Source organism: Oncorhynchus keta, chromosome 35 (assembly GCF_023373465.1).
Source record: "Oncorhynchus keta strain PuntledgeMale-10-30-2019 chromosome 35, Oket_V2, whole genome shotgun sequence".
NCBI classification, from domain to species: domain Eukaryota; kingdom Metazoa; phylum Chordata; class Actinopteri; order Salmoniformes; family Salmonidae; genus Oncorhynchus; species Oncorhynchus keta.
Window position 1 is genome coordinate 46,755,343 of NC_068455.1, and position 288,358 is coordinate 47,043,700.

Below are 288,358 nucleotides of genomic sequence, written 5' to 3' on the forward strand. Positions count from 1 at the left end.
ATGGTTGTTGGAGATATGATTCAAATTAATTCCTGATTAAATTCCTGATTAAATCTATCCAGTGATAATATATTGCATTATGTGACACGTTTGTTGAAGTGGCCAGTGTTGCTAGTTAGCGGTGAAGATGAATGTTTAGTTGCACACTGTACTGTAATAAGTTAACAATGTAATAAGGGCAACAATAATCATAGACCGGAGTTGTCTGCTGTATCTGCAATTCATTAATTATTTCCTACATTTCAATTTAGCAATTGCTACAATCTCTTGCGCACAAAAACGTTCACGGTTATAGCACTGAACACTCCACAATGTTTGCTTACAAACAATTTCCCTGTGGCTAAATTGCTAGCCTTCACAACTAACATAACTGGCAGTTTGTTGCCCAGCCTAAAGCATTGAGAGCTATGTTAGCAAATTGTCTTACCATGTTAATTGTTTAGGCACAATATAATGTAGCTCCAGGAAAGTGATTGCATGACTCGATGAAACTTGAGGGAAAAACAACTCTCAAACTGTACCGGATGCAATGCAAACACAAGAATATACACCATTTGGTTATTAGGAATTCTTCATATTTTATCTTTAGTAGCAAAAATGTTTAAACACATATTATTATTATTCTTTTTTTACAACCTCAGGTCAGAATCATGACTTTCTCACGTCATGTACACACTTATAGGGTTGTTGTTGATTAGCAAAATGGAAGGTGACCGCGCAAAATTGAATGTAGAATTGTAATATCTGTAACAGACACAGGTTTATTCCAGATTTCTATTTGCTCCGTTATACAGCGTCACCTTCCATTGCGCCAACTAAACACTTTCCATGTTATAAACCACAGTAAAGCACCTTCTCACTTTTACTGAACCACAAAATAAAAGCACTACTGCACAGTTTCCCTTTTACATTCTCACCCATAGTTATTGTACAAAAAATGTCAATATATGGAACAGTATACACCAAGAGAAGTAACAAAAAAAAAATATGGAGAAAAAAAACTATATTGTAATGCAGCAGAGAGTCAAAGAGAACATTAAAAGGCATCAGAATCTGCACACGATCCGAGAGGAATCATCATTATGATTTGATCACAGGCAGTAGTTCAAGATAGAAACTAATTTTATAATTCATCATGTTCCTATGCAACTTCGTACATATCCGGTCACAGTCTGTTACTGTAGCGTGGAGACAATAGACTAATATTAGAGGATGAAATGAGAAAATAAACCAAACTCCAAATTAATACAATAAATTCAGATGTTTGATATTTTAACTTAAACAAACCAACATGGTTCTGTGTGTTCAGACAGACACTGTATAATTATTTATACATTTGTTGATGAATATCGTTCTCTTTCCCTTTTGTATTGGATTACAGCAGCATGATGACATTCATTTAAATTGTTGAGGGTTCTAAATAAGTCTCTACTGTGTAACACATGGCTCATGTATCATCCTGGGGCAACACATATCAATGGCCGATACACCAAAAGGGATTTTGATTGATAATTGTATTTAGTAATTCCTCGGAAAATTGACATAAAGGAAGATTATTTTCATATGATATGCTATTTCTGAAATAATCCACTTTATTCAGACTATGTATTTCATATAATTTAGAACCTGAGGTAGAATATGTAAACTGTTTGAAAGTCAACCTCTACATATTTTATTGTCACAACTCCCCTAATGAACCAACCATTGATGTTTTGAAATAAATGACTAAGATTTCCTCTATGTTTGTGCCAAAATAGAAACTAGGCTGTTATGAAATATTGTCTTTCTGAGGGGACTGGGTAACGATATAGTATATTATTCTTGATTGACTATCATTTATATTGTTTTGTTTCTTTATTCATAAAGTGGAACTCTCAATGGTGACCTCTAAAATAAATAGTACAAATTATATAAACAACAAAAGGAAACATGAAAAATTATTCATTTTGTTACACATTTGCTCTCCCATTGCTTCTACTGAAGAAGTCCCATTTTCATGCTGAGAGTCTCAAGCAGGGCTCCCCAATGCTGTTCCCGGAGAGCTACCATCCTGTAGGTTTTCAATCCACCCCTAATCTAGTGCACCTTATTAATAATTAGCTAGTTGATAAACTGAATCAGGTTAGTTACAAATGGGGTGGGATTGAAAACCAACAGAGGGTATCTCTCCAGGAACAGGGTTGGAGAGCCCTGGTCTAAAGCATTGTGATGCACATCTACTTTGCCAGTCTCAGGAAAATCCCCTTGGCAAAGAGCTCGAAAGATAAAGACACGGGATATCCACTTTGAATTCCTCGGCTTTATTTCCCCTGTTTCTCAAAGATACTCCCACATGAATTCCCAGGGTTCGGGCATTATTCCAAATACTGTATGCTGTATCTACACAATTCCATAGGGGCTTTATTCTGTAATGCATACATGTTTTCAAATGCGGTTAAGGACAGTCTTCCCTGCCAGCGAATTGAGAGCGTGGCCAACCCTGTCGATTGATTTGTACGGTCTTAGGAACAACCAACTTGGGTGTTTGTTTCGGTAGAATTACATGGACAGAAGAACAATAAATAGTATTCACATGGATGAACTTCATGCAGTACAGCGCTGTGGATGACCCAGAGGTATTATTCCAAATAATTCTTCGGTCCTTTGTTTTTTTCTGTAAAGTCTGTTTCTCTTTTGACCTTTGACCTCATAATCCGACATAAACCCGTGCTCAAACAGTGCTCTCCATCACCCACTCTGAGCTCTCGAATGGCACCTCTTCGGTCTCACCGTCTTCGCTGTCGTCGTACTGCAGTAGCATCCCGTTTACCGACAGGCTCCTCTTAGTCCAGATGTTGCTGATGTGACGAGGGTAGTTGCTGAGGCTCTGTGCGCCACTGCTGCTATCCACGTGGCCGTAGTCGAATGAGTGGCTCCTCTTGGGCTTCCCTTCCTGGGGCAGGCCTAGAATACGCCCCAGCATGGTGGTGGACTCGGCTCGGCCCAGCAAGGGTTCCTTGTCAGATGGAGGGGCCATGGTCACAGCCACCAATGCACTGGAGGTGGTGGTGGAGGAACAAGATTCCCCTTGGTCCCTAGTCGTAGCCGAGCTCCGGAGCTCCAGTGAGGCAAAAGCCCCTAAAAGGTTGTCCAAGTTGGGCCTAGCCTTGGATGATGATGGCCCCCTGTGCCTCCTCCAATTACTGGTGCTGGGGAGTGTGCTGAACTCAATGTCTCGAAGACTGTACTGGTCCTCGTTTCCTAATCTGCCTCTAGTTTTGCGACTGTCCAACGAGTCAGATGAAGACGAGGAGAGGCTGCTCTGGAGCGAACCACATTTGAATTCCACCATCTCATCCCGCATTACCACCACTGTGGTTGTGATCTGAGGTTTGACCTGCGTACTCCCACTGTTGGTCTGGGAGTACGTGTTGCTAACCACTGGCAGCTTACTGGAATGGGGGCTGCTGCACACTTTGTACCGAACCATGAGGATGATGATGAAGATGAGGAGCGTGACCACGATGATGCCACCTATCACCAGGATCATAGTGCCGCCCAGGAACTGGCTTTGGAGGGACTGGCACTGCGGGTAGTTGTCACGGGTGATGAACTGCACGCAGCCCACTACGTTGGTGGCAGTTAGGGTGGTGGCGGTGTCGTCCCAGATAGCCAGGACACATAGGTCGTACTGCATGTTTTGGACCAGGTTGGTGACTAAAAAGGTTTTGCTGGCCACGGGAATCATCCTATATAGGAAAGACAAAAACAGAAACAAGAGTGAAGAGTTAGATTAGCATAATTTAGCGTTAATAATTTGTCCCACAGCAAGGGGAGTTCAAGAAGAGGCTAAAGCACTTTTGAGTAGTAAATATCAATTAGTCATTCTACTGAAACGCGATAGATCAATTTAACAGTCAAAATGAGGCAAAGTAGCTATTTAAATGCACATAGTCATTTAGAAATATTACTCACACTGAGTGATTAAAAATGCAAAGGCCCATACTTTTTAAAGTGAACTATTCAATGGTCCTTTTGCTTTGTTTTACAATTGAGTCTAACTTGCTCTTGCTGAAAATATATAAAGCCATGTTGATATTCAAACGTGTCTGACAATATCAATACACTTCCCTCTCCTAATTAAATCACAAAGGTTAGGGAGAGATTGAAAGCCGTGGTGGAGCAATCTTTATTTGGTTTGACCTTGTACTAACGCCCAAAGGACAAGACCATGTAACGCTAGTGTGGAAATCGGTAATGAAACATGGTGGCTGAATAAACCATTGTAATTACAGCAGGCAATTCATCAACTCGCACCTCCTCACAAACAAGCCATTTGTATCTACAGTATATCTGTAGGGTATTGCAGACGGAAAAATGCAGTCGTACTAAAAGCAACCGACTAACCTACAATACACCTGCATTGCATTGCAAACGGAAAAACACTCATACAAGCAGCAACTGTCTAGCAACACATGTTCCAATCCATGGTCACTGACGCCCCGTTGTCTCCCAAACCTACCCCGTAATTATGCGAGACTTGCTAAATGTGTATCAAAGCCAAAGGAAAGCTAGTGGCTCCAATTGTTCCAGATGAAATCTCTTTCTGGATGGTAATTGTGTCTAATTGTATCCAGCGCATTCAGAAAGTATTCAGACCCCCTGGTTTATTCCAAATTTTGTTACGTTACAGCCGTATTATAATTACATTTGTATTTATTTTTTATGACAAAGCAAAAACATTTTTGCAAATGTATTAGAAATAAAAAGCTTAAATATCCCATTAACATAAGCATTACTCAGTACCTTGTTGCAGCACATTTGACAGCAATTGCAGCCTTGAGTTTTGTTGGGTATGACGCTTCAAGCTTGGCACACCTATATTTGGGGAGTTCTTGCAAGCTCTGTCAGGTTGGACACTTGGCATTCAGGCCAAAGTGTTCAATCTTGGTTTCATCAGATCAGAGAATCTTATTATTATTTTATTTTTTACCTATATTTAACTAGGCAAATCATTTAAGAACAAATTCTTATTTTCAATGACGGCCTAGGAACAGTGGGTTAACTGCCTGTTCAGGGGCAGAACCACAGATTTGTACCTTGTCAGATCGGGGGTTTTGAACTTGAACTTTACTAGACATCTGACGGTATTAGTAAAATAGGCCGATGGCCTCAGGTTGCCTCCAAAGGCCCGGTCTTCCGGGAAGTCATCAAATAAAGTCTCTAGGACATTTGGTTTCCGCATTATACATTTTTTGTGACATTTGTCTGCTGTACCGGAAAATTCCACCAGATGGCGACTGGCTGCTTATGGCAAATGGACAAAACATCACCAAATGGACATGGCCATTTTTCATAAAAAAAGACGAAACTCACAGGTTTGGCCAACCAAGATTGCTTTGAGGCATCAACACTCGTTGAGTTATGCACATTTTCTGGGATTAAAGGTCAAAAACGGTAATACAGTGCTAATTTGGTCACTTCACGTTAAAGTACATAAACCTACGGTGTGAGGAAAAATAGAACCAGCCATTTATCTATCGTAATTTAAGAGAAATCATACAACGTCTGTTTGATGATGGTTAATGAGGGATTTACCATCACCAAATGGACAGGCTGAAATCAACACCAACGAGTGATGAAGAGGAACCACTATCACTGCTCGGCCATCCCGAATTCAACGAGCCAAGTCAATTGGACATTTCTGTAGTACATTAGAGCATGTCAAATTTGTGATGGTAAATATCTATTGTAAGACATTGCAAATGGACAGTGTACAATTGTACCTTTCCAATGTATTTAACAGGGGATTTAACATCACCAAATGGACAGGCTGAAATGAACACCAACGAGCAATTGGACAGTGTCCATTACACATATGCTATATTGTCAGTGTGAACATGCTCTTCTGCAAGTTGACTGTGTCTATAAGGACTTCCCATTACGAAATGGACATGGTGAATCAACATCAAAGAGAAATTCTTATTTCTTATGATCAAACATGACAAATAGACCTTCTATGTTGATTCAGGGCTTAACACAGTGGTATATATCATTTGGTCAGTGTATATGCCATTTGGACATGGTTCACTGACTTTTGGGTTCGGAAGCCGACTTTCTATGATCATATATGACAAAATGGACAAAACATAGGCCGTATGGACAAACTCAATAAAATAAGACAAATGTTTGTCCATACGGTTACTATATATATATATATATATATATATATATATAATTGACCAAATATTTATTTTTTTATTCACCCTTGGGACCTGACAATGTGACCATTTCCCATATAAAATCTACGATGGAGCGCAATCACCCCCTATAAGATTTTTGGTTTATTTCACTTGGCATTTGTAATGTTCCAGTTGCAATATGGTTTTGATGAACTGCCATTAATTTGAGTGCTATTTGCGATTGTGTATATGGTTCACCCAATGCCAATAAGCTGCCATTCAATTTTGTCCATTTCATGGGGGTCTTCCCTTACCTGACTGAAGAGCTCAGTGACTTCCAATGTTGCACCGTCATAGGATGCCACCTTTCCAACTAGTCAGTTCGTCAAATATCTGCCCTGCTAGAGCTGCCCCGGTCAACTGTAAGTGCTTTTATTGCGAGGTGGAAACATCTAGGATCAACAACGGCTCAGCCCGAAATGGTAGGCCACACAGGCTCACAGAACGGGACCGTTGAGTGCTGAAGCGCATAGGGTTAAAAAATTGTCTGTCCTCTGTAATCTCACCGAGTTCCAAACTGCCTCTGGAAACAACGTCAGCACAATAACTGTTCGTCGGGAGCTTCATAAAATTGTTTTTCATGGCCGAGCAGCCGCACAAAAGCCTAATATCATATGGGCAAAGCCAAACATCGGCTGGAGTGTTGTAAAGCTCGCCGTCATTGGAATCTGGAGTAGTGGAAATGCGTTCTCTGGAGTGATGAATCTAGCTTCACCATCTGGCAGTCTGACGGAGGAATCTGGGTTTGGCGGATGCCAGGAGAACACTACCTGCCCAAATGCATAGTGCCAACTGTAAGGTTTGGTGGAGGAGGAATAATGGTCTGGGGCTTTTTTTCATGGTTTGGGCTAGGCCTCTTAGTTCCAGTGAAGGGAAATCTTAGTGCTACAACATACGATGACTTTCTATCCAATACTGTGGTTTCAACTTTGTGGAAACAGTTTGGGGAAGCCCCTTTTTTGTTTCAACATGACAATGCCCCTGTGCACAAAGCGACGTCCATACAGAAATGGTTTGTCGAGATCGGTGTGGGAGAACTTGACTGGCCTGCATAGGTCCCTGACCTTACCCCCATTGAACACCTTTGGGATGAATTGGAACTCCGACTGCGAGCCAAGCCTATTCTCCCAACATCAGTGTCCGACCTCACTAATGCGCTTGTTGCTGAATGGAAGCAAGTCCCCTCAACAATGTTCCAACATCTAGTGGAAAGCCTTCCTAGAAGAGTGGAGGCTGTTATAGCAGCAAAGGGGGGACCAACTCCATAATAATAACCATGATTTTGGAATGAGATGTTCGACGAGCAGGTGTCCATGTACAATACTTTTGGTCATGTAGTGTATCTACAGTATATGATGACCTTCATTACCCAATATCCATATTGAAGTCTTACAGTCTATCAGTATTGCTCTGTGTACAGTAGGTTGAAGTACTTTGAAATCCCTCAATTTTATATGTTCATTGATGATATTGATTATTGATGATTTCAACCTCATTGCATTAGTTAGCTAGGAGGATCTGTGTGTTCATGGAATGGCAATCATTTACATTTACATTTAAGTCATTTAGCAGACGCTCTTATCCAGAGCGACTTACAAATTGGTGCATACACCTTATGACATCCAGTGGAACAGCCACTTACAATAGTGCATCTAAATCTTTTTAGGGGGGTGAGAAGGATTACTTACCCTATCCTATCCTAATCATGACTCAAGGAACACAAAGCAAGCACAACTAATATTTGATTTGAATATTCACCAATGGCACAGAAGTGCATGGAAATTTAACATCACAGCTTGCTAGTGTTAAACGGATTTCCTGACTCTCTGCGATCATTTAGGATCCCATGGCACTTATCATAACAGTAGTGTTGTCCTTGCTGTATTCCCCACCTGTCCTCGTTCCATCATGGCCACCTAATCATACCTTTGGTTCACCCAGGTGGGTGCTACACATTGGTCGTGAATGAAGTGACTTCTCCCTTACTATGCAAAGAGCTTTGAGCTACTAGACTAAATAAATCCAATCAAATATTATAACGTAGCAGAAAAAAGGTCCATCTTTACACGAGAGAGAGAAAACAAATACTCAAAGTGTTGAAGCAGCTTTAATAATCAAACATTGTTATTATTTGTAATTTTTCTAAGACCCCAATCATCAATAACTTCAATACTTCCCTGCTGTGACTGTACATAAATTAATAGCTTTGATCATATAGTGCAGAGAGTTTACCTCCACATCAGAAGACTGGCGTTTTTACTCGGCACTACTGGTGGTGTACTTCATTATTCATTCTTAATTTCCTTTTCCATAACCGGGAGGACAGCACGTTGCCTCGTGAAATCTATACGAGGGGCTTTCAACACAACACACTGATCAAATGTTTAATCATGTGCTACCTTGGGTTAACACAGCACTTTGGATATTCTGAGAGAAATTGAACCCTCTAGAAATGTCACTTAACTAAGACTCCATTCCGAGACTACTGGGATGTTTTTTCAGGTGACAGAGGACATTTTCCAAGGGGCCCTGCTCAATATCAAAGGATGGGTTGTTTTATGGATGTAGTCAAACATTTAAACACATATCATTTTTAATTTCCTGTAAAGTTCCACAAAAGGTCGTAAGAGTTGAATGTTGGCCAGTTTTCACAAAGCATTCTTTCTACATGCCGCAAACTAATGAAGTATCAAATGTATGTAATCAAGTCAAATTGTATTTCTCACATACACATGTTTAGCAGATGTTATTGTCACGTTCTGACCTTTATTTATGTTGTTTTTGTCATTATTTAGTATGGTCAGGACGTGAGTTGGAGTGGGCAGTCTATGTTTGTTTTTCTATGATTTGGGGATTTGTGTGTTTCGGCCTAGTATGGTTCTCAATCAGAGGCAGGTGTCATTAGTTGTCTCTGATTGAGAATCATACTTAGGTAGTCTGGGTTTCACTGTTTGTTTGTGGGTGATTGTCTATGTTAGTTGCTTGTGTCAGCACAGGTCTCATTTATTGCTTCATGGTCGTTTATTGTTTTGTATAGTTTGTATTCAGTGTTCAGTGCTTTCTCTTATGAAATATTCATCATGAACACATACCACACCGCATTTTGGTCCTCCGATCCTTCTCGCCTCTCCTCTTCAAATGAAGAGGAGGACGCCCGTGACAGTTATTTCTTGGTGTATGCTTGTGTTTCAAGCTCCAACAGTAAAGTAATATCTAACAATTCACAACAACACACACAACCTAAAAGTAAAAGAATGGAATATAAAATTATATAATATATAAATATTAAGATGAACAATGTCGGAGTGGCATAGACTAAATTACAGTATATACATATGAGATGAGTAAAGCAAAAATGTGTAAACATTATCAGAGTGACCAGTGATTTCAGTCTGTGTATATGGGGCAGCAGCCTCTAAGATGCAGAGATACATAACCGTGTGGAAGCTGCCTAGTGATAGCTATTTAACAGTCTGATGGCCTTGAGATAGAAGCTTCTTTTCAGTCTCTCTGTCCCAGCTTTGATGAACCTGTACTGACCTTGCCTTCTGGATGAAAGCGGGGTGAACAGGCAGTTGCTCGGGTGTTTGTTGTCCTTGATGATCTTTTTGCCCCTTCTGTGACATCGGTTGCTTTAGGTGTACTAGAGGGCAGGTAGTTTTCCCCTGGTGATGCGTTGGGCAGACCGCACCAACCTCTGGAGAACCCTGCATGTCTTATATCTTACTCACATCGGCCACAGAGAAGGAGAGCCCAGAGTCCTTGGGAGCGAGCCACGTCAGTGGCAATCCTCAAAGTGGGTGAGGAAGGTGTTTAGCTTGTCCGGAAGTAAGACGTCGGTGTCCGCGACATGGCTGGTTTTCCCTTTGTAGTCTGATTGTCTGTAGATCCTGCCACATACGTCTCATTTCTGAGCCGTTGAATTGCGACTCCACTTTGTCTCTATACTGATGTTTTGCCTGTTTGATTGCCTTACGGAGAGAATAACTACACTGTTTCTTTTCGGCCATATTCCCAGTCACCTTTCCATGGTTAAATGCAGTGGTTCGCGCTTTCAGTTTTGCGTGAATGCTGCCATCTTTCCACATTTTTGGTTAGGGTAGGTTTTAATGTTATTTTCAGAGGCGACCCAGAACATATCCCAGTGTGTGATCAAAAAAATCTTGAAGCGTAGTTTCCGATGGGTCAGACCAGCGTTGAAAGGTCCTTAGCATGGGTACTTCCTGTTTGAGTATCTGCCTATAGGGAGGGAGGAGCAAAATGGAGTCGTGATCAGATCCGGTAGAGTTTCCCTCAAATTTGCTTTGTTAAAATCCCCAGCTACAATAGGTACGAGGTAATATGTACATGTAGGTAGAATTGAAGTGACTATGCATAAAGAGTAAACAGAGAGTAGCAGCAGGGTAACAGGGGGGCAATGCAAATAGTCTGGGTAGCCATTTGATTAGCTGTTCAGCAGTCGTATGGCTTAGGGCTAGAAGCTGTTGAGAAGCCTTTTGGGCCTAGAATTGGCGCTCCGGTACTGATTGCCGTGCGGTAGCAGAAAGACCAGTCTATGACTTGGTTGGCTGGAGTCTTTCACAATTTTTAGAACCATCCTCCGACACCACCTGGTATAGAGGTCCTGGATGGCTGGGACGTATGCACTACTCTCTGTAGTGCCTTGCAGTCGGAGGCCGAGCAGTTGCCATACCAGGAAGTTATGCAACCAGTTAACATGCTCTCAATGGTGCAGCTGTATAACTTTGAGGGGGAATAGGTTTTGTGGTGCCCTCTTCTCAACTGTCTTGGTATACTTGGACCATGATAGTTGGTTGGTGATGTGGACACCAAGGAACTTGAAGTTCTCAACCTGCTCCACTGTAGCCCTATCGATGGGAATGGGGTGTGCTCAGTCCTCCTTTTCCTGTAGTTCACAATCATCTCCTTTGTCTTGATCACATTGAGGGAGAGGTTGTTGTCCTGGCACCACACGGTCAGGTCTCTGACCTCCCTATAGGCTGTCTCATATTTGTCAGTGATCACTGTTGTGTCAACGGCAAACTTAATGATGGTGTTGGAGTCGTGTCTGGCCATGCAGTCATGAGTGAACAGGGTGTACAGGAGGGGACTGAGCACGCACCTCTGAGGTGCCCCCGTGCTGAGGATTAGCGTGGCGGAGGTGTTGTTACTTACCCTTACCATCAGGAGCCAGTTGCAGAGTGCTTAGTGATGAGATTTGAGGGCACTATGGTGTTGAACACTGAGCTGTAGTCAATGAATAGCATTCTTAAACAGGTGTTCATTTTGTCCAGGTGGGAAAGGGCAGTGTGTAGTGCAATAGAGATTGCATCATCTGTGGTCTTGATGGGGGCCATGACCAGCCTTTCAAGGCACTTCATGGCTATAGACATGAGTGCTACGGGTCAGTAGTCATTTAGGCAGGTTCCCTTAGTGTTCTTGGGCACAGGGACTATGTTGGTATTACAGACTTAGATAGGGAGAGGTTGAAAATGTCAGTGAAGACACTTGCCAGTTGGTCAGCGCATGCTCGGAGTACACGTCCTCGTAATCCGTCTGACCCAACGGCCTTGTGAATGTTGACCTGTTTAAAGGTCTTACTCACATTGGCTATGGAGACAGCTGATGCTCGCGTGCAGTGTTTCAGTGTTACTTGCCTTAAAGCAAGCATATACAGTAGAAGTCGGAAGTTTACATACACCTCAGCCAAATACATTTAACCAGTTATGCATTAGGGGGCGCTACTAAAAATATTGGATGAAAAACGTTCCCGTTTTAAACCAGATGTTTTGTCACGAAAACATGCTTGACTATGCATAGGATTGACAGCTTTGGAAAGAAAACACTCTGATGTTTCCAAAACTGCAAAGATATTGTCTGTGAGTGCCACAGAACTGATGTTACAGGCGAAACCCAGATAAAAATCCAACCAGGATGTGCCGCATTTTTTGAAACTGCCTCATGCCAATGACTCCTTATATGGCTGTGAATGAGCTACGAATGAGCTTACGTTTTCCACAAGGTGTCTACAGCATTGTGATGTCTTTTTAGGCATTGCCATTGAAGAATGGCTGTAAGGGACCATATAAAGCATGTGGTCACATGGTGTCTCCCGCAGCCATTTTTTCAATCGCTACTTATGAGAAACCAATAAATGTCGTTCCACTTCATGATTGTGTCCCACTTGTTGTTGATTCTTCACAAAAAAATACAGTTTTATATCTTTATGTTTGAAGCCTGAAATGTGGCAAAAGGTCGCAAAGTTCAAGGGGGCCGAATACTTTCGCAAGGCACTGTATGTATATATAAAAACTAGGCAAGTCGGTTAAGAACAAATTCTTATTTACAATGACGGCCTAAGGTCCCATAGTTGACAGAGCATGTCAGAGCAAAAACCAAGCAATGAGGTTGAAGGAATTATCCGTAGAGCTCCGAGAGAGGATTGTGTCGAGGCACAGATCTGGTTTTGGTTAGAGCCAGTTTGAGCTGTTCAGTGAAGAGAGTAGTACACAGCGTTGTATGAGATCTTCAGTTTCTTGGCAATTTCTTGCATGGAATAGCCTTCATTTCTCAGAATAAGAAGAGATTGATGAGTTTCAGAAGAAGGTTCTTTGTTTTTTGGTCATTTTGAGCATGTCATCGAACCCACAAATGCTGATGCTCCAGAAACTCAACTAGTCTAAAGCCAGTTTTATTGCAGAACAACAGTTTTCAGCTGTGCTAACATAATCAAAAAAATTATTTACTAATGATCAATTAGCCTTTTAAAATGAAAAACTTGGATTAGCTAACACAATGTGCCATTGGAACACAGGAGTGATGGGTGCTGATAATGGGCCTCTGTATGCCTATGTAGATATTCCATGTAGAATCTGCCATTCTCTAGCTACAATAGTCATTTACAACATTAACAATGTCTACACTGTATTGCTGATCAATTTGATGTTATTTGAATGGACAAAAAAATGTGCTTTTCTTTCAAAAACAAGGACATTTCTAAGTGGCCCCAAACTTTTGAACGGTAGAGTAGATGTGTGAGAAAAAAAAAACAATTGAATCCATTTTGAATTTAGGCTGTAACAAAATAAAATATGGAATAAGTCAAGGGATATGAACACTTTCTGAAAGCACTGTAAACAGCATTCATAACTTGGAACTGCAATATGTTCAGCGCCAGTCTATTTAAACACATTTGTAGAAATGCTGGGATAAGAATGCATTCATATAAATTGTGGGTGGGTGGAAAAAGGTTGAGTCACCCGTCCGCCACATTCGTTGGACAAAGAAAAGCTGTAGCTATATTGAGGAAATTAAATTACTTCTTGGACTGTAAAGGAGCAGGTTGAAAAAACTAGCACTGAATGTGCCTGGTGAGCTAATCAGATAAACATATCCTATTATTGTATTCTTAAGAGGTGATGAGTTCTATTCAGTCCTTTGAGCAGAATAATATCTCAACACAACTCTGAGCATGATTTCAATATCGCATTCCCCCAGTAAACCAATAAGCAACCGCAGATCTCCATAGTGTCCGCTCTCGGTTATTAAACAATTCAGAATCCGGGACTTGCATAAGAGGTAAATCTCAAAGGGCTATGGCACGTTGGCCATTAAAAGGTAAAGTATTGCTAAGGGGGTTCATTGGTATTCAATTGAATGTGTTTACGAAGGTTTACGATCGAACACATAACTTACTGTAACTGCATTCAGCAACAGCCCGGTGGCCCGCTTTTCCGATTCCTGCACAATTATTTTATTAACAAAGTAAGGGTAGTAAATATCCAGGGACAGTCCCTCAGCATTCTTAACCACATCACGCTCTTGGGAGTTGGGGAGATATATGGTTTATTCCCAGGCCTGCTAGTCTAGATCTGCCAATGTCTTTCCCTTTCCTTCTTATAGCAATGGAGTCAAATACTAGGTTTGCACATGTTGTTACTAGTGTAATTACAATGTGACTACACAGGCAACCTAAATGTAAAGTGTTGGATTGCCAGGCTAATTATCATTATACTAATTCTTCTTTGTGTGTTTTCTGTTAATTTGTTGTAGTGGGAACATTTGTGGTTGTTTGGACATCTTCCATCACTAAAGTAAGTGCTTACTTTTTTAAGCTAGAAAATGTTTGGATGACAGATTTATTTCCATGCTATATATATTCCTAATTGCCTAGGGCATTGGGATTGAGATAAATAGTTGAAAGAACATTTAGAAAAATCCTATTTGTTAGGATTGCAGGAATAAACTATTAAATATTAAATAGTTGGATTATTTTTGTGGCCGGTTTCACTTTGATAAAAACATTTAGTTGAAGTGCCTGGGTCTGTGCTTGTTAATTGCAGGTGTAGGTATTGTTATTCTCTGAAGAATCTATTGTCTGCATTGGGATATCAAAAGCAAACATTGAGGAAAGTGTCAAGAGGACATGCTATCAATACTCTTTGGATAACACATAGGAGCAGTAGGCTCATCAAACCCTCAAGTATATTAATAGAAAAGTTTTAATTAAAAAAAAAGTCACACAATGTTATTTACCTGTAAATCAGGACTTCATCTTCGGAGCAGTTGTACTGGAGCTGGTACATCTTGACCTTGGGTGCTGTTTTGCTAACAGTCCACTTGACCAGAGCAGAGGATGCAGACACCTCCGATACAGACACCACCTTTTCCGGGAGAGGCTTGGACTCCCCCTTACTGGTCTTGGTAGAGCTGGTGATGTCCGAGAGCCGGGACTTGGGCTGTGCGGTGTGGTTGGTACCATTGCTGAGGTGTGGCAGTTGAATGATGGATAGTTCTATAGAGGCAGTCGATTCCCCTGCTGCATTGGCTGCGATGCAAGTGAAGGTGCCGTAATCCTTGGACGTGGTGATGGTAATATCCAGGGTGCCGTTATCGTACACAGTCGCTCGGGACGAATTGCTAATCAAACGGTCGTCTGGGGTGACCCAGTGTATGATCGGCATTGGGTCGCCGATAGCTTTGCAGCGTAGGCTAGCTGTTTGGCCCTCCAGGACTAACAACTTGTGCGTGTGTTGGGTGATCAGGGGCGGTTCACAGACAAACTCTTCTTCCCGCACGGACCAAAAGTAGCGTCCCTTTAGACTGGGAGGGGAAGCGCAGGTCTCCATATCGTCCTCTCGGTCCAGCCTCCGGAGCCAAAGCACTTCACAGTTGCAATGCAGGGGGTTTCCCCCAAAGCTTAGGGAAAGCTGAGGGGCGTATGGAGTGGTCAGTATTAAGTTAGTCTGGGAACGGGTGAAGATGGGGTCTGGCGGGAGCTTCTGGAGACGGTTGGACGTGAGGTCCAGGCGCGCCAGCTTGTCCAGGTCCGTAAATGTCCCCTCTGCGATGTGCGAGATGAGGTTATGATCAAGACTCAACTGGTGGAGGTTGACCATCTTGCAGATGGACTCCCAAGGTACACCCCGCAAGTTGTTGTAGGACAGGTCCAGGTCTTCCAGTGTCAGCATCAGATCATCAAAAGCCACCTTGGAGATGCGGTTGAGCTGGTTGTTGTTGAGGATGAGGTGCTGTAGGTTGACAAGGCCACGCAGGTCGTCCGGTCCCAGCTCGGTCAGGCGGTTGCTGTCCAGGTGCAGGGAGCGCAGGGTCTCCAGGTCGAGGAAGGAGAAAGGCAGGATGGCACTGATGGTGTTACGGGACAAGGTGAGGTCCACCAGGCCCGTCATGTTGGCAAAGTCCTGCGGTGTGACCTTGAGGATGAAGTTGCCGCCCAGGCGGAGCTCTACGGTCCGCCGGTCTATGTCCAGAGGTACGAAGAGCAAGCCTTTGGATGGGCAGAGGGTACCCAGGGACTCAGACAGGTTCTGGCAGACACAGTACTTGGGGCATGCATGTGCCATCATCACTGCGGTTCCCAGAAGCAGGAGGCTGCTGAGCACTTTGTCCATGGTAGATCATATGCAGGGACCTACGAAAGACAGAGGAGAGAAGGGAAGCGCATGGTAAGATCATTTCGTCCAAATAATGATGAAGGACCTTACAGATAATTAAATTAAATACTTTCATCAGTGGTCTAAAGTTCATCACACTCAGCCCTTTATTCAGTAAAATAAAGACACATTAGGACCACCAATATGAGAGGAACCATGTGCAGTTGGTTACTATTTGCAACAACATTATGTTAGTAAGCAGGTTTACTGGCAATTTTCTCTCTCTGTGTCTATCACAGCTATTCATTTACAGTATGTACTGTGCATGAGTCCCAGTCACATCATACCTAGGGAATATTCAAACCAAATCAGTAACCAGGACATACAAATGTATATTATTTCTACATGTTTGAAAGCATGTTTAAAGAAATACACTGTTACTGTAAATATCGCTTTGTTTCACAATTATATAATCTCATATTTTAGTCCATTCTTGCAGTGCAAGGACAACTGCATTTTAATTCACTTTGTTAATAACCTGGTTGTGAATTGCTTTTTCAAAGTAGTTTTTAGTTCTGCTTATACATTTACAATGACCCAATTGCTAATAAGATGTTGTTTAGGCACTTAAAATTAATCTAAACATTTTAAATTACTGTTGTTGAGCAGGAGCAACTACAGTAGTTCTAGCTTTAACTGCACTGGTCACACTAGCCCAACATGCTAGACATGAGAAGTCAAAAATTTAGGAGCATAATAATTGAATATTATTCCACCCAGCAGGAGTCAAATAGCAAATCTCTCTCTCAAACTCTCTCTCTACACTAACACTGTTCCTCACTTTGATCTCTTTCTTTCTCTCTCCCTCCCTTCTTCTCTCTCCCTCACCCCGAGAAGATGCTACAGTATGAAATTTGGTCAGGTGTCGGGCCGTGTAGACACCCTTCATGCACATGTGAATATCTAAGCAGTCCTCCCAGCAAACCAAAATTGGTTCTATGAAGGTTCTCAGAGCAAATGTTCTCAAAAAAACTGTCCAGTCGTGGTGATAAATATAGAATGTTTGTAAAAAACATTCACCTGATGTTACAAGAACTTTCCCAGAACAGCTGATTATTTTATTTTTTACTTTACCCATTTTTCTCCCCAATTACATGGTATCCAATTGGTATTTACAGTCTTGTCTTGTCTCCACAACTCCCGTACGAAGGTCGAGAGCCATGCGCCCTCCGAAACACAACCCAACTAAGCCACACTGCTTCTTAACCCTGAAGCCAGCCACACCAATGTTTTGGAGGAAACACCGTACACCTGGTGATTGTGTCGGCTCCCGGCCCGCCACAGGAGTCGGTTGAGAGCAATGAACTCCAGTGGCACAGCTAGCATCTTCAATGCAGTGCCATAGTCCACTGCGCCACTCAAACGCAACGCGTAAAGTGCAGGTCCCATGTTTCATGAGCTGAAAAAAAGTATCCCAGAAAATTTCCATACGCACAAAAAACTTGTTTCTCTCATTCTGGGCATAGATTTGTTTACATCCCTGTTAGTGAGCATTTAATAATTTGACATATCAAATTAGCTGATGACACAGCATTGTCATTACTGGCCTGATAGGGTCAGGTTACAGTGGATCACAGTTCTACAGAGATACAGTTGAAGTCAGAAGTTTACATACATCTTAGCCAAATACATTTAAAACTCAGTTTTCACAATTCCTGACATCTAATCCCAGTAACAATTCCTTGTTTTAGGTCAGTTATGATCACCACTTTATTTTAAGATTGTGAAATGTCAGAATAATGGTAGAGATTTATTTCAGCTTTTATTTCTTTCATCACAAAGCTGGTGTAACTGAGTCTGGTTAGTAGGCCTCCTTGCTCGCACATGCTTTTTCAGTGCTGACAACAAATGTTCTTTAGGATTCAGGTCAGGGCTTGATGGCCACTCCAATACCTTGACTTTGTTGTCCATTTTGCCACAACTTTGGAAATATGCTTGGGGTCATTGTCCATTTGGAAGACCCATTTGCGACCAAGCTTTAACTTCCTTTTACCGATGTCTTGAGATGTTGCTTCAATATATCCACATCATTTTCCTACCTCATGGTTCTATCTATTTGTGAAGCGCACAAGTCCCCCTGCAGTAAAGCACCCACGCAACATGATGCTGCCACCCCCGTGCTTCACGGTTGGAATGGTGTTCTACGGCTTGCAAGCCTCTCCCTTTTTCCTCCAAACAGAAACAGTTCTATTTTTGTTTCATCAAAACAGAGGACATTTATCCAAAAAGGATGATATTTTGCCCCATGTGTAGTTGAAACCGTAGTCTGGCTTTCAAGTTATGTCGATATAGGACTTGTTTTACTGTGGATATCGATACTTTTGTACCTATTTTCTCCAGCATCTTCACAAGGTCCTTGTGAAGGCTGTTGTTCTGGGATTGATTTGCACTTTTTGCACCAAAATACATTCATCTCTAGGAGACAGAACGCGTCTCCTTCCTGACCGGTATGATGGCTGCGTGGTCCCAAGGTGTTTATACCTGCATACTATTGTTTGTACAGATGAACGTGGCACCGTCAGGCATTTGGAAATTGCTCCCAAGGATGAACCAGACTTGTGGTGGTCTACTTTTCTGTCGAGGCTGATTTATTTTGATTTTCCCATGATGTCAATCAAAGAGGCACTGAGTTTGTAGGTAGGCCTTGAAATTCATCCACAGGTACACCTCCAATTGACACAAATTATGTCAATTAGTCTATCAGAAGCTTCTTTAGCCATGCCATCATTTTCTGGAATTTTCCAAGCTGTTTAAAGGGACAGTCAATTTAGTGTATGTAAACTTCTGACCCACTGGAATTGTGGTACAGTGAATTATAAGTGATATAATCTGTCTGTAAACAATTGCTGGAAAAATGACTTGTGTCATGCACAAGATTTGCCAAGACTTCAGGGATGTCCACCAGAGCTGTTGCCAGAGAATTGAATGTTCATTTCCCGACCATAAGCCACCTCCAATGTCATTTCAGAGAATATGTCAGTACGTCCAACAGGCCTAACAACCAGAGTCCATGTGTACCCATGCCAGCCCAGGAACTCGACATTTAGCTTCGTCACCATCATCAGAGGGGGTCGGGGGGCTTGTGGAGTAGTGTTTCTGTCTGTAATAAAACCCTTTTCTGGGGACAAATGTATTCTGATTGGCTGGACCTGGCTCCCCAGTCGGTTGGCCTATGCCCTCGCAGGCCAACCCATGGCTGCTCCCCTGACCAGTCATGTGGAATCCATTAGGGCCTAATTTATTTATTTAAATTGAATGATTTCTTTATATGAACTGTAACTCAGCAACATCTTTGAAATTGTTGCATGTTGCGTTTTATATTTTTGTTCAGTATATAATGTTTCTATTTGGTTGCAAAAAACATTTTCCTGTTTTGGCAAGAACATTCCCAGAACAAATTAAAACAAACTATATTCTTTAAAAGTTCCTAAAACATTCCTTTAGGTTGTGGGAACAGTGTGGGTACATTACAAGAGATAGGTTCCCAAAACACAAAAAAATGATCAGTTGTGATGACATTCATATAATGTTAAATTTGGGATGCACATTACATGTTGTAACAATGAAATTAGTCAGTTTTTGAAATTAGTCAGCATATTTGTTTGAGATTTAACATAATATTCCATTGGTGTTCACACAATATACGTTTTACCTTGTCTTTGAGGTCCTCATAACATTTCAAGAGCATTCAGAATGTTATATTAACGTTTTACCACAACATTCTCATTGTGCAAATGTGTATATCCTTAAAGCAAAATTGGATGCATCCCCATTATGTTTCTCTCCAGATGTAATGGTAAATATTGTTGGTGATAGAGGAACATATTATATGGAATTCTAATTTCATTCAAATCTAAATTTATTCACATACACATGGTTAGCAGATGTTATTGCGAGTGTAGCGAAATGCTTGTGCTTCAAGTTCTGACAGTGCAGCAATATCTAACAAGTAATCTAACAATTCCACAATACACACAAATCTAAATAAAGGAATGGAATAAGAATATAAACTCAGCAAAAAGAAACATCCCTTTTCAGGACCCTGTCTTTCAAAGATAATTTGTAAAAATCCAATTAACTTCACAGATCTTTATTGTAAAGGGTTTCAACACTGTTTCCCACAATCCCTCCATCAGTGCTCAGACTGGCCGCACTAGGCTGAGAGAAACTGGACAGAGAGCTTGAAGGCCTGGTGTAAGGAAGGTCCTCATGAGACATCACCAGCAACAACGTCGCATATGGGCACAAACCCATCGTCGCTGGACCAGACATAACTGGCAAAAAGTGCTCTTCACTAATGAGTTGCGGTTTTGTCTTACCAGGGGAGATGGTCAGATTCAAGTTTATCGTCGAAGGAATTAGCGTTACACCAAGGCTTGTACTCTGGAGCGGGATCAATTTGGAGGTGGAGGGTCCGTCATGGTCTGGGACGGTGTGTCACAGCATCATCGGACTGAGCTTGTTGTCATTGCAGGCAATCTCAACGCTGTGCATTACCAAAGAAGACAACCTCTTCCCTCATGTGGTACCCTTCCTGCAAGCTCATCCTGACATGATCCTCCAGCATGACAATGCCACCAGTCATACTGCTCATTCTGTACGTGATTTCCTGCAAGACAGGAATGTCCGTTTTCTGCCATGGCCAGCGAAGAGCCTGGATCTCAATAACAATGAGCACGTCTGGGACCTGTTGGATCGGCGGGTGAGGGCTAGTACCATTCCCTGCCATAAATGTCCGGGAACTTCAGGTGCCTTGGTGGAAGAGTGGGGTAACATCTCACAGCAAGAACTGGCAAATCTGGTGCAGTCCAATAGGAGGAGATGCACTGCAGTACGTAATGCAGCTGGTGGCCACTCCAGATACTGACTGTTACTTTTGATTTTGACCCCCCTTTGTTCAGGGACACATTATTCCATTTCTGTTAGTCACATATCTGTGGAACTTGTTCACTTTATGTCTCAGTTAATGAGTCTTGTTATGTTCGTACAAATATTTACAGATGTTAAGTTTGCTGAAAATAAATGCAGTGGACAGTGAGGACGTTTCTTTTTTTGCTGAGTTTATAAATATATGGATGAGCAATGACAGAGCAGCATTGGCAAGATGCAGTAGATGGTATAAAATACAGTATATACATAAGAGATGAGTAATGCAAGATATGTAAATATTAAAGTGGTATTATTAAAGTAACTAGTGATCCACTTAATAAAATGGCCAATGATTTTAAGTCTGTATGTAGGCAGCAGCCTCTCTGTGTTAGTAAAGGCTGTTTAACAGTCTGATGGCCTTGAAATATAAGCTTTTTTTCAGTCTCTCGGTCCCAGGTTTGATGTAACTTTACTGACCTCGCCTTCTGAATGGTAGCGGGGCGAACAGGCAGTGGCTCGGGTGGTTGTTGTCCTTGATCTTATTGGCCTTCCTGTGGCATCGGGTTCGGTAGGTTTCCTGGAGGGCAGGTAGTTTGCCCCCGTTGATGAATTTTGCAGACCGCACAACCCTCTGGAGAGCCCTGCAGTTGAGAGTGGTACAGTTGCCATATACCAGGCGGTAATACAGCCTGACAGGATGCTCTCAATTGTGCATCTATAAACGTTTGTGAGGATTTAGGTGACAAGCCACATTTCTTCAGCCTGCTGCGGTTGAAGAGGTACTGTTGCGCCTTCTTCACTACACTGTCTATGTGGGTGGTCCATTTCAGTTTGTCCATGATGTGCACATCGATGAACTTAAAACATTCCACCTTCTCCACTACTGTCCCGTTGATGTGGATAGGGGGGTGCTCCCTCTGCTGTTTCCTGAAGTCCACGATCATCTCCTTTGTTTTGTTGACGTTGAGTGAGAGGTTGTTTCCTGACACCATACTCCGAGAGCCCTCACGTCCTCCCTGTAGGCTGTATCATCGTTGTTGGTAATCAAGCCTACTACTGTTGTGTCGTCTGCAAACATGATGATTGAGTTGGAGGCATGCAAGACCATGCAGTCATGGGTGAAAAGGTAGTACAGGAGAGGGCTGATCACGCACCCTTGTTGGGCCCCAGTGTTGAGGATCAGCGAAGCGGAGATGTTGTTTCCTACCATCACCACCTGGGGCCCGTCAGGAAGTCCGTGACCCAATTGCACAAGGTGAGGTTTAGACCCAGGGCCTCAAGCTTAATGATGGGCTTGGAGGGTGCTATGGTGTTGAATGCTGAGCTATTCTCAATGAACAGCATTCTTACACAGGTACAGTATTTCTCTTGTCCAGATGGGATAGGGGATAGGGCAGTGTGCAGTGTGATGGCGATTGCATTGCCTGTTGACCTATTGTGATGGTAAGCAAATTGAAGTGGGTCTAGGGTGTCGGGTAAGGTGGAGGTGTTATGATCCTTGACTAGTCTCTCAAAGCACTTCATGATGACAGAAGTGCATGTTTAGTTCAGTTACCTTTGCATTCTTGGGTACAAGGAAAATGGTGGCCATCTTTACGCATGTGGGGACAGCAGACTGGGATAGGGAGAGATTGAATGTGTCCGTCAACTCACCAGCCATCTGGTCTGCACATGCTCTGAGGACGCGTCTAGGGATGCCATCTGGGTCGGCAGTCTTGCAAGGGTTAACCCATTTAAATGTCTTACTCACATCAGCCACTGAGAAGGAGAGCCCACAGTCCTTGTTAGCGGTCCACATCGATAGCACTGTATTATCCTCAAAAGTGGGAAAGAAGGTGTTTAGTTTGTCTGAATGCAAGACGTCGGTGTCAGTGACGTGGCTAGTTTTCCTTTTGTAGTCCGTGATTGTTTGTAGACCTTGCCACATACACTTTGTGTCTGAGCCGTTGAATTGCAACTCTACTTTGTCTTAATACTGACATTTTGCTTATGTGATTGCCTTGCGGAGGGAATAACTACACTGTTTGTATTCGGCCATAGTCCTTAGCACGTGGACTTCCTACTTGAGTTTCTGCCTAAAGGAAGGGAGGTGCAAGATGGAGTCGTGGTAAGATTTGTCAAAAGAAAGGTGGGGGAGGACCTTGTATGCATCGCGGAAGTTAGAGTAACAATGGTCCAGTGTTATTCCAGCGCGAGTGCTACCGTCGATAGGATGATAGAATTTCGGTAGTCTTGTTCTCAAATTTGCATTGTTAAAATTCCCAGCATATATGGTTTCCAGTTTGCGTAAAGTTCAGTGAATTTCCTTATTTCCTTGAGGGCCATCGTGGTATTGGCTTGAGGGGGGATAATAACCGAAGAGAATTCTCTTGAGAGATAATATGGTCGACATTCTTCTTCCTAGAGAGATGTTTATTCCTGTCGGCGCGACGCACAAAGAATCCAGGTGGCTGTACCGACTCCGACAGCATATCCCGAGAGAGCCATGTTTCTGTGAAACAGAGTTTGTTACAATCCCTGATGTTTCTCTGGAAAGCAACCTTTTCTATCTAGAGACTGGACATTAGCAAGTAATGTACTCGGAAGCAGTGGGTGGTGTGCGTACCTCCGAAGTTTGACCAGAACACCGCTTCGTCTTCATCTTCTCCAGCGGTGTTGTTTTGGGTCAGCCTCAGAATCATTTCAAATGCCCTGGGTGGTTTCGGACAAAGGATCTTATTTGGGAAAGTCGTATTCCTGGTAGTAGTGCTGGTAAGTTGACATCGCTCTATCCAATAGATCTTCCCGGCTGTATGTAATAACACATTGTAAGAATAATACATAAGCGATGCAGCCCTCTCTGTCAGGACATTTGAACTGCATTTATTCATACACACATAATCATAATTTCTACACTTCATATGTTGACGATCTGAAGATGTCAGGAGTGAACCTGCAATGTTTGGTTCCCAAGCCGGATCATTAACCCTCTATTCCACCAGGAGATAGTTGTGACCTTGTGTTTTTTCCCCCAGTCAAATATGGTCAATCAGGATACAGAACAGTTAACAAAATGTTCACATCTTCTTCATATGGTGTGTACTTGTAACGCTGTATTTTATTATTTTCTTTCTTCATCACATTTGTCTCCACAATGTTGCCACAACCTAATAAAACATTCTGGGAACCTTTAAAGAACATACAAACTGTGTTCTGGGAAAGTTCTTGTAACATCAGGTTAATTTTTTTTCAACCACAAAATAAACAATGTAGAATCATCTGCACAACTGGACAGTTTTTGTGTTTTGGGAACATCTTTTCTGATTTTTCCACAACGTTCCCACAAGATAATGAAACATTCTGGGTACCTTTAAAGAACAGATTAAATGTGTTATAGGGCCTCCCGAGTGGCGCAAGGCACTGGATCATAGTGCTAGCTGTGCCACTAGAGATTCTGGGTTAGAGTCCAGGCTCTGTCGCAGCCGGCCGCGACCGGGAGACCCATGGGGCGGCGCACAATTGGCCTAGCGTTGTCCGGGTTAGGGGAGGGTTTGGCTGGCAGGGATGTCCTTGTCCCATCGTGCACTAGCGACTCCTGTATCGGGCCGGAAGCAGTGCACGCTGACTGGGCTGACTCATCTATGTGCTGGGCTGACTCATCTACGCCTTAGACAAATGTATGGCCACATTTGGCTTCTTCTGACGCCGTTTAATTCATTCCAAATGCACACAACTTTTAACATATTTTAAATCAGCTATTTTAACTGGGCCATTCGTTACTTCCAAGCCAGGCCCTGGAGTAACATATAGGTAGCCTGCTGTGGTCGCCTGCCTCGAGTTTCTGGTGCAAGTGATAGTCGTCTTAATTTGATAGATTCAAGGCATAAGTCATTGCTATCATCTTTTATTCCACTTTTGAAAATGCGGTGCACCAAACAACCACTGCTTATCGTCTACCTCCTGCACTGCCCCCTTCGCCTGTATACGGTGGTTTTCAATAACTCATAGTTGTGAGGCATTATATGTGACAACCTCACTTCTTGCCGATACCAGTTGTGCAATTATGCCATTTAGCACCGCCACATTTGGACTGAGTGTCACACAGATATAATTGGAGGAATGAGCATTTAAATTATGGGGAATCCACAGTTACCAATGTGAAAACCATAGAGGAAAGGTAAGGCAGTTGTTAGAATCAAATTAGAAGGGGAGCAAAGCCAGAGCTTTATTTTAGATTGTCATTAGCTTATGATTTGTCTCACACCAAAGTAATGCGCCGGAGCTGGCAAGGTTATTGCAGCACTATGTGATCAAGCCCAACTATTTTGAAACAAAGAAATTACAGGATTCAAATGGTTGTTAATTAGGCAATGGGTTCTTTTTTGGCTCATTGTGTCCTCTAATTTTATCAGTTACAAGCTCTGAAGAGAGCTGTTAAAGAGCAACTGCCCCAAAAAATAAACTTCTCCCTTGGAAAACAACCTATGTGACATCGATATGAGTCAGAAACATTTCTTCTAGTGTCAAAATTGACTACAAAGTGTAAATAGGATAATGTTGGTCATAAAGTCAGTCTCGTCCAAAACTGAGTTCATCACGACATACTTGAGAGTTGGGTATGGATTACTTACATGCCCACTTTTGCCAAAGCTGCCCAATTGCCCTGAGACAACATGTCAATCCAAGATGATGTAGCAGTCAGACGTCTTTGTCCTGTCATGTCCCTTGTATATATCGTTTTACATATTTTTCGTCGCATATCCTTTAAAATATTTTGCTAAACCTCAACATCTAAATACTCTCCTGCAACCCACCTCACCCAGGATCTGCTTTTTTTCCCTAAAGTAATTATATTTACTTCGGATCTGGAATCCCTCAACTGAAGCTAGCCAGCTACCTACCAGCTATCAGTCAGCAAACCATTGCCAGCTGTCATCAGCTAACCTTCAGCTCGGAAAGCTCTCGTCAGTTCGAACAACGGGACTCTAGCCAGAGCATAACGGACCTGTTATTTTTATCCCCGGATTCCTACGGCAAACTGAACATTTTTATCTGGATCTTCACAACTGGCTAACCGCAATCCCGGATGACTACTCCTGGCTACCGTTTCCATCCCAGAGCAAGCACAAATTAGATTGAAACTAGCCCGGCCAGGGCTCCTGTGCTACCACCGAAGAATACTCCTGGGCTACCACCGAAGTATACTCCTGGGCTACAATATCCGGACCCCTTCAACAGCTGGCCCGGGGCATGGAACCCTGCAGATCCCCTACGACTGGAATACCTACATAATTTGCCCGAGCACTCCCAACAGGCCCCTCAGGCGCGACGCCCGCTGAAGGCCCATTATGCTAACCAGCTAGGCCTGCTAGCTATGTAGAGCTACTTGGAACCCTACTAATTCCACGGCTGGTCTATCGACGTCACTGCACGAATAGGCAAAAACAGACTTACCCCCACTGCGACGTCCCCCAAAGGCTAACTTTCTAGCCTCTGCTATCTGCTTGCTTGCTAACCCGGTCGGCTAACTGCTAGCCTGCCTGCTAACCCTTGCTAACTGATTGCTTGTTAACCCGGTCTGCTAACTGCTAGACACTGCTAACCCGGCCTGCTAATTGCTAGTTTCCGGCCCCGGCCTGCTAACTGCTAGCTTACCTGCCCGGTCTGTAACTGCTAGCACATGACAACTGCTTGCTTGCTAACCCGGCCTGCTAACTGCTAGCTTTCCCCGGTCTACTAGCTGTTAGCTTGTTTAGCCCCGGCCTGCTAACTGTTAGCTTGTTAGCATTGGCCTGCTAACTGTCTGAATCGCTGTGTCCTCAGCCAGCCCAACCACTCACTGGACCCATATGTTCACTTGGCTACGCATGCCTCTCTCTAATATCAATATGCCTTGTCCATTACTGTCCTGGTTAGTGATTACTTTCTTATTTCACTGTAGAGCCTCCAGCCCTGCTCAATATGCCTTAACCAACCATGTTGTTCCACCTCCTACATATGCAATGACATCACCTGGTTTAAACATCTCTAGAGACTATCTCTCTCTCTTCATTACTCAATGCCTAGGTTTACCTCCAATGTACTCAAATCAAATCAAATCACATTTTATTTGTCACATACACATGGTTAGCAGATGTTAATGCGAGTGTAGCGAAATGCTTGTGCTTCTAGTTCCAACAATGCAGTAATAACCAACAAGTAATCTAACTAACAATTCCTAAACTACTGTCTTATACACAGTGTAAGGGGATAAAGAACATGTACATAAGGATATATGAATGAGTGATGGTACAGAGCAGCATAGGCAAGATACAGTAGATGGTATCGAGTACAGTATATACATATAAGATGAGTATGTAAACAAAGTGGCATAGTTAAAGTGGCTAGTGATACATGTATTACATAAGGAAGCAGTCGATGATATAGAGTACAGTATATACGTATGCATATGAGATGAATAATGTAGGGTAAGTAACATTATATAAGGTAGCATTGTTTAAAGTGGCTAGTGATATATTTACATCATTCCCATCAATTCCCATTATTAAAGTGACTGGAGTTGAGTCAGTGTCAGTGTGTTGGCAGCGGCCACTCAATGTTAGTGGTGGCTGTTTAACAGTCTGATGGCCTTGAGATAGAAGCTGTTTTTCAGTCTCTCGGTCCCAGCTTTGATGCCCCTGTACTGACCTCGCCTTCTGGATGATAGCGGGGTGAACAGGCAGTGGCTCGGTTGGTTGATGTCCTTGATGATCTTTATGGCCTTCCTGTAACATCGGGTGGTGTAGGTGTCCTGGAGGGCAGGTAGTTTGCCCCCGGTGATGCGTTGTGCAGACCTCACTACCCTCTGGAGAGCCTTACGGTTGAGGGCGGAGCAGTTGCCGTACCAGGCGGTGATACAGCCCGCCAGGATGCTCTCGATTGTGCATCTGTAGAAGTTTGTGAGTGCTTTTGGTGACAAGCCAAATTTCTTCAGCCTCCTGAGGTTGAAGAGGCGCTGCTGCACCTTCTTCACGATGCTGTCTGTGTGAGTGGACCAATTCAGTTTGTCTGTGATGTGTATGCCGAGGAACTTAAAACTTGCTACCCTCTCCACTACTGTTCCATCGATGTGGATAGGGGGGTGTTCCCTCTGCTGTTTCCTGAAGTCCACAATCATCTCCTGACGCTTAGCTTGTTTGATAGCCTTGCGGAGGGAATAGCTGCACTGTTTGTATTCGGTCATGTTACCAGACACCTTGCCCTGATTAAAAGCAGTGGTTCGCGCTTTCAGTTTAACGCGAATGCTGCCGTCAATCCACGGTTTCTGGTTAGGGAATGTTTTAATCGTTGCTATGGGAACGACATCTTCAACGCACGTTCTAATGAACTCGCACACCGAATCAGCGTATTCGTCAATGTTGTTATCTGACGCAATACGAAACATATCCCAGTCCACGTGATGGAAGCAGTCTTGGAGTGTGGAGTCAGCTTGGTCGGACCAGCGTTGGACAGACCTCAGCGTGGGTGCCTCTAGTTTTAGTTTCTGTCTGTAGGCAGGGATCAGCAAAATGGAGTCGTGGTCAGCTTTTCCGAAAGAGGGGGTGGGGCAGGGCCTTATATGCGTCGCGGAAGTTAGAGTAACAATGATCCAAGGTTTTTCCACCCCTGGTTGCACAATCGATATGCTGATAAAATTTAGGGAGACTTTTTTTTTACTCACATCCTACCTTACCTTTGTCTGTACACTATGCCTTGAATCTATGTTATCGTGCCCAGAAACCTGCTCCTTTTACTCTGTTCTGAACGTGCTAGACGGCCAGTTCGTATAGTCTTTAGCCGTACCCTTATCCTACGTCTCCTCTGTTCCTCAGGTTAATCCAGGTCCTGCAGTGCCTAGCTCCACTCCCACCCAACAGGTGCTCTCATTTGTTGACTTCTTTAAAAGTCTTGGTTTCATGCACGTTAACATTAGAAGCCTACTCCCTAAGTTTGTTTTACTCACTGCTTTAGCACACCCAGATGTCTTAGCCGTGTCTGAATCCTGGCTTAGGAAAACCACCAAAAACCTTGACATTTCCATTTCTAACTATTACGTTTTCCGCCAAGATAGAACTGCCAAAGGGGGCGGTGTTGCAATATACTGCAGAGATAGCCTGCAGAGTTCTGTATTACTATCTAAGTCTGTACCCAAACAATTTGAGCTTCTACTTCAAAAAATTCACCTTTCCAAAAACAAGTCTCTCAATGTTGCCACTTGCTATAGACCTCCCTCTGCCCCCAGCTGTGCCCTCGATACCATATGTGAATTGATTGCCCCCCATCTATCTTCTGAGCTCGTGCTACTAGGTGACCTAAACTGGGACATGCTTAACACCCCGGCCATCCTACAAACTAAGATTGATGCCCTCAATCTCACCCAAATTATCAATGAACCAACAAGCTTGAACCCCAAATCAGTAAACACGGGCACACTCATAGATGTCACCCTAACTAACTCGCCCTCCAAATACACCTCTGCTGTTTTCAATCAAGATCTCAGCGATCACTGCCACATTGCCTGCATCCGTAATATGTCTGCAACCAAATGACCACCCCTCATCACTGTCAAACACTCCCTGAAACGTTTCTGCAAGCAGGCCTTTCTAAATCGACCTGGCCGGGGTATCCTGAGAAGACATTGACCTCATCCCATCAGTAGATGATGCCTGGCTATTCTTTAAAAGTGCCTTCCTCACCATCTTAAATAAGCATGCCCCTCTCAAAACATTTAGAACTAGGAATAGATATAATCCTTGGTTCACTCCAGACCTGTCTGCCCTTGACCAGCAAAAAAACATTCTGTGGCGTTCTGCATTAGCATCGAATAGCCCCTGTGATATGCAATTTTTCAGGGACGTTAGGAACAAATATACACAGGCAGTTAGAAAAGCTAAGGCAAGCTTTTTCAAAGAGAAATTTGCATCCTGTAGTCCTAACTCAAAAAAGTTCTGGGACACTGTAAAGTCCATGGAGAATAAGAGCACCTCATCCCAGCTGCCCACTGAGGCTAGGAAACACTGTCACCACTGATAATTCCACTATAATTGAGAATTTCAATAAGCATTTCTCTACGGCTGGCCATGCTTTCCACTTGGCTACCCCCACCCCGGTCAACTGCCCGGTACCCTCCACAGCAACCCGCCAAAGCCCCCACCATTTCTCCTTTACCCAAATCCAGATAGCTGATGTTCTGAAAGAGCTGCAAAATCTGGACCGCTACAAATCAACTGGGCTAGACAATCTGGACCCTCTCTTTCTAAAAATATCTGCAACCCCTATTACTAGCCTGTTCAACCTCTCTACGTCTGAGATTCCCAAAGATTGGAAAACTGCCACGGTCATCCCCCTCTTCAAAGGGGGTGACACTCTAGACCCAAACTTCTATAGACCTATATCTGCTCCGGTACTGCTTGCCATGCGGTAGCAGATAGAACTGTCTATGACTAAGGTGGCACTCTTTTACCATTTTTAGGGCCTTCCTCTGAAACCGCCTGGTATAGAGGTACTCGATGGCAGAACCCTTGGCCCCAGTGATGTACTGGGCCGTACGCATTACCCTCTGTATTGCCTTGCGGTCGGAGGCCAAGCAGTTGCCATACAAGGCAGTGATGCTCTCAATGGTGCAGCAGTAGAACCTTTTGAAGATCTGAGGACCCATGCCATAATCTTTTCAGTCTCCTGAGGGGGAATAGGTTTTGTTGTGCCCTCTTCACAACTGTCTTGGTGTGCTTGGACCATGTTAGTTTGTTAGTGATGTGGACACAAAGAACTTGAAGCTCTCAACCTGCTCCACTCCAGCCCCATCGATGAGAATGGGGCATGCTCGGTCCACCTTTTCCCGTATTCCAGAATCATCTCGTTTGTCTTGTTCACATTGAGGGAGAGGTTGTTGCCCTGGCATCACACGGCCAGGTCTTGTCAGTGATCAAGCCTACCTCTTTTGTGTCATCGACAAACTTAATGATGGTGTTGGAGTCGTGCATGGCAGTGCAGTCATGAGTGAACAGGTAGTACAGTTGGGGACTAAGCACGCACCCCTGATGGGCCCACGTGTTGAAGATCAGCATGGCAGATGTGTTGTTACCTACCCTTACCCCTTGGGGGTGGCCCTTCAGGAAGTCCATGATCCAGTTGCAGAAGGTGTTTAGTCCCAGGGTTATTAGCTTAGTGATGAACTTTGAGGCCACTATGTTGTTGTACCCTGAGCTGTAGTCAATGAATAGCATTCTCACATAGGTGTTCCTTTTGTCCAGGTGGGAAAGAGCAGTGTGGAGTGCAATAGAGATTGCATCCTCTGTGGATCTGTTAGGGCGCGATGCAAATTGGAGTGGGTCTAGGGTTTCTGGGATAACGGTGTTGATGTGAGCCATGACCAGCGTTTCAAAGCACTTCATGGCTACAGACATGAATGCTACGGGTCGGTAGTCTTATAGGCAGGTTACCTTAGTGTTCTTGGGAACACGGACTATGGTGGTCTGCTTGAAACATGTTGGTATTAAAAGACTCAGACTGTTAGAGATTGAAAATGTCAGTGAAGACACTTGCCAAATTGGTCAGCGCATCCTCGGAGTACACATCCTGGTAATCCGTCTGGCCCTGCGGCCTTGTGAATGTTGACCTGGTTAAAGGTCTTACATTGACTGCAGAGAGCGTGATCACGCAGTCGTCTGGAACAGCTGGTGCTCTCATGTTTCAGTGTTACTTGCCTCGAAGTGAGTGTAGAAGTAATTTAGCTCGTCTGGTAGGCTCGTGTCACTGGGCAGCACTCGGCTGTGCTTCCCTTTGTAATGTGTAATAGTTTGCAAGCCCTGCCACATCCGACGAGCATGGGAGCCAGTGTAGCACAATTTGAACTTAGTCTTGTATTGACGCTTTGCCTGTTTGATGTTTCGTCGGAGGGCATAGCGGGATTTCTTATAAGCTTCAGGTTTAGAGTCCCGCTCCTTAAAAGCGACAGCTCTACCCTTTATATCAGTACGGATGTAGCCTGTAATCCATGGCTTCTGGATGGGGTATGTACGTACAGTCACTGTGGGGACGATGCCATCGATGCATGAAGCCAATGTGGCGTACTCCTTAATGCCATCAGAAGAATCCCGGAATATATTCCAGTCTGTGCTAGTGAAACAGTCCTGTAGCTTAGCATATGCGTCATCTGACCACTTTTTTATTGACCGAGTCACTGGTGCTTCCTGCTAGAATTCCTGCTAGAATTATGGTCAGAAATGCAGGGAGAGGGAGAGCCCGTGTGTGGAGTAAAGGGGGTCTCACGTTTTTTTTCCTCTGGTTGCATATTTAACATGCTGGTGGAAATTTGGTGAAACTGATCTAAGTTTCCCTGCATTAAAGTCTCTGGACACTAGGAGCGCAGCCTCTGGATGAGCATTTTCCTGTTTGCTTATGGCGGTATACAGCTCATTGAGTACGGTCTGATTGCCAGCCTACATACCTCTGTAGTGGTATGTAGACAGCTACAGCTAGGTAGATAGTGTAGTCTACATCTTATCATGAGATACTCTACCTCAGGTGAGCAAAACCTAGGGACTTCCTTAGATATTTTGTACCAGCTGTGGTTTACAAATATACATAGACCGCCACCCCTTGTCTTACCAGAGGCTGATGTTCTATTCTACCGATAGAGTGTATAACCCATGTTGTATGTTGTTCATGTCGTCGCTCAGCCACGACTTGGTGGAACATAAGATATTACAGTTTTTAATGTTCCATTGGTAGTTTAGTCTTGCTCGTAGATCATTGATTTTGTTTTCCAATGATTGCATGTTTGCCAATAGACCGGATGCAACTGGGGGTTTACTCGCTCGGCCTACGAATTCTCAGAAGGAAGCCTGACCTCCGCCCCATTTTTCTCCGTCTTCTCTTCACGCAAATGACGGGGATTTGGGCCAGTTCCCGGGAAAGTACTGTGTATACAGTACCCACATCAAACCACACCCCCAACACAACTTTTGTTTGGCTTCAGTCATGACCTCTTGTATTCTTAATGAGCAATATGAAAAATGACATCTAGTATTCTTAATGAGCAATATGAAAAATGAGGCCAAATCAGGAAGTTCAGCCCCCCTTTAAATGAGCATGACAACTACCAGCATACCAGTGTTTCCTAAATGACATATACAAGTAGACAGCTAGATTATGTGAATGAGGCTTTCATAGGTCAACACAATCTCCATATGGCTCATGATTACACTATACAGCTGATGATGACCTTAAAGGGGAGAAAGTGCACTTGAGATTCAATTAAACCAATTGACAGCACATTTGAGATGTAACTTCATAAAACAAAAATGTTAAACTTGCATAAACCAATGCATTTCAGGCCTCATACTTCCTACAGCAGTTTACATTTCAGAACACTTTTCCAAGTTGACATTGTAGAATATTTTGCAGACAGATGGAAGGTGCAGTACTCTCTCTATATTTAAAATGTCTTGTGTTATCCAATATTAGGTTACAGTATTAGATACAGATGTTTAAGTCTATGGACATTCTGGTCTACAGTATGTGAACCTTCATTAACCCTTTCACACGTACCATCACACGGATGTGATCGTTCTACAGTGGTCCCTGAAGCGTACGATCACACCCGTGTTTAGAACACTCATTTAGAATGCTCGTTTAGAACGGCAGTTTCGAATGACGCAACAATCAGCATTTGAGCTGGCCACACTTTTTTCAGAAACTATTTACACAAACAGTCCTTACAAAGTTATGTCCAGAATGTCAGCAGTTTATTTTTGGATGCATTGTTCAGATATTCACAGAAGAAGATATAGCATAACACAATCATCCTAACCGGAAAAATGTAGGCTACATTTGTCCTAGCGCTGAGGAAAGATTGACCCAACACAAGCAGTCATATTTTCTAACTTTCGGCTGATGTAAACTACAATATGAATTAGCTAATAGCAATTACTGTATATAATTAATCACATCACGGGTGAGTGAGCTCACCATTGATCGACATAACTAGGTAAAACACTTTATAGAAATCGAAAGTAATCCGACGATTAGTTTCAGCGCAAAGCCATGCATTTTTTCCTACATTTACATTTAAGTCATTTAGCAGACGCTCTTATCCAGAGCGACTTACAAATTGGTGCATTCACCTTATGACATCCAGTGGAACAGCCACTTTACAATAGTGCATCTAAATCTTTTAAGGGGGGGGTGAGAAGGATTACTTTATCCTATCCTAGGTATTCCTTAAAGAGGTGGGGTTTCAGGTGTCTCCGGAAGGTGGTGATTGACTCCGCTGTCCTGGCGTCGTGAGGGAGTTTGTTCCACCATTGGGGGGCCAGAGCAGCGAACAGTTTTGACTGGGCTGAGCGGGAACTGTACTTCCTCAGTGGTAGGGAGGTGAGCAGGCCAGAGGTGGATGAACGCAGTGCCCTTGTTTGGGTGTAGGGCCTGATCAGAGCCACAGAAACCGAAGATAATAAGAGAAGACGAGATGAGTTTGGTCTGTTTGTAGTATGCATGTTGAAGGGGTGTGTCATCTACCGTCGTTCACATCCCACCATTAATTTCCAGAAGTCCTCAAAAAATTTGTGAACTCTTACTCACCTCATTTTGTTATAACATCTTTGGTCAAACAGACGTGAATCCCAGAATGCATTGTATGTCAACAAACATTGCTTCACAGCTGGGATTAGCTTAGCTCATCATAATCAGTACAACCTTCAAAAAGGTATTTTACACACATAATATGTGCCCATTACAATCTGTGCAAGAATCGGAATGCATGATTTGTCACCTAGAATTGAAAACATGTGAATAAAATCGTAAATACACAAATAATTACCACACAAAACATTTTCTGATAGTGATTTATTGATACAAGTAGCGCGTGCCGGCAGTCAACCAATGTTGTTGCAGCCATGATACTATGCCTTAGAGATGGGGGTGGAAATGCAGTTGTTGTTCAGTCACTGCATGGATATTAAATAAGGGTTATGCATATTCAGTTTTTTGTCCTCTAGGAAAACAAGTTGTTGAACCAACTACCAGTACTGCAATAAAATAGATTAATATTACATATTGGCATATGTGTTTTCTTGCTGTGTTTTCATCCAGTACAACTGTTAAGGAGTGTACGTTAGCATACAAAAGCTGTCCTCATTCTTCAGCTCCAAAGATGTCCAGCTTCAGTTATGATATTGGCAAATAATGTTTCTGGTTTCTGAAAGTACAGAATAAAGAGGAATTATTCATTAGAATACAATATAAGGATATAGCAATAAAACAATACTACAAAGAAGTAACATAATAAACACTGCTATAAAAAAATAGTTTATTGCATTCACAAAATCACAGATTTGAGTTATAACAGTAAGAAACTAACTTTTGAGCTCCACAAGGGGGCAAGGCAGGGCAGAACAGAGCTATGCTGAATATACCAAATAAACAAACCATGGTCATATTTTTTATTTATTTAACTAGGCAAGTAATTTAAGAACATAATAATCTTTACAATGATGGCCTACACCGGCCAAACTCGGACAACGCTGGGCCAATTGTGCGCTGCACTATGGGACTCCCAATCACAGCCAGTTGTGATACAGCCTGGATTTGAACCAGGGTGTCTGTAGTGCCATAGACCGCTGCGCCACTTGGAAGTCATAAGGCCAGGGTAGCTTCAAAATACAACACATGCTAATAGTTTTCTGACGCAACTAGCATCGTTTTACAGAGCTAATAGAATAATGTAGCTAGGTAAGCATGATTGACAATAACACCATAAAGGTTATAACATGTGTAACGTTACCTCACGTGTCCACAGTTATAAGGAATATATTATGATCTACAGCTACAGCAGAAACGGCATACGGAAACTATTATTATAACTATTATAACGTAATAAGGCACTTACTTTGATGGAAACGTAGCCTGGATTTGAATCAGGGAGTCTGTAGTGACGCCTCTCGTACTGATGTGCTGTGCCTTTGACGGCTGCACCACTTGAGAGTCATAAGGCCATGGTAGCTTCAAAATGCAATACAAGATAATACTTCTCTGACACATTTAGCATTGTTTTACAGAGCTAATAGAAGAATGTGGCTTCATAAGCACGATTGACTATAACACCATAAAGGTTATAAAATGAGTAACGTTACCTCACGTGTCCGCGGTGATAAAGAATATACACAAATATATTATGCTCCATACATACAATACGCTACAATAGAAATGTGGAATAGAAAATGTGAACACGTGTGCAGATCCTGTTCTGACGGGAGATGAGCAAATGTCTGCAGACGTGAACTGCACAAACAATTGGGAAGTGCGTGGGGAATTTTGTCCGTTTCAGAAATGTCCCAAAAATGTAATTATCCGCAAAAGTAAAAATGACTATTTTTATGTGGATGAATGAGGAGGCGGAACACACCGAAATTCAAACTGTTTTTAGAAAATAAAAACTTGTTTGAAAATCATTTGAAATTGAAGTTAAAACAACCTATAAATGTAAACAGGCTGCGTACTTTAGTTTGAGGGCAGCGCGGATCAAATGTACTGTTACGTATCAATCACATTCTGGAATGGAGAGAACATTCTAACATCACGTGAATAAAAAAACTCACGCTGGGGCGACCGTTAGAGATATTTGGAACTCACGCATGAAAGGGTTAACAAGACTGTCAGGTGCAAGGAGAAATGTATGCAATCAAAGTGAGCTCAATCCCTCCATTTACCCAGTAGGCAGCCCTTTTCCTCTCCAGCCATCAATCACGTTCTCTATCAGAGTTTTCACTTCACACTCATTTCAAATTCTAGTGGTACTACATTAATCTGGTGAAATATTAGCAGAACTCCGTGCTACATGACCCTCTCAGAACACCATAGTTCACCCCCGACTGGTTTCCGCTGTGAGAGCTGTCAGTTGTGATGACAGACACCGCTTCTCACCTTGAGTAGTCAGTTTAATGTGTGCAATATCTTCCTGCTATTTGATCATATGAGAAAGACAGATCATATAAAACTGAGAATCTTTTGACTTTGATTTTTAGAGCTTAAGAGCGGGACTCTAACCCCGAAGCTTATAAGAAATCCTGCTATGCCCTCCGACGAACCATCAAACAGGTAAAGCATCAATACAGGACAAAGATCGAATCATACTAAATCGTCTCTGACGCTCGTCGGATGTGGCAGAGCTTGCATTTCATTACAGACTACAAAGGGAAGCACAGCCGCGAGCTGCCGAGTGACACAAGCCTACTAGACGAGCTAAACTACTTCTATGCTCGCTTCAATGAAAATAACACTGAAACATGCATGAGAGCATCAGTATTTCCGGAAGACTGTGTGATCACGCTCTCCGCAGCCGATGTGAGTACGACCTTTAAACAGGTCAACATTTGCAATGCCGCGGGTCCAGACAGATTACCAGGACTTGTGCTGCGAGCACGCGCCGACCAACATCTGTAGCCATGAAGTGCTTTGAAAGGCTGGTCATGGCTCACATTAACACCATTATCCCAGAAACCCTAGACCCACTTCAGAGGCGAAGGTCAATAGCTGTGTGTCCTCCGAAACACGATACTGCCAAGCAGCACTGCTTCTTGACACAATGCTCACTTAACATGGAAGCCAGCCGCACCAATGTGTCGGAGGAAACACCGTACACAGGAATCGCTAGAGCGCGATGGGACAAGGACAACCCGGTTGGCCAAGCCCCCCTCTAACCTGGACGACGCTGGCCTCAGGGCTCTCCCAGTCACGGCCGGCTGCAACACAACCTGGGATCGAACCAGGATCTTTAGTGACTACTGCACTACTCGGGAGGCCCCTTCTTGGTGGGGTTTGCACTTTTTGGGACTATTCCAATGTGCTGGGTGAGCTAAATCAAGTGCACCTTCAGTATGTGAAAGAAAAAAATACTATTTTGACCCAGGTTGCAATGCAATGTTGTGGCCCTGATGAACTAAGGAATGGAAACTAGATTACAGTTAAAGTGTCCTTCATCTGTGGAGGTGAAGAAGACAATAGGAGGTCAAAAAAAGAGAAGAGGGAGAGAGGAAGAGAAAGACAGAGAAATAGTCAGGCAAGAGAAATGGAGAGTGACTTTTCAGGAGAGAGGCAAAATCCAGGGGGTACAATCACAGAGTCATTGAGACAGGATGAAGGTAGGTTAGAGCCCCTGGTATCAAAGACAATGTACTGGAGACCTGGAGAGTCACCAGCCTCCCAATAGCGACCCCTTAATGGACATTCAGAACAAAGGGTCTAATGAAACAGAGTGGGAGAGAGCCAGACACGGGACCTTAATTGAAACCAGTGTTTATGTCTAGATTCAAGGTGAAATGAAAGTAGACCTTAAATACGGTCAACCATTTCTAGCAGGCACATTTAGCTAACTGTCTCATCCTCAGATGATAACAGGGTCTAAATGTGAGAGGGCTGTGCTTCTTGGATCTTGTGTTATTATGAAGGACCCTGGGTCAGAACTTAAGAATAACTAATCAGTGGGAATGATGAAATGTTATACACGAGGTTTACAGGTCAAATGCATTTCCTTTCTATCCATTTGATGAAATTATGAGTATGGTTTAATAGATGCCAAAACTCTATCCATTAAATATGTTATTTCAAAGCCACATATTGACAGTATACATTGCTTACCCCATGTTGAAACACTGGTACAAATCACAAACATACATTGCAATCTCAACACGCAAGCCACCAAATTGTAATAAATGTATGTGAGAAAAGTGCATTAACAAGGAAGTCATTGCTATTTTGGATGGAAGGTTGCTGCTTTTGGAAGCAAGAATAGTAGACAAATACTCAGTCACTAACAGACAGTATAGGAAAGGGAGACGAAGAGAGAAAGACAATGAACGAGAGAGTGACTAAACAAGGAAGAGAGAGAGAACAATACTGCCAGAGAGGGAGTTTGTTCGACAAGCGTAACCTTCAGAAGAGCAGCTGTATTGCCATCTGTTAGATGAAGCTCAGGCTCAGGTAGCCCTTGAGGGAGAGGGATTATTTTGACAGTTCCGTCCTCCCCTGGCACCACCCAATTAGCAGCACCCATCAATCAAGGCCAAAGCCATTGATTTTCAAACATATTAGTAAACCTAGATCAATGCCAAACACTGGTAAACCATTTGAGGTGCTATAATTCGTCAATCCCTCTTCCCCTACCTCTTTCCAACAGCCCTCGGGTTCTTCTGTTGGGTGTATTAGAGATGGAAAACCTCATTTGGATATATGAAACCTTGATTGCATCAACAATCACATGGAGAACTTTCGGGTGGAAACATTGACCATGCAAATGTGGAAACAACAATTTCTACATTGTTCAAGAAAATAACAGAGCTATCATCTCTTTCATTAACGTTTTAAGGATAGGGGGCAGCATTTCCACTTAAATCTGACATGTTGGCTGGATTCACAATGAGTGTAGCTTTAATTGAGTATCCTGCATGTGTGATTTAATGAAAGTTTGAGTTTTATAGCGTTTTATTTGAATTTGGCGCTCTTCATTTCCCGAGGCTATTGGCCACTTGAGACGCTAGCGTCTCCCCTATCCATAAGAGGTTTTAACTTGCACAAGCAAACACAAACAAGGTCTGTGCTCAATCCACTGTATCTGATTAATCGCAGAAGAAAATGTCTGCATTTTGCGTCTGTAGGGACAAGCTCAGTCTGAGCCATGTAGATACTGGATTGCCATCTAGCGTGATATGAGGCAGGCGATCGACTCTCAGACACATTCTCAGAAAATTGATTTAAAATGTGATGTTTCTGACAAGCATTTGTTGGAGAAATACAGGAGGATCAGGTTCAATCACAGCTCAGACAATCTATTCCTAGGGGGTAACGGAGATAATGTATCTCTACTTTTGGAGGTTTAGCAAAGCACAGTATGTCGCTTACCATTGACAGCCAAGGCCATTCAGTGCTCAAAACTTCTATCATTTTCCTTTTGACCCTTTCTTTGACAGTCCACTTTCTTTGAGATGGTAACAAATCCCATTAATTAATTTCATGGAGGGCCGAGTTTTGGCTAGTTTTTGGTTTATACTTTAATTTAAGACCTAGACAGCCAGGTAAAGGGAGTTCCTTACTATATATATATATATATATATATATAAACTCAGCAAAAAAAAAGAAATGTCCCTTTTTCAGCACCTTTTTCAGTCTTTCAAAGATAATTCGTAAAAAATCTAAATAAAGTCACAGATCTTCATTGTAAAGGTTTAAACACTGTTTCCCATAAATGAACCATAAACAATTAATGAACATGCACCTGTGGAATGGTCGTTAATAAGACACTAACAGCTTACAGACGGTAGGCAATTAAGGTCACAGTTATGAAAACTTAGGACACTAAAGAGGCCTTTCTGCTGACTCTGAAAAACACCAAAAGAAAAATGCCCAGGTTCCCTGATCATCTGCGTGAACGTGCCTTAAGCATGCTGCAAGGAGGCATGAGGACTGCAGATGTGGCCAGGGCAATAAATTGCAATGTCTGTACTGTGAGACGGCTAAGACAGAACTACAGGGAGACAGGACGGAAAGCTGATTGTCCTCGCAGTGGTCACGTGTAACAACACCTGCACAGGATCGGTACATCCAAACATCACACCTGTGGGGCAGGTACAGGAGGGCAACGACAGCCTAGCTCAGTGCTTTCTGTTGTGGTGGGGCAGTCGGCAGAAAGTACGTGTTCTGTCACTCATGGGGACACTACGTCACTGCCAAGTCTAAGGGTAGAGCTTGAAAAGTCAAGCCCCTTGCGTGCTGCCATAGAGTTACATTAGAAGTGCCCATCCAAGAAGGCTCAAGGTCATTGGCCACAGATAAAATGACGTCAAATCACGTTATATCTACAGTAGCTTTGATTGAACTGAACATGTCAACATCATACTTTCAAAATCTTTGCTAGCAGTCATCGTCATGAATCAAGTCGCCAATCTATTGGCAAATCCTTTTTAATCATTGTCATATGAAGATAAACAATGAAGAGAAATGATAGATAAAATATATAGGTGTTCATTGGCCATTGGACATTAGACAAGTTGGAAATCGTAAATTAAACAATGAGTGATTTGGAAGGAATCAATGGCTAACTGCAAGCATTGCAAATAAATCACTAGCCTGCTAGTGGAGTGGCTGTGTGGTCCCAAGTCTAGTAATAAGGGTGCCTTTTTTAATCTTAAAATTATAAACATTCAACATTGGCCATGCTGTCAATGAAGGATGATTTATATCGCACTCAAAACAACTTGGAACTGCAAAATCTGACTTCAGTGAGTTCAAGACAACTGGAAACTTGGGAAAATATGTTTTGATCGGCTCAGCCAACTAAATCCGAAACTTGGGCCTCTTTCAAGAGCCACGACCTGAAGATCTCCAACGTCACCGATGATTCAACCTTGTTTTTTCCCCGACTTCCCAGTTGTCTTGAAAGCACCATAAATCCAGAGAATGCCACACTTTTCAAAGTTTGATGACAAAATATTTCCACGAAGGACTGCCGCGCCACCTTCCTGCCTCTTTGGGCTAGGGGGCAGTATTTTCACGTACGGATGAAAAGCGTGCCCAGAGTAAACTGCCTGAGTATAACAGAACTTATTTGGCAGGCGAAACCCAGAGGACAAACCATCCAGGGTTAGGTTTCTATGGGGAACTAGATTTATGAGGCACCTGGTTGCAGTTCCTATGGCTTCCACTAGATGTCAACAGTCTTTAGAAATTGGTTGATGTTTTTCCTTTGAGAAATGAAGAAATAGCCCTTTTCTTTCTGAGTGTCAAGCCAAGTGTACTTTATTAGTTTGATGCGCACGACCTGGAACTCGCTCCACTTTCATTTTATCCGCTATTGAACACAGTATATTTTGTCTTAAACTTGATCAATTATTTACATTTTAAAATACCTAAAGTTGGATTAGGAAAGTTATTTGAAATGTTTGGACCAAGTTTACAGGTAACTTATTAGATACTTTGTAGTCATTTTGGGTGAGTTGGAACCGGTGTTTTTATGAATCAAATATGCCAAATAAATGGACATTTTGGGGATATAACGATGGAATTCATCAAACAAAAAGGACCATTTGTGATGTTTCTGGGACATATTAGAGTGCCAACCGAAGAAGATCTTCAAACGTAAGGCATGAATTATATCGTTATTTCTGACTTTCGTGTCGCTGGTTGAAAAATGATTGTCATGCATTTGTCTGATGGGGCGCTCTCCAGATAATCGTATGGTTTGCTTTTGCCGTAAAGCAGTTTTGAAATCTGACCTGGTGGCTGGATGAGTTAAACTTAATTTTTATGTATTACACTTGTGATTTCATGAAAGTTAAATATTTATCGTAATTTAATTTGAATTTGTCGCTCTGCCATTTAACCAGATGTTGTCAAATCGATCCCTATATAAGTGAGCTCAGCACAACAACAATGTATTGTATGCTACTGCATAAATTAAATGCTAGGGAGATATGTATACTGTAGCTAAGAAAGTAATACTAAGTGTACGTTGTGTAGTAAGATGTTAGTAGCCCTTATGCCTCACCCTAACAATTTAGTCTATTTTCACCTTTTAAGTGTGCCTTCTGTTCTGACTTGGTGGTGCACATGAAGCCTATAACCTGTTTTTGAGAAATGTAGTCATCAAATATAGTAAGAGCATCATTGTCTGCTTACATACCCCCTTTACTTATCCTACGGTTCTGACTTTGTGTACAGGGAAAGCACTATAAGCACTGCCCATGTTCTGAATTCTGTCGCTGTACATTTGAAAAGTGCTGAACAAATAGTTATATTGACTACTTCCGTCCTAGCTCGCTCATTAATGTATTGCCTCTTATCCGGTTGTCGTCCCCTTATGCCATAGCTTGTACATCTCAATTGTCAGTAGAAACCACATTTGTTTAAGCAAGTCAGTCATATCAGCTATGTTGTTTTTTTAAAAGGCAGTAAATGAGGCTGAAGGAACTGTTTCGCTGCCAGACAAGGCTCCGCTCATAGCCAGGTATAGCAGTGGTAAGGTGTTGGGACTGCTGTTGGGGAAGTCTGCTGTTGGGGCAGCTTTATATAGGCCCTAAGTTTGTGGGCACCGTTTGTCACCGTTGTAGTGCAATTCATGTATTGTTTAGTGTTGTGTTGTGTAGTGGCTATGCTGGCATGCATCCCAAATGTTTGTTTTGTTTGCACCACAAAGATTTACATGCTGAAATCGCCACTGCATTGATATATTATACTTTTTTAAATGTAGATGTTCTAAAGGATTCCATACTAATGTATATACTAGCTTTTCATTCTCAATCTAATATTGCTGACTAGGTCTAAGGCCAACACACACTCAAAATTACAAATATTTGAAATCAGTTTACAGCCCTGAGACACAACAAAATATTAACCACCACCTAGGTTTGCTGTTCAATGAAGTCATGAGATGACTTCAAATAAGGTTGGAGACTAACCTGTACCCCCACAAATTGACTCGGTTTCGTATCCCTTGTATATAGCCTCGTTATTGTTCTATAATTTCCTTATGTTAATTCGTTTTTCATTTGAGTTTATTTAGTAAATAAGCTTGTTAACTCTATTTCAACCACTTTGTTATGACAAGCCTAAATACGTTCAGGAGTAAAAATGTACTTAAAGAATCACATAATAAGTTGCATGGACTCATTACGTGTTATTAAATGATAGTGGTTAACATGATTTTGGAATGACAACCCCATCCCTGTACACCACACATACAATTATCTGTAAGGTCCAAGCAAAGCTCCAACAACAAATAGCAGGTTTTTTTCAATGCCTTGCAAAGAAGGGCAATGATTTGTTGATGTGTTTAAAAAAAAGCAGATGCTGAATATCTCTTTGAGCATGCTGAAGTTACAGAGAAATAACGAGATATAACGTCTGACTCTGTAAAGCCAGTTCGGTTCTCAGTACATCCCCCGACAGGAATAAAAATCTCTCCGGGAAGCAGAAGGGTGGAGGTATATGTTTTATGATTAACGATTTATGGTGTAACTGTGATAACATACAGGAACTCAAGTCCTTCTGTTCACCCAAAACTAGAATATCTCACAATCAAATGCAGACCATACTATCTCCTGAGTATGCACACATGACTGTAAGTCGCTTTGGATAAAAGCGTCTGCTAAATGGCATATATTATTATATTATTATATTTTTTTTGTCAATAAAAGCCACAGCTGTCTATATCCCCCCTCAAGCCGACACCACGACGGCCCTCAAAGAACTTCACTGGACTTTAATGCAACCTGGAAACCACATATCCTGAGGCTGCATTTACTGTAACTGGGGATTTTAATGAAGCAAATTTGAGGAAAAGGCTATCGAAATTCTATCAAGATATTGCTTGTTGTACTCTGTGACCATTGTTATACTACCTTCAGAGAATGCATATAAGGTCCTCCATCGCCCTCCATTCGGCAAATCGGACCACAATTCCATCTTGCCCTTCGCCTCCTATAGGCAGAAACTCAAACAGGAAGCACCCGTGGTAAGGACTATTCAATGCTGGTCTGACCAATCGGAATCCACGCTTTAAGATTATTTTGATCACACAGACTGGGATATGTTCTGTGTAGCTTCAGAAAATAATATAGACACACATACCGATACGGTGAACCCACTGTGACTATTAAAACCTACCGTGGATAGATAGGAGCATTCGCGCAAAACAGAAAGTGTGAACCACCGCATTTGACCAGGGAAAGAAGACTGGGAATATGGAAGAATGCAAGTCTGGTTATTCCCTCCACAAAGTAATCAAGCAGGCTAAACGTTGGTATAGGGACAAAGTTGAGTCACAGTTCAACAGCTCAGACAGATGGGACGGATGTGGCAGGGTCTACAGATAATCACAGATTATAAAAGGAAAACCAGCTACGTTGTGGAAACCGACATCTTGCTTCTGGACAGGCTGAACACCTTCTTCGCTCGATTTGAGTATAATACAATGCCACCGACGCGGCCCGCTATCAAGGACTGTGGGCTCTCCTTCTCCGTGGCCGACGTGAGTGAGACATTTAAGCGTGTTAACCCTCGCAAGGCTGCCGTCCCAGATGGTATCCCTAGCTGCGTCCTGAAAGCATGTGCAGACCAGCTGGCTGGTGTGTTTACAGACACATTCAATCTCTCTCTCTATCCCAGTCTGTTGTCCCCACATGCTTCATGATGGCCACCATTGTCCCTGTACCTAAGAAAGCAAAGGCAGCACTCACCTCTGTCATCATGAATGTGCTTTGAGAGACTAGTCAAGGATCATATCACCTCCACCTTACCTGCCACCAGGTAGCCCCAGTTCAATTTGCTTACCGCCCCAATAGATCCACAGACTAGGCAATCGCCACCACACTGTACACTGCCCTGTCCCGTCTGGACAAGAGGCATACGAATGCTATTCATTGACAATAGCTCAGCATTCAACACCATAGTACCCTCCAAGCTCATCATCAAACTCGAAGCCCTGGGTCTGAACCCCGCCCTGTGCAACTGGGTCCTGGACTTCTTGACGGGTCGTCCCAGATGGTGAAGGTAGGAAACAACACCTTCTCTTTGATGATCCTCAATACTGGGGCCCCACAAGGGTGCGTGCTCAGCTCCCTCCTTTACCCATGACTGCATGGTCAAGCACGCCTCCAACTCAATCATCAAGTTTGCAGATGACACAACAGTAGTAGGCTTGATTACCAACAATGATGAGACAGCCTACAGGGAGGAGTTGAGTGTGGTGCTAGGAAAATAACCTCACTCAACGTCAAGAAAACTAAGAAGATGATCGTGGACTGCAAGAAACATGAGGGAGTTCCCCCCCATCGACATCAATGGGACCGCCGTGGACAAGGTGTAAAGCTTAAAGTTCCTCGGCGTACACATCACTGACAAACTGAAATGGTCCACCCAGACAGACACTGTGGTGAAGAATGCCTCTTCAACCTCAGGAGGCGGAAGAAATTTGGCTTTACATTTAAAATCTTCACATGCACAATTGAGAGCATCTTGTTGGGCTGTATCACCGCCTGGTACGGCAACTGCACCGCCCACAACTGCAAAGCTCTCCAGAGGGTGGTGCGGTCTGCCCAACACATTACTGGGGACAAACTTCCCGCCCTCCTGGACACCTACACCACCCTACACCATAGAAAGGACAAAAAGATTATCAAGGACATCAACCACCCGAGCCCCTGCCTGATCACCCCGCTATCATCCAGAAGGTGAGGTCAGTACAGGTGTGTCAAAGCTGGGGCCGAGAGACTGAAAAACAGCTGATATTTCAAGGCCAACATACTGGCAAAAAGCCATCACTTGGACATCAGAGGCGGCTGCCTACAGACATAGATTAGGAATCACTGGCCACTTTTAGAAATGAATCACTAGCGACTTTAATAATGTTTACGTATCTAGTATTACTCATCTCATATGTATAAACTCCACTCCACACCATTCTACGGTATCTTAGTCATTTTGAAAATGTGTTTGCGAAAGTATTCGGCCCCCTTGAACTTTGCGACCTTTTGCCACATTTCAGGCTTCAAACATAAAGATATAAAACTGTATTTTTTGTGAAGAATCAACAACAAGTGGGACACAATCATGAAGTGGAACGACATTTATTGGATATTTAAAACTTGTTTAACAAATAAAAAACTGAAAAATTGGGCGTGCAAAATCAGAACTTCTAAAGCCATGATATTATTTTCTGGAATTTTCCAAGCTGTTTAACTTCTTATGGCTGGGGGCAGTATTGAGTAGCTTGGATGAATAAGGTGCCCAGAGTAAACTGGTGCTACTCAGTCCCAGTTGCTAATATAAACATATTATTAGTATATATGGATAGCAAACACTCTGAAGTTTCTAAAACTGTTTGAATGATGTCTGTGAGGAAAACAGAACTCCTGTGGCAGGCAAAAACCTGAGAGAAAAAAAATCAAACGAGGAAGTGGGAAATCTGAGGTTGGTCGTTTTTCAACTCATTCCCTATTGAAGATACAATGGGCTTCCACTAGATGTCAACAGTCTTTAGAACCTTGTTTGATGCTTCTACTGTGAATTGGGGGTGAATGAGAGGGGAATGAGTCAGAGGTCTGCCAGAATGCCTTGAGCTTGTGATGCTCGTTCATGTGAGAGCGAGCTCTGTTCCATTGCTTTTTTTTACAGACAAAGGAATTCTCCGGTTGGAACATTATTGAAGATTTATGTTTTAAAAAATCTGAAAGATTGATTCTATACTTTGTTTGACATGTTTCTACGGACTGTAACGGAACTTTTTGGCATATCGTCTGCTCCTAGTGAACACACTTTGTGAGTTTGGATTTGTTTACCAAACGCGCTAACAAAAGGAGCTATTTTGACATAAATGATGGACATTATCGAACAAAACAAACATTTATTGTGGAACTGGAGTTCCTGGGAGTGCATTCTGATGAAGATCATCAAAGGTAAGTGAATATTTATTATGTTATTTCTGACATCTGTTGACTGCACAATATGGCGGATATCTTTTTGGCTTGTTTGGGTTCTGAGCGCCGTACTCAGATTATTGCATGGTTTGTAAAGCTTTTTTGAAATCAGACGCAGTGGTTGCATTAAGGAGAAGTGTATCTAAAGTTCCATGTATAGCACTTGTATTTTCATCAACATTTATGATGAGTATTTCTGTAAATTGATGTGGCTCTCTGTAAATACACTGGATGTTTTTGGAACTACTGAACATAAAGCGTCAATGTATACTGAGATTTATTTATATAAATATGAACTTTATCGAACAAAACATACATGTATTGTGTAACATGAAGTCCTGTGAGTGTCACAGGACTATATACATATGTATATATTTGTAAGCCATTCCTTACTTAGATTTACATGTTTTTTGGGTATATGTTGTGAAACTGTTAGACTTGTTACATATTACTGCACTGTCGGAGCTAGAAGTACAATAAGTTCACTACACCCACAATAACACGTGACCAATACATTTGATTTGATTTGAGTTATTCGGTTTTGTATGGTGTGTTAATACAGGTGTCCGTCCTAACTTAGTTGCCTGAGAGGAAGGAAATTTCAGGGATTTCACCATGAGGCCAATTCTTTTAAATGGCTACAGAGTTTAATGTTTGTGATATGAGAAACTGAGGTTGGATCAGCAACATAACTAAACTAAATGACAGAGAGTGAAAAGGAAGCCTGTACAGACACTGGAAGATGAATAAACCTTTCAGCAGGACAATACCCTAAAACACAAGGCCAGATCTACACTGGAGTTGCTTACCAAGGCGACATTGAATGTGACCTAGTTATAGTTTTGACTTAAATTGGCTTAAGAATCTATGGTAAGACTTGTAAATGGCTTTCTAGAAATGATCAACAACCAACTTGACAGAGATGTATATTTTTCTTAAAGAATAATGGGCAAATGTTGTACAATCCAGACTTAAGACTTACCCAATTGCTGAAATCGCTGCCAAAGGTGTTTCTAACATGTATTGTCTCAGGGGGTGAATACTTAGCTAATCAAGATAATGTATAGTAGTGTTTTATTTTTGTTCAAATTTTTCCTCCACTTTGACATTAGAGTATTTTGTGTAGATCATTGACCAAAAATGACAATTAATCCCACTCTGTAACAACAAAATGTGGAAAAGTCAGCAGCATGGCAGTAACACATGACAACAACACGGTGGTAGCAGCATGTAACATGGGTAAAAAATTATTGGGCACAGACAACAGAACAAAGGGCAAGAGGTTAGAAATAACAATACATCACGCAAAGCAGCCACAAGTGTCAGTAAGAGTGTCCATGATTGAGTCTTTGAATGAAGAGATTGAGATAAAACTGTCCAGTTTGAGTGTCTGTTGCAGCTCGTTCCAGTCGCTAGCTGCAGCGAACTGAAAAGAGGAACCGACCCAGGGATGTGTATGCTTTGGGGACCTTTAACAGAATTTAACTGGTAGAACAGGTGTTGTATGTGGAGGATGAGGGCTGCAATAGGCATCTCAGAGAGGGGGAGTGAGTTACAAATACGCATCAACTAGTGGGACTTGTTTTGGGTAAACAGAGGAGTATAGAGTGCAGTGAAGTGTAATATTAGGAGCATTGGTGGCAAATCTAATGGCTGAATGGTAAAGATCATCTAGCCGCTCGAGAGCACCCTTAACTGCCAATCTATGAATTAAGTCTGTAATCTAGCATGGGCAGGATGGTCATCTGAATCAGGGTTCTTTTGGCAACTGGGTGAAAGAGGAAAAATTACCATAGAGGAAAGCAAGTCTAGATTTAAGCCTGCATCTTCGATATGTGCTGAGAGAAGGACAGTGTCCGTCTAGCCACACTCCCAAGTATTTATATGTGGTAAGCTCCAACCCCTCAGAGGTAGTAATCACACATTCTTATTACCAAACCACATGACATTTGTTTTGGATGTGTTCAGAACAAGGTTAAGGGTGGAGAATGCTTTTTGGAGACTGAGAAATCTTTGTTGTGAAGCATTTAACACACATTCGGGGAGGGGCCAGCTGAGTATAAGACTGTATCATCTGCAAATAAATGGATGAGAGAGATTTCTACAGTCTGAGCTGTGTTGTTGATGTAAATTGAGAAGAATGTGGTGCCTAGGATCAAGCCTTGGGGTGCTCCCTTGGTGACAGGCAGTGGCTGAGACAGCAGATGTTCTGACTTTATACACCTCACTATTTTAGAAAGGTAGCTAGCCAACCAGGCCAATGACCCTCAGAGACACCAATACTCCTTACCCGGTCCACAAGAATGGAATGGTCAACCGTATCAAAAGCCAAGTCAATAAAAATAACAGCACAACATTGCTTAGAATCAAGGGCAATGGTGACATCATGTAGGACCTTTAAGGTTGCAGTGACACATCCATCACCTGAGCAGAAACCAGATTGCACACCATACTATAGACATCAAGAAAGCCAGTCAGTTGATTATTGACAAGTTTTTACAACACTTATGATAAACAGGGCAAAATATAAAATTGGCCTATAACAGTTAGGATCAGCTTGATCTCCCCTTTTAAATAAAGGACTCAGCGTGGCTGCTTTCCAAACAATGGAAACCTCCCCAGAGAGGAGAGAGAGGTTAAAAAGGTCGGAGATAGGCTTGGCAATGATAGGGGCTGCAACCTTAAAGAAGAAAGGATCTAAACCATCTGACCCAGATGTTTTTTGGGGGTCAAGTTTAAGGATCTCCTTTAGCACCTCAGACTCAGAGAAACTGTGTAGCGGGGCAGGGGCGAAAGAGGGATGAGCATTAAGGCTAGTCACATTAGAAGGGCTGGGAGATGTTGGATGAGAAAGGAGGCATGGCTGAATCAAAAAGGAATCCTGACTTAATGAAATGGTGATTAAAGAGCTCAGCCACACACGCCTTGTCAGTAACAACCACATCATCAGCATTAAGGGACATGGACAGCTGTGAGGAGGAAGGTTTATTCTCCAGGTCTTTCACCATTTTCCAGAATTCAGACCTCCAGAGTAACTAACTTTAGCCTTCAGGATAGCCTGAGTGTACATATTTCTCATGTGCCTGAACGAGAGTCAGTCAGCCTGAGTATGCATGTGCTGAGCCTTTTGCCAATTATTGAGGTGGACCAGATCATGGTCAAACAAGAGAATGAACCTGTTTATAATTCTCATTTATTATGGGGGAATGTTTGTTAAGAATATCACTGAAAATATCAAAAAAGAAGGTCCAAGCGCATTCGACAGAGGGGACCAAGCTGATTCTATACCAATTTACAGAGGCCAGGTCATGAAGAAAGGCTTTCTCATTAAAGTTTTTTAGCAAGCGTCTATGACAAATCAGGACAGGTCGTTTAACTTCTTGGATATAGGGGGCGCTATTTTAATTTTGGGATGAAAAACGTTCCCGTTTTAAACAAGATATTTTGTCACGAAAAGATGCTTGACTATGCATATAATTGACAGCTTTGGAAAGAAAACACTCTGACGTTTCCAAAACTGCAAAGATATTGTCTGTGAGTGCCACAGAACCGATGTTACAAAAAAACAGGTAAAAATCCAATCAGGAAGTGACACATTTTTTGAAACCGCCTCATGCCAATGACTCCTTATATGGCTGTGAAGGAGCTAGGAGTCAGATTATGTTTTCCACGTTTTCCCCAAGGTGTCTGCAGCATTGTGACGTATTTGTAGGCATATCATTGGAAGATTGACCATAAGAGACTACATCTACCAGGTGGTCGCTTGGTATCCTCCGTCGCCATTATTGCGTAATCTCCAGCTGCAGTATTTTTCCGTTTGCTTCTGATGAGAAGCCAACTGCCACCACTGATAGATTATCAAATAGATATGTGAAAAACACCTTGAGAATTGATTCTAAACAACTTTTGACAGGTTTCTTTTATTTTTATTTTTTTATTTCACCTTTATTTAACCAGGTAGGCTAGTTGAGAACAAGTTCTCATTTGCAACTGCGACCTGGCCAAGATAAAGCATAGCAGTGTGAACAGACAACACAGAGTTACACATGGAGTAAACAATTAACAAGTCAATAACACAGTAGAAAAAAAGAGTAGTCTATATACAATGTGTGCAAAAGGCATGAGGAGGTAGGCGAATAATTACAATATTGCAGATTAGCACTGGAGTGATAAATGATCAGATGATCACGTACAGGTGCAAAAGAGCAGAAAAGTAAATAAATAAAAACTGTGGGGATGAGGTAGGTGAAAATGATTGGGCTATTTACCAATATATTATGTACAGCTGCAGCGATCGGTTAGCTGCTCAGATAGCTGATGTTTGAAGTTGGTGAGGGAGAAGTCTCCAACTTCAGCGATTTTTGCAATTCGTTCCAGTCACAGGCAGCAGAGTACTGGAATGAAAGGCGGCCGAATGAGGTGTTGGCTTCAGGGATGATCAGTGAGATACACCTGCTGGAGCGCGTGCTACGGATGGGTGTTGCCATCGTGACCAGTGAACTGAGATAAGGTGGAGCTTTACCTAGCATGGCCTTGTAGATGACCTAGAGCCAGTGGGTCTGGCGACGAATATGTAGCGAGGGCCAGCCGACTAGAGCATACAAGTCGCAGTGGTGGGTAGTATAAGGTGCTTTAGTGACAAAACGGATGGCACTGTGATAAACTGCATCCAGTTTGCTGAGTAGAGTGTTGGAAGCGATTTTGTAGATGACATCGCCAAAGTCGAGGATCGGTAGGATAGTCAGTTTTACTAGGGTAAGCTTGGCAGCGTGAGTGAAGGAGGCTTTGTTGCGGAATAGAAAGCAGACTCTTGATTTGATTTTCAATTGGAGATGTTTGATATGGGTCTGGAAGGAGAGTTTGCAGTCTAGCCAGACACGTAGGTACTTATAGGTGTCCACATATTCAAGGTCGGAACCATCCAGTGTGGTGATTGATGCTAGTCGGGCATGCGGGTGCAGGCAGCGATCGGTTGAAAAGCATGCATTTGGTTTTACTAGCGTTTAAGAGCAGTTGGAGGCCACGAAAGGAGTGTTGTATGGCATTGAAGCTCGTTTGGAGGTTAGATAGCACAGTGTCCAATGACGGGCCAAAAGTATATAGAATGGTGTCGTCTGCGTAGAGGTGGATCAGGGAATCGCCCGCAGCAAGACCAACATCATTGATATATACAGAGAAAAGAGTCGGCCCGAGAATTGAACCCTGTGGCACCCCCACAGAGACTGCCAGAGGACCGGATAGCATGCCCTCCGATTTCACACCCTGAACTCTGTCTGCAAAGTAATTGGTGAACCAGGCAAGGCAGTCATCCGAAAAACCGAGGCGACTGAGTCTGCCGATAAGAATATGGTGATTGACAGAGTCGAAAGCCTTGGCAAGGTCGATGAAGACGGCTGCACAGTACTGTCTTTTATCGATGGCGGTTATGATGTCGTTTAGTACCTTGAGTGTGGCTGAGGTGCACCCGTGACCGGCTCGGAAACGAGATCGCATAGCGGAGAAGGTACGGTGGGATTCGAGATGGTCAGTGACCTGTTTGTTGACTTGGCTTTTTGAAGACCTTAGATAGGCAGGGCAGAATGGATATAGGTCTGTAACAGTTTGGGTCCAGGGTGTCTCCCCCTTTGAAGAGGGGGATGACTGCGGCAGCTTTCCAATCCTTGGGGATCTGAGACGATATGAAAGAGAGGTTGAACAGGCTGGTAATAGGGGTTGCGACAATGGCGGCGGATAGTTTCAGAAATAGAGGGTCCAGATTGTCAAGCCCAGCTGATTTATACGGGTCCAGGTTTTGCAGCTCTTTCAGAACATCTGCTATCTGGATTTGGGTAAAGGAGAACCTGGAGAGGCTTGGGCGAGGAGCTGCGGGGGCCGGAGCTGTTGGGCGAGGTAGGAGTAGCCAGGCGGAAGGCATGGCCAGCCGTTGAGAAATGCTTGTTGAAGTTTTCGATAATCATGGATTTGTCGGTGGTGACCGTGTTCCCTAGCCTCAGTGCAGTGGGCAGCTGGGAGGAGGTGCTCTTGTTCTCCATGGACTTCACAGTGTCCCAGAACTTTTTGGAGTTGGAGCTACAGGATGCAAACTTCTGCCTGAAGAAGCTGGCCTTAGCTTTCCTGACTGACTGCATGTATTGGTTCCTGACTTCCCTAAACAGTTGCATCTCGCGGGGACTGTTCGATGCTATTGCAGTCCGCCACAGGATGTTTTTGTGCTGTTCGAGGGCAGTCAGGTCTGGAGTGAACCAAGGGCTGTATCTGTTCTTAGTTCTGCATTTTCTGAACGGAGCATGCTTATCTAAAATGGTGAGGAAGTTACTCTTAAAGAATGACCAGGCATCCTCAACTGACGGGATGAGGTCAATGTCCTTCCAGGATACCCGGGCCAGGTCAATTAGAAAGGCCTGCTCACAGAAGTGTTTTAGAGAGCGTTTGACAGTGATGAGGGTGGTCGTTTGACTGCGGCACCGTAGAGGATACAGGCAATGAGGCAGTGGTCGCTGAGATCCTGGTTGAAGACAGCAGAGGTTCATTTGGAGGGCCAGTTGGTCAGGATGACGTCTATGAGGGTGCCCTTGCTTACAGAGTTAGGGTTGTACCTGGTGGGTTCCTTGATGATTTGTAAAGAGATTGAGGGCATCTAGCTTAGATTGTAGGACTGCCGGGGTGTTAAGCATATCCCAGTTTCGGTCACCTAACAGAACAAACTCTGAAGCTAGATGGGGGCAATCAATTCACAAATGGTGTCCAGGGCACAGCTGGGAGCTGAGGGGGTCGGTAGCAGGCGGCAACAGTGAGAGACTTATTTCTGGAGAGAGTCATTTTCAGAATTAGTAGTTCGAACTGTTTGGGTATGGACCTGGAAAGTATGACATTACTTTGCAGGCTATCTCTGCAGTAGACTGCAACTCCTCCCCCTTTGGCAGTTCTATCTTGACGGAAGATGTTATAGTTGAGTATGAAAATCTCTGAATTTTTGGTGGCCTTCCTGAGCCAGGATTCAGACACAGCAAGGACATCAGGGTTAGCAGAGTGTGCTAAAGCAGTGAGTAAAACAAACTTAGGGAGGGGGCTTCTGATGTTGACATGCATGAAACCAAGGCTTTTTCGATCACAGAAGTCAACAAATGAGGGTGCCTGGGGACATGCAGGGCCTGGGTTTACCTCCACATCACCCGCGGAACAGAGAATGAGTAGTATGAGGGTGAGGCTAAAGGCTATCAAAACTGGTTGCCTAGAGCGTTGGGGACAGAGAATAAGAGGAGCAGGTTTCTGGGCATGGTAGAATATATTCAGGGCATAATGCGCAGACAGGGGTATGGTGGGGTGCGGGTACGGCGGAGGTAAGCCCAGGCACTGGGTGATGATAAGAGAGGTTGTATCTCTGGACATGCTGGTTGTAATGGGTGAGGTCACCGCATATGTGGGAGGTGGGACAAATGAGGTATCAGGGGTATGAGGAGTGGGACTAGGGGCTCCATTGTGAACTAAAACAATGATAACTAACCTGAGCAACAGTATACAAGGCATATTGACATTTGAGAGAGACATACAGCGAGGCATACAGTAATCACAGGTGTTGAATTGGGAAAGCTAGCTAAAGCAGTGGGTGAGACAACAGCTAGCATAACAACAGCAGGTAAAATGGCATTGACTAGGCAACGGGGCCGACAGATAAAACAAACAAGCAGAATGGAGTACCGTGATTGATGGACAGTCCAGCGTGCATCAGCTATGTAGCCAAGTGATCAGAGTCCAGGGGCAGCGGTGGATAGGGCAGGGGGGCTGGACTGGCGAGTGTTATCCAGGTTAAAAAAACTAACAATGACTAAATAGCTTGTAGCTAGTTAGCTTCTGGAGGTTCTTGAGTGTGTTCTAAAAATTAAAAATAATAGCGATTCCGTATCACATTGGGTGAGGCAGGTTTCCGGAAGGTATAAACAAATTTTAAAAAATCGGGAAGAGATAGAAAGTACATATGGGCCACTGCGATGCAGACGGTTAGCAGGCCTGTGCTAACAAGCTAACAGATTAGCAGGCCGGGGTAAACAAGGTAGTAGTTAGCGGACCTGGGCTAAACAAGCTAGCAGTTAGCATGCCGAATTAGCAAGCAAGGAGATAGCGAGGGCTAGAGAGTTAGCCTTTGGAGGACGTCGCGATGGGGTGAGTCTGTTTATTCCTCTTTATGCAGTGACATCGATAGACCGGTCGTGGGTCCGGGTATAGTAGCCCAGGAGTATGCTAGGAGCACAGGAGCTCTGGCCGGGCTAGCTTCAAGCTACGTGGGTGGAAACGCTAGCCAGGAGTAATCAACCAGGGTTGCGGTTTAGCTCGATAGCTAGTTGTGAAGATCCAGCTGAAAAATGTTCCGTTTGCGGAGGGAATCCGGGGATAAAAAATAAATAGGTCCGTTATGCTCTGGTTAGCGTTGCGTTGTTCGAACTGGCGAGAGCTTTCCGAGCTAAAGGTTAGCTGATGACCGGTTAGCTGAAGACCGCTAGCATAGCTGGTGGTTAGCTGGCTAGCTTCAGTTGAGGGGTTCCGGTTCCGAAGTAAATATAAATAATTTAGGAAAAGTAGCTACATTGGGTGAGGCGGATTGCAGGAGAGTATTTGGAAGCTTAGGTTTAGCAAAATGTTTTTAAAGATATGCGAAGAAAAATATCTAAAACGAAAAAGAGACGATATTTACAGAGAGACGATACGACAGGACGACTTACTGCTACGCCATCTTTCTGTCAATATTATGGAGCTAATTTGGAAAAAAGTTTGGCGTTGTAAGTGACTGCATTTGCCGGTATTTTTCTTAGCCAAACGTGATGAACAAAACGGAGCTATTTCGTCTACACAAATAATATTTTTGGAAAAAATGAACATTTGCTATCTAACTAAGAGTCTTGTCATTGAAAACATCCAAAGTTCTTCAAAGGCAAATTATTTTATCTGAATGCTTTTCTTGTTTTTGTGAAAATGTCGCCTGCTGAATGCTAGGCTTAATGCTATGCTAGGCTATCAATACTCTTACATAAATGCTTGTGTAGCTTTGGTTGAAAAGCATATTTTGAAAATCTGAGATGACAGTGTTGTTAACAAAAGGCTAAGCTTGTGTTTGAATATATTTATTTAATTTCATTTGCGATTTTCATGAATAGGAAACGTTGCGTTATGGTAATGAGCTTGAGGCTATGATTACGCTCCCGGATACGGGATTGCTCGACGCTAGAGGTTAACTTGTTATGGCTGCAATCCCCCTATCGGGATAAGTTTCATCCACAATCGCTGAATAGCATAGCGCTACATTCAATAAATATTACTATAAATATTTATATTCATGAAATCACAAGTGCAATATAGGACAACACAGTTTAGCCTTTTGTTAATCCACCTGTCGTATCAGATTTTGAAATCCTGCTTTACAGCGAAAGCAATCCAAGCGTTTGTGTAAATTTATCGATCGCACGATAAAACATTTAGTACAGTTAGCATCAGTTGGCTTGGTCATGAAAAGCACTTAATCGTTTACCTTTGATGATCTTCGGATGTTTTCACTCACGAGACTCCCAGTTACACAACAAATGTTCCTTTTGTTCAATAAAGATTATTTTTACATCCAAAATACCTCTGTTTGTTTGCCGCGTTATGTTCAGAAATCCACAGGAAAGAGCGGTCACAACAACGCAGACGAAAATTCCAAATTTACATAATGTCCACAGAAGCATGTCAAACGTTTTTTATAATCAATCCTCAGGTTGTTTTTAAAATATATAATCGATAATATATCAACCGCAAATGTCTTTCACAGTAGGAGAGGGAAAAGCAATACCTATCCAAAGTCTGTTGCGCGAGCAAAACTCATGTGACCACTTGACGAGATGTTATCATTCTGGCTCATTTTTCAAAATAAAAGCCTGAAACTATGTCTGAAGACTGTTGGCACCTTGAGGAAGCGATAGGAAAAGGAATATTGTTGATATCCCTTTAAATCCAGCAAAGGGAGGCTATGGAACATGGTGTTTTCAAAATAGAAGCCACTTCCTGTTTTGATTTTCCTCAGGGTTTCACCTGCAATAACATTTCTGTTATATTCACAGACAGTATATTGACAGTTTTGGAAATGTAAGAATGTTTTCTATCCAATACTAATAATGGTATGCATATATTATCAACTGAGACTGAGGAGCTGGCCGTTTACAATGGGCACCTTTTCATTCAAGCTACTCAATACTGACCTGCAGCCATAAAAAGTTAACTGAGCAGCCATTACGAACACAGGCTGTAAAACAGTGGTCATTAAGGTCATTGCAGAAAGCACCAGATTGATACCTATCAGAATTATTTGTGAGGATAACATCGAGGAGAGTAGCCTTTTCTGGGTGTTCGGAGTCATATCTTGTGGGATTGGTAATCATCTAAGAAAGATTAGGGAGTCCCATTGCTTTAGATATCATCCTAACTAACTCACCCTCCAAATACACCTCTGTTGTTTTCAACCAAGATCTCAGCGATCACTGCCTCATTGCCTGCATCCGTAATGGGTCTGCGAGCAAATGACCACCCCTCATCACTGTCAAATGCTCCCTAAAACACTTCTGCGAGCAGGCCTTTCTAATCGACCTGGCCGGGGTATCCTGGAATGACATTGACCTCATCCCGACAGTAGAGGATGCCTGGTTATTCTTTAAAAGTGCCTTCCTCACCATCTTAAATAGGCATGCCCCATTCAAAAAATGTAGAACCAGGAATAGATATAGCCCTTGGTTCACTCCAGACCTGTCTGCCCTTGACCAGCACAAAAACATCCTGTGGCGTTCTGCATTAGCATCGAATAGCCCCCGTGATATGCAACTTTTCAGGGAAGTTAGGAACCAATATACACAGGCAGTTAGGAAAGCTAAGGTTAGCTTTTTTAAACAGAAATTTGCATCCTGCAGTAGAAACTCAAAAAGGTTCTGGGACACTGTAAAGTCCATGGAGAATAAGAGCACCTCTTCCCAGCTACCCACTGCTCTGAGGCTAGGAAACACTGTTACAACCGACACATCCACTATAATTGAGAATTTCAATAAGCATTTCTCTACGGCTGGCTATGCTTTCCACCTGGCTACCCCTATCCCGGTCAACTGCCCGGCACCCTCCACAGCAACCCGCCCAAGCCCCCACCATTTCTCCTTCACCCATATCAAGATAGCTGATGTTCTGAAAGTGCTGCTAAATCTGGACCCCTACAAATCAGCCAGGCTAAACCATCTGGACCCTTGTTGCAACCCCTATTACTAGCCGGTTCAACCTCTCTTTCATATCGTCTGAGATTCCCAAAGATTGGAAAGCTGCCACGGTCATCCCTCTCTTCAAAGGGGAGACACTAGACCCAAACTGCTACAGACCTATATCTTTCCTACCCTGCATCTCTAAGGTCTTCGAAAGCCAAGTTAATTAACAAACAGATTACTGACCATTTTGAATCACATCGTACCTTCTCCGCTATGCATTCTGGTTTCCGAGCTGGTCATGGGTGCACCTCAGCTATGCTCAAGGTCCTTAACGATATCATAACTGCCATCGATAAGAGACATTACTGTGCAGCTATATTCATCGACCTGGCCAAGGTTTGACTCTGTTAATCACCACATTCTCATTGGCAGATTCAAACAGCCTTGGTTTCTCAAATGATTGCCTCGCCTAGTTCACCAACTACTTCTCTGATAGAGCTCAGTGTGTCAAATCGGAGGGCCTGTTGTCTGGACCTCTGGCAGTCTCTATGGGGGTGCCACAGGGTTCAATTCTCGGGTGCCACAGGGTTCATTTCTCAATTCTCTGTATACATCAATGATGTCGCTCTTGCTGCTGGTGATTCTCTGATCCACCTCTACGCAGATGACACCATTCTGTATACATCTGGCCCTTCTTTGGACACTGTGTAACCTCCAAACGAGCTTCAATGCCATACAACTCTCCTTCCGTGGCCTCCAACTGCTCTTAAACGCAAATAAAACTAAATGCATGCTATTCAACCGATCATTGCCCGCACCTGCCCGCCCATCCAGCATCACTACTCTGGATGGCTCTGACTTACAATACGTGGATAATTACAAATACCTAGGTGTCTGGCTAGACTGTAAACTCTCCTTCCAGACTCACATTAATAAGTGTCACGAACCTGCTCAAAGCTGTAACAAAAGGGAGACAATGTGGAGATAAGGAGTAACAAAATATATATTTACTAAATAGGTAACTAAGTACAATATACAATGGTGTGTGTGTGTAATCAGTAGTGTAAGTGAGTGTTTTGCATGCATGAATGTGATAATGCAAGGTTGAAAGGTGCCAAAGCAAACAACCAAAAGGCCACCAAGATACACAACAAAATCTGTAAAGGTGTCTGCATGGAGAGTCTCTTCCATGAATGTGGAAGAGGTCTATTTATCCTGGCACACACCGGGCCCAGGTGTTTCCCATGTAGGTGACGACCCTCCCAACTCCGCCCACCGGCATCCTAATAAGGAAACAAGAACAAAGAGAGAATACGGCAGACAGAGTGGGAGGGTCGTCACATTAAGCATCTCTAATAAAAAATGAAATAGTTAAAGCTAGGTAAAGCCCCGCCCTATCTCAGCTTGCTGGTCACCATAGCAGCAGCCATTCGTAGCACACGCTCCAGCAGGTATATCTCACTGGTCACCCCCAAAGCCAATTCCTACTTTGGTCACCTCTCCTTCCAGTTCTCTGCTGCCACTGACTGGAACGAACTACAAAAATCACTGAAGCTGGAGATTCCCATCTCCCTCACTAGCTTTAAGAACCAGCTGTCAAAGCAGCTCACAGATCACTGCACCTGTTCATAGCCCATCTGTATACAGCCCATCTATCTACCTCATCGCACAAACTGTATTTATTTATTTAGCTCCTTTTGCACCACAGTATCTCTACTTGCACATCCATCTTTTGTACATCTACCATTCCAGTTTTTAATTGCCATATTGTAATTACTTCGCCACCATGGCCTATTTATTGCCCTAACTCCCTTATTTCACCTAATTTGCACTCACTGTATATAGACTTTGTCTTATTTTTTTCTACTGTATTATTGACTGTATGTTTTGTTCATTCCATGTGTAACTCTGTGTTGTTTTATGTGTCATACTGCTATGCTTTATCTTGGCCAGGTCGCAGATGCAAATGAGAACTTGTTCTCAACTAGCTTACCTGGTTAAATAAAGGTGAAAAAAAGAAAAATAAACATTGCTTTAGGACTTGGTCAGGTGGTTTAAGCATTTACCAGTTTAGATCACCTAGCAGTACAAATTCAGACTTAGTGTAAGGGGCCAGGAGAGCACTTAGGGCAGGTAGGGTACAGGCCGGTGTTGGTGGAGGACGAGAGCTATTTGAAAGTTTAATGCGTAAAACCTGCAAATCGTTTGGGGACAGACTTGGTGGAGATTGGTACTCCACCACCTTTGGAAGATCTGTCTTGCAGAAAAAGTTTACAACCAGAAAGGTTAACATCAGTGTTCAAAAAACTGTGTCTTAACCACGTCTCAGTAATGACCAACACGTCTGGATTGGAGCTGTGAACCCACACTTTCAATTGACACATTTTAAGTAATAAGCTTCTAGTGAAAATGTTCAGAAAACCCAGGCTTTTAAGGAAGCAGAAATCGGTGAAGCAGAAATCAGAGCACAAGTCAGAATTGGGGCTAGCAACAGTAGATGGGCCAGGGTGTACATGCACATTTCTAGATGTCATCAGCTGTAATACAATCAGGGCACAGCATTGAACAGGGAGAGCTCTGCAACGTTGATTTTTTAAAATGACATTTGAATGTGTATCAGATGGTAACAAGATAATATGAGAAGGAGAGGAGGTTTTCAACCTTACCAGACAGGTACATGGTAGAGCTGATAAAAACATAGGGTTAGGGGAAGACATACTGTCAATCTGAGAGCGGTTCACCAACCAACAAACAGAGATGTCTGTCACTCACTACAGATTCTTGTTGCCTTTACATTTCCTTTGCATATTGCACTGGGAGGCGATGGAGAGCACTAAAAAGCTCTGCCGATGAGCCGAAAAGCCTCACAACTGGTGGTAATCCACGAGTCACACCAGATCACAGCGCCACTCAACATCGCCCTCTTCCGTCACCCCTCTGGAGGATGTGCCAAAGAGGGCCAGTTGATATCCCTGGATGCCTCGTCCCATGTGGTACCCATCGTGGGGTCGATTACCCATAATTAGGTCCATCTGGCTGGGTTCTGTGGCGGTCACCTTCCCTTGGGTCACACTGGGGGGAAATTATTGATGAATAAGTACACTAAGGGGCCCCGGAGTCGAAAAACAAAATTGGACCTTAAAAAATGGTAATGTAAAGCATTTAAAAAACGTTTACAAAAAAACACGTTGGCTAAGGTGATGCCTCAAACTGGTTCTAATTTAAGACAGATGAGCTGTAGTTAGCTAGCTGCCCCTGGAACTCGAGATAAGCAGCTCCTTTAAAATGGAGATGTCTGTAAAGAGGAGGCGAATCACATCACTCCAAATCTAAGGGGAGATGCTTCTTTGATTAGTATGGCTTAGTCAGAGCTTGTCACTGAAGCTCTCTCTGGAACTTTATAACCATCCGTTGCCTCAAGCTTTGTATCACCACTGGCTTATTTGGGATCACTAGGGGGCAGCTGTTCAAAATGAGGACCCTAAATCAAGTCTTTCATCTCCTTTTCATGGTAATCTTAAAAGTATGGCCCGGCTAAGTAGACAAGAGACAAAAGACAAGTTGTTCCCAATGGGCTTTTGGGGTTAACCTCAAACTAGCTCCAGACCTATGGAATTGGTCTTTGAGACTCTGACTTCACCGGGGTCTTAAGGCAAAAAAACACTGCTCGGAGGTGTCCCCGACGCCCCTGATGTAAAAACGAGAAGCAGCGAGCGGCTCCTCTCTCCCTCGTCTTATCAGAGGCTGCCAGACTCCAGCCCACAACAGCATCCCACGCAAAGCCAGGAGGTGCACCTCCACATGAAGGCATCTCACATCAGAGGGCGGGAGAAAGAGATTGAGGAGAGAGAAAGGGAGAGAGAAAGAGAGACACCTAGCCCAAGAACATTTGAGGGGAAAACAGAGAAGGGTTGATGTTAAGCAGCAGAAGGCCAGGAAAAAGGATTTGGTAGTCCAACTACTCATTCCTCTTCCCATGAGCTCTGAGAGCTGATGCAAACCAACACAAACATACACACACACACATATGCACAAATAAACATCTACACTCATAAAACACACACAGAGACATACATAACAATAAAACCATAAAACACTTGATGTATATGACTGTCGCTCTATCAGTTCTGTGCCAGACCGTCAGTGTGATAGTGGTAAAGATGCATATCAGTAACAGACTACAGGTCCAATCCATCAATTTTTAAACATACTGTATAGGCTAGGCACAGCCACACCATATGAAATGGGAAGAGCTAGGAGAAATCTCTCAATGTAGGCATGCACATAATTTATTTTGAATATAGGCATAAAAATATAAATATCATTTCACCTGAGGAGGATGCATTGTTTAATGTAGCTGTCTGACATTTATATTTTGATGAGTAACTGAAACTGTGGATGTTGACACCCACAAAATGTGATTCCGTCTCCCTCTCCGATCTGATGAGGCCAGAAGTGCACACACACACATGCTCTCTCGCTCTCTCGCTTGTCTCGCTCTGTTTTTCCCTCTGTCTCACTCTCTCTCTCTCTAACACACATTGTGGCTGGCAGCTAGGAAGCGCAGAGACAAGAGACACACAAGAACAATCTATTTTTTAGGCCTTGCAAATGCATTGATAAAACATATTATTATATTTTAAAATATGTAAGACTAATGTGAACTTCCCTACCTAAATGTGCATCTGAATACAGTGCCTTGCAAAAGTATTCACCCACTTGCCATTTTTCCTATGTTGTTGCATTACAATTTATTTGGATTTCATGTAATGGACATACACAATATAGTCCAAATTGGTGAAGTGAAATTTAAAAAATTACTTTTTTCAAAAAACAAAAATCAGAGAGGCAACAAAGAGACCAAAGATAACCCTGAAGGAGCTATGTGCAATGTAATGTGATCACGGATGAGTGCTAGACCCTAACGATACTTAAACCTAAGGATAATTAACCTAAAAAGCTTTTTCCTTGACACAAACAGGAAAATGAAAACAGAAAGTCTAAAACAGCAAGTCTAATTCAAGAGGGAGAAATTAATAAATAAATATCCACAAGTTAACGGTGTAAAGCTGTGGTAGGGCTTAGGAGAAGACGGCTTTACACCTGTGAAAAATGTGAGAAAATGCAGCACAAGTTCATAAGCTGACTCCTATTTGATGAGGTGGAGAACTTCGGGTTTTGACTCCGCTCCACATGTACTTATGGCATGGTGTAAGGTGTCAGGGAGTGAACAAACGATCCGACCCAAATAATGTTGGGAGCTGGTGCAGTGTTTTCACAGCATTAGTTCTGCTCCAATGGTTTTGTCACACTGAATTGGGTGGGATATAAAACTTATGCCGCTTTACCGCAGATCAATGCGGTGCCTTCCTAGGGAATTTTGCATTATGTGAAACACGGCAAAACATCAGAGGTGGCCTAGTTTTCGATGTTTTCGCTAAGCTTATTCAGCTGATGTGGCCTATACAGGAGGAATTTCAATTGTTGACTCGAAAATGGATTAATTATCATGTGAAATAATGATCACCAAAAAGCAGAGCAATCTCAAGGTAATGAGCAATTAAGACAAACTGAGATATGAAAAAGCCTTAAAAAGCCTTATTATTGCTTCGGTATCCTGCCTAGTCAGTGCCGGAAAATAAAAGCAGTGGTTTGTTGAATTCAGGTCTGGGGGATTTAGGGGTTGGAGGAAGCAGACTTAAAAAGACTGAGTTATAATGTCTAAAAAAATCTGGTAATAACAATGACCCAATGACGCTGAGGAACACTCTGCAGCTGAAATACTTCCACTTTGAAAAACGAAGAGAAATCCACTTTCCATGCATATTAGCAACTAAGCTTCCGGACTGTACTCATAAGATAATGTGCCATGCACATCGTGCCACAAGGGAAACTCCTTACTATGCTCCATGACAATAACAGGAGGGAAAGTGTTGCCCAAGTCCAAGCTGCATTGGCAACCTCCCCAGGCTAGGATATGAGTTGCAGGTCACGCAGTATAGACTGACAGTTCTCGAACAGCCTAGCAGCAACACCTCCAACCGCTAGCACTACCTCTGTCACCAACAAGATAGAAGTCAGAAAGGAAAGACAGGTGATTGGCAGGCTAGAATATTATTGTGTCCTGACCTACATACCAGAAGTTAAAGAACATGACTTCCTGTGTTTTATATATATTTTCTCACTATGAGGTTGGAGTAATACTGTGAGAATTACGATAGTGACCTTTTAGTGTAAGATCTGTTTGAAAAGACTGCCTAAAAGGTCAGCCTGTTTTGGTGGAATGGAGTTTTGGCATGCCTGTTGACATCACCAGGTGGTAAATTAGTTAATAGACCAATAAGAAAAACAAAATCGAACCTCTCTGCCCCAAAAATTGCTCATTTTTAGTTTTCCCCTTTCCACTCCCAGACAGTCCTAGACCATCCTAGCAAAATTATTGCTTGAGAAGCTGCTCTTTGCTAATAACTAAACTGAACTTTAAGATTTTGTCACAGATTATGCACAAAAAAATGGCTAACATGATGCTGATTAGCATAATCCGAATTGCATTTCCAAATAAAGTTCATCAGCTTTATGCTTTCATAATAATTGTGCTCAACACTGAACAATAGGCATTTAGCTATTTCCCCTGCCTTCCACATAACCGGAATACTGGCCATAGAGTACTGTGGTTGTGGTACATTGTGCGTACACAGCATCAGTGAATAAAGACGGATTTATAGAAGTAATTATCAAGCCGTTATCATGACATTTACATTATAGCATGTGATCTTTGGGTGAATAAAGTGTAACCCATTACTCAATACCATTTTCTGTTGAATGTAAATACATATTCAAGAATATAATTCTAATCAACACTGGCTAATTATTAAATGAGGTTTCAAAATGAAAGTTAACAGATACAGGCTTATCTACTAAATAAGATGGGGGATGGATCTGCTGAAAATAGTCCAATAAACTGAACACACCTCTTCTGGGAAACTAAGTGGAACTCGGGGGGTTGTAAGGCTGAGCATTTCTCTGTTTGCTATAGGGTCATTTCCACAGCTGACGTCTATCTCCAGGTTTCGCGACAAATACAGATAATTGGATGACCTTTCGAGCATAATAAGACCTGCAAGGGTTAGGGTTATAATTATTATAATTTCTCCTTTACAAGGGGGTTTGGGTATTTCTTCAGTCTACCTGGCCATATTAATATTTCTTGTTTTGTGGGGACTTGGGTCACTGCACATTGTTATAAATAGTTAAGACCATGGTTAAAAGGGCAGCAGGGGCACTACCTCAGAGCTACTTTTAAGTACAGAGCAACCCCTCCCCTGAGTGCAGTCTAATTGTTTCTGTTCCTGCATATGGAAAGTGCACTCTGGGTAATTTGATGCAGCTATTCCAGGACCTTGTCTTGTTTACTTGCCAAATGAGAAGGGAAAACATTAGCACCATTCCAAGACACCTGTTTATTTATGAATATTTGTGTGTAGGCTTTATCGCAGAGAATATGGTGTATATGTACTGTATAGTTGTTTTGGTGTGAGTGTGACAAAGAATGTTAGGCTAACTCTAGTTTATTTTGATTGATCTGCCCTCTCTGTGTTTCTCAGATGCTCCGTGCTATAGCTCAAGCAAAAAACAAACAATGACTCAACACTTCATATTGTTTTCAGAGGAATCTGCTACTGACTGCTTCTCTGGAAGCTGACTTCTCCCTGTATCTTTGATCACTCTTCTTTGATCTTTTCTCGAGTCGGGGACCAGCGCGAAATTGCTATATGGCATGATATATGGTATTCTATCTCGGAAGAGTATGAAAAATACATTTGATCTCCCTACACCATTTTCTGATTCCTCAACCCCCCCCATCTCTCCCTCCCCCATCGTCCTGCCCTTGCCAAGTAGACTGGAAGTCTCAGTGAACAGAAAAGCTACGAGGGGTCCTGTCAACAAATAGATTACGGAACATGCACTCAGTTAATGAGATAATTAACATTTGTGTGCAAAATGCATCAATTAGGATTCTCTCCCCACAGATTAGAAATTATAAAAGGGGAACCAATTCAAAAACTACATGATAGCTTCCAGATATTAACAAAAAGTCACGGTTTTCCAACTTGTTGGGCTTGATTGAGATCTAAAATGTAAATTCTCATTACGTGGAACAGTGCTGTTCTCTTCATATCAGTCAACAATCCCTCTTCCTATTATAATTCTAACAGTGGCTAATTCTCACAGTGCTGCATTATACTGAAAGGGATGAGAGAGTCAAGCCTATGTGTTGATAGCTTCAACCACACTTTCACACACCAGATGATTAATTGACTGATGAATGTATATATATTTTTCTCTTGCCATGTTTGCTCCTTTCCATATTTTGTCGATCTCTGATAAGATACCCAGGAAAGGGCTGAAAATAGCCCATATTAAAATATGTAGCCTTAGAAATAATGTTAATGAAATCAGTAACTTAATCTGATAACATTCATATATTAGCTATTTCTGAGACTCACTTAGATAACTAATAGCATTTAGTAGCATTTAGCGTTTAGCGTAGCATTTAGCGTAGCATTTAGCGTTAGCATTCAGCAGGCAACATTTTCACAAAAACCAGAAAAGGATTCAAATAAAATAATTTACCTTTGAAGAACTTCAGATGTTTTCAATTAGGAGACTCAGTTAGATAGCAAATGTTCCGTTTTTACAAAAAATATTATTTGTGTTGACAAATCGGTCCGTTTTCTGCGTCACGTTTAGCTACGAAAAAAACCTGTATCCAGGATTGTGTAAATCTATCCGCAAGCTAATTAGCATAATACAACGTTAACTATTCATGAAAATCGCAAATGAATTGAAATTAATCAAAACAACACTGTCATCTCAAAATATGAAAAGCTAAACAAGCATTTGTGTAACAGTAAATAGCAAATTTATGCCTGGCTTTCAGCATGCAACATTTTCATCAAATAAAATCATTTACCTTTGAAGAACTTCAGATGTTTTCAATGAGGAGACTCTCAGTTAGATACAACGTTAATTATTCATGAAAATCTGAAATGAAATTAATCTATTTGCTCTCAAGCTTAGCCTTTTTAACAACACTGTCATCTCAGATTTTCAAAATATGCTTTTGAACCATAGCTAAACAAGCATTTGTGTAACAGTATTGATAGCCTAGCATAGGATTTATGCCTGGCTTTCAGCATGCAACATTTTCACAAAAACCAGAAAAGGAGTCAAATAAAATCATTTACCTTTGAAGAACTTCAGATGTTTTCAATGAGGAGACTCTCAGTTAGATAGCAAATGTTCTGTTTTTACAAAAAATATTATTTGTGTTGACAAATCGGTCCGTTTTCTGCATCACGTTTAGCTACGAAAAAAACCTGTATCCAGGATTGTGTAAATCTATCCGCAAGCTCATTAGCATAACACAACGTTAACTATTCATGAAAATCGCAAATGAAATTAAATTAATCTATTTGCTCTCAAGCTTAGCCTTTTGTTAACAACACTGTCATCTCAGATTTTCAAAATATGCTTTTGAACCATAGCTAAACAAGCATTTGTGTAACAGTATTGATGGCCTAGCGTAGGATTTATGCCTGGCTTTCAGCATGCAACATTTTCACAAAAACCAGAAAAGGATCAAATAAAATAATTTACCTTTGAAGAACTTCAGATGTTTTCCATGAGGAGACTCTCAGTAAGATAGCAAATGTTCCGTTTTTACAAAAAATATTATTTGTGTTGACAAATCGGTCCGTTTTCTTCATCATTCTTCATCATGTTTGGCAAAAAAAAAAATGAAAATTAAGTAATTAAAACGCGAACTTTTTTCCATATTAACTCCATAATATCGACAGAAACATGGCAACCCGATGTTTAGAATCAATCCTCAAGGTGTTTTTCACATATCTATCGACGATAAAATCCTTCGTGGCAGTTTACTTTCTCTTCTGAAGAAATGGAACGCGCATGGACCTACAGATTACGCAATAATTTCGACACAGGACATCGGGCGGGACACCAGGTAAATGTAGTCTCTTTTGGTCAATCTTCCAATGATATGCCTACAAACACGTCACAATGCTGCAGACACCTTGGAGAAATGACACAAAGGGCAGGCTCATTCCTGGCGCATTGTCAGCCATATAAGGAGACATTGGAACACAGCGCCTTCAGAATCTGGGGCATTTCCTGTATGAAACTTCATCTTGGTTTCGCCTGTAGCATTAGTTCTGGGGCACTCACAGATAATATCTTTGCAGTTTTGGAAACGTCAGAGTTTTGTCTTTCCAAGGCTGTCAATTCCATGCATAGTCGAGCATCTTTTCGTGACAAAATATTGTGCTTAAAACGGGCAAGTCTTTTTATCCAATAATGACATAGGTTGAAGAGGTTAAGGAAGAGCCGTAATGCTTAGAGGAGATCTTATTTCAAGAGTTTTTATGTGCCAGGTTTACTTGGCACATCTAAGACCTTTTCTTTTGGGGTGTTGCTATAGGCCACCAAGTGCTAACAGTCAGTATCTAAATAATGTGTTTTCAGGAAGCTGTCCGCTCAAGAGGAAGCTTCTCATTGTAACCAGTGCCTGTAATCTGGTTTGGGTTATTAATCAACCTACCAAGATGTTTACAAACACTACAGGAACATCTTCAGAACTTTGTTCTAAAGCTGTATCAATACCCATTGGATGCAGTGATCACAATATAGTGGCTATAAAAACTGGGCCTAAAATAGTGTATAAGAGCTCAAACAAAATATTTTGCTGTTACTCTTATGTGGATGATGTTAAAAATGTTTGTTGGTCTGATGTGATTAAAAAGGAGCATCCAGGCACTGCACGAGATGAATTTATGAAATTGCTAATTATTGTTAAACATGCACCTGTTGCGAAACTGTCAGTAAAGGCTCAATGGATTGGAATTGAAAAACTGTATGGTTGAAGGAGATGAGGCAAAAGGAGTGGATAATAAATCTGGCTGCACATCTGACTGGCTGACTAACTGCAAATTGAGCAATTATGTAACTGAACAAAAAGAAGAAGAAACTGTATTATGAAGCCAAGATCAATGATGAATGATGGGGATAAAAACGTTGGCGTACTTTAAATGAAATTATGGGCACAAAGACAAATTCAACTCCATCTTTCAATCGAATCAGATGGCATATTCATCAAATCAAATCACATTTTATTGGTCACATAATAAAATCACATGGTTAGCAGATGTCATTGCGAGTGTTGCGAAATGCTTCTGCTTCTAGTTCCGACAGTGCTTGTGCTTCCAGTTCCGACATGTCTAAAAAAGTATTATTTAACAATTCCACAACAAATACCTAATACACACAAATCTAAGTAAAGGAATTGAATAAGAATATAGAAATATTAATATATGGATGAGCAATGTCAGAGCGGCATAGGCTAAGATGCAATAGATAGTATAAGATACAGTATATACATATGAGATGTGTAATGCAAGATATGTAAACATTATTAAAGTGGCATTATTAAAGAGACTACTTTTCCATCTATTAAAGTGGCCAATGATTCCAAGTCTGTATGTAGGCCTCTCTGTGCTAGTGATGGCTGTTTAACAGTCTAAAGGCCTTGAGATTTTTCAGTCTCTCGGTCCCAGCTTTGATGGACATGTACTGACCTCGCCTTCTGGACGGTAGCGGGGTGAACATTTACATTTACATTTACATTTAAGTCATTTAGCAGACGCTCTTATCCAGAGCGACTTACAAATTGGTGCATTCACCTTATGACATCCAGTGGAACAGCCACTTTACAATAGTGCATCTAAATCTTTTAAGGGGGGTGAGAAGGATTACTTTATCCTATCCTAGGTATTCCTTAAAGAGGTGGGGTTTCAGGTGTCTCCGGAAGGTGGTGATTGACTCCACTGTCCTGGCGTCGTGAGGGAGTGTGTTCCACCATTGGGGAGCCAGAGCAGCGAACAGTTTTGACTGGGCTGAGCGGGAACTGTACTTCCTCAGTGGTAGGGAGGCGAGCAGGCCAGAGGTGGATGAACGCAGTGCCCTTGTTTGGGTGTAGGGCCTGATCAGAGCCTGGAGGTACTGAGGTGCCGTTCCCCTCACAGCTCCGTAGGCAAGCACCATGGTCTTGTAGCGGATGCGAGCTTCAACTGGAAGCCAGTGGAGAGAGCGGAGGAGCGGGGTGACGTGAGAGGACTTGGGAAGGTTGAACACCAGACGGGCTGCGGCGTTCTGGATGAGTTGTAGGGTTTAATGGCACAGGCAGGGAGCCCAGCCAACAGCGAGTTGCAGTAATCCAGACGGGAGATGACAAGTGCCTGGATTAGGTCCTGCGCCGCTTCCTGTGTGAGGCAGGGTCGTACTCTGCGGATGTTGTAGAGCATGAACCTACAGGAACGGGCCACCGCCTTGATGTTAGTTGAGAACGACAGGGTGTTGTCCAGGATCACGCCAAGGTTCTTAGCGCTCTGGGAGGAGGACACAATGGAGTTGTCAACCATGATGGCGAGATCATGGAACGGGCAGTCCTTCCCCGGGAGGAAGAGCAGCTCCGTCTTGCCGAGGTTCAGCTTGAGGTGGTGATCCGTCATCCACACTGATATGTCTGCCAGACATGCAGAGATGCGATTCGCCACCTGGTCATCAGAAGGGGGAAAGGAGAAGATTAATTGTGTGTCGTCTGCATAGCAATGATAGGAGAGACCATGTGAGGTTATGACAGAGCCAAGTGACTTGGTGTAAACATGCAGTGGATCGGGTGATTTTTGTTCTTGATGATCTTTTTGGCCTTCTTGTGACATCGGGTGCTGTACGTATCCTGGAGGCAGGTAGTTTTCCCCCGGTGATGCAGTTGTGGGCGGTGCAGTTGCCGTACCAGGCAGTGATACAGCCCGACAGGATGCTCTCAATTTTGCATCTGTAAAAGTTTGTCAGGGTTTCGGTTGACAAGCCAAATTTCTTCAGCCTCCTGAGGTTGAAGAGGCGCTGTTGTGCCTTCTTCACCACACTGCCTGTGTGAGTGGACCATTTCAGTTTGTCAATGATATGTACGCCGATGAACTTAAAATCTTCTACCTTCTCCACTGCTGTCCCGTCGATGTGGATAAGGAGGTGCTCCCTCTGCTGTTTCCTGACGTCCACAATCATCTCCTTTGTTTTGTTGACGTTAAGTGAGAGGTTATTTTCCTGACACCAGACTCAGAGAGCCCTAACCTACTCCCTGTAGGCTGTCCTACTGATCCTCGACTTCGGTGATGTCATCTACAAAAATGCTTCCAACACTCTACTCAGCAAACTGGATGCAGTTTATCACAGTGCCATCCGTTTTGTCACTAAACCACCTTATACCACCCACCACTGCGACTTGTATGCTCTAGTTGGCTGGCCCTCGCTACATATTCGTCGCCAGACCGACTTCCTCCAGGTCATCTACAAGTCCATGCTAGGTAAAGCTCCGCCTTATCTCAGTTCACTGGTCACGATGGCAACACCCATCCGTAGCATGCGCTCCAGCAGGTGTATCTCACTGATCATCCCTAAAGCCAACACCTCATTTGGCCGCCTTTCGTTCCAGTTCTCTGCTGCCTGTGACTGGAACGAATTGCAAAAATCGCTGAAGTTGGAGACTTTTATCTCCCTCACCAACTTCAAACATCTGCTATCTGAGCAGCTAACCGATCGCTGCAGCTGTACATAGTGTATCGGTAAATAGCCCACCCATTTTTACCTACCTCATCCCCATACTGTTTTTATTTATTTACTTTTCTGCTCTTTTGCACAACAATATCTCTACCTGTACATGACCATCTGATCAGTTATCACTCCAGTGTTAATCTGCAAAATTGTAATTATTTGCCTACCTCCTCATGCCTTTTGCACACAATGTATATAGACTCCCCTTTTTTTCTACTGTGTTATTGACTTCTTAATTGTTTACTCCATGTGTAACTCTGTGTTGTCTGTTCACACTGCTATGCTTTATCTTGGCCAGGTCGCAGTTGCAAATGAGAACTTGTTCTCAACTAGCCTACCTGGTTAAATAAAGGTGAAATAAAAAATAAATAAATAAAGTCTTATTGTTGTTGGTAATCAAGCCTACTACTGTTGTGTCATCTGAAAACTTGATGATTGATTTGGGGGCGTGCATGGCTACGCAGTCATGGGTGAACAGGGAGTACAGAAGGGGGCTGAGCATGCACCCTTGTGGGGACCCAGGGCCTCAAGTTTACTGATGAGCTTGGAGGGTAGTATAGTGTTGAATGCTGAGCTACGGTCAATGAACATCTTTCTTACATAGGTATTCCACTTGTCCAGATGGGATAGGGCAGTGTGCAGTGTGATGGCAATTGCATCGTCTGTGGACCTATTGGGGCGGTAAGCAAATTGAAGTGGGTTGAGGGTGACAGGTAAGGTGGAGGTAATATGATCCTTGACTAGTCTCTCAAATTCTTCATGATGACAGAAGTGAGTGCTACGGGGCGATAGTAATTTAGTTCAGTAACCTTTTCATTCTTGGGTACAGGAACAATGGTGTCCATCTTGAAGCATGTGTGGACCGCAGAGTGGGATAGATGATGGTCTGCACATGCTCTGAGTACACTGCTAGGTATGCCATCTGGGTGGGCAGCCTTGCAAGGGTTAACACGTTTAAATGTCTTACTCACGTCGGAGCTCAGAGTCCTTGGTGGCGGGCCTCGCTGGTGTCACTGTATTATCCTGAGAGCGGGCAAAGAAGGTGTTTAGTTTGTCTGGAAGCAAGATGTTGGCGTACGCGACGTGGCTGGATTCATTTTTTAGTCCGTAATTGTCTGTAGACCCTGCCACATATGTCTCGTGTATGAGCTGTTGACTCCACTTTGTCTCTATACTGACATGTTGCTTGTTTGATTGCCTTTAGGGGGGAATGACTACCGTGTTTGTATTCTGCCATATTTCCAGTCGCCATGCCATGGTTAAATGCGGTGGTACGCCCTTTCAGTTTTGCATGAATGCTGCCATCTATCCATGGTTTCTGGTTAGGTTAGGTTTTAATAGTCACAGTGGGTACAACATCTCCTATACACCTCTTTATAAACTCACTCACCGAATAAGCGTTTATGTCAATATTATTCTCTGAGGCTACCCTGAACATATTTAATTATTTTATTTCACCTTTATTTAACCAGGTAGGCAAGTTGAGAACAAGTTCTCATTTACAATTGCGCCCTGGCCAAGATAAAGCAAAGCAGTTGGACACATACAACAACACAGAGTTACACATGGAGTAAAACAAACAGTCAATAATACTGTAGAAAAATAAGTCTATATACAATGTGAGCAAGTGAGGTGAAATAAAGGCAAAAATGGCCATGGTGGCGAAGTAAATACAATATAGCAAGTAAAACACTGGAATGGTTGATTTGCAGTGGAAGAATGCGCAAAATAGAGATAGAAAAGGAGCAAAATAAAGAAATACAGTAGGGAAAGAGGTAGTTGTTTGGGCTAAATTATAGATGGGCAATGTACAGGTGCAGTAATCTGTGAGCGGCTCTGACAGCTGGTGCTTAAAGCTAGTGAGGGTGATAAGTGTTTCCAGTTTCAGAGATGTTTATAGTTCGTTCCAGTCATTGGCAGGAGAGAACTGGAAGGAGAGGCAGAAAAATGAATAATTGGTTTTGGGGGTGACCAGAGAGATATACCTGCTGGAGCGCGTGCATATCCCAATCCGCGTGATCAAAACATTCTTGAAGCGTGGATTCCGATTGGTCAGACCAGCGTTGAATAGTCCTTAACATGGATTCTTCCTATTTGAGTTTCTGCCTATAGGAAGGGAGGAGCAAAATGGAGTTGTGGTCAGATTTGCCGAAAGTAGAGCGGGGGAGGGCCTTGTATGCATCGCTGTCCAGTGTTTTCCAGCGCAAGTGCTACAGTCGACATGCTGATAGAATTTAATCCCCAGCTACAATAAATGCAGCCTCAGGATATATTGTTTCCAGTTTGCATAAAGTTCAGTGAAGCTCCTTGAGGGCCGTCATGGTATCTATCGGCTTGAGGGGGATATACACTGCTGTGACAATAACCGAAGAAAATTCTCTTGGGAGAATAAGTTCGGAATTTGATTGTGAGGAATTCTAGGTCAGGTGAACAAAAGGACTTGAGTTCCTGTATGTTTTTACAATTACACCATGAGTCGTTTATCATGAAACAACTTTTCTTCTTCCTGGAGAGATGTTTATTTCTGTCGGCGCGATGCACTGAGAATCCAGGTGGCTTTATTGACTCCGACAGCATATCCCAAGAGAGCCATGTTTCTGTGAAACAGAGTATGTTACAATCCCTGATGTCTCTCTGGAAATCAAACCTTGCCCTGATTTCGTCAACTTTGTTATCTAGGGACTGGACATTAGCGAGTAATATGCCCGGAAGCGGTGGATGGTGTGCGCGCCTCCGAAGTCTAACTAGAAGACCGTTCCAACTCATTCTCCTCCGGCGGCATTGTTTTGGGTCGGCTTCTGGAATCAGTTCAGATGCCTTGGGTGTTGGACAAAGGATCCACTTCAGGGAAGTCATATTACTGGTCGTAGTGCTGGTAAGTTGATGCTGCTCTGATATCCAATAGTTCTTCTCGGCTGTATGTAATAACACTTATGATTTTCTGGGCTAACAATGTAAGAAATAATACATAATAAAACAAAATACTAAGGACTAGAAGCGAGGCCGTCGGTGTCATTTCATCACAAAATCATTTGATGTTGCCAATTATTTCACTTATTACTTCATTGGAAAAGTGGGCAAACATAGGCAGGAAATGTCAACAACGATCAGTGAGCCGTCGTAGTCATGCATAAAAATACTAATAATGAAAGAAAAGCATTGCAAGTTTTAATTTTGTAAAGTTAGTGAGGGAGAGGTAGAAAAAGGATTATCGATCAATAATGACAAACCTCCTTGCATTAGCAAGTTAGATGGAAAGCTACTGAAGATGGTACCTGACTCTATAGCCACTCTTATCTTTCATATCTTTAATCTGAGCCTAGATGAAAGCTTTTGTCCTCAGTCTTGGAGGGAAGCCAAACGTATTCAGCTACCCAAGAGTGGAAAATCGGTCGTTACTAGTTCTAATAGCTTGCTGCCAGCTCTTAGCAAACTGTTAGAAAAAAACGTTGTTGACTAAATAATATGTTATTTCTCAGTAAAGAAATCAACAACAGACTTTCAGCATGCTTATTTTTGAAGGGCACTCAAGATGTACTGCACTGACACAAATTACTGATTATTGGTTGAAATAAATTGATAAAAATAAGATTGTGGGACAGTAAAACTGTTAGATTTCAATGCAGCCTTTTTATATTATTGAGCACAACCTGTTGTTGAGAAAATGTATGTGTTATGGCTTTTCAACTTCTGCCATATCTTGGATTTAGAGCTATCTATCTAATATAACTCAGAGGGTTTTCTTTAATGGAAGCTTCTCTAATGTCGAACATGTCAAGTGTGGTATACCGCAAGGGCAGCTCTCTAAGCCCTCTACTCTTTTCTATTTTTACCAATGACGTACCAATGACGTGCCACTGGCATTTAACAAAGCCTGTGTCCATGTATGCTGATTATTCAACCATATATGCATCAGCAACCACAGCTAATGAAGTCACTGAAAGCCTTAACAAATAGTTGCAGTCTGTTTTGGAATGGATGGCCAGTAATAAACTGGTCCTGAATGTCTCTAAAACTAAGAGCATTGTATTTGGTACAATCGTTCCATAAGTTCTAGACCTCAGCTGAATCTGGTTATGAACGGTGTGGCTGTTCATAAATTACTTGTGTTGCCTTAGATTGAAAACTGTCATGGTCCAAACATATAGATTCAATGGTTGTAAAGATGGGGAGAGGTCTGTCCGTAATAAAGAGATGCTCTGCTTTTTTGAAACCACACTCCAAAAAGCAAGTCCTGCAGGCTCTAGTTTTGTCTTATCGTGATTTAATTATTGTCCAGTTGTGTGGTCGAGTGCTGCAAGGAGAGACAGTTAAGCTGCAGCTGGCCCAGAACAGAGCGGCACGTCTTGCTCTTCATTGTTATCAGAGGGCTAATATAAATATTACACATGCCAGTCTCTCTTGGCTAAGAGTTGAGGAGAGACTGACTACATCACTTATTTTTTTACAAGAAACAATTTGTTGAATATCCTAAATGGTTTGCATTGTCAACTTACGCATAGCTTTGACACACACACTTACCCCACCAGACATGCCACCAGTGGTCTTTTCACAGTCCCCAAATCCAGAACAAATTCAAGAAAGCATACAGTATTATATAGATCCATTATTGACTGAACGCCGTTCAATCTCATATTGCTCAAATGAACAGCAACAATGGTTCCAAAAACAAATAAAGCAACACCTCACGGCACAACGCCTCTGCCCTATTTGACCTAGATAGTTTGTGTGTATGTTTGTGTGTATTCATATGTAGGCTATGTGTGCCTTTTTTAAAATTGATGTAGTTCTATCCTTGAGCTGTTCTTGCCTATTAATGTTCTGTATTATGTCATGTTTCAGGTTTAATTTGGAGCCCAAGAACAGTAGCTGTTGCTTTTGCAGTTATTTGGGATCCTAATAAAATACAAAATAATGGGATCTGCTTTACACAAGCACACACACACTGAATATACTAATGCATTGCCTTCAAAACAGAAAATGTTGCTTAAACAAACTGATATACTGTACTTGTAATGAAGTTGTTTTCTGGTCATTTTCCAGTTAAAGATGTCTGTTTCACAATGAAATTAGCTTGTCTTGGAAAGACATCATATTTTGGTTGTTGAAGCAACAACATATCAGATTACACCGATTTTTCAGGTTGCTAAAAATATATACTATAAAACAATACTATTAGTTTAACATAACTAAATGAATCGGCCTGACATCATTGCAACATTGGGATTCCTTCAGTAGCTAGGCACCAAAAACATCCAATACGGTGTCCATATTACGACATCTGTCCTAATACGGACACTGTAATCCAGAAACCACAGACTCATTCCATAATCTTTTCCCCTCTCTCCTTTCAACTACTCCCTCAGCTAGAAGTGCTGTGGATAGGGTCAATACCATTCCCAATTTCCTCAGACCACACTGGCTTTACATCTCTACCTCCAACAGTGAGCCATGCCGCAGCTTTGAAGTACACTCTTAGATAAAAGGGTTCTATGTGAAGGGATAGGGTTCTACCAAGAACCGTTTTGATTTGAAGAATCCTTTTTGTATGACAAGAGTTCTTTGTAAGACAAAGGGTTCTACCTAAGAATGTTTTACATCGTAAGAACCGTTTTTGGAAGAAAGGGTTCTTTGATGATTCTTTGGAAGCAAGAATGGTTTATTAGGAAGGCAATAAGGATTCTACATAGTCATATATCATATTTCCCAGCGTACTGTATTGCAGTGTGGTTTTCATAATTGTTTGTTTTAATATCTGTTTTTTTGCATGTACATTGATTGGTTGATAGATTGTTGGAATTATTGCACTTGTTACTGGGATGGTTGTTCTAGCTTAGACAATTGAGGTTGTCTCACTATTCATCCTTCCCTACCCTGGCAGTCAATCTCAATGAAGGCTTGCTAGATATCCTACATCTGTTTGGATTCTAATAGGAATTACACCAGCATAGTGTGACTTGCAGCCCTGATGTGGCCTGTAAATCAGGAGTTTCCTAACACCTGTGTTAGGGTATAATTACATACTCAAAGAAAGGCCTTATGACATACCGCATATATAATTATTGTCACAAGTTATTTCATTTTAAAGGCTAATAAGGCTGGTGGAACCATTCATAGACGGTTCTAGGTAAAACCCTCCAAAGATAAAATGTTTCTTGGTATAACATTTCATAGAGGGTTCTAGGCACAACCCTTCATAGAGAGTTCTAGGTAGAAACTTTAGATTATAAAATGCTTCTTTGTAGAACCATTCATAGGATTTTCTACTCTATATGCTACTCAGTATGAGAAGAGTTCCATCATCCTGCATCTTACATCTGCTTTTAGATATTGAACTCTGCCTGATGGACCCATGCGGTAAACTCGGTCATATCCAGGATGGAGTATCATGCACTCCACCCCTTCTGCCACCTTACTGCATATGTACATAACCTGTAATACATGATATACTGTTGATGAAAGGGACTTCATCACCCACTGGAGACTTGAAGACAGAACCTCACAAAGAGAGCTGTGCATGTCAATGTGTTAGACAGCCAAATCCTTAGATTTGCGCAAATAGACCATATAAATGCCACTCTAGTTCTGGTTAGACAGCTGAAGTTGTACTCTACACACAACAGATTTTGATTTGTTAGGTAAAGTGTAAGCAAACTGTCTTTTTAAGCACATCAATATGATTTTACCAACAGAAACTTTTGTCTTTGTTACATGAACACATCCATCGATTTTTGTTGTTGTTGATATCTACACTCAAGCTGGTCGATGTTTGTGCAATGTCCATATTTCGCCAACACCTGTTTGTATGTTAGTTCTGAGATTTGTCTCCTGGGAAAGATCTAACAGTGGACATAAGGAGAGACAAGACGAGACAAAACTAGCCTGTTATAGAATAGTGTGTTGTAGGACAGCTGAGCTAACTGAAGACCGCAGGCATTCAACTCCCAGTAGTTGATACCGTTTCCACTGTAACATGTACAGTATTTACATGACGTGATACTACTGCACTGTTGGACCTAGGAACACAAGCATTTCACTACACCCACAATAACATCAGCTAAATATGTGTACAGTTGAAGTCGGAAGTTTACATACACCTTAGCCAAATACATTTAAACTCAATTTTTCACAATTCCTGACATTTATTTTAAGAATGTGAAATGTAAGAATAATAGTAGAGAGAATGATTTATTTCAGCTTTGATTTCTTTCATCACATTCCCAGTGGGTCAAAAGTTTGCATACACTCAATTAGTATTTGGTAGCATTGCCTTTAAGTTGTTTAACTTGTGTCAAACGTGTCAGGTAGCCTTCCACAAGCATCCCAAAATAAGTTTGGAGAATTTTGGCCCATTCATCCTGACAGAGCTAGTGTAACTGAGTCAGTTTTGTAGGCCTCCTTGCTCGCACACGCCTTTTCAGTTCTGCCCACACATTTTCTATAGGATTGAGGTCAGGGCTTTGTTATGGCCACTCCAATACCTTGACTTTGTTGTCCTTAAGCCAATTATCCACAACTTTGGAAGTATGCTTGGGGTCATTGTCCATTTGCATCCAAGCTTTAACTTTCTGACTGATGTCTTGAGATGTTGCTTCAATATATCCACACAATTTTCATTCCTCATGTTGCCATCTATTTTGTGAAGTGCACCTGTCACGTTCGTCATAATGATGAGACCAAGGCACAGCATGAGTAGAGTTCCACATAATTTTAATAAACTGAAACTCACCTAACAAACCGTGAAGCTACTGATGTGCACTATACATAGACAAGATCCCACAACACAAATTAGGAAATGGCTACTTAAATATGATCCCCAATCAGAGACAACAATAAACAGCTGTCCAGAATATATAGAAAAACATAGATATCTAAGGTCAGGGCGTGACAGCACCAGTCCCTCCTTCAGCAAAGCACCCCCACAGCATGAGGCTGCCACCCCTGTGCTTCACGGTTGGGTTGGTGTTCTTCGGCTGGCAAGCCTCTCCTTTTTCCTCCAAACATAACGATGGTCATTATGGCCAACAGTTCTATTTTTGTTTCATCAGACCAGAGGACATTTCTCCAAAAAGTACGATCTTTGTCCCCATGTGCAGTTGCAAACCATAGTCTGGCTTTTTTTTATGGCAGTTTTGGAGCCGTGTGTTCATCTCTAGGAGACAGAACGCGTCTCCTTCCTGAGCAGTATGACGGCTGTGTGGTCCCATGGTGTTTATACTTGAGTACTATTGTTTGTACAGAAGAACTTCGGCATTTGGAAATTGCTCAGACTTGTGGAGGTCTACAATCTTTTTATTTTTGGTTTTGGCTGATTTCTTTTGATTATCCCATGATGTCAAGCAAAAAGGCAGGTCTTGAAATGCATCCACAGGTACACCCCCAATTAACTCAAATTATGTCAATTAGCCTATTAGCTTCGATAGCCATGACATCATTTTCTGGAATTTTGCAAGCTGTTTAAAGGCACAGTCAACTTAGTGTATGAAAACTTCTGGCCCACTGGAATTGTGATACAGTGAAATAATCTGTCTGTACATTTTTTGGGGAAAAATCACTTGTGTCATGCACAAAGTAGATGTCCTAACCGACTTGCCAAAACTATAGTTTGTTAACAAGAAATTTGTAGAGTTGTTGAAAAACCAGTTTTAATGACTCCAACCTAAGCGTTTGTAAACTTCCGACTTTATGAAATGTTGAAACTAAGTTGCAGGCTATATTTGTAGACAAGTCATATTCCAGACACTGGCTCTTGCTATCTTGCCATAACTGATTTGACAGAGAAATATCAGCTAGATAGCTGCAGCTGGCTGTTCCATCACCAAGCTATTCTACCTAGCTGCTGTCATTTTGGCTAAACAATGTCAGCGCAGGCTTTAGCCTACATATAGAACTGAATTAGCTGACCTTCTTGCGATGTCGAGGCAGTCACGAAGGGAGAGGTCGTCAACTTCAAAACTTTGTTCTCTCCATTGCAAAGCTATCTTTTCTTACATGCTGTACTCACTACTGCACTTGTTTGTTGTGATTGAATGGCATAGACACATCCAAGAAACACTCACATCAAATCCCAACCACACGATAACTTGTTTGCCTTCAGTCATGGCTGCTAGCATTTCTTAATGAGCATTGATGAAAAACTATGCCAAATCAAGTGCAGTCACCCTTTAATCTTGAGGACCATTAAAGGGGGTATCCACTCACTGTGATAAAATGTACAGATTTACAGTGTTAATTTGGCAACTAGTGTTAATCGCACTGTACTAGGTTGAGATGGGGTGTCTGTTGTTTACTTGTAAACACAATGGATGCTTTTAACTGTGCTGCACTGGGCTGAGCTGTTTTGTAGTCCATTCTAATGTCTGCTGGAACACACAGAATAAATATGGGTATTCCATTACAGTTAAGTCAGATGGGTGATGAGCTGAGAAATATTCTGCAGCAGGCTACACAAGAACAGGGTCCGTATCCACAAAGTATCTCAGAGTACAACATTTGTTGTAAGTGCTGAGAATAGAGACATTTTACTCCTACTCTTACTCTTAGGGGTAAAAATTAAAGCTACTGAATGTATGGAGGCTCTTTAGTCATAAGGGTCACACCTAGTCAACAGATATTTAGGAGACGACAAGAAATGCTGGCAGCCATGACAGAAGCCAAATGTGAGTTGGCTTGATGTGGGTGTTTCTTGGGTGTGTCCTTGCCACCACCAAGACACAACATCTGTCAGACCTTGCCTGCAGCTGTTTCCCCCCACTCAATCACAACAAACAAACCTCCTGTTGAGTTCAATAACTACAGGCAGATGTATTGTGAAATGCCGAAGAAAGGTTTGAATAGGTCTTTAGCCAACAGAGTAATATGAGGAGAAGGCAATTGCTGAATTTATGTAGATATTATAAACTAAGTGTTTTGATAACTTTCAAATGGAATAACTTTCGTGTAGAATAAACAACCCTTAACATATTACCATAGAAGCTAATATAACAATGTGCACATTTAATCTTTCATTGTCATTCCCTGCCGATACAGATACTGTGCCTATCTGCATTTTGTCTGGTGGTAATGGGGCTACCTTGGCAAACATGTCAGAGTGGTCATACCTTCCTGTGTGGTGTCTCGTATACAACTAGAGTTATCTGATCCTGGTGCAGAAATAGGTTTCTCCTCATATTGACTGATACCATTAATTTCAATAATAAAAAGACAATACAAGTCAAAATGATCTCGCAAAATGTTTATGTTGAGTGCCTTTTAATGCTCTCCATTCAGAGACATCAGTATCAAGCCTGTCTGTCAGTCAGGACTTCATCACATCATCTTGCAAGTCTCCATGTGCTGGCTCCATACATATTTCTGTGAACATATACAGTTACTGTTCTATTACCAATGGCAGTTAGGATAGGTAATATCTGACACACACACAGGTACAACGTTGACGTTTGAACAAGTCAGACTAAACCTACCTAATTATTTTCTCCCCATCGACGGCTGTTGTTGAGCAGGCAAGTGGTGAGGTCTTTGCCAGAGACCCATTACATTTTACATTTACATGCCATCGATGAGCATAGCAGCGTAGATCAGGTCCTGGCCCCTCATCGAAGATACTGGTTGGTCACAAACAAATACACACACACACACAGAGCACTGATTACAATGGTGGTTATGATTAACCTGGTGGAACCAACCTGATCTGTGCTTTCACCTTCCTTCAGGAAGGGAAGTAGAACGGTGAACTCAGCAATCAGGCTGGTTCCACCAGGCTAGGTTATGCCCTGGACATTATATACATCTAAGAGTACAAAAAAGCAACAACTGATGTCAGTTTAAATACATTACGCTGTCAATTGGGTTATCAAATGTATCAAAGTAATGAAGTGGGTTACCTTCTCTATTTCTGAAAGCTGTTGCCACTGACAGGTGAAGGTTGCAGTCCAGAAACTTGCCAACATGTGGCTGACTGTCCCATTCATAGTAATGCTCACAGCGAGGGCATGATGCATATGATTGCCCCCTTTGCTGGTCTTCTCGATGCTGCATATTCGGCTTCAGACTGGACATCTTTCAAACAACTGCAGCAGGAAATCGTATGAAGGGGTGTTGACTGGGAGGGCCTGTGACAGGGTGATATAAAAGACAGACAAGTGAGTAAATTGCATTTTGTTTTAAAGAAAGGACAACGTTTTTTGCTAATGCACTGCACAACCAAAATTACTCTACTTGCTGTATCTGCTTGGCTAGTGAATTAGCCTACTATTTTATCAAGCTGGGTATTTTTCATACAACTTTTTAAATAACACACATTACCTGTCACTATTGATGAAGCCGTCTGTGTCATCAGGGCAGTAACTATGGTCCCTATCATAGGCCTCATGATGGGGTGTCCTTTTTACAGAGGGAGACTGAGGTCTTGCCTGACAAGCTGTGAAAATAGCAAGTGAACAGTGAATTAAATTGTTTTTGGAGGTTGCTAAACCATTGCAATCACATTGCTGGAGATCTTATAATACCTAGCTTTTATCCTTCTGGTAGATCCCATGCATCCATTCATGACCAGGGGATCAGTCTGACACCCAACTGTGCACTTTGTATAACAGAAAAACAGGTTAAACGATTGTCACCATCCCTTAATCATAAACATAGCTCGAGAAATAACGTAATCTCGTTTGGACGCTAATTCCATTAGAAACAAAAAACTTAAATGAACAGTAGAAGTTCAATATTTAACAGTAAAAATCCATACAGCCTAATTCATAAAGTAGGTGCTCTCACAATAAGGTGATTTGTGATGCATACAAGGTAAAGTATTGGATTCTTCACACGACATACTAAAACAATGTCCCATTCCACTACATTTTCAAGCAAATATTATGCTTTACAGATTAAGACTGACTGGAACCAGATTGGATTAGATTCAGGCCGGTGATGCCGTTACGCTATGCAACCAACTGTGACATGTTTTGATATGGCCCTGGGTTGGGTTGAGTTTGTTGCTGTTAATTAATAAACTGTTGTAGACATACATGAGTTAGCTAGTACCACCATAGCTGCATCCAATATTTATCTGTGACCTAGACATGGGTTGCAGATCAGAGGCTAGTGACTGTTTCGTCTAAATTACACTAAATAAGACTGGCATGGAAATACGATGGCATTCCTAAAGTTGGCAAATAATTAGAAGGAAAAAACTTTGCCATATTATTTTGTCAAATTTACTTTAGAGAGATGGCAATGTTGCCATTAACGTAAACTCACCCCATTCCGTACAAATGTGCTTAACCGCGACATTCAAACGAGGCTACAAAGAAAACTAATGTTGACTTCAAAATCTGGGGTGTGAACTACGTTTCTATTCAAGGGTTGATCTATAGTATTGGAGAAAAGTTGAAAAAACGGACCCTCCCTTACATCGTGACGTGTCATGCCGTAACGTACAGCACGCATAAAGCAACTATTTCTGTCTTACAATCTCACTCCACCAGGTGTAGCACTTCTCTCATCGTTTAAAAAAGAAGTGACAGGGGTAACGGGGGGATACCTAGTCATTTTTTTGCGTCATCACTGTAAGCGATCATGACTCTCAAAGCTGCTGTTTACTTCGGAAGATCACTTTAGCACCGCCCTAAAAACACGATTCAAATTCGACACAAACCTTCAAATAGGTATGTAATGACACATTATATAAACTCTGTATAGTGTTTTATTTAAATTTTAGAGGCGATAATGTGATAAATTGGACAGATCACGTGAAAAAAAAGCAATTTTCCCACACATCTCTCCTTCTCACTATCACGCATTAGTTTCGCTTCCCCACCCGCCATTTTTAAAAAGACCCGACATAGTTCGTTGCCACCTTGAATTAATCAGAAACAGGCAGCATGGAGGTCATGTCATTAATTTTGTCGGAAAGGGGAGAAATTGTGCTTTACAATGGTATTGACATTACAGTTGATCTGGAAGTATTACGTATTTGTGGCGCTAAAATAAGGTCAATTGTATGGACCAAGGCGATGTACGAAAGTGAGTGAGTTTACGTTACCGTTACCGGCAAAGTTCGTAAAAAATAGTTAGCATTGCTGATATATGCTAGCTAAAATAAAGTGGTCCCCTCAATCTTAGTTTAGCTGGCTAACGTTCCACTGCATCTAAAGTCAATCTGGCAACATCACAATCATGACAAAAGGTTTTCCTACTAATTAGTTGCCTTCTTTTGAAATGTTATTGTGTTTCCAAGCCAAATCTGAGTTATATTGAGGTAGTTAGGTAGCTAGCTAGTTGGTTGCTAACCATAGCTATGCTAGTGATGATGGTAATAATGATTATACAAATATACCATATACATAACCAACAGTCTATGGTCCAGCTACTGGTATACTCACCAACACTGGGGACCAACGAACTGCAACCACTTATTCCGCATGATGATCGGCTCCTTCGGCAGGACATGCAAACCATAGTTGTTGGCAGTGCATCCTGCTGGAAGCATGCATTACATGGTCAATCTGAATAGGGATTTTCAGTCTCAAATGGCCGTGATCTCTTGATTGCATTGGTTGGGGGGCGATGAAACACTAGGCCCCATTCAATTAAGTGGATTTGCACGTGGAGCTTGGCAAAAGGGGGCATGATTTGTTGACATAAATGTAAAATCAAACCCAAACCCAACCTTAATTTACTCTTTGTTACGCACTTTGTGAGTTCTTTGTTGTGAACTCAATTTTATATGAGACTCAAGAAAAAATATCCTATTTACACTTCGTCAAGTTTGAGACTATAATACATGTTTCTGACTCATATAGACATAGGCCATTTTCAAAGGTATTCGTTGGTTTTTATGGGTAGTCGCTCTTTAAGATTAACCAGCAGGTGTCTTGATGATAGAAAAATGCAGCAAGTCAGTGAATCCTGTGCCACATGCAATTCTTTGAATATGTTCAAATACTGTTTTGATCCGTCCCTAAATAATCTAGGCCTACATGCAACAGAATCTCTTGTACTTTTGAAAATGGTTTCACATGAGACCTATCATAAACTAGTTTTCTTTTGATTACAGTGAAAGTATTCATATCCCTTGACATTTATAAAATCTGATTATTAAATTGATTAAATTAAGATTTTTTGTCATTAGCCTACACACAATACCCCATAATGCCATAATGAAAAATGTAGCATACGGGCCATAGTTCTGTATTTTGAAATGTACATACATTAACTTGATTGCTGACATGCAAACCATTTTGGGACTGTATCAACAATGGACTAATGAAACAAATACCAAAAGATCGTTGTCTTGTCATAAGGGTAGAAAATGACCCGCCACTATGTTAAACAGCAGAGAAAACATCCTAAATGATATTTTTTCAACTTGAAAATCAATGTATTTTCCTAGACTGACCCCAACATTAGAAAAAGTGAAACATCGCCTTTGTTCATATTTCCATGAAAGCTGTACACCATCAGGGTACAAAGGTTGTCTTAGGGTCATTTTTGACCTGACTGTTATAAAATCATTTACACCACAAAAACCACAGACACACACACACACAATGAGGAATTGAGATTGTGTGCTACTGATTGAACTCACATAAAACTAAACCTTTCTTGTGCATGTGCAGCATCTCCCCTCCACGACCCCACACATGACTCAAGTTCACAAACAAAATAAAAATTATTTCAGACAAAATAAGCATTTCTTGAAAGCATTGTTTACTAATGGGGAATGCAGTCAGAGGCTATAAAAGTGCTGCAGATGACAGTGCCTCCAGTTCTCTCTTTGCTGAAGCCATGAGTGCACGTTTCAGTGGCCAACAGGTCATAGATAAAAACAAAATCAGATGTCCAGGAGAAGCAAGAATGTGGTCCTCCTGAGCACACTGCACAAAATGGCTGTGGTCAGTGATCGTGAGGACAGGAAACCAGCCATCATCCTGGACTACAACCACAACAAACGAGGCTTGGACAACCTGGACAAGGCGATTGGAACTTACAGCTGCAGGAGGATGACTGGTCGTCTTCTATAACATTATTGATGTGTCCTCATACAATGCCTTCATGATATGGAACAAGATCAACCCTACCTGTATGCCTGATAAGCATTACAAGAGGGTGTTCCTGGAGCAGCTGGGAAAGGCACTTGTAACCACACACATTCAAAGAAGGGAGCGCCTCCCCTGCACAGCAGCCTCTGCAGCGCTTGTGAAAGCTGTTCAGGTGGCTGAATCCTGTCCTGATCCACCTGAGGCTGCAGCTGTGGTAGGCAAGAGGAGATCCCAATTCTACCTCCCAAAGGAGGACTGTAAAACATGTGAGAAATACATCTGCATACTGTCCTATATGTGCTAATTAAAGTTGATTGATTTATGTTCTCCACGTTTTTGTTTTGTATCAATGATCTTATTCTTATTTATTGTTTATACATCTATTTGGGTGGGGACAATGGTGAAAAAAATGGAAGAACACTGGTATTTTGTAGTTCAATTCCTCATTGTACAGTATATAATAATATATCACTATGTTGCCAAAAAAGTTCAAGACTTATTGTTTCCCTTCAATAAAATGCATTCAAAACTACTTTCTGCACATGTTTAATACTTTTTTAGGCTCTACGGGTGCTATCTCTTGCTAAAAAATGTATGTTTACACCTATGCAGTACCTTTAGCAATAATAATAATAATAATCCTCTACTTTAGTAAAGAAAACAATTATGACAGGTGTGTTGTTAGAAAAAGGAGTGGTGTCCACTGAGTGGAGTCTTTCTGCATTGTGAAGAGGGTAAACCCAGTAGTTCAACGTTTGTTATGAATGACAGGTTGTTTATTCATGCAAAATAGAATTAGGATTTCAAATTCAATTAAGCTGCTTTATTTTTAGTGAAGGTGGGTCAGTTTTTACCCTTAAGACAAGGGAAGTATACAGAATGATAAGACTACACAAGGGTTAACATATTTTATGGGCTAAATCATGGTCACACAGTGTTTCTTTGTAGTCTTGCACAAATCTCTTTGTAACAAAAGTATACACCTCACACACATAGTTATGGGCTTTAAAAAAGAAAGGGAAAGGGGGATACCTAGTCAGTTGTCCAACTGAATGTATTCAACTGAAATGTGTCTTCCGCATTTATCCCAACCTCTCTGAATCAGAAAAACACTTGTACCATATAAGATATAGAGTTAAAAATCAATTCAATTCTCAGTTTGCATCCAAATATTTAGATATAGACACAGGATTTTAGTCCTTAAAAAATATATGCTGAAATTATGAAAAGTATTAATAACAGTTCCAACCATGAGGCCACTAGAGGGCAATTTGGTTATTTGACTTTTCTGGGATGCATTGTTAATATGGGCCAAGAATTGTCAAGTCAATGATGATTAGCAGTTGGTCAGGGTCTTGATTTGAGAGATTATTTAAATTATCCCAGCAACAAAAGGGTTTAGATGATATTATACAGTCGCCTTCTTACCTATATCGTGTGGTTTTCTGCTATAGCATCCCCTATACACTCTCAAAGCTAAACATAAGGGTTTAATTGATATTATTTGGTCTCCTTTCTTACCTATATTGTGTGGATTTCTGCCATAGGGTCCACTATACACTCCCAAGGCCAAGCATTCACGGTCTGTCAGTTCACACCTTGAGCCAGCCTAGAGAGAAGAAGACAAATAATAACAAGAACTGTAGGATAATTAGAAAAACTAACAACCATTACAACTTAAAAGTTTGGTCCAAGTACAAACACGGTGGAATATAGAACAACCACTCCAACTCAAACATTTGATTGAGGATCAGGTTGAAATGAAATACATATATATGTTTGCGTTGAGTCATCTTTACCATTTTGGGTTTTGGTGATTATAATTCATAGCAGTAAGGTTTCATCTGCTTCTCAAACAAATATACTACAACTCCCTTAAACCAGGGTGTAGGACGAAGGACAGATTACTTTGGTTTATAAATTATTGAAATAGCACACAGCAGGGGTATTTACGCAATGCCACAGTTCCCTAATGACATTATGATCTCAGAAATGCATTTTTTCTCTATCCAAATCTTCTTAATTCCTGCTTCACAGAAGCTGTGTTGTAATACGATGACTGTAATGAAGAGTCATTTTTGTTTGCTAGTTTCTTTGTTTCTTTGTTTGCATGTGTGTGTGTGTATCTTCATCCCTCTTTTAGGATTAAGTAGGACAGAAAAGGTGGTACAACAGGTATAATTCATTATTAAATGCCCACACCAGCAGAAATCCACTTTCTCGACCTGGCCAAAGATGTTGAACAAGAATTTACACCAATAGATCATAATTTTAGTAAAAGTATGATGTACTTGCCCTTGAAGTGGGACATTTGTAGAAATCCGTGTCTATGCCGTGTCTTTTCCTATGAGACGACGTGCAAATTGTTTTCAGCCTTCGTTTTGTTTCAGGGTGTCACACCCTGACCATAGTTTGCTTTGTATGTTCTATGTTTTGTTTGGTCAGGGTGTGATCTGAGTGGGAATTCTATGTTGGAATGCAAGGCTGTTTGTCTCAGCTAAATTGTGAAGAGGAAGAACTTTGCAGCTGCTTCTGATTAATAAACAATGCCATGCTTGTGGGTGGTAACATTACAATAAAACCCAGCCCTGTGTCACGGAATTCTTCCTGGGAAGGAGAGGCGGACCAAAACGCAGCGTGGTTATTTTTATACATCTTTAATAAAGATGATAACTTGAACAATGTATAATACAAAATAAGAAACGTGCAAAACCGAAACAGCCCTATCTGGTACAACAAACAAAAAGACAGGAACAATCACCCACAAAACCCTACACAAAACAGGCTACCTAAATATGGCTCCCAATCAGAGACAATGACTAACACCTGCCTCTGATTGAGAACCATATCAGGCCCAAACACAGAAATAGACAAACAAGACATCCAACATAGACTGCCCACTCAGATCACACCCTGACCAAACAAAACATAGAACATACAAAGCAAACTATGGTCAGGGTGTGACAGTCCCCCCCCCCACCCCAAGGTGCGGACTCCGGCCACAAAACCTGAACCTATTGGGGAGGGTCTGGGTGGGCATCTGTCCGCGGTGGCGGCTCTGGTGCTGGACGTGGCCCCCACTTCACCATAGTCTTAGTCCGCCCCATTGTCCGCTTCTGTGGCCTCCTAACCACGGCGACCCTTCTAAATGAACCCACTGGACAGAGGGGCAGCTCGGCACAGAGAGGCAGCTCGGGACAGAGGGGCAGCTCGGGACAGAGGGGCAATCCTGGCTGACTGGCGGCTCTGGCAAATCCTGGCTGACTGGCGGCTCTGGCAGATCCTGGCTGACTGGCGGCTCTGGCAGATCCTGGCTGACTGGCGGCTCTGGCAGATCCTGGCAGACTGGTGGCTCCTTGCAGACTGGTGGCACTGGCGGCTCCTTGCAGACTGGCGGCACTGGCGGCTCCTTGCAGACTGGCGGCACTGGCGGCTCCTTGCAGACTGGCGGCACTGGCGGCTCCTTGCAAACTGGCGGCACTGGCGGCTCCTTGCAGACTGGCGGCACTGGCGGCTCCTTGCAGACGGGTAGCTAAGGCGGCACTGGGATCTCTGGAGACTCTGGCAGCTCTGGAGAGGAGGAAAGCTCTGGCAGCGCTGGACAGGCGGGAGACTCCGGCAGCGCTGGAGAGGAGGAAGGCTCCAGCAGCACTGGACAGGCGGGAGCACCTGTAGGGATGAGATGGAGAGACAGCCTGGTGCGCGGGGCTGGAGGTGGTACCGGATAGACCGGACCGTGCAGGCGCACTGGAGCTCTTGAGCACCGAGCCTGCCCAACCCTACTTGGTTGAATGCTCCCGGTCGCCCTGCCAGTGCGGCGAGATGGAATAGCCCACACTGGGCTATGCAGGCGAACCGGGGTCACCATGCGCAAGGCTGGTGCCATGTAAGCTGGCCCAAGGAGACGCACTGGAGAACAGATACGTAGAGCCGGCTTCATGGCACTTGGCTCGATGCCCACTCTAGCCTGGCTGATACGCAGAGCTGGTATGTACCGCACCGGGCTATGCACCCGCACTGGGGACACCGTGCACTTCACAGCATAACACGGTGCCTGCCCGGTCTCTCTAGCCCCCCGGTAAGCACAGGGAGTTGGCGCAGGTCTCCTACTTGGCTTCGCCACACTTCCTGTGAGCCACCCCCCAAGAAATTTTGGGGGCTGACTCTCGGGCTTCCATCCACGCCGCCGTGCTGCCTCCTCATACCAGCGCCTCTCCGCCTCCGCCTATCGCCGCCCCAAAGAAGAGCTGGAGGCAGCGATATTCTCCAGGCTGTGCCCAGGGTCCTTTTCCATCCAACTCATCCTCCCATGTCCAGTACTCCTCGCACTGCTCCTGTTGCCGCTGCCTGTCACCACACCGCTTGGTCCTGTTGTGGTGGGTGATTCTGTAACGGTTTTCTTGTGTCGAAGGAGAGGTGGACCAAAATGCAGCGTGGTTATTATTCATGGTTCTTTAATAAAGAAACTATACATGAATAGACTAACAAAACCAAGCAATGTGAAAAACCAAAACAGCCCTATCTGGTGCAAACACAGAGACAGGAACAATCACCCACAAACCCCAACACCAAACAGGCTACCTAAATATGGTTCCCAATCAGAGACAATGACTAACACCTGCCTCTGATTGAGAACCATATCAGGCCAAACACAGAAACAGACAAACTAGACACACAACATAGAATGCCCACTCAGATCACACCCTGACCAAACAGAAACATACAAAGCATACAAAGCAACATACAAACATACAAGAAACATACAAAGCAAACTATGATCAGGGTGTGGCAGGGCTGCCTTGGCTTTGCTGTACTGCAGCCGAAGTCTGCCAGCAGCCTACCTACAAAAGGTTGCACCGTGTATATTACCATGTAGAAAAATACATCTATATCCCATATCCATATTACCATATTACCGGAGCTTCATATTTATAACTATTTATATGGCGGTTGCAATTTATGGAAGATGCCAAAACTTTACTCAATACATGTCAAAGTCAAAGAAGCTTTCACTAAATGCTTATGACAAATCCAGATCCAGAACCAGCCATAGCCTAGCCAGCAGGCTAATCTTTAGAATACGGTGTATGAAAAAGAAATGCAACAACAACAGACAAGGTTAGCAAGCTAGTGTTGGCATGCTAACTACATTGACAGCTGTCAGTGCCCTATTTGTTGATTCTCCAGTCCAAGTGGAAATAATTTTTCAGGCGTGGAACTTTAAGCCATTATAAATCTTCGTAAAACTTGTTGTCATGCCTACTCCCGCTCCCTCTCTCCAGCGCTCAACTTCACCGGTCTACTAAATACAGGCTCTGGCAACCATTATTACGCAGATGTTCTCCCCATCATTACGCACACCTGGACATCATCACCTTTATTACCTTACCTTTATTTAGCCCTCATTAGCCTGTCATCAGGTAATATTGGTTTGTTTTCATGTTCAGTACGCATTTCCTGTTTCGTTCATTTGCATTGCATCATTGTTATTAAACTCTCCTTCTGCATATACGAGACAGAATATTACCTCGCAATATGGAAGCAGTAGAGTAAAAATAACATCGTCCAGACACTCAAGAAACAGGGTCATATACTTCACCTACACCATGACCAGCTGGCACAACTGGATACAGCCATGGAGGAGGTCCTCTGCGTTCTACGCAGCCTCGACACCACCAGAGAGGGTCTCCATACTCCTATCAGAGGGCCAACTACCATATGTCGTCACAATGAGCCAGTCCCCAGGCCTACCCAGCTGTCCGCCTTGGTCAGTGATGCCCGACATAACATCGATAGGACCCCTGCCTATGCTGTCAGTTTCCTACTGGACCCCTGATGTTGTGAGGGTTGGCTCCAGTACCTGGTGGACTGGGAGGGGTACAGCCAGAGGAGTGCAGTTGGGTTCTTGCGGCCGGCGACCGACATCCCAACATTGTCTGTGATTTCCATCTCCCCAGTCCGGACTGGCCCGGTCCTCGCCCTTGGAGCCGTCCTTCCGGCCGGCGTCGTCCTGTGGATGTCACGTCTACTCCCGCTCCCGCTCTTCGGCACTCGACATCGCTGGTCTACTAACCACTTGCAAACATTATTACACACATCAGCTCCCCATTATTATGCACACCTGGAACTCATCATCGCCTTGATTACTTTCCCTTTATTTAGCCCTCAGTAGCCTCACTCAACAGGCAGTATTGGTTTGTTTTCCAGGTCAGTATGCATCTCCTGTTTTATTATTTATTATTTGCCTTGCATCATTGTTATTCAAATCTCTCTCTGCACCTGCTTTCTGACTCCCTGCGTATACGATACATATGTCATAAGCATAAGCATAACGTCTTAATATCATCTTATAATGATCCTGACTGAAAATCTTTTTTTCTTTTCAAATGTGGATGTCGAAGCCAGTTCCACTGCCCCCCCCATTCTTCCCCTCTAGATTTAGACCTTGAACACCAGGTGGGTGTGATTAATCATCAGGTAAAACCAAACCAGCAGAATACCGGACCTCATAGGGTAAGATTTGAATAGTCCTGTCCTACATGATGATGATTTTAAGAAACTAATAATAACACAAAGGCTCTTACATGGTTATAACAAATAATAATGCATTATACCTTTCTGCATGAAGTGTTACCAAAAAGGTATTGGGTGTCCACATGAATTACTACATGGGCTATTGAAAGTAGTTAGCTTTACTCACTCTACCCTGATATAAAATACAGTATATAGCCTACTTTATTACTCCCTTTGCGTAGATTCATTGTCATGGTTTCCACTCTCCCTCTCTTTCTCATTAGTTTTAATAGTTTCAAGTGTTAATGTCATATGCACGAATACAGTGAAATGCCTTTCTTACAAGCTCCACACCCAACAATGCAATAATCATTATCAAAGTAGCACTAAAAATAACATAAGGGCTATCAAAAACACACGAGAATTAAAAACAAGAAACAAGAACACGAGAAATTCAGAAGTGCTCTCTTTGTCTCCTTGTCATACATGAAATCAATCGCCCTATCCTCGCTTTTCTCATATACACACAAGAGACTCGTGATCCACCTCACTCTCTCAGTTCAGATCCACCCATCTCTGACTCTGTGACACATGAACCAGGAAAGATTAATTGGTTATTCTCTTTCTCCCCCTCCATCTGTTTTAGACTCCCTCCCTCTCTCCTTGCAGAGTAGGCTGACTTGAGGATGGTCGTTGGCAGCACATTCCCATTGGTGCTATGAATTCTGTTGCAGATCTTTCTCCGCATTGTTTTCCTATCGACCAAGGGACCTACAGAAGAAAGATCTAAGGCTCTATTCATGGGAGCCCCCTCCTAATCGGCTTGCTGTCAATCACACACCTTCACAACATCAACAACGAAGACAGTCAGCCCATCCAAGAGACCCAACGTATGTCGAGTAAACACTCCTTGCGTTGAATATTTAATGCCTTCATGAATGCTAAAATGTGACAAGTTAAAAATGATGAACACGATAAAATTCGGATCATTGTCTAAATTCAGACTTCAGGCTCTCCGATTGCAATAAGAGTTCATAATACAATCTTCGCTTATTGGAATGTGAAGGGATATCGACTCATAACAAAAGAGTCAATTAACGTCCCACCTTCATTAGGCTAATTCAATTTCCATTTGCAATCCCATTCTATCAAAGGAACCAAACCACTATGTACATTTTTGTGGAAGATTAAGATCAATATTGTTGTGTAGACAAAGCTTTCTGACACTGCAATGGAGATCACAGCCCAGCACACCTATTTTACAGACTCAGTGTGCTCACCATGTTGATGGAGATTTTCATCGGGGAAACGTAGTCTGAGGAACAAACTGCACTGAGTTTAAAAAAACAAATAGAAGTTGCTCAGCTTTCTGGTCATAGCAAAAACACTCTCATAATAGTCTGGTAGCCCTCCGTAACCTTGCCTGGGTTATTCAATAACCTTACAATGACCAGACTTTCGAGATTACGTTTCTTCTATTATTGAGCAGAAATGGCACAGAGGTAAGAGCATTTTGACATGTATTTTTTTATTTGAAAGTTCTCAAAATGTTTTCTGTACTGTCCAACTTCATCCACACTGTGCAACTTTATACTTTTTAAAAGTTTAGAACGTTGTCCAACTTCATCTACATGGTGCTGACTTCTCTACAAGTCGTTGTTCCATTACTACAGATGGATGGTGTCATTACATAATTTCCCTTCAAGAAGACAAGGCTTGTCATTTACTACAGAGCAAGAAGTCCAAAGTCCTGCCTACCAAAAAACGTTGAGGTTTATACGCTGAGTGTACAAAACATTAGGAACACCTTCCTAATATTGAGTTGCAACCGTTTTGCCCTCAGAACAGTCTCAATTCGCCTGGGCATGTCCCATGTTGACTCCAATGCTTCCCACAGTTGTGTCAGATTGGCTGGATGTCCTTTGGGTGGTGGACAATTTTTGATACACACAGGAAACTGCTCTGTGTGAAAAACCCATCAGCAATGCAGTTCTTGACACAGACCAGTGCGCCTGGCACCTACTACCATAGCCTGTTCAAAGGCACTTAAATATTTTGTCTTCCCCATTTACCCTCTAAATGGCACATAAACAATCCATGTCTCAATTGTCTCAAGGCTTAAAAATCCTTCTTAACCTGTCTTCTACCCTTCATCTACACTAATTGAATTGAATTTAACAAGTGACATCAATAAGTGATCATAGCTTTGGTATTTGATTGTTATTATTTTTCTCTAACCCATCTGAAACTGGGTTGTGCCATTTGATCAGATAATGTACAATATAGGGGAAATCCTTGACATTTCCAGGAATATTAATTCAGTCTGTTTATAAAATAAAGTATAAACAGTAAAATAAAGTATAGGCTTACGTGCACTCTAACACAGTCCACCCTGCCACCACAGACCTGGAATTCGAACCAACCTCACAACAAAAGCTATTCCATAAACCACTGTCAACACACCACTACAATTATGGTCCAGGGTAGAGTGACAGTAGGCTACTTCACATCTCAGGAAGGTAAAGACTCTGTGCAATACCAATTGAACCATCCATTTTATCGATGGTAATGGAATTAACACAGTCATGACACAAGCTGTTATCTAAGTTATTTGGTTGGCAATTGGTGTTGCCTGCAGTAAACAACAGTTCCATGACAGTGTAAAGTCAGTTGTTCCACAGGTCCAGGAATGGCTGAAGAATTGCAACATAACATAATTATTTTAGCAAAAATGTTTATTTTTAATTTACAATCTGTAGAATCTATGAGAATAGAAAGGTTCAGTACTTTTGTGAAGTATCACAGCATAGTTGAAAAATATATGGCAAATAGAAATCTAAAATGGATGGTGTTAAGAGATCGATGGGAGGGGTTGAATGGAGCAGAAGGGTGGGACTAATAACCAATGTAAAGCATATGGGGTCTGTATGGGGTCTGTAAAATGTATATAGCTTCAGAAATGTTGTGAAATAGCACAGTTACAAATAGCTATCAAACTGGATGGACATCAGAAATAGAGGAAGGCCAGGACTAAAAACAAAAAAAATATAACTATTGTAAAATAGATTGTGTCTGTAAAATGTGTATAAGATGTATAAATTGACGGTAGAAGCCTAAGTGCTATTGTTTATTAGTTTACTCCAATTGGGGGAAGGGGTTTGCTGGGAATAATAAAGGTATATAAAAAAGTATGTATGTATATATATATATATATATATATATATATATATATATATATATATATATATATATATATATATATAATATAATGTGCGTGTATATGTATGAATATGTGTATGTACGTGTATGTATATGGATATATTTTTTACCAAAAAAAGATATGTGGGATTGGAAATGATGTAGACAATTACATTGATGGAAGCAACAAAAAAAAGGTCTGTTGTTCCAAGTTTCAATTACTGTTCATAACATCTGTTATGTCATATCATGTTGCCTCTGTAGGAATAAATAAATAAATCTGTAATGAATTTAATGAAATTTAATTGACACCCTTATAGTTCGTGTTGGAGGGTTCAAGTACTGGAGTCTGGAAGTAGAGCATGAACATATGAAACACACAACACATAGCAAACATATTACTTATATACCACAGTAATACTAGGGCATTTATGCAATGAATTGCAGCCTATGATTTATTTATCTCGGCCCCCTCTACAATTGCATACGGTGGCTTTTAAAAAAGACATTAAACTGAAATACAATACTGAAACTTAAAACCCATAATAATAAATAAAAAAGGCCTGTTCTGCATTACTGTAATATAATGTGCAATATTACAGAGAAAAATAATGGGACACAAATATCAAACTTACATGCCATTAAAAATGGAAGGTCAAATTGTTGTCTGAGACAAGATTGTTGGTCAAACCACTGGTATCATCTGAGACGAGTACAAAGAGCAAGCTTCTAACGCAGCATGATATTATATGAGCTAATGTCTTGTCCAATGACATCATATCAATAACCAACATCACATTCATGTGCATTGTTTTACACATAGCTTTGCATCATCAGCAAGTACTTACACAATTTCCAGTGTACTTGTTTCTACAATCTGAGAATGGGAAGAAAGGCCCAGTGCAAGATTCCTGTGTTTTATATACAGTGGGGAGAACAAGTGTTTGATACACTGCCGATTTTGCAGGTTTTCCTACTTACAAAGCATGTAGAGGTCTGTAATTTTTATCATAGGTACAAAAATACAGAAAATCACATTGTATGATTTTTTATTTTATTGCATGACATAAGTATTTGATCACCTACCAACCAGTAAAAATTCCGGCTCTCACAGACCTGTTCGTTTTTCTTTAACAAGCCCTCCTATTCTCCACTCATTACATGTATTAATTGCACCTGTTTGAACTCGTTACCTGTATAAAAGACCCCTGTCCACACACTCAATCAAACAGACTCCAACCTCTCCACAATGGCCAAAACCAGAGAGCTGTGTAAGGACATCAGGGTTAAAAATTGTAGACCTGCACAAGGCTGGGATGGGCTACAGGACAATAGGCAAGCAGCTTGGTGAGAAGGCAACAACTGTTGGCACAATTATTAGAAAATGGAAGAAGTTGAAGATGACGGTCAATCTTGGTCTGGGGCTCCATGCAAGATCTCACCTCGTGGGGCATCAATGATCACGAGGAAGGTGAGGGATCAGCAAAGAACTACACCACACCTTACCTGGTCAATGACCTGAAGAGAGCTGGGACCACAGTCTCAAAGAAAACCATTAGTAACACACTACGTCGTCATGGATTAAAATCCTGCAGCGCACGCAAGGTCCCCCTGTTCAAGCCAGCGCATGTCCATGCCCGTCTGAAGTTTGCCAATGACCATCTGGATGATCCAGAGGAGGAATCAAGGCGGTGGCCCGTTCCTGTAGGTTCATGCTCTACAACATCCGCAGAGTACGACCCTGCCTCACACAGGAAGCGGCGCAGGTCCTAATCCAGGCACTTGTCATCTCCCGTCTGGATTACTGCAACTCGCTGTTGGCTGGGCTCCCTGCTTGTGCCATTAACCCCTACAACTCATCCAGAACGCCGCAGCCCGTCTGGTGTTCAACCTTCCCAAGTTCTCTCACGTCACCCCGCTCCTCCGCTCTCTCCACTGGCTTCCAGTTGAAGCTCGCATCCGCTACAAGACCATGGTGCTTGCCTACGGAGCTGTGAGGGGAACGGCACCTCAGTACCTCCAGGCTCTGATCAGGCCCTACACCCAAACAAGGGCACTGCGTTCATCCACCTCTGGCCTGCTCGCCTCCCTACCACTGAGGAAGTACAGTTCCCGCTCAGCCCAGTCAAAACTGTTCTCTGCTCTGGCTCCCCAATGGTGGAACACACTCCCTCACGACGCCAGGACAGCGGAGTCAATCACCACCTTCCGGAGACACCTGAAACCCCACCTCTTTAAGGAATACCTAGGATAGTAATCCTTCTCACCCCCCCCCCTTAAAAGATTTAGATGCACTATTGTAAAGTGGCTGTTCCACTGGATGTCATAAGGTGAATGCACCAATTTGTAAGTCGCTCTGGATAAGAGCGTCTGCTAAATGACTTAAATGTAATGTAAATGAATGGGAGAAGGTCATGTGGTCTGATGAGACAAAAATAGAGCTTTTTGGTCTAAACTCCACTCACTGTGTTTGGAGGAAGAAGAAGATTGAGTACAACCCCAAGAACACCATCCCAACCGTGAAGCATGGAGGTGGAAACATCATTCTTTGGGGATGCTTTTCTGCAAAGGGGACAGGACGACTGCACCGTATTGAGGGGAGAATGGATGGGGCTATGTATCGTGAGATCTTGGCCAACAACCTCCTCCCTCAGTAAGTGCATTGAAGATGGGTCGTGGCTGGGTCTTCCAGCATGACAATGACCCGAAACACACAGCCAGGGCAACAAAGGAGTGGCTCCGTAAGAAGCATCTTATTATCTTATATTTGGAGGGAGCTGAAAGTCCGTATTGCCCAGCGACAGCCCAGAAACCTGAAGGATCTGGAGAATGTCTGTATGGAGGATTGTGCCAAAATCCCTGCTGCAGTATGTGCAAACCTGGTCAAGAACTACAGGAAATGTATAATCGCTGTAATTGCAAACAAAGGTTTATGTACCAAATATTAAGTTCTGCTTTTCTGATGTATCAAATACTTATGTCATGCAATAAAATGCAAATGTATACAATGTGATTTTCTGGATTTTTGTTTTAGATTCCGTCTCTCACAGTTGAAGTGTACCTATGATAAAAATGACAGACCTCTACATGCTTTGTAAGTAGGAACACCTGCAAAATCTGCAGTGTATCAAATACTTGTTCTCCCCACTGTATTTCCACACTATGAGGTTGGAATAACACTGTGAAATGTAAAAATTGTGATAATGAACTTTTAGTGTAAGAGCTATTTGAAAAGACCCTTTGAAATTTCAGCCTGTTTTGATGGGAGGGAGTTTTGGCCTTCCATGGTGACCATGTGGTAAATTACTATAATAGTAGTTCCAAATCTCTTTGCTAATAACAGCACATGTTCTGTTTTCCCCTCCCCACTTAATTAAACCACTCCCAGACAGTCCAAGCAAAATTCTGGCTTGAGAAATTGCTCTTGAATTATTCCACATTTTGTTGTTACAGCCATCTACACACAATACCCCATATTGACAAAGTGAAAACCTATTTTCAGACATTTTTGCACCTTTTATTGAAAATTAAATACAGAAATATCTAATTTACTTAAAAAAGCTATTTTTGTTTATGTTTGACCATTTTACTTGAAAACAATCACAGTAAGGTACTTAATTGTTGCCCTAAAATGATTTGATATTGAGATAAAAATGGCTACATTGGCCCTTTAACTCACATACACACACACACACACACACACACACACACACACACACACACACACACACACACACACACACACACACACACACACACACACACACACACACACACACACACACACACACACACACACACACACACACAAAGAGACACACAACTTGTGCTGAGCGATGAGCGTTTTTTGAGGTCGGTTCAATTTCGGTTTGGATTATTTCATTTTTTTCATTAAATGCACTATGCATTATTCCCGGGACCACCCATACGTAGAGTGTATGCACACATGACTGTAAGTCGCTTTGGGTAAAAGCGTCTGCTAAATGGCATATATATATATGTGGGTTGAATTCTGTAACAACACATGAATAAACCAATTAATAAAAGTCCTATGAAAGTGACTTTCCATTGCTGCAAATCACTTATCAACCATAATTTATTCACATCACTTTACTTGAATAAAACATGTTTTTATTTTATTTAACTAGGCAAGTCAGTTAAGAGCAAATTCTTATTTACAATGACGACCTAGGAACTGTGGGTTAACTGCCTTGTTCAGGGGCAGAACAACACATTTTTAAACTTGTTAGCACAGGGATTCGATCCACCAACCTTTCAGGTTCTGGCTCAAAGCTCTAACTGCTAGGCTACCTCCCACCCCAGCCGCCCCTTATTTCATTCCAAGTCATCTCTATAGAGCTGATGCCTATGGTGTTAGACAAAATCACTATTTTAGTAGTTCTTCAAAGTCCATTAGTCCTACTTTTATGACTGCTGAATACAAACTATCAATCACTTGCATTCGGAAAGTATTCAGACCCCTCGACTTTTTCCACATTCTGTTTCGTTACAGCTACGTTACGTTATGGATTAAATAAAAAATCATATCATTTATCTACACACAATACCCATAATGACAAAGCCAAAACAGGTTTTTAGAAATGTTTGCAAATGTATTTAAAAAAAATAAAAACAGAAATACCTTATTTACATAAGTATTCAGAACCAGTGCAATGAGACTCGAAATTGAGCTCAGGTGCATCCTGGTGTCACCCTGATCTTTTTCACCTGTCTTTGTGCTTGTCTCCACCCCCCTCCAGGTGTCACCCATCTTCCCCATTATCCCCTGTGTATTTATACCTGTGTTCTGTGCTTGTCTGTTGCCAGTTTGTTTTGTTTCGTGAAACCTACCAGCGTTTGTTCCCCTGCTCCTGTCTGTTTTTGCTCCTGTTTTCTAGTCCTTCCCAGTTTTAACCGTCATGCCTGCCCTGACCCTGACCATGCCATTCTATACCCTGTCCTGCTTTACTGGATTATTGACCCCTGCCTTGCCTGACCCTGAGACTGCTTGCCATTCTGGACCTTTTGCACCCTCTCTCGATTACTGACCTGTGCATGCAATTGACCTGTAGTTTGCCTACCCCTGTACTAGAAATAAACTTTTCTTCTTCTGCATCTGGGTCATACCTAAAACCTGATACCTGGTTCCATTGATCATCCTTGAGACGTTTCTATAATTTGATTGGAGTCCACCTATGGTCAATTATATTGATTTGTAAAGGCACACACCTGTCTATATAAGGCCCCACAGTTGACGGTGCATGTCAAAAGACTAAGCCACAGAGTTCCTCTGTGGAGATGGGAGAACTTTCTCTGTGGAGATGGGAGAACCTTCCAGAAGGCCTTTATGGTAGAGTGGGCAGACAGAAACCATTCCTCAGTAAAAGGCACATGACAGCCCACTTGGAATTTTCCAAAAGGCACCAAAAGGACTCTGGCCATGAGAAACAACATTCTCTGGTCTGATGAAACAAAGATTCAACTCTTTGGCCTGAATGCCGAGCGTCACGTCTGTAGGAAACCTGGCACCATCCTTACGGTGAAGCATGGTGGTGGCAGCATCATGCTGCCGGGATGTTTTTCAGTAGCTGGGACTGAGAGACTAGTCAGGATCAAGGGAAAGATGAATGGAGCAAAGTACAGAGAGATCCTTGATGAAAACCTGCCACAAAGCATTCAGAACCTCAGACTGGGGCTAAGGTTCACCTTCCAACAGGACAACGTCATACCCAAGAAGACTCAAGGCTATAATCGCTACCAAAGGTGCTTCAATAAAGTACTGCTTAAAGGGTCTGAATGCTTATGTAAATGTGATAATTCATTATTATAATTTTGGTTTTTGCAGTTGTTTTTGCTTTGTTATTATGGGGTATTGTGTGGGGGAAAAAATTCATCCATTTTAGAATAAGGCTGCAATGTAACAAAATGTGAAAAAAGTCAAGGGGTCTGAACACTTTCCGATTAAAAAATAAACTTCTTTCTATCTTCTCTCAGTATCCATGTCTGCTCCGCACAGACGGGCGCTCAATGCTATATGGTTATTGTAGTTTGTTTCGCTCAGAAAATGGTAATTAGGTAGAATATTGGTATGTTGGAAACAATGTCTCCTTACTACATCATACAGTCAAGGCTTGATATTTTTTATCTCTTCAGAAACTGCACATCGAGCTCACAAAAGAAAAGAAAACAAACCGAAGTCAGTGAATTAGTTGTTTAAAAAAGCAAAAATACTCAACTCAATACTCAATAATCGCGCCGCACTACACATACACCAAAACAATCTCCACAAGCACACACAGCTCATCCTCAGTGGTGGTGGGTATAACAGTTTTCTTTCCACATGCTGCCCCTCTACATGCAATACAACGTCTTAAACTTTAGCAGGCATGAGACATCAGACGGGGGGTCTCAATGGGTCTCAATGACATCCAGTCCTCCTTACGACCGCCTTGCACACAGCAGCCTCCCGCCGAGATGTCTATTCACATGTTTCACAAGGGTAGCTCAAGTGTCCGCTGGTATGGGCTTATCGAATCCGCACACGTTGTCATTACTCGCTCCTTGTGGTTTCCCTCCATGCCCACTTATCTTATGGCCGTGCACTTCACAGAGCTGGGCTGTGAAATACTTCAGTGTCCCTTTACCAGGTAGTAATGCACTTCATACAGCGAGAGTGGAATTGCTGGGTATGTGTTTGGAGTATAATATCTGGGCTTTTAAACTATTCTGTCAATGTTAGTCCTACAGAAACGTTTCTAGTGGTTGTATGTTGATGTGAAGGACAATGACTTATATCACCATTTGATTGAGTCTGCCTGGAGTGCCAGAAGGACAGGGTTTAAACTTTTGGAACTATTCCAATGGTTCCATTGCAACAATCTCAATTAAGTGCCACTTAAGTATTTGCAAAAAATAAATATATCCTATTTGGACCCAGGTCTGCTCAATAACTTTGATAATTTATCCCCTGAGGCACAGGTTTCAAACTCCTTCCACAGAGGAGTGCGCCATCGACACTCGGCCCACCATGGAATGATTTTGACATCCCTGCCTTGAGGAGACAATTCTATACGGATAAACACTCATTATAAAAATGATCATAATGTGCTTTGAAGCATAATATAACTTTCAAAACACTTCTGCAAACTAATCCCCATTCAAATGGAGCGTCTGGGTGAAGTAGCCCACCCTTTACATGAAATGACATCTTCACCTGCTGTGATGTTCAACACAGCCCTATAGTGATCGGTCGCTAACTAACACCAGCTAGCGGCTTAGCCGTGCCAAGGGAATGAGTAGACCGCTCACAATGGCGGATGCTGTTCTCCATCCACTGACCCATGCAGTGCTGACTCTGCTCTTTCCCGGTTCATGTGTTACAGAGAAAGATAGAGGCACTGCCAGTGGACGGCAAGAAAGGACGCCATTATAAAGCCATTGGGAATAAAAAATGCTGCCTGGAGTCCTTATTAATCCTGCTGTGCTGACACGAGATGATCTTAGAACGAAAGCCTGTGTCAGGGGAGTATTGAGCAGCACTATCTCTTCCCAAAGACCACAGACTCTGGCGGGACACTGCATTAGTTTTGGATTTGGCCCAGTCAATTTGAATGGAATAGCGTGGCCTGCATGGTGTTATTGAGATTGGATGCATTACAACATGCAACGTCGGAGTCATTTTTCAGACGAGTGATTGAATACGTATTACCGTAAGCACCAGTAATAAATTCTGTGCTTTAAGTCCGGTAGAGCGGGGTAAGTTTCAGACTTCACATTCACTACTCTCAAATCAAATCAAATGGTATTGGTCAGGGAATCACAGCGAGACTATTCAATTCCTGCTCATCAAGTCTCCTCAGATTCCCATGGTATTGGGATTCTCCTGGCTCCAATGACACAATCCCCTAGTTAACTGGTCTACTGGTGCCATCATGGGCTGGACTCCGTTCTGCCACACCCAGTGTCTGAAGTCAGCGCAACCTGTCCCAGGACGTTTTCCTGTTGGGGACTCGGAAGGTGTCCCGGACCTCTCCGCTATTCCCGCAGAGTACCAGCACCTTTGGGAGGTGTTCATCAAGGCCTGGGCTACTTTGCTTCTGCCGTACCAAACATATGACTGCAGGATTGACCTTCTCCTTAGCACTCCGCCCTGGGGACGACTGTACTCGAGACCGTAGACCAAGGCTATGGACACCTACATGGTGGACTCCCTAGCTGCAGGATTTACACGTCCTTTGTCCTCTTCCGCAGGCGCAGGTTTCTTCTTCGTGGAGAAGAAGGGCAAGACCCTGTGCACGTGCATCAACTGCTGGGGACACAATGACATAATGGTGAAGAACCGCTACCTGCTACCACTCATCTCCTCGGCCTTTGAGCCACTCCAGGGGGCTCAAAGATCCAAGCTGGATCTACGGAACGCCTACCGCCTGGTATGGGAACGGGAGAGGGATGAGTGGAAGGCCGCCTTCAACATGGCCAGCGGCCACTACGAGTATTTCGTCATGCCATTTGGCCTAACCAACGACCCTGCTCTGGTCCAAATCAAATCAAATGTTATTTGTCACATACACATGGTTAGCAGATGTTAATGCGAGTGTAGCGAAATGCTTCTGCTTCTAGTTCCGACAGTGCAGTAATATCGAACAAGTAATCGAACAATTCCACAACAACTACCTAATACACACAAATCTAAAGGGATGGAATTAGAATATGTAAATATAAATATATGGATGAGCGATGGCCCAAGCAGAATAGACAAGATGCAATAGATGGTATAAGATACAGTATAAACATATGAGATTAGTAATGTAAGATATGTAAACATTATTAAAGTGGCATTATTTAAAGTGATTAGTGTTCCATTTATTAAAGCGGCCAATGATTTGAGTCTGTATATAGGCAGCAGCCTCTCTGTGTTAGTGATGGCTGTTTGATGGCCTTGAGATAGAAGCTGTTTTTCGGTCTCTCGGTCCCAGCTTTGACGCCCCTGTACTGACCTCGCCTTCCGGATGGTAGCGGGGTAAACAGGCAATGGCTCGGGTGGTTGTTGTCCTTTTTGGTCTTCCTGTGAGATCGGGTGCTGTAGGTGTCCTGGAGGGGAGGTAGTTTGCCCTCGGTGATGCATTGGGCAGACCGCACCACCCTCTGGAGAGCTTTGAGGTTGAGGGCGTTGCGTTTGCTCTCAATTGTGCATCTGTAAAAGTTTGTCAAGGTTTTAGGTGACAAGCCACATTTCTTCAGTCTCCTGAGGTGGAAGTGGCACTGTTGCGCCTTCTTCACCATGCTGTCTGTGCGGGTGGACCATTTCAGTTTGTCTGTGATGTGTACGCCGAGGAATTAAAAACTTTCCACCTTCTCCACAACTGTTCCATCGATGTGGATAGGGGGGTGCTCCCTCTGCTGTTTCCTGAAGTCCACGATCATCTCCTTTGTTTTGTTGACATTGGGTGAGTGGTTGTATCCTGATACCACACTCTGAGTGCCCTCACCTCCTCCCTGTAGGCTGTCTCATTGTTGATGTTAATCAAGCCCACTACTGTTGTGTCGTCTGCAAACTTGACGATTGAGTTGGAGGCATGAATGGCAACACAGTCATGGGTGAAAAAGGAGTACAGGAGGGGGCTGAGCAGCTGAGCATGCTCCCTTGTGGGGCCCATGTGCTGAGGATCAGCGAAGTGGAGATGTTGTTTCCTTTCCAATTGCACAGGGCGGGGAATCATGATTTGGGGCTGTACAATTTTTTAAATATTTTAGAATAATTGATTATGCTTATGTTATAAGACCCCTCCCTCCTTACATTTATAGGGTTTTAGACTACGGATTAACAATATATATGTTCATTGTAGAAGTTTAGTATTGTTCTACAGTTGTATCTTAGTTCTCTCTCTCTCTCATTATAAAGAGGCCCTCTTATTATTATTATTATATATTAGAAATGTGTGACTTAGACAGAACTCTGCAGGGGAGTGAAGGAGATAAGATTAGGCAAACATTCCACAATGAATCAACTTTGGGGGGAGGGGACATTTACTGCTAAGTGTTTAGCTAACAATAAAGGCCCTGTTTGTACAGCTTTGTAGGCATGGTTCTGGTCCAAGGAGTAGAAGATGATGACGTAAGCAATGACATCACCAGGGTGCGACTTGGGGTTTAATAAAACAACTGGAGACCTTTTGTTTGATTTGTGCTATGTTCCCGTTTGTCAATGTCTGCAATTGCATTAATAAAGGTTTTTGAATGATTTAATTAAAGATATTGTCATAATGCTAATTTCACCAATGAGTAACTGATTGATAAGGAAACGAGGAAACGAACCCTAACAAGACCCAGGGCCTCAAGCTTAATGATGAGCTCGGCTGGTTGGGGTTGAAAGCTGAGCCGTAGTCAATGAACAGCATTCTTACATAGGTATTCCTCTTTTCCAGATGGGATAGGGCAGTGTGCAGTGTGATGGCGATTGGGTCGTCTGTGGACCTATTGGGGCGGTATGCAAACTGAAGTGGGATCGAGGGTGGTAGGTAAGTTGAAGGTGATATGATTCTTGACTAGTCTCTCAAAGCACTTCATGATGACAGAAGTGAGTGCTACGAGGCGATAGTCATGAAGTTCAGTTATCTTTGCCTTGGATACAGGAAGAATGGTGGCCATCTTGAAGCATGTGGGGACAGCAGACTGGGATAGGGAGCGATTGAATATGTCCGTAAACAGCCATCTGGTCTGTACATGTTCTGAGGACGCAGCTAGTCCCTAAACCGACATTTCGCTTGTTTGATTGCCTTGCAGAGGGAATAACTACACTATTTATATTCGGCCATATACCCAGGCATGGTTAAATGCGGTAGTTTGCGCTTTCAGTTTGGTGCGAATGCACTCCTGTTTTATGAAAAAAATATGTTTTAGCCAAAATGTGAATTCTGGAGTCTTTCTGTATGTTATAAAGATTTTACACTGGAATGATTCTTAGGAATACATCTCTACCCATTATTGTTCGCTCCATTATTTGTAATTTACTCTACTATTATAACATGCACAACTGGTAGCTTTGTACGATTGTGCTTTACATTAGAAAACAGAACATTCTGTAAAAAATACATTTTTTTCATTCATAGGTTGTGGACAAACAAACAAAGCAAGACTGAGGAGGCAGAGTAAGATCATGTGTCATCCCGTAAAAAGCCCAGATTCCCCTCCAAGGCCATACTGTTCCTACACTGAGGGGACTTCTTCCTTACCACTGTAGCTCAAGACTTAGCTTAGCATTTGATGCTATCAATAAGAAAATAACATTGTTGTCCCAATATTTATGAATGCTTCGGGATGCTACATATTTACTGCAGTCACAGTTAATAAAAACTATTTGGATGCCCCAAACAGGCACAGGTAAATCAGTTGCAATAGATAAGAATATGATTTTGGAGTGCATTTTTGTCACGGATTCCATTCATGCATTTGTAATGCATTGGCGCGACACGACGGGAATTCAACCTACAATGCAAAGTCAAAACATAACCATTACCCTGTTTACACCTTCAGCGAACAAGGTGAGTGTGCTGGATCCAGTAAGAAGGGTGGAGGGAGGGAGGAAGGGAAGGAGGGATATGTTGACGGGAAGTGTTTATCACTTAAAACCCCTTCTGCTCCAGCAGTTGAATTCTTTGTCAGACGTTGGTGTTAATCCTCCCTTTGAGAAGCTCCGAGCATTACATCAGAGTTCATACTCCCTTCCTTTGGTGGGTAAACCCAAGCTGTGTGACTTAAAAATAGCAAATCTCATCTCTCTTTGCATATTTCCGATACACCGTCTAATCTCCACAACTTTCTGATCCATAGACATGCTGGATCATCTGAATCCTTCAAACTTGGCTTATCCTGTCACTTGATGTTCCAGGGTATAATTTAAATGTATGAGACGAGCATCTTTCAGCTGCAATGGAGTGCCTAGATACACATTTGTGTTACTAATGTGCCTTCCAATTAAGTCTAGGCATACAGGGATCGATCAAACAAATCTTGGAGTATCTTGGCCAAGAGTGAAAGATTAAGAAGGAAAGAAAACGGAACAGGGAAAAAAATATGTTCCCAGAGCACGTTTACTTTCTCTGATGATGCTGGTTGGAAATGGCAACGAGAGTTGGCACTGCGCAACAAATAGGGTGAGAAACAACGTTTTAGGAAACGTTTAAAACACCAGGAAAAAAATGCAAAGGGACATGCTTCATCTCCTCCTCCGATTAGAGATACTGTATTTGAGAGTGGGGAAAGCAATTTCTCAACGGAATGTCTGTGATGTGATATGTGAGCAGGTGCCGTTCGATACGTCTGATTGCAGTCATCATCCAGAGAAATTGTCATTACATTCAAGTATGATTTTTGGCACTCAGATACATGAAATCAAATATATTATAGAGAGGCATCTGTGCATTTGTGTGTTTGTGTGTGTGATAAAAACCTGCTCCAGAGTGCTCAGGACCTCCAGACTGGGGCAAAGTTTCACCTTTTTTCACCAACAGAACAACAACCCTAAGCACACAGCCAAGACAACGCAGGAGTGACTTCGGGACAAGTCTCTGAATGTCCTTGAGTGGCAAAGCCAGAGCCTGGACTTGAACCAGATCAAACATCTCTGGAGAGATGTGAAAATAGCTGTGCAATAACGCTCCCCATCCAACCCCATCCAAGCTTGAGAAGATCTGCAGAGAAGAATGGGAAAAACTCCCCACATACAGGTGGGTGTGCCAAACTTGTAGAGTCATACCCAAGAAGACTCGAGGCTTTTATTGCTGCCAAAGGTGCTTCAACAAAGTACTGAGTAAAGAGTCTGAATACTTATGTAAATATCTTGTTTCACTTTCATATTTTTAATAAATTTGCAAAAAATTCTGAAAACCTGTTTTTGCTTGGTCATTATGGGGTATTGTGTGAAGATTGATTAGGGGGAAAAAACGATGTAATACATTTTAGATTAAGGCTGTGACTAAACAAAATGTAGAAAAAGTCAAGGGGTCTGAAAACTTATTTATTTGCATTGTTTTTTACATTTGGGGGGTAGATCAGCTTTAATATTACAGAGAGATTGTAGCTTCCATCAATGTAAATTCAATAAAGGTACAAAAAAAGTGTAAGCATAATTTCCAATTCCCTATATATACACATACATACATACGTACAATTTAAGTCAGAAGTTTACATACACCTTAGCCAAATACATATTAACTCAGTTTTTCACAATTCCTGACATTTCATCTTAGTAACAAGTCAGTTATGATCACCACTTTCTTTTAAGAATGTGAAATGTCAGAATAGTAGAGAGAATTATTTATTTCAGCTTTTATTACTTTCATCACATTCCCAGTGGGTCAGAAGTTTACATGCACTCAAGTAGTATTTGGTAGCATTGCCTGGGTTAAACGTTTCGGGCCCATTTCTCCTGATGGAGCTGGTGTCACTGAGTCAGGTTTGTAGGCCTCCTTGCTCGCATTCACTTGTTCAGTTCTGCCCACAAATGTTCAATATGATTGAGGTCAGGGCTTTGTTATGGCCACTCCAATACCTAGACTTCATTTTCCTTAAGTCATTTCGCCACAACTTTGGAAGTATGCTTGGGGTCATTGTCCATTTGGAAGACCCATTTGCGACCAAGCTTGAACTTCCTGACTGATGTCTGAGATGTTGCTTCAATATATCCACATAATTTTCCGACCTCATGATGCCATCTATTTTGTGAAGTGCACCAGTCCCTTCTGCAGCAAAGCACCCGCACAACATGATGCTGCCATCCCGTGCTTCACGGTTGGGATGGTGTTCTTCGGCTTGCAAGCTTCCCCCTTTTCTCCCAAACATAACGATGGTCATTATGGCCAAACAGTTCAATTTATGTTTCATCAGACCAGAGGACATTTTTCCAAAAGTACGATCTTTTTCCCCATGTGCAGTTGCAAACCATAGTCTGTTTTTTTATGGCTGTCTTCCTTGCTGAGTGGCCTTTCGGGTTATGTCGAAAGTTGTTTTACTGTGGATATATATACTTTTGTACATGTTTCCTCCATCATCTTCACTAAGATGAAAGGGTGTTCTGCCCCTTCCAGCCAGTGCCTCCATTCCACCAACGCCATCTTCACTGCGAGAAGCTCACGATTTCCCACATTGTAGATTATATTCGTGATGTTGAGGTAATGGGAAAATAAGGCTCAGGGATGTAGCTTCAGGTCCAGGGCAGAATGCTGGGACAGGACTGCCCCCACTCATACATCCGATGCATCGGTCTCCACCATGAACTGACAGGTAGGGTCAGGATGAACCAGGATGGGAGCAGTGGTGAAGTGGTGTTTGAGGTCCCGGGATGCCCGATCCGCAGCAGGGGACCACGTGAACGGAACCTTGGGAGAGGTGAGTGCTAACAGGGGAGAAGCCAGGGTGATGTAACCCCGGATGAAGCGGCGCTAGAAGTTGGCAAACACCAGGAAACGTTGCAGCTCCACCCTGGACGAAGGCTGGGGCCAATCCACCACCGCTCTAACCTCCTCTGGATCCATCTGGACAGGCCCAGCGGAGATGATGTACCCCAGAAAGGGGATGGTGGAGCGATGGAACTTGCACTTCTCTGCCTTAACAAACAGCGGGTTCTCCAGGAGGCATTGAAGAACCTGTCGGATGAGGAGCACATGTTCTTGAGAGGAGCGGGAGAAGATGAGGATGTCATCAATGTAGACAAAGACGAACCGATTCAACATGTCGCGGAGAACATCATTCACCAGAGCGTGGTTTCTTCAAGTAACACACAGACAGAAACAAGCATCTCTCTGGTAAGAAGAAGGGCGGGGGTGTATGCCTTATGATTAACGAGACGTGGTGTGATCATAACAACTTAGACTTAGAATTCCTCACAATCAAATGTAGATCACATTATCTACCAAGAGAATTCTCTTCGATCATAATCACAGTCGTGTATATCCCCCCCCCCCAAGCAGACACATTGACGGCCCTGAATGAAATTCATTTGACTCTATGTAAACTGGAAACCACATATCTTGAGACGGCATTTATTGAAACTGGGGATTTTAACAAGGCTAACCTGAAAACAAGGCTCCCTATATTTTATCAACATATCGATTGCGAAACCCGGGCTGGCAAAACCCTGGATCATTGTTATTCTAACTTCCGCAATGCATATAAGGCCCTCCCCCACCCTCCTTTCGGAAAAGCTGATCATGACTACATTTTGTTGCTCCCAGCCTATAGACAGAAACTAAAACAGGAATTACCCGTGCTCAGGTCTGTTCAACGCTGGTCCGACCAATCGTATTCCATGCTTCAAGATTGATTCGATCACGTGGACTGGGATATGTTCCACATAGCGTCGAACAACAACATTGATGAATACGCTGATTCGGTGAGCAAGTTTATTAGCAAGTGCATCGGTGATGTTGTACCCACAGCGTCTATTAAAACATTCCCCAACCAGAAACCATGGATTGGAAAACTTTTAATTAGGGCAAGGTGACCGGAAACATGACCAAATACAAACTGTGTAGCTATGCCCTCAGCAAGGCAATCTAACAAGCTAAGGGTCAGTATAGAGACAAAGTAGAGTCGCAATTCAACGGCTCAGACACAAGAGGTATGTGGCAGGGTCTACAGTCAATCACGGACTACAAAAGAAAAACAAGCCTCGTCGTGGACCACGATGTCTTGCTCCCAGGCAAACTAAAAAACTTATTTGCTCGCTTTGCGGACAATACAGTGTCACTGACACGGCCCGCTACCAAAAACTGCGGGCTCTCCTTCACTGCAACCAACGTGATAAAACATTTAAACATGATAACCCTCGCAAGGCTGCAGAACCAGACGGCATCCCCAGCCACATCCTCAGAGCATGAGCAGACCAGCTGGCTGGTGTGTTTAAGGACATATTCAATCAATCCTTATCCAGGTCTGCTGTTCCCACAAAGAGGATCACCATTGTTCCTGTTCCCAAGAAAGCTAAGGTAACTGAGCTAAATGTCTACCGCCCCGTAGCACTCACTTCCATCATCATGAAGTGCTTTGAGAGACTAGTAAAGGACCATATCAATCGCAATCACACTGCCCTAACCCACTGAAATGCGCCTCTTCAACCTCAGGAGGCTGAAGAAATTTGGCTTGTCACCAAAAACACTCACAACCTTTTATAGATGCAAAATTGAGAGCATCCTGTCAGGCTGTATCACCGCCTGGTACGGCAACTGCTCCACCCACAAACGTAGGGCTCTCCAGAGGGTAGTGAGGTCTGCACAACGCATCACCGGGGGAAAACTACCTGCCCTCCAGGACACCTACACCACCCGATGTCACAGGAAGGCTTAAAAGATCAACAACCACCCGAGCCACTGCCTGTTCACCCCGCTATCATCCAGAAGGCGAGGTCAGTACAGGTGCATCAAAGCGGGGACCGAGAGACTGAAAAACAGCTTCTATCTCAAGGCCATCAGACTGTTAAACAGCCATCACTAACATTGAGTGGCTGGTGCCAACATGCTGACTCCACTCTATTCACTTTAATAATGGAAAAGTTGATGTAATCAATTTATCACTAGCCACTTTAAACAATGCCACTTCATATAATGTTTACATTCTCTACATTACTCATCTCAGATGTATATACTGTACTCTATACCATCTACTGCATCTTGCCTATGGCCCTCACTCATTCATATATTTCTATGTACATATTATTATTCATTCATTTACACTTGTGTGTATAAGGTAGTTGTTGTGAAATTGTTAGGTTATATTACTTGTTAAATATTACTGCATGTTGAGAACTAGAAGCACAAGCATTTCGCTAAACTTGCATTAACATCTGCTAACCATGTGTATGTGACAAATACATTTTTATTTGATTTGGAATAGAGCAGGGTCGTTGGTTAGGCCAAATGGCCTGACCAAACACTCGTAGTGGCCGCTGACCATGTTGAAGGCGGTCTTCCACTCATCCCTCTCCCGTTCCCACTCCAGGCGGTAGGCGTTCCGTAGATCCAGCTTGGATCTTTGAGCCCCCTGGAGTGGCTCAAAGGCCGAGGAGATGAGTGATAGCGGGTAGCGGTCTTCACCATTATGTCATTGTGTCCCCAGCAGTTGATGCACGTGCACAGGGTCTTGCCCTTCTTCTCCACGAAGAAGAAACCTGCGCCAGCGGAAGAGGACGAAGGACGTGTAAATCCTGCAGCTAGGGAGTCCCCAATGTAGGTGTCCATAGCCTTGGTCTACGGTCTCGAGTACAGTCGTCCGCAGGCGGAGTGCTAAGGAGAAGGTCAATCCTGCAGTCATATGGTCGGTACGGCAGAAGCAAAGTAGCCCAGGCCTTTTTGAACAACCTCCCAATTGTCCTGGTACTCTGCGGGAATGGCGGAGAGGTCCGGGACACCTTCCGAGCCCCCAACAGGAAAACGTCCCGGGGCAGGTTGCGCCAGAACGGACTCCAGCCCATGATGGCACCAGTAGACCAGTTAATAAGGGGATTGTGTCATTGGAGCCAGGAGAATCCCAATACCATGGGAATCTGAGGAGACTTGATGAGCAGGAATTGAATAGTCTCGCTGTGATTCCCTGACACCCGTAGGTTGATGGGAGTGGTAATATGAGTGACCCGGCCTATAGAATGCCTGTCCAGTGCTCTAACATCCATGGGAGTGGAGAGAGGCTGAGTGGGGATGTTCAGCTCGGAAGCCAGGGTAGCGTCCAAAAAAACTCTCATCGGCCCCAGAGTCAATGAGGACCCGAAGAGATTTAGAATGGTTTCCCCATAGCAGAATGGCATGAACACGGGTGCGAGCAAGGGAAGCAGGAAAGTTCTCCATATGGCCCACCAAAGTACTCTCTCCTACCAGTGAGTCTGAATTCCACAAAATGACCAAGAGTCCCTCAAAACAAACAAGTCTTCATGTAGATCCTGTATTGCCTATTCGCTGGTGATAGCCCAGCTCTACCTGTTTGCATAGGCTCGGGAAGCTTTGACTCAGCCATCTTCGCGCACTCTTGGGGAAGGTCGGGAAGCCTTGGGTTCTATTGGCAATGGGATCACCGGGGATTTCCGGGATGACTCGGAGGCAAGGTGGAATCCCTGGATTTGCGAGCGAAAAGCAATGAGGGAATCGAGATCCGTAGGTAACTCCCGAAAGAGCAAGCTTGTCCTTGACCTCCTCCGAGACTTCCTCCGTGCAGGAACATATCGAACAGTGCATCCTGGTTCCAGGCACTCTCCGCTGCCAATGCGGGGAAGTCCACTGCATAGTTGGCCACACTGCAGGAGTCCTGCGGAAGCTGGATTAATACCTTCTTCAACTCTCCCACGAACCCCTCCATTCTAACGCATATGGCCGGCTGCTGTTCCCATACAGGCGTAGCCCAGGTGAGAGCCCTCCCAGACATCAGTGTGATGAGATAGGCTATCTTGGAGCGATCCGAGGGGAAGGAGGAGGGCTAAAGCTTGAAAATGAGGAAACACTGGGGGGGGTGGGTTAAATGGGGCTCCCGAGAAGGTAGAGTGGCCGATGAGACGGCGCTGCTAACAACTGGGTTACCAAGGGGCTGTGGGATTAGCACCTTGGTAGGCTGCCTCCCAGACATCCCTCGGAATTGCTCTAGCAATGTATTTTGTATGACCGAAACCTTTAGTGAGTGACAGGTCCAATGATTTCATATTTAATATTTTCTGCCCTCCAAATGAATTTTAATTATATAAATAGGCCTGTTTAATTTTGTTTGGCTTGCCATTCCAATCTTTTTTTCTCAAATAATTTGAATTGTTTGCTCGGTGTAGGCAAGATCATAAGCAAATAGGTAAACTGGGATATGACTACAGAGTTAATCATGGTGATTGTTCCACAAATAGAAAGGTAGTTTCCTTTCCATGGTAACAAGATCTTAGCTATTTTTGCTCTTTCTATTAAATTGTATTTTAGTGAGATCATTTATTTATTTTGGGATATGTATATTTAGTATATCCAAATCACCAGCAGACCATTTTATTGGGAAACTACATGGTAATGTAAAATATGTATTTTTTTGTGATCCAATAAGTAATATACACGTAACATTATTTGTCTGTAATTCAGAGAGGTTTGAATAAAATGGCACCTGAAGAAATGGCAGCAGTTTTATGGGCGCCCAACCAATTTTGCTATTACAGTATGTGTTTTTTTCTTATTATTTTGTACATAATGTTTCTGCAACCGTATCTTACGGCAAAAAAAAGCTTCTGGATATCAGGACAATGACCACTCACCTCGGATTAGGCAAAGATCCCTGTTATTTTCAAGAGGAAGCGACGCAGGTACAGAGGACAAAAAGTTGGATGCCTGGTCAGGTCCCGGAGAAGGCGACTGGGAAAGCTGCCGTTACCGTCAATACTACTCGCCGACATACATTCATTGGACAATAAATTAGACGAGGTACGATCACGAATATCTTACCAACGGGACATCAAAAACATCCTATGTTTCACGGAATCGTAGCTGAATGACGACATGGATATTCAGCTAGCGGCATATACGTTGTCCCGGCAAGATGGGGGGTCTGTGCATATTTGTAAACAACAGCTGGTGCACAAAATCTAAGGAAGTTTCTAGATTTTGCTCGCCTGAAGTAGATTAGGCCATACTACCTAGAGACATTTCAGCTATACTTTTCATGGCTGTTTATTTACCACCACAGACAGATGCTGGCACTAAGACCACACTCAGTCAGCTGTATAAGGAAATAAGGAAATAAATAAGCAAACAGGAAACCACTCAACCTGTAAGTGAAATAGATTCTTATTTGGAAGTCATGTAATAGACATTAACAAAATAGTCCAAATTTGTTAAGTGAAATTAAAATAATAACTTGTTTCAAAGAATTCTAAAAAAAAATGTGAAAAGTGGTGAGTGCATATGTATTCGCCCCCTTTGCTGTGAAGCACATAAATAAAATCTGGTGCAACCAATTAACTTCAGAATTCACATAATTATGTTAAATAAAGCCCACCTGTATGCAATCTAAGTATCACATGATCTCAGTATATATACACTTATTCTGAAAGGCCCCAGAATCCGCAACACCAGTAAGAAAGGGGCACCATCAAGCTAGCGGCACTATGAAGACCAAGGAGCTCTCCAAACAGGTCAGCGACAAAGTTGTGGAGAAGTACAGATCAGGTTTGGGTTATAAAAAAATATCAGAAACTTTGAACATCCCACAGAGCACCATTATATCCAATATTAAAAAATTGAAAGAATATCGCACCACAACAAACCTGCCAAGAGAGGGCCACCAACCCAAACTCACGGACCAGGCAAGGAGGGCATTAATCAGAGAGGGAACAAAGAGACCAAAGATAAAGAGATGCAAGGAGATGCAAAGCTCCACAGCGGAGATTAGAGTATCTGTCCATAGAACCACTTTAAGTCGTGCACTCCACAGAGCTGGGTTTTAAGGAAGAGTGTCCAGAGAAAAATATGCAAAAACGTTTGGTGTTTGCATAAAAGGCATGTGGGAGGCTCCCCAAACATATGGAAGAAGATACTCTGGTCAGATGAGACAAAAATTTAGCTTTTTGCCATCAAGGAAAACACTATCTGACACAAACCCAACACCTCTCATCACCCCGAGAAAATCATCCCCACAGTGAAGCATGGTGGTGGCAGCATCAAGCTGTGTGGATGTTTTTCATTGGCAGGGATCCAAGGAATATCCAAGGAATGATGGATATAATATAATAACCATTTATCTGTGAAATTAGACGATGAACTTGACCCCTGTTCTGACAACCATCAGCTGATTCTGAAAATAAAGGGAATAGCACGCAATTATTTATTTTTTAATGTTTTGATGTCTCATTTGTTATGAACAGGATAGTCCAATCTATACATGGTTACAATGTAGGTTTATAGCATTTTTTAAGCTTTATTTCCTTGTAATTAATTTTATTCAATGGCTTCACCTCTGTTCTCGCCAGCCAGGGTTGTGCAGCACTTAACAACATTACAATGATATAGTCTTGTGAATCTGTCATGTACATTTTTTCTATTGAAAATGGGAACAAATGGAAGAGATGGACAAATACTAATTTCAAAACAAATTCGACTACATTCTCATTCATATTATAAAGACATGAGGCGAGTAACAAAATTGTTTTAAAAGATACACATTCCTTGAAGTTGATAGATCTTTGATAGATACAGTGGGGCAAAAAAGTATTTAGTCAGCCACCAATTGTGCAAGTTCTCCCACTTAAAAAGACGAGAGGCCTGTAATTTTCATCATAGGTACACTTCAACTATGACAGACAAAATGAGAAACAAAAATCCAGAAAATCACATTGTAGGATTTTTTATGAATTTATTTGCAAATTATGGTGGAAAACAAGTATTTGGTCACCTACAAACAAGCAAGATTTCTGGCTCTCACAGACCTGTAACTTCCTCTTTAAGAGGCTCCTCTGTCCTCCACTCGTTACCTGTATTAATGGCACCTGTTTGAACTTGTTATCAGTATAAAAGACACGTGTCCACAACCTCAAACAGTCACACTCCAAACTCCACTACTCCACTACTAGCCTATGCAGCTGGCTTCACAGTTTCCCAGCCAAATAGGCCTGCAAGGAAACTCAATGTATCTCAACAAAGCTGAGTGTGCGAGGGGCTCTCTGTGCTGTACCTCGACAAAAATACATTAAAGCTGTATCATTACACCAAGTCACTACATAGACATAGGCGTCCTTCCTAACTCAGTTGCAGGAGAGGAAAGACCCGCAAAGGATTTAACCATGAGGTCAATGGTGACTTTAAAATAGTTACAGAGTTAATGGCTGTGATAGAAGAAAACTTAGGATGGATCAACAAAATTGTAGTGACTCCACAAATCTAACCTAATTTACAGAGTGAAAGAAGGAAGCCTGTTTGCAACAAGGCACTAAAGTAATAGTGCAGAAAATATGACAAAGCAATTTTCTCTTTTCTGAATACAAAGTGTTATGTTTGGAGCAAATCCAATACAACTCATTACTGAGTACCACTCTCCATATTTTCAAGCATACTGGTGGCTGCATCATGTTATGGGTATGCTTCTATTCATTATGGACTGGGTGATTTTCCAGGATAAAAAATAAACAGACTGGAGCTTTGCACAGGCAAAATCCTAGAGGAAAACCTGTTTCAGTCTGCTTTCCACAAGACACTGGGAAATGAATTCACCTTTCAGCAAGACTATAACCTAAAACACGAGGCCAAATCTACGCTGGAGTTGCTTACCAAGAAGACAGTGAATGTTCATGAGCGGCCGAGTTATGGTTTTAACTTAAATATGCTTTGAAATCTATGGCAAGACCTGAAAATGGTTGTCTAGCAATAATCAACAACCAATTTGACAGAGCTTGAAGAATTTTGAAAATAATAATGGGCAAATGTTTCACAAAATCAAGGTGTTGAAAGCTCTTAGAGACTTACCCAGACGGACTCTGTAATATGTAATCACTACCAAAGGTGATTCTAATATGTATTGACTCAGGGGGTTGAATGCGTATCTAATCAAGATATATTTGTGCCAGTGGATTGACTTTTTTTCAATTTAAAAAAAAAGTTACAACCTTCTTCTAAAATGGATGAAATTGTTTTTTTCCCTTATCAATCTACACACTACCCCAAACTCTACAATCTACACCCTACCCCAGAAATATCACAGTTACATAAGTATTCAGATCCTTTACTCAGTACTTTGCTGAAGCACCTTTGGCAGTGATTACAGCCTCGAGTCTTCTTGGGTATGACGCTACAAGCTTGGCACACCTGTATTTTCGGAGAGTTTCTCCAATTCTTCTCTGCAGATCCTCTCAAGCTCTGTCAGGTTGGGTGGGGAGCATTGATGCACAGCAATTTCCAGGTCTCTCCAGAGATGTTCGATCGGGTTCAAGTCCGGGGTCTGCCTGGGCCACTCAAGAACATTCAGAGACGTGTCCTGAAGCCACTCCTAAGTTGTCTTGGTTGTGTGCTTAGGGTCGATGTCCTGTTGGAAGGTGAACCTTCACCCCAGTCTGAGGTCCTAAGCCCTCTGGAGCAGGTTTTCATCAAGGATCTCTCTGTACTTTGCTACATCCATCTTTTCGTCGATTCTGCCTAGTCTCCCAGTCACTGCCGCTGAAAAACACCCCCACAGCATGATGCTGCCACCACCATGCTTCACCGTTGGGATGGAGCCAGGTTTCCTCCAGCTTGGTATTCAGGCCAAAGAGTTCAATCTTGGTTTCATTAGACCAGAGAATCTTGTTTCTCATGAACTGAGAGTACCTTAAGTTCCTATTGGCAAACTCCAAGCGGGCTGTCATGTGCCTTTTACTGAGGATTGGCTTCCATCTGGCCACTCTACCATAAAGGCCTGATTGGTGGACTGCTAAAGAGATGGTTTTCCTTCTTGAAGGTTCTCCCATCTCCACAGAGGAACTCTAGACCTCTGTCAGAGTGACCATCGGGATCTTGGTCACTTCCCTGACCAAGGCCCTTCTCCCCCGATTGCTCAGTTTTGCCAGGTGGCCAGCTCTAGGAAGAGCCTTGGTGGTTCCAAACTTCTTCCATTTAAAAATGATGGAGGCCACTGTGTTCTTGGGGACCTTCAATACTTATGCAAATAAGGTATTTCTGTTTCCAATGGTTTTATACATTTGGTAAAATTTCTAAAAACCTGTTTTCGCTTTGTCATTGTGGGGTATTGTGTGTAAATTGTTAAGGATTGTTGAGCTGTAATATAACAAGATGTGGAAAAAGTCAAGGGGTCTGAATACTTTCTGAAGGCACTGTATACAGGGAGTACCCGTATCAGATCAATGTGTATGGAACTAAGATGTATGGAACCACTAAGACTCTTCCTAGAGCTGGCAGCCCGGCCAAACTGAGCAATCGGCGGAGAAGGGCCTTGCTCAGGGAAGTGACCAAGAACCTGATGGTAACTCTAACAGAGCTCTAGAGTTCCTCTGTGGAGATGGAAGAATCTTCCAGAAGGTTCTCCCGGCCAGACGGAAGCCACTCCTCAGTAAAAGGCACATGACAGCCCACTTGGAGTTTCCCAAAAGGCACCTAACAGACAATGAGAAAGAAGATTGCCTGGACTGATGAAACCAAGATTGAACTCTTTAGCGTGAATACTAAGCGTCACGTCTGGAGGAGACCTGGCACCATCCCTATGGTGAAGCATCTCTTATACAATGGGTTAAAGTTTTGTATAGTTACTCCAGGTATAAAATAGTAAATAATGGGTACTTCTCAGAAAGTATTACATTTTCAAGAGGAGTAAAACAAGGCTGTCCATTATCGACATATTTATTATGGCCATCGAAATGTTAAGTATTAAAATCAGATCCAACAATAATATCAACGGGCTTGAAATCTAGGGCTTAAAATTAAAAGGGTCATTTTACGCTGACTATTCATGTTTTCTTTTAAATCTGCAATTTGGATCCCTGCACAGCCTCATAGAGGATCTAGATAATTGTTCTAACCTCTCTGGATTAAAACAGAATAATGATAATTGCATCATATTACGTATTGAAACTCTAAAAAATATAACTTTTGCATTACCATGTACTTTACCAATAAATCGTCTGACGGTGAAGTGGATGTACTCGGTATTCATATCCCGAAAGAAAGAAATGATCTCACAACAGTACATTTTAATAGAAAGTCAGCCAAATTAGATAAGAATTTTCTACAATGGAAAGGACAGCACCTGTCTATTTGTGGAAAAATCAACTCGATAAATGTTTCAGTCATATCCCAGACAAAATTTAATTTGTAAGAATGACTCATCCCATGTTAACGAATGGTATTTTCCATTCATTCAGATTAGAACCTCACTTTCGTTTTAAAATTAAATAATCTCCAAAATATCGCTATTTTTAAAACAAACAATAGAAAGATGGTTGAAATTTTTGTTTAGTCCCCCAGAAAAGAGAGAACAAATATTAAAACAAATATTATGGTTAAACTCAAATATACTAATTGAAAAAAAAGTGTATTTAAAAAAATAAAGATTCTTTGTAAATTAGATCATAAATAGGACTGGTGGAGTTATGTCACACATGCAGTTAATAAAAATATATGGAAATATCTGCTCTATCCAAAATTACAACCAACTATTTGCAGCATTACTGCAAAAATGGAGGCAACTGGAAAGAGAAGAAGGAACTTGTCTGTTGGCCCTGCAATAAAGACCAAAATTGGCTTAAGAAAATTGTGATAAATAAAAAAGTATACCAGTTTAATTTAAAGACCAAAAAATGTACAGACAGGCCATACAGGTTTCCTTTGCATCAGCTAATGGGGATCCTAGTAAATTAAATCAAATCAAAAATAGTTGGGAGGAGATTTTCGATGTAACGATTCCATGGACCACAGTTCATGAACCAATACACAAATGCTGGATTAAAAACTTTTGCAATTTAAATTAATATACACAATTCTTGCAACCAATAGAACAAAATATATATGAGGGCTGCAACAATCCCAGTTCTGCAGATTTTGCTGCAAATAGACAGAATTATTAGATCACTGGTTTTTGGCTGAAGGGCAAAAAATAATTCAACATTTACTTGGAGCTAACTCTGCAAATAGCACTGCTGGGTGATTTGATTGTCAATATATCAATAGTCAATATATCAATAGAATAATACTCTTTAGCAAAAGTGTTTATCTTTCATTTACAGTAGAAACTATGAGAATAGAAACATCTATGAGAATGTGAAACATCACAGCACAGTGGAAAAATATATGGCAGCTAGAAATCAAAACTGGATGGTCTTCAGAGATGGATAGGAAGGGTAGCTTAAGGCTGGGACAAAACAAATAATTATAATAATTATATAAAATACACTGTCCGCAAAATGTATGTAGTATTTTACAGTATATGCTGGAAGTGGAAGCCTAAGTATTGTTGTCCATTAGGTTTGTAAGGACAGACGTTGGGAGACGAGAAGCAAGTACAGGGAGTGAACATTTAACAGACCGGAAACAGAACCCGGACAGCATCTGCACAAGGGAAAAATAACGACATCAATGCTGACAAGGGGAATAAACTTAAGAACATAATATAATGGGCAATCAACAAAGTGAAAGAATCCAGGTCAGTCCAATGAGCGCTAATACGTGTAATGTTGGTAAAAGGTGTGCGTAATGATGGGCAGAATGGCACCCCCGGGCGCCAAGGAGGAAAGTTAGGAAAGGGTTGGTAGGGTTAGGGGGAAATAATAAAGAAGGTTTACAAAATATATATATATATGGGTGATTGGAAGAAATGCAGACAATTACACTGATAGAAGCCTACATCAACACTACATGACCAAATGTAATTGGACACCTGCTTGTCGAACATCTCATTCCAAAACCATGTGCATTAATATGGAGTTGGTCCCACACTTCGCTGCTATAACAGTATTCACTCTTCTGGGAAGGCTTTCCACTAGATATTGGAACATTGGTTTCGGGGACTTGCTTCTATTCAGCCACAAGAGCATCCAATTCATCCGAAAAATTAAGGTCAGGGCTCTGTGCAAGCCAGTAAAATTCTTCGACACCGAACTTGAAAAACCATTTCTGTATGGACCTCACTTTGTGCACAGAGGCATTGTCATGCTGAAACAGAAAAGGGCCTTCCCCAAACTGTTGCCACAAAGTTGGAGGCACATAATTGTCTAGAATGTATTTGTATGCTGTAGTGTTATAATTTTCCTTTGCTGGAAAAGGGGTCCTAGCCCGAACCATGAAATACAGCCCTAGACCCTTATTCCTCCTCTACTGTGCATTGGGGAAGGTAGCGTTCTCCTGGCATCCACCAATCCCAGATGGTGAACCGTGATTCATCACTCCAGTGGCGGCAAGCTTTACACCCCTCCAGCCAACGTATGGCGGTGCGCATGGTGATCTTAAGGTTCCGTGCGGCTGCTCGGCCATGGAAACCCATTTCATTGTGATCAAGTTGATTCCAGAGGCAGTTTGGAACTAGGTATTGAGTGTTGCAATCGAGGACAGACCACTCAGTGGTCACGTTCTGTGAGCTTGTGTGGCCACTTCGCGATCGAGCCTCTGTTGCTCCTAAACGTTTCCGCTTCACAATAATAGCACTTACAGTAGCTCTAGCAGGCCAGAAATTTGACGAACTGACTTGTTGGAAAGGTGGCATCCTATGAAGGTTGCACGTTGAAAGTCACAGAGCTCCTCAGTAAGGCCATTCTACTGCCAATGTTTCTCTATGGAGACTGCATGGCTGTGTGCTCGATTTTATAAACCTGTCAGCAACGGATGTGGCTGAAATAGCCCGAATCCTCTAATTTGAAGGGGTGTCCACATACTTTTGTATATGTAGTGTATCTGCAATAACAAAGCTGATCTACCCCACCTCCCAATTTCTTTTTCTAATAATAAGTATTGCAGAGTGACATTTCTTTCTCTTCAGATGCCTCACCAGGGACATTTTACATTGTATTGGGATAATGCTGAGAAAATATTGAGTTTTAAACAGCCATGACATGCTATGCAGTGTCAGACAAATTACTAGGTCATGAAGCCATTGTGGCACAACACCTCAAGTGAATTCCACGGAATATCGCTCTATAGCCCAAAGTCAGCTCAGTGCCTTGTCCAAGGCTGGGCATTGTTTGCTACCAAACAGGCGCGGAGCTGTAAAAGTTAAACCAACGTTTCAGATGTTTACAATTTCTTGTCTATGTCATCCATATCACACATTGCAGGCTTACATTTAAGTTGTATCTGGTTTTGCTATCAGCATCAGAGCCACAACCAGACAATTAACAGCAAAAACAAATCCATCATGTTTAGCAGGTTGGGGAAAGTCTGCAGCCAAGCGCTGAGTCATGTTCACTTGGCTGATGCTAGCATGGATTGTAGCTAAGTAGCAGCCGACTCTATACCATAAAATAAGCATGAAATCAATGAAACTATAATGAACAGTTTTGTTTACTTTGTCTTTGTTCTGCCCTTGCATTGAGTGCATATTCATCTTTAGCCAAACTGCATCAGAAAGATTGCGACAGTAATGAAAGTACGAAATCAATTAAATGGCAGGAATATCAGCTTTTGTCTTTCCCATGCCCTTGCGCTGGCTTAGTACTTTTCACCTGAATAAAAAAAATCAGCAAAGTACGGGAAGTAAGTAGCCTTCTAAAAAGATCCAATTTCTTTATGCAAACACATTCGCCATAATGACATGACAGGTTGGTGAATATCTTATGGCATTATATCAGAGGGGATTTACATGTGGCATTATGGGTGCAAATGAGGTTTCTCAAAGACTTGTGGGTCATGAAAATGGGCCGCACGTCCCCCTGCCCTGCTGTTGGTGAAGTTTTGATCTGAGCATCAGTCGGTTTGGCCCAAACCGTCCCTTTGAATGCAAATGGGTGACGTCTTCAAAGCAGCCTCTCCCACAAGTCACCTTATGGTGTCGGGACTGATGTAAGAGAAAGCTCCACACAGGCAGTCTGGTGTACCGAGGTATCAAAGCATTGGCCTTATGAGAGGGCTATGTGTGAGCACAATATAGAAGCATATGCTGTACATGTGGTTGGGAGGGAGGGAAGGAGAAAGCCAAAAGTTAATGGACCAGTTAGGTATTTAACTGCTTCTTAAATGTTGTATTTCTTTGTATTTTCCAAAATGTTCACTGTCAAAATTCAAATTACTTATAGAGTTCATGTCAATGCATTAATCACACCAAAATACTTTTTTTGTGTAATACTTTCATTTAAGTGTGCACCTAGTGAGAGAGGAATGTGTTTGGCTAGCAATGTTTACTGCACCTGTGATGGAGTTTGCAAAACAAATATCCACCCGAATGATACCAATAATCATGATATCATTCTGCCTACTTTGCAGTTAACATTTAATTTAGAAGGTTTTTGGAGAAGCCTTTCATTGTACTCTTAAGACTGTTATCATTAGCATTCCTAATTGTCTATACAAAGTGAGTCACAAGAAATATAAATTACTTGAACTTGTGCGAATCAATACGTTTTTTAAGTAATTCAAAACATTTAATTAATCTTGTACTAAGTTTGACCAAAAAATGTATATTGTTGAAATCCGTTTTAATGTCTGGATTGCCCGCTTTATCTGCATCATGGATTTTATAGGGCCCTAAACTGTGGATGAAGAGGTAGAACTTTGAAACGTGTATTTGTTTTTAGAAAGTAACAAAAGCAACATGCAAATTAAAATTCTGTGGTAACCACCCTCTAATCTTTGATGGTTTTAGGGGCCGATTTCCACAGAATTCAAATAATTCAGTGGCAGTTGCATCTGTCAATAATCACCCATCTGTGAGTGTTATGGGGGGCTCACTGTGGGCAGAAAGAGAGACTGAAGAGTGCACTTTAAATGTTCCTGTTATCCATTAAACAACATGGGGTCCAGAGCATTACACTAAAAGGCCATATATTTCTGAACTATACACATCAGATCTGCAAACACAGTGCATACAGTATAATCCAATCTGGCATTATCTAGAGCCCTATACTACAAATGTAGTTTAAGAAGTTAGCAAGGTAACTTTGGTCAACTCGTAGTTCAACTTGGGATAACCAGTACAACAAAAGTGGCTCACCTTTTAGCCAGGTACATTTCTATGGCAACAAATCCTTCAGGTCTAAACTGATAATTTATAGTGAAAACAATGTCTGAGTTGAGGACCAATGAAATCAGATTCCTTCCCTCTCGCAAAGATTGCGTCATCATCCACTTCATTTGAAGAAGACAAATGATTAAATATATAATTAATCAAATGTGTTTTTCTGTATAACAAAATCAATGTCCAAAAATTACACATTTAGTAATGAAAAATGCACACAGCAAAACATTTGTATGACATTTGTATGACACTCGACAGCAGTGGTAAAAAAGGTGATTGTGCATTGATAACCACACCAAAGCACACCGAAGTAATACAATAAAGACGGCACTTCTAAAGTCTATTTCACACGACAGCCTGCTGAATTTGCAAGAGACTGTAACTTTTCTTTCATTTTGATTTTAGCACAAATGTAAATGAGGCACTGACCTGCCAACAGATTGATGTTTCAGCATTGTCTCAGTAAAGAGTTTGACTAGCCACGTGTGACATGCACACGCAGTTACAAGCCTGCTAGAGCAAGTGGCAGGCGGACAAGCAATATCCACCGTCGTAGTACGGATAAAGCCCGAGCTGGAATGGAAAGCTAACCGTAGCTTTGAAAAACCCTGAGTCAATCTAGATTGCTTCGTAGTATACACCTTTGTACAGAAGGCTACATAATATATAATTAATCTGTAACAATGTTGATGTCCTTTCACACCATTGCGCATCACTCTGTCAGTTTTTTAATGCCAACAATTGTTTCTACAGCACAGTGCGTTCACCACGGGGATGGTCAAACTGTGGTTGTCTACTATGTTTAGCATTGCACTGTTTACCTGTACTCAGAGCTATAGCATTGGTTGAGTGAGTGGGGATTGATGCATAATTAATATGTGTGGGAGAGAAACCTGCTGTGTTTCAAGTTGGAATTTGCTACCCAGCCTCAAACTCACTCCACCTAATCATCATAATGGTGCTTTACCCAGTATCAAGCAGTTCTGCAGGCATGTAGTTCTGCAGGCATCTTGTGAGAATAGAGAATAGGCAGTGTGTGTGCATGAGAACAGAGATGTGTGTGTTTGTGTGTGGTGTGTTGGACCTAAAAAGAGGGAGAGTGAATGAGTGTGCGACTGTTGGAATTAATGAGGTGTGTTGTGCAAGTATTGTACATTTCACCGGCATGATGAATCTGGTGTATTTATAGTCTTATTTGCATACAATAAATATTAGGAAGCCATATAATTGACTGAGGAAGTTGAGCCCCGTAGTCCCATAAACCATGAGAATTTATACACTGAAAATGGAAAACGTTTTAAACAGAAACCAATGGAGCCCTGTAATGATGTGATTTGGGATCCTATTCCACAAAATAACCTAATTAAACACCTGCCGATTATTCTATCATCTGTGTTTAAAGCAGACAGGACACATGAGTAAAGATTATAAACCTAATCTGAAATTGATTTTATATTGTGTTTTCTGTCATCCTGGTTTATGTTCTAATATGGGCTCTAATGCTCTAATGGTTTTGAATTTTTGTATTTATTTTTTGGTGCAACAATACAATTCTAAAACAAGACCAATATATGACGTTAGCCTATACAGCAGCCAGTCATCCGAAGCACTGTGGATTTCTGTGCAACAAAACATCCTAAAATGTTAAAACGAGCCCAATGTATGACATTAGCCTATACAACTGTGACTGTTGATTGAGACTGATGAGCATATGCAAATGAAGGAGCAATACCCCAAATCAAATGGGTTTGTGGTTGCTTTGTAGTTTGCTCATTCTAATCACACAGAGAGCCACCAGAGTAGAACAATCCTTAGACTATGAGAGGATTACACAATGAGTTACACCTTTTACATTTAAACAGCTTTTCATGCACCAGCCTGACAAGGTACAGCGTTAGATTCCACCACTGCCTACTATTACGAGAGTATTCCTCTCCTAGTACAGGGTCTATTGTAACTTATCAACTCACCATTGTTCTTCTGTGCTGGAAGGTCAGTCTTCAGAGATGACAAAGGATGACATTTCAAAAGGCCATGCCATCTTTTGAGTTCACTGTAACCTCTCTCACTTTGAAGCTTCTCTCTGTTATTTTTTGAAAACTTTTGAAAATGGGGTGCATTATGAAGTTTTAAAATTGAAATAATATGAACTGAGTTACATAACATACCTTTGCCGTGCCCAATTTAGGACATCCTTAGTTGCATGCAGTAGATCTCAAGTCAGTGGTGTACGAAGCCTTCAGGGATGTCTGGTTTCAGATTAAAATATATGGCCATGAGAGCACTGTATTTTCTGGGCTAGCTTGCAGACTTAAAACCCATTTCAGTCTCCACTAGGCTGCCAGGCACTCCAAGAAAAGCCCTAGTGGCATGGGCCCAAGCAGTCATGATAAAAGTGTCTGCTACCAAAGCAATGTGCATGAAGTCAACTCGTTTGGCTACTGTTCTACCTGATGATGAAAAATATTTGGGGTTTTTCCACACTGCATGAATTAAAAGGGAACAGTGCTCATTTTAATACATCCATTTCCACCTTGGTATTAAGTGGTAACTTTGAAAAACACAGCTCCAATAGCATTTAACTTACAAAACATGTAGTGTAGAGAATATACAAGCTCAATATACAAAACGTAATGTCAAAAGGCTCTATGGGAATTACAGATTGTCCACTTAATGACATCGAAGTATCATGTGTGTGTTTGTGCATGTGAATCGCGGCTCAGCTAATCCTCTTGTACTCCAAGTAATGGGCTTCGGATCAGAAAATGGCTACCTGAAGCAAAGAGGTCCTGTCAGAACACAAGCACTGGGGAAGCCTCCCTCAACACTCCCCTTGCGCTCTCCCTGAAACACCTTCAAAGGCCAGTGACTGAGCCAGCCAGCAGAGTAGATAAGAGTGACAGTGTATTGTACACAATTGAAGAGAAATAATTAACACTTCAAGGCGGTTTTGCTGAAGTTCTTCGTCTCCAGGTTTGTAATTATAATGTCTTTGTGAAAACACTGTGTGGAATATAAAGACTTTTTTCCCTGGGTACAGCGGCATAACTGATAGGGCAGGGGTTCTTAAACCTTTTCAGCCTGGGACCCAAATTAGAAATTCTGTGTTTTCCTGGGACCCAAGCTTAGGAAAATATGCAACTATACGTAAATATCGGTACATTCCATTGCCACTATGCCAAACAATAATGCAATGTAAAAAAATGAAATTCCCAAAAATATATATTCATGTTTATTTTTCCCCATTTAAAAACACCCTTATATACCTGGTCTAGTTTGGAATTGTTGCTGTTAAAATACAATAAAGCATTTTAATTTTGAACTGGAATATATGGATTGATCACATCACACAGATGTATAACAGCACACACACACAGGCTTTTTGATTGTGCAACCCTAATAAGTAACAGTACAGATAAAAAAAATATAAGGCCAACTGCACATCTCACTGTATAAATTATTGTTGATAGAAAGTCTAGGTTGGAACTGTTGCTGTTAAAATACATATGTTTTATTCTGAACTGGAATAAACTGATTGATCACATCACACAGATGTAGACCAGAAAACACACACATACACACAGTCCTAATGAGAGGTGTGTGGCTGGTTGAAGTTTTCAACAAGCATGTCTATTCTGGGCTCAGTTTTTGGCAGTGTAACACTGAGGTCATGCTCAGCATTGACACTGTTTCTGTACTTGATAACCCTGACTTGCATAGGTATGTGGTGCCAAACTGGATCAGAACATCTACTGATTTTTGTCAGGCAGGACACCGCTTCCTCCTGCAGATGAGCAACCCAGAACAGTGTGAGTGTTTGCCTCAAAAATAATCTTGCTTCAATCAATTTATTCCAGTTCAGAATAAAAATCATTACCTGTAACAGCAACAGTTCCAACCTAGACTTGTTTTCAACAATCATTTCTACAGCAAGATGTACAGTAGGCCTGATCATTTTTCATCTTCATCTGTACTGTTTCTTAGGGTTGCACTATAAGTATCTAGTTAGCTTTCTTCGGCTAACGTTAGCTATTAGCTGTGTAATGTTATACGGCCAGGGGATTGTTTGAAAGAGAAACTTACATCTATTACTATGAGAGATAGTACTCCCTTATTTCTGCTATTATAAAATGACAACAATGCCTTGTTAGTTGACTTACTTTTCCACTTTCGAAGCACTGTTTCCTGAAGCATTCTGCCCTGTTTTGAAAGAACTCCCTGGGTTTACCACCATGTTGTGCCTGGATGTGTCATTTTATTAATTTGTTCGTTTTGAGAGACTTATTACGAAGCACTTCCCCACACAAAACACATTGCGGGTGCTACTGATTTTTTCTCAAAGTTTGAATGAAAGAGACAAAAAGTCATCACTGTATATGCGTTTCATGACAATTGAGCTCAGCCAGAACCTGTGGTTAGCATGAGTCCAGTTAATGACAGCGGTGAGTGATGGCAAGAGTGATCTTCAAGAAAACTGCCGTCTTTCGAATGGGACGTTAAACGGGTGTCCTGACTCTCTGAGGTCATTAAAGATCCCATGGCACTTATCGTAAGATACACATACACATTGAGATATGGATAAAGTTGCACTTCCTACGGCTTCCACTAGATGTCTTCTTTAAACACTTGAATGAGGATTCTACTATAAATGAGTGGCTCATGAGACCTCTTTGAGTCAGTGGTCTGGCAGAGAGCCTTCATCTCATAACGCGCGCTCCCGACAGAGTTACCTCTCGTTCCAGTGCAAAGACAAAGGAATTCTCTGGTTGGAACATTATTGATGTTTTATGTTAAAAACATCCTTAAGATTGATTAAATACATCGCTTGACATGTTTATAAAGGACTGTAATGGAACTTTTCAAGTTTTTGTCTGGGTGAAGTGCCTGTGCCTCATGAAGATGGATTACTGGGCTGAACACGCTAACAACAAGTGGCTATTTGGACATAAATGATGGAACTTTACGGAACAAATCAGTCATTTATTGTCAAACTGGGATTCCTGGGAGTGCCTTCTGATGAGGATCATCAAAAGTAAGTGAATATTTATGGTGTTGTTTCTAACCTTGTTGATTCCAAAATGGCGGATATTCCTCTGGACGTTTTGGGTTCTGAGCGCCGTTCTCAGATTATGCTTTTTGTTTTTTTGAAATCTGACACAACGGTTGCATTAAGGAGATGTATATCTTTAATTATGTGAATAACACTTGTATCTGTTTATTATGAGTATTTCTGCAAAATCACAGAATGTTTTGGAATCAAAACATTACTGCACAGAAAGCGCCAATGTAAACTGAGATTTTTGGATATAAATAGGCACATTATCGAACAAAACATGCATGTATTATGTAACATGATATCCTATGAGTGTCATCTGATGAAGATCATCAAAGGTTAGAGATTAATTGTATCTATATTTCTGCTTTTTGTGATTCCTATCTTTGGCTGGAAAAATGGCTGTGTGTTTTTTCGACTTGGCTCTGACCTAACATAATCAACTGGGATTGTGCTTTAGCTGTAAAGCATTTTTTAAATCGGACACGAAGGGTAGATCAACAAGATGTTTATCTTTCATTAGCTGTATTCATTAGCTGTATTGGACTTACATATTTCTAAACAATATTTTTTAATTTCGCACACTGCCTTTTCAGCGGAATGTTGTCGAGAAAGGTTAAGCTTTAGCCCCAACCATCAAGGTAATCTTTAGCCCCAGCACACTTGACGCTCTGACCGATAATTTGTTTAACTCTGGATAACATGAATACAGCCTAACCAGCTCTGCTGGCAACAATTTCATTACGATTTTTGCAGACGTTTACTGACACCGGCCATATTCAACGGGTGTTGTACACACGTCACGTAACGTTAGCCAATGAGCCAGGCAGCTAACGCTAGCTAGTTAAACAACAATGAACACAGTGCCAACAATGCCAAACATTAGGTTCTAACTAGGTGGTGAAGATAGGTAACAACATCTCCACCCAGCTGATCCTCAACACAGCCCTCTCCTGTACTCCTTGTTCACCCATGACGGCGTGGCCATATACGCTTCCAACTCAATCAATAAATTTGCAGACAAGACTACAGTGGTAGCCCTGAATACCAACAACGACGAGATGGCCTACAGGGAGGAGGTGAGGGTACTCAGAGTGTGGTATCAGGAAAATAATCTCTCACTCAACGTCAACAAAACAAAGGAGATGATAGTGGACTTCAGGAAGCAGTAGAGGGAGCACCCCCCTATCCACATCAATGGGACAGTAGTGGAGAAGGTGGAATGTTTTAACTGCCCACAGTTGCAGAGCTCTGCAGAGGGTGGTGCGGTCTGCCCAAAGCATCACCTGGGGGAAACAACCTGCCCTCTAGTATACCTACAGCACCCAATGTCACAGGAAGGCCAAAAAGTTAATCAAGGACAACAAACCACGCGAGCATCTACCTGTTTACGCCGCTATCATCCAGAAGGCGAGGTCAGTACAGGTGCATCAAAGCTGGGACCGAGAGACAGCTTCTATCTCAAGGCCATCAGACTGTTAAATAGCCATCACCAGCACATTAGAGGCTGCTGCCCTATATACATAAACTTGAAATCACAGGTCACTTTAATAATGGAACACTAGTCACTTTAATAATGTTTATTTTATATTACTCATCTCATATGTATATACTGCATCCTATCCTATTCTACTGTATCTTAGTCTATGCCGCTCTGACATTGCTCGTCCAAATATTTAAATGTTCTTAATTTCATTCATGTACTTTAGATTTGTGTGTATTGTTGTGAAATTGTTACATATTACTTACATATTACTTATTATTGTTATTGTTATTATTGATATTACTGTACTGTTGAAGCTAGAAACACAAGTATTTCACTACACCCACAATAACGTTTGCTAAACACATGTATGTGACAAATAAAATTTGATTTGATTTTATTGTGTGGCAATAGCGGCTAGGTTTCTGCTCCCTCTGCTCACACTTGCGGCTGAGAAATCGAATCGATCGAAGCAACAGCTCCAGGACGTTCCTCTACCTTTCTGAACTCTCTCAGGCTACAAACAAACTCAAGAAGCTCTGATACCTAGTTTACCCTCTGGAGAATATAGAGGATCTTAGCTGCAGTATATACTTTAAAATGACTTGATACTGTCTACTTATTGATCATATTTTAATACCCTGCAACAAGCAGGTACTTAGGAGATGAATGCAAAGCCTTGTTTGCTTCATGTTAAACCACAAACACAAGATTATGTTAACACAACATGGTGAGAGGCAGAAACATAATCAATAAATGCAATAGTCTTGATAGAATGCTTTCAGAAAGTATTCATACCCCTTGACGTATTCCAGATTTGGTTGTTTTACAGCCTGAATTAAAAAATAATAATAATAATTTAATCTCACCTATCTACACACAATACCCATAATGAAAAAGTGAAAATATGTTTATGTAAAATTGTTGCTAATATCTCATTTACATAAGTATTCACAACCTTGGGTCAATACTTTGTAGAAGAACATTTGGCAGCGATAACAGCTGTGAGTCTTTCTGGGTAAGTCACTAAGAACTTTCCAAATCTGGATTGTGCAACACTTGTCCGTTATTCTTTTCAATTTCTTCAAGCTGTCAAATTAATTGTTTGTCATTGCTAGATAACAATTGTCAGGTCTTGCCATGGATTTTTAAGCAGATTTAAGTCAAAACTGTAACACCGGCCACACTCTGTGTCACGATCGTCGTATAGAATGGACCAAGGCGCAGCGTGTTATGCGTACATTCTCTTTTAATGAATGAACACTGAACGAAAACAATAAAATCAACGAACAAAACGTGAAGCTATACAACTAGTGCTGACGGGCAACTAAACATAGACAAGATCCCACAACACAAATGAGGAAAATGGCTACCTAAATATGATCCCCAATCAGAGAACACGAAAAACAGCTGTCTCTGATTGGGAACCATGTCAGGCCAACATAGACATACAAAAACCCCTAGACATATAAAAACCTTAGACATACAAAAACTAGAGTACCCACCCTAGTCACACCCTGACCTAACCAAAATATCTGGAAAAACAGAGATATCTAAGGTCAGGGCGTGACACTATGTCTTCTAGGTAAGCAACTCTAGCATAGATTTGGCCTTGTGTTTTAGGTTATTGTCGTGCTGAAAGGTGAATTAATCTCCCAGTGTCTGGTGGAAAACAGACTGAACAAAGTTTTCCTCTAGGCCTTGTTCTGTGCTTAGCTCCATTATGTGTATTTTTATCCTGAAAAACTCCCCAGTCCTTAACGATTATAAGCATACCCATAACATGCAGCCACCACTATGAGTAAAATATGGAGAGTGGTACTCAGTAATGTGTTGTATTGGATTTGCCCCAAACTTAACACTTTGTATTCAGAACAAAAAGCTCATTGCTTTGCCACATTTTTTGCAGTATTACTTTAGTGCCTTGTTTGCAAAAAGGATGTGTTCTTTGGAGAGAGAAAAAATATTTCTGGACAGGCTTCCTTCTATTTACAGTCTCAGTTATGAAGAACAGTGGTTGTTCATTTAAAGGTTTCAAGCCGCGACCGTTGGTTGTAGATGGTGGCATTCTGTCATTTCACCACACTATCACAAGGGGGAGTTAGAACACTGATCCATCGGTAGTCTAAAGTGTGGCACAAATAATAAAGAAATGTTTTGACCAAGTTAATCTGCTCATGTTGTGTGAGTTCAATTATTTATGACATTTTGGTTCAAATGAAGAATGTAAACAAAATTCTTCCTTATTCATAATGAATAATTAGATGCGTGTTGCTTTATTTTTCATTATTCATTTTTGGTACTAATTTATCTCCAGCAGCTGCATCACTCTCCACCTCAAGGCCTCAAACTGCACCAGTTTTTTCGTTCTGTCGCCTATAACCATTTGGATAATAAAGCATTTAAAGGCTGACATTAGTTGATTTAAATACTTCTGCCATCAAAATTCTAACTCCTCCAATAACATTTGGACTTTTTAACATTCCCTATAAGGCATGGATTATTATAACCCACTGCAGGGCTAAAACCCATGGGTTTCACCTTCTTACTAAGGATTATATTGAGTTCCGAGAGCCGATCTGTAATCCAACGATTATTATTATTATTATTAATATCTTTATTAACACTGGATTATAATTATATAAAAGCCCCTTAGATATTAAATTAAAAATTAACAACACATTTTTTGAAATATTGAAATAATGTCTACATTTACGTTTGATATTTAAGTTTATTTTAGAAATTACATTTACTTTTGAAACCAAATACTCAAGTAGTATTTTACTAATTTGTATTAATTTGTAAAAGTATAAACATCATTCCACTTTGACATTATGGGGTATTGTGTGTAAAACAGTGACACAAAATCTAAACTTGAATGTAGGAGAATATAACACAATAGATCTGGTTTAGATAATACAAAGAAATAAACATATGTTTTTTCTTTTTATTGTTGTATCATCATCTTTAAAAATGAACAAGATAAAACAAACATTCAGATAGGATGATGCAGACAATTTCAGTGAAACATATAAGAGGGCAACAGTACCTGAGCAGTTTCAGAATGATAACTTCCAAAATGAGTGTGCTACATGACATTTATCATCAAGTCACCCAGGTGTCCCACACAAGTAGCCCAAATGTACCCAAGTGGCCAAATTGGTGAAGGCATACATTTTGAAACAAATAACTATATGCAAAATGCCAAAATGGTATTCTCACACACACCCCCAAAAATGGAGGAAAAAATATGAAGAAAAAAATATATACATTTACAAAATAACAATAATAACTATTTACACACTTTCAATATTTGGAAGACCCTCAGTCCTCTATCAAATCAAATGTATTTATATAGCCCTTCGTACATCAGCTAATATCGCAAAGTGCTGTACAGAAACCCAGCCTAAAACCCCAAACAGCAAGCAATGCGGGTGTAGAAGGTGGAACGGTGGAAACCTAGAGAGGAACCAGGCGATGAGGGGTGACCAGTCCTCTTCTGGCTGTGCCGGGTGGAGATTATAACAGAACATGGCCGATATTTTCAAACGTTCATAGATGACCAGCAGGGTCAAATAATAATAATGACAGTAGTTGTAGAGGATGCAACGGGACAGCACCTCAAGAGTAAATATGAACAGTTTAGGTTTCCATAGCAGCAGGCAGAAGAGCTGAAAATGGAACAGCAGCAAGGCCAGGTGGACTGGGGACAGCAAGGAGTCATCATGCCAGGTAGTCCTGACGCATGGTCATAGGGCTCAGATCCTCCGAGCGAGAGAAAGAGAGAATTAGAGAGAGCATACTTAAATTCACACATGACACCGGATAAGACAGAAGAAGTACTCCAGATATAACAAACTGTCCCTAGGCCCCCGACACATAAACTACTGCAGCATAAATACTGGAGGCTGAGACAGGAGGGGTCAGGAGACACTGTGGACCCATCTGATGAGACCCCCGGACAGGGCCAAACAGGAAGGATATAACATCACTCACTGTGCCAAAGCTCTACACAATATTGTGCTGCTGATGTATAATAAACAGATATATATATAGAGTACAGGGAACATAAGGTTGAATATATTATTATAGACCTGCTACATCTACTGTCTCTTTTATATTATGACATTTCAGCTAGATCTACTGTCTCTATTATATTATGACAGACCAGCTAGATCTAATGTCTTTATTATATTACAACAGACCAGCTGTATCTACTGTCTCCATTTCACTTTGGCCATTGTTGTGGGCCTGCCCTCCCCACAACAGCCTCAAATAGGCTATTTCATGTGGGTTGTGGTGGGGCGGCAGACACACGCATCTCACATTTCATGACATTACATGTTTATATATTACTTCAAAAAAATGTAAAAAATCACAAATAATATTTGATATTATTAATTTCAAACAAGGGCATTAGCATGAGAAGAACTTACCAGTCCAAAATGGTGACATTGTTCCTCTTCTGCAGGCACGGTACAGATTATACACAGTGGCTACAATGGTGTCCTCTCCGTTCAAAAAATATTCCTCCACTTGGGAGGAATGAATCGTCCTACAACAATCTCTCTCACTTTTCCGATCAATTTCTTCTACAATTGTGTGTACATCTGTATATCTAGACTTAGATTTAGCTTTCCCTGACTTAGTCACCATACTGATTGATATATAAACAGCTGAATCTGCGTGTTTACCAAAACAACGCTGTGGTAAAATGCGTAGCTCCTTCCCGGAATAAAACTTCAATAGCGAATGACTCTCTTTACGCTGGAGTTTACGACATGGGTTGGTCTTCCAACACACAACCATTGCAACGGACGTTTACCTCAGCTCATTGGCTATCTACCCAGCTAGATTTCAAGACGATCAGTGGTAATTGGGTTAAAATACAGTCAATCAACGAAACAGTGGTCATATCATTGGTGCACTTGTCGGTTTCTTTCAGTCAATACGTCCCGCGAAATGGCCCATCAGGTTTGGTTGTGTTACAAACAAACCAGTTGATTGCAATGAAACCAAACATGACTGGAAAAGTCACGTTTTGTGTGGGTTATTTACCTGGAATGTGTCGTCGAAAATGGAATGAGACGGAATTCATGACACAAGCGGTTCACAAAATGTTTTGTGTTAGGCTATAAAAACAGATTTTATCAAACAAAAGATCATTCATTGTGTAACAATGAACATTGGGACTCCAAACAGACGAAGATCGTCAAAGGTAAACCATTTATTTTAATCCAGTATGTGATTTTGTTACGCCTGTGCTGGTTGAAATAGTTGTTTTTTTATGGGGCTCTATCCTCAGATAATCGCATCGTATTATTTCACAGTAAATCTTTTTTTAAATCTGACAACGCAGTTGGATTAGCAAGATTCTAGGCTTTCGATAGATGTGAGACACTTGTATTTTCATGAATGTTTAATCTGACTATTTAAGTAGTGATCACCCACCGTATGTTGTGGAATTTCAGCCGGCTACCGGGTTCCGTGCTCAGAGAGGCTAACTATATTTATTTGAGAATGCAGACTTACTCTTTAGTTTAGGCTACATATACATTTCTCCAAGACTTACAGGAATCCAATCCTTGAGTACTAAGATCTTGGAGGGACCATCTCCTTTCCGTGATTGTAAATGAAAGGACATGACTCATCTTTCCGTCTCTTAAAGGAGATAGAGGACCCGTACTTCACTGATCGTTGCTATGATGAGTCTGAATCAGTAACAATGAACAGACTGGAAAATTCAAATAGAAAAAAGAAAACTCATTATGGTTCTATTATTTTGTGACTTTCTTTCAATAGCAAAGTCCCATTCAAACTCAGACATCCTCTTTTCTCATGAATGTATTGGTAATTGTATCATTATATATGTCTGTATGTGTGAACTCCTTCAAGACTGTTGGAAAAGCATTCCTCATGAAGCTGGTTGAGATAATGCCAAGAGTGGGCAAAGCTGTCATCATGGCAAATATATTTAGATTTGTTTAACACTTTTGTGGTTAGTACATGATTACATGTGTTATTTTATAGTTTTGATGTCTTCACTATTATTCTACAATGTAGAAAATAGTACAAATAAAGAAAAACCCTTGACTGAGTAGGTGCGTCCAAACTTTTGACTGGTACTTTATATTTGAATGGTTTTATTATGTTCCCAGCACCTGTACTTTAAACACTAGTACGGTATCCATACTAAGAAGTCGTCAACTTGTATATCCAGGAAGACACACGGTTGCTAAGGCATCAACTAATGGGAATCCTAATAAGGAATACATGGTCTAGATTCTAGAGGGAATTCACAGTGTCAAACAAATAAAAAAAGGTCAACAACATGCTACAGAAAATAAAAACTGCAAAGTAATTCTGAAAGTCTATTATACCTTTCCCAGCAATATAAAGTCATTTCCAGTAACTTTCAATTAATCAAATTTGACCTTAACATATAAAAACTGAATGAAGCTTATGCTTATGATTTAAAAAAGAAAATCAAAATCTCTCTCACACATTTCACTTCAAGTAAACTTTCTGGAACTCTATAGTGTTGGGTAACAGCCAGACCTTGGGATCTCATTTTTGCTCTCTTTTGCCAAGTTTGATAGGATGTACTCTTGGGCAAAGGATGATTTCCTCTGTGACCCGAATTGCAATTATGAGCTGCTATCCGCAGTGATATTCAACTTGGGGTGTCAGTGGTAAATGGTGTCACCCTTTCAGCACCTATCTTTCTCAATATTCCTCTGCTATGAAATTAACCTCACCGAGGATTCTTCCCTTTTTCCTAATTTTAAATGAGTCAGCAGACAGCAGACAAATGAGTCGAGTCCACATAGGGGAAAAACAAAGGTTGATGAGCTGTTACTTTGGAAAATGAAATGTTTTGTGATTTTGCTATTTAGCCAATGATAAATGTTCTACTCTACTCTCTTTCTCTCATGAATACTGTACAGCATATCAATCACAGTGAATCAGATTTGGAGCATTAGGATAGTCTATGATAGATGGTCTGAGACAAACAGGTACAATGTAGGTCATGTTGAAATGTTAACCAGGACCCACAGGTTTTCCAGAGTTAGAGGCTTCACGAGCGTTGATAATGTATGATGCAACTGTTCTCTCTGATGACACTGCATTAGGTCTGTTTGACAATATTCCCCTGCTGCCCACACCACATAAAAAAAGAAGACCGTCTAAATTATGAGAAAATGATATTGTTAACCATGTGTCTACACATACAACATTGGACCAAGGCACTAGCTAATGTCTCTTCACTCATCAGTGCCTCCGTCCAACAACTCTGATAATAGATGGAGGTGATGATGCAAGTAAGTGAACACATGAAAGACAGGTGATCAGAGGGCCAAGCAGGTACCACAGGGGGATATATAAATAATAGCTTCAGTACTGATGAGGCCATTGTAAATCTGTATCTCCCTCAATGACAGTTGGGAGGCAAGTTCATAAATATCCAGAAGGATTGGTTGCACAGGTAGCTGGCTCCTACCCAACCCAGATCAAATCACTTGGAAGTGTGCTCTCGTGTTCTCGCCAACTCTGCTTTAGTTGGGCCCATCAGCTATATGCCGCACCCCTCCTAATACCTTAAAAATCCTTCCTCAACTTTATCGCTGATCTGGCATGATTGTATGGGTAAAAGCTTTCCAATACCCTGTTCTGTCCGATTCGTGACAACTCCAATGAAGGGAGAACTATGCCATTTAAACAGCACTAGCTTCATGTGCAATGGAACTCAAACTCCTAATGATTTCCCATGAGGTTATGGCACCCCAAAGATTGATGGTGATGGCGCACAGCAGTTCCATCATCAGGATATCACATAAGAACCTCAATAGCACCATTTTTCTGTTGTCAGTGTGCAGAGTATCTCTCTGTGCCTGCGTGTGAATGTTTGTTGTTCATAGAGAGTGAGTAGGTCTACATCTTTTTAGTATTCCCTCCTCTCTCTGTTATATCACCATTTCCATTGATATCATCATACACCCAATTAGCTACTTTCTTGACAGTCAGGGTTCGGGAAGTGAGAATGAGAGCGGGAACAGACATTCACGGTGAAGTAAATCTGTCAGTTAATGGTAGACCAGCACTGTACAATTGATGCCAGCTTCAGTCTACAAGAGGGGGAGCTGAAAGATCTCAAGTTGTATTTGTTGTCAACTTGGACAGTGATAACTTTTAGTGAATCCCAGCACCCAAACTAATGCCTGAGAATATTGTATGCCAAAAACCTGCCATTGAAGAAGACGATGAAATAGTAAAAAATATACTGCTGCTTGTTTGAATGAATCATTAAGAAACAAACATGTTATCTATATGTTATTACAATGTAATTCCCATGCCATTTCTTTCCAAATACCTAGTAATTTATCTACCACACAGTAAAGTGAAAACCAGTACTATTATTATGGAGGAATGTGGATTTCTTCCATTGTTTTATTTCTACGTATTTTATTCATTGTCTTCAGCTATTTTTGCAATACTTCTCCAAAATCAAGGATGCATTATGGATCTGGGCCAGGGACCCTGTTATGTAGGTATAAATATAGCACACGCAATACCCATTTTCTCTATGGGTTGCTGCTCGAATAGAACTTATCTAAATTATTGACTTGTTACATTATTTATATTCACTGATGATTTGTAACAGCAGCATGGTTGCGGCACTGCCATCTCCCCATGCATTTATTAAGAATATGTGCATGAAGTATCATGATATGTCTCCATGTTTGGGTGCGTTCATCAATATTCACATACATAAACGTTTTTGATATTCATTTATAAGGTGGAAAACAATCCACTTACAAGCATATGCTATTGTATGTAGTTTCTGTTGTGTTTAATTTAAACACTGTGCATGTATATATTCACTTGCAGATATAGCAAGTAGTCCTCAAGACTGGTCAACTTACTTCTAACCTTGAATTAAAAAGAAGCCATGCAATTGAATTAGTTTGAGACAATAGGACATCTGCAACCTTGCAAGGAGATATGGGCAGTTCAACATTAGTCCTCAAGAGTCAACTAATGCACCCGTAATAATAAAATAATAAAACAATCCCCAACAAAAGTGTATGTTTAAGCAACAGATATGTTTTTTGTACATGCTGCGTCTCAATCTACCGCATCCGCCTTCCGCATCTGCGGTGGAAATCTAGAGCACTGTTTGTCAGACCAGGAGACATCCAAAAATCTGTCTTTTCACGAAAACATCTGTAGCATCCAAACGGTTTTGGCTACAAACTAATATGATGCCACAATAATGTTTTCCGTTTTGCTTTACGATCCACACAAGTGTAACGGGAATCGTCTGAAGGTAACCTGGGACTGGTTAAAAAAAACAAATGTAAGTATGGAAATTATAAAAAGGGGTTACATACAGTGCCTTGCGAAAGTATTCGGCCCCCTTGAACTTTGCGACCTTTTTCCACATTTCAGCCTTCAAACATAAAGATATAAAACTGTATTTTCTTGTGAAGAATCAACAACAAGTGGGACACAATCATGAAGTGGAAAGACATTTATTGGATATTTCAAACTTTTTTAACAAATCAAAAACTGAAAAATTGGGCGTGCAAAATTATTCAGCCCCTTTACTTTCAGTGCAGCAAACTCTCTCCAGAAGTTCAGTGAGGATCTCTGAATGATCCAATGTTGACCTAAATGACTAATGATGATAAATACAATCCACCTGTGTGTAATCAAGTCTCCGTATAAATGCACCTGCACTGTGATAGTCTCAGAGGTCCGTTAAAAGCGCAGAGAGCATCATGAAGAACAAGGAACACACCAGGCAGGTCCGAGATACTGTTGTGAAAAAGTTTAAAGCCGGATTTGGATACAAAAAGATTTCCCAAGCTTTAAACATCCCAAGGAGCACTGTGCAAGCGATAATATTGAAATGGAAGGAGTATCAGACCACTGCAAATCTACCAAGACCTGGCCGTCCCTCTAAACTTTCAGCTCATACAAGGAGAAGACTGATCAGAGATGCAGCCAAGAGGCCCATGATCACTCTGGATGAACTGCAGATATCTACAGCTGAGGTGGGAGACTCTGTCCATAGGACAACAATCAGTCGTATATTGCACAAATCTGGCCTTTATGGAAGAGTGGCAAGAAGAAAGCCATTTCTTAAAGATATCCATAAAAACTGTTGTTTAAAGTTTGCCACAAGCCACCTGGGAGACACACCAAACATGTGGAAGAAGGTGCTCTGGTCAGATGAAACCAAAATGTAACTTTTTGGAAGCAATGCAAAATGTTATGTTTGGTGTAAAAGCAACACAGCTCATCACCCTGAACACACAGTCAAACATGGTGGTGGCAGCATCATGGTTTGGGCCTGCTTTTCTTCAGCAGGGACAGGGAAGATGGTTAAAATTGATGGGAAGATGGATGGAGCCAAATACAGGACCATTCTGTAAGAAAACCTGATGGAGTCTACAAAAGACCTGAGACTGGGATGGAGATTTGTCTTCCAACAAGACAATGATCCAAAACATAAAGCAAAATCTACAATGGAATGGTTAAAAAATAAACATATCCAGGTGTTAGAATGGCCAAGTCAAAGTCCAGACCTGAATCCAATTGAATTGTGGAAAGAACTGAAAACTGCTATTCACAAATGCTCTCCATCCAACCTCACAGCTCGAGCTGTTTTGCAAGGAGGAATAAAATGTCAGTCTCTCGATGTGCAAAACTTATAGAGACATACCCCAAGAGACTTACAGCTGTAATCACAGCAAAAGGTGGCGCTAAATGTATTAACTTAAGGGGGCTGAATAATTTTGCACGCATTTTTCAACCCAATAAATGTTGTTCCACTTCATGATTGTGTCCCACTTGATGTTGATTCTTCACAAAAAAATACAGTTTTATATCTTTATGTTTGAAGCCTGAAATGTGGCAAAAGGTCGCAAAGTTCAAGGGGGCCGAATACTTTCGCAAGGCACTGTATGTAGAGTACCAGTCAAAGGTTTGGACACACGTACTCATTCAATAGTTTTTCTTAATTTTTACTATTTTCTACATTGTAAAATAATAGTGAAGACATTAAAACAAAAAATATTTTATAGTTGAGTCAATGTAGACACCCTTTGCGTGGATGACAGCTTTGCACACTCTTGTCATTCTCTCAACCAGCTTCCTGAGGTAGTCACCTGGACTGCATTTCAATTAACAGGTGTGCCTTGTTAAAAGTCAATTTGTGGAATTTCTTTCCTTCTTAATGTGTTGGAGCCAATTAGTTGTGTTGTGACAAGGCAGGGGTAGTATAGAGAATATAGCTTTATTGGCTAAAATACCAAGTCCATAGTATGGCAAGAACAGTTCAAATAAGCAAAGAGAAACGGCAGTCCGTCATTAAAGACATGAATGTCAGTGAATACGGAACATTTCTAGAACTTTGAAAGTTTCTACAAGTGCTACTGTAACTGGCTCTCATGAGGACCAAGAGTTACCTCTGCAGCAGAGGATCACTTGATAAGAGTTACCAGCCTCAGAAATTGCAGCCCAAATAAATGCTTCACAGAGTTCAAGTAACAGACACATCTCAACATCAACTGTTCAGAGGAAACTGACTGAATCAGGCCTTCATGGTCAAATTGCTGCAAAGAAACCACTACTAAAGGACACCAATAAGAAGATACTTGCTTAGGCCAAGAAATATGAGCAATGGACAGGAAATCTGTCCTTTGGTCTGATGAGTCCAAATTTGAGATTTTTGGTTCCAACCACCGTGTCTTTGTGAGACGCAGAGTAGGTGAACGGATGATCTCTGCATAAGTGGTTCCCACCGTGAAGCAGGGAGGAGGAGGTGTGATGGTGTGGGGGTGCTTTGCTGGTGACACTGTCTGTGATTTATTTAGAATTCAAGGCACACGTAACCAGAATGGATACCACGTCATTGTGCATCCCATCTGGTTTGCGCTAAGTGGGACTATCATTTGTTTTTCAACAGGACAATGACCCAACATACCTCCAGGCTGTGTAAGGGCTACTTGACAAAGAAGGAGAGTGATGGAGTGCTGCATCAGATGACCTGGCCTCCACAATCACCCGACCTCAACCCAATTGAGACAGTTTGGGATGAGTTGGACCGCAGAGTGAAGGAAAAGCAGCCAACAAGCGCTCAGCATACGTGAGAACTCCTTCAAGACTGCTGGAAAGACATTCCAGGTGAAGCTGGTTGAGAGAATACCAAGTGTGTGCAAAGCTGTCAAGGGAAAGGGTGGCTACTTTGATGAATATTAAATATAAAATATGTTTTTATTTGATTAAAAAAAAATCTGAATGATTCCATGTGTTATTTCATAATTTTAATGTCTTGACTATTATTCTAAAATGTAGAAAATAATACAAATAAAGAAAAACCCTTAAATGAGTAGGTGTGTTTTCTTTTTATTGGCTTTTTCTTTGCTATGGATTTTTCTTTGCAACTCTGCCTAGAAAGCAAGCATCCCGGAGTCGCCTCTCACTGTTGACGTTGAGACTGGTGTTTTGCCGGTAATATTTAATGAAGCTGCCAGTTGGGCCTCGGTACGCCTATGTAGATATTCCATAACAAATCTGACATTTCCAGCTACAATAGTCATTTACAACATTACCAATGGACAAAAAATGTGTTTTTCTTTAAAAAACAAGGACTGAACAAAAATATAAACCCAACATGCAACAATTTTGGACATTGGTGGCAGTTTATTGTTCAGTATAATATACCTACAGGGGTCCTAAATTTCAATAAAATAGCTAAATGATCCATGGTATGAGCATCTTACAACAATTACATTTGTTAGCTAGTAGAACCCCCTCCCACCGAGGGTTCTACCTGGAACCAAAAAGGGTTATGGGGACAGCCGAAGAACCATCTTGGAACCTTTTTTTTGTAAACTTCTGCTGGAGCACGCACTCCAGCTATATATTACTGGCCATCCCCAAAGCCAACACCTCCTTTGGCCGCCTTTCCTTTCAGTTCTCTGCTGTCAGTGACTGGAACAAATTGCAAAAATTGCTGAAAATGGAGACTTACATTTCCCTCACTAACTTTTTGCTTGCCTATAACTTCAGGCTAACCCTACACCCAAACAAGGGCACTCGCTGCAGCTGTACATAGTCCATCTGTAAATAGCCCACCCAATCTACCTACCTCATCCCCATATTGTTTTTATTTACTTTTCTGCTCTTTTGCACACCAGTATCACTACTTGCGCATCATCTGCTCATCTATCACTCTAGTGTTAATCTGCTAAATTGTAATTACTTTGCTACTATGGCCTATTTATTGCCTTACCTCCTCACACCATTTGCACACACTGTATATAGACTTTCTTTTTTTCTATTGTTTTATTGACTGAATGCTGTTTTTTCCATGTGTAACTCTTTGTTGTTTGTGTCGCACTGCTTTGCTTTGTCTTGGTCAGGTCGCAGTTGTAAATGAGAACTTGTTCTCAACTAGCTTACCTGGTTAAATAAAGATTAAATAAAAAAGGTCGAGGCCCCTTTATGTTCAAGGTTTCAGGCTTGTAAATTCAAAAACTAACAAGAAATACCAGTTTTAGTACAGGGACACAGTCTTGGAAATTAGTGTTTGCGCGTGCCATGAAGACAGGACACACCTAACATCGGTTTCCTATTGAACATACAGAAAGTAGGAAGACATTTATAGTTTGATTACATTTTATCTGATGCGTAAACAGAACTGTATTTTGACATTGTTGAAACAGTTTAGGGGTAGATTTTCAGATTCCTTTCTCTGCACATTGAAAGAGTGGATTACTCAAATTGATGGTCCCAACTAAACTGACTTTTTGGGATATAAAGAAGGATTTGATCTAACAAAACGAACAAAACATGTTATAGCTGGGACCCTTTTGATGACAAATCGGAGGAAAAAAATAAGTGAATATTTAATCGCTATTTAGGAAACGTGCCGGTGGAAAAACATTTTGTGGGGCGCCGTCCTAAAACAATTGCATTGCATGTTTTCGCTGTAATAGATACTGTTAATCGGACAGTGTAATTAGATTAACAGGAATTTAAGCTTTCAACCGATATACAGTGTATGTACCTATATGTTTAATACCCATAATTTTTCTGATTAATTATTTTAATTGCGCTCCCTGCAGTTTCACCGGAAGTTGTCCCGCTAGCGGGATGCCAGTCCTTAAGAGTGTACTGTAAACTAAACCCCCATTTAAGCTGCATGGCTCACCTCCAAATGTACTCAACCTGTCACGCCCTGAACTTAGAGATCCTTTAAATTCTCTATTTTGGTTAGGTCAGGGTGTGACTAGGGTGGGCAATCTAGTTTTCCTATTTCTTTGTTTGGCCTGGTATGGTTCCCAATCAGAGGCTGTCTATCGTTGTCTCTGATTGGGGATCATACTTAGGCAGCCTTTTTCCCACCTTAGTTTGTGGGATCTTGATTTTGTATAGTTGCTGTGAAGCCTGCAGAACTTTACGTTGGTTTTGTATTTTGTTGTTTTTCGGTGTTCATTTTAATAAAAGTAAGATGTTCGCCTACCACACTGCACCTTGGTCCGATCCTTCCATCAATGAACATAACACAACCGAATAATTCCACACTTCTGTCATGAAACTGCCTTACCCCGGCAGTCCTTCAAATTGCCCCAGGATTTTCACCTCTAAAACAGGTGTCATTGTTCTCACTGAGCAATGTAATTTGGCAAGATATTCTGTGAAACGCTATCGCCATTGCATCGGCCCTCAGGGGAATGTCGTGGCCTTGATCCCATCTCCCACAATCCTTATTTCTGCAAGTAACCATAGTCCTGTTCACTGAGAGGAAAAACGTATATTTATATATTAAACAGCAGTTTAAACCTGGAAATGTTTAATGTTGGTAGTTAAAATGTTGTCCACGTTTATCACATCACTCTGGTGGTGTTCGGAGCAGAGCAGCAGTAACAGATAGATAAATACAATTGAAATCTATTTTATTTATACTTATCTGCACCAGCATTTACTCCACTCTCTGAATGGCCTCTATTTGAAACTCGGTGCTCAAATGTTGTGTCCTCAGTCATTCACTACTAGCACGCAAAATACAATCTAATTCAATATTTTGTGGTTGAGCAAAGTAGCCCCTAAAAAACAAACCCAGTATCACATTAATTCTGTCTTCCCTTGCTCAAGCATTATTTGTCAGTGACAGAATAACCTGCAAACACAGTGAATGTGGCAGCGGCTCGCTGCAGTAACTGTGTTTGGCAATGATTAATCAAGGTCACCAGTGGCTTTCTCATCTTACGCAATTAACCTAGTTTCTCTGCGGTGGCGGCAATCTATGGGGAAGCAATTAAAATCCAAATACTTCCTGCTGGGTGTGGACTTAACCTTGCTGGAACTTTGGCTGCAAAATCCACCGCAAACGCGCTGCCTCCTGCAGCAGGATTTAACCCTTTCCTGGACAATTAATGACAATTAGGACCCATCGCTATCCTATAATAAGTGATAAATGACCTGACGCTATATTGCTTTCACTTAGTTAGCTGATTATGATTGATAATCTTAAGGCAGAAGGGAAAGATGAAGAGAGGATGGGAAGGCAATATTGTTTTTCTAAAGAGGATATGGAGAATCACAGCAGGCTTTCATCTTATCATGAACCAGGCAACTGCATATGCCGAAGCACACGTGTGGAGCACTACACCTCCAGCATCTAAGCTGTATCCAGCCACCAGCAATCACCAAACTTTGTTAGTGTGTACTGACCTTGCCGTCGTCTCCCTGATGGCAACAAACAATCAAGTCTCCCTTTATCCTCCCAAGGATGAGTGCTGCAAGGTGGCTTCTCTCCCTGGCCAGTGATGAAGCGCTATTCTGCCTCATTGGCTCATCCTTTCACCTGCAAGATGGTGACAGAGAGAACATGAACAATTTAAATTGCATTGCGAGACAGTTTAAAAAAAACTTTTATTTTGGGGGATGGAGGGGCTGGGAGGCATTGGAAAGAGGCACTATACCGATTCAGATAATATCTGATATATACTATGCATTCAAAAGTATGTGGACACCCATTCAAATTAGTGGATTCTGCTATTTCAGCCAAAACACCCGTTGCTGACAGGTGTCTAAAATCGAGCACATGGCCATGCAGTCTCCATAGACAAACATTGGCAGTGGATTTGCCTTACTGAAGAGCTCAGTGACCTTCAACGTGGCACCGTCATAGGTTGCCACCTTTCCAACAAATCAGTTCGTAAAATCTCTGCCCTGCTAGAGCTGCCCCGGTCAACTGTACGTGCTGTTATTGTGAAGTGGAAACGTTTAGGAGTAACCGGCTCGGCCGCAAAGTGGTAGGCCGCACAAGCTCACAGAATGGGACTGCCGAGTGCTGAAGCGTGTAGCGCTTAAAAATCGCCTCTCATCGTTTGCAACACTCACTACCGAGTTCCAAACTGCCTCTGGAAGCGACGTCAGCATGAGAACTATTCGACGTGAAATGGACTTCCATGGTCGAGCAGCTGCACCCAAGCCTATGATCACCATGCGCAATGCCAAGCATCGGCTGGAGTGGGTTAATACTCGCCGCCATTGGACTCTGGAACAGTGGAAACGTGTTCTCGGGAATGTTGAATCTGGCATTCTGACGGACACATCTGGGATTGGTTGATGCCCCTTAGTTCCAGTGAATTGTAATGCTATAGCATACAATGACATATTCTGTGCTTCCAACTTTGTGGCAACAGTTTTGGGATCTCTTTCATGTTTCAGCTTGACAACTCCCCTGTGCACAAAGTGAGGTCCATACATATAGTTTGTTGAGATCAGTCTGGAAGAACTTGACTGGCTTGCACAGAGCCCTGACCTCAACCCCATCCAACAGCTTTTGGATGAATTGGAACGCCGACTGCGAGCCAGACCTAATCGCCCAACATCTGTACCTGACCTCACTACTGCTCTTGAAGCAATGTTAAAGTGGAAAGCCCTCCCAGAAGAGTGGAGGCGTTTATACCAGCAATGAGGGGACTAACTCCATATTAATGACAATTATTTTGGAATGACAATTTGACGAGCATGTAGTGTAGACTCTGTATTGCTTCCTCTTTTGTATAGCCAAGTTATTGTTAATCATTGTATTTTTATTATTACGTGCTTTACCTTTCTATTTCTTTCTTTCTGCGTTGTTGGGAAGGGCCCAACAAGTAAGCATTTCACTGTTAGTCTACAACTTTTGTTTACGAACCATGTGAAAAATAAAATTTTATTTGATGTCATTATGAAATGGTACGTTTGGATGTTTGCGAAGCATGTGACAAATAAAATTGTATTTGATGTCATTATAAAACAGTACCTTTTGGATCCTGGATGCTGATTGGTTGATAACCATTAGTTATTCAATAACGCAAAATGCCATAATTACTGTACATTCCAAGTATCAATGTGCGTCCACTGTCCCGCAGCCCAGCATTCATAAACTCAATCTCCTCAGGAAAATCTCGACATTATTGCCTAGCATTTTGTTTGGTACAGTGGAAGTTAATGAGCCTCACTGTGTGCATAGTTGACCTGTTGAAGATGTTGCAGGTTTTTTTTGCAATCCCGAGGCTGACGGCTTCTCTGGTCCAGGCAAATTCATTTATAAGGATCATTAGAATTAATATATCCAACTAATTGGCAATAGAAGTAAAGGTAAAACAAATGAAAATGGACGTAGTTTTCTGTCATTTTAGCTGCTTGATGTGATTGAGTGTTGGCTAGTTAGTTAGCAAAGGAGAAGTAATGTCAGCCTAGCTATCCTCGATAACCATCTTATAGACTTGACAATCAGCTGGATGTTGCCTATTTATAATTTAATTAAATCATATTTTTTTCAGTTGTCTCTCGTCATCATTGAACCTCTGCTAGCTACATAAACAATGTTTTTTTTGCATAACAACATTGGATTAATTGAATTAATGACTGGGTCGAAACATGAAAATAGAATAAGCAGCAAGCTTGTTTGTTTATCAACCTCAGAACTAACAACTTGTTTTTACCCAGACTATATCATCTGGTGAAAGGATTAAATAAAACTAATTTACTCATTTAACCTCTTAGAGCTACCCCCCTACTTTTTTCAATCTCCGCCTGAAGACATACCCAAATATAACTGCCTGTAGCTCAGGCACAGAACCAAGGATATGCATATTCTTGGTACCATCTGAAAGAAAACACTGAAGTTTGTGTAAATGTGAATTGAATGTAGGAGAATATAACACAATAGATCTGGTTTAGATAATACAATGAAAAAATATATGTTTTTTTATTTTTATTGTTGTATCATCTTTAAAATGAACAAGATAAAACAAACATTCAGATAGGATGATGGCGACAATTTCAGTGAAAAACATAAGAGGGCAACAGTACTTGTGCAAAGTTTCAAAATGAGTGTGCTACATGACATTTATCATGAAGTCACCCAGGTGTCCCACACAAGTAGCCCAAATGTACCCAAGTGGCCAAATTGGTGAAGTGAAACATTTTGAATGGAATAACTATATAAAAAAAAACATGAAAAAAAATACATTTACAAAATAACACTTTCAATATTTGGAAGACCCTCAGTCCTCTACACAATATTATGCTGCTGATGCCAGGTGCCATAGCACATCCATGCCTGCAGAAATACATTTGGGCAGATGAACACCACTTGTGGCAAGAGCTGGATGAACCAGCTTCAGTAGGGGATGGACACCTTGGCACTGGGGGCTCCCATTCGGAGTCAGTGTCACTGTGAAAGAAAATGTTCAGTTAGAATAGTTTCACACATGAGCCCTGTATCAACAGGTATAATAAACAGATATATATAGAGTACAGGGAACATAAGGTTGAATATATGCTAGATCTACTGTCTCATTTATATTATGACATTTCAGCTAGATCTACTGTCTCTATTATATTATGACAGACCAGCTAGATCTACTGTCATTATTATATTACAACAGACCAGCTGTATCTACTGTCTCCATTTCACTTTGGCCATTGTTGTGGGCCTGCCCTCCATTCAACAGCCTCAAATAGGCTATTTCATTTCACATTTTTCATTTTTACCAGTCTGAAACGATGTCCTATCCGTTCAAAAAATATTCCTCCATTTGGGAATCGCTAAATGAATCGCCCTTGATCAATTTCTTCTAAAATTGTGTGTACATCTGTATATCTAGACTTAGATTTAGCTTTCCCTGACTTAGTCGCCATACTGATTGATATATAAACAGCTGAATATGCGCGTTTACCAAAACAATGCTGTGCACAACATGCATAGCTCCTTCCGGTATGAATCGTCAATGGCGAATGAACCTCTTTACGCCAGAGTTTACTACACGGGTTTGTCTTCCAACACATAAACATTACATATTGCCGTTTCCCTCAGCTCATTGGCTATCTACCCAGCTAGATTTCAAGACGATCAGTGGTCATTTGGTTAAAATACAGTCAATCAACGAAACAGCGGGCAAATCATTGGTGCACAATAATGTCATAACTTGTTCTCTTCAAATCGGTTTCTTTCAGTCAATACGTCCCGCGAAATGACCCATCAGGTTTCGTTGTGTTACAAACAAAACCAGTTGATTGCATTGAAACCAAACATGACTGGAAAAGTCACGTTTTGTGTGTGTATTTACCTCGAATGTGTTGTTGAAAATGGAATGAGATGGAATTCACGACACAAGCGGTTCACAAAATGTTTCGTGTTAGGCTATAAAAATGGATTTTATCAAACAAAAGACCATTCATTGTGTAACAATGAGCATTGGGATTGCAAACAGAGGAAGATCGTCAACGGTAAACGTTTTATTTTATTGCAGTTTGTGATTTTGTTACGCCTGTGCTGGTTGAAATAGTTATTTTTTATGGGGCTCTATCCTCAGATAATCACATCGTATTCTTTCGCAGTAAATCCTTTTTTAAATCTGACAATGCAGTTGGATTAGCAAGATTCTAGGCTTTCGAAACATGTGAGACAATTGTATTTTCATGAATGTTTAATATGATTATTTATGTAGCGATCACCGTATGTTGTCGAATTTCATCACGCTACCGGGTTCCGTGCGCAGAAAGGTTAAAATAACCACATTTTCATTAAAGTTAATCTTCTTTTATATATGTTGGCAACTGTTTAATAAAAGCAATAATGCCCTCGAACCTGAGAATTATCATGTGATAACTCCCTCCTAAGTGCTGTTTCCCGGCTCTTGGCTGTCCCTCTCGCCTAACAGCCCTCATTACGATAATCCCTGGGTTCTCATGCTTTATTGCCTAATGAGTGCATTGCGGTCATCATAATGACAGTTGGAATGTCAGAATTCTAAGACCTATTTTACTTGTGAAATATGATGAAACACTGGTGGATAATGGTATTTGACTCCAAATAAAGAGCAGTGCTTTTATGAATGATCATGTACGGTATAATCAGGTGCAAATTTTATGACACCCTCACATGTACTCTGTAAACATGGCTGAACTAAATGCCTGTGTCTGTCTTCTATTTAATCCCCAATCATTGCCACCATGTCCTTTGTCCTTGTGCTGTACTCCCATACCTGTAACCAAATCAAGAAATCCCACAACATCTCCCAATTATAAATGTGAAATAAGCTTTAAAGTACATTAGAAAGTTAGAATTATCAACAGCGAGAATGAATGGTGCTAATCAAGGAACAAATGAGGTGTGAACAAATGTACTTGACTCTAAAGAACAATCTCAGTGTCACATCCTGACCTTAGTTCCTTTTTCATGTCTCTATTTTTTTGTTTGGTCAAGGCGTGAGTTGGGGTGGGCATTCTATGTTTTTGTTCTTTTGTATTTCTGTGTTTGGACTGGTATGATTCCCAATCAGAGGCAGCTGTCTATCGTTGTCGTTGATTGAGAACCATACTTAGGTTGCCTGTTCCCATCTGTGTTGGTGGGTAGTTGTTTTCTGTTTTGTGTGTCTTCACCTTACAGAACTGTTTTGTTTCATTCACACTCTCTCTTTGTTGTTTTTTGGTTATTGCAGTGTTCAGTATTAATTGTTTACCTTTGGATGATCTTCGGATGTTTTCACTCACGACACTCCCAGTTACACAACAAATGTTCCGTTTGTTCCATAAAGATGATTTTTATGCTGTGCTGTAAACGGGCGAATGTGGGCATTGAGCCTAATGCACCAAATCTCCAGTGCTCCCCCACAGCTCGGTTCAACCTGTGCCTGCAATCTAGAGGGTCCGGGCTAAAGTGGTCATCCAGCCTGGAGGAGTGGTGCCAAGGCTGCGCACCAGTGCTCCCCCACAGCCCGGTCCATCCGGTGCCTCCTCCACGCACCAGGCCTCCTGTAGATCTCCCCAGCCTGGTGGGTCCTGTGGCAGCCCCACACACCAGGCTGTCTCTCCGTCTCCTCCCTCCAGGTTCTACCGCCTGTCCGGAGCTGCCAGAGTCTCCCGCCTGTCCGGAGCTGCTAGAGCCACCCGTCAGTCCGCAGCCGTCAGAGTCTACCGCCTGTCCTGCGCCACCAGAGTCTCCCTCCTATTCGGGGCCTGCGGTAAGGGTCCCCAGTCCGAGGTCGGCGGCGAGGGTCGCCACTCCAGAGGCGCCACATAAGTGGGCCAAGACTAAGGTGGAGTTGGGTCTATGTACCGCACCAGAGCCGCCACCGTGGTGAAATTCCCACCCAGACCCTCCCCTATAGGTTCAGGTTTTGCGACCGGAGTACGCACCTTTGGGGGTACTGTCACATCCTGACCGTAGTTCCTTTTTTATGTCTCTATTTTTGGTTTGGTCAGGACATGAGTTGGGGTGGGCATCCTATGTTTTTGTTGGCCTGGTATGGTTCCCAATCAGAGGCAGCTGTCTATCGTTGTCTCTGATTGACAACCATACTTAGGTAGCCTGTTCCCACCTGTGTTGGTGGGTAGTTGTTTTCTGTTTTAAGTGTCTTCACCTTACAGAAATGTTATGTTTCGTTCACTCTCTCTCTTTGTTGTTTTTGGTTATTGCAGTGTTCAGTTTTAATTGTTTACCTTTGATGATCTTTGGATGTTTTCACTCAAGGTAAAATACCAAGTTCATTTTATGACGAAGAAAAGAGAAATGACAGTCCACTTTAAGACATGAAGGTCAGTCAATACGGAAATTTCAAGAACTTCAAAAAATGTTTCAAGTGCAGTTGAAAAAACCATTAAACGCTACAGTGAAATTGTCTCTCATGAGGGCCGCCACAGGGAAGGAAGACCCAGAGTTACCTCTGCTGCAGAGGATAAGTTCATTAGAGTTACCAGCCTCAGAAATGACAGCCCAAATAAATGCTTCACAGAGTTCAAGTAACAGACACATCTCAACATCAACTGTTCAGAAGAGACTGTGTGAATCAGGCCTTCATGGTCAAATTGCTGCTAAGAAACCACTACTAAAGGACACCAATACAAAGAAGAGACTTGTTTGTGCCAAGAAACACGGGAAATGGACATTAGACTGGTGGAAATCTGTCCATTGGTCTGATGAGCCCAAATTTGAGATTTTTGGATCCATGTCTTTGAGACTCGAGTAGGTGAACGGATGATCTCATTCAAGATACACGTAACCAGCATGGCTACCACAGTATTCTTTAGCAATACGCCATCCCATCTGGTTTGCGCTTAGTGGGACTATCATTTGTTTTTCAACAGGACAATGACCAAACACATCTCCAAGCTGTGTAAGGGCTATTTGACAAAGAAGGAGAGTGATGGAGTGCTGCATCAGATGACCTGCCCTCCATAATCACCCGACCTCAACCCAATTGAGATGGTTTGGGATGAGTTGGACCGCAGAGTGAAGGAAAAGCAGCCAACAAGTGCTCAGCATATGTGGGAACTCCTCCAAGACTGTTGGGAAAGCATTCCAGGTGAAGCTGTTTAAGAGAATGTGCAAAGCTGTCATCAAGGTAAAGGGTGGCTACTTTGAAGAATATAAAATATATTTTGATTTCTTTTACACTTTATTTTGGTTACTACATGATTCAATGTGTGTTATTTCATAGTGTTGATGTCTTCACTATTATTCTACAATGTAGAAAATAGGAACAATGTAGAAAAACCCTTCAATGAGTATGTGTGTCCAAACTTTTGACTTGTACTGTACATACAAACAATATACACTCTAAGCTGACATATGGAATTGTTTTAAGATTGTCATACTGTGGCTAATTTAGCTATTTGATTTTGAATTGTAGAACCCCTTTAGGTATCAAAAATATATATATACTTTTTTTTTGGGGGGGGGGTAAAATATTACATTTGGGATTTACTACTAAAGCCCAGAGAAACACACTGAATAACACATTCATAAATGGCAAAAAAAGACCGTCAAAAAATAAATCCTAAGAAACAAGATTGTGAAGTGTCTGTCCTATATCTAGGAGATATAAGAAAGCTCAGGATTTATATATTTTTTTTTTTACTTATTTGTGATAATTAAACTACCTTCATACTTCCATTCATTAAAAACAACAGTACCGGTTACCTTCAGATGAGTCTCGTGACACTTGTTGGTTTACATTAGTTTGTAGCCCAAACTGTTTGAACGATACAAACAGAAGTTGGCACATCGATGGAACCATCCCCTAACACTTGTGCAAAACATAGACCACCATGTTCGTGAGTCTCCCCTTTCCATATAGGGGTCAAAATACTTAGTAGGTCAAACCGTTCAGACACTACAGACGTTTTTGGACTTTGGGGCCGTCCTGTAGATGGCATCCCCATAATCCAGGATGTGGAGTAGTGTCATTTAGACCAGGAAGTGTTTAACAGAGTGTTTAAATGAAGATTTGATTCGGTAGAGAAAGCCTATTCTGGATTTGACCTTTCTTTGAAGATTATTGATTGTTTTTGTGTGTGTGTGGAATGATAGTGGCATGTCCAGCCAGAATCCCAGGTATTTGTATGCACTGACAAATTCCAGGGCAGACCCATCTATTAAGTAGATGTTAAGGTGAACGTCAATGTGATTTTTCCTGTAGAACAGCATAGCTTTTTGTTTGTGTTGAGGAGGTGGTGCAGGTTGAGGAAGGTATGCTTGATGTGAATGAAGGTTGATTGGAGGCTTGTTAGCACAGAGTTTGAGGGCCCAGATGTATAGAGAATGGTGTCATTGGCAAAGAGGTGTATGAAGTACTCATTAACATTTCGTAAAACGTTATTTGTCTAAATGGAGATGGTGGGGCCTAGGGTGGATCCTTGAGGGACACCCATGGTGACTGGAAGGGGTGAAGATAGCATGTTATCTGATTTTTACAATACTATAATATTTCTGGTTATTTAAAAGATATTTCACCACGGTTTGGATGGTACAATGATTTTCTACATTGCTTGTTTTGAAATTGGGGAGAAAAAGGGGGTAAAATACCCCAAAAATACAAAACTATATAAAATAAAAAGTCTAAATCTGTCGCTGGTCATCAAACCTTACATATGGCTTCCTGTAAGAGCTTTGATGAACCCAGACCCGACAGAGGTGCAACGTGTATAAAAGAAAAGGAGGGATCTCCATCCACTGTTTAAAACCTCCCCATGAAAAGACACCTCAAGACATCACAGACTTACGCATGTTTGATCTTTTGCCCTTCGTCTTCAGGATGACTGCCTGTCTTTTTCATGCTTTCAGGACTAGAAATACATCCGCCAACCCACTCCACCTTTCTTGTTCGATTGGGCACACACAAACAAATAAACACATCAGCTCGTCGCTTTCGTTGAATCTCTGAACAGTGTTTTATTTTGCTCTTATTTTACGGGCCATTGCCTGTCCTCCTGGCTCATTTATTTCAGTGTTCTTCTTTCCTTTTCCCAATGATGCTGTGTGGCTCCATTAGAAAGGAGGCTGTGAATTTAGCATGGCTGTGCTGCTTTCTGTCTGCCTGGGAACAGCTATTCCTCTGGGTGGCACGAGTTCTCCACTATTCTGAGGAACGTTTCTCAGTTTGGAAAGGGGAATAAGTCAGAGGCTACACGGTAAAGGATGAGACACACCGCCAACTTCACAGCTCGTCTGGGCTGAGGTGGGAATAACGAAATGTGTCAGGGCGGTGGGGCAATGTGGGCTTTCAAGGTTTTTAGTTAGCCTATGTTATACTAGATACATATACAGACACAAACAGTAGATAGAAAACCAGAAAATCAATTTGCTATATTTGACCACTGTCTCCTCACAAAAATCCAGGCAACCAGTATGGGGCATCTGTGTCCATTACTTGAAAGCACACACATCAGATAGCATCACAGCTCAGGTCAATTGCCAGCACGAGTCAGATTGCTAGTCTCGCAGGGGATTATGGGTGATATGGATATGGCTCTTTATGGATATACAGTACGCTTTATAATCCTCCATTGGAGGTGTTCTGGTTTCAGGTATTTAGCTCCGGCGACACATAACTGATGGCATCGAGCTTTCTACTTTTCTATGCTCTCCAGGCAATCTCTCACATCACATCCCCCACACTTGCAGAAGATAGTTTAATGTAATTTTTTCTGTTATGCCTGTCAGCGGCCTGTGATCAGATTTAAATTATTGCATGCATGCAACAGACTGGAATCCAACAGACTTTCAAGACCAGGGAAAGCCATGAGAAAGCATCACCGACTTCTTGACAGTTTCTGTTTTAATTCATGAGCATACTACGTTCTTATTATTGATTTGTAATTATGTGAACTTCAACAGGCAATGTCCTATTCCTGAATGGAATTTCATTCTTTTAGTCTGTAAAGAATGGAGCTGACCCTAACCTTGCTTCTATTGTCAGGGCTCCCGAGTGGCGCTGTGGTCTAAGGTACTGCAAATCAGTGCTAGATGCATTGCTACAGACCCTTGTTCGATCCCGGACTGCATCACAACCTGCTGTGATCGGGAGTCCCATAGGCTGGCGCACAATTGGCACAGCGTTGTTAGGGTTAGTGGAGGGTCTGGCCGTCATTGTAAAATAAAAAACGTGTTCTTAACTGACCTGCCTAATTAAATTATAGGTTACAAAACATATAGTATATTGTGTCCAAACCGTTGACTGGTAGTGTAGTGTAACGTAATATATATATATATATTACATTACACTACACTACCAGTCAACGGTTTGGACACACTTTTCATTATTTTTACTATTTTTTCATAATTTTTTACTATTTTCTACATTCGGGTAAGGGGGATATCTAGTCAGTTGTACAACTGAATGCCTTAATACATTCAATCCGGAAAATGTCAAGAACTTTGAACGTTTCTTCAAGTGCAGTCGCAAAAACCATCAATCGTCATGATGAAACTGTCTCTCATGAGGACTGCCAGAGGAAAGGAAGACCCAGAGTTGCCTCTGCTGCAAAGGATAAGTTCATTAGAACAACTGCACCTCAGATTGCAGCCCAAATCAATGCTTCACAGAGTTCAAGCAACAGGCACATCTCAACATCAACTGTTCAGAGGAGACTGCATGAACCAAGCCTTTATAGTTGAATTGCTGCTAAGAAACCACTACTAAAGGAAACCAATAAGAAGAGGAGACTTGCTTGGCCTAGAAACATGAGCAAAGGACATTAGACAGGTGAATTCTGTCCTTTGGTCTGATGAGTCCAAATGTGAGATTTTTGGTTCCAACAACCGTGTCTTTGTGAGACGCAGAGTACGTGAACGTTTGATCTCTGCATGTGTGGTTCCCAATGTGAAGATGGAGGAGGAGGTGTGATGGTGTGGGGGTGCTTTGCTGGTGACACTGTCTGTGATTTATTTAAAAATCAAGGTACACTTAACCAGCATGTCTACCACAGCATTCTGCAGCGATATGCCATCCCATCTGGTTTGCACTTAGTGCCACTATAATTAGTTTTTCAACAGAACAATGAACCAACACACCTCCAGGCTGTGTAAGGGCTATTTGACCAAGAAGGAGAGTGATGGAGTGCTGCATTAGATGACCTGGCCTCCACAATCACCCGACCTCAACCCAATTGAGATGGTTTGGGATGAGTTGGACCACAGAGTGAAGGAAAAGCAGCGAACAAGTGCTCAGCATATGTGGGAACTCCTTCAAGACTTTTGAAAAAGCATTCCTTATGAAGCTGGTTGAGAGAATGCCCAGAGTGTGCAAAGCTGTCATCAAGGCTACATTGAAGAATATCAAATATAGTTTCATTTGTTTAACACTTTGTTTTTGATTACTACATGATTCTGTATTTCATAGTTTTAATGTCTTGACTATTAGTCTACAATGTAGAAAATAATCAAATAAATAAATAACCCTAGAATGAGTAGGTGTGTCCAAACTTGACTGGTACTGTTTTGTCCTTAACATTACTCCATTCAGCAGATGTTGGACACACACACACACATACACACTCCCCACCCTTCCCTTCCCCCACAAACAACCACAAGCTCAGATATTCAACAGTTTTTCTTTCAACCGAGCCCAACTCAAGAAAAGACTTGATGTGGTAATGCAACGTTTTGGAAGAATTCTGAGATTTGATTAACTAATGTCCTAAGCTGTAGGAGTTCAGATACACCCACTTCCCCTTAGACATACATCTCTGTGCAGGTAGACGTTTGATTTTGTGCCACCAGGACCACAGTAATATGCCCCCTCTCTGAATGAGTGTGACCCCCCCTCCCCTACCCCATGAGTTACTGCAGCTAGTATTGCCAGCACTAGCCACTACCTGGGTGGGGGTACCCCACTGAAATTTAGACCGGCTAGGTACAAGGTGGTCAAGGTTCTCATTAGCAGCTATGAGAAATTCCTTGCATATTATGCTCACCCATCCGGGAGCTTCGACTTTGCAAGACAAACCCTGCCAGGCAGGCTCAGAATATTGAAGGGGCGGTGCTACGTTAGAGGGTCTCTGACTGCATTTATCTTCGTCTTGAATGCATATATGCCACTTGCAGTAGGCCTATAAAACAGATTAGGACTTCTTCTTAGTGTATGGGTTGCTCAGGTGGGGACCGTTCCATCATGATTGGACAATAAATGAATATATTTATAATGTATTTTAAAATGTATATCCCATACCTCCACAAAATGGTTAGCTCTCTCTGTCACAACTCCTCGAAGACACACACACACACGCTCTGGCATTTGCAACCATTTTCCTTTTTTCACTCATTTAACTCCACAGTTTTCATAGTGCAAAAACACCCACCCACACATACCCACATAATATGTCCTCTATTTGCTGTGTTGTTATCTCTACCATGTTGATTCCTACCTAATTTCAGGCTTTTGAGTACTTTTGTTTTTCCATTTCTTTATATTTGAAGATTCATTAATCATCCTTTCTTCTAGTGCTGTTTTATCTATTTAAAAATTATATAAATAGAGAGTTGAATACTAATTATTTTACAACACTCCCTATCTTGAACAGTATAGTGTATGTGTAGTTCATTTCTTTATAAAGAAATTTATTGTTTTTCATGTTTTTTCCATTACAATAACCACCATGGTTAGTATTGGGTGTTTCATTATTTGACTCTTCTATGGGAACTTTGAAATATTTAGAATAGCCATGGAGTAGTATTGATGTCTCAGAACAGTTGGTTATCAATTTTAAGTTTATTGACTACGAGAGCTACATGTTTCCTTTTTAAATTACTCACCTTGGAGAGTGGGTACAGAACTTTACGCTGTTCTGTCATTTCCTTCGGGAACTGGTCATTCATGCCTACTTTCGTGTCAGCGAGTCTTTAGCCAAGGCTTTTAACCATTGTTTTATCTGTAAAGAATTCAAGTTTGGAAACGATTGGGCGCTCATTTCTCTGTCCTCTCTGTCAAAATTGGTGTTTAATTTTGTTGACAGTATCACCTGGGATCTGTATAGTTTAAGAAACAATTATTTCACTACACCTTCAGGATCATCTTCCTAATTTTCTTAGATACTAGTAATTGCCAGATTTTCTCTCATATACCTAGTCTCTATTTCAAGTAAAGCTCTTTAACGTCCATAGTGCCCACAAAACTCATCACTAAGCTAAGGACCCTGGGACTAAACACCTCCCTCTGGACCTGGATGGGCTGCCCCCACGTGGTAAGGGTAGACAATAATACATCTGCCACACTAATCCTCAACAATGGGGCCACTCAGGAGTGTGTGCTTAGTCCCCTCCTGTACTCCCTGTTCACCGACGACTGTGTGGCCAAGCACAACTCCAACACCATGATTAAGTTTGCTCATGACACAACAGTGGTAGGCCTGATCACTGACAACGATGAGACAGCCTACAGGGAGGAGGTGATAGACCTGGCAGTGTGGTGATGGTGAACTATAGGAAAAGGAGAGCCAAACAGGCCCCCGTTAACTTCGACGGGACTGAAGTGGAGCGGGTCGAGAGTTTCATGTTCCTTGGTGTCCACAACACCAACAAACTATCATGGTCCAAACACACCAAGATAGTTGTGAAGTGGGCACAACAACACCTTTTCCCCCTCAGGAGACTGGCATGGATCACCAGATCCTCAAAATGTTATACAGCTGCACCATCGAGAGCATCCTGACCAGTTGCATCCTGACCGCCTGGTTTGGCAACTGCTTGGCATTTGACCACTAGGCGCTACAGAGTGTAGTGCGTACGGCCCTCTGCTACCAGAGTGCCAAGTCTAGGACAAAAAGGTTCCTTATCAGCTTCTAACCCCAAGCCATAAGACTTCTGAACAACTAATCAAATGGCCACCTGGACTATTTACAATGACCCCCCCTTTGTTTTTCCACTGCTGCTACTTGCTGTTTATTATCTTTGCATTGTCACTTAACAAATTGCCTCGACTAACCTGTACCCCCGCACACACCCCCTGTATATAGCCTCGTTATTGTTAAGTACATTTCTTGTTACTTTTTCACTTGATTATTTTTTTCTACTTTTTTAGGAACAATATTTATTTAACGGCATTGATGGTTAAGGGCTTGTACTGTAAGTAAGCATTTCATGATAAGGACTACCTACACCTGTTGTATTCAGCACATGTGACAAATAAATAAAATGTTATTTTATTTTATTAACTGTTTGTTTCCTTCGCCATTGATGTAGCTTTTCATCAGTATTCTCTCGCCTTCAACTCATTTATGTATTTACTGACAAGTTCAAGTATGCCTAGTTTATCAATTATTGATTTAAGCAAGTCGATTGCTACACTTAGCATTACCAGTGGTGAAAATCATAAATCGTATGTCTCATTTTATTTTGAGGATGGTTTTCCATGCTTACTCTCCGACATGTTTGTCTGTTGATTGTATTGGTGATATTGGTCAAGAAATGTCTCTAGCATTATAATTTGGATTGTGTTTTTATCCAGATTGAAGGTTATTGCACAAGACTATGTTGAGTGAAGTGCTAATATTTAGTCAAACGTACAGATATTGAATATTGTGTTTTTATCTCGAGACATTCTGCACCGCTTTCTTCAGTCTGCCATTATATGTATTGTTTGTAAATTATGTCTGAGTGCTGGGGGGCAACATAAACATGTCAGCGGACACAGCTAGTGAAATCATTGCAACTCTAAACAAAGACTTGTAGTCAGTTTTAGAATGTGTGGGGAGTAAAACTAGTCCTGAACATATCTAGGACTAAAAGCATTGTAAACTCAGCAAAAAAAGAAACGTCCCTTTTTCAGGACCCTGTCTTTCAAAGATAATTTGTAATAATCCAAAAAATCTTCACAGATCTTCATTGTATTGGGTTGAAACACTGTTTCCCATGCTTGTTTAATGAACCATAAACAATTAGTGAACATGCACCCGTGGAACAATTATATTTCTTATAATTCACTGTAACACAATTTCAGTGGGTCAGACGTTTTCATAGACTAAGTTGACTGTGCATTTAAATAGCTCAGAAAATTCCAGAAAATGAGGTCATGGCTTTAGAAACTTCTGAGAGGCTAATTGAAGTCATTTGAGTCAATTGGAGGTGTACCTGTGGATGTATTTCAAGGCCTACCTTCGAACTCAGTGCCTCTTTGCTTGACATCATGGGAAAATCAAAAGAAATCAGCCAAGACCTCAGAAAAACAATTGTAGAACTCCACAAGTCTGGTTCATCCTTGGGAGCAATTTCCAAACGCCTGAAGGTACCACGTTCAGCTGTACAAACAATAGTACGTAAGTATAAACACCATGGGACCACGCAGCCGTTATACCGCTCAGGACGGAGACGCGTTCTGTCTCCTAGAGATGAACGTACTTTGGTGCGAAAAGTGAAAATCAATCCCAGAACAACAGCAAAGGACCTTGTGAAGATACAGGAGGAAACAGGTACAAAAGTATCTATGTCAACAGTAAAACGAGTTCTATATCGACATAACCTTGTATATATCGTTTTTTACATATTTCTCTTCGCATATCTTTTAAAATATTTTGCTAAACTCAACATCTAAATACTCTCCTGCAACCCGCCTCACCCAATGTTGCGTGGATCTGCTTTTTTTTCTTCTAAAGTATGTATATTTACTTCGGATCTGGAACCCCTCAACTGAAGCTAGCCAGCTAACTACCAGCTATCATTCAGCAAACCATTGCTAGCGGTCATCAGCTAACCTTTAGCTTGGAAAGCTCTCGCCAGTTCGGACAACGCAACTCTAACCAGAGCATAACGGACCTATTATTTTTATCCCCGGATTCCCACCGCAAACGGAACATATTCATCTGGATCTTCACAACTAGCTAACCGCAACCCCGGATGACTACTCCTGGCTAGCGTTTCCATCCACTTAGCTTGAAGCTAGCCCGGCCAGAGCTCCTGTGCTACCACCGAAGCATACTCCTGGGCTACAATATCCGGACCCACGACCGGTCTATCGATGCCACCGCATGAAGAGACTTAACCCCATCGCAACGTCCCCGAAAGGCTAACTTTCTAGCCCTTGCTATCTGCTTGCTTGCTAATTCGGCCTGCTAACTGCTAGCTTGTTTAGCCCCGGCCTACTAACTGTTAGCTTGTTAGCACAGGCCTGCTAACTGTCTGAATCGCCGTGTCCCCAGCTAGCCCAACCACTCACTGGACCCATATTTATTTTCAATCTCGTTTCGATTTTTAATTTGATTATGCCTTCCGGTAACCTGCCTCACCCAATATGATACGGAATGGCTATTATTTTTAATTTTTAGAACAGTTTCTTTTAGCCTGGATAACTGTCACCACCACAACGCCGGATTCCTGCCATAGTCCCTGGACCACTACTTCTGATCTTCACTGCTAGCTTGCAAGCAGTACCAAAGCTATCCCTGAGGCCCACTTCCCGGCCTACTCAGCTGTTCACCCGAACCACACTCATACTCGGCAAGAGCCCACCGGATCCTTGCTGTAAACTTGTCTACATAGCTGATGACTGCTGGACGCTGTGATCACTTGGCTACATAGCTGATGCCTGCTGGACTGTCCATTAATCACGCTACTCCATTCTGTTTGTTTATGTTTTTATCTGTCGGCCCCAGCCACACTCAGGCTCTGTGTGTAGTTAATTCCAATCCTCTCTGCCTAGTCAACGCCATTTTACCTGATGTTGTTGTGCTAGCTGATTAGCTGTTGTTGTCTCACCTGCTGTTTTAGCTAGCTCTCCCAATCAACACCTACAATTACTGTATGCCTCGCTGTATGTCTCTCTCAAATGTCAATATGCATTGTATACTGTTGCTCAGGTTAGTTATCATTGTTTTAGTTTACAATGGAGCCCCTAGTTCAACCCTTCACACCTCTGATACCTCCTTTGTCCCACCTCCCACACATGCAGTGACCTCACCCATTACAACCAGCATGTCCAGAGATACAACCTCTCTTATCATCACCCAGTGCCTGGGCTTACCTCCGCTGTGCCCGCACCCCACCATACCCCTGTCTGCGCATTATGCCCGGAATATATTCTACCATGCCCAGAAATCTGCTCCTTTTATTCTTTGTCCCCAACGTTCTAGGCGACCAGTTTTGATAGCCTTTAGCCGCACCCTCATACTACTCCTCCTATGTTCCATGGGTAATGTGGAGGTAAACCCAGGCCCTGCATGTCCCCAGGCACCCTCAGTCGTTGACTTCTGTAATCAAAAAATACTTTTCATGCATGTCAACATCAGAAGCCTCCTCCCCAAGTTTGTTTTACTCACTGCTTTAGCACACTCTGCTACCCCTGATGTCCTTGCCGTGTCTGAATCCTGGCTTAGGAAGGCCACCAAAAATTCTGAGATTTCCATACCCAACTATAACATTTTCCGTCAAGATAGAACTGCCAAAGGGGGAGGAGTTAGCCTGCAAAGTAAGGACATACTTTCCAGGTCCATACCCAAACAGTTCGAACTACTAATTTTAAAAATGACTCTCTCCAGAAATAAGTCTCTCACTGTTGCCGCCTGCTACTGACCCCCCTCAGCTCCCAGCTGTGCCCTGGTCACCATTTGTGAATTGATCGCCCCCCATCTAGCTTCAGAGTTTGTTCCCAGGCAACCTCATTCCTACAATCTAAGCTAGATGCCCTCAATCTCACACAAATCATCAAGGAACCCACCAGGTACAACCCTAAATCTGTCAACAAGGACCCTCATAGACGTCATCCTGACCAACTGGCCCTCCAAATACACCTCCGCTGTCTTCAACCAGGATCTCAGCGATCACTGCCTCATTGCCTGTATCCGCCACGGATCCTCAGTCAAACGACCACCCCTCATCACTGTCAAACGCTCCCTAAAACACTTCTGTGAGCAGGCCTTTCTAATCGACCTGGCCCGGATATCCTGGAAGGATATTGACCTCATCCCGTCAGTTGAGGATGCCTGGTCATTCTTTAAAAGTAACTTCCTCACCATTTTAGATAAGCATGCTCCGTTCAAAAAATGCAGAACTAAGAACAGATATAGCCCTTGGTTCACTCCAGACCTGACTGCCCTCGACCAGCACAAAAACATCCTGTGGCGGACTGCAATAGCATCGAATAGTCCCCGCGATATGCAACTGTTCAGGGCAGTCAGGAACCAATACACGCTGTCAATATTGAAGAAGCCAAGGCCAGCTTCTTCAGGCAGAAATTTGCATCCTGTAGATCTAAATCCCAAAAGTTCTGGGACACTGTACAGTCCATGGAGAACAAGAGCAGCCCCTCCCAGCTGCCCACTGCACTGAGGCTAGGTAACACGGTCACCACCGATAAATCCATGAATATCGAAAACCTCAACAAGCATTTCTCAACGGCTGGCCATGCCTTCCTCCTGGCTACTCCAACCTCGGCCAACAGCCCCCCCGCAGCTACTCGCCCAAGCCTCTCCAGGTTCTCCTTTACCCAAATCCAGATAGCAGATGTTCTGAAAGAGCTACAAAACCTGGCCCCGTACAAATCAGCCGGGCTTGACAATCTGGACCCTCTATTTCTGAAACTATCAGCCACCATTGTCACAACCCCTATTACGAGCCTGTTCAACCTCTCTTTCATATAGTCTCACATCCCCAAGGATTGGAAAACTGCCGCAGTCATCCCCCTCTTTAAAGGGGGAGACACCCTGGACCCAAACTGTTACAGACCTATATCCATCCTGCCCTGCCTATCTAAGGTCTTCGAAAGCCAAGTAAACAAACAGGTCACTGACCATCTCGAATCCCACCGTACCTTCTCCGCTGTGCAATCTGGTTTCCGAGCCGGTCACCTCAGCCATGCTCAAGGTACTAAACGATATCATAACCGCCATTGATAAAAGACAGTACTGTGCAGCCGTCTTCATCGACCTGGCCAAGGCTTTCGATTCTGTCAATCACCATATTCTTATCGGCAGACTCAGTAGCCTCGGTTTTTCTAATGACTGCCTTGCCTGGTTCACCAACTACTTTGCAGACAGAGTTCAGTGTGTCAAATCGGAGGGCATGTTGTCCAGTCCTCTGGCAGTCTCTATGGGGGTGCCACAGGGTTCAATTCTCGGGCGACTCTTTTCTCTGTATATATCAATGATGTTGCTCTTGCTGCGGGTGATTCCCTGATCCACCTCTACGCAGACCACACCATTCTGTATACTTCCGGCCCTTCCTTGGACACTGTGCTATCTAACCTCCAAACAAGCTTCAATGCCATACAACACTCCTTCCGTGGCCTCCAACTGCTCTTTAACGCTAGTAAAACCAAAAAAATAATGAATTTGGATTGGAGTTTGGATTGTGACTGAGGTTGTGGACAGGTGTCTTTTATACTGATAACAAGTTCAAACAGGTGCCATTAATACAGGTAACGAGTGGAGGACAGAGGAGCCTCTTAAAGAAGGTCTGTGAGAGCCAGAAATCTTGCTTGTTTGTAGGTGACCAAATACTTATTTTCCACCATAATTTGCAAATAAATTCATAAAAAATCCTACAATGTGATTTTCTGGATTTCCCCCCCTCATTTTGTCTGTCATAGTTGAAGTGTACCTATGATGAAATTTACAGGCCTCTCTCATCTTTTTAAGTGGGAGAACTTGCACAATTGGTGGCTGATTAAAAACTTTTTTCCCCCACTGTATATACAATGTAATTTGTTTTCTCAATGTCCTCTGCAAGAAGAGTCAACGTTCAGGGTGGGGACAGACAGCCTATTTCATTATGGAGTGAAGTTCACAGTGCATGTACACCTACAGTATCTCATCATGGTAACTTTTTTCTTGTGACAAGTAGGCCTACATTTGCTGCAGCATAGCCTAAGTTCCAGTAATATAAAGACCAAATTAGTCTAATTTACCCATCTGTATCTGGCTTTCAGGGATGACCTTTTTTTAAATTATGAAGATTTGTATATTTTAATTGCGGCTTCAGTGTTTTAAAACGAAGCCCATCACTAGAATACTGTTGCTTTATATCAGTGCATGCACAAGCACTCTCTCGCAGTCTTTCTCTCTCTCAAATATATAGCCCTATATAGTTGTCCTAGCATACCTCTTTCAGGTAATACAATAAATGCAGCATTCACCTTATATTTAGGTCATTAATGATGGGTTATGCATAACACCCTTCTATCTCTTGTGCAAAACTCAAGCTCCTATGCTCCGCTGGCATCTCCTTAAAAAAATGCTCCTTAGCTCTTGGAGTTCCATGCGGGAAAAGCTGGACTAGAATAGCGTGCTGGATATAGTTATTTTAGCATTTATTAAAACAATAGATTATGTTGAATGATAAATGCAGCAGTCAATAGAACAAGGGTAGTTTTTAAGAAGAGGAAACGCACAATGGCGGAATGCTATAGCAGTTACAGTATTTATTCAGACCCATGGCCATTCAATCTTCGTGAAGAGAAGTGAACGCCTTCTGCATCTAGTTCTATATTATTCAAGGATGTCATTAGAATGATGAAAATAAGGACAATGAAACTTATTTCATTTAACTGTTGAAAATGATGGTTGGAATGAAGCAACAACGGAGAGAGAAAGAGGTAGACTAACATTATGTGAAATACTATGAAAGGTAGGCTATATATTGGTCAGTCTACTAATTATACAAATATGTCCTATTATATTTCAAAATACAAATTTGATAGCCTTTGCTTGTAACTTTGTAGGGCGCATTTGCTGCACCGGAATCACATGTTCTGTTCTGCATTATCATAGTTTGAACGATGTGCATAATTCCAATCTATATCATTCAGCATAATACAATACATTACAGTAGTACAGTTCACGCTCAAAAATATTAGCCTACTGGAGCTAGTTTAAATTATTTATCCAAGAGACCATACAGCTAGCTACATCTATGAGCTTTTCTGTTTTTCTGTTATTCATAATGTGCAGTAGCCTATATCATTTATGTATTGGATAATTGCACAATCATTTGGGCTTTTTTGGGTTCGGGCTCATTAAATGTCGTTAATGTAGAGCTCATAAAATATATTTAATATATGGCTCATCAGGCTCAGGTAGCATCAGGTTTGAATGTTCATGCTGATCAAAGCTCTAATCAAATCCACAAGTATGTATATGCTTTATAATGCCTTTGAATGACATTTCTGGGTTTTGAGGGAAATGCCGGATTACCCGGGAGAAAAGTTATTTATTCTCAAGATAGAACATTTCTAAAATACCGGGAGAATATTCAACACAAATTTAGGTATGCTTGTAACTGATAGTATATTACATTCAGTAGCATCTATGTGATTGAATAAGTATGGTTATGAATGTCAGCATGTTCCCTTTATTTAAAACACAATATTCTGGCAGTATCTGTTTGTGCAAAATGGAGGGTCACTAGAGTCTTGAATATTCAAAGTACTGACTTCAGGAGTAAGACCAAGGACACGGATGTGTGAAACACAGTGTGTGACTTTCTGATGTTGTGGGATTCTCTCTGATGTTTTCAGAACATTGGTACTGTGAGAGTAGGATATCATGGCCTGATTAGAGAACGCAATTGTAGTAGTAGAGCAAAAGATGATGATTTTCATGACTGTTTGATTTTTACCTAATGAGATACATAGGGGGTGGTAGTGTTAAGGAGTCCAGATGCTTCCCATCCGAAACAGTTTGGAACAGTTTGTGCATATATTATGACAACATTTTGGTCTTCGGCAAGGTTTTTTTGGGCTGTTCGTGCACACAAAGTTCAGTAGCTGAAGTCTACTCCCCTCCGTTGGTGATTGGTCAACTGCAGGGGTGACGCAAGTTTCTTCTTCTCGAGTCACTCCGAAACTCCGTGTGGATTCAACATGGCAAACGACATTTTGCTTCTAAAACATCCGCTGATTTTGCAGAGAGCCACGTCAATTTAAAGAAATAGTCATCATAAACTTTAATATAAGATAAAAGTGATGTGCACAGAATTAGATATATACTTCTCCTTAAATAAATAAAAATACTCTAGTAAGTGCTTATTAAGTTTCAAATAATGTAACAGGGTTGACCTTAACAGGGTTGGCCGTAACAGGTTGACTGTAAACCCACAAATCTTGTGACAGGGGAAATGGAAGCTTGTTGTGACCAACATGGTGTGGCAATTGAATGCAAGCTACACACAACAACAATAAAACATTGTAAAATTATTTCTAGCCTGTCTACCTATGGGTAACAGGGTTGACTTGTTATTCTCGACCAGCTCAGCTTCCCACCGCAAAACACCAGAAAATGTCCAAAAATAGCAGAACCAGCTCACACTATTATCTGACTATTAGATGTTAAATGCTTATTTTAAAGACAGAAAAATGTAAACGACCAGTGCAGTCAACTATGTGATTTTCCTGTTTTATACATATTTAAACACTACGATGTTGGAATAATGCTGTGAAATTGTGAAATTGATGAGAATGCCCTTTTAGTGTAAGAGCTGTTTGAAAATAAGTTTCAGCCTGTTTTGGTCTGCCAATAACAGTTAATTTTCAGTTTTCCCCTACCTACTCGGACCACTCCAGACAGTCAGACCTAAATTCTTGCTTGAGAAATTTCTATATGCTAAAAAGTCCATTAAAAGAACATAAAATTGATCAGAAATAGTGTGTAGACATTGTTAATGACTATTGTAGCTGGAAACGGCAGATTTTTTATGGAATATCTACATAGGCTTACAGAGGCAACCATCACTCCTGTGTTGCAATGGAACGTTGTGTTAGCTAACCCAAGTTTATCATTTTCAAAGACTAATAGATCATTTCAAAACCCTTTTGCAATTATGTTAGCACAGCTGAAAACTGTTGTTCTGATTAAAGAAGCAATAAAACTGGCCTTATTTAGACTAGTTGAGATCTGGAGCATCAGCATTTCTGGGTTCGATTACAATCTCAAAATGGTCAGAAACAAATACCTTTCTTCTGAAAGTCATCAGTCTATTCTTGTTCTGAGAATTGAAGGCTATTCCATGCGAGAAATTGACAAGAAACTGAAGATCTCGTACAGCGCTCCCTTCACAGAACATTGCAAACTGTCTTTAACCAGAAAAGAAAGTGTAGTGGGAGGCCCCGTTGCACAACTGAGCAAGAGGACAAGTACATTAGAGTGTCTAGTCCTCACCTGGCAGCTTCATTAAATAGTACCAGCAAAACATCAGTCTCAACGTCAACAATGAAAAGGCAACTACGGGATGCTGGCCTTCTACGCAGATTTCCTCCGTCCAGTGTCTATGTTCTTTTGACCATCTTAATATTTTATTTTTATTGGCCAATCTGAGATATGTCTTTTTCTTTGCAACTCTGCCTAGGAGGATTTTGAGCAGCAGTCAATTTCCTTTTCTCAGTTCCACTTTAGGGAATAATTAAAGAGGCATACTTTCTACAGTGGCTAGGGAGAGCTTGCTTAAATTGCATGGTTCCAGGTGCCACAAAGCCCTTAGTTATGGCAGCACTTGTTGTATACACAGAGACTGAACAAACCCATCCCTATGGTGCGTCCCAAATGGCACTCTATTCCCTATATAGTATACTACTTTTGACCAGGCCCTGGGCTCTGGTCAAAAGTAGTGAACTATAAAGGGAAAAGGGTGGCATTTGAGATGCAACCTATATCATTAGCATAAAGATGAATTGTGATGGTGTCAGTGCAGATTGGTACTGTGTTAAGCTACTATTTCCATTGAGGTGTGAGTTTTACAGTAGTGAAAGGGGAGGGGAAGATGGACTGTCATCGTGTTTTAATACTTACAGGTGTTGAAAGAAATGAGAACTAAGCTAACCTTACTCTGAGATGGCTCTCTGCTTTCTCCCTTTCTGTCACACACACACACACACACACACACACACACACACACACACACACACACACACACACACACACACACACACACACACACACACACACACACACACACACACACACACACACACACACACACACACACACACACACACACGTGTGAGTGTGGGGTGGGTGGTACATTTGTGTTTGTGTTTTGTATTTGTGAATGTTCATCTGATGTATAGTCAAAAGTTTGGGCACACCTACTCATTCAAGGGTTTTTCTTTATTTTTACTATTGTCTACATTGTAGAATAATAGTGAAGACATCAAAACTCTAAAATATCACATATGGAATCACGTAGTAACCAAAAAAGTGTTAAACAAATCAATATATATTTTAGATTTTTTAAAGTAGCCACCAAGCTTGATGACAGCTTTGCACACTCTTGGCATTCCCTCAACCAGCTTCACCTGGAATGCTTTTTCGAACAGCCTTGAAAGAGTTCCCACATATGCTGAGCACTTGTTGGTTGCTTTTCCTTCACTCTGCGGTCCAACTCATCCCATCTCAATTGGGTTGAGGTCGAGTGATTGTGGGGGCCAGGTCATCTGATGAAGCACTTCATCACTGTCCATCTTGGTCAAATAGCCCTTACACAGCCTGGAGGTGTGTTAGGTCATTGTCTTGTTGAAAAACAAATGATAGTCCCACTAAGCGCAGACCAGATGGGATGGCATATCCCTGCAGAATGCTGTGGTAGCCATGCTGGTTAAGTGTGCCTTGAATTCTAAATAAATCACAGACAGTGTCACCAGCAAAGCACCACAACATCATCACACTTCCTCCTCCATGCTTCACGTTGGGAATCACACACGCAAAGATCATCCGTTCACCTACGCTGCATCTCACAAAGACAAGGTGGTTGGAACCAAAAAAATCTCACATTTTGTCAGACCAAAGGACAGATTTCCACCAGTCTAATGTCCTTTGCTTGTGTTTCTTGGCCCAATCAAGTCTCTTATTATTATTGTTGTCCTAAAGTAGTGGTTTCTTTGCAGCAATTCAACCATGAAGGCTTGATTCACACAGTCTAAACAGTTGATGTTGAGGTGTGTCTGTTACTAGAACTCTGTGAAGCATATATTTGGGCTGCAATTTCTGAGGATGGTGACACTAATGAACGTTTCCTCTGCAGCAGAGGTAACTCTGGGTCTTCCTTTCCTGTGATGGTCATCATGAGAGCCAGATTCATCATAGCGCTTGATGGTTTTTGCACACATGAAGAAACTTTCAAAGTTCTTGAAATGTTCCTCATTGACTGACCATGTCTTAAAGTAATGACGGGCTGACATTTCAATTTGCTTATTTGAGCTGTTCTTGCCATAATATGTACTTGGTATTTTACCAAATAGGGCTCTTCTGTATACCACCCCGACCTTGTCACAACACAACTGATTGGCTCAAACACATTAAGAAGGAAATAAATTATTTTAAGAAGGCACACCTGTTAATTGAAATGCATTCCAGGTGACTACCTCGTGAAGCTGGTTGAGAGAATGTCAAGAGTGTGCAAAGCAATCATCAAGGCAAAGGGTGGCTATTTTGAATAATCTCATATAAAATATATTTTGAGAGCCATTTTCGTTGTAGTTATAGCCTATTGTTAGCTAGTTAGCTAACAATGAAACTATTTGGTTAGCTATCTGTGGATTCATGCAGGGTAGTAACGTTATGAGTTGGGATTGTGGTTAATTGTTTAGATATCTAGCTAGCTACATTTCTAAATAAAATACTCCACTATGCAAGTGACCTTTTCGCTGTACCGTTTACACCTTCTGTATCCTGTGCATGTGACAAATTATCTTAGATTTTATTTGATATCGTATGTGTTTACCAGAGGGTAATGTGAAGGACAACATGACCTGCACCAAAGTCAAATTAGGTTACAATGTTATTAGATTTGGAAAGGAACCACTCTACAGTTTCCAAAACTGTTAAAATAATGTCTGTGAGTATAACAGAACTGATATGGCAGGTGAAAACCAGAGGAAAATCCAACCAGGAAGTACTACTATGAAATGCTGTTTTTCCATTGAAAGCCTATCCACCATACAAAGACTTTGGACCCAGTTCACGAGCTATGTGCCTTCCTCTACATGTGACCAGTATTTAGGCATTGTTTCAGGCTTTTACTCAGAAAAATTAGGGAGATACAGCACTTTCAATCAGTGGCCAGTGGAAATTTCCATTCATCAGCCATGCGCCCTGATCGTGAACGCGTCTTTCTTGTTTCTCCTTTCCTATTGAGGAAGCTTTTGTCCGGTTGAAATATTATTGATAATTTATGACAAAAACAACTGGAGGATTTGTTTTAAACATTGTTTGGCATGAGTCGAGTAACTTTTATTGTACTTTTTAAAAATGTTTTGTCCTGGAATTAGTGCACGCGCCTTCTACATAGGATTACTGGACAAAACGCGCGAACAAAAATTTGTTTTTTTGCTCATAAAGAGGGGTATTATCGAATAAAACAAACATTTATTGTTGTTTAACATGGAGACCTGGGAGTGCCACCAGATGAAGATCATCAAAGGTATGTGATTAATTTTAATGCTATTTCTAACTTTTGTGACACTCTTGGCTGGAAAATGGCTGTATGCGTTTCTGTGGCCAGCTAACAAAATCGCAGAGTGTGCTTTCGACTTAAAGCGTTGCACAGCGGTTGCATTAAGGAGAAGTTTATCTATATTTCCATGAAAACATGTGTATAGTTTATCAGTGTTTATGATGAGTATTTCTGCCATTTTCTGTGGCTCCCTGCACTTTCACCGGATGTTTTTTGAGACAATGCATTTCTGACCACAACGCGCCAATGTAAACTCAGATTTTTGGATATAAATATGAACTTTACAGAACATGTATTGTGTAACATGAAGTCCTATGAGTGTCATCTGATCAAGATCATCAAAGGTTAGTGAATAATTTTATCTATATTTCTGCTTTTTGTGAATCCTCTCTTTGGCTGGAAAAATGGCTGTGTTATTCTGTGAATAGGCACTCACCTAACATAATCGTTTGGTTTGCATTCGTCGTAAAGACTTTTTGAAATCGGACACTGTGGCTGGATTCACAACAAGTGTATCTTTAAAATGGTGTAAAATATATGTATGTTTGAGGAATTTTAATTATGGGATTTCTGTTGTTTTGAATTTGGCGCCCTGCAGTTTCACTGGCTGTTGATGAGGTGGGACGCTACCGTCCAACGTACCCTAGAGAGGTTAAAATACACCAGTTACAATATTTTGAACCACCAAACTGCTGATGTCATGCATGTCATTCCTTAAAGAGATGGGCGGGGCTAAGGCTTAAGAGGGATGCGAATGGGTGTTGTGAGGACAGACGTTGGAGACGAGAAGCATGTACAGGGAGTGAGAAGGCACACCTGTTAATTGAAATGTTACAAGGAAAAAAACTACAGAAAAAGGCCTTCAATTAAACTGAGGACAGAGAAATATGGGTGCACCAGACAGGTCAAGGCTTGTTGCATGCATATTACACATAAAAGAGTGGTTTGTTTGGATTACCCAATTGCTGGGTTGTAGGCTGTAAATACAGAAATGTTAGGTTGTTGGGGCTGGGTTATTGAAGATGGACTATGGATATTTTACCTCGCCAGTGGGTTAATTCTCCCGCCTCCAGTGTGTAAAGTCCACCAGAATACATTATTCTAGTTCAAGTGTGACGGAGTGACTGACGAGTGGAAAACGGCTAACGTTATTTCAACACACTAAGGGTGTTTTGGCTGACGGAAAACCGTAAGTAACAAATGTTACGAATTATGAATTTGATGGCCATTCATGTTAAATAGGTTATCCTATCATGATTAGGAAGCTAGCTAGGCATTTTCTGTGCTAATATCTCTGGCTGCGGTAACTTTAGCTAGCTAGCAATCATGCTCGCAGTGCTAGCTTACTGAAGTATTGTAGCAGAATATAGCTAAATATATGTTTTTGTCTACGTTTGGGTAGCTAGCTAGTTAACTATGTCAGTGTATGTAACGGTAGTTAGCTAAAAGTAGCAAGTTAACTACCTCAGCTAGCTAAGTCTGACACTTCTTCTGGACTGTCTGGGGCACTGTTTCACTCGTTAGGCAACGTTAGCTGGCTAGCTAAGTCACCATAGCCAGTTTCTCCATCTGGGTAAATTTAACCAATCTATTTGGCAGGCTTATTTCATGCTTTCATGGTGATTGGTTGAGTTCGCCAGCATTACTGTATTGGTTTTCAATGGTTTCTGACAGTGGCAGCTTGTGAAGTTGAGGAGGATGGGATGCAAATTATGTAAGCTTGCTAACGTTAGAGTTAACCTTAAATTTGATTTAGCCAAGTTAGTTTAACTAGCTAGCTAGCTATGTTAATAACATTTCTTTATTTCTGTACTTAAATGCAGATGTCAAGGCCAATGAATGGACAGCTTTGTAAAGATATGCTGAATGAGTTGAATCTGGTCTTTGATTCCAAAGTTTGAAGGTAAGTAAAACTCATAAATTCCTTTGTCAGAGTGGGGATATAGCTTTTTGGGGGACAAAACACGGATTTTCATTGACCCTGTGTAAAACAGCATTTACGTCTTCCACATTGTCATCGATAACCAATGATGGAAACTTTTAAAGCCATGCAGCCACTTTGGGAATCGATACATTACACGCAAAGCTACCATAGACAGTCTGGCCATTTTACAATACTTTCTTTATTGGTTATTTGTACAAATATTCTGTCACTGTGACCAACACATCAAAGGCTGGAGGGTAAAGTACCTTGTTCAAGGTCACAACAGCAGTAGGTAATATACAAAGATATTATAAAAAATCGAATCAAATACAATTTTATTGGTCACATACACATATTGAGCAGATGTTATTGCGGGTGTAACTAAATGCTTGTGTTCCTAGTTCCAACAGTGCAGTAGTTTCTAACAATTCAAAACAATACACAAATCTAAAAGTAAAAGAATGGAATTAAGAAATATATACATATTAGGACGAGCAATGTCGGAGTGGCATTGACTAAAATACAGTAGAATATAAATATATACTGTACATTTGGAAAGTATTCAGACTCCTTGACTTTTTCCACATTTTGTTACGTTACAGCGTTATTCTCAAATGGGTTAGATTGTTTTGTTGTTCTCATATCTATAGTACCGCATATTCACATAGAAAACAACTGAGATATAACATATTCATAAGTACAGTGCCTTGCAAAAGTATTCATCCCCTAACCGTCACATTGTACAGCGACATATTTTCCATCCTGACAGAAACCCAGAGGTTTTTTCATTTTCTTGGAATAGAAACACCATAATATGAATAAAAAAATATTAAAATCAGTCCCATGTACTATGTTTTTACAGAAAAAGGTTTTAAATTCTCTAGTACAGCCACAATTGAAGGCTATCAAATGCTTCTCAAAGATGCCCTCTGGTGGTCAAACTAGCACTAACTAGCATTAATGGTACCAGTGGTTGTCACTTAAATAACGTGCCATAGAATTCTGTGGCACCACACAAACTGTGCTGCAGTACGCTGCAACTGTTAAAGGACAGTTGATAGGTTCTATCAAGGCACAAGGCGAAACCCAAATGCAGACACAGAAGGCAGATGGTTGGAGTTTTACAATGTTTATTAATCCAAAGGGGGAGGCAAGAGAATGGTCGTGGACAGGCAAAAAGGTCAAACCCAGATCAGAGTCCAGGAGGTACAAAGTGGCAGGTAGGCAGAATGGTCAGGCAGGCGGGTACAAAGTCCAGAAAAAGGCAAGGGTCAAACCCGGGAGGACTAGAAAAAGGGAAAAACGCTGGTTGACTTGGAAACATATTAGACGAACTGGCACAGAGAGACAGGAAACACAGGGATAAATACACTGGGGAAAACAAGCGACACCTGGAGGGGGTGGAGACAATAACGAGGACAGGTGGAACTGATCAGGGTGTGACAGAACCACTGTATATTATTCCCATTTCATTTCTGGCCTTAGGAACTGTGAAAGATAATAGCATCTGAGAACACAGACTATTAGTTTGTGGTGCCCTTGCAAGTGAGGAGCTCAGACAAGTAGGCAATAGTCCAAGCAAGGCGTCAGCCTTCTCATAGGAAGGGAAGGCTACTCCACCATGTCTTATAGGTCACAGTGATGGGTGAGTGGTCTTGCATTAGTTATAAACATGGTCTTTCCTGATTGACATAGAGAAACATGATTTAGCACTTGACGCAGTGTATCATATATTTTTTTTAAAGCACATACTGTAGCTAATAGAACTGTGATTTATATACCCTGGATAAGGGGAGCATCAATAAAGGGATGAGCAGCTTCATGGTAAAAAAACAAAGGGATAATTCACTCACCAGAAACATGAATTTAAAGCATCTAGTAAAACATCGACCAACGGTACTGGTTTATCTAAACCAGAGAGACCGAGTCTGCTAGACACATTTGTCCATTAGCCCAATTGCCAGATAAATGTACATTCAGCCATTTGCTTCATCCGACCTCCGTAGAATGCTTGCCTTTACAAAAGCCAACGCCTTTTCTGGGTTTTGGAACAATTTCTCAGTGCCATTTGGAACCAGAGCAGGCTCTTCATGTTGTTAAAAGCAGCTTGGTCCCAGGCAGAGCTGGGGGCGTAGTTTGCTAAGAAAGAGAATGGCGTTCTGTTGAATCGAAGTGGGCCAAACTCAACACAGTCCTGGTAGTACTGGTAGTAGTGTAGTTAAGCCTCAATAACGCAAGGTTTTCTGCCTGGTTTTCTTGATTGCAAGACTCCGATGTGAGAGATACAATTTGAGGGCCTCCTTCAGTAGCTTGGAGACTGATGTGGTAGAACTCAAGCTCGGCTCTCCCGCGACTCCCATAATCCTGATATTGAATCTCCTCATACGGCTTTCCAGATTTACGTATTGATCCCTAAGGCTAGCCATATCAGTTTCGAACTCCTCTACAGTGGTTTGTAGAGTAATGACATCATCCAAAGATGTTGACAGCCCTTGTTCCATGTCGGTGACAGTTTTATTTATCAATTTCAGTGTGAATAGTTGACTTATGCTTTGCAAGGCCATTCTTGACAGCTTGTAACTATATTTGAATAAAGTTGAAGTTCTGAGTACCTCCTTGAGATACGACTTTAGTTTAGTGTCCGCTCTGAGGGAAGTAAGAATCTTTAAATCCACAAAGACCATTTTATGACAAGGGGAGGAGCTGCATGAAGAATTCGAGCTCACCGTCTTGGGCACTTATGTCAGTGCTTCTGCTCAACTTACACTTTCACGTGTTTTTTTTGTTTTTAAATATTTTATTTTGCATTTTCCAATTACGAACATTCAAAACAAAAGTGAAAAGATATTAGACAACGATAGGACAAAGTGACAGTAACAGACGAACGTAACAAAAATAAATGATAATTATAGTTATATAAACAAACATACAATAATAAAAAATTTAAAAATATTTTACAATTTTTTTTTTTTAAATAACGAGACATTGGATCACCTGCCGTAGGCTACATAATATACATTACGTGTGAAACATTATGTGAGGATTATATATAGATTCAATCAATGAGATGTGGGGGGAGATTCTCCATATAGTCAATAAAAGGTTGCCAAATTCTGTAAAATGTCTTTAACTTATTCCTCAAGCAGTAAGTGATTTTCTCCAAAGGGATACAACTATTAACTTCCGAAAGCCACATTGCAACTGGCAGGGAGGAATCTAATTTCCATTTCAAGGCAATACATTTCTTGGCAATCGCTAGCAATATTTCTGTTAGCTTTATAGTGTGTTATGGCTTTGCCTAAGATTGGTGTTAGTAAAGTTACCCAGTAGACAGACCTCCGGGTCTAAAGGGAATGCAACCCCGTGAATTGAGCATATGGTATCGCATACCCCCTGCCAGAAACCGTGTAGTTTTGAACACTGCCAAGTGGAATGGAGGAATGTTCCTTCATCTGAGCCACATCTAAAACATAGGGAAGATATATCTGGGTTGAACCTGTGCAGTCTAGATGGGGTGATATAGAGCTGATGGAGGAAATTAAACTGGATCAGTCTGTATCTGGAGTTCAATGTGGATGTAACCCCATCCCTGCACAGGTCACTCCATAGATCCTCATCAAGATCAATACCCAGATCTCTCTCCCATCTAAGTCGGGGTTTATCTAGCCCAGGCAGTGTTAGTCCTGACATAAGAGCATTGTAAACACGGGAAATGGTCTTGAACAGTGGTTGGTCAGAGTTGTTCAATAGGTGACATCTTAGGTAGGTTCCATTGTCCCTTGAGAGTCACCCTAATAAAGTTTCGTAGTTGTAGGCAGCTAAAGAAGTCCCTGTTAGGCAAGTGGTATTTCTGTTTCAGCTGATCAAAAGACATAAGAACTCCCTCCTCGTAACAATGTTCCAGAAGAGTGATCCCCTTATCAGACCATGGTCTAAAGTTACTATTCTGGAAAAACATAGGGATCAATCTATTGTTCCATAAATGGGTTTTAGGGGAAAGGAATCCCCCTCGTCCGAACAGTTCATGCAGTTTGCACCATGCCAGGACAGAATGTATGATTAAAGGGTTGTCTGTGATGGTTTTTATAGATTTTCTGTCCCATTTGTAAAACAAATCTGCCCCAGTATCATCATTTACCTCAAGCTTTTCAATGTTCAAACATGAGGGAGAGGGACCATTGTCAAACCTCTGAGCCAGAAACCTAGACTGTGCAGCCCAGTAGTACATTCTAAAATTTGGGAGGTTTAAGCCCCTTTGACTGTAATCAAGGGTCAGTTTATCCAGGCCAACCCTAGGGGTTTTGCCGTGCCAGATAAACCGTCTGGTCAGCTTGTCGAGAGAGGAAAAAAATGCTGCGGAAACAGGGATAGGGAGAGATTGAAACAGATATAGAAACCTGGGCAGGACATTCATTTTAATTACATTGATTCTACCCAGTAGAGTGAGAGGTAAGTCCATCCATTTACAAAGGTCAACCTCCACCTTTTGCAACAAACTGGCCAGATTGAGTTTATAGAGGTTGTTCAGATTACCATCCACCATTATGCCCAAATATGTGAAGCCCATAGGCGACCATCTAAAAGGAAACTTGTGCTTGATGGTATGATGGTCAAAGACAGACAACGGTAAGATTTTGCTTTTATCGAGATTGACCTTATATCCAGAGAAAGAACTATAACACTGTAGTAGGATCTGCAAGTGAGAGAGGGAGTGTTCTGGGTTTGTTAGGAATAAGATAAGGTCGTCCGCAAAGAGTGATAATTTATGGGTATGGGGACCCACCTCAAAGCCATGTATGTCAGGGCACGTTCTAATAGCCTCAGCCAACGGTTCGATGGCGAGGGCAAAGAGGTGGGGGCTAATTGGGCAAGCTTGTCTGTTCCCCCTATAAAGAGGGAAAGAGGAGGAAGTAATCCCATTGGTAGCAATCCTAGCTTTAGGAGATTTGTAGAGTGATTTTATCAAATTTACAAACACGGTACCTAAACCAAACTTTTCCAAGACGCGAAAGAGGTATGGCCATTCAACCCTATCAAAGGCCTTTTCAGCGTCGAGGGAGACTGCGACACCAGGTATTTTGTTTTTGTTAGCAAGGTGAATTATATCAAAGAACCTTCTGAGATTATTGGAGGACAATCTAGTAATTATGAAGCCAGTCTGATCTGGGTTGACCAACAGGGGAAGACATGACTCCAGTCTCTTAGATAGCATCTTGGTGACCAGTTTACAATCTGTGTTAAGGAGAGAGATTGGTCTATAGGAGGCGCACTTTAGCGGGTCTTTCCCTTTCTTGTGGATTACAGTAATCACTGCTTGAGAGAAGGACTCTGGAAAGCAGTTGTTTTCTCTGGCTTTTTTAAGTACCTCCATAAGGTAGGGGACCAACAGCTCCCTAAATGCTTTATAGAACTCTGGAGGGAAGCCGTCCTCCCCAGGAAATTTATTAGAAGGTAAGGATTTAATGGCCTCCAACAATTCAGGGACTGAGAAGTGTTCACTCAGGCGCTCGCTGTCTTCCCCTGACAGGCATGGGAGGTTGAGAGAGCAGAGAAAGGAGTCTATCTCTGATAGATCATCGCTTGATTGGGAAGTGTAGAGGTCTTCATAGTATTTCTTAAAAGTACTATTAATTTCAGTAGGGTCGAAAGATATCTCTTTAGTGAGAGTTTCTTTGGCATTAATTGTCCTCTTACTTTCCTCTGCTTTCAGTTGCCATGCCAATACTTTGTGAGCTTTCTCTCCAAGCTCATAATAACGCTGTTTTGATTTAGTGATGGCCCTCTCAGCTTGATATGTGTTCAGAATATTATATTTAAGTTTTTTATTTACCAAAAGCCTGTATAGATCTTTAGTCGGGCCTCTTTGGTAGGTTTTCTCTTGCTCAGAGATTTCAGATTCAAGAGCACTCAGTTCCGCACCGTGTTTTTTCATCAGCCCTTTAGTATAGGAAATAATCTGTCCCCTCAGGTAGGCCTTCAATGTGTCCCAAAGAATGAAGCTGTCAGGAGCAGAGGGTTTGTTTGTCAAAGTAAAAATATTGATCTGCTCTTTGATGAATGCACAAAATTCAGGTTGCTTTAGAAGTGTAGAATTTAGTCTCCATCTATGTGCTCCATTTACCTTGGTAGGAATGGAGATTGATAATACCAGAGGAGAATGGTCACTCAGCAATCTGGGGAGATACTCGACATCTCACACTCTATGAAACAGTTGTGTCGAAAGTAAAAAGTTATCTATGCACGTGTGTGTCTTGTGTGGGATTGAATAAAAAGAGTAGTCCCTATCCTGTGGGTGCAACTGTCTCCAGATGTCTAGTAAATTGAGATTTTTCATGAATGACATGGTGAGCTTGCCGGCTTTGGTAAGAAGTGAGGGTTTATCAGAAGACCTATCAAGAACTGTATCTAAGCAAAAATTCAAATCTCCTCCAACCAGTAGCCATCCTGTTGGTGCTTGAGCAACCTGAAGGAAGACATTCTGAATAAACATATGGTCATCGAAGTTAGGAGCATAAATATTCAATAGGGTCCAAGACTCTGAAAACATATGCCCCTGCATCAACACAAACCTGCCAGAGGGATCAGAGATGGTGTTGTTGACGCAGAAGGGAATGTGTCTACTTATCAAAATTGCAGTTCCTCTTGCTTTGGAGTTAAAAGAGGATGCAAAAACTTGTCCTACCCATTCCCTCTTCAATTTCTTGTGTTCACTGGCTGTAAGATGTGTTTCTTGTAAAAACACAATGTCAGCCTTTAATTTGTTAAAGTATGTATAGACTCTTTTCCTTTTAATCGGGCTGTTAAAACCTTTTACGTTGAATGTGACATAGTTTAGTGGATTAAGCATAGGTTGGGTTTCAAATATGTAACTGAATAGAAATCTATCATATGCAGATAATTAGGAAATGTTTCAACTTTGGTTTGAGCACAAAAGTGACCTGTGTGTCTCTTTAAGAAGGAAACAATAAACATAGAAAAAAGGAAGAAAAAAATAATAAAAATCCCACCCACCCCGATTGTCAGACTAGAACAACAATCAAACATGAATACACTTGTAGAGATACGTTGCTGCTCGCTTTCCATCTTGCTCTTACTAGCTACACCTTGGCGTAAACTAAAACCTGCGAGCTCTCTAAATTGAAAACAAACGTTGTGAATAGATATTTATGGCTGAATATTTACTGCCCACGGTAAGGGCTGCTTGAGTCTCTTTACGAAAGATTAACATAAATGAGGGGGAAAGCAGTGGGCCTAAACCCACTTATTGCTTCGCCCAGTAGATGTGGACTAAACCAAGATATACTCTCATGTAAATGTAATAGAACTCACCCCGGGAAGATACGGTTAGTTGAAAATGTACAAATCAATTAAAGTGACCGGGAGATACCAGCAGTTCAATCCGGATAGGAGAAAACAAACAAACTGCATTTTATCCCCCAGAGAGACCGTCCTGGCTCGCTCAGTTCTTTGAGAAAAGTGTGCACTTCTCCCGGTGTGTTGAAGAGATGGCTTCAGCCTTTGTACTGAACTTTCATCCGCGCAGGGTAGATGAGGTAGCCGGTGATGTTCTTCTCCTTCAGTGCTTTGGCGGCAGGTCTGAACTGCTTGCGGCGTCGCTCATATCCGGGAAAAGGCTGACCCTCTTCCCATCGATGGTGATGTCCCCTTTGGCTCTTGCGAGTTGCAGTATCTTCTCTCTGTCTTGGAAACGGAGGAACCTGATCAGGATGGCTCGTGGGGGCTCATCTGGCCCGGGTTTCGGCGCTGATGTTCTGTGGGCGCGTTCGATTTCCAGCGGCTTGGTGAAGTTGGTTATGCCTAGGACCTCCGGGATCCATTGAGTGAAGAAACGGACCGGGTCACGGCCCTCGCTGTCCTCTTTCAATCCCACCACACGGATATTACTACGTCTACTCTGGTTCTCCATCTGATCTACTTTGTTTTTGAGGTAGGCATTGTCCTTTTGCAGTTGTGTCAAGACCTGGTCATGTCTAGCGATGGTATCTTCAACTGTGCTAATGCGCAGCTCTGCCTCAGTCGTTCTCAAAAGGAGATCATTCATGGAGGATTTCAGGTTGTCAATGGAAGAATGGAGTTCAGCCGATTTCTTATCGATTTTCAGAGAAAGACCTCTGTTACCATCCTGAATTTCCAGGAGGAGAGTAGCCAGCATGTCGGCAGGCTCGCAAGAGGCTATGAGGGCTAATGCTAATCTTGCTAGCTGTAGCGTTATCGTTATCTTGGGAATCAACAACGCTTTGGTCGTCCTTCTTGCCTCTCGGTCAGAGGTCCATGGCTCTTTGGTAAGGTAAGTACTTGACAATTTATCAGCCGATGTTAGAATATTGTTTCAACGTTGTTATTTAGGTAAAAATAGAATAACTTTGAAGAGCTTGGTTTGTCAACGTCTGCTCAGCTCCGCGGCATCACGTGTCCCTACACTTTCACATGTTATGTCCCATTTACACAATGGGTGGGTCTAATCCTGAAAGCTGATTGGTTAAAACCACATTCCTGCCAGTGTCTATTCCACAAATTACCATTTGCTAAATCTATGACGTTTAAATGCCTATTTACCCTGTTCCATTTCACTGTGCAAATCACTGTCTCATCAACCCTGCCAAACTTGATCTCCACTATAAAAAAGCATCTAGACATTATCTCCCATTTATTTTAGACTAGCATTTGGATTCAACAGCAGAGATTTGTATAAACCTTGCAGTCTGTCTCTCTTTCAATATTGAATTGCGATCTCCACCGTCCCATATAGAGTCAATGTGTCTGAGACAGACAGCAAACTTGAGCTGGTTGTCATAGCAACATACAAAACATTTTTCCAGTTGACAGGCTAAATCGATACTTTTTTGCAAAAACTAAAATGGATGAATGGAACATTTCTTTTGATCTTTTCAGGGGCATGACTATGGATGAATGGCAGAAAGAGATGGCAATAACACCCAGGAATGCAGATTTGGGGGATACTGCATTGAATTATCTAGAGAAAAACCACAACAAAGAAAACACAGTTAAGAACACAAACTGGCCTGTGCGGTTTTCGAGGTCTGGTTAACTTGTTTGGGATAGGGGGCAGAATTTTCACTTTTGGATGAATAGCGTGCCCATAGTGAACTGCCTCTTACTCAGTCCCAGATTCTAATATATGCATATCATTATTAGTATTGGAAAGAAAACACTCTGAAGTTTCTAAAACTGTTTGAATGATGTCTGTGAGTATAACAGAACTCATATGGCAGGCAAAAACCTGAGATTTGTAGTTTTTGAACTCACCTATTGAAGAAACAGTGGGATACAGGTTATTTTGCACTTCCTAAGGCTTCCACTAGATGTCCACTGTCTTTAGAACATTGTTTCAGGCTTCTCATGTAAAGGGGGGGGCAGATGGGAGCTGTTTGACTAAGGGGAATGCCTACAGCCTCGTTCTCAGTCACGCTCTTTCACTTGAGAGGTAGCTCTCGATCCATTGCTCTTCTACAGACAATGGAATTCTCCGGTTGGAACATTATTGAACTTTTATGATAAAAACATCCTAAAGATTGATTCTATACTTAGTTTGACAAGTTTCTTCGACCTGTAATATAACTTTTATAACGTTTCGCCCGAATGGAACAGATCGCGCTAACAAATGCCCCAACAAAAGAAGCTATTGGACATAAATGGACTAAAATCATGGACATTATCGAACAAAACAAGCATTTATTGTGGAACTGTGATTCCTGGGAGTGCATTCTGATGAAGATCTTCAAAGGTAAGTGAATATTTATAATGCTATTTCTGACTTCTGTTGACTCCACAACATGGCGGGTATCTATATGGCTTGTTTTTGTGTCTGAGCGCCGTACTCAGATTATTGCATGGTGTGCTTTTTCCATAATCGTTTGTGGAGCTTTCGCTTGTATGCATATCTTAGCTTCTGGGCCTCAGTAGCAGGCAGTTTACTCTGGGCACCTTATTCATCCAAGCTACTCAATACTACCCCCCCCCCAGCCATAAGAAGTTGGGGAGGGCAAGTGGGAGACCGGGCTTCAATTCTCTGACGGGGAGGAATGCATAGGCTGTCCTTGCAAATAAGAATGAGTTCTTAACTGATTCCATGTGTTATTTCATGGTTGTGATGTCTTCACTATTATTCTACAATGTTGAAAATGATAAAAAAAATAGAAAAATCCTGGAATGAGTTGGTGTGTCCAAACTTTTGACTGGTACTTGCTTAATTCATTTGATTAACATTATGGTGCTTCTATTCCATGAAAAATGAAAAATCTTCTGGGTTTCTGTTAGAATGTAATGGAATATATGGCGTTGTGCAATGTGACGGTCGGCAGTACAGTACTGGGCTATTTAGCTAAAGAATCCCTGTGTCGTGCGGACAGGGCACTGGGATTCAATTCCCTGACAGGGAGGAAGGAGTAGGCTATCCTTGTAATTAAGAATTTGTTCTTAACTTATTTCATAGTTGTGATGTCTTTACTATTATTCTACAATGTTGAAAATTGTAAAAATATTGAAATATCCTGGAATGAGTAGATGTGTCCAAACTTTTGACTGGTATTTGCTTAATTAATTTGCTTAATATTATTTCTATTCCATGAACAAAATTCAGACCGACTCGCTCTCGGAGCGCACACTGTACTTTCGGCCCGTGGAGTAGGGTTGATTTGATCGTTCTGGCCTACAACGACAGTCAAGCACCCACGCTAACGTTGGTTAGCTTGCTAGCTACTACCAGACACAAATGAGACCACTCTGACTATTTTACTTGCCATAGCAGAGCTGGTTAGGCAGTTGTCATGTTAACCAGAGCGTTGGTGACTGTAATTGTGCTGCCGGAAACAATTTAATTACGCTTTTTATGGCCGACGTTTACTGACACAGACCATATTCAACCGGTGTTCGTAAATTCATTATTCTGCGCTCTGGTACACTCAGATGAGACTGCTCTGAAATCGGAGTAGATAGCCAGAGCGAATTTACGAAAGCACCCGACTGTCCATTGAGAACGCTCAACGACTATACCATTTAGCTAAGCTAAGAATGACGGGAATAATCAAATCAATAAATGTTGGGTAGTTAGATAGCCTATAGTTAATGTACTGTCAAGTTTGATGTATAACTACTAATGTTAGGTAGATAGCTAACATACCGGTACATACTGTTGTAATAATATGCTATGTGGTTTGTAAGGACAGCATAGCTAACAAATTATCAGCCAACATAACGTGTAAGGTAACTTATTTGAAAAGTTATTACATTACATTGAGTAGCAAGCTACCGCAATGACGCGCTCTATAGACTCTGCGGCTTGAGCATGCTTTAAGTGCACTGTTGATAGCACTTCGGGCAAGAAGGTTGAGGGTTCGAAATCTGCTCCCTGCTTGTTTCATTTGAAATCATGCACAATTATCAGATTATTATTTGGTTTATATTGCCCATTCATTGTCAGTTAGAGACACAGTAGTGCATTGTGACCTAAAAGCATAATCAGTACTCTAACTCCCCCTTGGTCGTTAGGGCAAATCTGCTCTGTGATAGGACGGGTTTTTTTCACACCTAGCTCGACTATTACACTATTATTTAGTCAAGTTATTTATTGTTCAGCTATTAGCCCCCCTCCCCAACTCACAACAAATAGATGTATTTTTGTCGAGAGCAACATTTATTTTCTTCAAAAAACTCTAAAATATTTTTGCTGAAAACAACTTCAAGGCTTCAAAGTAAAAACATTTTTTGCAATCAAACATTTTGTAGTAGAGCACAAAACGTTATGTATTTTATTCCCCCAAAATATTTTGAGAACAAAAAATGTATTTGAAAACAAAACTTGATTTTGCTATCCACCATCCTCCATTTTGGCCATTTTTTGAGTGTCAGTTTGGCTACAACCAATAATGTTCAGCCTTTCTTCCCGACACAAATGAAGTCATAGCGGACACCTACGAAGAAGGACTGTGTGATGATGGCATCTCAGGTAAGCAGTACTGGGCGTTCTTCTGTCCAACTTTTACATAGCTAGTTGTTAGCTCCTACGATTCAGTGTTGGATCATAACATTGAACTATTTTACATACATACTTACCGTAGAATGATAAATCATGCAATTATCATTCTCAAGCTAACCAAAAGCATTTAGCTACAAACACCTGTTCTCGTCATGTTCATTTGAATTTAACTTTATTTCATGCCAACTCATAAGCAGGCCATGTCCTATTTGTTTCAGAGTAGATATATAATCATATTTCATGACAGTGTAACAGTTAGCTTTTTTACCGAAGGATGAAAGAACACTATGTCTGTCAGGGAAGGCTATTCTGATATGTCAGATGAAGAGTTAGACCAGAAAGTCAGCACCATTAAGACAAGGATGCCCCATTCAGGCTTTAGAATGGTCAAAGGAAGTCTCAGAGCAATGGGCCATCGTGTACAATGGAGAAGAGTTAGAGTCTTTGCAGCGTGTAGATGGTGGAGGTATCATTGCCAGAATGATCCAGCTTCGTTGCATTGCTCTGCAAAAATACTCTGTTCCTGCACCCCTGTCTCTTGTCCACATTGATACAAATTATAAATTGATAAGGTACTAAGATGTATAATGTCTCCATCAAATCTAAGAAGTTTTTTCAACTTTTTTATTCTTACTTATTCCTAGAAACATTTTCAACGATGTATGGAATTGGAGTTGTTCTTCAACTGATAATACATAAACAATGAAGCAGGTTAAACATTACACTTATTTCCAATGTATTTTTTTTCAAGATACAACAGGTAATTATATTATTTTGTATACATTTTGCATATTTCCCATCACCTAATAAACAACCACAATACCAGTCTGATGTTAAGCATTCTGTGCTGTATTGACGTATCGTGAAAAGGACATCTGCTGCATTAGATTTAACGGTCATATCTCAGTTATTGTTTTCATATCTACAAAAAATAATCTATTTTCTTTACTTTCAGAGTGCGAGCTGATCAAGGGGTCAAAAATGTAGATATTGCCAGATGTTCACTGTCCAAGGAATAGGCCGTGGAAACTTTATTGCTGGCAAAAGTGTCCATAAACAGAGGTAATTAAACTGTTCTGTATTATTTTTGTCTCTTCCTCCCTGCCTGTCTTCTTGTACATGGAACCTGTCTCAAATGCACAATTTGGAGGAAGAAGGATACCTTGACCTGTTGAATTCTATCCACCTCTTCTGTGTGGGATATGTGTTCCTACCTCGTCTGCGTGCAGATCTGCAGCATTTCACTGAGTGTTGTAATAATCACCCTTTAAGTACAGAGGCGAACCTGACACCTCACCAGCTGTGGCATATCGGAATGCTCCAAACACCTGTGCACATTTTTGTTTTTGCGTTAGCACTACACAGCTGATCAAGTCATCATCAACAGTATCTCTCCTTCACTTCATCCCTCTCCCCCTTCCCTAAATTCTCTAGGTAATATCAGCTGTGTTGGTGAACCCCTCCCGCATCTGAACTGGCTGACACAGAGGGCACAGCATGATCATAGGTGAGAGGTCACTTGGTCAGGTCAACAGGAAGTATTATTAAAAGATGCTTTACATTGAAGTACCGGTTTGCATTTCACCTCCTGATGATTATGATGACTGACCGTGTTAGAATAAAAAAACAAGGCTTAATCATGCTCTTTCTCTATCCATCTGTCTCACGTCTGCAAGTATGTTCAGATGTGAGAGAGGAAGTCAGTCACGTCAACGCCACCTCAACCGCTCTTACGCGGGATAATTATCATCAGCAACCGCTGAATAGCATAGCACCACAGTCAAATAATATTACTAAAAAATATTAATATTCATGAAATCACAAGTGCAATATTTCAAAACACAGTTTAGCCTTTTGTTAATCCACCTGTCGTCTCAGATTTTTAAAATGATGCTTTACAGCGAAAGCAATCCAAGCGTTTCTGTAAGTTTATCGATCGCATTACAAAACATTAAGTACACTTAGCATCAGGTAGCTTGGTCACGAAAATCAGAAAAGCAATCAAATGAATCGTTTACCTTTGATGATCTTCGGATGTTTTCACTCACGAGACTCCCATTTACACAACAAATGTTCCTTTTATTCCATAAAGGTTATTTTTAGATCCAGAATACCTCCGTTTGTTTGTTGCGTTATGTTCAGAAATCCACAGGAAAGAGCGGTCACGACAACGCAGAAGAAAATTGCAAATCATTTCCATAATGTCCACAGAAACATGTCAAACGTTTTTTTATAATCAATCCTCAGGTTGTTTTTAAAATATATATTCGATAATATATCAACCGGGAGTGTAGGTTTTTCAATAGGACAGGGAGAAACAATGGCCGCTTTACTCTGTTGCGCAAAACTCACTCTGAGAGCCCCCACCTATCCACTTACGCAATGTGTTCTTTCTCGCTCATTTTTCAAAATAAAAGCCTGAAACTGTCTAAAGACTGTTGACACCTTAGGGAAGCCATAGAAAAAGGAATCTGGTTGATATCCCTTTAAATGGAGGATAGGCATGCATAGGAACAGAGAGGTTTCAAAATAAGAGGCACTTCCTGATTGGATTCTCCTCAGGTTTTCACCTGCAATATCAGTTATGTTATACTCACAGACAATACTTTGACAGTTTTGGAAACTTTAGAGTGTTTTCTATCATAATCTGACAATTATATGCATATTCTAGTTTTTGGGGCTGAGACATAGGCAGTTTCAAATGTGTACGTTTTTTAGCCAAAAACGAAAATACTGCCCCCTAGGTTAACACTTTTTTGGTTACTACATGATTCCATATGTCTTTTTTCATAGTTTTGATGTCTTCACTATTATTCTACAATGTAGAAAATAGTACAAATAAAGAAAAACCTTTGAATGAGTAGGTGCTCTAACACCTTTGACCGGTAGTGTATATGCAGGGTCTTTTTACTGACAAAGGCTCAGGGCATAGAAGGGAAATTGCATTCTCACATGAAAGCCCATCTCTGGTGACAGTGACTAAAAATACAAATAACAGTGCACTGGAGTGAGATGTCATTCACAAACTGTTTAAGCAAAAACAGAATATTCTGTAAAAGTAAAAGGAGACTGAGGACACAGAATTTTAAAGAACATCAACTCATCAACTCACTTCAAATGTCTCTGAGTGGGTCATAGGGTCTGGATGTTGGAGCAGCCTCAAGAGCAGTATTATAAGTAGCAGGAGGCAGCAGGATCAGGTGCATATTAGTGTCCAGTTTATAAACAATGAAAATGTGATCCCAGGTTAAGTGTTATTTACATAATTGTTTGCATATGTAACGGATGTGAAACGGCTAGCTTAGTTAGCGGTGTGCGCTAAATAGCGTTTCAATCGGTTACGTCACTTGCTCTGAGACCTTGAAGTAGTAATTCCCCTTGCTCTGCAAGGGCCGCGGCTCTTGTGGAGCGATGGGTAACGATGCTTCGTGGATGACTGTTGTTGATGTGTGCAGAAGGTCCCTGGTTCGCGCCCGGGTATGGGCGAGGGGACGGGTGTAAAGTTGTACTGTTACACATAAATATTATTTACATTATTTACATAATACAGGAAAGTATTCAAAACTCTGGGACTGTGTTGAGATTTCTGTCACCTGACAAATGCACAAAACCATGCAAACACTTGAATGAACTTGGCAAGTATGTATGCATCAAGTGTATGTATTTGCATTGTTTGCACATGCTTTAGGTGATGAACAAACAAACTGTGAGAGCCACACAGAAACCCACTTTTTGATGCCAGTTGAATATGACTTTGTTTCTGATATTTTGTTCAAACATTTCCAATAGCACAAGGACAAACAAAACGCACAACCAAAAGAGTAATTTAAATACATTTTATTCTGGGCACTAGTGAGCAAGCAATGGATTATGTAACGTTTTTACGAGCTCCTGCTGAAATTTCACTTATTTAATGTTTACTTTGCACAACTTTTATTTTTGTTTTGATTTGTAATTAAGTTGTAATGCCCCAGAAGCCAGTGTTTGGAGGATATATTGGCACGGATGTTGGATCCTCCAAACACCGGTTTCAAGGGCATTATCACTTTTATACAATGGGTTACCAACATATTAAAATAATGATTGACATATTTTAATTAAAAATGTTATTTTGGTGAATGTATTCATACTATTATATCCTTCCACAAGATATAGTTCCTGGTTGTTCGTTCAATTGGTTTGGTTGTTCTGTATCTATGGACTCGACCCAGTCGTTCGTTGTAAATGTTCCATTGCCATAATGGCTGGCAACGTTCTTATTCCTTGCTTGCTAGCTAGCCAACGACGACTAAATTAGAGTCACATCCACTGGCGACCCATCATTCAGGGCAGTTGGGGCTAGGGGCCCACTTGTTTTGAGCCCCACCTTTTTAGCCTGTTTTGTATGTGATTTTGGCATTAATACGGGTCAGATATCAGTTTCCAAATAATGCAAAAAATATATATGTCATCTTTGAGTTAATAAAGCTGCATTCAAACTTGGTCTCTATTTTGCTTTCTTGAGTAATGCAGTTCCAAAATGCAGGTGTTTCAACCTAACTCCGTGCTTTCTGTGGTGGTGGGGTAGCCAGCTGAAAATACAGAGTGTAGGAGTTGGTAGTGTTCTGTAGTTGCGCTGTGATTGGTTCAATGCAGTGTTTTATCACTTATGGGGACACTACGTCACCGACAAATCTAAGGGTAGAGCTTGAAAATTCAAGCCCCTTGGGTGCTGCCATAGTGTCCATCCAAGAAGGCTCAAGGTCATTGGCCACAGATAAAATTACACAAAATCACAGTATATCTACAGTAGCTTTGATTGGACTGATCATGTCAACATCATTATAGATGAAAAGTATCGGTGCTCATCGGCCATTGGACATAAACATTACACAACAAGTTGGAAATCGCAAATTCAACAATCAAATCAAATCAAATGTATTTGTCACATACACATGGATAGCAGATGTTAATGCGAGTGTAGCAAAATCCTTGTGCTTCTAGTTCCGACCATGCAGTAATATCTAACAAGTAATATAACCTAACAATTTCACAACAACTACCTTATACACACAAGTGTAAAGGAATGAATACGAATATGTACATACAAATATATGAATGAGTGATGCCCGAACGGCATAGGCAAGATGCAGTAGATTGTATAGAGTACAGTATATACATATGAGATGAGTAATGTAGGATATGAAAACATTATATAAAGTGGCATTGTTTAACCTGTTGCGACGAGCAATCCCGTATCCGGGAGCGTAATTATAGCCTCAAGCTCATTACCATAACGCAACATTAACTATTCATGAAAATCGCAAATGAAATGAAATAAATATATTGGCTCACAAGCTTAGCCTTTTGTTAACAACACTGTCATCTCAGATTTTCAAAAAATACTTTTCAACCATAGCGACACAAGCATTTGTGTAAGAGTATTGATAGCTAGCATAGCATTAAGCCTAGCATTCAGCAGGCAACATTTTCACAAAAACAAGAAAAGCATTCAAATAAAATCATTTACCTTTGAAGAACTTTGGATGTTTTCAATGAGGAGACTCTCAGTTAGATAGCAAATGTTCAGTTTTTCCAAAAATATTATTTGTGTAGGAGAAATCGCTCCGTTTTGTTCATCACGTTTGGCTACGAAAAAAACCTGAGAATTCAGTCATTACAACGCAAACTTCCAAATTAACTCCATAATATCGACAGAAACATGGCAAACGTTGTTTAGAATCAATCCTCAAGGTGTTTTTCACATATCTATTCGATGATAAGTCACTCGTGGCAGTTTGGTTTCTCCTCTGTTCAAAATGGAAAAATGCACACACCTGGAGATTACGCAATAGTTTCGACGGAGGACACCTGGTAAATGTAGTCTCTTATGGTCAATTTTCCAATGATATGCCTACAAATACGTCACAATGCTGCAAACACCTTGGGGAAACGACAGAAAGTGTATATATGCATAGTCGAGCATCTTTTCGTGACAAAATATCTTGTTTAAAACGGGAACGTTTTTCATCCAAAAATGAAATACTGCCCCCAGAGGTTGAAGAGGTTAAAGTGGCTAGTGATACATTTAATTATATCAAGATGGCAAGATGGTATAGCGTACAGTATATACATATAAGATGAGTAATGTAGGGTATGTAAGCATTATATAAAGTGGCTAGTGGTAAATTGATTACATACATTTTTCCATTATTAAGGTGGCTAGAGTTGAGTCAGTATGTTGGCAGCAGCCACTCAATGTTAGTGATGGCTGTTAACAGTCTGATGGCCTTGAGATAGAAGCTCAGTCTCTCGGTCTCTTCAGTCTCTCGGTCCCCGCTTTGATGCACCTATACTGACCTCGCCTTCTGGATGATAGCGGGGTGAACAGGCAGTGGCTCGGGTGGTTGTTGTCCTTGATGATCTTTTTGGTCTTCCTGTGACATCGGGTGGTGTAGGTGTCCTGGAGGGTATGTAGTTTGCACCCGGTGATGCGTTGTGCAGACCTCACTATCCTCTGGAGAGCCTTACGGTTATGGGCGGAGCAGTTGCCGTCCCAGGCGGTGATACAGCCTGACAGGATGCTATCGATTGTGCATCTGTAAAAGTTTGTGAGTGTTTTTGTTGACAAGCCAAATTTCTACAGCCTCCTGAGGTTGAGTGGTTTGGAAGAAATCAGTGGCTAACTGCAAGCATTGCAAAGCAATCACTAGCCTGCTATTCAGTGGAGTGCGAGTGTGGTCCCAAGTCTGGGTTTAATGGTCTCTTTTCCAAGTTTAAAAGGATAAACATTCAACATTGGCCATGTTGTTAATCCAGCATGACTTCTGCCATGCTCAAAACAACTGAAAACTCGGAACTGCGAAACTTCATTGAGTTGAAGACAACTGGGAACTCTGAAACAAATGCGCTCCCACTGGGAAAATACGTTTTGAATGGTCATCCGACTCTGAAATTTAAGTCGGGAACTGGGTCCTCTTTTTAGAGCGTCCACCTGAAGATCACTGGCGTCATCATGATTCCACCTTGTTTTTTTTCCCAGTTGTCTTGAAAGCACCATAAATCCAGATAATGCCAGACTTTGATGACAAAGCTTCATGACAAAATAAATTATGTTCAAGTGAGCACAGCACAACAAGGGGAGTCCTAAAATGGTGCATAAATGCCTGGGAGATATGTATACTGTAGCTAAAAAAGTAATACTATGTAAGTGTATGTTGTGTAGTAAACTGTTATTAGCCCATGTGCCTCACCCTAATAATTTGGTGTTGGCACTCTGCTGTTGGCACAGCTTTATGGAGGCCTTAACATTTTGTGAACACCATTTGTCACCATTGTAGTGCAATTAATGTGTTGTTTAGTGTTGTGTCGTGTCATGCCTTTGCTGGCATTATTTTATTATTTTTTGCCCCACCAAGTTGATTGATAATGATTTTGCCTGGCAGAGAAAATGTGGTCTCTCATCAGAACTATGTTCAGACAAAAGAAATGCAAACCATAACATTAATTTGAGCTGATTTTAATAAATTAATTAAAGCATGGGGGGGGGGGGATGAATAGTTTTGCACAGTTTTTTTGTTGTCTTATTTCACAATAAAAAATATTTTGCATCTTCAAAGTGGGAGGCATGTTGTGTAAATGAAATTATACAAACCCCCTCAAAAAGGGGGTGAATACTTTCGCAAGCCACTGTACTTTTGGGTGTTGATGGTGCTCTTTGTTGTTCTCTTTGTATTCAGATAGGATTTTCTGTCTGTCAGTGAGGGACACCCATAGTTACGGAGCGAACCGTCGCACCGATGCCCACTCACTGACATAATCTCCCTCGCTTCTAAACCAGCATTGGCCACTTTCTGGACTGTCGTGGTCCTGATGTTGTGATTTGTGTATGTAGTTGTTTCCGCTGCCCTGCAGATCTTGGGTAGAAGTGCTGCCAGATAGTTCACGCCCATCGGCTCTGACGTGTACCAGATCGAGTTCCCGATTATTATTATTGTGCCATAAACTTTTGTAATATTTATGAAATTCATATTTTTATATTTGGTAGCACTTATTTGTTTTTCCTTTGCCTCCAACCAACCCCATTCGATGTGTAGAACGGATGTGGGTGGGGCCAGGTCTACATAAGGGTGCCAATTTTTAAAAATCACAAAAGCTCTGACGAAGGTCATGTGGCCGATACGTAAGCTTATTAAATATCAGTGATACTATCAAGAGCAGTGTGCGGTTTCCTTTTTCCTGCATCTTGTTCAATTGTTGCCATGCACCTGCAAATAAGATTGCTCAGATGTGCGAGTGCATTTTGAATTTTGTACTGACGTTGCGCAAATTTGAAGCTGTGTTTTTCTGGATCAAACACGCCAAATATGCGAAAGCATGAGAAGCTATTATCTGATAGCATGCACCCTCCTGAACCAGCTGATCTAGTTGTAACCAATAGAACTAGCGTTAGCAGGCGCTACACAAAACGCTGAAATAAAATATAAAACATGCATTACCTTTGACGAGCTTCTTTGTTGGCACTCCAATATGTCCCATAAACATCACAATTGGTCATTTTTTTCGATTAATTCCGTATACCCAAAATGTCCATTTATAAAGCAGGTTTGATCCGGGAAAAAAAACACCTTTCCAAAACACAACGTCATTGGAAAACATTTCAAAAGTTGCCTATAAACTTTGCCAAAATATTTCAAACTACTTTTGTAATCGAACTTTAGGTATTTTTAAACGTTAATAATCGATCAATTTGTTGCGGGGCGATCTGTATTCAAAAACAGCAAGTCAACAATACATGCACGATTTTCCCTCTTACATAACTATCAACAGTGTAACGTCTGCCAGGAAGTGCCTCTTCTTCGTTTCACCAATGATTAACTTCAACCCAATTCCAAAGACTGTTGACATCCTGTGGAAGTTGTAGGAACTGTAAAATGGGCGCTATCTAATTTCCCTTGACAAAGACAAATCAAGGAACTGTCAGAGGGATTTTTTTTTCTGAACAGTTTTTCCTTGGGGTTTTGCCTGCTACATAAGTTCTGTTATAGTCACAGACATGATTGAACCAGTTTTAGAAACTTCGTGTTTTCTATCCACACCTACTAATCATATGCATATAATATATTCCTGGCATGAGTAGCAGGAATTTGAAATAATGCACGCTTTTTTTATCAAAAAGTAGAAATGCTGCCCCATATCTCTAAGAAGTTTTAAGGGATGGGTAGCGTCAAGAAGTTAAACAAATCTAAATATTTTTTCTTTTTGAGATTCTTCAAATAGCCACCCTTTGCCTTCATGACAACTTTGCACACACACTCTTGGCATTCTCTCAACCACCTTCATGAGGTAGTCACCTGGAATGCATTTCAATTAACAGGTGTGTCTTCTTAAAAATGTATTTGTGGAATTTATTTCCTTCTTAAACTCTCTAGGGTATGTGGGACGCTAGCGTCCCATCTGGCTAACATCCAGTGAGGTTGCAGAGCGCCAAATTCAATTACAGAAATGCTCATTATAAAAATCCAGAAAACAAAACATTTTACATAGGTTAAAGATGAACTTCTTGTTAAACCAACCACAGTGTCATATTTATCAAATGCTTTTCGGCGAAAGCATACCTTGCCCAGAACATACCTAGCCTAGAACATAGCCCGGTTGACAAATTATTACAAGCAGTAACCAGCCAAGCAGAAGCGTTGCAAAACTCAGAAATAGAATTAAAATGAATCCGGTACTTTTGATAAACTTCATATGGTGTTAATCAGAAGACATTCATTTACTCAATAAAGTATCTTTATATCCAAAAACCTCTGTTTTGTTAGCGCGTTTTATTCAGTAATCCACAGGCTCAAACTCAGTCAAAACAATCAGACAAAAAATTCAAGTTGCATCCGTAAAGGTCATAGAAACATGTAAAACAACTTTTATATTCAATCCTCAGGTTGTTTTTAGCCTAAATTATCTATAATATTTCAACTGGACAATAACGTCGTCAATATAAAAGGTAAACAAGAAATGCACATGCGCCTGAAAAAACTATGCATCATGTTTGGGTCCACTCATTCAGACTGGTCTTACTCCCTCATTTATAAGAATACAAGCCTGAAACAATTTCTAAAGACTGTTGACATCTAGTGGAAGGCATAGGAACTGCAAATGAAGTCCTATGTCAATGGATACTGTAATGGAATTTATTTATTTATTTTTATTTCACCTTTATTTAACCAGGTAGGCTAGTTGAGAACAAGTTCTCATTTACAACTGCGACCTGGTCAAGATAAAGCATAGCAGTGTGAACAGACAGCAACATAGAGTTACACGTGGAGTAAACAATAAACAATAAGTCAATAACACAGTATAATTTTTTTTTAAAGAGTCTGTTGTGTGCAAAAGGCACGAGGAGGTAGGCGAATAATTACAATTTAACAGATTAACACTGGAGTGATAAATGATCAGATGGTTATGTGCAGGTAGAGATACTGGTGTGCAAAAGAGCAAAATAGTAAATAAATTAAAACAGTATGGGGATGAGGTCGGTAAATTGGGTGGGCTATTTACCGATGGACTATGTACAGCTGCAGCGATCAGTTAGCTGCTCAGATAGCAGTTGTTCAAAGTTGGTGAGGGAGTTAAAAGTCTCCAACTTCTCCAACTTGGTATAAGGTGCTTTAGTAAGAAAGCGGATGGCACTGTGATAAACTGCATACAGTTTTCTGAGTAGAGTATTGGAAGCCATTTTGTAGATGACATCGCCGAAGTCGAGGATCGGTAGGATAGTCAGTTTTACTAGGGTAAGTTTGGCGGCGTGAGTGAAGGAGGCTTTGTTGCAAAATAGAAAACCGATTCTAGATTTGATTTTGGATTGGAGATGTTTGATATGAGTCTGGAAGTAGAGTTTGCAGTCTAGCCAGACACCTAGGTACTTATAGATGTTTCTATTGTTTGTGAATACCTAATCTTTCATTCTCCCTTTGAGAAACTAAATAAAGTTATAGTCTGATTAAACATTGCTTCTTATAACCCCTGAAGGATAAACTCCTGTGAAATCGAGCACCATTTACAAACACAGAGCTATGAACAAGCAGCATCACAGTTAGCCTGCATTTATTATTTGTCTCTGAGAAATGTACAATCCAAACATTGGAAATGCGAGGCCATTTATATTATTTAAAAAATATATATATATTTTCTTCCCTTGCCAGCTGATAGATGTAGCCTTGGTGTTTGTGTGAATTTGTGGATTCATATTGGGAAAGTTGGCATTGATTCTGTTACTCTATCCCTAATAAATCTTATGGTATATTAAATCAAATGTGCTTAAAGCAGCAAGAGTTCCTATACATCACGAGAAAGCATGGCCTGTAATGGTTGTGACAGGCCGCCTGTGCTGAGAGACTGAACCCTCTACCTACCTACTTATGGAACTTTGAAGTACAATCACCCTTGAGGCTTTTGGGTTTGTGAAGGGGATAAAAATAACTCTCGCTTCTTTGCTGACAAGCCTGTCATTTCATTCCAAGATGGAGGGCACACAACAAACGCAGCATCTGTTCTCCCCAGGCTAATACACTAACACACACATGCAGACAGACAGACAAGCACAAACACACATACGCATTCATACAGCCCCCCACACACACACACACACATTACCTGAGGACAGCAACCATGTGACGAATAAAACATCACTGCCTCAACTTCCTGTGTTTTTTTACGCACCATGATAACGACACCCTATTGCCAGTACCGCGGTAATATCACGGTACCAAAACGTCACCATACTTATGATAACTACCCAGATGCAGGCACGTTGAATAAACAATGGTTTAATAGTCCAAGGGGCAGGCAAGAAATAGGTGAAGGCAGGCAGAGGTCAATAATCCAGAGATGGGGCAAGGGTACAGGTCGTCAGGCAGGCAGAGTGGTCAGGCAGGCGGGTACAGAGACAGGACAGGGTAAAAACCAGGAGGGCGACAGAAAAAAAGAGTCTGGGAAAGACCAGGAGCCTGCAAGACAAATGCTGGTAAGCTTGACAAACAAGACGAACTGGCAACAGACAAACAGAAAACAGGTATAAGTACACAGGGGATAATGGGGAAGATGGGCAACACCTGGAGGGAGGGTGGAGACAAGCACAAAGAGATTAAACAGATCAGGGCGTGACAATAACAACATTTTGGAATATAGTAGTGCCGTTTCATATGATACTACCAAATTGTTCTGCCCTACCGATCGATATAACCCGCTGCAGCCTGTTATAAAATGTTTAAAAAGTCAATTTTGTTTATAAATTCTGTTAAAATAAGCAACAGCAACTACTCTTGTAAGCGCCATTCCAATAACGTCCACTTCACTTTCATGCACATATTACATGTGGCAGCTGTAATCCACCAGCTGCATCCCCTTCCAGCCATCACTCACCTGCTTCTCTCCATCTGCTCTTTCTGTGCATCTATTCTTCCATCAGTTTTTAAAAAACTGTATAATTTAGTCATGATGGCGAAGGGGGATTGGGGGGGATGCAGACCCTGATGAGTCTTCTGCTGTTACATTTGTACATTTGATACATTGCAGCAGAGCGCAGAGCGAGAAAAGTTAATACATTGTATATCATTCAGTGGTGTAAAGCAGTTAAGTAAAAATACTTTAAAGTACTACTTAAGTTGTTTTTTTCATGCTGCAAGGAGGCATGAGGACTGCAGATGTGGCCAGGGCAATAAATTGCCATGTCCGTACTGTGAGACGCATAAGACAGCGCTACAGGGAGACATGACGGACAGCTGATCGTCCTTGCAGTGGCAGACCACGTGTAACAACACCTGCACAGGATCGGTTCATCCGAACATTACACCTGCGGGACAGGTACAGGACAGCAACAACAACTGCCCGAGTTACACCAGGAACGCACAATCCCTCCATCAGTGCTCAGACTGTATGCAATAGGCTGAGAGGCTGGACTGCGAGCCAGTAGGCCTGTTGTAAGTCAGGTCCTCACCAGACATCACCAGCAACAACGTCGCCTATGAGCACAAACCCACCGTGACTGGACCAGACAGGACGTTTTTACTGACGAGTCGCATATTTGTGTCACCAGGGATGATGGTCGGATTCGCATTTATCATCGAAGGCATGAGGTTACACCGAGGTCTGTACTCTGGAGCGGGATCGATTTGGAGGTGGAGGGTCCGTCATGGTCTGGGGCAGTGTGTAACAGCATCATCGGACTGAGTTTGTTGTCATTGCAGGCAATCTCAACACTGTGCGTTACAGGGAAGACATCATCCTACCTCATGTGGTACTCTTCCTGCAGGATCATCCTGACATGACCCTCAGGCATGACAATGCCACCAGCCATACTGCTAATTCTGTGAGTGATTTCCTGCAAGACAGGAATGTCAGTGTTCTGCCATGGCCAGCGAAGAGCCCGGATCTCCACGTCTGGAACCTGTTGGATCGGAGGGTGATGGCCAGGGCCGTTCCCCTCAGAAATGTCCGGGAACTTGCAGGTGCCATGGTGGAAGAGTGGTGTAACATCGCACAGCAAGAACTGGCAAATCTGGTGCAGTCCATGATGAGGAGATTCAAAACAACAAAAATCTCATGATTAAAATTCCTCAAGCATACAAGTATTTTACACCATTTTAAAGATAGAATTCTCGTTAATCCTGCCTCAGTGTCTGAATTAAAAAATGATTTACAGCGAAAGCACCACAAACGATTATATTAGGTCCCACCAAGCAACAGAAAAACACAGCCTTTTTTCCAGCCAAAGAGAGGAGTCACAAAAAGCAGAAATAGAGATCAAATGAATCACTAACCTTTGATGATTTTCATCAGATGACACTCATAGGACTTCATGTTACACAATACATGTATGTTTTGTTTGATAAAGTTCATATTTATATCAACAAATCTGAGTTTACATTGGCGCGTTACGTTCAGTAGTTCTAAAACATGCGGTGATATTGCAGAGCCACATCAATTTAGAGAAATACTCATAATAAACATTGATAAAGATATGACTATTATACATGGAACTTTAGATACACTTCTCCTTAATGCAACCGCAGTGTCAGATTTTAAAAAAACTTTGAGAAAGCAAACCATGCAATAATCTGAGTCCAGCTTTTAGACAACAAAGCAGCCAAAAAGATACAATTGGGTCATCAACATTACTCAGAAATAGCATTTAAAATATTCACTTACCTTTGATGATCTTCATCAGAATGCACTCCCAGGAATCCCAGTTCCACCATAAATGTTTGAATTGTTTCGATAATGTCCATCAGTTATGTCCAAATATCTTCTTTTGTTGGGGCGTTTGGTAAAAAAATCCAAAAGCACGTTCAGGTCGGGCCGAACGCCGGACGAAAAGTTCAAAAAGTTCCGTTACAGCACCTAGAAACATTCCAACCTAAGTATGTAATCAATCCTTTGGATGGTTTTAACATAAAACTTCATTAATGTTCCCACTGGACAATTCCTTTGTCTGTACAAATTAAGTGGAACATAGCTACCTTTCACGTGAGCGCGCCAGACTGAGGCTGTGGCACTCTGCCAGACCTCTCACTCAAAGAGCTCTTATGAGCCCCTCCTTTAGAGTAGAATCCTCAAAATAGGTTCTAAATACTGTTGACATCTAGTGGAAGCCGTGGAAAGTGAAACATAATATAACATAACATAACATAATATCTTCAATGGGGGCTGAGTTGAAAAACTACAAACCTCAGATTTCCCACTTCCTGGTTGGATTTTTTTCTCAGGTTTTTGCCTGCCATATGAGTTCTGTTATACTCACACACAGCATTCAAACACTGTTTTCTATCAAAATGTACTAATTATATGCATATTCTAGATTTTACGGCTGAGTAGCAGGCGGCTTAATTTGGGCACGTTTTTCATCCAAGCTACCCAGTACTGCCCCTACCCCAAAGAAGTTAATGCAGCGTGTGGCCACACTAGATACTGACTGTTACTTTTGATTTTGAACCCCCCTTTGTTCAGGGATACATTATTCAATTTATGTTAGTCACATGTCTGTGAAACTTGTTCAGTTTATGTCTCAGCTATTGAATCGTGTTATGTTCATACAAATATTTACATGTGTTAAGTTTGCTGAAAATAAACGCAGTTGACAGTGAAAGGACGTTCTTACGAACTGAACTTTAATTAAATTAGATGATTGCACTGAACAACAAAAGAAAGGGAATATTTAATGATCCCCAATCATCCATCGCATCTCCCAAAAACATTTTTAACATACATCTGTCAAATGATAGTCTACAAACTAAAGCTTTGGTTGTCTTCCTCTCAGGCTTCAATGTCTTCTCTAAGGACCTCCTCAATGTCCACCTTTTGAACATCAGACTCTGAGGCCTCATCTTCACTGTCACTTTCCAACCTTTTTGAGGATAGCTCGTTGTCAGGCTAAAAAAGGCTCAAATTTGCCTGGATAGCCACCAATTTTTCTGCCCTTGTAATGGTCAGCCTGTTGCGTGCTTTAGTGTGTGTGTTCCCAAACAAAGACCAGTTGCGCTCTGATGCGGCTGGGATTTAGAGGATGATGGAGGCAACAGGGGAAAGAGCCTCAGATCCACAAAGTCCCTTTCACCAGGTGGCTGATGTGATATGTTGGCCATATTGCATCTCCATCCCAAAGCCCTTGTATGGAAGTGTACTTCGCCAGACTGCCAAGAACCTTGCCGTCATCAAGGTCAAGCTGGCGAGACACGGTAGTGATGACACAATAGGCCTTGGTTGATCTCTGCACCAGACAGGATGCTCTTGCCAGCATATTTGGGGTCCATCATGTACACTGCGGCATGTATGGCTTCAGGCAGAAGTCTTCACACGTTTTTTATGTATTTAAGAACTGCAGTTTGCTCTGCTCGGAGCAACAGTGAAGTGCTTACCACTCTCTCACAAAATACATCATCCAGGAGGATCCTCTTGATTGGGCTGTCCATATCGACAGAGTGTGATATGGCCATTTCTTGGAGAGACTCCTTCCCCTCCAGGAGACTGTCAAGCATGATGACAACACCACCCCAACGGGTGTTGCTGGGCAGCTTCAATGTGGTGCTCTTATTCTTCTCACTTTGCTTTGTGAGGTAGATTGCTGCTATAACTTGATGACCCTTCACATACCTAACCTTTTATTGACTCTCTTGTAGAATGTATCCATTATTTTCAGTGCCATGATGTCCTTGAGGAGCAGATTCAATGCATGAGCAGCACAGCCAATGGGTGTGATGTGAGGGTAGGACTTCTCCACTTTAGACCAAGTAGCCTTCATGTTCACAGCACTGTCTGTCACCAGTGCAAATACCGTCTGTGGTCCAAGGTCATTGATGACTGCCTTCAGCTCATCTGCAATGTAGAGACTGGTGTGTCTGTTGTCCCTCGTGTCTGTGCTCTTGTAGAATACTGGTTGAGAGGTGGAGATGATGTAGTTAATTATTCCTTAACAAAGAACATTCAACCACCCATCAGCGATGATTGCAATACGGTCTGCTTTCTTTATGATTTGCTTGACCTTCACTTGAACTCTGTTGAACTCTGTTGAACTCTGCATCCAGCAAATGAGTAGATAAAGCATGTCTGGTTGGAGGGGTGTATGCTGGGGCAAGACCATTCAGAAATCTCTTCCAATACACATTGCCTGTGAGCATCAGAGGTGAACCAGTTGCATACACAGCTCGAGCAAGACATTGATCAGCATTTCTCTGACTACATTCATCCATTGAGTCAAAACAACTTCTGATTCCAGGAGTACCATGAGCTGTTGCGATCAATAAGGTGTCTGATTCCTCATTTTCAACTTGAATAGGTGTAGATGGACTTTTGTCCAAAGGTTGCTTGTTGTGAGCACTGAGGGAACTTGTGGTAATTCTCTAAAACGTTGTTGGAGGTAGCTTAAATGCTCTGGCAACAGCTCTGGTGGATATTCCTGCAGTCTCCACGCCAATTGCACACTCCCTCAAAATGTGAGACATCTGTTGCATTGTGTTGCTCACTAACAGGTAAGTGAACAAATGTGTGCACAAAATTTGAGATAATTAAGATTCTTGTGCATATGGAAAATTTCAGGGATGTTTTATTTCAGCTCATGAAACTTGACATATTGGATTTATATTTTTACATGTGTATAAGCAATTTGAAATTATAGTTTTACTTTTGATACTCAATTGGGATACCCCCCCTTCTCTCAATTTCCACCTGAAGACATACCCACATCTAACTGTCTGTAGCTCAGGACCTGAAAACAAGGATATGCATATTCTTGGTATCATTTGAAAGGAAACATTCTGAAGTTTGTGGAAATGTGAATTGAATGTAGGAGAATATAACACCATAGATCTGGTAGAAGAAAATACAAGGAAATAAACATACATTTTCTGTTTATTGTTGCTGCATCATCTTTCAACTGAAAAAGAACAGCCAGACATACAGATAGGATGCTGGGGATGATTTAGATGCAGAACATAAGATGGCAACAGTATTAGAAAAACGTTTCAGAAAGATATCTTCAGGAATGAGTGAGCTACATGACATTGAGCATGTAGTCACCCAGGTGTCCCACACAAGTTGCCCAAATGTACCCAAGTGGCCGAATTGGTACGGTGATACATTTTGAAGTAAATGACTATCTACAAAATACTAAAATGCAATTCTAACACTCCCCCCCCCCCAAAAAAAAAAACAAGGGTAACTATTTACACACATTCAATGTATAATGTACAATACTATGAAGACCCTCAGTCCTCTACACAATATTGTGCTTCTGATGCCATGCCCAAAAGCAGTCTCTTTCTGCTGTATAGCAGAGGGTTACTGAACAGGTGGTGCAGGTGTGACAAAGCGCACATCGACGCCTCCCCACTGTGCCCTTTTTGCCCTGAGGCACATTCATGCCTGCAGAGATGAATCTGGCCAGGTGAACACAACTGGTTGGAGCAGAAGGGACAGAGGTAGAGGGGGCAGAGGGGGACGGGACAGAGGTAGAGGGGACAGAAGGTGCTGCAGTAGACTTGCTGTGGGAAGCTCCTGGATGAGCAGCTCTCGGGAAGACTAGCTGTGAGATGTGGGGCTGTCCACAGGTCTTAGCCATTTCCTTCTGGAGGATGAAGGAATTCACCACAGCAATGTCAATGAAATGATAGAAAAATGTCTTGTACTATTTCATTTTCTTGAGGGAAACATTGTAGTAGCCAATCAGTGCATCTGACAGACCCACAACTCCCATGCCCTTGTTATAGTCCTTGATAGCTGCAGGAATGGTGGTCCATGCCCCAGTAGCGCACTTCACACGCCTGATGACGTGATCTCCACTGAAGGACTTGTGGATACTGGAGCATATGACCACCTCTCTTGTATCCATCCACTTCACAAAGAGCAGGCCATCTTGGCAAATCCATCTCATGGTAACCCGCTCAGCCCGCTTAGGCATGTCATTCACCTTTGTTTTCGGAAAGCCCACTCTGTTGGTCCGAATGGTGCCACAAGCCCATACATCCTGCTTCCTCAGGTATGCAAACAGGGTAGGGCTTGTGTAGAAGATGTCCACAAAAAGTTTGTAGCCCTTCCCCAGCAGTTGAAAATCTAATAACTCCATAACGGAATCATAACTGAGTCCCTTACCGGTCGCAAGACTGCTCTTCCCCTCATAAACAATGCACACACAGAATTAGCCCAAACAAAAAGTTTGTAACCCCATTTAGTTGGTTTATTACGCATGTATTGTTTTAGGTAAATTCTGGCCTTTGAGGCTACCATCCTCTCATCGATGGAAAGGTTCTGGGCATGCTGAAAATAGGTCTTGCAGGCCTCAACGATGCTGGGGTAGAGGTTTTATTTTGCAGAGCCTATCAAACCATGCTGTGCCTCTCGTCTTCTCGTTGTAATCATCAACTTCTGAGTCACTGATATGAAGCGCCCATGAGATTGTCAGAAACCTTTTGCATAACATGACAGTGGAGGGGAAAGGCAGTTGATAGAGGGAACAGTTTTCCAGTAGTCTTTCAAGGTTTTCAGCTTCACAAGAGCCATGTAAATGACCATTGACAGGTAACAAAAAAGATCTGACATAGAAATGGGCTTCCATCCCTCTTTCTTGCCTTCCTGCTTCTTAGCTCCGTACTTATTTGTGTTCAACACCAGGGAATCAACGACTGCCGAGGTGAAAAACAACTGAAAAGGTTGCATGGGGCTGTACTTGGAGGTCATGTCCAGCTGAGGTCCTGATGGCCTTTTTGGTCTGAATATTGGAGGTGGTGGGGCCACATCCTCCTCCAGCACAGAGTGCCAACGACCCTCCTCCTCTCTGATTGCAGGTTTTTCTCCTCCCCACCTCCGCTTCTTTTTTTCCTTTTTTTCGCTTTGTCACAGACTTCACAACTCGCAGGGAGGGGGGTAGGTGTATAGCCGGAGACAGCAGGGGTCCGGCTAGATGATCCAGCTCCTGTGGAGGCTCTTTTTTTTGTTTTTGTACCTTGGCAGTGGGGGCTCCCAATCAGAATCAGAGGGACTGTGAAATAAAGACACAGACACACAGATTATATATAGAGTAGGGAACCTAAATCACTAAGGTGAGGTGCTGTTCCGTTCCATGTTTAGATAAAATCCATGTAAAAAATATCTAATATATACAGACACAGACACATATTATATATAGAGTAGGGAACCTAAATCACTAAGGTGAGGTGCTGTTCCGTTCCATGTTTAGATAAAATCCATGTAAAAAATATCTAATATATACAGACACAGACACATATTATATATAGAGTAGGGAACCTAAATCACTAAGGTGAGGTGCTGTTCCGTTCCATGTGTAGATAAAATACATGTAAAAACGATCTAATAGATACAAACACAGACAGACAGACACACCCACAATTTAGAGCCGTGTGTACTAAACACATTTCATTACTGATTATATTTTTGTCAAATAAATAAAAATATCTCCAAAACAACTCAAATGAATAATATTTTATATTATTCATTTCAAACAACGGCATGAGAGTTACTTACCAATCGAGAATTGGGTCTTCTCCATGCAAAAATGTTTCTTCAAATTGGGAGTCCAAACTTGTCTCACAATCTGACAAATCTTCTAGTAACCCTGTGTCACTTTCTCTATCAACTTCGTCAATATTATCGTGTAGATCTATATACCGGGACTTTGCCTTTGATTTTCCAGATTTAATCGCCATAATTCTTTCAATAAAATAGAGGAAAATGATCTCGACTCAATACTGCTACGCGCAAACAAAGTGGCTCCTTCAGGTAGAAATGTCAATGGCGAATGGCTGTGTTACGCTCGACTTTCGTTCAAGAGCTGGTCTTCCCGGATATAACCATTAACCTGTTAGTCCACTAGGGACATTATTTCATTTTTGGATAAAAAGACGTGCCCGTTTTAAGCTCAATATTTTGTCACGAAAAGATGCTCGACTATGCTTGGAATTGATAGTTTTGGAAAGAAGACACTCTGTCGTTTCCAGAACTGCAAAGATGTTCACTGTGAGTGCCGTTGAACAAAAGCTTCAGGCAAAACCAAGATGTTTGAGCGCCCAGGAAATTAACAGGATTTCTGAAGCTACGTTTTCCATGATCACCTTATATGGCTGTGAATGCGACAGGAATGAACGGACACTTTCTATCGTTTCCCCAAGGTGTCTGCAGCATTCTGACGTATTTGTAGGCATATCATTGGAAGATTGACCATAAGAGACTACAATTGCCAAGTGTCCCGCACGGTGTCTGCGTGGAAATTGGTGCGCAAAAGTCAGCTACCAGTATTTTTCCATCCGAATCAGAGAAGAATGCAGGCTTCCAGGGACGGCATTTCAATGAAGAGATATATGACAAAACACCTTGAGGATTGATTCAAACAACGTTTTCCATGTTTCAGTCGATATTATGGAGTTAATTCGGAAAAAGTTTGACGTGTAGGTGACTGAATTTTCGGTTAGTTTCGGTAGCCAAATGCATAGTAACAAAACGGAACGTTGTGTCCTACACAATAATCTTTCAGGAAAAACTGGACATCTGCTATGTAACTGAGAGTCTCCTCATTGAAACATCTGAAGTCCTTCAAAGGTACATTATTTTATTTGATCCCTTTGCTGGTTTTTGTGAATATGTTGCGTGCTAAATGCTAACGCTAAATGCTAAGCTAGCTATCACCACTCTTACACAAATTATTGATTTTCTCTGGTTCTAAAGCATATTTTGAAAATCTGAGACGACAGGATTGTTAAGAAAAGGATAAGCTTGAGAGCAGGCATATTTATTTCTTTTCATTTGCGATTTTTAGAAATCGCTAACGTTGCGTTATGGTAATGAGCTTGAGGCTGTAGTAACGCGACCGCATGCGGGATGGGGCGGACTATGAGGTTAAATATTGCCGTTTACCTCAGCTCATTGGCTATCTACCAAGATATATTTCAAGACGATCCGTGGTCATTGGGCAGAAATACAGTCAATCAAAGAAGCACTGGTCATATCATTGGCGCGCAATGAGGTAATTGTTTGGTGTGTTCAAATCAGTTCCTTTCTGTCAATACGTCGCGTTAAAAGAACCATCAGGTATGTTTGTGTTACTAACAAACAGAGGATTGCAACGAAACCAACCATGACTAAACGTAAATTTAGTGTGAGTAATTACATTGAATGTTTCGTTGAAGGAGTTGAAGGATACGGAATTCATGACACAAGCCGTTTACAAAATGTGTCGTGTTATGTTATAAAAATGGATTTCATCGAACAAAACAACCATTTATTGTGAAGATTGGACCTTTTGTATTGCCAAAAGAAGAAGATCTTCAAAGATAATTGATTATTCTATTGCTATTTTCTGACTTTTGTGACGCTAATGCTTGGTTGGAAAATGCTAGAAATACTTGTGTGTTCGCCAGGCTGTCGTCAGATTATCATAAGGTATGCTTTCGCCGAAAAGCATTTTTGGAAGCTGACACAGCGGTTGGATTAAGAAGAAGTTACGCTTTTAAATGATGTTAGATACATGTATTTACAAGAACGTTTAATATTAGAATGGTGTATTTAGAATGTTTGTGCTATGCTATTTCAACGCTAACGTCCCACCTAGCCTAGAGAAGTTAAGTAAATTTTTGCAAATACATTTACTTTTGATACTTAAGTATATTTAAAACCAAATACTTTAAACTTTTACTGAAGGAGTATTTTACCGGGTGACTTTCACCTTTTACTTGGGAACTTGTTCACAAAATGTATACACACTGCTCAAAAAAATAAAGGGAACACTAAAATAACACATTCTAGATCTGAATGAATGAAATATTCTCATGAAATACTTTTTTCTTTACATAAGTGAATGTGCTGACAACAAAATCACACGAAAATTATCAATGGAAATCAAATTTATCAACCCATGGAGGTCTGGATTTGGAGTCACACTCAAAATTAAAGTGGAAAACACTACACTACAGGCTGATCCAACTTTGATGTAATGTCATTAAAACAAGTCAAAATGAGGCTCAGTAGTGTGTGTGGCCTCCGCGTGCCTGTATGACCTCCCTACAATGCCTGGGCATGCTCCTGATGAGGTGGCGGATGGTCTCCTAAGGGATCTCCTCCCAGACCTGGACTAAAGCATCCGCCAACTACTGGACAGTCTGTGATGCAACGTGGCGTTGGTGGATGGAGCGAGACATGATGTCCCAGATGTGCTCAATTGGATTCAGGTCTGGGGAACGGGCGGGAACTGCAGGAACTGCTGACACACTCCAGCCACATGAGGTCTAGCATGGTCTTGCATTAGGAGCTACCCAGGGCCAACCGCACCAGCATATGATCTCACAAGGGGTCTGAGGATCTCATCTCGGTACCTAATGGCAGTCAAGCTACCTCTGGCGAGGACATGGAGGGCTGTGCGCCCCCCCAAAGAAATGCCACCCCACACCATGACTGACCCACCGCCAAACCGGTCATGCTGGAGGATGTTGCCGGCAGCAAAACGTTCTGTCACATGTGCTCAGTGTGAACCTGCTTTCATCTATGAAGAGCACAGGGCGCCAGTGGCGAATTTGCCAATCTTGATGTTCTCTGGCAAATGCCAAACGTCCTGCACGGTGTTGGGCTGTAAGCACAACCCCAAACCTGTGGACGTCGGGCCCTAATACCACCCTCATGGAGTCTGTTTCTGACCGTTTGAGCAGACACATGCACATTTGTGGCCTGCTGGAGGTCATTTTGCACGGCTCTGACAGTGCTCCTCCTGCTCCTCCTTGCACAAAGCCGGAGGTAGCGGTCCTGCTGCTGGGTTTTTGCCCTCCTACGGCCTCCTCCACATCTCCTGATGTACTGGCCTGTCTCCTGGTAGCTCCTCCATTCTCTGGACACTACGCTGACAGACACAGCAAACCTTCTTGCCACAGCTCGCATTGATGTGCCATCCTGTATGAGCTGCACTACCTGAGTCACTTGTGTGGGTTGTAGACTCCGTCTCATGCTACCACTAGAGTGAAAGCACAGCCAGCATTGAAAAGTGACCAAAACATCAGCCAGGAAGCATAGGAACTGAGAAGTGGTCTGTGGTTATCACCTGCAGAACCACTCCTTTATTGGGGGTGTCTTGCTAATTGCCTATCATTTCCACCTGTTGTCTATTCCATTTGCACAACAGCACGTTAAATTTATTGTCAATCAGCGTTGCTTCCTAAGTGGACAGTTTGAATTCATATAGGCCTAATGTAAGGCTAAACTATCAAAAATGTATCTCTTTCTGGTGCTCCTTACACTCTGTTTGCTGCCTTTTTAAATGTTTTTCAAATCAGTCAGGTTTCAAGACTAGTCATTCAACTGAGACTGCTCTTCTCTGTATCACGGAGGCACTCCGCACTGCTAAAGCTAACTCTCTCTCCTCTGCTCTCATCCTTCTAGACCTATCGGCTGCCTTCGATACTGTGAACCATCAGATCCTCCTCTCCACCCTCTCCGAGTTGGGCATCTCCGGCGCGGCCCACGCTTGGATTGCGTCCTACCTGACAGGTCGCTCCTACCAGGTGGCGTGGCGAGAATCTGTCTCCTCACCACGCGCTCTCACCACTGGTGTCCCCCAGGGCTCTGTTCTAGGCCCTCTCCTATTCTCGCTATACACCAAGTCACTTGGCTCTGTCATAACCTCACATGGTCTCTCCTATCATTGCTATGCAGACGACACACAATTAATCTTCTCCTTTCCCCCTTCTGATGACCAGGTGGCGAATCGCATCTCTGCATGTCTGGCAGACATATCAGTGTGGATGACGGATCACCACCTCAAGCTGAACCTCGGCAAGACGGAGCTGCTCTTCCTCCCGGGGAAGGACTGCCCGTTCCATGATCTCGCCATCACGGTTGACAACTCCATTGTGTCCTCCTCCCAGAGCGTTAAGAACCTTGGCGTGATCCTGGACAACACCCTGTCGATCTCAACTAACATCAAGGCGGTGGCCCGTTCCTGTAGGTTCATGCTCTACAACATCCGCAGAGTACGACCCTGCCTCACACAGGAAGTGGCGCAGGTCCTAATCCAGGCACTTGTCATCTCCCGTCTGGATTACGGCAACTCGCTGTTGGCTGGGCTCCCTGCCTGTGCCATTAAACCCCTACAACTCATCCAGAACGCCGCAGCCCGTCTGGTGTTCAACCTTCCCAAGTTCTCTCACGTCACCCCGCTCCTCCGCTCTCTCCACTGGCTTCCAGTTGAAGCTCGCATCCGCTACAAGACCATGGTGCATGCCTACGGAGCTGTGAGGGGAACGGCACCTCAGTACCTCCAGGCTCTAATCAGGCCCTACACCCAAACAAGGGCACTGCGTTCATCCACCTCTGGCCTGCTCGCCTCCCTACCACTGAGGAAGTACAGTTCCCGCTCAGCCCAGTCAAAACTGTTCGCTGCTCTGGCCCCCAATGGTGGAACAAACTCCCTCACGACGCCAGGACAGCGGAGTCAATCACCACCTTCCGGAGACACCTGAAACCCCACCTCTTTAAGGAATACCTAGGATAGGATAAAGTAATCCTTCTCACCCCCCTTAAAAGATTTAGATGCACTATTGTAAAGTGGCTGTTCCACTGGATGTCATAAGGTGAATGCACCAATTTGTAAGTCGCTCTGGATAAGAGCGTCTGCTAAATGACTTAAATGTAAATGTAAATGTTTTGAAGTCATGAGCAGTGTGTATGTGTTTGTGGGAGAGGGTGGTGAGTGTGTGTTTATGAGGGAGACAGAGAATGTGTGTGAGGGAGGGAGAGTGTGTGTCTGTGTGTTATCTGAAGAGTAAAGGTGTCATGTAGTGTTTTCCCCATACTGCCACAATGACATGCAGATCATTATGCATGTATATTCCTTCCTCCCATTCCTCCAACCAAATCACAGGTAGGCCTTTGCAAATATGATAAAATCCGCCATTTCTATGCAGTATTCTATTATACAGTGAACAGTGTGAAGTTAAATTGAATGTGTGTTGTATTGAGGAGCAGTGTGACTATCAGTGACAGGTTTTTGTGTGGCACATGTGCATAACATTTCGAAAACGGGAACAAGTGTTGGGGACCGGGGTAACAGGATGCTAGGCCACTCTGAATTTCCCCCCTGTGGTATTGTGATACTACTCGGTATCATGATACTTGGCCGGGTATATTGTTAGTAAAATGTTGGTATCATGACAACACTAGATCATGGCAAGGAAGAAGGCAGTAACTGCTGTTTAGGGGTCAATGGTCATGTCAAAGGTCAGAGTCAACATAAATAAAACATTTACTCATAGTAAGACAACAGATCACTACATCTTCAATGATCTCCTTAGAATTCATTTGGCTGGACAATTAAACGTTGAAGCAATTTTTCTCAGTTCCAGGCTATGAGCAGTTACTGCCTTTTTGCTTGGTAGGACAGTTTTGACCAGAGCACAGATCTCATATTATTGTATTGATACATTTTTTAATATAGATATTTTTTATATTGATGTCACAAATGTATCATGTTCTTTCTAAAAAATTATATTATTTGTCACATTTGACTGTGTAAAACCTTGCAAAGCTACTTTATACACTGACTATACCAAATATTAGGAACACCTTCCTAATATTGAGTTGCACCCTTTTGCCCTCAGAACAGCCTCAATTTGTCAGGGCATGGACTATACAAGGAGTCAGCATTTTGGAATGAAGCTCTTCATTTGTAGATTCTATCCAAAACATTGTTTTGTAAAAAATAAAAAATAAATAAAAAGTCTGATCAAAATTCACCCCACAAGAATACGAGACTTCCAACTAAGTCCCTGGCTTCAGAATCGCCTACACAGAACCCCTCCCAAAAAACTAGAAGCCTGGAACATTGTGATTTGTGCTCATTAAAAAAAGTAAAGCAAGGTTTTCAAAGAATAAGAGCAGGTTTCGAGCCTTGGGCCTCATTTATGTGGAATGACTGTATGTTATGTACTGAGGAGCCGCCAGCTGGGGATGTATTCCCAATCAACATGCATTTGAACTATTTATGGATACTAACACCATCCTTGCAGTGCAGGAATTTGCTGTTGGGCAGACCAGGAAACAGATAGATGACAGTTGCTCTCCAACCTGTTGAATCATCTAGACAGATTGCAAGTACTTTTCGAGTAGATTTGAGCTGCAGAGTAAGTCTTATGTAGTAAACAATATGTTTCAAATATTGATTTGCAATAACGAATTGCAGTATCGAATCGCAAAACATAGAATAATGATACATATAGAATTCCAATATGTATTGAATCGTGACCTAAGTATCATGATAAATTCAAATCATGAGGTCCCTGCCAATTCCCAGCCCTAGTAAGCATAGTAATATGTTTCTGGTGTTTCAATATCAAAAACCAATTACTGTAAGTACTGGGAGAGTTGAAAGTTACAAATAGATTTTTGAAATGCAACAGCTCTGCTCTTCTTATCTGTAGGCTACACATCAACTTTGCCATTGTTCCATTGCTTTCTCCTCCCTTCCCAAACAAGGCCAGCATGAGAACTTGGTTCAATCCACTTGCTCAGTAGAGTCAAAGGTTAGACAGAGGGGTAGGCAAGTCTATAAACCCCACTCAGAGCCAGGATTTTCACAGATTAACCAAAAACCTATTATACTGTAAGCATTGTGAGTGTTTTGAGCTCTTATTGAGTACATTGGCCCAGAATATGACATTATCCAAGCGTATTGAGACCTTGGGATAACACACTAAGTGAAGTTTGACTTGACTTGAACCGTTTGGGGTTTTCTCTCTTTTTTCACAAACACCAGGTTGAATCAATTCTGGAGTAGTGCTGCGGCCCGGAACTTTTAAACTCCTCATCAACTTGACTGTGAAAACTCCAATTGGGTGTTAGTAGTGGAAGTTGGTTTGTCTCCCTGAAGACCTGTGTAAAGGCACTTAGCATTTTGAGTGGAAACCCGAGATTGGGATGGGTGACCATTTGGGAGAGGAAGCAACAGAACTCTGGCCTGCATCAAAGTCGGTCCAGGCTTGTTATCCAAGGGAAAATCAATGCTCCCTTCTTCTATGGGATTCAGGAGCGAGCGACTTCACAAAGCTCTCACGTACCCCCCCGTCTACCTCAGAAGTACTGGGAGTCTGTTGAATGTCATTTGAAGGTTCAATGAAACAGAGCTGTGCAGATTTCTGACATTAATCAAAAACTTTGGCAATCCAATCCACAAGTTATTTTTTGTTGTTGTATTTACTATGAATAATGATAAAATACATAACTGCTGAACTACCTTGCTCTGATGATTATTTGTCTTTTTCTACCCAACGCCAATAATTGAAGGCAGTGCTCAACTGGTCCAGCAGGGCTGTAGGAACAACTGATTTCCTGCATCTCATTAACACCTGAGAGAAGTTAATGACATTACCTCGAAACCATATGCATTCATAATCTACTGTACATTGATAGATGTTTCAGGCTGTGGCACAACAGCTACACCTGTGCAGCTCACTCTGTGTTTTGATTAGAGATGTTGGTAGACAGATAGCTAGAGGGATAACGACATAAATCTTTTTTATCACACATGCACAGCATACAGAGTAGAGGTCGACTGATTAATCGGAATGGCCGATTAATTAGGGCCGATTTCAAGTTTTCATTTTTTTTACACCTTTATTTAACTAGACAAGTCAGTTAAGAACACATTATTATTTTCAATGACGGCCTAGGAACGGCGGGTTAACTGCCTTGTTCAGGGGCAGAACGACAGAGTTTTACCTTGTCAGCTCTGGGATTCAATCTTGCAACCTTAGGATAAACTAGTCCAACGCTCTAACCACCTGCCTTACATTGCACTCCACGAGGAGCCTGCCTGTTACGCGAATGCAGTAAGAAGCCAAGGTAAATTGCTAGCCAGCATTAAACTTATCTTATGAAAAACAATCAATCAATAATAATCACTAGTTAACTACATATGGATATTACTAGTTTATCTAGCGTGTCCTGCGTTGCATATAATCGATGCAACGCAGGGTGATGATTTAACAAAAGCGCATTTGCGAAAAAAGCACAATCGTTGCACGACAGTATCTAACCATAAACACCAATGCCTTTCTTAAAATCAATACACAGAAGTATATATTTTTAAACCTGCATATTTAGCTAATAGAAATCCAGGTTAGCAGGCAATATTAACCAGGTGAAATTGTGTCACTTCTCTTGCGTTCATTGCACGCAGAGTCAGGGTATATGCAACATTTAGGGCAGCCTGGCTCATTGCAAACTAATTTGCCAGAATTTTACGTAATTATGGCATAACATTGAAGGTTGTACAATGTAACAGGAATATTTAGACTTAGGGATGCCGCCCGTTAGATAAAATACCGAACGGTTCTGTATTTCACTGAAATAATAAACATTTTGTTTTCTAAATGATAGTTTCCAGATTCGACCATATTAATGACCAAAGGCTAGTATTTCTGTGTGTTATTATGTTATAATTAAGTCTATGATTTGATATTTGATAGAGCAGTCTGACTGAGCGATGGTAGGCAGCAGCAGGCTCGTAAGCATTCATTCAAACAGCACTTTAGTGCGTTTTGCCAGCAGCTCTTCGCAAGCACAGCACTGTTTTTGACTTCAAGCCTATCAGCCTAATGGCTGGTGTAACCGATGTGAAATGGCTAGCGAGTTAGCGGGGTGCGCGCTAATAGCGTTTCAAAAGTCACTCGCTCTGAGACTTAGAGTGGTTGTTTCCCTTACGCTGCATGGGTAATGCTGCTTCGAGTGTGGCTGTTGTCGATGTGTTCCTGGTTCGAGCCCAGGTAGGGGCGAGGAGAGGGATGGAAGCTATACTGTTACACTGGCAATACTAAAGTGCCTATAAGAACATCCAATAGTCAAAGGTATATGAAATACAAATGGTATAGAGAGAAATAGTCCTATAAATAGTATATTAACTACAACCTAAAAACCTCTTACCTTGGAATATTGAAGTTGGTGTTTAAAGGACCCACCAACTTTCATATGTTCTCATGTTCTGAGCAAGGAACTCAAACGTTAGCTTTTTTACATGGCACATATTGCACTTTTATTTTCTTCTCCAACACTTTGTTTTTGCATTATTTCAACTAAATTGAACATTTTCATTATTTATTTGAGGCTAAATGTATTTTTATTGATGTATTATATTAAGTTAAAATAAGTGTTCATTCAGCATTGTTGTAATTCTCATTATTACAAAAAAAAATAAAAAAAATAATCAGCCGATTAATCGGCATCGGCTTTTTTTTGGTCCTCCAATAATCGGTATCGGTTATCGGCGTTGAAAAATCATAAACAGTCGACCTCTAATACAGAGCCTAGTTTGAGGAACGGAATAACCTTTCACCTGTCAGTTAGACAGTGAGGGAACAACTCCTCAAAAAGCTGGTACTGGAGTGAAACGTGCGTTCGGAAGCCCAGTCATTGCGCATTGCGCAACAAATAATAATTCTGTTTGCAATCACGTGTTAATGGCCATGGTTAAAAATACGGTTAAAAATACCTACTATTTTTATTAAGTTCTAATTCAAGCGCGCCTCCCATTCGCCATTCGAGTGCATAGACTATAGTCAATGGTAGGCAGGCTATCAGCACATCACCTACCACTTTGTAGTATAATTGATTGAAATCTGAACATTTTATTTTACTTCAAACGCTTCCAACCATAAAAACACGGAGGCAGTTATTATATAATGCGATTAACCATTTCTCTACTGTTCTATTGGTTTCCATATTAACTTTATTTCGTTGTCCAGAAGCCAAAGGCACAACCCTAGTCATATTATCAACCCATCCTAGTTGTTGCTTCGAGATTCACCATCTTTCTAAGTTTCTAACAGAGAATATCAAACCACTTGCATTAGGTGTGCTGTTTAGAACAGTGTTTCTCCAGAATTGCATTTTGGCAAATGTTTGAAAATTACGTTTTATTAGCTGCTTCATTACAGGAGTTGCATGTTCAATAATATAATAGGCTATAGCCTTTTCACTGTAAGACAATAGTCTTTCTATTGTTGCATGATTCCATTAAGCTCTTAATGAACAAAATGTTTTTCCTTGTGTGCATGAATAGTATTTTCTGTTGGTCACTTATTTTCTGTTTATCATTTGTTGACCAGTTAATGAGGGTCGGTTAGTCTGCAGCAAAATTAACTCAAATTTGCATCAGTAACAACCTCAAGGACCAAAACCAGAGATACGAACAACATGTTGGAAACAGCTGGGAATGGAAACAGTGTCCAGAAGACAAGGTAAGGGTACCATATGGCAATTCATCCTGGCAGTCCTCTTCCTCCTGTCCCACATGTATTTCCCTCCAGCTCTGTCATGTATACAGGACGTCTGAGACACTCACGTAAGCTGCTGATATCAGATACCAAAGCCTTGTGAGAAGTCTAGCGCCTAAGGGTTGCTGGCTAACTATAACACTCTCACACACACAAACACATACACATCCACACCCAGGGACGCGCACGTACACACGCACACACCCACACACCAGAACCATTGTTGAACGCCCCTTATCTCTCAAATTAGGCCCACTTTTATCTATGCACCAAATGAGCCCGTCCTTGAAAGTGGGCTAATATGCCTCAAACCACATAACAGAGACCAAGTTTCATTCATCTTCTTTCAATTTTGTTTGCCACAAAAGAGCATTAATACAGGTAATTCTGTCCATTCTACCTTGAAGTATGCCCTCCGATGAACAATCAAGTAGGCAAAGCATCAGTACAGGACCAAGATTGAATCCTAATACACCAGCTCTGATGCTAATTGAACGTGGCAGAGCTTACAAACTATCATGGATTACAAAGGGAAACTCAGCCGCTAGTTGTTCAGTGACGCGAGCCTACCAGAAGTGCTAAATACCTTCTATGCTCGCTTCGAGGAAAGCAACACTGAACCATGCATTAGAGCACCAGCTGTTCCAGATGACTGTGTGATCATGTGCTCCGTAGATGTGAGTAAGACCTTTAAACAGGTTAACATTAAAAAGGTTGCATACCGCCCCAACAAATCCACAGATGACGTAATCTATATTGCACTTCAGACTGCCCCTTCCTACCTGTACAAAAGGAACACCTTCATGAGAATGCTGTTCATAATGCTGCTCAGCATTCAACACCATAGTGCCCTCCAAACTCATCTCTAACCCTGGGATTTAACACCTCCCTCTGCAACTGGATCCTGGACTTCCTGACGGGCCAACCAGAGGTGTTCAGGGTAGGCAAGAACATATCTGCCATGCTGACGTGTACGACAGCGTGTTTCATGTTCCCACCAATATCCAGCAACTTCTCAAAGTCATTGTAGATGAGTGGGACAACATTCCACAGGCCAAAATCAACAGCCTGAAAAACTCTATGCGAAGGAGATGTGTCGCGCTGCATGAGGCAAATGGTGGTCACACTAGATACTGACTGGTTTTCTGATCCACGTCCTTTTTTAAGGTATCTGTTGACTAACAGATGTATATCTGTATTCCCAGTCCTGTGAAATCCATAGTTTAGGGCTTAATATATTTATTTCAGTTGACTGATTTCCTTATGCTAATTGTAACTTTTTTAAATATTTTAAATTGTTGCATGTTGCGTTTCTATTACATATTACATATTACCTCAACTATTTCGTATCCCTGCACATTGACTCGGTACCAATACTCCTTTTATATAGCCTCGTTATTTTAAAGTGTTACTAGTTCCTTTTTTTGTGTGCAAATGTATTACATTTGTTTCTCTTTTTTTCTGCATTGTTGGGTAAGGGCTCATAAATAACAAGTTTAAGGTCAAGTCTACACCTGTTGTATTCAGCACATGTAAAAAAAAAAAAAAAACGATTTGATTTGAAGGATAAAAAATGTTTTGGGGTTGTACCATGAATTTACTGTCAAGCAGCATTTTTCTAAAGACTCTTTCTACTAGAACACATATATTGCCATGCATCTTGATTATAAGACCTTACTAAAACTATTACTATAGCTTTAAAATAAGCCTTGGATTACAAAGTATTATAACGGCATTATAATATACTGCTGGTCAGCCCTACATGCAGTAGGCCTAATCCATATTCTGAGGTGTTAATAGGAGTACTAATAATAGGCTTATTGAATCATACGGCGTCATATAGGGGACAATACTAACCTTTAGTTAGTTGGGAGTCAGGAGGATAGAACAGATGGTGTCAGTGTAGTGAGATATGGATAAATCCACTATGGTCAGACTGACATACTGGTCTGTTCTATCACTGGCATGGCACTGCCAAGACTGCTACATACTAACGTGTGTGTGCTTCCCCTCTCCCTACCTATGGGTCTCTCTCTCACCTGTACCTACATATTCTCAGGTGATTTGTAAATTAGATATGAAGGCCCTCTCTCCTCCTCCCTCGCTCTCTCTTGCTCTCTCCTCTACCTTCTCTCTCTTTCCTCCACCCACTCTCGCTCTCTCTCCTCCACCCTATCCCTCCCCTCTCTCTCTCTAACCTCTATCACCTTTCTCCCTCTGTCTTCCACGCTCTCTCCTCTACCCTCTCGCACTCTCTTGCTCGCAATCTCTCCTCCACCCTCTATCTATTTTTATTTAACCTTTATTTAACTAGGCAAGTCAGTTAAGAAAAAAATATTATTTACAATGACGGCCTACCCCGGCCAGGCTGGGAAAATTATGCGCCGCCCTATGGAACGCCCAATCACGGCAGGATGAGATACAACCTGGATCTATCACTCTCACACACACACAAACACACAATGCCAGCAGCCTGTCTCAAAAACAGAGAGGTCATGATCCAGTGTGAAAACATTGTCACTCTTCCAGTTATCACCTTCATTGCTAAAGAGGTGCACTGGGGCCCAAAGGTTAGTGTTGAAAACAGGCTTGCTCCAGAGAGCTAAAATGGAGAGCTCCTTGTATCGTCACCGAGCGATAACATTCAGGCTCCACTGGGGATGTTTTCCTCTGTGAAGAACAATCTAAAGAGGGTCGGTAGCTTATCTAGTTGAGTCCATGTGCAACCGGAAAACAAGCTCACTCCAAAAGAAGAAGGAATGAGTCACTTTCAGTGGTTTTCAAAGTCTAAGCAGTAAAAATTACTGTCTGGCTGAACGTTTTCACGCCATAGAGAGAAGTCACATTTGTTATTCATGGGGATTTATGTTAAGACAGCGAAGAGTCACCCAAAAGGTCAATTGACGCCACACTTGGAAGGCTCTACATTTATTTTTTGGTGATGGGAACTGCCCAAGGGTTCTCACGGTTTCAGATGAGAAACATGAAATGAGATATACTGCCTGTCTTACTGTGACAAAGCTATTGGGGCTCTGTGGACGCCAGTGGAAGTGGTGAACAGTTTTCTACAGTCTAGCATGGGCCTCAGCAGCACATTGCTTGTACCATGCTGGGAAGCTGAAAATGATCAATTTCTTTATAATAAGTCAGTTTTGCACAGTCTAAAATAGACCAAGATTGGAGGGACCTTGTGGGGGCTTTGTGCCACTTGCTGAGATAAGGCCCTGTTGACATCATACGGTGTTGTTTAAAGGCAGAAACTGAGATTGCTACATACATTTTTGCAATTTGAAATTCATTATGTATAGCCATTGAATCTTGAAGAATATAACTTATAAATGCAACATGAGCTTTCAACTGTCAAAGTTATCTCAGACACAGGAAGACACTGTAGCCTTGGGGCTCATCTTGAACTGGCAGAGCGAGAACCATAAGGCTACCAAGCTTGCTTGGATGAAAAGTGTGCCAGAGTAAACTGCCTGCTACTCAGTCCCAGTTGCTAATATATGCATATTATTAGTAGCTAATAATAAAACTGTTTGAATGATGTCTGTGAGTATAACAGAACTCATATGGCAGGCGAAAACCTGAGAAAAATCCACCAGTAAGTGGGAAATCTGAGGTTTGTAGTTTTTCATCTCTTGGCCTATCGAATACACAGTGTCTATGGGGTCATCTTCCTAAGGCTTCCACTAGATGTCAACAGTCTTTAGAACCTTGTTTGATGCTTCTACTGTGAAGGAGGGGGGAATGAGGGCTCTTTGAGTCAGTGGTCTGGCAGAGTGCCACAAGCTGGTACATTTCTGAAGACAAAGGAATTCTCCGGTTGGAACATTATTGAAGATTTATGTTAAAAACATCCTAAAGATTGATTATATACATCGTTTGACATGTTACTACGGAGTGTAACGGGACTTTTTGACTTTTCGTCTGTGATCGCGCGTCATGAATTTGAATTACTGGGCTGAACGGGCAAGGTATTTGGACATAAAGATGAACTTTATCGAACAAATCAAACATTTATTGTGGAACTGGGATTCCTGGGACAGCATTCTGATGAAGATCCTCAAAGGTAAGTGAATATTTATAATGATTTGTTATCTGAGCACCGTACTCAGATTATTGCATGGTTTGCTTTGCAAAAAAATATTGAAATCTGACACAGCGGTTGCATTAAGGAGAAGTGTATCTTTAATTCTGTGAATAACACTTGTTATTTATTTTATTAATGTTTATTATGAGTATTTTTGTAAATTAATATGGCTCTCTGCAAAATCACTGGATGTTTTGGAAGCAAAACATTACTGGACGTAACGCGCCAATGTAAACTGACATTTTGGATATAAATATGAACTTTATCGAACAAAACATACATGTATTGTGTAACATGATATCCTATGAGTGTCATCTGATGAAGATCATCAAAGGTTAATGATTAATTTTATCTCTATTTCTGCTTTTTGTGACTCCTCTCTTTGGCTGGAAAAATGGCTGTGTGTGTTTTTGTGACTAGGCTCTGACCGAACTTAATCATATGTTGTGCTTTCGCTGTAAAGCCTTTTTGAAATCCGACACGATGGGTAGATTAACAAGAAGTTTATCTTTCATTTGGTGTATTGCACTTGTTAATGTATGAAAGTTACATAATTCAAAAAAATATTGTTGTATTTCGCTCGCTGCCTTTTCAGCTGAATGTTGTCGAGGGGTGCCGCTAGCGGAACCCCTAGCCATAAGAAGTTTAAAAGTCTCCGGCCACTAGGAGCGCCACCTCTGGGTGAGCGGTTTCCTGTTTGCTTATTTCCTTATACAGCTGACTAAGTGCGGCCTAGTGCCAGCATCTGTCTGTGGTGGTGAAAAAAACAGCCACAAAAAGTATAGCTGAAATGTCTCTAGGCAAGTGGAGTGGCCTGCAATTCGTCACAATATACTCTACTTCAGGCGAGCAAAATCTAGAGACTTCCTTAGATTTTGTGCACAAGCTGTCGTTTACAAATATGCACAGACCGCAGGGGATGTCGGCCCTGAGGGGTGTTTGGAGAATGTCTTGTGTGCCCTCCTTGTTCCAGAAAAAATATTTATCTAATCCGAGGTGAGTGATCGCTGTCCTGATATCCAGAAGCTCTTTTTTTGCCATAAGATACGGTTACAGAAACATTATGTTCAAAATACGTTACAACCCCCCCCACACACACACATAATAGCACAATTGGTTGGGCACGTGTAAAACTGCTGCCATTTCTTCCACCGCACTGAGTTTGAAGGTAGGCCTTGAAATACATGTCGGGGCGGCAGGTTAGTCTAGTGGATAGAGCGTTGGACTAGTAACCGGAAGGTTGCAAGGTCAAATCCCCGAGCTGACAAGATACAAATCTGTCATTCTGCCCCTAAACAGGCAGATAACCCACTGTTCCTAGGCCATGATTGAAAATAAGAATTTGTTCTTAACTGACTTGCCTAGTTAAATAAAGGTAAAAAATATATATATATATATTTTTTAAATACATTCACAGGCACTCCTCCAATTGACTCAAACGATGTCAGAAGCTTCTAAAGCCATGACATCATTTTCTGGAATTTTCGAAGCTGTTTAAAGGCACAGTCAACTTTGTGTATGTAAACTTCTGACCCACTGCAATTGTGATACAGTGAATTATAAGTGAAATTATCCTTCTGTAAACAATTGTTGGAAAAATTACTTGTCATGTACAAAGTAGATGTCCTAACCAACTTGTCAAAACTATAGTTTGGCAATAGTTTGCGAGTCGCATAACCACTGAATTCTAATTTCAAAACTGTGACAAGAGTAGCGTAGTCGTTAACAGGAGCGATATATGACCAATAGCCAGTGAAAGTGAAGGGCGCCAACTTCAAACCATCGAAAACTCATAATTAAAATTCCTCAAACATACATGTATCTGATACCATTTTAAAGCTAATCTTGTTGTTAATCCCACCACAGTGTCCGATTTCAAATATGCTTTACAGCAAAAGCACCACAAACGATGATGTTAGGTCACCACATAGCCATTTATCCAGCAAAGGACTTTCCAGCCAGTCACAAAAACCACTAATAAAGATAAAACGAATCACTAACCTTTTGATCATCTTCATTAGATGACACTCATAGGACTTCATGTTACACAATACATGTTTTGTTTGATAAAGTTCATATTTATCAAAATATGAGTTTACATTGGCGCGTTACATTCACTAGTTCCAAAAACATCCAGTGATTTTGCATAGCCACATCATTCAACAGAAATACTCATCATAAATGAAGATAATAATACTTGTATTAGTATTTATGTTGAATGATATACACATGGAATTATAGATATACCTCTCCTTTAATGCAACCGCTGATTTCAAAAAGCTTTACAGAAAAAGAAACCCATGCAATAATCTGAGACGGCGCTCAGAAGTAAACGTCACAATAGCCGCAATGATGGCGTCAACATAAACAAGAAATGACATGATAAATATTCCCTTATGTCACGCCTTGGTCTTAGTATTTTGTGTTTTCTTTAATTATTTGTTCAGGCCAGGGTGTGACATGGGTTTATTGTGTTGTCGTATTGGTTTTTTTTGTAGGCATTGGGATTGTGGCTGATTAGGGGTGTGTCTAGCATAGGCTTGGCTGCCTGAGGCGGTTCTCAATCAGAGTCGGGTGATTCTCGTTGTCTCTGATTGGGAACCATATTTAGGTAGCCTGGGTTTCACTGTGTATTTTGTGGGTGATTGTTCCTGTCTCTGTGTTAGTGTTCACCAGATAGGCTGAATTAGGTTTCGCGTTTCGTTTGTTGTTTTTGTATATTATAAGTTATTTCATGTATCGTCAATTCTTCATTAAAGAACATGAGTAACCACCACGCTGCATTTTGGTCCGCTTCTCCTTCAACTGACGAACGACGTTACACCTTACCTTTGATGATCTACATCAAAGCACTCCAGGAATCCCAGGTCCACAATAAATGTTTGTTTTGTTCGATAATGTCCGTTATTTATGTCCAAATACCTTCTTTTGTTAGCGTGTTTGGTATACATAACCAAACGCTCATTCTGGTCAGCGTTACATCAGACAAAAGCTACAAAACGTTATATTACAGGTCGAAGAAACATTTCAAACTAAGTACAGAATCAATCATTAGGATGTTTTTAACATATAGCTTCAATAAAGTTCCAACCGGAGTATTCCTTCGTGTCTTGATGAGCAATGGAACGCAAGTGGATACCATAAGGAATAAGCGTGATCAGAAAATGGCTGACTGCCAGACACCTGATAGATTCTGTTCTCATTCACTCCCACAACACCATAGAAGTCTCATTCAAATTTCTATGGATGGTTGACATCTAGTGAAACCCCTAGGCAGTGCAACATCATTAATATGTCAAGGGGATTTCATTGGGGACTCTGGTGAATACATACAAAGCTCAGATTTCTCACTTCCTGTTTTGATTTCTCCTCAGGATTTTACCTGCCATATGAGTTCCGTTGTACTCACAGACATTGTTCAAAAAGTTTTAGAAACTTTAGAGTGTTTTCTATCCAATAATAATAATAATATGCATATATTAGCAACTGAGACTGAGAAGCAGGCCGTTTACTTTGGGCAACTTATTCATCCAAGCTACTCAATACTGCCCCACAGCCATAAGAAGTTAAGCACGTGTTGCTGTTGTAGACGAATGAACCTCGTCACGTGTCTTTTCTACATTCGCTTCAACAATTAAACCCTGTCAGAACCCATAGCGTTTGAGTAGCCATCCAATGCAGACTTTTTTGACGAGTTTGTTAAGGCGTTCCACGCCAAGCGTGCGGAGAGGGTTGGATTCATCCTGTGGGGAAATTGGGGCTGAAAGGCCAAGAGGAGAAGCAAAGCTTTGGCTTTGTTGGCGAAGAGGCACCATATTACTCAGTGCCGAATGGCCAAGAGGAGAAGACTGAGGGACACATGAGGGAGGCAAAGTCTGAAACCTTCTATCATCTTCACTCCTTCGAGTACCGGGTTCCGGTTGCTTGGTTGGGTAGTCACGCTTTAGCGCGTGACCATTCTGGAATTCCACCAGATTTTACCTAAGGGTGGTATTCCGCTGCATTGCAGAGCCCACTTGAGTACTTAAAGTATGGATTTTGGACACATGTGTTGCTCTTAATCCTTTTGGTCTCAAACTTATCTATCATGGTTTGCAGATAGAGGTCTTGAGTACAGAACAAGAGATTCAGTGATGAGATTTCCTCTGCTTGCTTAGAAATCAATATTTCCATCCTCATCACCTGAGTTCTCTCATCAATCATTTGGTCAGCGACTTCAATGGATTATGCTGATTTGTCATCCAACTTAGTAATTGTGTTCATTAACTGATCATCTTCGGTCTGCGGTATTTAGAGTAGAACAGTGTTAACTTCAACACAACTGCATGCATGTTATCAAATTGAGTGCTCCTGTTTGTAGATAACTTGTCAGATTTATCTAGCTTGGCGTGGATATCGTCATATTTAGTTTTGGCTAAATTGAGTTGTTCCTGTAGAAGACGATTTTGTTGAAGAGTTTGTGCTAGTTCATCGTCCAAGTTTTTGCAATTACATTAAGTTGTTCCGTTTTCAAACGCAGTACCATAGCTAGCAGAATTTTTCCTTTTTCTGCTTTTTTCATTAGTTTCTCGGTTCTCTCCAACTGTCCCTTTATGGCTAAGGTCCTTTGCTGTTGTTTTGGGATTGATTTGCACTTTTCGCAGCAAAGTACGTTCATCTCTAGGAGACAGAACGCTTCTGTTTCCTAGAGGAATTTTCCAAGATATTTAAAGGCACAGTCAACTTACTGTATGTCAACTATTGACCCACTGGAATTGTGATACAGTGATAAGTGAAATATTCTGTCTGTAAACAATTGTTGGAAAAACTACTTGTGTCATGCCCACACTAGATGTCCTTACCGACTTGCCATAACTCTAGTTTGTTAACAAGAAATTTGTGGAGTGGTTGAAAAACGAGTTTTAATGACTCCAACCTAAGTGTATGTAAACGTCCTACTTCAACTGTAGGTCTACATGCATTGTGAACTGCACTCCAAACTGACATGGGCTGTCTGTCCCCACCATGAGAGTTGATGATTGATATTGCATAGAGCAGAGAAGACCATAGATAAGCCAGATTTAGACATTGCATATAATTTAACAGTTCCATTTCAGGTCATGCTGTTGATATAAATCAGTTATTATAATGTTCTGATTTATCCCGGGAAAGGGGAGTGGTTTTGGGTGGGGAATATCGGTAAATCTCAGTAACCGGGTTCCTGTTTAATCCTAGTTAGAACAGGCCCTTGAGGTGCACCTCAACTTGTGTTATCATCAGGAATATTATAGACTGCCTGAGGAAGACATCTGTCAAAACACGTTGCGTGCACCATTAGTAATTGTATTCTATTGTTGTTTGTTTCGTGCCTGATATATTTTTTTAAGTGTATCATATTATGCAACATATCATCTGAGACAAAAACTTCAATGTTATTTGGAAGGATTCCCCACCCCCTATGTTTTCCTATTCCCAACCTCCTCATGCCCTCTTTGGATCCATTTATGCTACTCTACCTATCCTTCATTCACCACCATCAGGGACCACTTGTCATCATGTCATAACCAAAACAAACACACATAACAGGACTTGTATTTTTGAGGGTGTATACACAGTGTATGCAAATGACCACGGTTGAAAGTGGCCTGTCATATCCATCTTTAATCATCTTAAATTGTTCACTAATATAATTCTCCTTCTTTCTATCTTTGTTTGTTTGTCTGTCTCTTTCCCTCTCTCTGTATCCCTCTAACTCTCTTTCTTTCTTTCTCTTCATAATTTCCCACGCACAAAAACAACTTTCCGTTGTTGGCTCCTGCATAGATCCAAGATATCCCTGGAGTAGCATTGGCCTACATTTCAGCACAACCCAGCATCCATGTGATGTGTCCACTGATTGTGTTTGCTTGTCATACCAGACCTATATCTCTTTCAATGATTGGCAGTGTGCACATTCAGCATTAACCCCTGACAGATGTTAGCGCTTGGCAGACACCATGTATTGGGAATGAATCGCCTGGTTTGTAACGCAAAGTGGATATCTGTAGTTATATCCATATCAGGGTCAACAACAGTGCACATGGGCAATAGTCAATCCCCATTGTGCAGTAGTTAAATATACCATGGTAAAAATGCAGGTTTGTTTGTCTAGAGTGTCATTTTGAGAACGTGTGTACTCAGAATTAGAAACAAATCCCTCCCCTTCACATGTTGTAAGATCTTTCTCTCTCTCGTGTGTGTGTGTGTGTGTGTGTGTGTGTGTGTGTGTGTGTGTGTGTGTGTGTGTGTGTGTGTGTGTGTGTGTGTGTGTGTGTGTGTGTGTGTGTGTGTGTGTGTGTGTGTGTGTGTGTGTGTGTGTGTGTGTGTGTGTCAAAACGAAAAAATGGAAGAATGCCACATGCAGCTAAACAATGGGGCAGTTTGATCAAATCTCTTGGCTTGTTTGTTTTTTGAAAAGCCTTCACAATACATAAAACAGCAAGTGTCTTTGTGGTGTAGTGACACCCCACTGGGCACAGACATCAATTTATTGTCTATTCCACGTTGGTTCAACATTATTTAATTGAAATTATGGGGAAACAACGTTGATTCAACTAGTGTACTGTATGTCCTGTGGGGCGCGTTAGTATATTCACCATGTATTCATTGTGGGCTTGAGAGCCCAATGTCTGTTCATTCTATGCCACACCAAGCACTTGAAATATTAACTCTGCTTTATGTTGGAATAAGAATGTTATATCTGTTCAATCTAATCCCTATTTTGTGGGATTGACTTGAGAAAGAAAAAAACCCTGATAAAATGTAGGTCTAACCCGTCCTTCAGAGTGTTCAGACATTACAATTATAATTGCGTGCAAGTGCTGTTTGGATCATGCATGTAGCCTGACATGTAATTACAATCAAAAAAGGAGCATGAAGTTTAAGCAGATGTCATGAGTCTATTTTGACTCATGACATACACTGCTGCAACTGTTTATTATCTATCCTGTTGCCTAGTCACTTTACCCATACCTATATGTGACTCGTTTCAGGAAACTAGAGCTATGTTCGAATACTCATACTGACCGCACTAACCGTACTATTTTTGGCGTAAATTATATTTAGTATATAGTATGCTTATTGGTCATAGTAAGGATATAGTTAGTATGCCAAAAGTTCCCAGGTGTCGTACTACATTTGCTAAAATACGAAGCATACAAGCAGTGGACACTATTTCTGTGCTTTTAGGGCCCATAATGCAATTCTTCAGCACTCTGTGCGCACTCTTGCACTCCAGATTGAATTTAAAAACACAACCTTAGTATAAACCAGCCTTTAATCTTTGAAAGCTTTGGTTTTTTAGTACATGACCTCACATAGGGCTTATGAGAACGATGCTGAATGGGTGTAGACAAAGACGAAATCTCCAGTAGGTGTCCCAAAAATCATTCAAGGGGCATTTTCTCAAAAGTGAGGTTACAATTTTATCAACTTTCAAATCATAATTACTTTCCCACTGTTCCTCAACTGTAGAGTATGATATGCTATTTTCTAGCTCTGTCTCTATGCAAAAATGTCTGTCCAATGTAAAAAACACAATTTCAAATGTTGCTACATAAGACAAATGGAGCTGGTCGGTCACATATTTACATATACCTACCTACCTAATCTGCATCTTACTCCTCGGTACTTGTACCCCATGTATTTAGCCAAGTTATTGTTACTCATTGTGTATTGAGTCTTCATGATAGTTTTTTATACTATTTTTCAATTTTCCTCTCTGCATTGTTGGGAAGTAACCATTTCACTGTTAATCTACACCAGTGGTTTACAAAGCTAATTCGTATAGCACAGACACACGCACACACTTTCTCTCCCTCTTCCGGTCTCCCCAAAAACACATGCACAACGTTTTTTCATCAGTGTCATTAAAGATGGCTATAATTATTGTGATGTCAAGTTCCTTATAGTGGAGTCATAGTTTCAATTATCACATAGGCTACAATAATAGGCTAGAGAGACATGTTTAAAAATCCCACACATTAGTTATTGGGCGTGCACATACTTAACCCCCTTGAAAAGCAACACACACCAGTCCCTACCCAAACACGGATGAAAGCAAGCACACACTTCGCCACAAAATATATGTAGGCTACATATGATGTAGGATCGACGTGATACAAATTAGAACCCCGAATTTCAATCTGTGCAAAATCTTCACATTATAAACACACATATGCCACTTTATGTTCGCATGCTTTCGCATATAGTCTATGGCTGCGGTTGAATTAACCCCTCAAACCATCCAACACACTGCAGAACTTGGAAAATGATTTAGGTTCCAGATCTCGAAACAATTTTCACTGACCGTGGCTTGAGTTACATTTTGGTAAACCTGTGTAGTGAAATCACATCGGTATATATTTCTGTTTTGCTCAATAAGGCGATGCAAAAATGTTGCAGGTTGCTGTATTTCTACATGTCGTCAAATAAATAGCCTACTCTGAGACGACTCGATTTCTAACCTATAAAGTGCATCTTCCAACTATCTGAAGCTTGTATAGATGTGTGATTGTTGAAGCTAAAATGCAATATAAAAATACACTTGTTGTGAACCTAATACAATAAATCCCACACACATTATCACTCAAGTGGGTTTATCTATGTAGCCTATGTTAATTGTTTTCCATCCAAGCATCATCAACTGAGGCTGTAAAACCCATAAAATACATATTTACTACTAAACCATATTCAAGAGGCTTTCAGTAGTAGGTCTTTCTTTTTATAGTGCCCTTATAACAATATTTAAGAGAATGATCATCTCCGACAATGGTATAATATATTAAAAGGCGCAACACTTACCTTTACAGCCAGATACGTATCCATAGTGGGCTATCAAATGTTATATTCTCATCGTCGTTATTTACACATACATATGTGTTTCCAGGGCATCATGTCTTATTCCAATAGACAAACTGCAAAACGAACTAAAAAGCTGCATCCTTCCCGTTCACGACTCCTCGGGAAAAATGTAACACCGATAAAGACAAGAGGCGACAACAGCTTCACAGCATACTTGTATAGTTCCCCTCAAATGTGTTAGAAAATGCCTTAGTTGGAGCTCTGCATGCACATCTTACTGTTGGTTTTGTAAGTGCTACAGTGGCACTATAGTTTCGCGTGTATTTCCCTACCTAATTCGTGTGTCCTCTATAACAACGTTGCATGTTTGTAGTTGTTGTTTAATTAAATGAATCATTTAGAGCTAGACACATACAAGTAGGCCACGAATGAAATGAAGAAACACAATAAACCAAAGTGTTGCTTCAGCCTAAAATTAGAGCATATTCAATTGTTATTTTTCTCAGGAAAAAATTACATGTCCAAGCGCGGAGAGTCCCCGAGACCCAACACAATGGTTTACGCACAGAAAAGGCAGAAGGGGAGAAGGGAATAGTTGCATGGCAAGAACATAGCTACACATTTACATGTAGTAAAGACACTTTGCCATTAGGAAGATTAAGTAAATAACACACCAAAAAGAGTAGCTTAGTTTTCAATTGTGGCGTGTTGTAATTTGCTGCTAAGGAATAAGGTTGATGTTTTAACAAAGTGGATTTAGTGTGTGTAAAATGCTTGATCAAGCAGCTACAGTGGCTGTTGGAGAGATTGCCTGCCATCTGATGGTGCAATATTTTGCCTTTGTTTATTACCAAACAATATTACCAAGAACGATTTGAATGGCAAGTAATTATAACTGTAGGAGTGCCACACCCTGCAAAAAGTATACAGTAGACAACAGTATGCTTTTATTGTATGTGTTTTGCAGGTGTGGCACAACATGACCAATGCATCATTATCAAATGCAATATAAAATAACTATTCCATACTATTCCATACCAGGCTAGTTTTAGTAGGATAAGCTATAGAATAAAAATGTGCAATATTCCTTAATTTTTAAACTATTCTTTATGTGCAGTTTAACAAAAGTGTAATGCATTGTTACATGGTATTACTCTGGCTGACGTAGCCTACATTTTTGGTCATATGTAAACCTGAAAAGAAGTTGTGCATATTTAACGAAAAAACTATAACATTAACGACCCTTACATAAGTGAGTGGGCTCTGTGTTTTTAAGGGAGGTGAAAAGTATGTTTATTTGTTGTTTTTAAACCTGGAAGGAGACATGTTCTGATATGGCAGCTGTTCTCACCTTGCTTTGAGTTCATGAAGAGGTTTGCTCTCTATTCCCTCCTCTTTCCTTCAATGCAATGCATGATCGATGTGGACAGCAGGAGACAGAGAGAGGTGCCTCCCTTTGTCTCCCTCTCCCACTGTGTCATTGATCACAGTGCCTAGCTGCAGCACTGAAATCCACTTACACTATAATTTCAAGGAGCAAACACTTAATTATTCCAATTACTTTGTAGAGAATAGGGTATTTTCACATCTGAATTGTTTCAGGGTTTCCTTTGTTATTCAATTTATAACTGTTCCCAAGATGGAGCAATCCCAAATGCTGTTACAAACATATCTTGCATAGAGGTCCATAAACACACACACACACACAAAATGCTGTGTTAAAAACAACCCAATTTAGGTTATTTGGTAACCCAGCGCTCAATAAATATTGGACAGAAGACACGCTGGGTTATTTTGACCCAACAAGTTGGGTTGTTGAAATTACCCAAACATTGGTTCATTTAACCATCAGTTGGGTATTTTTTACTCTCATGCTGGGTTGACCAAACAGCTGGGTCTTTTTTGTGTCATTTCCAGGAGGTGTGGATTTCAGCTATATTTTATTTGCCACCCTCGAGAGTTAATATCTTTCCTGTTCATCATGTTACGTTTACATACTTTAAATTCAAATGTTCCTGAATGTTTGGGTTCTATAATATTACATAGGTGTACATATTAAACTGAACAAAAATTTAAATGAACAAAAATATAAATGCAACATGTGAAGTGTTGGTCCCATATTTAATGAACTGGGGAAAAATCCATACGCACAAAACTGTATTTGTTTTACATCCCTATTGGTGAGCATTTCTCCTTTGCCAATATAATCCATCCACCTGACAGCTGGTGTGGCATATCAACAAACTCATTAAACAGCATGATCACCTTGAGCTGGGGACAATAAAAGGACACTTTAAAATTTGCAGTTTTTTAATGCCACATATGTCTCAAGTTTTAAGGGAGCATGCAATTGGCATGCTGACTGCAGGAATGTCTGTTACCAGAGAATTGAAAACCTAACCTCCATTCACTATGTGAGTGCAGGCTATGGATGGCATATATATATTTTTTGGGGGGCCATTTTAAATACAAAAATTATTCCATGCATATACTGTACAGTATGTAAAATAAAATAAATTGATCTTCTTTGGAAGGATATCACAAACAAACACACCATCAAGTGCTGTGCTGTAAGTATGAGTCATAGAAAATGACATTATATGAATGGAAATAAGGTTTTGGGTTTTCACTTTGTTCTGTATATGTGTAACTTTTGTGACTGACAACTGCTGCTATACCTTGAAATGATCTCTCTTGCAAAGTAGATCTTAATCTCAGTTAACCAAAACTGTATGAATATAAAAGGTTAAATAAAATAAGTATAATGGGCTTCTCCTGACCAAACCTGGCTCTTAAGGTCTGTCAGGGCCTGGGATAGTCTGAGCTCTGGCTGAGGGAAGGGTTGTGGCTTCTCACTGTCCTCCGTGTCTCCACCCCCTTCCTCCTCCTGAAGAGCAGACTGCAGCAAGATGCCTGAATGACCTACACACGCAGGCACACACACACACACGCAGATACACACAGTTTAATATGCCTGGAGCATAGATATAACGTTGTTACAGAAGTGACAAGTATGGACAAATATATTAATTAAGTTATGTTGTTAACACTTTATTACCGTTCATAAAGCTTTTATAACATTTGTCATAACATGTCATGAGCACTTTTAAATAGTGATGAGTAATGCCATAATATGTTATATAACTAATTATGAATGGTGTTAAAGATGACTATTCATCCTGTTGTCATATAGTCTCTCAATTGAATAAATAATACATACAATGATCAACATGACGCTCTCCTAGTGTTAACCCTGCACTAGTCAAGTGTTATCCCTCATCCTCAAGCCTCATCCCTCCCCTAGTCAAGTATCACCACTCCTCCTCAACTCTCATCCCTCCCATAGTCAATGGTGTGTATCCATTGATGTGGTGTGGTATGTATTCATGGATGCTAAGGGAAGCCATGCTTCCCATAATTTAAAAAAATTATAAACACTAAAAAACACTTATCTTTTGTCTTTCTGTGTTTAATAGTTTCTTTAAATTTGCAAGAGGCTGAATGTATCTCACCGGAGAAAGCATTTGAGCAAGCGAAACAGAGCCCCTCTGACTCTGAAGCCCATCTATCTGATGCTGTCTGGTCAAAAAGAGTATGACATTGTTGCCGCCCCTGTGGCATTGAATGCAGGAGAAGCCAACTAGCATTTGATTAAAATAAAGTTTTTCAAATTATAGCTTATCAGTGTTGAGGTAAACTGAGTGCGCTCAACTGTGAATGGTCTGGCCACAAAAAAAAAGTTGTCAAGGGAAGTCAGTTTGGATTTGGCTTCACATCAATCAAAAGCTAAACGTAATTGGCAGAAGAAAACTTGAATTGTCGCATCTCATTGTGTTGTTGTCCACCGGTGGCTAGCTAGCTAAAATTGTCCATTTCCTTATTAATTAGCCATGGATGGAGACAGGGATTTGGATGTGTGGTTTTATTTAATTATCCGTACTGGCCAATGATTATAACGGCGATTCTGATCCAACCATAATTTCATACATTGTGATGCTGGCCTGAGAGGATGGAAGTTCAATATGTAGCTAGATGTAGTGGGCTAATGTTAACTAGCTGGCTCATCGTTACCCATGAAAGGAAGTTAGGCCAGAATAAATCAGAACCATGGACAGCCACATCATATTTAGCTCATGTTGATTGGACTAAATAGTTTTTGGTATCTTTTAGTTGTCACTGTATTAGACTAAGCATCGATGATTTGATGATGTTGAAGTTTAAATGGTGCTGGAATAGTGGATGTAGCTTTCCCCTGTCCTTGTGATTGTCTCCACCCCCTCCAGGTGTCGCTTGTTTTTCGTGGTGTATTTATCCCTGTGTTTCCTGTCTCTCTGTACCAGTGTATTTATCCCTGTGTTTCCTGTCTCTCTGTATCAGTGTATTTATCCCTGTGTTTCCTCTCTCTGTGCCAGTTCGTTTCCAAGTCAACCAGCGTTTTTCCGGTTCTATTGCTTTTTGCATTTTCCTTTTTCTAGTCCTCCCGGTTTTGACCCTTGCCTGTTTCTGGACGTTGTACCCGACTGCCTGACCATTCTGCCTGCCTGCCACTTTGTACCTCCTGGACTCTGATCTGGTTTTGACATTTTTGCCTGTCCACGACCATTCTCTTGCCTACCCCTTTGGATTAATAAACATTGTAAGACTCCAACCTTCTGCCTCCTGTGTCTGCATTTGGGTCTCGCCTTGTGCTTTGATACCAATAGTTGTTTAAGTAGTCTAAACATTTTGGAGACATTAACTTGCTTGACCATACTGTAGGTCATGTAACAATTTGTTACATGCATTATGCTTTGTGGACTTCACCGAACAGAGGTTGCTCTCAGCTTTTGTGATGAAAAGAAGGTGTGGTTGAGTTTATTCTGCCACTGTATCTTCTTGTCTCGGCCTTAGGCCTATATATCATGGTGGCAAGGTATACAGTGCATTCGTAAATTTTTCAGACACCTTCCCTTTTTCCTAATTTTGTTACGCTCCAGCCTTATTCTAAAATGTATTAAATAAAAACATTTCCTGATCAATCTACACACATTACTCCATAATGACAATTCGAAAACAGGTTTACAGATTTTTTTGCAAATCTATAAAAAACCGAAATATCTTATTTAAATAAGTATCCAGACCATTTTCTATGAGACTAGAAATTGAGCTCAGGTGCATACTGTTCTCATTGATCATCCTTAAGATGTTTCTACAACTTGATTGGAGTCCACCTGTGTTAAGTTCAACGACCAAGAACCTGAAGGTAAATCTGAAAGAGCTCCAGAGTTCCTCTGTGGACATGGGAGAACCTACCAGAAGGACAACCATCTCTGCAGCACTCCACCAATCAGGCCTTTATGGTAGAGTGGCCAGACGGAAGCCACTCCTCAGTAAAAGGCACATGACAGCCCGCTTAGAGTTTGCCAATATAAACTTAAGGGACTCTCAGTTCATGAGAAACAAAATGATCTGGTCTGATATAACCAAGATCGAACTCTTTGGCCTGAATGCCAAGCGTCACGTCTGGAGGAGACCTGGCACCATCCCTACGGTGAAACATGGTGGTGGCAGAATCATGCTGTGGGGATGTTTTTCAGCAGCAGGGACTGGGAGACTAGTCAGGATCGAGGGAAATATTAACGGAGCAAAGTAAAGAGAGATCCTTGATGAAAACCTGCTCCAGAGCGCTCAGGACCGGGGTGAAGGTTCACCTTCCAACAGAACAACAACCCTAAGCACACAGCCAAGACAACACAGGAGTGGCTTCGGGACAAGTCTCTGAATGTCCTTGAGTGGCCCAGCAGAGAGCAGCGATGCTCCCCACCCAAACAGACAGAGCGTGAGAGGATCTGCAGAGAAGAATGGGAGAAAGTCCGCAAATACAGGTGTGCCAAGCTGGTAGCGTCATACCCAAGAAGACTCGAGGATGTAATTGCTGCCAACAAAGTATTGAGTAAAGCTTCGTATGTAAAAACGTATGTAAATGTGCTATTAGTTGTTGTTTTTTAAAGCATTTGCAAAAATGTATAAAAACCTGTTTTTGCGTTGTCATTTTAGAATAAGGCTGTAACGTATCAAAATGTGAAAAAGTCACAAGGTCTGAATACTTTCCGAATGCACTGTATAAACTAAAAGGTTATAGAGCAAACAATGCAAATATCACAACAATATTTGTTTTTTTTGAGGGGGGAGATTTGGTTTCCCCAGTGATTTTACCCACGGCCCACTACTGATCAACTCTGCTATAGTCATGCGTGACCCCTCCTTTTTAACTGTCCTCGCCATTGCATTGGCCAGGTATCACCCCTCTCCCTCCTTGCAGTACACCAGATTCTTTCTTTTTAAATCACAATGAACATGTCGATTGGGCAAAATATATGTAATTTCACAGAGCCAGCTAGCAATTATCATTTATCATCATGATAATGAAACTCATTTCAACATTTTAGCAACAATAGCTTAATTAATGATATTATATATTTACTTACACAAACTAGATGACTTCAAATGCTATGGTGACACCATTTATCGAAATGCAAGAAAACATTACTCTTAAAGCTTTGGATGCGGTCTACCATAGTGCCCTTAGCTTTATCACAGGTACACTGCATCAGGTATCAAAAGGTTGGATGGTCCTCATTAAACTCCCGTAGATCACTTCATTGCTACCTTTTGTTTACAAAGCTCGATGGCACAAGCTGCTTACCTACCTGACTTCACTGTTAAAACAAAACAATATGAGACACCAAACCTGTTCACTGGAATGGTTAACTCTTGAGTTTCCACTAGTAAGTACCGATCTACACCTGTAGTTTTAGTGCCCCCCATTGTTTGGAATAGCCTACAAAACTCCCTACATTTTCACTCTCTAGTGCCGTTTAGGACTTTAAATGGTGAATGAATTGAATGAGAATTGAAACTGTTTGGATTGTAAAATAATTGTATATGTGGTGTTTCAAGCTGTAGTGTTGACTGTAATTTGTAGTAAATAAATGTTGTATTGATCATTTTGAATTTGTATTGTTGTACTTAGGGTGCCATTGTAATTGAGACTCTGGTCTCAATGGGTTCCCCTAAATAAATACAAGTTGAAGAAAAAAGCTAACTAGCCATGTTATTTTATTTACCACCACTCAACACCATTTTCTTTTGTAATTAAATTGGCCCTAATACTCTTTCATACTTTCTCTGAGCAATTGAATTGGTATAAAATAAACAAGCACCTTTTCCATTTTTTTTTGCCTTTAATATAGCTCAGCAATTGTATTATTTATTTTATACAGTCTTGTTTTGCTCATCTTTATCAAGGGTGCCAAATATTTTGGAGGTGACTGTATAACATTTTTATACCGAAAAATCAATTTACACAGCACTACAACATATGGTACAAGATTAAGGAGGCAGAAGAGTGTCATGATGCAACTCTCATCTTACGGGCTGTATTTCTACCTGCTTGAACGGCAATAGCTCAGATAGACATGAAAACACAAAAGGAACCTAGGAAACTACATAACATTCAAAATGGGTGAATCTTTCCTTCAAATTAGCAGAAGCTGCTCTTTTAAAAGAAATTGAGAACATGTTAAAGCATTAAACTGCAGTATTATGATCATTTCGTAACAATGATGGCATTGAAAAAAGCATGACTGACGGAACAATATCACTGATTGATAGTTCTACACTACATGGTATGTAGACACCTGCTTGTCGAAGATCTCAATCTAAAATCATGGGCATTAATATTGAGTTGGTCCCCCCTTTACTGCTATAACCCTCTTCTGTGAAGGCTTTCCACACTAGATGTGCTTCCATTCAGCCACAAACATTAGTGAAGTCGGGCACCGATGTTGGGCGATTAAGCCTGGGGCACAGTCAGCGTTCCAATTCATCCTAAAAGTGTTTGATGGGGTTGAGGTCAGGGCTCTGTGCAGGCCAGTCAAGTTCTTCCACTTGACAAACCATTTCTGTACGGACCTTGCTTTGTGCACAGGGTTATTGTCATGCTGAAACAGGAAATGGCTTTCCCCAAACAGATTTCCTTTCACTGGAACTAAGGGACCTAGCGCAAACCATGAAAAACAGTCCCAGAATATTATTCCGAATCCACCAAACTTTACAGTTAGTACTATGCATTCAAGCAGGTAGCGTTCTCCTGGCAACCGACAAACTCAGATTCGTCCAATGGTGGTGAGCTTTACACCACTCCAGGCGATGCTTGGCATTCTGCATGTTGATCTTAGGCTTGTGTGCGGTTGCTCGGCCATGAAAACCCATTTCATGAAGCTCCCGACAAACAGTTCTTGTGCTGACGTTACTTCCAGAAGCAGTTTGGGGTTCCGCAACCAAGGACAGATGATTTTTACGCATTACGCACTTCAGGACTTCAAACGGTCCCGTTCTGTGAGCTTGTGTGGCCTACCACATCGCGGCTGAGCCGTTTTTGCTCCTAGACGTTTCCACATCACAATAACAGCACTTACAGTTCACCGGGGCAGATCTAGCAGGGCAGAAATTTGACTAACTGACTTGTTGGTTATTATTGTGCCACGTTTAGTAAGGCCATTCTACTGCCAATGTTTGTCTATGGAGATTGCATGGATTTGTGCTCGATTTTATACACCTGTCGGCAACAGGTGTAGCTGAAATAGCCAAATCCACTTGTTTGAAGCGGTGTCCACATACTTTGTATATATAGTGTAACAAAATGTAAAACTTCCCCTTCAAAATCTGTCAATTTAAGCTAGAGATACAGTAAATGTTATAAATAACAGGTCTTTACATCTGGTGCTTTGTGATTTGTAGTACAAGTCTTTTGTCACCATTTATATGACATTTGCTGATAAATAAAATGTAGGCCTTATGAAGGGTTTATAGGTCTACCGAAGCTGGTTCTTCTCTTGTGTAGAAATTAAATCAGCATTTAATATTGTAATTACAGCTCTTAATAATCCCTCCAAGCCCTTGCAACTCTATTTCAGTGGATCACGGGGACTGCTGCCACTAGTCAAATGGCTCTGCTCCTACTTTGAATGGATTCAACATTCAACCACTTTGGGATGTCAACAGTATACCGAAACGTAAACAAGACTTTGTTATAAAAAGTAACCTCATTAGTAAAAGCCAGTCTTCTTCAAACTGCACATGTCTCTGAGCAAACATATCTCTCCCTTCTGTCAGTTATCAATTTGTCACAACCTTTGGGAGATTTGTCTCTTGTCAAAGCATCCCCCAATAGATTTCCTGTATAGATTTGTGTAGACAGCTAATGAGAACACAAGTCTATATGGCTGAATCCTTTGATCAGTGTGCAAAGATTCTGAATACATCTTTGACTTGTTGTGCTTCCCTATTGACAGTGTGTGTACACTGCATGATCTTACAGGGGAAAGATCAAAGCGAGTACACACTGGTGTACTCCAGGAAAATGTATAAAAATGGATGAATATAGTTTATACAAATATAGCCAAATTGATTTCTTGCTTCTTCAAAGAAGAACGTGTGTCACCTGACTATTTCCCTTTCCCTGAGATGGATCTCCATCAAACAAAACTGTGATCAAAGGCTAACCGGCCATGAAATTATCGCAGCTTAAGGGTTCTTTAATTCGATCCCTATCTATAATCACTCTTTGTGACGCTAATGATGGATGGAAGAGGTGTATGTGTAGACACGTTTGAGTGTTCAAGATACTGGTGGAAGTATAGGCACTTTAGAGTTTTCAAGTCTGCTCGAGGAGTTGGGGTACACTGGATCGAAATGCGTTAGGTGTCACTTACGTCCTACCAAATTGAGTCAATCATGTCTCTTGTAGAAACACTTCAGACGTGAGAGAGATTATTTGGATCCTGTGATGTGAGGCGAGTAGATTTGTAGATCAGGGCATCGTGGTGTCAAAGGGGGTCAATCTGTACAAATGTACAGATTGTACATTACTGCTGCATTATAGGAGAATTAATCGAAGTAGTAAGACAATTCAGACACCTGAATATGAAAGGAATTAAACAACTGCAAAAACATAACTACAATATGTCTGACAAAAAATACTTTCAATGTTTTTTATTGTAATTTTATAAGATTTACATGGTCATTTCAAATAGTACATGTTATTTATATGTTTTATTCCCCAGGGTAGAGGAAACAATGACACATTTAACAAAACTGGGCAGCACTTTTCAGTGGTAATAACATGGCACATTGTACATTAACATTGTGCTGTAATGTAAAATGCAAATGTATGTACTGCATGCATCTAGCCGATTGTAAATTATTCTGTCATTATTCCCTGTAGGAAGTTATATCAATGTGTTTCAGTGTATTCCTTTTTTTTCCTAGAGCTGGCCACCCAGCCAAACTGAGCAATTGGGGGAGAAAGGCCTTGGTCAGGAATTCCTCTGTGGAGATGGGAGAGCCTTCCAGAAGGACAACCGTCTCTGCAACACTCTACCAATCAGGCCTTTATGGTAGAGTGGCCAGACAGAACACACTCCTCAGTAAAAGGCACATGACCGCCCGTTTGGGCTGTCACCTAAATGACTCTCAGACCATGAGAAACAAGATTCTCTGGTCTGATGAAACCAAGATTGAACTCTTTGGCCTGAATGCCAAGCGTCACGTCTGGAGAAAAACAGGCAATATCCCTACGGTATGTTTTTCAGCGGCATGGACTAGGAGACTTGTCATGATTGAGGGAAAGATGAAAGGAGCAAAGTACAGAGATTTCCTTGATGAAAACCTGCTCCAGAGAGCTCAGGACCTCAGACTGGGGCAAAGGTTCACCGTCATAGTTTTGATGTCTTCACTATTATTCTAAAACATAGAAAATTGTAAAATAAATAAATAAAAACCCTGTAATAAGTAGATGTGTCCAAACGGGTACTGGTACTGAATATGATTATTTTTTACACATATTTAGCCCCTTTTTTGGGAAGGCACAAAACCACCTTAATACTCCCTTTAATTTTTTTTTACCGGTACTGGTTACCTACAGACAAATCCCGTGACACCTGTGCGGGTCGTAAAGCAAAAGCATCATGTTCATCAGTCTTCCCTTACTGTAATAGTTTGTAGGTCAAACCGTTCGGACACTACAGATGGTTTTGTGAGAAGGCTGATTTTCGGGGTGTCTTATGGCCTGACAAACACCACTCTAGCTCTTCCAACCTTTCACCGCAGATGTGAAAGTGCAACATCGGCGGATGCGGTGGATTGAGATGCTTCCAATGCAAAACAGATATCTCTAGTTTAAACTGACGGATTTTGTTGGGGATTATTTTATTATGTTACTTAGATTGATCCACCGGTTTGTCAATTGCCTCTAGGGGGTTAAATTACACAATTCGGTAGCAATGAGGCACAGCTGACAATATTTTTCTATATACAATATTTACGAAGGTATTCATATTAGGCAATGCATTTAGACATAATCATAGGTCAACATGATTATAGATAGGGTACTTTTTAAAGCAATACACCCATGACAATATTGATGAAAATACATCAAAACAAAACCTGGCCATAATTACAGATAAAAAAATGTTTTAAAGCATCTGTGATCGAGTAACTCACTAAGCCCCTCAGGGGAGACAGTGTACAGTTAATGGATCCAGAAGCATTAACGTTTTAGTTGGAGATGATCAATGTCCCCACCCCTACAGGGCATGTGAACCTTCTCCATCGCAAAGAACTTGAGTGTTGTAATGTCGTGATTACATTCTGTGAAGTGTTTGGTGACAGGACACTGTTGATCGTTTCTATGAATGGATGACTTATGTTCAATGATGCAGCCCATAGGTTGTCGCTTTGTTTTTTTGCCACATAGCTAAGCCCGCAAGGGCACTTTATGCGATGAAGCACAGGTGGTTCTGCTGTGGATATTGATGGCTTTCCCCGTTTTCATGTGATGGAACATTTCCATGCTAAAGCCGTTAAGACAATGGATGCAGTTGTAGCAAGGACTTGAGATCCTATATCTACATTAAGATCCTACACCTGTATGGACAAGTTATATTGTGGCAAAAACACAAGAAGGAACAGGATAACTGAAGCCTTGAAAGTGCACTTCACATCAAGGATGATTATCCTTGGAGCGCAATCAAGTCAGATCTCTCAGTAGGCTGCTAATCAACACTTCATTGACCTAAAAGACTTCACAGAACGGTGAACATCACTTTGATCAGAGCATATAGAGAGACTAGCAATATAGAGACTACGCCACTACGCTCACAGGCAAACACGGCGTATACAAACTATTCTGTTTTTCACAGTAGATATTACACTAGTGATGGTCATTCCGGGTCTTTTCGATGAAAAGAGACATTAATTTGGCTCTCAAACGGCTCCTCGTTCAGTAGTGCTTAATAATGTACCTGAAACCACGAACAAAATTGCTGATGGCTAATGTAAAGCCTAAAATGTTGACTGCCATTATGTCAGATTGTGACATGCACGTTAAAATACATTTTTAACTGACCAAATTATTAGATTGTCTGCAAAGAAATAAATAATAAATAAATAATTAAACACACTGCAAAGAATGGGTGTGAATCAGAATAAGTCCTTACTTACTTACCTTCTCTCCTTACTATTAATTGCTCCTGGAGTGAGGAATTACTATCTTCAGAGAATGTTTTTATAAATGATCTAAAGATAATTGCTGTCTTTAGCTCAAAAATCAATAGCAACTTTAGGACATCACGGCTCTTTCTCTGAAGCGATTTGTTTTCCGACATTCACCAAAAAGAGTAGTTCAAAAAGATTAGTTTGTTCGTGAACGACCCATCACTACATTACACCAATGAGGGGAACACAGGCAAGAAACAAATCAACATGCCCGGGCACGTAGGAGAAAACATCAAGCCACATTTGTTTATTCCTACTCGTTTGGCGCAGGTCACCTGGGTAATGGGACTTAAATGTGCAGAGCCACTTGTCGGTGCTTCGTGACTCTGGTGCGTCTAAAGCTCCCCGGCGCTTCGCCCATCAACTTATTGAAAATCAGGATTGCAGCTCACTATGCACAGGAAGCTTGACAAAGGCTAGAAAGAAAGACATAGGGGCCTGCTTTGAGAATGCTAATGCGCCCACACTCTAGTCGAACAGGGGTATGGCAAGGCCTACTGCCTCTTTTCTCCCTCCTTTGTTTTCTCTTTTTCATCCACATCCACTTTGTCCTTTTTGCAAGTGCCCTTTTGCCACAGCCCTGGCAAATACACTTTTCCTGCATTCCCTTTAATAAAGCTCCTCACTGTGCCCACAATTAATCCAGTTCTGCACAAAACACTGTTGATTTATTTGAATTATCATCTGTACTGTGCTGTGCACCTCAATTGCATTGGAGTGTGAGTCATAGGATTTTATTTATAAACCTTTATTACAGGTTGCTGTAGATTGACATGTATGGGGGAAAACGTCAACTGCAGCAGTTGTATGAGTCTTGGGGAAAGGGTTACATTGTCACAAAAGAGTCAAAATGGTCAGCTAGGGGGAATCTGATTTTCTACATTTTGATGCAACTTTTATAATTTTACAGTACTAGTCAAAAGTTTGGACAAAAGTTTTACTATTTTCTACTTAGTAGAATAATAGTGAAGATATCAACACTATGAAAGAACACACATGGAATCATGTAGTAACCAAAAAAGTGTTAAACAAATCAAAATATATTTCATATTTGAGATTCTTCAGTAGCCACCCTTTGCCTTGATGACACCTTTGCACGCTCTTGGCATTCTCTCAACCAGCTTCATGAGGAATGCTTAAAAGTGATAGATCCTTAAAAGTGATTATTTCACCTATCTCGTCTTCTTCATCTACAGTGATTAAAGTGGATTTAACAAGTGACATCAATAAGGTGTTCATAGCATGGAAAGAGCGGGTGTTCTTAATGGTTTGTAGATTTTGCTTATGCTGCCTGTTTGAGAGTTTATTTAATAGCCTACCGATTCCGTGAGCTCTAAGCCTCATACAACTGCAACATGTTGGATATAACAATTTCCCCATTTCGGCAGTTTTTAATCTTTGCTATGCTGTAATAAAGGCCTTACATTTTATTTGTTAGAACAGGCTCTCTGGTATTTCTTATCATATATTTACTGTTTTTTACACTGTTCCAAATGGTCAGAAATATATTATTGTAATCTAAGAGCACCTGTTTGTCACACATAATAGGCTACACACACAGCTCTAGCTCCTATACCTTAATTTTTCTTGATATTTTTCTTGTTATTATTACTATTGTTATTATTAGGATCATCATTATAATAATAAGTAATGTCATGATCATTATTAGGCTTAGTATAGTAGCCTTGTGTAACCACCATCGCACTGTAGGCCTAAGATTGCCTCCTGCTTAGCCGTCTTAATACCGTAACTTAGGCCTATATTTCAACATAGCCTAATAGCTACTGTGTCAATAAATAAATCATTAATTGCTTCATGTCAACACACAGCATTTGAGTCATTCATGCTCTGAAATGCCATCAAGCATTTTTGTTTTAAAATGAAATAACAAATGGTGAAATACGGTGAAATAACATGTCTGCAGTTGCATACATGAATGCATGCAACTGGTTTTAGTCTTTGCAGTAATGAAGGCCTTACAATTTTATTTTCTTTAGAACAGACTCTCCAGTACACTTATAATTTATTTAGTATCATTTACACTCTTCCAAACGGTCCAAATATGTTTTATGTATTGTAAGCTCCCACGACCAAGTCAAATGTCTTCCACACATCAGACTTCCCCTTTCCCTCATTATGCTGCCACATGTTGGAGTTTGTTATAACCAATTTATTCATGTGATTATGATATGCTATAGGTTAGGCCCTATTGGTCACATAAAGAGAGCAAGGGTTTAGGGAATAGGGAATGTTTTTCCTAACAAATTAGAACAGAACTCGGCAAGTCCGAGCCCAGCCCAAATCAATTTCCATTGGGCTCCCTCGAGACATGTGTCTCCATCAAACAGTGTGCTTAAATGATCAGACAAACTCAGTGCATATAGTTGATTTTATTAAAACACAGTGTTTTCTATATATGGAAAAATGCACATTTGAACATTTGATTGGTCGAACTCTCTGTCGACCAAGATTTCTTTGGGACAGGGACAGCCCTACTCCCTACCTTGTAGGTTTACCCAGTATCGAAGGCTTGTCTAGGCAATCTCCCAATGTCATTAAGCTGTTTGGTGTTTTGTAATAGATGTAGCTGCACACTTTGGATAGATTTTTATCAGTAAAAAAAATGCAAAAATAAACTAAGATCTTTTTTAAGTGACCAGGATTGCACAATAAATTTGGGGACTTATTTCCATTGTCGTTCCTATAAAAACAAACAAAACAAATACATTTAGGCTACATAGATACAGACACATTACAGAGATAGACAAAAAATGCTCAACCTCCAGATGGTCTGTAGCTTTAGGCTATTCTTTAGATGCTTGTAGCTGCTGGTGAACCATGATGTGCAGGCATATTTAAAGTTACACTGAACTATGGCACTTGCATAGTCTTTAGCTAGGTTTCCATGCAATTGGAAATAGATGTGAATGTTCAAAAAACTGTATAAAATTAAAATAAGCATTTTCAGAGTTTCCTTCAAGAAAATTTGGTGCTGGACAACATGATTTTATGAAGATTTGAAGATTTTAATTTACCTGACATTTGAGAAATGTACCAAACATCCATTCAGATCCAACCTGGCATAGCCAACACCATCAATAAAAAAGGTATATTGGCCAAATGAGCCACATTTACATGTCCTTAACAGCCTGTAACAAATTCCAGCCTGTGTAGCATATTCAAATCTTTATAGCTTCTTTATTTATTTTTTGACAATTTCCCTAAAACAATAATTGTCCACCTCATGGTTCAGTTGTTGGAGATTTGAGCACTAAATGCATCAGGGCATTGCATGTATAGACCTATAGGCTTAGGTGTCGACTGTATGGTATTCATATAAACAATAAATAAAAAAAGCTTAGGCCTAGCACCAGAGAAATACAAAGAGAGATAGAGATACGCTGGTGGCATGCTGCAAAACCAACATGCATTTATTTATGTCAGATGGCTACTACGTCTGCTATACAGATATAGATGTATTGTATAAAGATAAGCATTATATTGTTTTCAGTTTTATATTTTTTGGGGGGTCAAAACCCGGCAATTAGGTCTACCAGCTAAGGGAAACCCTGGCGCATTTTCCCATCAGAGTTGTGATCCATCAAATTGACTTGTTGCAGATAAAATATAGTGCACATAAAAATGACTTGTGAGGTTAAATTCCTATGTACCAAATGTAAAATACAAATTAATTGGGTTTCTATCGCTGACGGTATTGTCACAAAATGTTTTGTGTATTGGTATGCTATAGCGAATGTGCCCACTCTGGTATTGGCACGTGCACGCTAGCCAACAGTTTGCAGATACAGTGCAGGTGTAGACCACTACATGATGAGATTATTATGGATAAAAGTGTGAGATTAGGTTCTAAGAGTGAGCGGATTCGAGAGGATGCAGAGCATGTGTTTATAAGCTTTCCTGAATAACTGGGCCTGCTGGGAGCATATGTGGCTACATTATTATAGGATGACTTGGGAGAATGATGATCTGAAACAGACAGTGCATTCAGTATCAGAAGTACAAATACAGTGAGACTGGCCCGCTACTGTGCCTTTCTAGACCTTAGAAACTGTAGAGTAGACCCACAACTGATCCAAATGGAATGAAACATTCAAATCACAGGGGATTCTGTTCAGTTATTTATATGCCATATTCACTGCAGCCAAGAGTAGAATGTTGTACTCGATTGAAAACAATAATGCAATTGTTCATTGCATTGTAGTGTTGAAGGCTAGTCTAGGTAGGATAATTGTGTTGTCCCTAAAAATCAGTAAGGGAGCTTTTTGAGCTGCGTGTCACGTCTTCACTGTTCTTTCATAATGCCCCTGACCTCTCCACCTGCCTATGAGCTATTCCTATTTGTTCTTCTGGATTCATATTACAATTGATGCAGCTTTGAATGCATTTATGTGTGGTAAGATTAATAGTTAGCCTATTGCAGATCTGGACAAATGTTCCAACTACCCCTATTGTCACCATGAATGGTGGACAGAGTGCATTTAAAGTTAAAATGCAAGGTGCAATGCATAGTAGACTATAGTGACCTGTGGTACAGTAAAAGTTAGCACAAGGAAAAGTGTAGTGCACAAGGGAAGTACCAAAACACATTGATTAAAGGGAGGCACGTGCAAGCAGATGAGGAAATTTGGTTAGGATAGAAGAGATTATATAGGAAAACCTGTAAATAGTGAATGCAGACCAGAAACAAAACCCACAACCCTCCTCTGTGCCCAATAAAAAAAACACACAACCGTCCCCAGAGCAAAAAAACTCATTTTGACAACCCTCCCCGATTTTGGACCACCCCTGCCCCCAGTAAATTGTGATCTGTCCCTAACACGGAACCCAAGCTGGCCGCGCGCGTGCGCCATCGTGTGCAAATTGATTTAGTCCCCTAACACCACACGCGATCACAACAAGCAGGTTAAAAAATCTGAACCAATTATATTATGTTGGGGGCGATGTTTTTAGCGCCTTTTCTTACCAGCACTTTTCAGTGACCCTGTTGAAATATATTTTGATTTCAGAGGAGTGATAACATGGTTGCATATTGTACAATAGTGATGCCAGCACAGGAGTTAATACATTTAATAAATGCAAATAGTCTTACACATTTAGGCACTTTCCTCTCAAGGTCTCCATTATTCCAATAATATACATGATGGCAAGCTGATTACTATAATTAGCCAGTATCTTTCACCTTACCTCCAAACCACTCTGGTATGAGATATGAACAATGCATTAACTGAATAAAAAAAAAACAAGAAATAAGAAACTGTAATATTATACCACTAAAAATAAACAATACTTAATGTATTCTTTTCTAAACAGCATTAATTAACAGATGCCACCTGCTAAAACAGGAGTTGGTCACCCTTGTATTGCAGAGGCGCAGACAGGGAAGGAGGAGGTGGTTATGGGTGCATCCATCCCATAAATGTGCTGAGAAGGGAGCATGGGCAATACTACCACCTTGTCCAGGAGCTGCTCTTGGACCCTGCCCGACATCACCGATACTTCCGGATGAGTGCAGAAGAGATGGAGACTCTTCTGTCTTTTGTTGGCCCAGACCTCACAAAGCAGGCGAACAACTACAGGACCACAATAGAGCCCAAGCAAAGACCAGCTGTCACTCTAAGGTTAGTTATTGGAAAAGGTTGTATTGTGCAAGTAGGTGCATGGATGTAAAGAAACTCCAGCAAACTTGTGATCATGATACTCCATTACTCCATGTTTCATTACATCTAGGAAGCAGATTACCAGTTATAGTGTCTTCATTATACCCAAGGTAAGTAAGACACACTGTTCTTTGTTTAGAATTTGATTTATTATTATTCAAGGTGACATTAACAGTCACAACATGGCATGATGCACCTTTTGTAGGTGACATTCACAGTCACATCAAGGCATGGTGCACCTGTTGTAGGTGACATTAACAGTCACAACATGGCATGATGCACCTTTTGTAGGTGACATTCGCAGTCATATCAAGGCATGGTGAACAAGTTGTAGGTGACATTCGCAGTCACATCAAGGCATGTAAACAAATATGGCAGTCTCTCGATGTGCAAAACTGATAGACACATACCCCAAGCGACTTACAGCTGTAATCGCAGCAAAAGGTGGCGCTACAAAGTATTAACTTAAGGGGGCTGAATAATTTTGCACGCCCACTTTTCCGTTTTTGATTTGTTAAAAAAGTTTGAAATATCCAATAAATGTCATTCCACTTCATGATTGTGTCCCACTTGTTATTGATTCTTCAAAAACAAATACAGTTTTATATCTTTAAGTTTGAAGCCTGAAATGTGGCAAAAGGTCGCAAAGTTCAAGGGGGCCGAATACTTTCACAAGGCACTAGTGATTATGATTGATTGATTGTTTTTTGTAAGTTTAATGCTAGCTAGCAACTTACCTTGGCTTCTTACTCCATTCGTGTAACAGGCAGGCTCCTAGTGAGGCAGGTGGTTAGAGCATTGGACTAGTTAACCGTAAGGTTGCAAGATTGAATACCTGAGCTGACAAGGTAAAAATCTGTCGTTCTGCCCCTGGACAAGGCAGTTAACCCACCGTTCCTAGGCCGTCATTGAAAATAAGAATGTGTTCTTAACTGACTTACCTTGTTAAATAAAGTTGTAATTATTATTATAATTATTTTAAATCGGCAAAATCGGCATCCAAAAATACAGATTTCCGATTGTTATGAAAACTTGAAATCGGCCATTCTGATTAATCGGTTGCCCCTCTAGTAAGAAGGGCTATATACATACATTTGATTTGATGATTGGTGAGTATTGATCCCTTGGCTCATTGTACACGATTGCCTGCAGTCCACCTCTTCCGTGCGGATTACTTGCAGGCCGTGGTGGTGTTGCCTGCTGGTCATCCCAGTTATGTGTTGGAGACCTAGATCGTACATCATAAGCTGCAGTCCACCTCTTCAATGTGAAGCACCAAAGAGCCATTGTGGTGTGGAGGTGGTGGCATAGGTGTTGCATACTGGTCATCCCAGATTACAATCAATGACAGTAGTTGCACTTTCAGACGTTCCTTGTTTCTTCCTATTTTCTTCAGCTCTGGCACAAGGCTGAGCACAAATTCCTCATCCTCGGAGGTAACAGCAGAAGGGATTGTCTTCCTGACAAATGCAAGCAGCTCTTCATCCACATCTTAATAGTTGACTTTCTGTTTTCTTTTTCTTGGCTGCCAGTCTTGAGCTGTGCCTGTAGTGGTTGGTCTTGACTGTTGTTCAGGCATCTGAAGCACAGGGTCATGGCTCAGGGACTCCATGTCGCCTTCAGCGTCATCAGGCTCCATAAGTTGTGGCTGAGGCGCATAAGCATTTTCAAGGCTGAGGTTTCCTCTTGAGCTGAAAAAAGGTCAATGTAAATGAAAAGTTAAAAGTTTTTTAAGTAAACTTTAGAAACCTCAGCTCAGGCTCAATTAATCATATTTCTGATATCTGAGCCACAATGTTTTCATCATTCCTCTGTAATAAGAGACTGATTCATAATCTATAGGCCTACATAATCACACATTCAGAAATGGGATACCAGCTGACACGAACCAAGCACGTAGTGACTTAGCGGGTAGAAAAGCAATACTGCAATTTATTGAGATTTAGAATTCCGTGCAATCAATTCAAATGTATATTAAAACGTACCTTCTTGGCTGGACGTAAGGTATCAAGAATTATGATATTTTCATGCATTTCCATTCTTTCTGATTGGTTCCCCCAGAACCACTGGGCAGGGCCTTCCGTATGGGCCTTACAAAAGTGTCACAAAGGGACTTCCATCTGGTTTTGCACAATTCAACTTCTGTGAAGTGTAAAATGGAATTGTGTGGTGACCAATAACAAAGTTATTTTGTCATTACAGGTAGTTGGCATCTGGAGAGTCTATTTGCAGCCTGGCCTTCACCTATCGTCTTGGATTCGAGACAGTGTCGCAGTGCATTATGGAGACCTGTGAGGCCATAGAGAGGAAGATGCTGGTGACTCATCTGCCACGTCCCACTGTGGAAACCTGGAGACAAACTTCAAGAGTTTCAGGAAAAATGGGATTTTCCCAAATGTTTGGGATTGGTTAATGGAAAACATATTATGATCACCAAACCACCAAATTCAGGGAGACGTTTTTTTTATTATAAAGGAACCTTCTCTGTGGTGTTACTCGCCCTTGTGGATGCCAATTGCCGCTTCACAGCTATTCAAGTGGGGGATTTTGGGAGAAACAGTGACGGAGAAGTCTATGCCAACTCCCCACTTGGAAGGGCAATGGCCAAGTAAGGTTGATACCCTAGTGGTTGCAATGTGCATCCTCCACAACTTCCTCAAAAAGCCTTGTATGTGGCGACAGCAGGGTGGTGCAGGGATGAGGCAAGGCATGAGAAGCATAGCCATCCAGGCCAACAGAGCAGGTCAGGAGGCAGTTTCTGTCAGGGAAAAGTTTACTAAGTATTTCACCTCTGTGGAAGGCAGAATTGATTGGTTGTATATAAGCCTATTTAGATGCACTGTGTGTGTGTGTGTTTAGTTTATCAACATGGGACAGTAAGTTCAACTTTGACATCTTCATTTGTTTTGTGTATTCATTCTACACTTTAAAACTATTGTACAATTCCATCATTATTTCAACAATGAACAAAAAATGAACATGAACATTTGAAAAATGGAAATACTAGTCATTTTCAACAATACAAAAATCTCACATGACTGTTGGCTTCAGAGGATTTCTGTATTAAAAAAAAAGCATACAGCACCCATGGCATTTAAATTCAGCTAACGCTAGCTAGTTCGTTGGGTTGTTATACTTTACCTGAAAGGTGCATGGTCTTAGCAATCTCTCTCCATAATGCATCTTTTTTACTTGGATCCTTGTAGAATTTTGAAGACGGGTCTTATAAAAGTGAGTACTTCAGCGATAAATCTTTCCTCATCCATCTTTCAAGCACCCATGTTGGCTTTTGTTGACAGGAATTAGGAAAAGTATGTTTGTTGTGAGAACCAATGAATTGTTGGGAGGCGGAACTTCCAGACTTGATATGGTGGTTAGCAACCAGTTTAAGGTGCTTTCCGCCACCAACTGGACTGGAGTGTGTACCTTGCAGTTCGTCTTTCAGTCACCCGTGGTTATAACCAATGAGGAGATGGGATAGGCTTCTATAAACCAATGAGGATGGGAGAGGCAGGACTTGCAGTTCGATCTGCATCAGAAATAGGAATGACTTATATTTTAGCCCTTGGCAACGCAGACGCTCATTGGCGCACGCGAGCAGTGTGGGTGCATTTATTGAATAACATAGATTTCTAAAATGATTTTGCAACGCGAGCGGTATCGTCAGCCTGTAAGAGTTGTGTAAAGTGGTTGAATATTATTCTTAATGATTCACAGCTGTTATCAAGATTCTCTAACTTTCCTTCACTTTGAATATGTAGAGTAGATCTGTAGAAAAAAAATCAAATTTAATCTCTTTTCAGATTTCATTCTAAGGCAGCAAAATGCAAAGACTGTGCAAGGGGCGTGTAGACTCACTAGAATACAGTAAAGGTTTAAATAAATGACTATTTAAACAGCAAAGAACAACAGGCAGGTACCACACAAATTACTACAAGACAAAACAACTCACTCAATCAAGCCTGATGGCCTTGTAAGTATATAAGCAAAGCTTTCTTCCATATAATTAAAGGTTGTGGAATAGGAAAATGTCTGTGTGAAGAATCCAATACTTTACCTTTTATGCAGTACAAATCACACTATTGTGGGAGCATCTCCTCTAAGAGTATGAATTAGGGTGTTTGAGAAGGTTGGAATCCTAAGCAACCTGCCTATACATTTTTTGAAGTACAATGGACAAATATAGCTACTGTAGTAGGTCAGAGCTGTGTGCTGGAAAACCTTGGTAGAGCATGGGTGAAGTGGGCATTGTGGTCCGCATGTCAATTTCCTTTATTTTTTGGACAGACTAATGCCTACTTCTCACATGAAATGTAGATTGATTGAGTTGGGAACTGACTCTATATTGGAGTCAAAGCATATGTAGGTAGGTGAATAAAACAATCATTTGGAATCATTTGGTAAACGAATTCCCCCTATTTCTTAGGTAGCTCTAGCTAACTACATTGGCGCAATGCAATGAAACACTCAGGCTATTTGCTTCTCCAAAACAGGGCATAGTTAATGAATTAATTTGCAATTTACTTAAATAATTGATAAGGTGGACATCATGGGTGTTTCACTCAAACCTTCAATTTTATGGGTCTCCATCCAATAAGAATCTCAAATCCATCAGCTCCAAGGAAACACAGCACATCGTGTAAAATACCCCGGTGGGAAATTCAAATATCAATTTAGAATGGAGAAAGCATTTTATTCCAGGCCCATTACCGCCAGGGACTACAGCAGCAAGAAATGGTCCAACAACGTGAACTAGTTCTAAACTGTGTCCGAGTGGGTGAGAAAAACATTTTGAAATGACCACAAACAGCAAGTAGGGCCCGTCCAGAAACAGCCCAAGACACTTATCTAAAAGTTTTGAAGCACTGGGTGTAAGCAATATGGTGAAAAAGCCAAGAAGCCGATCAGAAGGCAAGGTGGAACAACAGGGCCTAAGACTGCCACGTACACTACATTTACATTTAAGTCATTTAGCAGACGCTCTTATCCAGAGCGACTTACAAATTGGTGCATTCACCTTATGACATCCAGTGGAACAGCCACTTTACAATAGTGCATCTAAATCTTTTAAGGGGGGTGAGAAGGATTACTTTATCCTATCCTAGGTATTCCTTAAAGAGGTGAGGTTTCAGGTGTCTCCGGAAGGTGGTGATTGACTCCGCTGTCCTGGCGTCGTGAGGGAGTGTGTTCCACCATTGGGGAGCCAGAGCAGCGAACAGTTTTGACTGGGCTGAGCGGGAACTGTACTTCCTCAGTGGTAGGGAGGCGAGCAGGCCAGAGGTGGATGAACGCAGTGCCCTTGTTTGGGTGTAGGACCTGATCAGAGCCTGGAGGTACTGAGGTGCCGTTCCCCTCACAGCTCCGTAGGCAAGCACCATGGTCTTGTCGCGGATGCGAGCTTCAACTGGAAGCCAGTGGAGAGAGCGGAGGAGCGGGGTGACGTGAGAGAACTTGGGAAGGTTGAACACCAGACGGGCTGCGGCGTTCTGGATGAGTTGTAGGGGTTTAATGGCACAGGCAGGGAGCCCAGCCAACAGCGAGTTGCAGTAATCCAGACGGGAGATGACAAGTGCCTGGATTAGGACCTGCGCCGCTTCCTGTGTGAGGCAGGGTCGTACTCTGCGGATGTTGTAGAGCATGAACCTACAGGAACGGGCCACCGCCTTGATGTTAGTTGAGAACGACAGGGTGTTGTCCAGGATCACGCCAAGGTTCTTAGCGCTCTGGGAGGAGGACACAATGGAGTTGTCAACCTACCGGTCAAAGGTTTTAGAACACCTACTCATTCAATGTTTTTTCTTTATTTTTACTATTTTCTACATTGTAGAATAATAGTGAAGACATCAGAACATTTTTTTATTTCACCTTTATTTAACCCGTAGGCCAGTTGAGAACAAGTTCTCATTTACAATTGCGACCTGGCCAAGATAAAGCAAAGCAGTTCGACACATACAACACAGTTGTTATACATGGAGTAAAACAAACATACATTCAATAATACAGTAGAAAATAAGTCTATATACAATGTGAGCAAGTGAGGTGAGGGCAAAAAAAGGCCATGGTGGCGAAGTAAATACAATATAGTAAGTAAAAAACTGGAATGGTTGATTTGCAGTGGAAGAATGTGCAAAGTAGAGATAGAAATAATGGGGTGCAAAGGAGCAAAATAAATAAATACAGTAGGGAAAGAGGTTGTTTGGGCTAAATTATAGATGGGCTATGTAGAATTGGTTTTGGGGGTAACCAGAGAGATATACCTGCTGGAGCACGTGCTACAGGTTGGTGCTGCTATGGTGACCAGCGAGCTGAGATAAGGGGGGACTTTACCTAGCAGGGTCTTGTAGATGACCTGGAGCCAGTGTGTTTGGCGACGAGTATGAAGCGAGGGCCAGCCAACGAGAGAGTACAGGTCGCAGTGGTGGGTAGTATATGCGGCTTTGGTGACAAAACGGATGCCACTGTGATAGACTGCATCCAATTTATTGAGAGGGGTAGTGGAGGCTATTTTGTAAATGATATCGCCAAAGTCGAGGATTGGTAGGATGGTCAGTTTTACAAGGGTATGTTTGGCAGCATGAGTGAATGATGCATTGTTGCGGAATAGGAAGCCAATTCTAGATTTAACTTTGGATTGGAGATGTTTGATGTGAGTCTGGAAGGAGAGTTTACAGTCTAACCAGACACCTAGGTATTTGTAGTTGTACACATATTCTAAGTCAGAGCTGTCCAGAGTAGTGATGTTGAACTCTATCAGAGAAGTAGTTGGTGAACCAGGCGAGGCAATCTTTTGAGAAACAAAGGCTTTCGAGTCTGCCGATGAGGATGTGGTGATTGACAGAGTCGAAAGCCTTGGTCAAGTCAATGAATATGGCTGCACAGTATTGTTTCTTATCAATGGCAGTTAAGATATCGTTTAGGACCTTGAGCGTGGCTGAGATGCACCCATGACCAGCTCTTAAACCAGATTGCATAGCGAAGAAGGTATGGTGGGATTTGAAATGGTCGGTAATCTGTTTGTTGACTTGGCTTTCGAAGACCTTAGAAAGGCAGGGTAGGATAGATATAGGTCTGTAGCAGTTTGGGTCTAGAGTGTCACCCCCTTTGAAGAGGGGGATGACAGCAGATGCTTACCAATCTTTGGGAATCTCAGATTACATGAAAGAGAGGTTGAACAGGCTAGTAATAGGGGTGGCAACAATTTCGGCAGATAATTTTAGAAAGAAAGGGTCCAGATTATCTCGGCTGGTTGATTTGTTGGGGTCCAGATTTTGCAGCTCTTTCAGAACATCAGTTGACTGGATTTGGGAGAAGGAGAAATGGGGAAAGCTTGGGCGAGTAGCTGTGGGGGGTGCAGTGCTGTTGACCGGGGTAGGGGTAGCCAGGTGGAAAGCATGGCCCGCCGTAGAAAAATGCGTGGTGACAGTGTTTCCTATCTTCAGTGCAGTGGGCAACTGGGAGGAGGTGTTCTTATTCTCCATGGACTTCACAGTGTCCCAGAACTTTTTTGAGTTTGTGTTGCAGGAAGCAAATTTCAGCTTGAGAAAGCTAACTAGATTGACAATGTTCAATACAACTATTTTCCTTAAAGATCATTAGAACTATCCATAATTCCTATCAAGACTAGTATAAGTGACTAGGCAAAAGTGTCAAAAAGTACCTGCCTGTGTATATTAGTTTCTAGCTTCCCTGAAAAGTTACATATCACGGGGGCTGTTCGATGCTAATGCAGAACGCCATAGGATGTTTTTGTGTTGGTTAAGGGCAGTCAGGTCTGGAGAGAACCAAGGGCTATATCTGTTCCTGATTCTAAATTTCTTGAATGGGGCATGCTTATTTAAGATGGTGAGGAAGGCATTTAAAAAAAATAACCAGGCATCCTCTACTGACGGGATGAGATCAATATCCTTCCAGGATACCCCGGCCAGGTCGATTAGAAGAGCCTGCTCACTGAAGTGTTTCAGGGAGCGTTTGACGGTGATGAGTGGAGGTCGTTTGACCGCTGACCCATTACGAATGCAGGCAATGATCGCTGAGATCTTGGTTGAAAACAGAGTCAATCACCACCTTCCGGAGACACCTGAAACCCCACCTCTTCAAGGAATACCTAGGATAGGGTAAGTAATCCTTCTCACCCCCCCCCTAAAAAGATTTAGATGCACTATTGTAAAGTGGCTGTTCCACTGGATGTCATAAGGTGTATGCACCAATTTGTAAGTCGCTCTGGACAAGAGCGTCTGCTAAATGACTTAAATGTAAAGGTAAAACAGCAGAGGTGTATTTAGAGGGCAAGTTGGTTAGGATGATATCTATGAGGGTGCCCGTGTTTACGGCTTTGGTGTGGTACCTGGTAGGTTCATTGATAATTTGTGTGAGATTGAGGGCATCAAGCTTAGATTGTAGGATGGCTGGGGTGTTAAGCATGTTCCAGTTTGAAATCATAGTATGAAATACCATAAGGAATCATGTAGTAACCAAAAAAGTGTTTAACAAATTCTTCAAATAGCTACCTTTTCCTTGATGACAGCTTTGCACACTCTTGCCAATCTCTCAACCAGCTTCACCTGGAATGCTTTTCCAACCGTCTTGAAGGAGTTCCCACATATGCTGAGAAAGGGTGGCTATTTGAAGAACCTCAAATCTAATATATATTTTGATTTATTTAACACTTTGTTTGGTTACTACATGATTCATTATGTGTCATTTCATAGTTGTGATGTCTTCACTATTATTCTACGATGTAGAAAATAGTACAAAAAAAAATAACTTGAATGAGTAGGTGTTCTAAAACCTTTGACCGGTAGTGTATGATACTGTCAATTGCGGTCACATAAGTCAATCCCACTCCAATCCTCATGTCAAGGCCTGAAACGTTGGGTTGGATGTGACTCACAGGCCAGTGTGTTGAAGATCGTTTGAGCTCAAACGGCTCAAAAGTCTTTGGGGGGGCGGCAGGTATCCTAGTGGTGGAGTGTTGGGCCAGTAACCGAAAGGTTGCTGGATCAAATCCCCCAGCTGACATGGTAAACAATCTGTTGTTCTGCCCCTGTACAAGGCAGTTAACCCACTGATCCCCGGCTGTCATTGTAAATGAGAATTTGTTCTTAACTGACTTGCCTAGTTAAATAAAGGCAAATCCTAACTCCATCTTTAATGGCTACTCCTTCCACCTCAGAACGAAAGATGAATGTCACCCATATGTTATCACGTGACATACTGTATATAAGATGAGATAGTTATTTTATAGTTTTACCTTGTTTTATATGAGGTGGGCTGAGCAACTCCAAGGAGTTACTTGACATTTGAATAAAAGCCTGTCGAGAAATCTTTGGAGAGAAGCTAATGTTGTCAAATACAAACTATTCAGTGTGTTCTAGGTCAAATGTGTGGTTTGTTTATAGTTTCCCTTCGATGTTTAACAATTCCAATTACGGTTGAGTTTATTCTACAATGTATCCTTATCAAGCAACCCCTGGATACTGATTACAGGTTTAAGAAAATTTCTTAAGAGGAAAAAATACATTATTCAATTCACACACCAAATCTAATTAGCTTGTGTACATCCTCATTGGATATGATACAATATTCTATAGCAATGCAAATGACCATAATATGTGGATTTAGGCACAATAGCTAAATATATAGGCTTTATCTCGTCACAGGCATTGTTGTCTGACACTTTAGATATGCATACATTATCTGTCCCAAGTGATTACTGTACATGTTGCCCTTATTGTGGCACCAAGAATAGGACGATGGGTACGTCCAAAATGGCACCATATTTCCTATATAGTGCACTATGTAGGGAATATGGTGCCTGTTGGGATGCAGCCGAGGACTATTCACTCAGGAAAACCCAATGTATTCTCACCTACAGTGTTCCCAAAACCATGTCATTAACAAACGCACCACTAACTCGAGATTCTCTGTGATTCGTCTGACGGTGGCTCATGACAGAAGAACCTGCCACATGCCCTTGCATTCTACATCTCAATGAGGTGGCTTCCAACAAATGGCGGGAAACAAGGGACCTATTGCCTCGACAACAGGAGTCACAGTAGGGTCCCCCTCATTAGTGGGAATGGGGTGACACTTGAAGATCGGCATAGAAGATGACCCATATTCCTGCCTTGTTATCTCTGATTGATGCTCGGTGGCGGAGGCCTGATTAAGTGTTTCAGCATCAACGCTGCGCTTGAAGTGGAAAAAGCGAAGGGGGAACATTTGACTTTCAAGTGAGCTGGGCTGAGCTAAACTTGGTAGCCACATATAGGAGGTATGGAGACATATTCCCGCTCGCTAGATACTGTATGAGATTGAAACAAGTGGCACAAGCAATTAACAAGAAGTTTGAAGGGGAGAATACAACTCTCCAACATCCATTCTGGAATCCAAAGTCCCAAATCAACCAATAACAGAAAGCCACATTTTGGGTCCACACTCGGTTTACGTGTCAACATTTTATGCCAATATTTGTGTTTTCAATCAATTAAACCTATTTCAAATGGGTGCCTGTCTCAATATAATAAACTTTGCCCTGCACACTCAAATGCTCCAACACATTCCTTTACTATTTAGCGAATGATAACATTTCAATTAAAGGACTTGATAAGGATCTCTTTCGAACTAAAGAATGCCATTTTACCAGTAAGAGTATTTGTTGGGAGAGTTGGAGAGTGCAGGCCCTATTATTGCTTTGTGGATTTGCAAGCCATGTGATGTTAATGGGCGTTTTATATTACCTAAACAACCTTTGAATGGGCCTATTCCAAGTGTTGATCTCAAATAACAATTAAAGTTTGAAATAGACTGATCATGCCCATCTCTGTTTCACAATGGGAATTCAATACTTCAGCGTCATTATGCTGAGTTAGTCCATTTTGTATATTTTAAAAAAAATCTTACACATACTTACCAATTTGTTTTCTCTGTCGACCATGCTATTTCAATATTTCAATAATCAATCATTCCAATTTTCCATTGTGTTAATGAATGCGGAATTATTGATTTCCATGTCTTTAGTATACATTTTTTCAAGATGAGATGCAAACATAATCGTCCAGCCCATTGGGTACCTCACTTCAACCCCATATGCCATGTCTTGACATATACAGACAGACAAATTAAAAGTATGTTTACATTGTAATACTTCTGACAGACAACTTTCTAACTGCACTTTTGGACTTCATAGAATTCCCAGAAATAATGGATTATTGAGTAACTTTTAGTTTTACACTTAAGACATGACTGCCATTGTGCAGTTTGTGATTCTGTAAAATTAAGCATACATTTTAGTTAACTGTAATTTTGTTAGTTATGCTCAAACGTTCACTGAAGTCTCAGTTCCAATAGCTGATTTATTTGTTTCAGAAGAGATTGTCAGGTGGATAAGCTCTCTGCAAGGCGTTATTTGTCTTACCTATAATACAGTGTCTTGCAAAAGCATTCATCCCCTTTGGCGTTTTTTCTATATTGTTGCATTACAACCTGTAATTTAAATAGATTTTTATTTGGATTTCATGTAATGAACATACACAAAATAGTCACAATTGGTGAAGTGAAATGAAAATAAGTGGTGCATTCATATGTATTCACCCCCCTTGCTATGATGATCCTAAATAAGATCTGGTGCAACCAGTTACCTTCAGAAGTCACATAATTAGTTAAATAAAGTCCACCTGTGTGCAATCTAAGTGTCACATGATCTCAGAATATACAGTTGAAGATGGAAGTTTACATACACTTAGGTTGGAGTCATTAAATCTAATTTCTCAACCACTCCACAAATGTATTGTTAATTAACAAACTATAGTTTTTTTGCAAGTCGGTTAGGACATCTACTTTGTGCATGACACAAGTCATTTTACAATTGTTAACAGACAGATTATTTCACATGTAAGTCACTGTATCACAATTCCAGTTGCACAGAAGTTTACATACACTAAGTTGACTGTGCCTTTACACAGCTTGGAAAATTCCAGAAAATTATGTAATGGCTTTAGAAGCTTCTGATAGGCTGACATCATTTGAGTCAATTGGAGGTTTACCTATGGATGTATTTCAATGCCTACCTTCAAACTCAGTGCCTCTTTGCTTGACATCATGGGAAAATCAAAAGAAATCAGCCAAGACCTCAGAAAAAATATTGTAGACCTCGACAAGTCTGGTTCATCATTGGGATGTGAAGATGCTGAAGGAATCAGGTACAAAAGTATCTCTATCCACAATAAAAAAGTTCTATATCAACATTACCTGAAAGGTCGCTCAGCAAGGAAGAAGCCACTGCTCCAAAACTGCCATAAAAAAAAGCACGGTTTGCAACTGGACATGGGGTCAAAAATCATACTTGTCCTCTGGTCTGATGAAACAAAAATATAACTGTTTTTCCATAATGACCATCGTTATGTTTGGAGGAAAAAGGAGGACGCTTCCAAGCCGAAGAGCACCATCCCAACCGTGAACTCACGCAACTTATTGGGGAAGCTTGTGGAAGGCTACCCGCGTTTGACCCAAGTTAAACAATGAAAGAAATAAAAGCTGAAATAAATAATTCTCTACTATTATTCTGACATTTCACATTCTTAAAATAAAGCTGTTCCTAACTGACCGAAGACAGAGGGTCAGGAATTGTGAAAACTGAGTTTAAATGTATTTTGCAACACCACTAAGCAAGGAGCACCACAAAGCAAGTGGCACCATGAAGACCAAGGAGCTCTCAAAACAGGTCAGGGACAAAGTTGTGGAGAAGTACAGATCAGAATTGGGTTATAAAAAGAATATCCAAAACTTTAAACATCCCACGGAGCAACATTAAATCCATAATTAAAAATGGAAAGAATATGGCACAACAACAAATCTGCCAAGAGAGGGCCGCCTACCAAAACTCACGGACCAGGCAAGGAGGGCATTAATCAGAGAGGCAACAAAGAGACCAAAGATAACCCTGAAGGAGCGTCAAAGCTCCACAGCTGAGATTGGAGGTATCTGTCTGTAGGACAGGACCCCTTTTAGCCACACACTCCACAGAGTTGGGCTTTCCGGAAGAGTGGCCAGAAAAAGCCTTTGCTTAACTTCTTATGGCTGAGATCTTGTTACCGGGAGCGATATAACAACAACCAGTGACGGTACAGGGCGCAAATATTCAAAAGAACAGAAATCTCACAATTAAAATTCCTCAAACATACATGCATCTTATATCGTTTTCAAGGTAGTCTTGTTGTTAATCCCACCACAGTGTCCGATTTCAAATAGGATTTACGGGGAAAGGACCACAAACGATTATGTTAGCTCACCAATAACTCACTAAAATACACAGCCAATTTTACCAGCCAAAGAGAGAGAGAGAAAAGCACATAGAGGTAAAATGAATCACAAATCTTTGATAATCTTCATCAGATGACACTAGGACTTCATGTTACACAATACATGCATGTTTTGTTTGATAAAATTCATATTTATATCAGAAAATCTGAGTTTACATTGGAGCATTCCATTCACTAGTTCCAAAAACATCCAGTGATTTTGCATAGCCACATCATTCAACAGAAATACTCATCATGAATGAACATAATAATACAAGTTATACACATGGAATTATAGATATACCCCTTAATGCAATCGCTGTCAGATTTTTTTTTGTTTAACTTTACGGATAAGGAAACTCTTGCAATAATCTGAGACGGTGCTCAGAACAATAGAAAATTAGCCTCCAAGTTGGAGTCAACAGAAACCAGAAAATACATGATAAATGTTTCCTTACTTTTGATGAACTTCATCAGCATGCAGTCCTAGGAATCCCAGGTCCACAATAAATGCATGATTTGTTCAATAATGTCCGTTATTTATGTCCAATTAGCAACTTTGTTTTTGGGTTCGGTAAACAATTCCAAAATCACAAAGCGTGTCCACTATAAGGTGACGAAATGTCTAAAAGTTCCGTAACAGTCAGTAGAAACATGTCAAACGATGTACTGAATCAATCTTTAGAATGTTGTTTACATACATCTTGAATAACGTTCCAACCGGAGAATTAGAATGACTTCAAATGACCGGTGGAACGCAGGTCCTTCCCTTGTGAACAGACATAGTGAAAGCATGCTCAACTCATGGCAGTGGTGACTATTTACTGTCTCTTTCGACCCCCATCACATTAGAGTCATCAGACAAAGTTATATTGACTGTTGACATCTAGTGGAAGGCGTAGGAAGTGAAAACTCATCCCTATCTCGCTGTAATTTCAATGAGAGCTAGGGTGAAAATCTGCCACCCCCAGAAAAAAATCAAAACAGGAAGTGGAATTTCTGAGGTTTTTACCTGCAATATGAGTTCTGTTATACTCACAGACATAATTCAAACAGTTTTAGAAACTTCAGAGTGTTTTCTATCCAATACTAATAATAATGTGCATATATTAGCAACTGAGACTGAGGAGCTGACCGTTTACAATGGGCACCTTTCATCCAAGCTACTCAATACTGCCCCTGCAGCCATAAAAAGTTAAAGAAACAAATAAGCAAAAATGTTTGGTGTTCACCAAAAGGCATGTGGGAGACTCACCAAACATATGGAAGAAGATACTCTGGTCAGATGAGACAAAGAAAACGCTATGTCTGGCAAAAGCCAACACCTGTTTCACCCCGAAAACACCATCCATCCCATGTTATTCATTGGCAGGGACTGGGAAACTGGTCAGAATTGAAGGAATGATGGATGGCGCTTAATACAGGGAAATTCTTGAGCGAAACCTGTTTCAGTCTTCCAGAGATTTGAGTCTGGGACTGAGGTTCACCTTCCAGCGAGACAATGACCCTAAGCATACTGCTAAAGCAACACTCGAGTGGTTTAAGGGGAAACATTGAAATGTCTTGGAATGGCCTAGTCAAAGCTCAGACCTCAATCCAATTGAGAATCTATGGTACGACTTAAAGATTGCTGTACACCAGCGGAACTCATCCAACTTGAAAGAGCTGGATCATTTTGCCTTGAAGAATGGGCAAAAATCCAAGTGGCTAGACGTGCTAAGCAGCTGTAATTGCTGCAAAAAGTGGCTCTACAAAGCATTGACTTGTGGCTCTACAAAGCAAAATACTTTGCATCTTCAAAGTGGTAGGCATGTTGTGTAAATCAAATGATTACAAACCCCCAAAAAGTATATTTTAATTCCAGGTTGTAAGGCAACTTGTTGTTGATTCTTCACAAAAAAAGACAGTTTTATATCTTTATGTTTGAAGCCTGAAATGTGGCAAAAGGTCAAAGTTCAAGGGGGCCGAATACTTTCGCAAGGCACTGTAGATGAGGTAGTTATATGCATAAACCCAGTTGTAACGTGGCTGAGCAGCACGATAAAAAAATAAATAGTAGCAGATAGTGATCGCCCCCAGTAATGAACTGCTCCATCCGAACCACGCACGAACAAGGGAATCTATATTCAGAGAGCTTGTTTCTGTCCTGCCCTTGACTTTGGTGCAGGGCATGTCATGTTCAAAGCCTCTTCGTCGCAAAACTTCCTGATTTTCTCAAAAATATACGTTTGTCTAGCTGTGTTCAGTCCAAGTGGTTCTTGTATGGGCATGACTGAGTCCGAACACCCCTTGGTGACAATAACACATCCTCCAGTCCAACCAGCTGTGGGATGGTGAGTCATCACAGTGCTGTCTTTCACGACACCAGCATTCTCTGCCAAAATGTTCACTGTGGTCTTTCTGATGCGCTACTTGATGAGGCTGAAGCACCAGTCGGGGCAAAATTGGTGTGGCCTGTGAACAGCCACTGGTAGTACAGGTCTGTCCGGGGCTTAGTGCTTGAGATGTGGCGGAGCAATTTTCTCCACAGATTCCTGAAGGAAGACAGCCCGACTACACGTACCTCTGGAAAATACAGAAATAATGTGAGATCACCAAAAGTTGTGCCAATCATGTTGGGGGTAAAATAGATAATCAAACCATGTTGTTTTTTCTTTACATACCAAGTGTTGTCATCGACTCCTTGTAGAGACGCTTTTTTGTCACATGAGATGGCAAAAGCTTTCCACCAAAGTGTTTGTGTCCTGGGTGGCATCCTGGTAATGCTATTGCATTATCCTCTGCATATTTGCTGATGAAGTTCACAACACGCTGCAAGTACTCATGCTTCAGGTGTAACCTGTTCTTGCTTGGGCCTGCTCTATTTTGATGGGATGCATTGATGGGAGTCCGGTGTGTTCTACTGATGCTGAAAGACAAATTCCAGACACAAATAATTTAGCATTATTATACAATAGATAGCCGTAATCACCATCAGACACACCTGGCTATATTGATGGGTCATGTAATCATCTGGCGAATTGTAATCTTTTGTTTAGACATGCTAGCTCTCTATATATATATATATCTTAAAAGACCCTTTTTTTCCATTTTTGCTCAGGACCTGAAGCAAGGATATGCATATTCTTGATGCCATTTGAAGTTTGTGAAATGTGAAATGAATGTAGTAGAATATAATACAAGAAAAAAAACAGTTAATTTGTATATTGTTCCATCATCTTTGAAATGCAAGAGAAAGGCCAATATATGACTTAGGAATCTAGGAACAATTTAGATTTTGGCCACTAGATGGCAGCAGTGTATGTACAAAGTTTTAAACTGATTTTTTACATTTTAATTTTACCTTTATTTTACTAGGCAAGTCAGTTAAGAACAAATTCTTATTTTCAATGACGGCCTAGGAACAGTGGGTTAACTGCCTGTTCAGGGGCAGAATGACAGATTTGTACCTTTGTCAGCTCGGGGATTTGAACTTGCAACCTTTCGGTTACTAGTCCAACACTAACCACTAGGCTACCCTGCCACCCCAACTCTTTGATTCAATTAACAATTGCATTTCTTATCAAAATGTTGTATCAAGACCTCCCAAATGTGCGTAATTGGTTTATTAATACATTTTCAAGTTCACAACTGTGCACTATCCTCAAACAATAGCATGGTATTATTTCACTGTAATAGCCACTATAAATTGGACAGTGCATATAGAATAACAAGAATTTAAGCTTTCCAATATCAGATATGTCTGTGCGCTGGGATATTTTCTTGTTACTTATAACCTTATGCTAATCACATTAGCCTACGTTAGCTCAACCGGGGGGGATCCTGTAGAGGATAATTATTCAGACCCCTTGCTATGAGACTCAAAATTGAGATCAGTAGCATCATGTTTCCATTGATCATTCTTCAGATGTTTCTACCAATTGATTGGACATGATTTGGAAAGGAACACACACATAAGGTCCTTCAGTTGACAGTGCATGTCAGAGCAAAAACCAAGCAATGAGGTTGAAGGAATTGTCCGTAGAGCTCTGACACAGGATTGTGTAGAGGCAGAGATCTGGGGAAGGGTACCCTCAAAAAAATTCTGCAACATTATAAGTCACCATGAGCACAGTGGCCTCCATCATTCTTAAATTAAAGAAGTTTGGAACCACCAAGACTCTTCCAACAACCCGATGGTCACTCTGACAGAGCTCCATTTTGTCATCTAAATAATCTTTGGGTGTGAAAAAGCGGTGAAGAAAAGATTCATAGGTGAAGGTGGTAAGCTATACAATGACAAGCTATACAATGTGATAACGTGTAGTCTTATATCTAAATCATCTAATACAAATGAATCCAGTCAGCCAACTAGTCCTAAATCTTTTAAGCTCATGATTATATTCAACTCAGCTCTTGATCATCACCGGACTGTGGAGATGGTGGTAGAACCTGGATCCAGAAGGACAAGGTGCCGTATCCGTCAAGCACCATGGTCTTGTCGGATGCACTGGAGAGAGCGGAGGAGCGGGGGGACGTGAGAGAACTTGGAAAGGTCACCAGGGGCTGTAGCGTTCTGATGAGTTGTAGGGGTTTAATGGCACAGGCAGGGAGCCCAGCCACAGCGAGTTGCAGTAATCAGACGGAGATGACCAATCAGGCCTTTATTGTTGTAGAGTGGCCAGGAACGATGTTAGTTGAGCCCACTCACTCAGCAGAAGGCCCATTCAGCACGCATGGAGTTTGCCAAGGTTCATTCCGTCATGTAAGACATGCAGAGACTCTCAGACCTGAGAAAAATGACAAGATTCCCTGGGGACACCAGTGGTGAGACGCGTGGTGAGGAGATTGAGATTCTCGCCACGCCACCTGGTAGGAGCTTTGACCTGTCATGCTACGCGTCACATCTGGAGGAAACTCTGGCACCATCCCTACAGAGGAGAGAGAGTTAGAAGCGTGCGGAGGCAGCATCATGCTTGAAACCTGGGGATGTTTCTGAGAGAGATAAGTGGCAGACGATTTTTGGAGAGAAAAGAAAGGGATACTGGTCTGTAGTCATCGGAGGGATGAAGGGGTGCAACTCTCCAGAAGACGGAAGGGACGTAGCCAGCGGTCAGGATGAGTTGATGAGTGAGGTGAGGTAAAAGGTCTCCGGAAATGGTCTGGAGAAGAGAGGAGGGGATAAGGTCTTGTTGGGCGCAAACCTGCAGAGCATAGGGTAGGGCAGTGTGAGCAGAACCAAAGAAACGAGGATCGAACAGACAAAGTCATCTGAAAAGTACAGGAGATGTCAGGAGGGAGGAGAAGGTGGCAAAGAGCCAGATGCTTTGAGACAGAGGAAAAATGTAGAGAGGAGGGAGCTTAAAGGATGCCAGGTCCAGACCATTTCCGCTCGGGAGCCTCAGCTCATGCAATGAGTCTGAGGTGAGGGGAGGTTCACGGCCTGGAACAGAGTCAAACAGATCCTTTTTTAAAGCCCAAAACAGACCAAGGTAGTGGTTTGGACAATGAGGTTAGTGGAAGAACAGCATCTAGAAAGATGAGGTCCATGAGTAGGGGGAAGGTGAGAGGGTGAGGTCAAAAGAGGAAAGGAGTGGAAAGAAGGAGGCAGAGAGGAATGAGTCAAAGGTAGACAATTCCTCAGGAAAGGAGCTGATCAAGACATCAAGCTCAATGATCTCCGAGGGGACCTGGAGGGCGATAAATGAATGGATGTTAAGCAAAGGGCTGTAACTTGAAGCCGATGAAATCTCAAAGGAGGCGATGTTATTCCTTAATACTCAAAGCCGTGTTAAATTGTTTTAAAAATGGTCATACCAAGAATCATTTAGCTATTTGAGTTTGCAGAGGACCACTAATGAGTTTGACAAGTGGACTAAATATAGAATGTTCAGAAAGTACAAAAATATATAAAACAATTATTTGATGAAATGTGACACTTTTTGGCCTTACTGCTATCAGCCCATAGAAATGCATGTCAAATTAGATAGCCAAAAAAAAATCAAAGTGAAGTTTGTTTACTAAATGTTTTACCCATTTTATAGACGTTTTTGCAGGCACAAATCTACTTAAATACAATGCATTCAGAAAGTATTTACACCACTTGACCATTTCTAGATTTTGTCCTATTATAGACTGAATTTAAAATTGATGAACATTTTAGCAACAAGTAAACAGTTAATTTTTCCAAAAGCCTGTCATAGCCTTCAGCTTGCTAAGACAAAAATAGTTAATTTTTCACCCCTTTGATTTTTTCGATGTACTTCACTCTAAAAAACATTTAAATATCAATATATACAGGAGCTCATTGTTCAGCAGCTGCTCATAGAACTGTTAAATGGAATTATGTTTTTCAAGCATTGTAGAGTGGCCAGACGGAAGCCACTCCTCAGCAGAAGGCCCATTAATGTTAAATGGAAATGTTTTGGTCTGATGTGAATGCTACAAATGAATTAAAAATGTACAAATTAATTTTAAAAAACAGGCTGAAATGTCTTGAGTGAATAAGTATTCAAAACCTTTGTTATGCCAAGCCTAAATAAATTCAGCAGTAAATATTTGCATAACAAGTCATATAATATGTTGCAATAATGGTGCTTAACATAATTTTTAATGACTACCTCGTCTCTCTACCCCATTATCTGTAAGGTCCCTCAGTCGAGCAGTGAATTTCAAACCACAAAGACCAGGGAGGTTTCCAATGCCATGCAAATAAGGGCACAAGTAAAAAAGCAGAATATCCCTTTGAGCATGATGAAGTTATTAATTACACTTTGGATGGTGTATCAATACACCTATTCACTAATTCCTAACTCAGTGGAAGGAAACCACTCAGGGATTTCACCATGAGGGTAATTGTGGACTTTAAAAAAGTTATAGTTTAATGGCCCTGATATGGAGAAAACTGAGGATGCATCAACATTGTGGTTACTCCAATACTAACCTAAATGAAAGTGTGAAAAGAATGATACAAAATGCAAATATTCCAAAACATGCATCCTATTTGCAACAAGGCACTAATGTAAAACTGCAAGAAATGGGGCAAAGAAATTAACTGTGTCCTGATTACAAAGTGTTATTTTGGGGGAAATCCAAAAAAACACAATCACTGAGAGTCACTCTTCATATGTTCAAGCATGGTGGTGGCTGCATCGGGTGTGCTTGTCACTGGCAAGGACTAGGGAGTGTTTTAGGAATAGAGCTAAGCATAAGCAAAATCCTAGAGGAAAACTTGGTGTAGTCTGTTTTTCAACAGACACTGGGGGGGACAAATTCATTAATCAAATCAAATGTTATTTTGTTGGTTACATGTACCAAACACATCAGATGTAGACTTTACAGTGAAATGCTTACTTACGAGCCCGTTCTCAACCAGCCCTAGATGGACCAGTATCTTTGACGTATCTGTGAGACAGCACTGCAAGTAATTTTATTGCACAGATACACAGATGAGCCCTCTTTCTACCTCTATGGGTGTATTTTACGAGGCATTTATTGTAGCTTTATTATCTATTTATTTAACTAGGCAAGTCAGTTAAGAAGAAATCCTTATTTACAATGATAGCCTACCAAAAGACCTCCTGCGGGGACGATGCTGGGATTAAAAATAAAAGGCTACTGAAATTCTATCACCACATCTCCTGTGCTACAAGTGCAACACAGACCCTGGATTATTGCTGCTACTCCCTTCTGGGACGGCTACAAGGCCCTCCCCCACCCCCCCATCGGCAAATCAGATCACATCTCCATTCTGCTCCTCCCCACCATTAGGCAGAAACTTAACCTCTCTTGGGTAGGGGACAGTATTTTCACGTCTGGATGAAAAGGATGCATATAATTGGTCGATGTGGATAGAAAACGTTTCAATAACCTGTTAAAATAATGTCTGTGAGTATAACAGAACTGATAAGGCAAGGGGAAACTCAGAGGAAAAACCACCCCCCCCCCAAAAAAAAAATCTGCCTACCACTTTTTTCAATGGCTGTCACTTTTATTATATGCCTAAATCCTCCCAGATTGCAGTTCCTAGGGCTTCCACTAGATGTCAACAGTCTTTAGAAAGGATTTCATGCTGGTTTTTGGAAAAATGAGCCATAAATTGTAGTTTTTCTAGGTGGCTGTAGTGTTTCCAGTGTTTCCAAGCGCGTGGAAGGGCGCATTCTTTGGTATTTTTCTCCAGTAAAGACAAAAACGATTCTTCGTCTTAAATGTTATATTTACGTATTTACGTATTAGGCTACCTAAGGTTTGACTATAAACGTTGTTCGACTTGTTTGGAAAAGTTTATTGGTAACGTTTGGGATTAATTTTGTATGCATTTTGATGGAGGGAACCTCGGTGGATTATTGACTGAAGCGTACCAGTTTAACTAAGTTTTATGGATATAAAGGATATTATTGAACAAAAGGATCATTTGTGATGTATATGACCATCTTTTGGAGTGCCAATAGAAGATGATCATCACATCATATTATATCGCTATTTTTGACTTCGTGGCGCTCCTCTGTCCTCAGATAATCACATGGTGTGCTTTCGCCGTAAAGCCTTTTTGAAATCTGACACAGCGGCTGGATTAACAAGAGCTTTATTTTGATGTATTACACTTGTGATTTTATGAAAGTTAAATATTTATAATTATCTCATTTGAATTTCGTGCTCTGCAATTTCACCAGATGTTGGCCAGGTTGGATGCTACCGTCCCAGGAATCTCCATTGGTAAGGTTTGTTCAACATTGGTCAGAGATTGGTCAGACCAATCGGAATCTATGTACATGCAACAAGGACTGGGAGGATAGTCAGGATTGAGGGAAAGCTGAACGGAGCAAAGTATAGAGAGATCCTTGATGAAAATCTGCTCTAGAGCACTCAGGACTTCAGACTGGGGCAAAGGTTCACCTTCCAACAGGACAACGACCCAAAGCACATAGCCAAGACAACACAGGAGCGGCTTCGGGACAAGTCTCTGAATGTCCTTGAGTGGCCCAGCCAGAACCCGGACCAGATCGAACATCTATGAAGAGACCTGAAAATAGCTGCGCAGCAATGCTCCCCATCTGACCTGAAAGAGCTTGAGAGGATCTGCAGAGAAGAATAGGATAACCTCCCCAAAAACAGGTGTGCGAAGCTTGTAGTGTCATACCAAAGAAGACTCAAGGCTGTAATCGCTGCCAAAGGTGCTTCAACAAAGTACTTAGTAGAGGGTCTGAATACTTATGCAAATGCAATATTTCTATTTTTTAATACATTTGAAAACATTTAGGAAAAACCTGTTTTTGCTTTGTCATTCATTATAGGGTATTGTGTGTAGATTGATGAGTGAAAAAATAAATGTAATCGATATAAAGTTATTGCTGCAGGGGCAGTATTGAGTAGCTTGGATGAAAGGTGCCCATATCAAACGGCCTGCTCCTCAGTCTCAGTTGCTAATATATGCACATTATTATTAGTATTGGATAGAAAACACTCTGAAGTTTCTAAAACTGTTTGAATTACGTCTGTGAGTATAACAGAACTCATATAGCAGGGAAAAACCTGAGAAATTCCACTTCCTGTTTTTTTTTCTGGAGGTGGCAGATTTTCAACCAAGGTCTCATTGAAATTACATCGAGATATGGATGAGTTTTCACTTCCTACACCTTCCACTAGATGTCAGCAGAACTTTGTCTGATGACTAATGTGAAGGGGGGTCGATTGACTCAGGAAATAGTCGCCACAGCCATGAGTGGACCATGATTTCACCAGGCGCATTCACAGATGAAGAACCTGTGTTCCATCGCTCACCTGAAGTCATTCTAATTCTCCGGTTGGAACGTTATTCAAGTTATGTAAACAACATTCTAAAGGTTGATTCAGTACACCGTTTGACACGTTTCTACTGACTGTTACGGAACTGTTGGACATTTTGTCACGTTATAGTGGACGCGCTTTGTGACTTTGGAATTGTTTGCCAAATGCGCTAACCAAAGTAGCTAATTGGACATAAATAACAGACATTTTCGAATTTATTGTGATCCTGGGATTTCTAGGACTGCATTCTGATGAAGTTCATCAAAGGTAAGGAAACATTTATCATGCATTTTCTGGTTTCTGTTGACTCCAACATGGAGGCTAATTTAGCTACTGTTCTGAGTGCCGTCTCAGATTATTGCATGGGTTGCTTTTTCTGTAAACCTCTTTTGAAATCTGACACAGTGGTTGCATTAAGATGAAGTATATCTTTAATTCTATGCATAACACTTGTATTTTCATCAATATTTATGATGAGTATTTCTGTAAATGTGTCTCTCTGCAAAATCACCGGATGTTTTGGAAGCAAAACATTACTGAACGTAACGCGCCAATGTAAACTCAGATTTTCTGATATAAATATGAACTTTATCGAACAAAACATACATGTATTGTGTAACATGAAGTCCTATGAGTGTCATCTGATGAAGATCATCAAAGGTTAGCGATTAATTTTATCTCTATTTGTGCTTTTTGTGACTCCTCTCTTTGGCTGGAAAAAATGGCTGTTTTTTTCTGTGACTAGATGCAGACCTAACATGATCGTTTGATGTGCATAAAATGGTGTAAAATACTTCTATGTTTGAGGAATTTTAATTATGAGATTTCTGTTTTGAATTTGGCACCCTGCACTTTCACTGGCTGTCATATCGATCCCATTTGCGGGATCTAAGCCATAAGAATCAACCTCTTAGGGAGCCCTTGATGCTCAAATCCTGTTAACGGGATAGATTTGACAACATCCAGAAATTGCAGAGCGCGGAATTTTTAAATATCTAAGTAATATTAACCATTCATGACGATACAAGTGTCTTACATAATTTAAAATAAATGTCTTGTTAATCCAGCCATTTTGTCAGATTTGAAAAAGGCTGTACAGCGAAAGCATACCATAAGATTATCTGAGGACAGCGCTCCGCTTACAAAACCATGAAAAGCATTTTCCAACCAAATAGATAACGAAAGTCAGATATATCAATAAAATAACTCGCTTACCTTTGAAGATCTTCATCTTTTTGCAATCCCAAATATCTCATTTACACAATGAATGGTCGTTTTGTTCGATAAAGTCCTTCTTTATGTCCCAAAAATGTCAATTTATTTGTCGCTTTTGATTCAGAAATACACCGGTTCCAACTCACCCAACATGCCCACAAAGTATCTAAGTTACCTGTAAACTTGGTCCAAACATTTCAAACAATGTTTCTAATCCAACCTCGGGTACCCGAAAATGTAAATAATTGATAGAGTTTAAGACGGAATAATCTGTTTCCAATACCGGAGAAAAACAACACATCCTTCTGAGTGACACATGGAAAGAATAGGACTCCTTCATTTCTCAAAAGAAAAACATTGAACAATTTCTAAAGACTTTTGACATCTAGTGGAAGCCATAGGAACTGCAATTTGGGTCCTAATAAATCAGGTTTCCCATAGAAAATGACCTCAATTGTTTTTCCCTTGGATTGATTGTCCTTGAGGTTTCACCTGCCAAATCAGTTATGTTATACTCACTGACATTATACATTTCTGTTATACTCACTGACAGTGTTTTCTATCCTAAGCTACAAATTATATATATATATATATCCTAGGTTCTGGGCCTGAGCAACAGGAAGTTTATGTTGGGCACGCTTTTCATCTGGACGTCAAAATGCTGCCCCCTAGCCTTAAGTTTTAAGTCAAAACTAACTTGGCCAATCAGGAACATTCCCTGTCTTCTTGGTAAGCAACTCCAGTGTATATTTGGCCTTGTGTTTTAGGTTATTATCCTGCTGAATGGTGAATTAATCTCCCAGTGTCTGATGGAAAGCATACTGAACCAGGTTTTCATCTAGGACTTGGCCTGTGCCTAGCTCTATTCAGTTTCTTTTTTTATTCACCACTACTCTTTGCTAGAAATTGTGTAGAGTGTTATTCGATAATGTGTTGTAATGGACTTGCCCTAAACATTGCTCTTTATATTCAGGACAAAAAGTGAATTGCTTTGTCATATTTTAACTGATCCATCCTCCGTTTCTCCTATCACAACCCTTAAACTCTAACTGTTTTAAAAAGTCACCATTTGCCTCATGGTGAAATCCCTGAGCGGTTGTATCTTTGTAATGACTGGGTGTTTTGATCCAGCATCTAAAGTGTAATTAATAACTTCACCATGCTCAAAGGGATATTCAATGTCAACTTTTACATTTTATTTTTACCCATCTACCAATAGGTACCCTTCTTTAAGAGGGATTGGAAAACCTCCCTGGTCTTTGTGGTTGAATCTGTTTGAAACTCACTGCTCGACTGAGGGACCTTACAATTATCTATAAGTGTGTGGTACAGAGATGTGGTAGTCATTGAACAATCATGTTAAACACTATTATTGCACTATACATGGAACTATGAAGTAAAATGGTGACATTTTACTACATAACTGCACTGAACAAATACAATATTATGGTGGGAATAAACTTGTAACTTTTCTTAACTTTGTCTGTGAGAAACAAATACATTGCTTTCATAAGTGTTCCGTTATTTTCTTTTCCCTCTTCAAAAACAGATATGCCACTGGTGGCACACCATCCTGGTGTGTCATCACCCTTCAGATTCCTAGCTGTGGTCATCAAAATGAGATCAAATCAAGTGTATAGGTAGTGTTCACAGATTTGCAGGTGTTATCACAGGTGTAGTGAAATGCTTATGTTTCTAACGCCAATAGTGCAGTAATACAATAAAATAAAAAGTACAAAAACAATACACATATAATCCAGATAAACGTAAAAGAAACAGAAATATATAAGGACGAGCAAAGTGCAGAGACCGGAATATAAATATATACATAAAATAGTGTGTAAAAACCGTATGTGAATAGAAAACGACTGTACAGCAGTAGTTACATAGGATGAGCCATGACTAGAGTACAGTTTATATTGTACATAAAGTGGGTAAAACAGTATTGAAACATTATTAAAGCTACTTGAAAATATATGGCAAGACCTGGAAATGGTTGTATACAATGATCACCAACCAATTGTCAAAGAAAATTGTCAAATGTTGCACAATTCAGGTGTGGAAAGCTCTTAGACTTACCCAGAACGACTGACAGCTGTAATTGCTGCCAAAGGTGCTTCTACAAAGAATTGACTCAGGGGTGTGAATACATGTGTCAATGAGATACTGTATATCTGTATTTCATTTTCAATAAGTTTGCAAAAATGTCAATATTTTAACTTTGTCATTATGGGGTATTGTGTGTAAATGGGTGAGAAACAATCTATGTAATTATTATTTAATTCAGGCTGTGTCACAAAACAATCTGGAATAGGTCAAGGGGTATGAATACTTTCTCAATTGTCTCAAAAGTCTATATCTTTAAGTTTTTATCTTTTGGAGACTGGTTTTGAAATTTTGGATGACTGATGTGCCCAAAGTAAACTGCCTGAATCTAGGATATTAATATTGTAATATTGGATAGAAAACACACTGAAGTTTCTAAAACTGTTAAAATAAGGTCTCTGTGTATAACAGAACTGATATGGCAGGCAAAAACCTGAGGAAAATCCATCCGGAAATCTTTTTATTTGAGGTCAGAGGCCATTTCAGTGCTAGCCTATGGGAAATACAAACAGATTGCAATTCCTATGGCTTCCACTAGATGTCAGCAGTCTTTAAAAAGTGTTTCAGGCTTGTTTTCTGAAAAATTAGCAAGTTGTTGGAAAAACTTCAAGGTGTCTCTCATTAGAAAAGTAGAGCGTCAAATTCAATTACAGAAATGCTCATTATAAAAATTCAGAAAACAAAACATATTTTACATAGGTTAAAGATTAACTTCTCGTTAAACCAACCAGTGTCATATTTATAAAATGCTTTTCGGCGAAAGCATACCTAGCCCAGAACATACCTAGCCCAGAACATAGCCCAGTTGACAAATTATTACAAACAGTAACCAGCCAAGCAGAAGCGTTACAAAACTCAGAAATAGAGATACATTTAATCCCTTACCTTTGATGATCTTCATATGGTGGCAATCAGAAGACATTCATTTACTCAATAAATGTTCCTTTTGTTTGATGAAGTCTCTTTATATCCAAAAACCTCAGTTTTGTTAGCGCATTTTCTTCAGTAATCCACATCCTCAAACTCAGTCAAAACAATCAGACAAAAAAAATCCAAATTGTATCCGTAAAGTTCATAGAAACATGTTTATATTCAATCCTTGTTTTTTTTTGCCTAAATTATCTATAATATTTCAACTGGGACAATAACGTTGTCAATATAAAAAGGTAAACAATAAATGCACATGCGTCTGAAAAAAAACTCTGCGTCACGTTAGGATCCACTCGTTCAGACTGGTCTTACTCCCTCATTTATAAGAATACAAGCCTGGAACGATTTCTAAAGACTGTTGACATCTAGTGGAAGGCATAGGAACTGCAAATTGAGTCCTAAGTCAATGGATACTGTAATGGAATTGAATATAACTACAAAAAAACTACAAAAACCAACAAAAAAACTACTTCCTGAATGGATTTTTCTCAGGTTTTCACCTGATAAATCAGTTCTTATACTCACAGACAATATTTTAAGAGTTTTGGAAACATTAGAGTGTTTTCTATCCAAATCGACCAGTTATATGCATATCATATATTCCGGGCCCGAGTAGCAGGCCATTTAATTTGGGCATGCTTTTCATCCAAAATTCCAAATGCTGCCCCCTACCCTATAGAGGTTAATGTTTAATATCCCGATTTTTGTATTTTGAATTTTGTATTAGACCTTCCTAATATTGCATCCCTCCCCTTTTCCCCTCAGAACAGCCTCAATTAATCTCATTATAGACTCTACAAGGTGTCAAAAGGTTTCCACAGGGATGCTGGCCCATGTTGACTCTGATGCTTCCCACAGTTGTGTCAAGTTGGCTGGATGTCTTGGGAGGTGGACCCTTCTTGATACGTACATGAAACTGCCGATCGTGTAAAACCCAGCAGCGATGCAGTTCTTGACCCAAACTGGTGTGCCTGACACCTGCTACCATACCCAAATCAAAGGCATTTCAATATTTTGCCTTGCCCATTCACCTCCTGAATGTCACACATACACAATCCATGTCTCAATTGTCTCAAGATCCTTCAACCTTTCTCCTCCCTTCATCTACGCTGATTGAAGTTGATTTAACAAGTGACCTCAATAAGGATCATAGCTTTCACTAGAATTCACCTGGTGAGTCTGTCATGGAAAGAGCATGTGTTCATAATGTTTATACACTCAAGTTTTTTTATGTGTGTGTGTACAGTGCATTCGGATAGTATTCAGACCCGTTCACTTTTTGCACATTTTGTTACGTTACATTATTCTTAAATGGATTAGTTTTCCAGAAGACGCAGGAGGACTTGTCGGAAATGGAGCCGAAAGCGAAAAAACGTGGATGTAATCGAGGCAGACAAACAAAAACTGGTTCAACATGTCACGGAGAACATGTCACGGTCCTGGTATTCCGTGGGAACGACGGAGAGGTCCAGAGCTTTTCCCAAGCCCGCAGAAAGAAGTCCCAGGGCAGGCTGCAACGATTTTAAGGCAATGAGGGTGGCAGAATGGGCGCCAACGCTTGATCGAACCCACAGTCCAGTCAACAAAGGGATTGCGTCTCTGGAGCCATGAAAACCTCACACAATGGGTACCTGAGGCAATTGGAGAAGTAGAAACTGTATCAACTTGCTGTGGTTGCCTGACACTCGCAAGTTGATAGGAACCGTGTTGTGTTTGACTCTGCCAATCATACGCCCATCCAGCGCTCTGACATCCATGGGAATGAACTCCTCTAGACTGAAACACATGGTGCCTTGTTGCTCCCACACCACCATAGCCCAGGCGAGAGAGACCCTTCCCAGACATCAGTGTTATAAGGTAGGCTAGCTTCGAGTGATCCGAGGGGAATGAAGAGGGCTGTAGCTCAACGATGAGGGAGCACTGGGAGAGAAACACTCGACAGATCCCTGAATCTCCAGCTAAGCATTCAGGAGGAGGTAAGCGGGGTTCTCGGGAAACTGGGGTGGGGTGTGCTGCTGACAGCGGAGTTACTGAGACGCAGGGAGGCTACGGTAGTGGCTGGCTGTCTAATAGAATGTCCGCAGATGTGACAGGTTAAAGGAAATATTCATAGCCTGTTATACATTAAAAAGTATTCGTAAGTTCATAGTATGTGAGGATCTTAAAACATCTAAGGTTAAAAATATGTATTCAGTATTAGTTGATAGAGATTGATACATTTCATATAATTGTGTTAAAGTTAAAATCTGTCAAAGGGTACGAATTGTGAGAGTAATGTGTAAACGTTATATTGATTACTTTATTTTGTGGTGCCTAAAAGTGTTAATGTATGATCTACGAAATGCTCTTAATCTATGAGCCGGAGATCGATTGCTCTGGTCTCGACCCGTATCACTCTCGTGATTATTTCTCCCCTGTTTTCAGGTACGTTATTGATGATAAAAATAGTAATTTAAATGTTATACCTCGCTAACATGTCAAGAGTGTTTAAGGTGTGTCTTAGTAACATCTTGAGGAAGTTAGAGTGAAGTTTGAAGAGAGTAATATTAGCTCTGCTCCGTTGTCGCGAAGAATAGCATCGTACTGAGTGTAGCTGCCATTTTATGTCGATTGTGAATGAACATGTGCGTTGTTAATAAGATATTTTGCTGTGTTATTTGTATAATGGGTTTTCTGTTGTTTTGTAATGTGTTACTTTTGTAAAGGTTGAACTAAAAGTTGAATTGAAAATACAACACTGTATCACTCTCGTGATTATTTCTCCCCTGTTTTCAGGGGCGTAACATTTTTGGAGGCTCTGCTGAGATTGCTGCTCAGATGTCCAGTTTCCACACCCTGGTCGCTGAATTCCGAGCCAGCTAAATCTCCACATAACAACTCAGGCAGGCTGCAGTGAGGAAAGTGTTGCTGTTCGAGGGAAGTTGGAAGTTCGTGGTTAAGTACATGTCAACTGAGGCCATTGATCGACCATCAGAGACAGTAAGGACCTTCTAATTCAGAGTCAACTCCTGCACAGTAAAAGTTCCTCCTGTTCTGTCAACATGACAAGCGCCTTGGAAGAACTACAGGAAGAGGTAGTAGGAGAATTGCATAACCTGACTAAAGACAAATTACTAGAGATATGTGATATCCTTGAAATATCAGGCGAACAGAGAAGAGATGTTAAAGACAAATCCCGCATATCATTAATGACTCGCATTATGATGTTCCTTGAAAGAGAGGAAGTCGCAGAGTTAGAAGATGGCGGCATGTCGGAATTGTTGCTACTTAGAGACGGAATGACAGAGAGGATCAGTGGCATAGATAACAAAACAGGGAAAATTGACCATAATATTGAACCAGCCGGAACACATCACAGAATAGAGGAACTGAGAATTGTAACCCCACAACAAGGGGTGGGAACTGAGCAGATTACTGCAGCCAAAGCCAGTGATTCTCTGCGTCAGCCCCAACACCATGCCAATCTTCAGGGGAGCGTGCCGCTCTCACCCAATGCACAGCCCAGCTCATACTGGCGCAAAGAGTTTAAAATTTCTGGTCAGATAGGTGAACCGGGCCAGAAAGAAAACTTTTTTTCCAGCCTTGCCCATCAGATTGAAAATGGACTTAACAGAGGCTATCCTGAGGCAGAAATAGTAGACGCAGTAGTCAGGGCTATTTCTCCAGGCTCAGAGCTACGCAGCTACTTGGAAGGTAAACCCCAGCTAACTCTTCCCACACTTAGATGTATCCTGCGTTCCCACTTCCAAGAGAAGAGTGCAACAGAGCTTTTACAAAAAGCTCGCTTCAGAAGCACAGTATAGCAAGAAGACCCCTCAAAGCTTCCTGATGCGTGTTTTAGATTTGAGGCAAAAAGTACTGTTTTGCATCCCAGGAGTCAGAATCAGGGCTTAAGTATGACCCTGCTCTAGTCCAGAACATGTGTTTACACACAGTCCTTACGGGTCTCCAGAGTGACAGTATCAGGATAGACATGCAGCCTCTCCTGCTAGAGAGTGAAACATCAGATGAGGTTTTGCTAGAGAAGTTTAACATTGCTTGTGCTAATGAGATAGAAAGACGAAAGAAAAAGCGGTTTAATGCCCCACAGCCTGCTACAACTGTAAGTGTAGTCCAGTTAGAAGATACGCCATCTGCAAAGTGTCCTGTGAAGGAAGCCAAAACTACGATACCCGCTGAACTTAAGACAGGTGTAGCTTCTCTAAAAGGTCTCAGCCACCTGTTACCCAGCAGCAGTATTACAGCAACTACAGTCGGTCCCTAGCACCTGACCCTGCGCAGCATCAATATGCATCTAACCGGTATACCAACCACTCTGCTCAAGCTCCAAGGAGGTGTTGTCTGCCAGCAGGCCAGAACAGATGCACGCTGCACACACTGCTTCCGATGTGGGAGTGGAGAACATTTTCAAGCTGGATGTAAAATCCGGGGAGCCAGACCATCAAGGGAGGCCCCTTTAAACGGAAACGGGTTACCGCTGAGGGACGAGTTTTAACCGTAGCTACCAAAAAGTCCCAGAAATGTGCAAATTGTGCCAGAGAAGATTCATTTGAGAACCTGAAACAATGTTCATCATGTAAAGAGACACTGTACTGTTCCAAAGTATGTCAAAACCAACATTGGACTAAACATAAGGAAAAATGCACTCACCTGAAAATTGACCCTAATAGTGAGGTTTTAATAGGTTTTCCTGCACAGAGGAAAATGCCCACTCCTTACCATCCCTAGCTCAAGGTTGCCACCCCCGTAAGGTCACCTCGCTAGTCGGCAGACAGTGCATTATTGAGTGTCACCTGAATCGCCACCACCTCCAAGCTCTATGGGACACAGGCTCTCAGGTATCGGTCATTGATGAACGATGGAAAGAGGAATCTCTCCCAAACGCAAGGCTGAGAGATGTTTCAGAAATCCTGGACTCACCTGATGATCTAAGGTTGACTGCAGCAAATGGGACTGAAATGCCATACCTGGGATGGATTGAAACAACTTTTCGGCTAGCCTCTGAAACTGACCAAACAAAGGAACTGATCATCCCAGTGCTGGTAATAAAATGCTGTCACCTATCTCATCCCATCATAGGTTTCAATGTTATTGAGCACATCCTGACAATGAACGAAAAGACTAAACGATACAGTAAAAACAGCTTTCCAAAGCCTCAAAAGAAACGAGGTGAGAGCTTTTATACAAGCTGTTAGCGCAGAACAGACAGATGAATACGCAGTGAAAATCAAGAAAGAGAAGGTTGCTGTACCAAAACACAGTAGCATTCAGATTGAGTGCCGTGTAGCTTCCCAGCCTTTCAAAGATGACATGACAATGCCTTTCCAGCCAGACCTGAACCTGCAGTAGCCACACGACCTTGAGTTGTTTGACACACTAGTCAGAGACAGGAAAGGTGTTTTTCCAGTTATCCTGCTTGATGTCTCTAACCCCACTGACCACGACATTGCCCTGCTAGGACGCACAATAAATCGGTACAGTACAAACCATTATGACTGTGTTACCTGCCCAAGTCTTTGAAAAAACTGTCACCTCAGCCACAGTGAATCACACCAGCGTTCGAACCCCATGTACTGCTACTGAACAGTGGGATCCACCAGTAGGTTTAACTCACCTAACCGAAGAGCAGAGAGAGGTTGTTAGGCAAATGCTTAGAGAAGAGTGTCACTCCTTCTCCAGATCAGACAATGACATTGGCTGCATTGAATGATTGAAAATGACTATTTCTCTAAAGGACTCTAAACCAGTAAAGCGCACATACATGTCAGTGCCCAGGCCACTGTGTCAGGAGATGAAGGGTTACATTTATGACCTCATAGTCCAGGGTTGGGTGAGGGAGTCAAACTCTTCATATTCTTCACCTGTCGTGTGCGTTCGTAAGAAGGACGGGACCCTCCGGTTGTGTATAGATTACAGAGACCTGAACAGAAAGATACATCCCGACCGCCAGCCCATCCCTCGGGTCCAAGACATCATGGACAGTTTAGGTGGTAATTCCTGGTTCTCCCTCTTAGATCAGGGGAAAGCGTATCACCAGGGGGTCATCTCTGAAGAAAGCAGACCACTGACAGCATTTGTGACACCGTGGGGACTCTATGAGTGGATACGTATGCCATTCTCCCTCATGAACGCTCCTGCAGCTTTTCAGCGGTGTATGGAGGAGTGTTTGGAAGGGCTCCGGGATAACATCTGCATTCCTTATCTGGATGACACGCTAGTTTTTAGTAAAACATTCGACAGCCATGTGAATGATGTGTGAAAAGTTTTGCAGCGTCTCAGAGAGTATGGCATTAAACTCAAACCAAGTAAGTGTGATCTCTTTAAACCCCAGGTCCATTATTTGGGCAGAATAGAGTCTGCAGAGGGCAGCCGAGTTGACCCAGCCAATTTTGAAGCAGTTGAATTGAAAGAATTGAAAGAAATCAGACCAGAGACTGTGGGCCAGCTCAGAAAAATGCTTGGTTTACTCACTTACTACAGACAGTACATCAAAGACTTTTCTAGGAGTGCCAGCTGCATGTATGACCTCCTGAAAGCAGATTCAGAGAAATTACCTGACCCACGGAAAACAAAAAAAGTAAGTCATGTGGTGCCCTCAAACAAGCCAATCCTGTGGACTGACCAGCATCAACAGGCACTTGAACAGCTGATTGAGTGTTTGCTTCACCCACCAGTTTTAGGTTTCCCTGATTTCACTCAGCCATTTGTTGTACACATTGATGCGTCACACCAAGGCTTGGGAGCAATTCTTTATCAAAAGCAAGAGGGGAAGCTTAGGGTCATTGCTTATGGCTCTCGAACCTTAACAGCAGCTGATAAGAACTATCACTACCACTCGAGCAAGCTAGAATTTCTAGCTCTAAAATGGGCAATCACTGATAAGTTCCATGACTATTTGTACTATGCTCCGACCTTCACTGTATACAGCGATAACAACCCGCTCTGCTACATTCTGTCGACTGCAAAACTGAACGCAACCACTTCCAGGTGGGTTGCAGACTTGGCTGATTTCCACTTTACAATAAAGTACAGGCCAGGCAGAGAGAACGGTGATGCAGATGCTTTGTCAAGGATACCACTGGATGTAGAGTCACTGATGAGAGAATGTTCTGAGGAGCTTCCACCAGACACCATCTCCGCCACGATACAAGCAAGTGAGGTACAGAAAGAGGCTGTTGTACCTTGGTCATTTTCAGCTGCATCTATATCAGTATCAGCTGAAGGTGAGACAACCACTGCAACAACCAGCTCGATCCCAAAAGATGGGATTAGAGAAGCACAAGAATCTGATCCGGTCATCCATCCTGTGCTCAATTTCAAACTGTCTGGTTCCAAACCGCCAGTTAAAGAGCAAAAGAAATTCAGTCCAAAGACAAAATGCCTATTCAGAGAATGGGACAAATTGACAATAGACAGTGATGGTATTCTGTACAGAATCACTACAGCCCGCAAGCAGTTAGTTCTACCAGAGCAGTACAAAGGTAAAGTGATGGAAGAGTTGCACAATAACATGGGACACCAAGGTACTGACCGCACTGTATCATTGGTACGTGACCACTTCTTCTGGCCATATATGCAATCTGGCATCGAGCACTATGTGACTAAAACTTGTAGCTGTGTCAAGCAGAAAAAGCCAGCCCATGCAACAAGAGCTCCTCTGACAAACATTGTGACAACACAGCCATTTGAACTGGTATGTATAGACTTCCTTCATCTCGACAGATGCAAAGGGGGATGTGAGTACATCCTCGTGATTGTTGATCATTTTACACGTTTCACTCAAGCCTACGCCACCACATCAAAGTCTGGTAAAACTGCTGCAAATCTCATCTTCAATGACTTTGCCCTGAAGTTTGGGTTCCCGTCCCGCATCCACCATGACCAAGGGGGAGAATTTGAAAATCAGTTGTTCCATCAGTTAAAGAAACTCAGTGACATGGCGGGGTCCAGGACAACACCCTATCACCCGATGGGAAACGGTCAAGTGGAACGCATGAACAGAACATTGTTGCAAATGTTAAAGACATTAACTGAGACACAAAAGTCAAATTGGAAGGAGTCTCTGAACAAACTGGTTTATGCCTATAACTGCACCCATTGCGAAGTGACTGGCTATTCACCATTTGATCTTCTGTTTGGGAGATCACCCAGGCTTCCAGTTGATATGATCTTTGGATTGTGCACAGAGGCAGGTTCCAGTAACCAGCAAGAATATGTGGAGAACTGGAAACGAGGGATGGAAGAAACAGACGCCATTGCAAATGAAAATGCTCAGAAAGCCGCTGAAAGAAGTAAGAAGTACTATGACACTAAAGTTAGGAGTTCAGTGCTACAGCCTGGCGAGCGAGTTCTGATTAAAAACCTGACACCAAGAGGAGGACCAGGAAAACTCCGTAACTATTGGGAAGATACAATTCACACAGTGGTGAGACAAATGGGTTCAGACCTGCAGATATATGAATTGAGACCAGAAAAGGGTAGGTGACACTCCAGGGTCCTGCACAGAAATCTGCTCATGTCCTGTGACCACTTACCTTTTGAGACAACCAGAAATTACCAAAGTGGACTAAAGTCAGAAAACGAGGAGACACCAGCCTGCATCACAGAGTCTAGATTCTGATGAAGACAGTGGGGATGAATATGACCTTCATCATGAGCCGCTACAGGATCCACATCTCTTACAGTACCTGAGGAGAGGAATGCTAAACCAGCGAGAGAGTGGGAACACAGACCCCCAACAGTGAAACAGACAGTTGCAGTGCCAGTCCCTGATACGCTACCAGCACAGCCTCTTGTTGAAAAGCGGCTGGAGGAGACAACAACAGTTAAAGACTTGCCTGCTGAAAATTTGCCTGATCATCATCCACCAAGTGCCTTTCCTTCACATACTAATGCTGCTGAACCTGAGGAACCAGCCGCCACAAAGAGAGAGACACCCTCCAAGACGTATCACCTATGATCAGCTTGGTATCCCTTCCTGCTACAGTATACAGCCACAGTTGTTCCCTGTCTACTCTGCACCAGGACTGGTTCCATGGCTGATATCACTACAGCAATGTTACTTTCAGCCACCTTACATGTATGGGCTTCAGCAAACATGAGGCTACAGAATTTACATGTTTTACCATGGACTACTGTCTGATTTCACAGACTGTCAAAAGAGACAATTTGCAGACTATGCATATAGATCATTCAAATTGATGGACTGTTGATCAATAGTATGAGAAAATACTGCTTATGTTATATAGCTGGTCAACAGATATGGACTGTGAATATAACTTGTTAGTTATATTTAAACTGTGACCCTTGACCTCTGCTCAAGTACTACCTTACAGAAGAGGATTTTCTAGGTCCAGTGCATACAGACTTTTGAAGAAGACAATGTTGGTAATATTGGGACAACATTTATTTTGTCGGGGAGAGTGTGACAGGTTAAAAGGAAATATTCATAGCCTGTTATACATTAAAAAGTATTAGTAAGTTCATAGTATGTTAGGATCTTAAAACATCTAAGGTTAAAAAGATGCATTCAGTATTAGTTGATAGAGATTGATAACATTCATATAATTGTGTTAAAGTTCAAAT

The 288,358-nt window shown here is 41.3% G+C and overlaps 1 protein-coding gene across 4 annotated transcripts; it reads right to left on the reverse strand.

Moving 5' to 3' along the window:
• Positions 1–589: 589 nt before the first annotated feature.
• On the reverse strand, positions 590–233,689 carry LOC118368561 (leucine-rich repeat and fibronectin type-III domain-containing protein 2). Of its 4 annotated transcripts, none has more exons than XR_004822372.2 (9): positions 233,185–233,677; positions 149,071–149,203; positions 88,958–89,045; positions 85,778–85,874; positions 83,909–83,982; positions 83,706–83,820; positions 83,285–83,512; positions 82,865–83,005; positions 82,601–82,754 (listed from the first exon to the last, which is right to left on the reverse strand). XR_004822372.2 is itself a non-coding variant. In XM_035752754.2 (5 exons), exons 4-5 carry the CDS (start codon positions 16,130–16,132, stop codon positions 2,711–2,713), a joined length of 2,394 nt encoding a protein of 797 aa, XP_035608647.1. In that variant the 5' UTR covers positions 16,133–16,152; positions 88,958–89,045; positions 149,071–149,203; positions 233,185–233,689; the 3' UTR covers positions 590–2,710. The 4 variants fall into 4 exon arrangements, 2 of the variants coding, with proteins under 2 accessions (XP_035608647.1, XP_035608648.1); XR_004822371.2 differs by having other exon boundaries at positions 85,778–85,871; positions 233,185–233,676; XM_035752754.2 differs by lacking the exons at positions 82,601–82,754; positions 82,865–83,005; positions 83,285–83,512; ... (1 more) ...; positions 83,909–83,982; positions 85,778–85,874 and adding exons at positions 590–3,728; positions 14,757–16,152 and having other exon boundaries at positions 233,185–233,689.
• Between the last annotated feature and the right edge of the window lie 54,669 nt (positions 233,690–288,358).

Bases quoted from the DNA above. Each gene is read 5' to 3' on its own strand.
- LOC118368561 (XM_035752754.2), bottom strand. From the start codon at position 16,132: ATGGACAAAGTGCTCAGCAGCCTCCTGCTTCTGGGAACCGCAGTGATG. The intron at 3,729-14,756 runs GTAAATAACATT...TTTCCTATATAG, and splicing joins GATGAAGTCCTGATTTACAG to GATGATTCCCGTGGCCAGCA.